Source organism: Geotrypetes seraphini, chromosome 11 (assembly GCF_902459505.1).
Source record: "Geotrypetes seraphini chromosome 11, aGeoSer1.1, whole genome shotgun sequence".
Lineage (NCBI taxonomy): Eukaryota > Metazoa > Chordata > Amphibia > Gymnophiona > Dermophiidae > Geotrypetes > Geotrypetes seraphini.
This window is the reverse complement of record NC_047094.1, coordinates 136,189,816-136,397,205: the sequence shown is the minus strand read 5'-3', so window position 1 is coordinate 136,397,205 and position 207,390 is coordinate 136,189,816. Positions and strand designations below refer to the sequence as shown.

The 207,390-nt window shown below is 42.5% G+C and overlaps 1 protein-coding gene across 1 annotated transcript; it reads right to left on the bottom strand.

Moving 5' to 3' along the window:
* Window positions 1-22,699: 22,699 nt before the first annotated feature.
* TOP1 (DNA topoisomerase I) lies at window positions 22,700-183,045 on the bottom strand. Its single transcript, XM_033963352.1, has 21 exons — window positions 182,870-183,045; window positions 182,529-182,553; window positions 129,076-129,166; window positions 119,225-119,444; window positions 117,146-117,204; window positions 106,101-106,196; window positions 98,864-98,939; window positions 95,923-96,017; window positions 93,084-93,199; window positions 92,180-92,301; window positions 81,606-81,728; window positions 63,231-63,418; window positions 60,604-60,748; window positions 56,683-56,826; window positions 45,394-45,579; window positions 40,878-40,946; window positions 39,439-39,553; window positions 37,810-37,937; window positions 30,687-30,781; window positions 24,990-25,139; window positions 22,700-24,139 (listed from the first exon to the last, which is right to left on the bottom strand). The coding sequence occupies exons 1-21, from the start codon at window positions 182,900-182,902 to the stop codon at window positions 24,037-24,039; spliced, it is 2,379 nt and encodes a 792-aa protein (XP_033819243.1). The 5' UTR covers window positions 182,903-183,045; the 3' UTR covers window positions 22,700-24,036.
* Window positions 183,046-207,390: the final 24,345 nt, after the last annotated feature.

Below are 207,390 nucleotides of genomic sequence, written 5' to 3'. Positions count from 1 at the left end.
TATCCTCCCATACCCCCTGCCACATAATTTATGAAGTAACAAAGCTCCACCCAAGAACCCACCCCCATAATAATAGGGGAGTACTAAGTGTAATACCAGTTTTTCCATATATACACACACAATATAATCTTATTAACAATACATAATGGTTAAGCACATTCATTCCTGGCCTTGGGCAGGCATGCAGAACACAGATGACCCCTCTGCAAACACAGGAGCACAAACCAAGCGTGATGCGGGTTTTAGCCCCGGCCATGGCGGTACCAGCCTGACGCTCATAGGAATTCTATGAGCGCGGGAGCTGTTACCGCCACGGCCGGCAGACCAATACACCAGCATTTATAGACAGACTTTTCATCCCATATGACCCTCCGAGAGCTTTAAGATCTGTTTCTCAATACAATCTTAACATTCCATCTTTAAAAATAATCGGTACACGTCATACCTCAATTTTTCCTGTGACAGCCCCTATGATCTGGAATTCTCTTCCTTTACACTTAAAAATGGAAAAAAACTTAAAAAATTTTAAAAGCAATTTAAAGTGCTTTCTTTTTAAAGATGCTTTTAGTTGATCAATTGTATTTTAGAAATTAACCTATTCTTGTTTTTGACATTTATTTTCCCAGTCCCTTTTTGTGTTTACCTTAAATGTTTCTCACATTTTCTATATCGATTGTATTTCTCCCCCTCTTCCTATTCGTGTTTAGGGGCCTTTCGGTCCGTATTTACCTAGTATGTCATTGCTGTCAGTCTTGTAGTTTTTTTTATAGAAATGTATGTTTTAATTGTTAAATTTTTGTTTAAATGTTATTTTAAATCTTGTTCAACGCTTTGTAGTTTCGAAAAAGAGTTTAATCAAAAATCTGAATAAACAATAAACACTACAAACGAAACCCCAAGATGCATTAGCAATAGAAAGCAGTTCATTTCTTCCCGAACAGTGCAAAATACAGACACCAGAAGTACATTCTCAAAACTGACATATTTCAATCACTACATTGAAATTAAAATCATATTCCCTACCTTTGTTGTCTGGTGGTTTTATTTTTCTTTCATCTTTTCCTAGTCGCTGGTTGTACTTCCTTCTGTCTCTGCTCTGTGTTTCCAGGGCCTTCTTATCCATTTGCTGTTTTTCTCTCCTTCACTTTCTGCCTTACATCCATCTTTGTCAAAAAAGGCTTACAGGGACATATATATACACTAGTCAGTGAAGTAACTATGATAAATAAATAGGAAACTGACTATAGTAATGAATACCAGTGGTGAGAGAGCAAATGCCGTCTGAAAAATGCTCAGAAAAAGTGAAACTCTGAAGGGGGGTGGATACCTCCCCTTGGTAAAAGAGTTTACCATCCAATCATTGCATTTACTTTATAAAACATCACTCTCAAACCGTTGGTAAAAACTTCAATTTGTGTAAAAAAATTTTACTTAGTCGACAAAAAATTGTTCAAAAGTTATCATACATAGAAAATCTCTTGCTAGGAAATCTCTCGCTTAATATCAGAGAACCATGCACTTATCTGTGCAGACTTTAAAGACTGTAGATGTAAGGACCCCAGAGCCCTTACATCTACAGTCTTTAAAGTCTGCACAGATAAGTGCATGGTTCTCTGATATTAAGCGAGAGATTTCCTAGCAAGAGATTTTCTATGTATGATAACTTTTGAACAATTTTTTGTCGACTAAGTAAAATTTTTTTACACAAATTGAAGTTTTTACCAACGGTTTGAGAGTGATGTTTTATAAAGTAAATGCAATGATTGGATGGTAAACTCTTTTACCAAGGGGAGGTATCCACCCCCCTTCAGAGTTTCACTTTTTCTGAGCATTTTTCAGACGGCATTTGCTCTCTCACCACTGGTATTCATTACTATAGTCAGTTTCCTATTTATTTATTTTACATCCATCTTTGGCATTAACTTTTAACATTCAAATCTTCTATTTTTCTACTTTCTTCTCAAAATCTACTTTTCCATGTCTTCCCTTCCCATCTAACCATAAGAAACATTTTTTCTCTCTTCCCTGTCACACTCATTGATGTGCACCATCTCCTCTCTCTCCCCTTCCTCTCCATCCCTGGTCTGACATCTGTTTCCCCCATTCCCCCCTCCTATAGCCTAGCATCTCTCTCCTGTCCCATGGTCTGGCATCTCTCTCTTCTTCCCTCTCTCTCTTCCCATGGTCTTAACATATCTCTCCTTCTCTTCCCTCCTTCCCGCAGTCTGGCATCTCTCTCTCCCCTCCTTCTCTTCTATGGTCTGGCATCTCTCTCCTTCCCCTTCAGAATCACACATTTCTCTCTTCTTTGAGTCATCTGTCCTCCCACCCAGTATAACATTTCTCCTTCCCTCCTCTCCACCACTATCATGTCTAACAATTTGCCCTCTTTCTCCCTTTCCACATGTACAGTATACCATCTTTTTTTCCTTCCCACTCCAACAATGTCCAACAATTATCTTTTTCTCTTCCCTCCCCACTGGCAGCATCTCTCTTCCTCCCTTACCAGCACCACACATCCATGCAGCATCTGTCCTTTTCAACCTCTCCCAGCCTCTGCAGCACCTGTCTTTCCCAACCCCCTCCCAGCCTGTGCAGCACCTGTTCTTCCCTGCTTCCACCCCCCCCCAGCCTGTGCAGCATATGTCCTCCCTGTCTTCCCAGCTCCCTACCCCCAGTCTGTGATGTGTAGCATATGCTCTTCTTCTTCCCCCCCTCCCCCGCAGGACCCTGCAGCACAACATCTCTCTTCAGCTCTTAACTCTCCTACACCTCCTGCCCAGTCACTGTTATTTTAAATCTTTGAGGAGCTGTTGCGTCAACGAGTTCGGCCTGCCCCTGAACCCTTCATTGAGCAGCAGCTTACCTGGCGGGAACAGAAGTTGCTACTAAAGGCCGAAAGCTGAACTTGTTGATGCTGCAGCATGGCTGCCTGAAGATTTAAAATAAGTGACCGAGGAGGAGGAAGGAAAGAATAACAAGCCACATGGTGAAAATTTAAAATTAGAACGGCTAAAAGAGGAGGTATGCGGGGGAGCATAGCCACTGCCAATTTTTAGGAAGGCCACAGCCCCTGTGCCCCCTCCCCCATTCTGGCACCTAGGAAAAAATATGCAAAGGTAGATGCAAAGCTGCAGGCCGCTGATGTCCCTCAGAATCATCTGATAGTTCAGGTAAAGTCTCTCAGAGGCGCCCGCATTCCAGGATACTTTGTAATATCCCGATCCGGAGATCTCCATCCCAGATTGCTGTCCACACTCCTAGAACATAAGAACATAGGAATTGCCGCTGCTGGGTCAGACCAGTGGTCCATCGGGCCCAGCAGTCCGCTCATGCAGCGGCCCCTAGGTCAAAGACCAGTGCTCTAAATGAGTCCAGCCTCACCTGCGTACGTTCGAGTTTAGCAGGAACTTATCCAACTTTGTCTTGAATTCCTGGAGGGTGTTTTCCCCTATAACAGACTCCGGAAGAGCGTTCCAGTTTTCCACCACTCTCTGGGTGAAGAAGAACTTCCTTACATTTGAACAAAATCTATCCCCTTTTAACTTCAGAGAGCGCCCTCTCGTTCTCTCTATCTTGGAGAGGGTGAACAACCTGTCTTTATCTACTAAGTCTATTCCCTTCATTATCTTGAATGTTTCGATCATGTCCCCTCTCAGTCTCCTCTTTTTAAGGGAGAAGAGGCCCAGTTTCTCCAATCTCTCACTGTACGGCACCTCCTCCAGCATCTTAACCATTTTAGTCGCTCTTCTCTGAACCCTTTCGAGTAGTACCGTGTCCTTCTTCATGTATGGTGACTAGTGCTGGACACAGTACTCCATGGCCCTGTGCTCTCTCCTGATCCAGAGTTCACCATCCAGGGTCGCAGCCCACATGAACCTGGTATAGCAATACCACAGGCAATTGAGGATCACAAGGCACCAATTGTGCTGTACCCGGAAAGACGATGTAGATAGTTGTGCCTCTGGGCCCCGAGATAACATCGCAAAAGTCCACTGATGGGCAATCGGGTCAGCCCCCAACAGGTATGAAACCACGGCGACCATGGGCACCAACAAGGCAAGATCCAGCTCCAGCGAGATCCACTGTGTGAGGGAAAACTACATGGGAGCACACCTCTCCATCCAAGTATCCCCGCAGTGCTGCAGAATGAATGTTAGGACCCCCCTCCCTTTCAGCAATGAAGGTCACAATGAAAACAGAGGCTCAAGCTGCAAGAATCACTGGGTTATCAGATACAGGAGAGCAATGAATAGCCAGCGGGGGTCCACCATACAAACAAGAATCACTGTCAGCATCTGAGAAAAACGAACAAGACCAACAATGGTAACAGGTCAGGGCCCAGTAGGGGTCATCCCCAGTCCAGAAATAGTCCGGGATGGCCCACAAGTCAAACCAACCAACCAAACTGACGGAACAGTCGGGAGCTTCAACTGGAATAGGGTTTAACAGTGTTCATCAATGTCCTTGGCTCTCAAGGTGCCATCAAGGTGAGGAAGCTACTGGCCTCCCCCAGTTGGTTAAGGAAGTCCTGAGATTTCGCCACAGTCTCATAGAAACGGGTGGCCCCATTATGAGAGACACGGAACTTCACTGGGTATAATAAGGCAAAATGTATTTTACGAGCAAATAGACAAGAGCAAAAGGGACCAAACTGGCGGCGTTGCTGGGCCATCCTGGAGGAGTAATTCTGGAAGCAAAGTATTCGCCGATTTTCATACATCAGTTGACGGTCCCCCCTGAAGCACCTGCAACACCGCTGTCTTGTGGGCAAAATTAAGGACCCTCAAGATGGTCACTTGTGGATGGGTGTCTGCCTCCCACCAGGTTCCAATGCAGTGCGCCCTTTCTGTATGAAGTGAGACCAGTCCCTCCAGAAGTCCCAAAGATTCAGGCAGCCAGCATTCAAAAAAGGTGTGAAGTTTATGGTGCAGCAGGGACTTCAGAAGCCACACAAACCTGAGATTATTGCGCCAAGCACGGTTCTCAAGGTCTTCAGAGCGGTCTTCCAGGGCCTCCAGACTGCGCAGCTGTTGCAACTTGCAATCAATAGGTTAGAGCCTCTCATCTAGGACCGATTCTAGAGCTGCAGTAACCTCGGCTGTTATCTCTGATACCCAGAAGGAGGCAATAGATGGGCCCACGGGACTCGAGGCATGCGCCATCTTGTCTTTCATCATGTGGCTGTGCTCCTTGTCTTTTCTTAAGTTTTTGGTGGCCATCTGGTAGTGTCGGCTCGTACTAAATGAAGCACAGAGTATCCAGAGAGTCTGCGACGCTAGTTAGTACAGCTGGAGAAGGTAAAAAAAACCACGAAGAGACAGAATTTTTCTGGGTTGGCGGCCGGAGAGGTTGCACTCAGCATTCTCTTCTGAACATGGCAGCATGTGATCTCCTGGAGGGATTAAATTAATTCTTTTCTGTGTATGTGCTGAGGAAGATGTAAGGGACCCGTGCAAGAAATATCTAAGTGATGATTTGGAAGAACTGAAACAACACTCAGGGAATATCAACAAAGTACAGCAAATCACCTGGGCTGGATGGTATGCACCCATGGATATTGAAAGAACTCAGATATGAAAAGTTACAAGATTATTAATAGATCATTAAAATCCTCAAGGGTTCCTGAAGATTGGAGTTGACTTCCCTAATGCCTTTTAAAAATAAGGGCTCCAGCTGTGATTCAAAAAACTACAGGCTGATGTCAATGCCATGTAAATTAATAGAAACCAGTGGCAATGCTACCACCCTGGACACACTACCCAAACCTGGGATGACAAGCTCTTTTGGGAGGTAAAATTTGGCACCCTTTGCCAGCCTGTAGTGATACTTATGGTAGAAACCATTACAAAGAACAAAATTGCTGGTTTAATGGGACAAAGTCAACGTGAATTTATTAAGTGAAGCCTTGCCTGAATCAAACTTTTGATAGAGACTTTTAAAATATTAAAAGGATTTGATATAATAGACCAAGAAGCAGCATTGCTAACATTCTCTGATGTGACACGGACAAGAGGTCATAGCCTGAAACTGAGCGGCAGCATGTTCAGGACAAATGTCAGGAAGTTCTGTTTCACACAGCGCGTGGTGGGTGCATGGAATGCACTCCCGGAGGAGGTTGTGGCGGAGACTACTGTACTGGGATTCAAGTGCAGGTTGGATGCACACCTTCTTGCATATCATATTGAGGGATACGGTAAAGTCGGATCTCCAAAAAGGAGTACCTAAATGGGCCGCCGCGTGTGCGGAGCACCGGACTAGATGGACCTCGGTCTGATCCGGTGAAGGCATTTCTTATGTTCAGTGTGCTACATTCTTTTTATTTTTATTTGTTTAGAAAGCGTGGATACACGTGGATAAAAGATTTGCTTTTTGATAGTGTATCTAAATGTTAAAAGTGTTTGACAAAGCCCTTCACGAGATTTCTGAGGAAATTCAAAAGTCATGGGATAGGAGTGAATGTTCTGCTGCAGGCTGGGAACCGATTGAAAGATATAAAACCAGAGAGTCGGGTTAAATGGCCATTTCTCTCACTGGAGCAGGGAAAATAATAGAATACTACCGGGACTAGTGATATTTTTTAAAAAAACCTATTTATAAATGATCTGGAAATGGGAACAATGAGTGAAGAGATCAAATTTGCAGGCGATATATTAAATCACATATGATTGTGAGAAATTGGCAGATGATTTAACGTGAACATGTACGAAGTGGTGCACCTAGGAAAGAATAACTCTAATTCTATCTTCACAATGTTAGATGTTTATTGCAATTTCCTGTACCACCTAAACATAGAAACATAGAAATAGACGGCAGATAAGGGCCACGGCCCATCAAGTCTGCCCACTCCAATGACCCCTATCTATCTTTGCGGATAGATCCCACATGTCTGTCCCATCTGGCCTTAAAATCTGGCACACTGCTGGCCTCAATAACCTGGAGTGGAAGACTATTCCAGCGATCAACCACCCTTTCAGTGAAGAAGAACTTCCTAGTGTCACCGTGCAGTTTCCCGCCCCTGATTTTCCACGGATGCCCCCTTGTTACTGCGGGACCCTTGAAAAAGAAGATATCTTCCTCCACCTCGATGCGGCCCGTGAGATACTTGAATGTCTCGATCATATCTCCCCTCTCTCTACGTTCCTCGAGTGAGTACAGCTGCAACTTCCCTAACCGCTCCTCGTACGGGAGCTCCCTGAGTCCCAAGACCATCCTGGTGGCCATTCTCTGGACCGATTCCAGTCTCAGTACATCCTTGCGGTAATGCGGCCTCCAGAATTGCACACAGTACTCCAGGTGCGGTCTCACCATGGATCTATACAGTGGCATAATGACTTCCGGTTTACGGCTGACGAAACTCCTGCGTATGCAACCTATGATTTGCCTTGCTTTGGATGAAGCTTGCTCCACTTGGTTTGCAGATTATACCTCAGTGGTTTACAATGAACGTGAAAATATATAACAAGATAGTGTAACAAAACTTTAGGAGTCATCCCCAGAAAAAGGACCGAGAATCTGCAGCGTGTGGGATGACAGCCAAAAAAGCAAACAGATTATTTGGAATTATTAGGAAAGAGAGTACAACAAATAGTATCGTAAGGCTAAAAACACATTTGTGCAAGCATCTGTCTGGTGAGAAAACTGTTAGCTGAATTTCAGTGCTGAATGTGAAACGGTGTATGGAGTGCAAGAAGATTGAAAGGGTTCCATGTGATTAATTAACAATCACAAGCTTAAAAGATACCCTCCAGCATCTTATTTCTGCCTCCCCTGGCCCAGATTATTGTTAAAGAGAAACCCGAGTGCTGCAGGGGTTTCCCAAGAGGACAGCGTCATCGCTAGAGTTTTGACTCCAGAGTTTTGACGCTAGAGTTTTGACTGGTTTCTTCTTCTTTTTTGAAGAAGTCCCCAAAAAATGGGAAAAATTTACTCCATGTGCTGAGGCTGGTGTCAGGTCAAAAGCGCGCCGGGACAAAGGCGCGCCCAGACAATTGAGCGCAGCGCAGAGGCGCGCGCCGCTCAAAATTAATGTTTTTAGGGCTCCGACGGGGGGACATGGGGGGAATCCCCCCCCCCACTTTACTTAATAGACATCGCGCCGGCGTTGTGGGGGGTTTGGGGGGTTATAACCCTCCACATTTTACTGTAAACTTAACTTTTTCCCTAAAAACAGGGAAAAAGTGAAGTTTTCAGTAAAATGTGGGGGGTTACAACCCCCCACAACCCCCACAACGCGGCACGATGTCTATTAAGTCAAGAGGGGGGGATTCCCCCCCCATGCCCCCCTGTCGGAGCCCTAAAAACATTAATTATGAGCGGCGCGCGCCTCCACGCTCTGCTCAATTGTCTGGGCGCGCCTTTGTCCCGGCGCGCTTTTGACCTGACACCAGCCTCAGAACATGGAGTCAATTTTTCCCATTTTTTGGGGACTTCTTCAAAAAAGAAGAAGAAACCATCCTCTTTTATACTCCTTCTAACATCATAGGCTTGCCCCCACAGTTGAAATTAAAAAAAGAAAAATTAAAATTTCTTTACTAGAGTAATTTAATTTAAGGTCTACCTATTGGTCCAAGTATTTAATGGTTTTTGATACATTAAATCTGCAAAACATAAGGTAACTCATCAATAGTGCGCAAACCGTGCTCAGAATATTGTGTAATTTTCAGACCAAACATCGGGACAAGCCCGGATGTTAGAATGCTGTGGCTTCACACTTCAATCATTGCACAGGTTTTTCGTGATGGCAAAGCTCAATAAATACAAAAAAATTATCTGAAAACTTGCAGTAAAGGCTGTGGGTCTTGACACGTGTTGCAACGGCTGCTTCGGAAGACCCTTAAGACACTATTCAAAAAATATGGGCGGTCTCGTCCCAGTTTGACGTTTTAAATGAATGGGAGAGACCGACCATATTTTTTTTGAATGGTGCCTTAAGGGTTTGATTTTTTTAAAAATATTTTAACCTTTTTTTTTCCAATTCTTTATTCATTTTTCATCTTACATCAAGTACACAATATTACATCAATTGAATCATACACATCACTTGAAATTCATTCTATTATCATCTTAAATACATAAATTATCTCCTTTCCCCACCCACCCTTCTCACAAATATTGTAATAATAATAAAAAAAATCATACATGTGTTATATTCATAAATATTGATACAATTCTATTTGGGACGTCAATGAGAATAAAAAGTCAAATTTCATCAAGCAATAATAAACTTTTATTGATAATGACAGGAGTCGCCATTCAACATATCACCAGGAATTGGAAAAATTACACTAGACTTAATTATACCTTCTGGTGGAATTCGTTGTGCCATATATACAAAATGGAAGGAACAATTGCTATACAAAAGGGGAATTATAATAATTTTAAAAAGATTTGGGGGCCATTGATAACATATTGTAATGATTAGACACCTTTTTACACTAAAAGTATAATTACAATTATGGGAAGGGGTGGTATATAGTTAAATATTTTAACCTTCAATAAAAGTTTTTGCAACCATACATTGGTTTTGACATCTCCAGTGCATCTTTTTGGTGTTTTGTTCCATTGTATTTCGAGGCTTGTACTCTTCTTTCCTATTCCTCTTAAGCATCTTCCAAAGCAGCTGTCGCGAAACGCGTCAGGACCCAGAGCCTTTACTGCAACCTTTCATAAGCACCAGATACGTTTTTTGTATTTATTGAGCTTTAGAAACATGACGGCAGATAAAGGTCAAATGGCCCATCCACAGTAACCATTATCTCTTTCTCTCTCCAAGAGATCCCACGTGCCTTTCCCAGGCCCTCTTGAATTTGGACACAGTCTCTGTCTCCACCACCTCTTCCGGGAGACTGTTCCACACATCTACCACCCTTTCCATAAAAAAGTATTTCCTCAGATTACTCCAGAGCCTATCACCTCTTAACTTCATCCTATGCCATCTCATTGCAGAGTTTCCTTTCTAATGAGAGACTCGACTCGTGCACATTTATATTACGTAGGTATTTAAACGTCTCTATCATATCTCCCCTCTCCCACCTTTCCTCCAAAGTGTACAGATTGAGATCTTTAAGTCTGTCCCCATACGCCTTATGATGAAGACCATGCACCATTTTAGTAGCCTTCTTCTGGACCGACTCCATCCTTTTTCGTACAGCAAAAGATTAGAGAAACTGGACCTCTTCTCCCTTGAACGGAGGAGATTGAGAGGAGACATGATCGAAACATTCAAGGTACTGAAGGGAATAGACTTAGTAGATAAGGACAGGTTGTTCACCCTCTCCAAGGTGGGGAGACCGAGAGGGCACTCTCTAAAGTTGAAAGGGGATAGATTCCGTACAAACATAAGGAAGTTCTTCTTCACCCAGAGTGGTGGAAAACTGGAACGCTCTCCCGGAGGCTGTCATAGGGGAAAACACCCTCCAGGGATTCAAGACTAAGTTAGACAAGTTCCTACTGAACAAGGATGCACGCTGGTAGGGCTAGTCTCAGTTAGGGCGCTGGTATTTGACCAAAAGGGCCACCGCATGAGCAGACTGCTGGGCATGATGAACCACTGGTCTGACCCAGTAGCGGCAACTCTTATGTTCTTATATATTTTTGAAGATGCGGCCTCTAGAACGGTACACAATATTCTAAATGAGGTCTCAACCAAAGTCTTATACAGAGGCATCAATACCTCCTTTTTCATACTGGCCATACCTCTCCCTATGCCGTCACCTTTTCAACTTGTTTGGCCACCTTAAGATCATCACATACAATCACACCCAAGTGCCGCTCTTCTGATATGCACATAAGTTCTTCACCCCTAAACTGTACTGTTCACTCGGGTTTTTGCAGCCCAAATGCATGACCTTGCATTTCTTAGCTGCCAAATTTCAGACCATTCTTCAAGCTTCGCTAGGTCTTTCTTCATGTTATTCACACCATCCGGTGTGTCTACTCTATTTCATGAAAAACCTGTGCAATGATTGAAGTCTGAGGCCAAAGCATTCTAACAACTGGGCTTGTCCCAATGTTTGGTCTGAAAATTACACAATATTCTGAGTACAGTTCTGGCAGTATTGATGAGAGTTATCTTATGTTTTGGGTACTTCTAGAAATAGGCATAAGAACATAAGAAGTTGCCTCCACTGAGGCAGACCATAGGTCCATCCTGCTCAGCGGTCCGCTCCCGCGGCGGCCCATCAGGCCCATTGCCTGAGCAGTGGTCTATACCTATCTATACCCCCCAATCCCTTTTTCTTCTAGGAATCTATCCAAACCTTCTTTGAAACCAAATTTGCATGCCTATCACTTCCATCATATGCAAATCTCTCTCATGCATATTCATTAGGGCTAGCCTGAAAACCCGATTGGCCTGGTGGTCCTCCAGGACAGGGTTGGGAATCACTGCTCTAAAACTCTTGCTGCCTTTGAGGGGGGGGGGTTGAATGTTCCAATGAAAATCAGCACTGAAGAGGGGGGGAGGCAAGTATGAGAGGTAGACAAGGGGAAGCCCAAGGGAATGTTGGAAAGCTACTGGGCAGTTTTATCCTGCATCCTGAAAGGAAGCCAGCCACAAAAGGTTTCTGGGAATAAGGGAAATGTGATCATCTGTTCAATATTTAATCGCAGGCTCTTTGCAGCACTGACTATCATAATAGCGCTTCACTTTCTTGTCTGCCCTATGCCCTCTGTTTCTGTATGTCACCTTGTCCCTTTCCCTGCTGTCTCCAGCTCCTCCTGGCATGATGCCTTCTATCCGCCCTCCCCATTTTTGGATGTTGTCTCCATGTTCCCATGAGCATGCATGCTGCCTCAATCTACTCCTCTTGTCGTCCCCCCCCAGTACCCATTTGCCGTTTTACGCTTCTACTTGTCTCTCCCCTTCCTTCATGTACCTGTATGCTGGGTCGTGCTCCTCTTGCCCCCTCCCCTTGCATTTTGTCTCAGGTGCAATGTTGTCTCCTATACTCTTCTGACATGGACTATTTCCTCTCTTCTTCCAACTAGAGCGCAATGTACTTTAAAGACAACCATTGCTCTTGTCTTCTCTTGTACCCAGTTGTCCAACTGCATCTAATCCATCTGTTCCCCTATTATATTACTAATGGGCAGGACTCTGCAATATAATTATCCCTAGAGCACAGAGCTGTGAACTTAAGCGACCTCCAAGAAGTCACTTAATCCTCCACTGCTCCAGGTACATTAAATTGTGAGCCCACTGGGACAGATAGGGAAAATGCTTGAATTACCTGCGAGTGTGGTTATATAACTTCAGAAAGGCAGTACACACATCTCAATCCCTTTCCCTTCTCCACCAGCCACTATGTCCTTGGGCAAACCAAGTACGTTCAAACAGCACCCACACTGCCACCTTGTGGACAGTGTTTCAAAATGTGCTAGAAATCTTGCTACAACCAGATGAAAGTTCACCTGCTCTATATCCAGGCCCTGCTGCCCAAAACGGCTTTTCTTCACTGTATCATGATCAGGCCCTATAAATATTTTCAGCTGCGCAGTACAAGAAGTTGGGGAAGTCTTACAGTTTCAAGGGGGGGGGGGGTATGAAATCTTGGGTGCCACGATGCAATTTCTAGGCAACCTGGTCCTGAAATTTGTCAAGTCCTGATTTATAAATTTCCCCCATAGTTCGTAAATACAAGGGGCATGCACTAGCGTATTTGCAAGTATGCACTAACATGTTACATTTAGGAGCATACATTACATCTGTTAGAACATAAGAATAGCCCTTTCTGGGTCAGACCAATGGTCCATTAAGCCCAGTAGCCCGTTCTCATGATGGTCAATCCAGTTCACAAGTACCTGGCCAAAACCCAAAGAGTAGCAACATTCCGTTCCGGAATCCCAGAGAGTAACAAGATTCTAGAACCCCAAAGAGTAGCAACATTCCATGCTACCAATCCAGGGCAAGCAGTGGCTTCCTTCATGTCTTTCTCAATAACAGACTATGAACTTTTCCTCCAGGAAATTGCCCAAACCTTTCTTAAAACCAGCTTTGCTATCCGCTCTTACAACAACCTCTGGCAACGCGTTCCAGAACTTAACTATTCTCCGAGTGAAAAATTACTTCCTCCTAGTGGTTATCGACATTGCGCAAGTGGGCACACCTAAATGTCAGCTTACACTAGCATTCTATAATAGTGTTAGTTTTCTAGCACCCCCTTTTTTTAAGCTACTGTAGGCTTTCTAATAAACGTATTTAAATGCGGTCTGCACTGTTAGTCTCAGTACCAGGGCTGAAACCATTAGAGCATTATCTAACCTAACGCCAGCACTGTTCTGGTACTAATGGCTTCTCGCACTGGTGCGAGGTTCTGAGCATCAGCCCATAGGTGCGATTCTATAAGGTAGTGCTTATGAGCTATAGCGTGAAACTCCAAGGAAGGGCATAAATGTAGGCTGAGCAGACCATGGACATAGTGCTACAAGTAACTTATGGAACACTATCACTTGGTGGACTTAGGTATGTGTTTCAAGTTTATTTAGATTTGATAAATTGCTTATTTATAATTTACTAAGCGAGTTACAATAAAATATAAAATAAACATACAATTCAATGTACTGCTTAAAATGGGTTAGACGGACAGACATATAGACAAACTTGAATACATAAGGAAAAAAGGGAGAAAGTTACAAAATTAATGTTTTTTTAAAAAAAAGAAAAGATAGAGCCATGAATGGAAGGAACGTGAGGAAGGGTAAAAAATGTTATTATTAAAATTTTTTTAATATAAATGGTGTTTGCTGCGCTGTGTATATGTCATTTAAAGATTAAAAGTGTCTCAAAAAGAAAGGTTTTCAGGTTGTTTTTAAATCGATTAAGATCCTTTTCTTCTCTTATATGTTGTGGCAGAGTATTCCAGGTCTGAGGGGCCATCACCATCTTAAGGTGGTCAAACAGGTTGAAAAGGTGACGGCGAAAGCTAGGATGCATAGTAAGAGGTATGGCCAATAGGAAAAAGGAGGTATTGATGCCCCTGTATAAGACTCTGGTGAGACCTCATTTAGAATATTGTGTACAATTCTGGAGGCCTCACCTTCAAGAAGATATAAACAAGATGGAGTCAGTCCAGAGGAAGGCTACTAAAATGGAGCGTGGTCTTCATCATAAGGCGTATAGGGACAGACAAAGATCTCAATCTGTATACTTTGGAGGAAAGGCGGGAGAGGGGAGATATGATAGACGTTTAAACAATAATTACAAAAAAATGTCACCAGCAGTGGACTACCTCTCTAAGATCTAACATTGAGATCAAAACCAGGTGGCAAAAAAGCCTCAAAAACTATTATCATGCCGCAATCATTGATGATTTACAGCTGGCGTTCTTATTGTCATTGGCAAAAAACTCACACCTGCAGCAAAATGTTAAAACCCCACTACTGTGCACAGTAATAATTTTTACTTTTAAATCTTTTTATTTTTATCAATAGTAATAATTTATAAAGATTCAAAAACAAAAAGGCTGAAGAAATGGAAGCAAAAAAATACTTAGCCCTGGCGCCTCCTTAGATCTTTTAATTGTGCTGCAGGTGTGAGTTTTTTGCCAATGACAATAAGAACACCAGTTGTACATCATCAATGATTGCTGTGTGATAATAGTTTTTGAGGCTTTTTCACCACCTGATTTTGATCTCAATTAGAGAATGACACGGTGACAAAATTCATCACCGTTCACGTCCCCGCGGATAACCACGGGAAATAAACCCATGTCATTTTCTAGTGTTTGTTTCAACCTCAGTCTTTCTACACCAGCATTATGCAAAGAAAAGCTTGCGGGTCAGTGGTTGTGGCCATCCATACTCTGATTCTTCCCTCTTTCCTTATGTTTAAATAATTTTTATTCAACCAACAAGTAAACACAAATAATACAGAAATCAAGTAGTTTTGTATGTCACAACATAACTCCCAATCCCAAACCCCCCCAATCCACCCCCCCACCCCTTCCAGGCAGCAGCATCAATATAACAGTTCCACTTAAATGCACCGTCAGCACAAATATAATACTCAATTCAAGTATCCCAAAGTTGTCTTTGAACATGATGAGTCAGGGTCAAACTAAAAGGGTACCAACATTGTCGGAATAACCGACCCTTTTTTGTAGCCATGTCCACAATAGCCTGTCTTTCCAGCAATATTTGCTGTAACATTAATGTTCTCCATTGTTGAAGAGTTGGTGGTTGAGGAGAAAGCCACTGGGAGAGAATACATTTTTCCCTCTTTCCTTAAAGAATGACATGAAGATGGTTTCCCGCGGTTATCCGTAGGGACGGGAACGGTGATGAATTTTGTCACCGTGTCATTCTCTAATCTCAATGTTAGATCTTAGAGAGCTAGCCCACTGCTGGTGACATTTTTTTGTAATTATTGTTTAATTGTCACTATGATACTGTTCTTGAGAGATGTTTAAATACCTATGTAACGTAAATGCACGAGTTGAGTCTCTTTCATTTGAAAGGAAACTCTAGAATGAGGCGGCATAGGATGAAGTTAAGAGGTGATAGGCTCTGGAGTAATCGGAGGAAATACTTTTTTACAGAAAGGGTGGTAGATGCGTGGAACAGTCTCCTGGAAGAAGTGGTGGAGACAGAAACTGTGTCTGAATTCAAGAGGGCCTGGGATAGGCACATGGGATCTCTCGGACAGAGAAAAAGATAATTTTTGCTGCGGATGGGCAGACTGGTTAGGCGATTTGGCGTTTATCTGCCATCATATTTCTATGTAACCTTACACCTGTTGCCAATCTGGGTTTCTCTGACTTCAGTGTGCCTCATTGTACCACATAAAAATCAGACACCAAGTTATAGAACTGCCTTTATTATGCTGAAACCTCTCTAGTGACTTTGCTCCATGGAAGAGTTCACATTGAATACAACTTTGCACTCTGTTCTGGATGCCACATTTTACAGACTCAGTCTTAACTCAGATGATCTGTCCAAAACCCCCACAGCTCACTTTTATTCATTTCAAAGTTTTTGGAATATCACCTTTCAAAGGAATATCAAAAGTGGTTCATGTGACAAATATCAGAATGCACCAAACTACACGGGAATAAACCGATGAAGAACTATATTCACCAGTCTATATTAATATTAAGCGATTGGTCTTTGAACCGTTAACTCGTATGTGAAACCAGAGACCAAAGCGAGGGAATTAAAATGTTCCTTCGTCACAGCTCTTTATGAGGGTTCTCTGAAGCAGCTACTTGCAAAACGCGTCAGATCCCTGAAGCCTAAAGCTAAGTAAAATTTATCATTAAATAGCATGCAATTTTCTGAAATAAGTCGAGATGTGCCTTAAATGAGAAATGTGCTACAATTGAGAAAAGAGTCATTTAATGCTGGATGAAATCTATACAATGGTCTCAAATTCAAGAAATCTCTGAGCATTGAAGAAATTTTGAAATAATAAATCAACCACTTAGGGCTGCTTTTACTAAGGTGCGCTAGCGTTTTTAGCGCATGCAGATTAGCGTGTGCTAACCCTGCGCTACGCAGCTAAAACTAATGCCAGCTCAATGCTGGCATTAGCATCTAGTGTGCGCTATTCCACGCATTAATGCCCTAACACAGCTTAGTAAAAGGAGCACCTAATATTTATATAGGCTGACTATAGTTCTTTGCACACAAATATCAGTACTCGGCATTTTTGTGCCGATTTTGTCTGCAAATCCTTAGTACAATGCCCTTCAATTTTAAGAAACAAGACACTAAGGGCTAGATTCTCAAAAATCCGCGTTAAAAACCGATGGGCCACTATCGCAGTTGTTATTGTAGCGATTTTAAAAAAATGCAAATCATTCTCCAAACAATGCTCACGCAAATGAGGTTGGCGGAGAGTAGCGAAGACTCGCCACATCTGCATGTGCCCATCACTGGTGATAGCGATGGGCACATACACAGAATGCAAAAAACCCCTCAAAAACCAAACTGAGCCGCTGAAGTGCATCAATAGCTCTTTTTGAATCAGCCCCAAAAATCGGATCGGAGCAGACCCACAGCTCAACCGTTTTACTTTCCATACAGAATGTTTACTGTTTTATATCTGATTGCCAGGGGTCAGTTCTCCAGAAATGTTATTGTATGCAAGCATGGTACTATTTGTAATGAACAAAAAGCTCTGGTTCATACAGCCAAGGCAGTAAATGCCAGCACCTCTGGGGATAATTACTTATTTTAAACAGGCAACACTTTGAAGCAGGTTATGGTCAGGGCATTCCCTTGGAAGCTACCCATTTATAGCAAAAGTTAATTTTTTGTTTATGAAAGGCAGAGAAACTGGTCATTAGGGATGACAAAATGATGCCCAAGTAATAAAACAGATTTTATGCTGCTTATACTAGGAATAAGCAATGGATTTCCCTAAGCCATCTCAAAAATGGCCTATGGACTTCTCTTTTAAGAAATTATCCAAACCTTTTTTAAACCCTGCTAAGCTGATTCCACCACATTCTACAGCAGTGAATTCCATACTTTAATTACACATGTGAAGAAATATTTCTCCAGTTTGTTTTAAATCTACTACTTAGTAGCATCATTGCATGCCCCCTAGTCCTAGTATTTTTGGAAAGAGTGAACAAGCGTTTAGTTTTGTGGAAAATACACTGTAGAGTACTCGGCTCTCTTGAAATTGACAAGATGTTATCTTTGGAATCCAGCAACCACAGTTCTATGTGAACCTTTATTTTCAAAAGTGGGATTATTGAAAAAATATAGATCATCTCTGGTTCCAGAGAATAAAGTGCCAATTAACTGTTCTAAGTAACTGGTTTAATGGTAATTAGTTTTTACAAGCTGTGCCTTTAGGAATTACTAGATTAAGAAAATTAGAATCTATATTGTTTACAAATTTTTTTAAGAAATGAAAAAAATATTTAGTATAGGCTAAATTTATTTTGACTGCTCACATGGCATCGTCATCAAGGCTGGATGCACCATTAATTCTGTAAACGTTTTAATCCTGATTAATTGATCGATAAAAATATTTTTAAACTGATGTGCAATCTCACCTTTAAGGCATTCTTGATTCTTTAACAGGATACCTATGTGAGAAGTCCAAAAAGTCACTTATGTTGCCTTTATAAAACAGCTTCTAATCTACAAAGGTGCAAATGTGTGCACGTGTTCTGTGCATTTCATAACAGCTCTGCCTCTGGTCCTCCTAGAAAATGTGTATCTACTATCCCATGATCTGCATTGTAGGCAAGATGCAGGAAAGTAGGTACACATTTTCTATGCATATCACACACACACACGCGTGTGTGTGCGCGCTCTTACCTTTGGATTCTATATAGATCGCCCAAAGTTTGGTGTGGAGTCCAGATGCACCAGAAAGACTAAATTAGTCACTTGGGTGCTAACAACTAATTAATCCCTAAAGTCAGGGCCTTGAACTGACTCGTAAGGACATCTTCCTTGGAATCCTGAGCATCCTTTAAAATTACTCCCCCTTCACTAAGTAGGGAAATACGCTTCGTAACTTGCGCTACTAATGAATCTACTTTAGGCTGAACATAGTCCTTTAGGTTTGACATAGTCTTAACGATAAGGAGCCTTCTGGCATCTCTCAAAGCTTAGTGACTAGCATGGTAATGTCAGGATGTGAGGGGAAAAAATGTGGTCTGAATCTTAGAGTTGCTCATAACAGAGCACTGTGTCATTGAGGTCTGTAAGGATTCAAGGTGTAATTCTTGCAGAGAGTCAGTAGTAATCTCAAGCAAGGCTGTTAACTTGAAAAGGCGAAGAACCATTGGGTCCTCCCCCTGGTCATGGGCTACCACTGCCTCTTGACCACTGGCCTCTGCCTGAGACCTCGAATTTTCTAAGAGCAAGGATTCACTCTGTGGCAGTAAAAGCATGGACTCTAGCCAAGTCTCCCCAGTCCTACTCTGACTGGACCTTTTCTGGGGGGAGTACGCTTTGTAAGGACAAACCCCCTTGTGCAGCCAACAACTTATGTACGCTTTCCATATAAGACTCACAAAATCTGCCCTTCAGGGACTCACCACATTTCCTCTTGGACTCCACAGCGTCCACGTATCTGCGTTTTGCCAAGTCTCCATTCAAGGGCTCTGGGAGGGATTTTCTCCCTGAAAAATGAGCCACCTGCGATTCCCCAGCCCTAGGTGTACCAGAGGGGTCTAAAGACCATGGCTCCTCAGCCAACCATCCAGCACAAGCCTGGCATGACACAAAAGTAAAAAGGGCTGAGGAATCCATTACACTTGATTCTAAGTTAAATCAAGGGGTTTTGAAGCAGGTAGCGGCTTTTAATTTAAAATCGGGAAATCCAACATGGTCGCCATGGCAGCATGTTAGTGCCAGAAAATGGCCTGGGAGAGCTTAAGTTTAAAAATTCTGGAAAGGAGTTTTTGGAGGTGGGAGACCTTAGAACAAGTCCCAGAATCCACCAAAACATTGATTTTGAGGACCCCCCCCCCCCTCCATAGGCTATAATAGCCTGTACTCACCGTGCTGTACTGGGGCCTTTTGCCTGCTTCAAATCACACTGCAGTTGGAATCTGGAGAAGATCATTACTTCAAACAAGCACATGAAAGGGTTCACATGTTACGATCTTCAGGCTGATAGTTGGACCGGTCAGACACACCTCAGACCCCCCAGATCCACTCGTGGTGATGGTGGGAAGGAACTCATCTGGCACCCGCTAAGGCCAAACAGCCTGTGCTCAAGCACATGATAAATCAGGGGGGATCCTAGCTTCCAGGGGAATGGACTCCGTTAACTGCAGACTGTGGCTCAGAGAATCTGTGTCTTCTCCCAGGCAGAGCTGTCACACAGCTACTGGGGTCCTCTTGAGCACCGAAAGCCTCCAGATTCTGCTAAAAATCTGAAAATAATAAAATATACTCCAAGACACCTTCTCAACTCGCTTGAAGAAAAAAAAATACTGAAGAGAGGTAATACAGCTCACTGAGGAAGGCGAAGGAGCTGAAGAAATTATAGCTAAAGCCTTTGGCACAGTTTGCCCTGTATACCAGAAATTTGGATTAATGCCTCTATGCAACCCAAAAGAGTGCATGTCCATGGGAGGAGCATTTCAGATATTTAGGCATAGTGTTATATATGGTCAAGTCAATTATGACCACCTGCTAATATCCAGAATAACCACATCTGGCAGCACGGATGACAGCCAGACGGTGTGGGAGTGACTCAATAAGATGCTGGATGGTTGCTAGAGGTACCTGGATCCATGCAGATTGCAGTACGTCTGACAGTTACTGATGGGTGGGTGGTGGTGGATCCAGTCGTCAAACATGTCAATCGAGATGGTCTCAAATTTACTCAACTGGGTTAAGGTCTAGGGAATTCGGAGGCCAGGGAAGTAGCTGAACTCTTGGTTGTGACTCGGTGAACCACTTGCAAACAATTCTGGTTTTATGACATGTCACATTGCCCTGTTTAAAGATCCTATTGGCCATAGTGAAGACCGTCAACATATATCGGTGTACTTGATCGGAAAGGATGGAGAGATACCTATATCGGTTGAGAGTGCCTTCAAGCGGTATCAAGGGACCCAGACCATACCAAAAAAATATTCCCCAGACCACAACACTGCCGCCACCAGCTTGTATACATCCAACAATGGTTGCTGGATGTTTGTTCTCAGCGGTTTCACGCCAATGTCCATCTGTTCAATGAAGTGCAAAACGTGACTCATCGGAGATGACGACCCTCTTCCAGTCGATGAAAGTCCAATGTTGGTACTCCTGTGCAAATTGCAGTCATTTTTTGCAATGAACCCTTGTGAGCATGGGTGTAGTCACCAGTCATCTGCTCCGGAGCCCAATTCACAATAGGGTTCGCTGCACAGTTGTTTTGGACACACATCTGGAAGCCCCCTGATTCGTTTGGATGGCGAGTTGCCCCATGGTAATCAACGTTCATCTCTCACATCGATGGCTCATGCAACCCCCCCTTCCAGTTACCATGTTGGGTCATCAAAAAAGTTCCATTTGTCCACTCACGGCACACTTTTAACCACAGCAGCCTGTGAACAGTTCACAATCTCTGTCATTTCCGAAATGCTGCTGCCCTTGGCCCGGTAGCCGATGATCATACTTTTTTCAATGTCTGATAAATTGCGTTTTTCCCCCATGACAACCATGATTGACATGTCACCTTATATACCCAAGAAGTCTGCGCGTCCCTGATGTCAGAGGTAGGCGGTGGTCATAATAAGGTAACTCGATTGAATACCGGTTTTGCACATCCAATTTGCATGCTAGGATTTACACCAGATTTCATCTTTAGTCCTTGCACCAAAGTTAGGCACAGGATTCTGCTCTAAGCAGTTGGAGGGCCCTTTAGAGAATAGCACTTTGTGCAGATTCTCTCAGATGCCTACATTTGAGCAACATTTACTGACTCTGGCCCTTTATATGTATTGTCTAAATTATATATATATATCTATCTACACACACCACAACTCTGCCCAAATATATCTCTCAGGACTTAAATGTCCTCTCTTGGTGCCTCTGCATGTTACATATGTATAATCTGTGTGCAAGTTTATAATAGCCCTTTTCTGCATATACCAATATACTAAGCATGCAGGAAGTACATCATAAAATCATCTCCATGGTTCCAAACATCTTGTGTGCCCAACCCACCTATTGTTCATATGAATTATTTTTGATAAATTTCAGCTTAAATACAATATTGGCTGCCAGCTACTGGCCATCAACCTAGAGAGTCAATGCTGGTTTGTTTTTGACAACCGGCATTGAATATCCGATTTCAATTTTGACTGTGGCAATTTAACTGGTTCAGCTGATATTCAGAGCTAATCCGTTAAGTGCTTAGCAGTTAAAGATAAGTCTATTTATGTGGCTCATTTTAACGGCTAAACGTAGTTGGTTTGGAGCTAAATACCCTGCCACTATCTCCCACTGCAGTTCCAGGAGCTTCCCGGCTGGTTAAATAGTTTTGAATATAAGACAGCTAATTTCAAGTGAGGCACACAAGAATTAGGTTTTTAACTGATAGCTGCAAATAAATTTAAGACAGGAGATGGACAGGCACAATCACATTCTGGAAATAAGCACTTGTAGTAAAGATTTTTGGCCAGTCCAGGGAATATGCCTTCCAAATGTTGATTTCTAATCCAGGATGGCTTTAGGAAGTCAGACTTTTAATGTTGTAGCCTCTGGGAAAAGATATTTAAAAATGAGGAATTAAATAAATAAAAATTTGCAATACAGAAGTAGCTCTGTTTACCATTATTGTGTACTATACTATGAAAATATCTTGCTTTTAGAAATGGTCGTACTACCTTATATTAGACCACCATAAATCAATTACCTTTGGACAGATCTTATATGTATTTTCAAGATCCTCCTTTGGAAGGCAGGCTTTAGGTTGGTCTTGAAAGCTCAAAGATATCATATTTGGACAATTCTAATACTGGCACAAGAAGGTGGTATAATTGGATTTCTGGGAGACTTCATTTATCCAGGTCATCAACTCCACTCTTGCTGACAATTTCATTTGCAGCGTTCGTTGAGACATCATTCAGAACTAATATGGCCTTTTCTCTTCAAAAATCACTTTTTTTTTTGCTGGGTGAGTTTTGCCCAAGGAAAAGGCAAAGCAAAAAAAATATTTCATTTTATAAAAACAAACCAATAACTCGTACAAACAAATCTGATCAAAAATTAACAGAACACTCTAGACACCAAATCTCAGTTAAATTGTAGGAATTTATTTTAAATAGCCTACGATAAACTGATTAAAAGGGAGTCATGATAAAAATAGAAGATACTTGTGGAAGAAAGATGGTAGGGAAATGGCCTCTGCGCACAAGCTAAGCTAACAATGCTTCTAAAAACTAATGATTATAGCAAAAAAGGTTTCACATTAAAATTCTGCTTTAATTTTTGTACACAATTACAAAAAAATAAAATAAAATAAAAGCCCCCCTCCCTAGCCCCAATTTTTAAGTTATTTCCTTTATTGTTTGGACCAGTGCTTTCGTTCTTCAAAACGCATTGACCTGTGAACACATCCCTTCTTTCTATCATACAATGTTCAAGTAAAGGATTGTGAAGGAAAAACATGAGTTGGTATCTCAGTAAGTGTATACAGTGTGTGCTCAGGAGCAAAGACTGATGGGAAAATTGATTCCATCACTAATTTCTATTTAATTATTAAAAGCGCCACACTCATTCCCTCATCCTCCCACTCCCACCCACATCTGACAAACATGATCTTTAAGATCAAGAAAAACAAGTTTAAATACTTTAAAATAATTAAAGGAAATAAAAATTCACATTTAGAAAGGAACACTCAAGTCTAGAAACCTCTTCCCATCATGCTTTGCTTTCAGCACGGTCTTAGAAAAAGATGGATGGTCCCCAACACTTGTGAGAGAAAATAAATTTATGCCCCCATGACACTGGGGGGGGGGGGGGGGATGGAAGGAGCAGAAGGTGGGGGACCTGCTTTACCAGGAGCAATGATGGTATGCGTGTTTATTTTGAAAGTTCCTGAACAAGAGGGAAAGGGGTAAGGAGTAATTTCCTTATTTTTTTCTATTAAAATATAGAAGTTATTGCAAAACCCTAACTGTAAAAACACACCAATATAATTGGACTTTCTATACAGTAGCTAAAGAACCAAAGTTCTTTCAGTGAAATGATGAAATTTGTCTGGAAGACTGACAAATTCTCAAATCCACTTGTCCATCTCAATGAGAAAGAAAAAAGAAAGAGAAAAAGATAACTACAATGTTTGTTATCAGAATATTTTCAGATAATAAGCTGTCCATAGGACAACTGGCTCAAGGCTCCTAGAAGTAGTTTTTTCTTTTAGGTTTATGGTTTTTCACAGACATTGGCTCTAATGCTTTTTTTCTTGATTTTTCTTTCTTGTTTGCTTCGCCTGTACATCCTCTCCTTACTTCTTTCCCCCTCCCCACAAATAAAAACAAGGTCAGGACAAGTAAGGCTCACAAGTTCATCAGTTTCCCTAAAACCAGGCTATGCTTTTGCAGCAGGATCCAGTCTGTTAAAAACACATTAAAATTCATAGTCCTCATCAGCCATGTCAATGGCCCAGGCAAATTTCTCCCGTTGCGTTTTGTTGTAAATCTTCTCTATAGGGATGCCAAACTTCTTACACCTACAGATATATATAAAAAAAATATACAAATTAGTTTTACAGAGCTAAAAAGACAGGATTGCGTAATGTAGGTAAGACCAGAAGACAGACAGATATTCAGTTTCTCTGTAAATCCATCGGAGCACATGAGAAGCTCTCTTCTTGCACTATCTTTGCATTCCCAGTACTTGAGAGATATCGTTCCCCTGCTCTGATTTTCTTGGCCAAACCTGTTCCTGGTACCCCCTGTGGGGTCAGGTTCCAGAAAAGGAAGGTAGGAATAGCTGGTGAGCAGATCTGGTGTTACTGGTAACAGATCATAGACTATATTACATAGATCAGACCTTAGGAAATCTGAAGTATATATCTGCACAGCCAAAAAAGGCACTGGATACATTTCTTTAAGGGAAGAATAAATATTTGGGGCAAATTCCTGGAACCAGACTGAAGGGTTCCTGGGGATGTCATCGGTGGGTCTGCTTCTTTCTCTGCCTTGTTTAAACAAATGTGGATTCCTCTCTCTTCTTTTTTTGCTATACTACGTACAATTTTTGTAAACTTTTTTGAAAGGCTCCTCAAGAGTGATAAGTCAAATATTTACTCAACTTGAAACTTGATCTGAGATGAGGTGCTTAAATCTAGCCCCATAGGATTTTAAAAAATTCATTAGGATGGAAGTGTATCCCCTGCTCTGTGGATATCATGCCATGACATAACTGAGCTAGAGCTAGAACAGAAAAGGGCTTTGAGAGAAAATTCAGCAACAAACTTTTCCATTTCAGTCAAGGGCAGTATTACGATACCATTCTTAATGCAGAAAGGTTTTTCAACAGGCATCCGTTTAGTTCTAGGGGGGCTCTGGAGGGCTTACCAAGCAACAGAGATCCTGGGATCTAGATAGTTGAGTTTGGAGGTACCCAAGGCAATCTGTTTGTTTTCCTCCCGATCTGTAGCTTGGACTTCCAGCTTCATCAATTGTTCTTCCACTCTCTGCACTGTCTTCTTCTTGCTCTCCACCATTCTGTAGAATGCACATTCAAAAATCAGTTTGATCACAGGTTCTGATTATTTTTGGAAAAGAAATGCTTGTACCATATGCCAGACTGACATCCTTGAAAACTCAACTTCTTCCATGGAACATATCCAACGAATATCCTGACTCTGCAGCTTAACCTGGCATTTCCCAGGAGTAACTGATTTAACCTTTGATACTTCCTTTCAGTTTCCTGACTCTCTGCTGCAGAGGTTATCTGGGAAACCAGATTAAGTGATCAGAACCAGATCAAGGTGCAACTCATTTTAAGACACTACAAATTGCAACAGATTAATGTTGGAATTTACAGCCCATTAAGACCTAAATTGAGTAGGTCAATCTGTGCACATGTGAACTTATATAAAAAAAACAACAACAAAAGAAGGTGTGCCAAATTAGTTGGCCTATTACTTTAAGCTTTATTAAATTTGATTAACATAGTTCAAATCAGCAGCTAGGAAAGTTCAATCAGTTTTGACTAATTTGCAGAGCTTGTACTGGTTTGATTCCAGCAAATTTGTGTCCATTTTCAGAATTCTGATGCTTTGAAATAGGAGTTTGCTTTCAAGTTTGTATTTTTTACCTATTGTTAATCATCAACACAGACATACATATATGTCAGGTAATACAAAAATAACTGAATACTGAGATACAACTTTTTATTTTATTAACTGAATTCTATTGTTTAACGGTTCCTCCCTTCTATTCCTTTTTACATATTACTTTAATTCATTTACATATCATTTACATAGATGATGCTCCTATCTGTAAAGTTAGGAATTTCTATGAAATAATCTACATACTTCTCTCCTCTCCACTTCTTCCTGCCCTCCATAGTCCTCCCTACCCTCTTCTAACCCTTCCTCTGTAATATCACCTAGAGCTTGTATAGATATGTGCAACACACAAATGGAAGAAATAAATAAAAATACAACTAGATAATCATATTCCTGTCTCAGAAGGGAAATACCTTACTCTGAGCAACAAAAATATACAAATAAGACTGGATATTTGAAGATTTCCAAAGATATAGCTTTTCTGCTACAGCAACTCTACCCCACTGACATTTAGCACACAGTGAGAGGAGTTTAATTGTCCACAGGAATCTTATAAATTCAGAGAAATCTATCAAAAATTACTATGAAAAGGTTATGAAATTATGCCACTTTCCTTCTTTCATTTAGTTGGTAAAGCAGAGGAAGATTAGGTTCTTACCTTGAGTCTTCTTTCTAGTAAACGGGTACAATAGTCTGGACTTTAGGTTTTATTCCCATACTCTTGGGAAATTTACCGAAGGCATTAAACAGATTCATCTGCTCCGCCTCCTTGAGTCACTGAGCAGTGCCCTTCTCCTTTAGTTTGTACCAAAGCAATGGATAACATCTCAATAGGAGAAAAGGAGGACACATGAAACTCCCTTACAAAGTCAATTTTGTTCTGCTCTACAATTAAAACAATTAATTAATCAAATGGAAACATACCATAACCAAGGTGGAACATAACAACCCACCTACCTGAATGCAATCATTCAGCAGCCATACAATAAAAAACAAAAACTAAAGTTTTTCCTATATGGGAAACTTTTGCCCAGTAAGCGATATTGCTGAAGGGCTGTCAAGTAAGATTTGCCTCTTTGCAGATGATACCAAAATCTACAATAGAGTAGACACCCCTGATGGTGTGAATAATATGAGGAAGGATCTAGCAAAGTTTGAGGAATGGTCTGAAATTTGGCAGCTAAGAAATGCAAGGCCATGCATTTGGGTTGCAAAAACCAGAAGGAACGGTACAGTTTAGGGGGTGAAGAATTTTTGTGCATAAAAGAGGAGCAGGACTTGAGTGTGATAGTATGTGATGATCTTAAGTGGCCAAACAGGTTGAAAAGCTGATGGTGAAAGCTAGAAGGATGCTAGGGTGCATAGGAAGAGGTATGGCCTGTAGGAAAAAGGATGTATTGATGCCCATATTTAAGACTCTGGTGACACCTCAATTAGAATATTGTGTACAATTCTGGAGACCGCACCTTCAAAAAATATAAATTTATTCATTCATTCAATTTTTTATACCACTCTTCCAGGGGAGCTCAGAACGTTTTACATGAATTTATTCAGGTATTCAAGCATTTTTCCCTGTCTGTCCCGGTGGGCTCTCATAGGATAGAGTCGATCAAGAGAAAGGCTACTAAAATGGTAGATGGTCTTCATTATAAGGTATATGTGGACAGACAAAGATCTCAATATGTTTACTTTGGAGGAAAGGCAGGATTGGGGCAATATGATTGACGTGTTTAAATATGTACATGGCTCTTTCAATTGAAAAGAAGCTCCAGAATGAGAAGACATAGGATGAAGTTAAGAGGCGATAGGCTGAGGAGAAATCTAAGGAAATACTTTTTTAGAGAAGGGTGGTAGATGCATAGAATAGTCTCCTGGTAAAGGTGGTGAAGACAAAGACCATCTGAATTCAAGAAAGTGTATGACAGGTATATGGGATCTCTTAAGGAGATGAGATGATGGTGGATGCTAGAGAATGACATGGGGAAAAAATTTGTCCCCGTCACCGCCTCATCCTCGCGACCACCGTCCTTGTCACCGCCCCCACAACCACTGTCCCCGCCCCATCCCCACGATTACTATCCCCGCTGCATCCATACAAGCCTCAGTACTGCAATATTTAGTTTATTCCTTCCTTATAAATCAAAGTTCTGGCTGTTGATCTAGGGAAAGAGATGTTCAGCTGTCAGGGCTTTGTTTATAAATTTTTATAAACACAACTAATATACTACTTTATCCTAAAGCAAAAAAAAAAAAAAAAAAGAAATAAATATTTTTTCTACCTTTGTCTGGTTTCTGCTTTCCTCATCTTCTCATTCAATTCCTTTCATCCACTGTCTGTCTTCTCTCTGCATCTTCCATTTGCTCTGTTACTGTGCTTCTCCTTTCACCCCCCCCCCAATTAGTCTGTAACCCATCTTCTTCCCTTCGCTCCCCCCATAGTCTGGCATCTGTCTTCTTCCCTTCCAGCATCTTCTCCCCACTCTCTGTTCCCCATTTCCCTTCAGCGTCTTTTCCCCACTCTGTTTTCCCCATTTCCCTTCAGCATTTTCTCCCCACCATCTGTTCCCCATTTCCTTTCAGCGTCTGCTCCTCTCCACCCCCCTTCAGCGTCTGTTCCTTTCCTCTTGCCACCTCACCGTCCCTTGCGCAGTCCGAGCATCTCCCTCCCTCCCCCTTTCCTTCGAGGCTCGTTTTTTTAATTTTTTTGCCAGTGTTTTAATTCTTTATTTAAAATTCTTAATTTATAACATTTTATTGAAGGAAATAAGTGAATATAATATAATACAAATAAATTTTCATTTCAAATAGATTTACAATTATGATATTTTCATACATATTTCTATCATTCCTCCAAAATATATTTCCATGACCTATATCAACCCCCTACTCCCCCCCACTTCCACCCTCCTATTCACACTGTATTGAAGTAATTAATCAAATTGTAATAAATTAAGAAATTTACTTACATATTTCTATCATTCCTTCAATATACATTTCTATATAATCTATTCCATCCTACCCTGCACCCCCCAATTCTCCCCCCTGAGTGGAAGATGACATATATTACCTGATATTACAATGTTATAAATGTTTCCAAAGCTTCAATATAAAATATTAATAATCATACTTCTTGCTCTAGAGGAAAGATTTTGAATATATGGGTCCCAAATTTTCAAAAAGAAACATGTACGTCTTGGAAACTTACAAACATCCCTAACTTCAAATAAAATTAAACGATGGAGTTGATTCCTCCAATGCCAAAAACTAACGAGGATCTTTCTGTAACCAATATTGCAAAATACATTTATGACCAATCATGCATGCCTTTTGAAATAAAATGCATCTACCTTGTCATATACCCCACAAGCAGCAGCTTTACCAAATAACACCCCCCCTTGGGGATTTCACTAATGGACTATCCCATAATGAACCTAGATATAATAGGATGGCAGACCAGAATGACTTAAGTGGACATTGCTACAATGCATGAGATAATGTATTCGGTGCTTTCTCACATTTAATACAAATGGGAGAAATAACTAATCCTGCATAGAATGCGTGCCCTTCGTGGTGCATTTTAAGCTTGAGAGTAACTTGGTCAAAGCTGCCGGAGCCTGCGAGCAGTTGAGTGCATCTGTGGGCGGAAGCTTCGACCAAGTTGCTCTCAAGCTTAAAACGCGCCGCGAAGGTAAGGGGGAGGGAGGGAGATAGAGAGATTCAGGTAGGAAGGAGGGAGAGGGGCTGCGCACATTCCCTCCCTTAATTGCGGGGACAAGGCCATTCACCGCTCGACGGGGCGGTGGATGGCCTTGTCCCCGTACCCGCAGTGAGCATTCCCCCCCCCCCACACCGTTTCGGAGGGTTACCTGCGGCTACCAGCCACCGTGTCATTCTCTAGTGGATGCTTCAGATGGGCAGACTGGATGGGTTGCTTGGCCTTTATCTGCTATCATATTTCTATGTTTGGTATTAAGTAGTTATGCCCAAATTATATACACCTATACACCGCTGTGCTTGTATCCTATAAAAGGAAAATTGGTGCCTATTTTCCTTTCTCGAACAGGCTCCAGATTGGCCGCCTTTTACAGAATCGCCCACCACATGCTTATTTGTGCTTTTCATAAACCTTTTTAAAGCAAATCCACTGCAACTGAGTACAGTTACGGTCTTCCTACTGCCTACTCTCAGAAGTGCAAGGGCCCCTTGACCCTTGAACCCCCTTGTGATCAGAGCAACAAACACTGAGGCTGCTGTACTGATAGTTCTGCAAACAGTTTTCTGAACTATGTGTAAATGCAAGTTTTATGCTCTCAAGTCTCTCGAGAGGTAAAAGAAAAGTGGATTGCTGGGACGTATATGACTTTAATAAATTAATCCCTTAATCAGAAGAGATTAGTTTCTGAAGGGGCAGTTTATACAGTTCCAAATCTTTTCTACAAAAATTTCAACTAACATTCGTGTTAGGATTTAGATCATATATGATGGGGGCCCTTTTTTTTTCAATTCTTTATTCATTTTTCATCTTACAAGTACACAATATTATATCATTTAAAACTTTTACACATCACTTGAAATTCTTTCTATTGTCATTGTAAATACATAAATTTATTCCCTCCCCACCAACCCTTCCCTCAAATATTTCAATCAAAAATATCATATAAATATTGTATTCTTATTTATTGATTAACCTTTAAATAGAACTTTATACCCTCCCCCCTAAGTATAAATATACTTTCAGTGGAAAATGATGTCTAATCATTACAATAATTTGCCAATGGCCCCTAGATCTTTTTAAAATTATTATAATTCCCTTTCTGCAAAGCAATTATTCTTTCCATTTTGTAAATGTGGCACAACGAATTCCACCAGAATGTATAACTAAGATTATTCTAATTTTTCCAATTACTGGTGATATGTTGCATGGCAACTCCTGTCATAATCAATAGAAGTTTGTTATTGCTTATGATGGGGGCCTTACCTTTTAGATTTTTCATCCCTCCGAACCTTGGCATCTGCTTTAGCACTTTTCAGGTCTCTCTTGGCATCAGCAAGCTGATCTTTCTTGGCATCAATCTGGGTAAAAAGATCAACAAGAAAATGTAGTGATTTTTCAAAGATTAGTTTCCCTGTTCCTTAGCTGTGCTTCCTTCTTTTTCCTGATTTTCTGCTTATAGAGTATTTTAGTTCATGCATTTTATGCTCTCTTACAATGAACAGGTTTGTAAAGCACAGTTACTTACCGTAACAGGTGTTATCCAGGGACAGCAGGCAGATATTCTTGACTGATGGGTGACGGCACCGACGGAGCCCCGGTACGGACAATTTTAGAGTGATTGCACTCAAGAACTTGGAAAGTTCCAGTAGGCCGCACCGCGCACGTGCGAGTGCCTTCCCGCCCGACAGAGGCGCGCGGTCCCCAGTTAGGATAAGCCAGCTAAGAAGCCAACCCGGGGAGGTGGGTGGGACGCAAGAATATCTGCCTGCTGTCCCTGGATAACACCTGTTATGGTAAGTAACTGTGCTTTATCCCAGGACAAGCAGGCAGCATATTCTTGACTGATGGGTGACCTCCAAGCTAACAAAAAGAGGGATGGAGGGAAGGTTGGCCATTAGGAAAACAAATTTTGCAAAACAGATTGGCCGAAGTGTCCATCCCGTCTGGAGAATGCATCCAGACAATAATGAGATGTAAAAGTATGAACTGAGGACCAAGTAGCAGCCTTGCAGATTTCCTCAATAGGAGTGGAACGGAGGAAAGCTACAGATGCTGCCATAGCTCTCACTCTATGGGCCGTGACAGAACCTTCCAGTGGCAGTCCGGACTGAGCATAACAGAATGAAATGCACACTGCGAGCCAATTTGACAGGGTACGTTTAGAAACAGGACGTCCCAATTTATTCGGATCAAAGGACAGAAAGAGTTGGGGTGATGATCTGTGGGGCTTAGTACGGTCTAAATAGTAAGCTAAAGCCCGCTTACAGTCCAAAGAATGAAGAGCCTGTTCTCCAGAATGAGAGTGATGTTTCGGAAAGAAAACAGGCAGAACAATGGATTGGTTGAGATGGAATTCAGAGACAACCTTAGGAAGAAACTTTGGATGTGTACGCAGAACCACCTTGTCATGATGGAAGACTGTGAAAGGTGGATCAGCAACTAGTGCATGGAGCTCACTGACCCTCCTGGCAGAGGTGAGCGCAATAAGAAAAAGTACCTTCCAAGTAAGAAACTTGAAAGTGGCGGTAGCCAAGGGTTCAAATGGAGGCTTCATTAGAGCAGACAGAACCAAATTGAGATCCCAGATCACAGGAGGGGGCTTAAGAGGTGGTTTTACATGAAAAAGACCCCGCATGAATCTGGACACTAAAGGATGAGCTGAGAGAAGTTTCCCCTGAACTGGCTCATGAAAAGCAGCAATAGCACTGAGGTGGACTCTGATGGACGTAGACTTGAAACCAGAGTCAGATAAGGAAAGAAGATAATCCAACAAGGTCTCCACTGCAAGGGAAGTGGGATCATGATGATGAAGAATACACCAAGAAGAAAACCGTGCCCACTTCTGATGGTAACATTGCAGAGTGGCTGGTTTCCTGGAAGCATCCAGAATAGACCGAACGGGCTGAGACAGAAGAGAATCATGTGAAGTCAGCCCGAGAGATACCAAGCTGTCAGGTGCAAAGACTGGAGGTTGGGATGCAGAAGGGTTTCCTGATGCTGCGTAAGCAGAGAAGGAAACAGTGGAAGAAGAAAAGGTTCCCTGGAACTGAGTTGAAGTAGAAGGGAGAACCAATGCTGCCTGGGCCACCGTGGAGCAATCAGAATCATGGTGGCTCGTTCCCTCTTGAGCTTGAACAGGGTTCGTAACATGAGCGGCAGAGGAGGGAAAGCATACAGGAACAGATTGGACCAATCTAGGAGAAATGCATCCGCTGCCAGACGGTGAGGAGAGTAGAGTCTGGAGCAGAATAGGGGCAACTGATGATTGTGAGGAGCTGCAAAGAGGTCCACCTGAGGAGTGCCCCATTGAGCAAAAATGGACTGGAGAGTCAAAGGATCGAGAGTCCATTCGTGGGGCTGGAGAATTCTGCTGAGTTTGTCCGCTAAGGAATTCTGTTCCCCCTGAATGTAGATAGCTTTCAGGAATAAGTGGCGAGCTGTGGCCCAAGACCAAATCTTCTGGGCTTCCTGGCACAAGAGGCGAGAGCCTGTCCCACCCTGTTTGTTGATGTAGTACATCGCAACTTGATTGTCTGTGCACAGTAGAAGAACCTGAGGAAAGAGAAGATGTTGGAAGGCCTTGAGGGCATAAAACATCGCTCTGAGTTCCAGGAAATTGATGTGGTGCTTCATTTCCTGGACTGTCCAAAGTCCTTGAGTTTGAAATTCGTTCAAATGAGCTCCCCAAGCGTAAGGGGAGGCGTCGGTGGTGATGACAAGTTGATGAGGAGGTAGATGGAACAGAAGACCTCTGGAGAGATTTGAGGATATCAACCACCATTGAAGAGATTGACGAAGAGATGATGTCACAGATATGTGTCGTGAGCAAGGATCCTTCGCTTGGGACCACTGGGTAGCTAGGGTCCATTGAGGAGTGCGCAGGTGAAGACGTGCAAGGGGGGTGACATGAACTGTCGAGGCCATGTGACCCAAGAGTATCATCATTTGCTTGGCAGAGATGGAACGTTGTGGAAGCACCTGCTGACAAAGATATTGAAGAGTTTGAAGACGGTTGGACGGCAAGAACGCTCTCATCAGGATTGTGTCCAACACTGCTCCAATGAATTGAAGTCTTTGCGTGGGGATAAGATGAGATTTGGGTAGATTGATCTCGAATCCCAGGAGTTGTAGAAAAAGGATGGTCTTGTTGGTGGCCAGGAGTACTGACTGAGATGAAATGGCCTTGATTAACCAGTCGTCCAGGTAAGGAAAGACCTGAAGGTGGTGTGAGCGTAGAAAGGCAGCCACCACAATCAGGCATTTGGTGAACACTCTTGGAGAGGAGGCAAGACCGAAGGGTAGCACCTTGTATTGGTAATGACAATGATTGATCATGAAGCGGAGATACTGTCTGGAGGCCAGATTGACCGGTATGTGAGTGTATGCTTCTTTGAGATCGAGGGAGCATAGCCAGTCGCCGTGATCGAGAAGAGGGTAAAGAGTGGCCAGAGAAAGCATTTTGAATTTTTCCTTGACCAAGCATTTGTTGAGATCGCGAAGATCTAGAATTGGACTGAGATCTCCTGTTTTTTTGGGGACTAGAAAGTAACGGGAGTAGAATCCCTGCCCCTTTTGATCCAGAGGAACTTCCTCTATAGCGTTCAGAAGGAGGAGGGATTGAACCTCCTGAAGAAGGAGGGAAGACTGAGGAGTGTTTAAAGCAGACTCTTTTGGTAGACTTTGGGCCGGAAGGGTCTGAAAGTTGAGAGAGTAGCCGTGGCGGATGATGTTGAGGACCCATTGGTCCGAAGTGATAACTTCCCACCGGCTGAGAAAAAAAGTGAGACGGCCACCTATAGGTTGAGGTAGGTGGGTAGATGTTTGGACGCTGGCTATGCCCTGGAGAATTAAGTCAAAAGGGCTGCGTAGGTTTTTGCTGTGGAGGCGGCTTCACAAGTTGTTGCTGTGGTGGTCTAGGAGTCTGACGTTGTTGTTGACGTTGACGCCTAGTTTGCTGGGGAGCTGATGGTAATGGACGAGCCACATAACGGCGTTGGTAGGCCGACTGCTGTCTGAAAGGCCATGCCGGTGGAGCCTTCTTTTTTGTTTTGAGGAGAGTATCCCAGCGTGTCTCATGGGCGGAGAGCTTTTGGGTGGTCGAGTCCATGGATTCCCCAAAAAGCTCATCCCCCAGGCATGGAGCATTAGCCAACCGATCTTGATGGTTGACATCAAGCTCGGATACTCTAAGCCAGGCAAGGCGGCGCATGGCCACAGACATGGCCGTTGCTCTGGAGGTAAGTTCGAAGGTTTCGTAAATGGATCTTACCATAAATTTACGGAGTTGGAAAAGAGAAGACGAGCATTGGTGGAAAGCCTGTCGTTTCTGCTCAGGAAGGTACTTTTCAAAGGAAGCCATGGTGGTAAGGAGATGCTTAAGATAAAAAGAAAAGTGAAAAGCATAATTACCAGATCTATTAGCTAGCATTGCATTCTGGTATAACCGCTTACCGAATTTGTCCATGGCTTTACCTTCTCTGCCAGGAGGGACAGAAGCATATACACTAGCTCCCGCAGATTTCTTAAGCGTAGATTCCACAAGCAGTGATTCATGTGGAAGCTGTGGCTTATCGAATCCAGGAATAGGAATTACTTTATATAATGAATCCAATTTACGGGGAGCTCCTGGGATAGTCAAAAGAGTCTCTAAATTTTTATAAAAAGTTTCCCTCAAGATGTCATGAAGAGGGAGTTTCAAAAATTCCTTTGGAGGCTGGTCAAAGTCAAGGGCATCAAGAAAGGCCTTGGATTTTTTAGACTCAGCCTCCAAAGGAATAGAGAGAGATTTGCACATGTCCTTCAGGAAAGAAGTGAAAGACGTGGAATCATGTTTGGAGGATGGATCAGGAACAACAGGATCATTCTCATCCGAGGAACACTCACCCTCAGAAAGAAAAGGCTCTTCGGAGTCACCCCACAGATCAGGGTCCCTAATATGGGAGCTACGGTCTCGAGACTCCGGAGTAGAGGGTTCTAGGTGTCGGGATTTGCGTGCCGACTTCCCGACCTCATAGATACGGTACCGGGAGATGTTACCGACTGCAACGGTGCCGAAGTCTGCACCGACTGATGCTGGGCTCTCGGTTCCGGTGCAAGAACTGGCATCGATATCGATGAGGCCGAGTGAACCGGTACCGAGACAGTGGATGCAGACAATAAAGGTTGTTCCACTGCCGGTACCGGCGGCTCAGACCGTACTGGGAGCGGAAAGTTCGGTGCCAATAGAGCAGGAAGGAGTTGTTGTAACTGCTCCTTGAGCTGCGTCTGTAGGACGGCTGCAATGCGCTCATCCAAAGAGGGCACCGGTACCGCCTTTTTCTTTTGCGGTACCTGCGGTGCTGCTCGACGCCCCGAAGATGAGGAGCCCGAGGTTGAGGGACTCACCTCGATAGGGGCGGAGCGCTTCCGCGGGTGCCTCACGGTCGGCAGGACTGGGCTCGCTGCAATCAAGACTGGAGGACGCTCCAGCAGGGAAGGCTTCTTAGCCGGCTTACCTGGATGTTGCGACGCCGGTGCGGTGTCGACGAAGTGGGTGCTGACTGCGATGGGGCCGATGCCGGTGTCGATGCCGCAGGATCGGACATATTGGCACCGAAGAGTAATCGCTGTTGTATCTGGCGATTTTTTAATGTACGTTTTTTTAACGTGGCACAGCGGGTGCAGGTGGAAGCCTGATGCTCAGGACCCAGGCACTGTAAGTACCAGTTGTGCGGGTCCGTGAGGGATATAGGCCGTGCACACCACTGGCACTTTTTAAACCCTGGCTGGGGGGGCATGAAAGTGAAAACGGCTTCTGCCAAATCGAAGGCCGAGGCCTCGATGGTGGCAGTAGGCCCCGCCGGGGCAAAACCGAAATGAAGAAAAAAATAAAGAATAAACTCTCGGGTTTTTTTTTTTTTTTTTAGAAAAAGAAAAGAAAAAAAGAAGGGAAAAAACTCCCAAAAATGTTTCGCGAGCGGGAAGGCGTATAAGGAAAAATTTCAACAGCCGTTGAAAAATGCGACTTCTTAGCTCCACGGAAACTAAGAAACTGGGGACCGCGCGCCTCTGTCGGGCGGGAAGGCACTCGCGCGTGCGCGGTGCGGCCTACTGGAACTTTCCAAGTTCTTAGAGTGCAATCACTCTAAAATTGTCCGTACCGGGGCTCCGTCGGTGCCGTCACCCATCAGTCAAGAATATGCTGCCTGCTTGTCCTGGGATAACTATCCAACAGGCGCACAGAGTTATACATAAGGGTTACAAAGCAATCAGCCCTTATATGCCCAGTACTGCTCCCATATCTTCTTATTCTTAAAGCAATATTAATCTGTGCCACTTGTATCAATTCAGTATGTAACTTAAACTCCTCTATTAGAAAGGGCACTCTTTTCACAACAGTGGCAATCAAGTACTATTTATTTATTTGAAAGCATTTCTATTCCACAAATCACCTAGCTCCTCATGGAGTACAACTGAGTCCCAGAACTGATTACATAATTCCCATCATCAAGGTTGCCAATGGCTCAGAACACTGAAGCTTAGGGGCACCGAAAGTCCTGCGCCTCACCTCTTCACTATGCACAGTGGTAGGAGCTTGTTTCTTCACTCCCACCCTCTGCTCTTCTACAGCCTTATGCTGTGGCAGTGAAGAAATGTGAAAACAGACACTTCCAGGAGGTTCTCACATTTGAAATCCACCACAGGGCCAATGGGAGTGAACAAACAAGTTTTTGTCACTATGCCCTTCTCATCTGAGAGTAGAAGGTAGGATGAGACTGGGGCTGGAAGGGGCCCGACACGAGCCAGTATTTCCCAGTCTCCAGCAGATGGTGGACATGGCACACCAGTGCAGTCAGGGTGGGTCTCTTAAGGCTAGGGGGAGGAGGGTCCAAGAGATAGAAAAAAAATAAAGAAAGCCTATTTATTCCTTGTTTCTCTCTCAAGTCTGCTGGTACTGTTCAGGAGCTGATACCCACAAGGGTGGTCAGGTACCTCTCTTATCCCTTCTCTCCAGCTTTGTTTCCCTGATGCTGTGAAAGAGTCTGAAGGCCGCAGTGTACTTTGGCTCCCTTTTTCGCTTGGTGGGCAGGGAATCTGGAGTGCCTTAGGGACTAGCCTCAGTTCAGTCCAATTTAAAAAAATTGCCCTAATTCCTTGCAGTGTTTGAGCTGTCCCTGTGTCTGTGTGAGGCCTTGCTCCAGTACTACAATTTATGTGCCAGAGGTAAGAAGAGGGAAGGGAAGCGTTAGCTGTTTGGGTGGACAGTCTGGGTGTCATTAGTGGTGAAAGACTCCACCACTGTGCTGTGGTTAACAGAGGGGTGTGGAAGTCTCTAGAAGCTGCAAATAATACCGTGAAAAAGTAGCTTCTACTCATTAAGGACAAGATTGGAAGAAAAGAAGGGTACCTTGGTCTGTAACGTTATCATGGATTTCTCAAAAGTCTTAGGAGGTGCTCTTTGATGGTTACACAGAATAGCAACAGCTCGGTTGGCACGATTGTAAGAAAGGATTTTTGCAGCTACGTTGTCATCACCTGAAACAAGTTTTAAATAATCAAGAAAGCAAGCACACAAAATTATTTGATTATTTATACACTATTAACAAATGAAAAGCAATTTAGGCCCTTTCACGAAAGTTTAGCTTGTGCTAAGTACCATAGGAATAAAATAATGTTCAGAATTTAGTAAAAGGGCCCCTTAATTGCAGTACAAAATGAAAACCGTCAATAAGTTGTTCCATGCTGATGACTATTTTAGAAACTAAAATATTTATTCTTTTCAAACTCAGATATTGAATTGAAACCTTAGAAAAGATACATCTAATTTACCTAATTATACAACAATGTAGATTTTAACACCTGATATATCAGATACTGTGCCATTTGTTAGAAGTACCGTATATGCTTAGTGCGGAACAAAAAAAAAAAATATTATTTTTAAGTAAAGCAGAGTTCTGTTCTGTCTCCAGGATTCACCAAACAAAAAAACTTAGGGGAACTAATTGATTTCCATCTGGCAGCTATGAACATCCTTACTTGTAAGAGTAACATTTAGTTAAATTTTTGTTCAAAACAACAACAGAGACTACTCTACAATTCAAAAATCTTGATGCATTGAAATGACTATTGTTGTGACAACGCAGCTTTATAGACAAGGTGAATGTTAATCTGTCTCTTTCTTAATTCTTCACATTATGGTGAAATTTGATCTTAGTCCCTCTAAAGCCCTGAATATGTATACCCTAGAGCAGTGGTTCCCAAACCTGTCCTGGGGGACCCCCAGCCAGTCAGGTTTTCAAGATATCCCTAATGAATATGCATGAGAGAAATTTGCATACCTGTCACTTCCATTATATGCAAATCTCTCTCATGCATATTCATTAGGGATATCTTGAAAACCTGACTGGCTGGGGGTCCCCCAGGACAGGTTTGGGAACCACTGCCCTAGAGGAAAGGAGAGAAGGGGAGATATGATTCAGACGTTCAAATACTTGAAGGGTATTAACGTAGAACAAAATATTTTCCAGAGAAAGGAAAATTGTAAAACCAGAGGACATAATTTGAGGTTGAGGGGTGGTAGATTCAAAGACAATGTTAGGAAATTCTACTTTACGGAGAGGGTGGTGGATGCCTGGAATGCGCTCCCGAGAGAGGTGGTGGAGAGTAAAACTGTGACTGAGTTCAAAGAAGCGTGGGATGAACACAGAAGATTTAGAATCAGAAAATAAGATTAAATATTGAACTAAGGCCAGTACTGGGCAGACTTGCACGGTCTGTGTCTGTATATGGCCGTTTGGTGGAGGATGGGCTGGGGAGGGCTTCAATGGCTGGGAGGGTGTAGATGGGCTAGAGTAAGTCTTAATAGAGATTTTGGCAGTTGGAATCCAAGCACAGTACTGGGTAAAGCTAAGAAGAAAAAATTAAAATTGAATCAGGTTGGGCAGACTGGGTCTTTATCTGCCGTCATCTACTATGTTACTAGGTAAACCAGTCCAGACTCGTCGGCTTCTGCTCTTCTACCAGGTAGCACACTTACCGTTAGTAAGCTCTTTCAGTTGCTGCTGTAGCGTAATGGAGGCATTGTATGTACGGAACACCTTGGCCGTCAACCCCTCCATTAGGTCTTGGAGATGTTTGTTTAGGATACCGGTCTATGAAGAAATGGGGAAAATTCAAGAATAATAATTAAGGGATTTCATATAGAGCTTTCGACTGAGACCTCACCCTTGAGCTAACCCTTTGCTTTTAAGAATAGAGATAAATCTCTCCTGACCATGAGGGCAACAGTACATAAGAATTGCCCTACTGGGACAGACTGAAGGTCCATCAAGTCCAGTATCCTGTTTCCAACAGTGGCCAACCCAGGTCCCAAGTAATTAGCTAGATCCTCACTTAACAAAATAATTCAGTTCACACACAATGTATCCAACAATATAAACTAATATACTTTTTTAATCCATTGAATTAGTGCCATAGAACCAGACAATTGTTCTTATATCCAAATAGTTGTTTTTATAACAATATATCTCTACTGTCCAAAACCAACATCCTATCTATTATCTTTTTTTCTTATATTATTCTTTTTTCAGAAGAGTCAGACATCTAAATCATATTCGTTAGCAGCTTGAATCAAATTTCTTTAAAACAGTCACTTGTTTCTCCACAATATCCGATATTGGACTTATGGCACTTGATATATAAGAAAGACTGTTGAAGTCACAAAACGTTGAAACAATTGTACTTATCTGGAGCGTTGTGTTCTCATTAGCAAATTAGACCTGCTTCCAAACTTTTGTGCAGTCTCTGAATTACATAGCGTTAGCCACCTCATCTTCACCTAGGCAGTTAAACCCAGTTAAACCCATCATTCTCAAATATAACGCAAATTTCTATTTATGTAGACCACATGGAGAGAACTATAAGTTTATGAAAGTTCACATATATCTTTTTAGGACCAGTAACAGGCAACATAGCCTGATTTTTTTTTTTTTTTTTTTTAAATCAAAATATTAGTAAAGAGTGCCTAGTTCTATTTGAGAATGAGATTTAATAAGTCCTCTCTCATTTTTCCTTCCACCCAATAGGAACCCAGGCCAGGAGATGCTGGTGCAATGAACCTTCATTTGCAAATACCTGAGGATTCCCCCCCCCCCTTGCTTCTATTCTAGTCATTGTAAGAGTGTTGAGGCCAGAAGCCACACACCAGGGCTCCCACTGGAACACCAGCTCACAGGCTCCAGGTGACCCTCTCTTCTTGGTCAGAACGTCATAACCCCTGAAAGGAGAGAGAGGAGAGCTTTTTTCAGCATCTCCAAGCAGAGGCAAATCTGAGTGGGGGAGCAAAAAGCAAAGAACCTCTATATGGCAACACTGCCACTGAGCCTGCCCAGAATAACAGTCATACTAAGATTTAAACTATTTTAAGTTACAGGGCATCATTACCACACACTTCTCCCTAATCAATTTGCTGCTTACATTTAGTCTGTCAAATAGGTCGTCATCAGTCTGTTTGTTTTCCATGAAGAGTTGAAGATTCTTAAAAACCTGCCAACACAGGAAACAGTATTACAACCCTCCAGGTTTTCAGATTTCTGTGAGTCCAATTACAGCATACATAATTTCAGAAACAGCGTAGCCCTACAGTCAGCAGGAAAACCCCCCCAGACTCCTGAGCAACAGTGATGGTAATTTAGAAAGCTATTAAGAATACAAAAAACAAAATACCTATTGCATTTTGATTTGGTTTCAACAATAAAGTTTAGCTGTAAACAGGTGCTCTCTGAAGCCAGCAGTTCACCTTTCATACAAAAGGAACTAAATATTTGTGGGATTTCCTGCACTGGGCTTCTTTTGGTTCTCATTTTAGGGAAAGAGGACATATTTGTGTGACTGGTGAATCGATTCTTCCGAGAACAGCTGTTAGTAGGGATGTGCAGTCAGTTTGTCAATTCACCTTACAAAATTTAGTACATGCAAAACTGATTTAATACCTTTTAAACTGTGTGCCTTAAAAAAATTCTACTTAACATTTTTTATTAAACACATTTCTACCCGTTACATGCAATGTTGCTTTAGTTGAATACAAATGGGGTTTCCAGTCATACAACTATGACACTTTTTAAATATTTGAGAACATTAAATCACAAAAATGGGTCATAAGCAGGGGCTTGTATTCTAATCCTTGAAAAGTCCGTGAGGACAGACAGTTCCAACTATCTCGACTGTTGAATCCAAACACCACATATTGCAGCCTTACAAATCTCTGAGAGAGAGAAACTGAAGTTGCCAAAGGTGATGTTCCTCTGGAAATTGAACATTGACTGGTTATAACATGAGATGCTGTCTGCTATCCAGTTGGAAATTGTTTTATCACTGTACTGCTGGGTCCATTCAGGTTGAAACAAACAAAGGGTGGATTTTTTTCAGGGTGTGAGATACAAGGTGGATGCTCGTCAGCAATGCCATAAACCACACTCGGCTACCTGCAGGGCTAGCTCACAGTGGCACAGCTTTAGTGCATAATTTTGTGGGCACCACAAAAGATGATCTTTGCTGGCTTATTATTCCTGAGTATTTGCTGGTCTTGTAAACCATCACAGGGTACTCTGATGCATATTCTATTTGAATGCAACACTGTCCATATATTCTGAAAAGATATCTGGATAACAATAACAAAATCCTATCTGTTTCTACACACCAAACACCTAAGAATTATTTTCAAATCCAATGCTCACAATTTCACTAAAGATGATTTTACTTAACTGGAAAGACTGCCACCAAAAGTGAACACTTAATAGATGGTTATCAATTCTATAAACTCTTAAATTTGAAATGTCAATTGCAGACAATTCAGGTCAGATTTAGAAGCTTTGCTGACTAGTGCCAACACTTGATTTTCAAAATTACTGCTAACATCTGAATTAGGGCTCCTTTTACTAAAGCGAGGTATATGCTCCGATCGTCATTCAATTCCTATGTGTAGCAGAGCATTTACCTCACCGGTCCGCGGTAAGAAGCTCTTCCGCAGTTTAGTAAAACCCAGTGTTAATTTTTAATATTTCAAAATATATACGTGCTTTCTAATATTTAGATTATTCAATAACTTAAGTCAATGTCCCTGTTAAAATTTTGGGTTTAACACTTACTTGGTAGTATTTTCTATTGCCAAATTTCAATCAAAATGTCTTGACAAAAAAAAGAAACAAAACTGACTCATGATAAGGAAACTATTCTGTGCAGAAGACTGAAAGCCTGAGGATAATTCCAGGTAAACTCATTTTCTGTACTCAAGTTAGTGGGGTTTCAAACCTGTTTCTTCTCTTTACTTAATACATAAAATATTGGTAGATGTCTAAGTAGTTGTATAGAAAAGTGAAAAAGCCTGTAAAGTGCAATAATATCAAAGAAATATACTCAAAGTGAAGAGGAAGACCTCAGTACTGGGGATTTGCACTCAATGAGTTATGTTGTTATAAAGAAAACCTAAATGAGTTTGCCCTGTACATCATAATGTCTTCTCTTTACTGCCAGCATTTAAGACCAAAAACTCATTTTTTCAGTTCCACCAAAAAAAAGATGACAGAATTGAAGGGGAGGCTTGTGCTCATTTTTCTGCAGTCATACAGAGAAGTGTGTGTGGTGGGGGGGTGCCATGTCTTGTCTTGAGTGTTAGGGTATTTTTGGGATTAGTAGAACTTTTTTTGGAGGAGAAGGGGGGATTGTTTGGAAGAAACAATAGAAAATGAGTCTTTGTTTTGATGCAATTTTGTGTTTATTTTCGGGTCACATGATGTTCAGTTTTGTGTTGTTTTTGATCAAAGATATCTTGAGCTGCACCTTAGCACCACTTGCATGATTCATAGCCCATACGAGCGTGTTTTAGTCTCTCCAGATTCAGTTGGGGTCTCAACGTTCTTGAAAACCTACTTCCTATGAGAGATCCCCATTCCCATCCCTGCAAGCTCTGCCCTCAGCTGCAGATGGGACGGGGATGGAGCTAGATCCTGTGAGAACGTCCTGTATCATTCTCTACTCTGTGGGATCTCAACATTGTCCTGCAACAGCTCACTCAGCTTCTGTTTGAGCCTTTCTTGCGATTACTGGCGTGAAGGCGACTAACTTCCCTGACACAGCATTAAAGTCAAACAAGGAGTCTTTGTTGGGATGAATTTATGAACACAGATGCATTATGATAAGCGTATCCCAGCAGTAATGTTGAAAGAATGATGTTTTGTAGTAGCTGAAGTGATTTTAATTTGGACTTTCACAAGCCTATTACTGACCTTCAGCCAAATGTTTTGCTATAAATTTACTTATGAATAGTGTGGAGATTTTTGGGCAACATGTTGCTGGTTTTTTACTCTACTTTGGTGATTTTTCTTCACCACCACCAAAAATTATATGTGTTTATTTTTTGTTGAATCCTCAGCATTGATAAATGACTTCTAAACACTGAGGTCTAACACTCCTATTTTTGTAAATATCCGGTTGGATTCAACTTATGATGAAACTTGGCTTTGGGTCACATTTCTAGTGTGATCTCTGTTACCATTTTTGTTCACAATAACCAAAATCTCCTATCAATATTGTGTTGTCAATTTTGTGAACTTTCCAAATTTGTTAACTCTCTCAAAGAAATGTTCAGACCACCAGGATAACCTGGACTTCATATACAGGCTGATGTGTGACAAGGAGGAGCCAACAGAGAAACCACTCTGCCAATGGACTCAAGTGGGTTCAATCTTCCCAGGATTAAGGTCCAGTAGAAACTGGTTCAGCTTGCCTTTTGAACATTATTGAGAGAAAATTAGCATTAGCACTTAAGAAACCATGGAACCTGCAATAAAATGTCCATATGGGTCATAAAACAAAACAAAAATTCTCCATATGTACCCAAACAAGTTGTGTGGTCACCACCACATAAATATAAAGGACCTGATTCTCTGAAGGACACCTAAGAAGCGGCTGCCGAGCACGTGTCAATCACGCATTGGTGCCCAGTAGAATATTGCGCTACTTTTACTAACAGACACCTTAAATGTAGGCCAGAATTTTACAGGCCTATAATTAAGGCGTCTGTCGTGCGCCTATGGAGACAAGAAGGGATGCTTACAGATGCTCAAGGCCACGTCTGGTGGAGACCACGCCTATGCCATGCCTTAGACATCCACGTCTCTACACATTTTCATAGGCATGCAACATATGAATACAATGTAGGCGTCCTTCCCCGCCTGCATTTAAAAAAAAAAAAAAAACAACAACAAAAATGTACATCCCAATTAGCTGTGAGATGGTGGTAGGACGCCTACTGCCACCTACAATCGGGATGCTCATTTGTAGAATCAGCCCCAAATTTTCTAATCTTTTCCACAAAGCTCTATATAGTTGATCCACTTGGCAACACTCAGAGCCTTTGCTGTGAACCCGTAAAAGGCAGTTAAAAAAGTCTCTTAGTCATATATAAACTGCCTATCTTCAGATACACGAAAAGTCTGTTAAACCTCTCCCCACCTCAACCCTGTCCATTTACTTAATTTATATAACACCCAATTAAAACATCAATTGGCTCTGCTTCTAAACTGTGCCAATCATAATCGGGTTCTAGTCCTGTTGAGTTGTACATTTACCTCTGCATTTATCAGACAACAACTTCATTTCTTGTCAGTTCTTAGTTCTTCAAACCAGTCTTGGATTGTAGGTGATTTTGGGTTGTTCCAGTGCTCAGAATCACCCTTCCACCTGTTAATATTAACTTCTTACTACTATTATTTTTTGTTAAAATTTAATTTCTTATATCGCCTTCAAGCCCAAAAGCTATTGAAGTGGTGTACATTAGACTTCTTCCTATCTTCCAGATCTAAAGGCAAATAAAAAGGGCAAAAATTCTCGGGTCATCACGTAGAGTTGTTATCATCGTATGTTTGACTCAGGTTTTAATACTAATCCAATAAATTCTGAAGAAGTGGTTTGCCCAGGAACAAATAAATCTCACCCTCTTCTCCACAGGGACTTTATTGTAGTATCGGATGGAATCTTTACCAAGAAAGTCAAACTCTACCACATATTCCTGGCTGTCAATTTCAGGATGGAGTTTGATGTGTTCCACTCTGAGCGAGCAGCAACCAACAGTATCTGCAGTTTCTCCTTCCTCCTTCTCATTACCAGCTCTCAAAGCAAGCTGCAAAAGATCAAACAGAATAAAATATTTAGACTACATTACCTACCAAAAATATCATCCCTCAAGACTATCGTGGAGCTGTCTAGAGTTGTAGAGTAATAAAGAAAGACCAAATAGAATATAAAACACAATCTTTATTAACGTTCTCTCAGGACATAAAATGTGCCAGACATGGCTGCATTTTGTCAAAATGGCTAAGTCGAGGGCAGACTTTTGCCAGCTGTGAATAACACAATGAAACCACCACAGCTGCAATATAAATGTGCCTGGGTTTGTTGAAATTGCTACTCTCTCCAAAGGGCTGGTGGTTACACATTATTATGAGATAATAAAACACTATGCCAAGCAGCCTGCTGCCGTCAGTTATGTGGGAACCATCTGAAGGGCCTAAAATGATAAATTATCAATGAACCTACTTAAAAGGAATGCCACTAATACTCGCTGAACAGCAGATGATGGGTCCTGAAGGACAACAAAACATTAATTTATTTCAATTTTTAATTGTTACCAAATAAGGATGACTTACAATAAAAAGACAATATGGTTTATCAAATAAAAATAACCAACCACCACCACTTCAGCTTTACTAGGATATAGAAATGGAACATCCCCTCCTACCAAAACTTTCGTTAAAGCCTAAAAACTTATTTGGAAAATATCTTCCCCCCCTACCAAACAACTGGCTACAACCAATATAGAAACCAAACAAGACACAAACCACCTCTCCCATCTCAATAGATGATCAAACTCTCTACATATATATCACCCCACAAACCAGAAAAGTGACACTCATATCAGAACCCGTAATGTGAAGATTACACCATCCGATATGGCCAATCTTCTCTCCAAACCATATACCATAATCATATGCCTACATAACCTTAAAGAAATAATATAAATCCTGAACATGGCCTGGCTCTTCTAAATTGTAAATCACATTTGAACTCCTTCTGAGGCATATTAGCGTTCACTTAATTTAACTACATATTACACTGTTTGGAAATACCAGCCTTATGAGTTACACACAAGCAATTTAAAACAATTATAAAAGTACTTCAAAGCAAATCTATAATGTTCACAATTTGAATATTTGCCTCCAACACTGAAACATTGCCAGGCACCTACCGAGTATAGAACAAACAAAAAAGCAAAATTATCTGTGTTAATTCTAGTCTATTCATATACTGCCCAGTATACAAGGTTTAAGAACGATTTACAATTAAACTAATTGCTAGCTTACAAAGGAGCTTTATAATCAATCATAACATTAGAACAACCCTGGAAAATAAAAAACTGACAGAAAAAAACACACTAATTTGATAATAAGCATTGCTTGAACTTAATTGAGTGATCAATAATATGAAATGCTGAAGAAAAAAAGCCAGGTTTTCAGCATCTTTTTTGACAGAAAGCAGGACAATAAAGGTATGCAAGTGGGAGATTTCATTTGATGGTGCCAACAGAAAGCTCCAGAAAAGGCTTTTCAGGCTTCTCTAAGCAAGCATGGAGTTTACAATACAGTACTCCCCCCAAAATTCATGGAGGTTCCGTTCCAGGAATGTCCGTGAATTTCGAAAAACCGCAAAGCGGGAGAGGGCAGCTGGGGTGCTGGCAGTAAATCATACCCGGTATGCTCTGTTTGGGGGGGGGGGGGTAGAGGAGAAGGGATTGGCTGTGCAGAAGGCTGATTTGCGGACTCATTCCCTATATTTTCTTTTTTTTAAAAATCTTTATTCATTTTCAAAAATTACAATAAGTGTACAACAATCATTCATAAATATCTTAATTAATCACTTGACATTCTTATTTTTAACATTCCAAATAAATAATTATATAAGAAGCCCACCCCTCCCACCCATATACTAATAAATAACAATTATCAATTATTATCCTTCATAATCCCACCCCCCTTTATCTTGTCCAATATTTAGGTGTTTAAGATGTCTGATCATCAGAATAAATCATCAATGGCCCCCAAATCTTTTTAAACTTATTATAATTGCTTTGTTGTAGAGCAAATACCCTTTCCATTTTATAAATATGACACACTGAATTCCACCAAAAAGTATAATTCAAAATGTAGTATAATCTTTCCAATTCCCTGTAATCTGCTGAATGGCAACCCCTGTTAATATTAATAAAAGTTTATTATTATTCGCTGAAATTTTGCTTTTAAATCTCATTGAAGTACCAAATAATATAGTATCATATGAAAGGGCAACATGATTTTCTAATAATGAATTAATTTGGGGCCAAATTAACTTCCAAAAGGCATTTATACAGGGACAAAAAAATATCAAATGATCTAATGTCCCAACTTCTAAACCACAATGCCAGCATCTATTGGATCTTGAACTATCTAACTTCTGTAAATGAACTGGGGTCCATAAAGCTCTATGCAACATAAAAAACCAAGTTTGTCTCGTAGATGCTGCCCTTGTAGTTTTTATTCTCCAAGACCAAAAACGTGGCCATTGAGAGGCAGAAATTTGACGCCCAAGCTCAATGCTCCAAATGTCCCTAAGACCAGTTCTTTGTTTTTTATTCAAATATCCATATATCATTTTATACCACTGTGCGGCTTGGTGACCCAAGAAATCCACCTGAAAGCACAGGAATTCCAAACTATACTGAGAATTAAGAACTTTCCATTCAGGGAACCCTTCCTGGATGGCCTGCTTCAACTGCAACCATTTAAAACTTTGTGAATTATTTAAACCAAATTTATGTTGCAATTGTGAAAAACTAAGCAATGATCCATTTATAATCACATCATTCAAAGTCCGTATACCTGCAATGATCCAATGCTTCCAAACTATTTTAAACCCACCAATTTTGATCTTGGAGTTTACCCAAATTGATTGATTTAATGACTTGAAAATTGGGTCTGGTGATAAATTACTCACATAACGTAGGGTTTTCCAGGTATCCAACAAAATTCTATTATTTTTATATTTCCTGGGCATATTTATACTAATAAGATGAGATAAATGTAAGGGAAACAGAAGCCGCCATTCCAGATACAACAAGAATGGAATATTTTCCATGAGATCTGGGAGGATCCAATATATACCCTGTCTTAAAATATAGGCTTGATGATACCTATAGAAATTTGTAAAATTTACCCCTCCCTCCACCATTGTTTTTTGTAGAGATACTAAAGCAATTCTAGGTCTTTTACCCAACCCAACAAATTTTGTAAGAATACCATTTAATCTTTTGTAAAATGACCCCTGGAAAAAAATTGGTATCATACTCATTTGATAGCAAACCACAGGCAATATCATCATTTTGATCGTTTGAACTCTTCCCCACCAAGAAAGATGTAAAGGATTCCATTGCTCACACATCTGTTATTTTTTTTAATAAAAGTTTTTCATTCTCCTTCACTGTGTCTTCTATTGTGTTTATAATAATAATACCTAAGTACTTTAAACCTTCCTCTTTCCATATAAATGAGAATGAATCAAATAACCCTTTGGTACAGTGAACATTAAGCGGGAGAACTTCAGACTTACTCCAATTAATCTTATACCCAGAGAACCTTCCAAACCTCTCTATTAATTCAAGTAAACATGAAATGGTAGTCTCCGGTTCCCTCAAATAAAGCAGAATATTATCCACATAAGCAGAGAGTTTAAATTCCCAATTCGAATAAGTAATACCTCTTATCTCCTTTGCCTGATTGATAGCTATTAACAAGGGTTCTAAGACAATATCAAAAAGCAAAGGAGATAAAGAACAGCCTTGTCTAACTCCCCTTAACAAGTTGAATCTCTCTGACATACTATTATTAATATATAACCTTGCACCAGGAGAGCTATACAATGTCTGACTCATTTGAATAAAACCAGAACCTATACCAAACCATTCTAAAGCCTGATACATAAAAGACCATTCAACTCTATCAAATGCCTTCTCTGCATCCAAAGATATCAGAAAAGCTGGATCCTTCATACTTTTTGTTAAATTTAGAGAATGGAAAGCTAATCTGGTATTATTTGAAGAATGTCTCTTAGCAACGAATCCTGTTTGGTGAGTATCAATAATAAAAGGAAGAGCTTTAGCCAATCTTAAAGCCAATACTTTTGCTATAAGTTTTCCATCCACATTTATTAACGAGATAGGCCTGTAGTTTGAAACCAAAGTTGAATCTCTTTTTGGTTTTGGCAAAACAATAATTAAAGAATCCGCCATAGTACCTTTAAATCAACCTCTAGTCAGTTGATATTGATATAAATTTAATAGATAAGGCAAAAGAGTACTTTGAAATGATTTATAAAATTCAACAGTATATCCATCCCCACCTGGAGCGGATCCAACTCTAAGAGATTTCAATGCTATTTCTAATTCCTTCAAAGATATAGGATCTTCTAAACTTTTTTATATGATCAGGAATCTGTGGTCCATTAATAAGATTTAAAAACTCTAAACCATCTTGTTCTTTATTTTCATAAGACTCAGAAAAATACAAATCTTTATAAAAAGAAAGAAACTGCTTCAAAATATGATCATTTGTAGTGTGTGAACCTCCCTGCATATCCTTAATTGCAATAATTTTGGTTTTCCTTTTTTTTTTTGCTTTAAGAAAATTTGCTAATAATCTTCCTGCTTTGTTTGAGTTACCATAAAATTTAACTTGCTGAGAAAACAAATCTTTTCTTACAAATTGGGAAGCTATCTCATTATATTTGGCCTTCGCTTTTAATAATTTTTGTAAAGTATATTGTTCCTACCTATTAATTAGTTTATTCTCCAATACCTTAAATTTCTTTTTCCAAATCAATAAATTGTTTTTAAGTTGTTTTTTGATGTATGCTGAATACGAAATAATATTCCCTCTTATAGTTGCTTTAAAAGCATCCCATAATGTTTCAATATTGATATCATCAGCAGTGTTAAACTGAAAAAATTCACTCATTTTTGACTTCAAATCTTCTATAAATTTTACACCAGCAAGTAAACCATTATCAAATCTCCATATTGGTTTAGGACAATCTTGTTCATCACATTGCAATTCAATCCACACACCACCATGATCAGATAAAATTATAGGATCTATAACTGCTTTCTTCACCTTTTGAACTATATTATTGGAAACAAAAATATAATCAATTCTCAAAAATGAATTATGGACCTGTGAACAAAATGAAAATTCTCGATCATTAAAATGAAGAATACGCCATATATCAACTAAATCACATGACTGTGTTAAAATATCTAGCCCTAATGACTTAATAATTCTACTTGGTCGTTTATCAATAAGTGGATCCATTACAGCATTGAAATCCCCAGCCACCACTAAATTAGTAGTAGCCAGTGGTATTAACAACTGTTGAATATTTTTTTAAAAACTCCACTTGATTCGAATTCGGAGCACATATACATTAAATAAGTCCAGGGCAGTATTTCTCATTATCATTTTAATATGTACCCACCTTCCTAAAGGATCCACAGCAACTAATTGAAAATTGGCAGAACACTTCCTTTTTATTAGAATAGCAACCCCAGCCTTCTTCCCTACCGCTGGAGCAAAAAAACACTTCAAAACCCAACCCCCCAGTAATTTCTTAGATTCTGCTAACGATAGATGTGTCTCTTGGATAAAATATATATCCGCATTTTGTTTCTGTAAAAAAATTACAATTTTCTTCTTCTTTACTGGATGATTCAAGCCATTGATATTTAGAGAAAAGAATTTAATATCCATTCAATATATCATTTAAAAACATGACACTCAATTTAATACAATTAAAATGATCAGACACCATTACACCCAATAAATAAAATTTCATTCCTACTACAAAAAATTCATCCTCCCACATCCCATCCAATCCCCTTACCCTTAACCCAAATCCCTCCCAATCCCAACCCACCCAATTAATAAGTAATAGTGGAAACTTGATGACACGCATATTAGATTAGATAGTAAATAACCTCCCCAAAGACCATCCTAAAAAAAAATTGTAGAAAAAGTCATATCTTTAAAAATCATTCAAATCTTCTAAGACATATTATCAATAATTATTGTCCAAAATAATCTATAAATAAAAATATATCAAACATTAATCCAAAATGATCAAAATAAAATAAATTACAATACTTTACCAACTTTAACCCATACCACTTATTCAATTTATTTAATACCTCCCCCTGAATCCTCTTACTTTATTTTATATAATTCTATTCTGTTTAAAATATTAATTCAACTGAAAGTGTCATATCATTAAAACAGTACTCTTTAAATCATCACCTATTTATCAACTTACTGAAGAAATTTTCATTAAGTTAGTTCCTTACCCATAACCTAAAATGATAATCTCATTGTACCATATCTTAAGAAAATTCAACATTTCTTAATTCTATATTGCTTCTTCAAAAAATTAATTTAACCTATAGCTAAAATAATAAATATTACATATATACCCATTCAAAATAATTTCTCAAAATGATAGTATGTGTCACTTAATATATGAGCACCCATTATAAACTTCAATTAATATTCAGTACTAACCAATATTTCAATCTAGGTTCTACTATATAAGAGTACCCCATGAACAAAAACCAAATATCACCTACAGATTAAAATTTACATAACAATTACATTCGATTCAAGACATTAACCACCCCCATTCCTCCATGTGAGTTTACCAATTCAACTATGAATTCTAATGTATCTTTATCTATACATTCTGAATTCGCCTTCTTTCTTTTATCAAGCAATTCTACAAAACTCCGACATAAATTGAGTCATTAGTATTATTATATAAGGACCTTCACAACTGCGCTTCTTTTCATTCTGCTAACATCCTCTTTACTGGAACATTAATTTATTAACACATCTGTATCCTGCCTTCCATCATGTCATATAACTATATTCATGCAGGACTTCCAAATTACCCAAAAAGGTATTGGAAATGACTTTAAAGAACTGTATATCTTTAAAAACTGTAAAGATTATTCTCAGTCTTCTTCTTCTTTGTTATACGCCAATATTCTCACAAAGTCTGACGTTAATTGAAGAAATTCATTTTCACTGTACATCTTAACTCCGCTATGCCCTTACTCCAGAAACTTCTATGCTTCTCCAATTTCTCAACAATCTATTCCCACATATAGCTATCACATATAATCCACTGTGTATAATCCATTGCTTGATCATACAGCAAATCATGTACATCCGAATAACCTTTTAGTCATATTAATCACCATAAGCCAGGAAATGAAGTTTAGGATACCAGCAGTAGTAAACATTCCATCTTCATAAATTTGAATTATAAAGATTCTAACTGAAGTACATATTCAAAAGCATAAAGTAAAGCATTCATAAGAAACATCCCATTCAACACATCCATCCATATTCACAAGTTCATATCACAACCCAAAATGAGAAGATTGAATTCATTCTCCTTTACATCCTACATTCATCTCTCCTCTTATGATACCATTGACTGCTCATGCCTGTTTATAAACTCGCATAATTGCTCCGGGCTATCAAAGGTTGTAGAAACATAGAAAGATGACGGCAGATAAGGGCCATATAGCCCATCAAGTCTGCCCACACTATTTACCCACCCTCTTAAGTCTTCTGACCCCTTAAGTATAATTGTAATTATACTGTCACTCTACTGACCCGCTCATTCAAGTCCTAGTGACCCTATCCCTTGGCATGACCTCGTAGGGATCCCACATGGGTATCCCATTTGTTCTTGAAGTCTGGGATGCTGCGTGCCTCGACCACCTGCACTGGAAGCTTGTTCCAATGCTCGATCACTCTCTCCGTGAAGAAGTACTTCCTGGCGTCTCCACGAAACTTCCCTCCCCTGAGTTTGAGCGGATGTCCTCTTGTGGTCGAGGGTCCCCTGAGAAGAAAGATATCATCTTCCACCTCGACCCGTCCCGTGATGTACTTAAATGTCTCAATCATGTCTCCCCTCTCCCTACGCTCTTCAAGAGTGTAGAGCTGCAATTTGCTCAGTCTTTCCTCGTACGGGAGACCCTTTAGCCCCGAGACCATCCTGGTGGCCATCCGCTGAACCGACTCAATTCTGAGCACATCCTTACGGTAATGTGGCCTCCAGAATTGCACACAGTACTCCAGATGAGGTCTCACCATGGCTCTGTACAATGGCATCATGACTTCAGGTTTCCTGTTGACGAAGCTTCTCTTGATACAACCTATCATCTGCCGTGCTTTAGATGAAGCCTTCTCCACTTGAGTGGCTGCCTTCATGTCAGCACTGATGATTACTCCTAAGTCTCGTTTTGCCGTAGTCCTGGTTAAAGTTTCTCCATTCAGGGTGTAAGTTCTGCAAGGATTTCCGTTACCGAGATGCATGACCTTACATTTCTTGGCGTTAAAGCCCAGCTGCCATATCAAGGACCAACTTTCTAAAGTACGCAGGTCTTGCTCCATAGCATCCTGTAGATTATAGCCGTTTACTATATTGCATAGTTTGGCGTCATCAGCGAATAAGGTTACTTTGCCTAGAAGCCCTTGAGTCAGATCCCCAATGAATATGTTGAAGAGGAGTGGGCTCAGGACCGAACCCTGTGGCACTCCGCTAGTCACCTCCGACATTTTAGAGAGGGTACCGTTAACTACCACCCTCTGAAGTCTGCCATTAAGCCAATCTTTAACCCATGCAGTTAGAGTCTCTCCTAATCCCATCGATTTCATCTTGTTCAGCAGCCTGCGGTGTGGGACTCTGTCGAACGCTTTGCTGAAGTCCAGGTACACGACGTCCAAGGACTCTCCTGAGTCCAGTCTTCTTGTTACCCAGTCAAAGAAGTTGATTAGATTTGACTGGCATGACCTACCCTTGGTGAATCCATGTTGGCTGGGATCCCGGAGATTTCCCTCGTTCAGGATCGTATCTAATTTATACTTAATTAGTGTTTCCATGAGTTTACACACTATTGAGGTGAGGCTTACCGGTCTATAGTTCGCAGCCTCAGCCTTGCAACCCTTTTTATGTAGAGGAACGACGTTGGCTGTTTTCCAGTCTAACGGAACTTTCCCCGTACTTAGTGAGAGATTGAAGAGCACTGCCAACGGTTCTGCCAGAACGTCTCTCAATTCTCTGAGCACTCTTGGGTGTAAATTGTCCGGTCCCATGGCCTTGTTTACCTTTAGCCTTGCCAGTTCGTTGTAAACGTCCCCAGGTGTGAACTCAAAATTCTGAAACGGGTCATCCACGTCTTGTTTTATCATCAACTGTGGTCCGTGTCCCGTTTTATTGTCCATAGTAACTTTCATTAACGCCGGATAGAGCAATCCATACTTAGCCCCCATAGCTCTTAATTGGGGTCTGAATTCCAAGAAAGCCTTCCTTCTGATAGCAGTACCCCTGGCAAAATCTGGAACTATATGGATCCTGGCATCTTGGCACTTTAAATTCCTGTTCTGTTTGGCCAGTTGAATAATTTCCAAAACCTGCTGATACCTGAGGAGCTTAAAGATTAAGGGACGAGGACCTTTTTGTTTCTCATCCCTCTTAGCAGGTATTCTATGTGCTCTCTCTATTTCGATCGGAAACTTTGACTTAAGAGGCAGAATTTTGGTCAGCAAATTTTCTAAAAAGGAAATAGGGCTCCCTTTCTCCACCCCTTCCGGAAGACCTAAGACCCGCAAATTACACCGTCTTTCACGGTTAGAAAGGTCCTCCAGCTCTCGGGTAAGAAAGTCAATTTGCTTTTGTTCCACCGTTTTCCTTGCTGCCACTGCTTCCAGCCCAGATCTATATTCGCCGATTTAACTTCTATTTGCTCCAGCCTTTTATTAATTTCAGACATTTCTTCTGTAATAGCATTAACCTTTTTTGCCATGTCCATCACAATTTCTTTAATAGCTTTTAGTTCTTTTCCAATATCCACTTCACCAGTTTTAGCCGTTGCTTTTAACGGCATTTCAGGCTCCGGCTTTGCCCTCTTCACACTACTTGTTGACGCGAATGCTGAATCACACTTATTTTGTTTCCCAGACACCACCATAGCCCTCCCTTCACCGACCGCAATCACTTTGAGCCGAAAAAAAAAAAAAATTTTAATTTGACTTTTGATCACTTTCACGTCTTACTTGAGGAGCGCACTCTCTATCCAACCGTCCTCATGTGCGCTCAAGCCACGCCCCCATTCCCTATATTTTCTGACCGGAAGAGGCAGTAAGAAAATACTGCGAATGACTGAGTCTGCGATTCGCGAACTGCAAATTTGTGGGGGAACACTGTACATACACTGCCTCACACAGCTCTTCTGTTCCATAAAACCAAGCTGTTTAACTGAAGCAGGTGGATAAAAGTTCTCACAAATCGATGACACCATCCAAAAAAGCCTGTGTTGGAAAAGCTTCCCTTACCTCAGCAGAGTGAACCAAGACAGTCTGGCAGGCTGAACCCACCTCCCAAGGAAGCTATTTTCCTGCTCTCGGCCCTCCAAACTAGAAAGGACCAAGTGGTGATACCTTGTTGTCTCTTTACAAGACTCTAGCCCAATCCTAAAGAATCATTCTCAAATGCCCAACAATAGGAGAGAGAAGACCTCCTGCTCTTGGACCCGCTTCCAAACTGATGCTAAGGACAAGCAACGCTCCTTCATTTTAATTTATTGCTAGCAGTCATTCAGCTCTTTCAATGATGCCTTCAGTGCCAGCAGTCATTGCAGTGGACTTCTATAAGGAAAAGATGCCTTTCAATTTGCATATGTTGATGAGCCTTTGTGATGTCTTTGATTAGATGCTACATCAACATTTCAGCTCAAGATAATGATCACATAAAGGAAAACAATCATCATAAAATAAATAGATGAAAATGTATTCAATGCAAAGGACCAACTGATGTCACAGCAGAGACTGTATGTACCCCCTCCCCCCTTCCTGCCCCAGAAGAGAGGAAAATGAGCTTAAAAGATGATCAAAGTATGATTAAAAGGAAAAAGAAAATCAGATTGAGGAAGCAAGATGTGCAAAACCCAAAGAGATAAGATGTGGGGAAATTCTATGCATACTAGCAGCCTCTCAAAGACTGATAAGGCCTGTGCAGATGTTTCTTCGGTAGTAGTATGGGTCCTATAATACATACAGCAGCCCAGCTCAATGGCACTTACCTTATCGATGAAGTAGAGTGCCACAGCCCTTTGTCTCACTTTCATTTCTTTAGACTTCCAGTCTTCTCTGTAGTTGTTCCTAATTTTGTCTACACATTTCTTTAACCTTCGGGCTGTCTCATACTTCTGCCAGTCTTTTTCACCCTGCAAAGTGTAAGTTTTAATATTAAAACACATATTTAAGTGAGGGGTTTACTCTCTTCCTTCAATTGTTTCCCATTTTACATTGACTATATAGAACAACAATTACAGAACCAATTTCAGTTCATACAAATCACTTCTGCACGTTAACCATGATCTGGCAGAAACTATGAGCTAAATTTTAGGAGTGGCTGACCAAAAGATTTTAAATACGTTCTCTCTATGCTCTGCCATATGTTATTTATACAAGTTCATTTTCAACCGTTGCTATTCAGTTGTGGTGCCTTGACTTTCAGTGAAGTTGTGAGAATAGCGAGGTTCCCTCAGGAGGCGCACATGCTCCTGGTTTGCGCGCCGCCCTGAGAGGCTTCAGATTAAATAGAAAGCAAGGCTAGTGAAATCATCTGAGTGCTTGCTTGGGAGAGGTCACAGTCAGCAAGTTTGCTCAATAAGGTATGCCCAACCCCCATGCTTAAATGCTGGTAGTCAAGACTCCCTCATGCCAATCATATAGGCAACCAGAGTCCTTGTTATAACCACATATCACCCTATATATATATATAACCGCATCAAACTTCAGTGTATTGCGGTATACAAATACAAATTTATGTTACGATATATGCTGTTATTTTGGTATGCATGTCCATTTCACAAAATTATACTCATTACCGCAGGGTGATCCTTAGAAAGCACTTGTGATAATGGTCATATCTGGATCATACCCATCTCTTTTAAAAAGGGATGAGAACAATTCCTGTTTGTTTTAACTAAGGAATACTTAAAGATGAAATTACTACTCTGGGATTTCAAACTTTAAAGTTTGACATATGTATCGTATTAGTGTTGCAAGTTCATGTTATTTTCAGTTACAATTAATTTATCAGCTGAAAACTTTCTTCTTGACTCAATCCAATCTGGTCAAAATTGTTCATGCACTTGTAACTAGCAGACTAGATTACTGTAATTCACTGTTTTATGGTTTGATGAAAACAAGTTGCAATTCGTTCAGAACACAGCTGCATGTCTGATACTCAATGACAAGAAATTCAATCATATTGCTCCTGTTTCAGCTAGAATTTCCTTTAGGGAGATACATTACAGTAAACTGGCAAAGATAAAACAATACAAAACTGCTCACATATTTTACATAATAAGCAAAATTCTTAATCAGTTACCTGAGTGGTCTAGGTATGTTTTTATGGAAACCGTTTAGATGTAGATGGTATAAACATTTTAAAACTAATTAATTAAAACTGAGAATCCAACAGTAGTCCCAGATACCATGCCTAACGTACAATTGGAATTAAATTTCTTTTAACCAAAAGTGTGTTTAGGCCAATAAAAGCAGAATGTCTAGAGTAGAAAATAAGGCTATTTGTATTTTTTTGTAATCCATTCGAGCAGAGCTTCTCATTCCTCTCCTAGTAACTGTTCATATTGTATCATTCTATAACTTAGTATAACATCCTGTATCTGATTGTAAACATCCTGTAACTCTACTCTTGTTAATATCTTGAACCTTACTGTAATCACCCCAGTACCCACTCACCTTGTACTTTCCTGTATCTTACTGTAAACATCCTGTAACTGTTCTCTTGTTAATATCTTGTACCCTTTGTAAACACCCCAGTACCCTGTACTTCATTGTAAACATACTGTAACTGTTTATCGTGTTAATATTTCGTACCTTATTGTATCACCCAGTACCTGCTCACTTTGTATTATCCTGTATCCTTCTGTTAACACTGTACTCTCTCTAGACACGACTTCACTGTAAACCGCTTCAAACTTAGGGTATAGCGGTATATAAGAAATAAAATTATTATTATTATTAGAGGCACCTAGCTAGTTTAGTTTTCATGATTACTATAATGAATACGCATGAGACAGATTTGAATAAAATAGGTTGCTAATTTATGCCATGCATATTCACTGTGGTATCCTAAAAATCTGGCTGGCCAAATGACTGCTATGAATATGTATCCAGTAAGGGTAGAACAAGAAATGTTAGAAGGGATAGAGGTTATTAAGGATCTGAATTATCTACCATGGGTGGGGGAGGGGGGAAGAACTAATGAATAAGTAATACTTTTAATAGATGTTCCATGGGAATATGGAAAAATGTGGGAAAAAAATTTCTGGAAAAAGAAAAAAGTATTTATTTTGCTCCCATATTATATGTGCAAGATTTTATACCAGGTAGGGAGGGGGGAATTTTTAAGAAGTGGGATGTAAAGGTTTGAGGTGTTTTGGTCAATTTATTGAGGAAGGGGAGATTAAAGCATTTGTAGACCATCAGGATCAATACCAACCGGAAGCGAGAGACCTCTTCCCCTATTTACAGGTGAAAAAGCACAGTTACTTACTGTAACAGGTATTATCCAGGGACAGCAGGCAGATATTCTTGACTGATGGGTGACGGCACCGACGTAGCCCCGGTACGGACAATTTTAGAGTGATTGCACTCTAAGAACTTGGAAAGTTCTAGTAGGCCGCACCGCGCACGTGCCTTCCCGCCCGACGGAGGCGCGCGGTCCCCAGTTTCTTAGTTTCCGCGGAGCTAAGAAGAAGCACTTTTCAACTGCTGTTGAAAAGATTTTTCCTGATGAAAAATTATATTATGACATGTAAGGGGATGGGAAAAGAAGTTTTAAAGAAATCTGAATTTGAAAAAGGGTTAGGGGTGTATCTCTTGGTTATATAAAATTATACATGATGATAAGAATATGAAAACATCTTAGATGAAAGCGTGGGAAAAAGATTTGGGGAAGAAATGGTCAACTGATGAGGGGGGGGGCGATTGTATCACATCTTTTGCACAGAGCTAGAGCAGCCACTTTGGTGGAAGATGCTATTAAACTTTTAGTCCGATGGTATATTACTCCGGTTCTAATTAGCAAATGTACTAAGGAGAAAAATGATGTTTGTTGGAAGGGATGTGGAGAAAGAGGTACATTCTATCATATGTGGTAGGAATGTCAAAAGGTCCAGAAATATTGGGAGCAAGTTAATCCAGATCCCTTTTGATATGAGTGCTGAAAGGGCACTGTTTGGAATTGGAGTAGAGGGTCTATCATCCTCTCAATTTAAACTTATGGACTTGGCATTTCTAGCTGCTCAGCAATGGCATACTCCAAATACACTCACAAGAAGAGATATAAGAGATCGTTTAGGAATAGTGTGTGGAAAAAATAGATTGTCGGCCCTTTTAACAAATCAATGGGGGAAGTTTAAAGATATATGGGAGAAATATATTGAAAGATTTACATTGTATATTATCCTATCCTTATGAAAAGAGAATCCAGGCCTCCAAAGGGGGGAGGCTAGGGAGTGGGATTGTTTTAATTGTCTGTATAAAAACACACCTGTTCCTAAAACATCCTGACAACTGATCCACTTATCTCTTTCCTCTCAATAGCGACCTACTGTCCTTTTGATCACTTTTCTCCTCAACAATGAATTTCCTGTCTAATTACTTCTCTTTCTTCTTCCCCTCTTGAAGTCAATCAATTTGTACCTTTGCTTAATCTTTTGTAAACCGCATAGAACTTCACGGTATTGCGGTATATAAGCTGTTATTATTATTATTATAACAAGACGTGTTATCTTACTATTTATCAAGATTATGAATCATGTTAAAATGTAATTTATGTCTTGTATTGAGATCATTGTAATTTATATTCTTTTTGTTAAAATTATTAAAATAAAGAATTAAAAAATAAAAAAGAATATGGTACATAGTGCTGCTGACCAATAAGGTTTCAGTGTTATCAATATTACCTTGATTCTAGAACTGGGATTTAACATGATGTATTTGATGGAGCCTTGTATGTTCTCAGTCCAGGACACCAGCCAGGTCACTTTGTTATCATGTCTAATTTCTTTCCACTTGTGTCCAGAAGGTGGAGGCGGCACCTTTGAATCCCTGAATACAGGAAATGAACAGAAGAGAGATGAAGTCAATTCAAAAAGTTAGGCATTCAGAAGAATAACAAAAGATGTTAAGGAATGTATTTTCTTTAACATCATGATAAACTTCCTTGTTGAAACACACAATTTTGTCTCAGAAAAGACAGAATAGAAAATTAAGGTAGATCAATTGCAACATAGATTTGGTCTTAATAAAACACAAAGTTTTAAATGGTTGCAATTGAAGCAGGCCATTCAGGTTGGGTTCCCTGAATGGAAAACATTAAATAATCAATATAGTTTAAAGTTCTTATGTTTTCAAACAGACTTCCTAGGACATCAAGCCGCATTGTGGTATAAATTAATATCTGGATATTTGAATAAAAAACCAAAAAATGGTCTAAGAGATATTTGGAGCATTGAGATTGGACATCAGATTAATGCATCTCAATGGCCACTAATTTGGTCTTGGAGAATGGGATGTACAGTGTCAGCATCTATGAGACAAACTTGGTTCTTTTTATTACATAGAGCTTTTTGGACCCCTACACGTTTGCAAAAATTAGACAGTTCTAAGTCCAATAAATGCTGGCACTGTAATCTAGAACCAGGGACATTAGATCACTTACTATATCATTGTCCCTACATTAAATCTTTTTGGAATTCAATTTGGCCACAAATTAATAAATTGATGGAAAATCATATAGCAATATCATATGATACAATATTATTTGGAATGATGATGAGAAAAAAAAGTCAAATTTCACCAGAAAATAATAAACTTTTATTAATAATGACAGGGGTTGCCATTCAACATATAACCAATAATTGGAAAAATTATAATAACCTGAATTATACATTTTGGTGGAATACAATATGTCACATATTTAAAATGGAAAGAACAATAGCAATACAAAGAGGGACATATACCAAATTCATAAAAATATGGGGGCCATTAACAAAATACTGTAATGAATAAATAATATGGTTTTTCTTCTTTTCTTCATTTCAAGATTTTTTTTTTTTTTTATGACACACATAGAGGGGGGGTAAGGAAAATAATTTCTAAATAATATGTTATAATATATTATACAATATGTAATGTATGAATGAAAAGTAATAGAAGGGTGGGGGGAGGGAGAGGGGATAAAATTTATTTAGAACATAATGTATTAGATATAAAAATGTTATTGAATATTCATTAATTGTATTATAACATGTTGCATATTTTTTGTAAAATTTGAAAATTTAAAATATTATATTAAAGTAATAAAAGGGAGGGAGGAGGGTGAGGGGGAAAATCAAATTTAGATATATAATGTATTAGATATAAAAGTGATAATATATATTTATCAATTGTATTTAATATTTTGTACACTTTATGTAAGATTTGAAAATAAAAAATAATGGAAAAAAAAAAAAAAGAAAATGAATAAAGATTTATAAAAAAAAAAAAAAAAAAAAAAAAGGTAGATCAATTAAGAAATATCTGCTACATTTATAAAACTATAATTATTGAAAAAGACATGGGGGAAGCCACTGCTTGCCCTGGATCAGTAACATGGAAGATTGCTACACCTTGGATTTTGGCCTGGATTGGCCACCGTGAGAACGGGCTAAGAGGCTTGATGGACCTTTGGTCTGACCCAGTAAGGCTGTTCTTATGTCAAAGTTAGAGAACTGTTATACACAGCTAACACTTGATTTTAAGATTTCACTATTAGTTATATTTACTATTATTTATAGACTGCTCTTCGCTTTAACATCAGTGTGGTCCATTTTCATAACAGATAAAATGAAAATACAAGTTATTATAAAGGGTGCATTTTGCTCATTGTGTTCCAAGGAACATTGATGAGTTGAAAAGAGTTGTGTAGGCTTCAAAAACCAGAGTGTAGACAAGGTCCTGAAAAGACACACCAAGCTTATATTGAGAACTTTTGGCGGGATAATTAAAAAAAAAAAACAAACAAAAAAAAAAACAACCTATTTATTTTATTATTTATATATCGCTTATAGCCTAAGAGGTTTACATTCAGGTACGCAAGCATTTTTCCCGGCAGGGGATTCAAGCTTTGCTGCTTAGATCAGTTGAATTATTTGTCCGAATAGGACACTGAACACAAATGTTGGTGGCAGGGTTGGAGTTGCTCGAAAGATTGGACACCAACATGGTATCTCCTAAGCCTTCTTCCCTTTATAAAAGTAGCAGATCACCCAAAAATGTAGGCTTCTGAGGATCAGAAAAATGTGGTGGAGGTAGTGGAGGCAGTTGGGAGCCACTCTCTCATGACCAGCAGCAACAGTGATCTGAGCTGGGATCAAGCCAGCACTGCTGCTGGCCTATGAGGGTGGCAAGGGAAACTCAATTTTTAACATTCTTATTTAGAGCCTAGCAGCAGTCATGATTGCAGTGGAACATAATGGAACAAACTTCCATATATGATAAGCCCTTTGATGGTGGCATGTTGCACATACGACACGCTTCAGGAGCTTACTTGCTACAGTTTATGATGATATCTTCCGGTCTGATCCGTCGTTTTAGCCTGCCCATCTTGGGATGGTTTCCACGCCCTCGGAAGAGACCTGGTGGCTCAATCCTAAAGTTGGCAATTCTTTCCTTGTGATTGTCCATTACACAGTACCCATATTCCTGAAGTAGCTTCTCATTCTCCTCTTTGATTTTCTAAAGACAGGAGTTAATATGTACATTTTACAATAAGCCTCAAGAAAACAATCTGAAACATTGTTTATTTATTTTAAAAATTTCTATAGCATCTTAAACTTAAGACGGTTTACATAATATTACATACATAAATTTAAAACAAATTAAAAGACAGATAAACATCCGTGATTAGATCCTCAAAAATTCTACAATCAGAAGGCATTTACAAACAGTTACGTTTTAAGTAGTTTCTAAAGGTACCACTATCAGCCCTACAAGTGAGTTCCACAATTGTACTCCTGCACAACAAAAAGTTATTGTGCTGGTCTCTACATATTTTGGATTGGCATTTGCCTTTAACAGAGCAGAATTTTCAGAGTGCAATGATCTTTTTAGTTGATAATTAGTCATCTTGCTCTTGAAAAATTCTGGGATTGCACCATATGGGAACTGATGGCAAATTATCACTGCCATTAAAATATTATCATACTGCTAAGTCATTTCTTGAACATGTAAAATCTGTAAGTTCCATTTGTATGGCTCATCTGATTTACAGCTCTCAGTAACATGTAAACAGCTTTGTGGAGGTCATGCTGGGCTGGGCTGCTCCTCAGAAAAAGGTTAAGGGGGGAAAGGTCAGGGATTTGATATGGAGAAATTAGGTCTTATCTGATAATTTTCTTCCCTTTAGCATTGCGAGACCAGTCCAGATGAGTGAGAAGTCATGGCTATCAACCATCAGATAGAAATAGAGAAAATGTAATTCTCTATTATTCACCCCTTAAGGGTACCATGCAGCCTGGAATGTTCAATTTTGACTACTGAGAAGTGGTGCTCATTACCATAATGTCAGTCAACTTTGAAAACTTGAGATATAAGAAGCAAAGCACTGCTAACACATGTACAACTGGTAGAGAACCTGCAATCTTTCATCAATAAAGGAGGTCTGCACTCCATTGACCTACAGATCTTTCGGTGACTCAGGAGGTGTGGGTGACTGAGCAGAGAAGCCACTTGAAGATAAGACAAATGAAATCTGTCAAGAGAAGGCCAAAAGAAAGGAAGGAGAAATTAGGTCCTTACCTACTAATTTTCTTTCTTTTAGTCCATCCAGACCAGCACAGAAACCGATGGGTTTACGCTCCTCTGCCAGCAGATGGAGACCGAGACACTGACTTTTTGCATCAATATATAAGTGAGCTGTGCAGTCCCTCTTATAATCGGTCTTTACAAATAGCCAAGCAGAAATCAACTAGGCTGATTCAGAACATACAACTCCACACTCACATGGAGAAAAAAAGAAGCCTAGCCCAAGTGGACTAGGAAAACACTGTTGAATACTGATTAGAACAAGAACCTTTCCCAAACGTCCCACAGTTCGCCCGCTAAACCAGCCGAACCAAATGCCGCTGCTTTTCTAATTCCCCCAACAACCAACACTTGCAGAAAAAAACATACACTTTGCAAAAAGCACAGAACATCATGACAGGGTAGGGTTCTATGCCAGTCTGGAAGGACTAAAAGAAAGAAAATAAGCAGGTAAGGACGTAATTTTTCCTTGTTTATCATCCCTCCAGACCAGCACAGAAATGGATGGGACATACCAAAACAGTAACCAACATGGGTGGGATCCCCGAAGGGCCACCACTAGAACATGCTCACCAAACACTGTGTCCAGACGAACATGAACATGCACACGGTAGCATCGCACAAAAGAATGGAGAGAAGACCAAACTGCAGTTTTACAGATCTCCACCGGAGGAACAAGAGAAGACTGCCCAAGAAGCTGCCTGACTCCAAGGGGAAAGAGCTTTGAGAAATTCCAAAACAAGCTTCCTTTAAAGAAGGTATGCCGAAGCAATAGCTTCCTTCGCACAATGGTAGCCTCGGAAGCACCCCCCCCCTTACGAGGACCCGCTATAAGTACAAAAAGAAGATCCAACTTATGGAACTCCTGGGTCCGCTGAACATAAGAGCAAAAGGACCCTACGGACATCCAATTTGCGCAACTGTCCCTGCCCCAAAGAGCCCTCCTGACAACCCAAGACCAGGAGGACCACGAACTGGTTGGCAGGAAAAGGCAAAACCTCCTTCGGCTGAAGAAGTGCATACTGAAGAGGGTGCATGTGAGCCCCAGTCCACCTGACCACTTCCAGGAAGGCTACTATCAACCCCAATACCTGCAGAAAATTCTGCGCCCGAGGACAGCAACAAACCATCAGGGAATGAATCTGTGACTGAAATTTAAACACCCTGGCTTCTGGAAGAAAATCTCTCCATAAACTGGTGTCGAACAGAATGCCAAGATACTCCAAGTGCTGAGACGGAGTCAAACTGCTCTTAGGCAGATTGACTACCCTGCCCAGGGACTGCAGAAACTCCACAGTCCGAGTTGTAACCTAGGAGCTCTCCTGGAAATGACTGCATGAATCAACCAGTTGTCCAGATAGTGGTGTACCAAAATGGCCTCCTTGTTCAAGGTCACCGCCACCACCACAAGAATCTTGGTGAAGGTCTGCGGCGCCATGGCCAGACCAAAGGGCAGAACACAAAACTAATATTGCTCTCCCCAGATCGCAAGCGAAGGAATCGTGGATGTGAAGCCCGAATCAGGCCTCTGTCAGGCCGAGAGAAGTCGGAAATTCCCCAGGCCGGACCACCAGAACTATGGATTTTAGGGTTTCCACAAGAAAAGAGGGAATCCAAAGAGCCCTGTTGACATCTTTGAGATCCAAAATGGGCCAAAAAAACCCCTCCTTCTTGGGCACCATGAAGTAAATAAAGTACTTTCCAGTGCGCATCTTCTGAGAAGGCACTGGGATTACCGCTTTGAGGTCCAGCAACCTGAGTAGTGTCTGATGAAAAGCCCGCTTCTTCCAAGTCACCTGACATAGAAACATAGAGTATAACGGCAGAAAAGGGCTGACGGCCCAACAAGTCTGCCCACTCAAGAACCCTCCCTCCTTCAAGAATCGATCTTTTAAGCATTCCTCTGGAGCGACCCCCACCTGTCTGTCCCATGATCCCTTGAAATCGAGCGTGGAACTGGCCTCGACTACCTGACGTGGAAGACCATTCCATCGATCAATTACCCTTTCGGTGAAGAAATACTTCCTGGTGTCCTCATGAAATCTTCCCCCTCCCCTGAGTTTTAGCGGATGCCCTCTTGTCGCCGTGGGACCCGTAAGACAAAAGATTTCTTCCTCCACATCAATGCGGCCCGTGATATATTTGAATGTTTCTATCATGTCCCCCCTTTCTCTGTGCTCTTCGAGAGAATATAAGCGCAGCCTGCTCAAACCTTCTTCATATGGGAGATTTTTTAGTCCTGAGACCATCCTAGTGGCCATTCGCTGAATCGACTCCATTCTGTTCACATCCTTTTGATAATGTAGCCTCCAAAACTGAACACAGTACTCCAGGTGAGGTCTCACCACTGATATGTACAATGGCAGTATAACTTCAGGCTTTCGACTGATAAAGCTCCTTCTGATGCAGCCCAGCATTTGTCTAGCTTTTGCTGTAGCTTTCTCCACTCGATTCGAAGCTTTCATATCTTCCCGGATGATTACTCCCAAGTCCTGTTCTGGTTAGGTGCATGTTCTGCATGGATTTCTGCTACCAAGGTGCATTACCTTACATTTTTTGGCATTAAAATTTAGTTGCCAAGTACTGGGCCATTGTTCTAGTAAAAGTAGGTCCTGCTCCATAGTGCTGGGTATGGTTGCGCTATCAGGTTCTGCTACGCTGCCCACAATGTTGCATAGTTTAGCGTCATTGGCAAATAATGTAATTTTATCTCGAAGTCCCTGAGGCAGGTCCCTTACAAAGATATTGAATAGTATCGGGCCCATGACCGAGCCCTGCGGTACTCCACTGATCACTTCCGACGTTTTTGAGGGAATACCATTTACCATTACCCTTTGAAGTCTACCGCTAAGCCAGTCTTCTACCCATGCAGTCAGTGTTTCTCCTAGGCCCATCGCATTCAGAGAGTAGAAAGAGCGATCTGGTAAAAGTTGAGAAAACTCCAGAGCAGAACCGTCCTGAACCACTTCCACGACCCACTGATCTGTGGTGATCTCGGCCCACCCCTGGTAAAACTCCTGCACCTGGGTTCTGACTGGAACTGGGTGAAGGACCCGCTTGAAAGAAATGGCCTCTGGAAGGAAAAGGTTGAACCTCGATCAGGATGGTACCTCTGAAAGTCACGCAAATACCCCCGGGCAGCACCACCTTGCGAAGCTTGGCTAGGTCGGTCCTCCGCTAACAGAGGCACTTTAGAGTCATTTAAGGCCTGAACCAGCTTATTTAACTCCTCCCAAAAAATAAAGGAGGAACTTACTGAGCTTAGTTTTAGATGTTGCATCCGTCGACCAATCCTGAAGCCACAAGGTAGCTGCTCCAAGAACCATGAACTTGCCCAAGGCATGTAAAAGATCATGCATGGTTTCAGAGAGATATTAAGTGCCAAGCTCAATTTTAGCCACTTCCTGATCCACTAAGGTCCAGTCAGCTGACTTGCGGCCAAGATCTCACCCAGACCACCACAAATTGCCGCTGGACAGCCATATCAAAGCTTTATTTTTAAGCAGAGCCTCCATTTTACAGTCCTGAGGGTCTTTCAGGGTCGAACCACCTTGAACTGGCATAGTATGTCTGCACGCAATAGCCGAGACCATCGCATCAACCACAAGAGACTTAAAGATATCTCTGTTGCCATCAGGGATGGGGTAGTTTTGCCATGAACTGTGCCACGCAAAGAGGCGCATTTGGAACTTCCCACTAAGCGTGCACTACATCCCGAATATCCTGATGCATAGGGAAAGAGCGGGATGCTGACCGGATCCCTCTCAGGATAGGGTCAACAACACGAGGGGGGTTCTTAGCTTCTTCTTCAAAGTGTAAAACCTAAGACACCTGAAGAATGTGCTCCTGCAACTCTTCCTGGAGAAATATGTGCACAACAGACGCATCCTCGCCAACCAGCGCCTCTAAAAAGTCTCCATCCAAAAATCAGGAAGCTGACAAACAGTGCTTGGGCCTTCCTCCCGCAGACCAATTCTTGAGCCACTATAATAATCTGAAGATTTTTGACCACAGTGTTATCTTTAACGAAACCCATCTGTGGTTTTGCTATTAATTATGGTAAGACTCAGGCCATGCAATTATCTAGGATCTTTGTCAACAGTTTGGCTTCAAAATTTAGTAAGGAGATTGGTCTGTATGACTACGTACACTCCAGATTCTTACCAGGCTTCAGAAGCACTATAATTCTGGCCTCTGTAAGCATGGGGGGCATAGAGCCTTTGGTTACCATAGCATTAAAAGCTGCTGCCAAAGGAGTCGAGACATCATCCAAAAACAATTTATATTCTCCTCGATACCCATTTGATCCAGGTGTTTTTCCTAAAAAACTCTGTTGTATCACCCAACGGACTTCCTCAGGTGTTATCAAAGAATTAAGCTGTCTCTGATCATTCTCCCACACATGGGGGACTGTAATACAAGAATAAGTATTGCTATCTACAGACTCAGGTATTGGAGCCATATAGCTGTGGAAAAAAATGTTGACAGAACTTCATTAATTTCTTGGTTTTCATTGACCAATCGCCCTGCTCTATCCTGTAGTATTGCTATCTTCACTCTGCCAACATGGGATCTAACTATGTTGGCCATCATTCTGTTAGTCTTGTTGGCAAATTTATAGAAGCAGTATTTATAATATCCAATGAGAGGAGTCACGTGATGTGTTAGCTGGGCAGGACGTGTCTGCCTGAGCTCCGGACCTCTTTTCCCCCCCTACGCCTCACCCAATTAAACTTTTTGCCTGTCATCAGCGTGGTTTTGTATTGTTTTTGCAGCTTGACAATCCTGAGGATTTGAAACTAGGATCGAAGTACATGATCGCCACGGACTGATTTTAGGAGGGCGGCTTCGGCGGTGACAGCGCGGTGCTGACTCTGTGTTCTCATTAAATTTTGTATAATTTGCCTGTCATCTGTTGTCGGCGAGGTTCTTGGACTGTTTTTGTGGCTTGATGGTTTCAGCGCGGTTTTCGGCTCGTTTTTGTAGTCTGACAGCCCTGAGGATTTGAACCTGAGGATCGGAATTTTGAGGGGGCGGTTTCAGCGGTGACAGTTAGCGCGGTGCAGGCTCTGTGTTTTCATTAAGTAAAAAAAATATTTTTTTTTTTTGCTTTGGATAATTTGCCTGTCATCGGTGCGGTTCCTGGACTGTCTTCTGTGGTCTGGCAGCTCTGAGGGGTGGAACTTGAGAGACCAGGGATTGAGACACAGGATCATCACAGCCTGATTTCAAAATGGTGGCTATAACGGAAATGATCAGTTTGGTATGGACTCTGTTTTAATGTTGATGACAGGTGGGTTGAGTGCTTGGTGTTATAGCAATAGAGGAATTTTACTATTATAAGACTGGCAGGAGTCAAGTAATGTGTTCTCCCTGTGTTTCACTCTTTGAGTTGTTTGCCAGTCATGGATTGTTTTTTACAACCCAGTAGTCCTGCAGTGGGTAACAAAAAGACTCGTGGAGCCAAGGATCGAGACACAAGATCGGTACGGCCTGATTTTAAAATGGTGGCTGCAACGGTCGAGCCGGGCTCTGAGCTTCCGCTTTCGGCCGCTCACATTGAGGCGCTCTCAGCCTCTGTTGTACGGGCGCTGGATGGGCGTTTTGATCAGCTCTCTGGCCAATTGTCTACACTAGAAACTTTGCTATCGGAGACGACGCGGCGAACGAGTGAGCTGGAGACCCGTGTGACGCAAGTTGAGGAAGCGCATACAGCCTCAGAGACAGATATAAAGTCAATGAAGGATCAACTTCAGAGGCAAGCAGACAAAATTGAAGATCTTGAGAATCGCTCGAGACGAGATAATTTAAGATTAATTGGCTTGCCGGAAACGGTGCCTGACTCTCGTTTGCTTGCTACTCTGGAGACTTGGCTTCATGCTGAACTGCCACTTCCTGATAGTATGGGACCTCTGCGCTTGGATCGGGCTCATCGTTTAGGGAAACGAGTTGATAATTTCACCAAGGCATGAGTAATTATTTTCAAGGTACACAATTCGGCGCACAAACAAGAATTGATGAAACTTTACCGCCAGAAACGAAATACTCTCACTTATGATGGCACTCCAGTTCGCTTATTTCAAGATGTATTCACCTGCACTTCAGGAATGAAGGCGTCGCTTCTCACGGGTTTGCTCAGCGCTCTTTGATCGGAAACATCGCTTCCAGTTGTTATATCCTGTGCTGTTGAAGATTTGGACTTCGATGGGGTGGAAAAGTTTTACATCTGCGGAGGAGGCCCAGGTGTATTTGGATGGTTTACCAGGGGAATCTGGACCTTCCTCGGCCACTTGATATTGCTGGAAAAGTTGTGGAGCTTCTTCTTTATTACTGTGCTTTGGATTGTGACTTGTTCAGCTTTATATATTGTTCTTGTTTATAGGCCCTATTTAATTATGGGTTTTTCTATAGTTTTGTTTTTTTGGGTGGGCTACTTTTGTCTGTGAGATCTTCTGAGAATTTTTCACTCATGGGGTGTTTCTTGGTTGATTGTGTGATTGGTTGTTTGTGGATGGTTGCTTGTGGGTGGGTTGATGGTTGGGTCACACTACTTTTGATTGTGAGATCTTCTAGTGGTGAATGTGATTTCTTCCTATTATATTCATTGTTTGCGGGTGGTTGCTTGTGGATGATGGCTGACTGTGGGTCTGTTTGGGGATATCTATTTGTGTGTGTGGGAGTCGGAATTGGTTATGGGGCCTATGTGTGTGTGAGAGAGGAGAGGGTGAGAGAGGGTATATCTTGAAGGTAAAATTGGGCCTTGGTTCTTTGGTCTCTCTGATTGTTTTGAGTGCATGTGTGTGAGTGTGCTTTATGTGCCTTTGGGTGGGGAGGTGGAGGGGGGTCCAGTTTACATCTTTGTGACTTCGTTTCACTCTAAGTCTATTGACTGGTGTGTGTTTATGTTTGGGTTGTGGGGATTTTTTGGGGGGATGGGGTGGGTGGGAGGGGAAGGGAGTTTGGGAAGGGTGATTCGGGTGGGGATGGGGGAGACTGGGGGTTTTGTTTACATCTTTGTGATTTCTTATTACTCAATGTCTATAGACTGGGGTGTGTATTTGTATTTGGGTTGTTTGGGTGGGTGGTTGGATGGTTGGGTGGAAGGGGAGGGGAGTTGAGGAAGGGTGACTTGGGTGGGGGGTCCTCCTTCTGTGGGAATGTAATGTTTTTTCTGTGTTCATTTTATTCATATTTTATTAACCAGGTACTATTGTTGTGGGCTTACTGCTCTGGGGGGAGGCTGGGCCCTGGGGTGGTTTTATTCTTTTCTTGTTGCTTTATCTATGCTGTATCTCTTCTGATTTTCCGACTTGAGTACTTCTTTTTGACTAACCTCTTGGAGTGTGGGGGGCATTACGTCTCCGATTAAGCGATCAAAAATTTTGGCTGCTTTGCAGCGTTATCGTTCGGATATTGCTTGCTTACAGGAAACCCGTCTGACTGTTGATGAACATCTTACATTGGCTCGTTCTTGGGTGGGTGAGGTTTATTTTGCTTCTTCTCCGGGTCGTCATGGTGGGGTTGCAGTGTTGATTCACAAGTCTTCACCTTTTGGGATGAAGGTTTTAGACAAGGCTCCAGATGGAAGATCCTTGCTTTTACGTCTTACTTTGGGTGCTAGATCTTATCTCCTGCTTGTGGCTTATGGCCCTAATTTAGGGGAAACTGTTTTTCTCCAACGATTGCTTCGGCTTTGTTCTCGATTTTCAGGGGACCCGCTTATTCTTTTGGGTGACTTTAACTTGGTTATGAGTCCAGACTTGGATAAGTCTGGTACTTCTGGTAATTCTTTGGGGGCTAAGGGTCGTCTTCTTTCTGATTTTTGTGAGACTCTTTCTGTGATAGATCCCTGGCGTCTTTTACATCCTGAGGTTCGTGATTATACACATCTTTCTCGGGCCCATGGAACTTGGTCCCGGATAGATCATATTTTTCTGTCTTCAACATTATGTTAAGTCGGCGGAGATTGGCCCATTGAATATTTCAGATCATACTCCGATTTGGGTAGATATTTCTTTGAATTCTGATTATATTCGGACTTCGTTTTGGAGATTCAAGTTTCAAGTTTCAAGTTTATTTGGATTTGATTAATCGCTTTATCTTAATTCAAAGCGATGTACAACTCAAAATTACAAGTTAAAAGTAATACAGATTAAGAGTGTGGACAAAACAAACAAAACATTTTTGACAATACCAGAAACAATTACGGTAAGGGAGGGATAGAAGTTACATTTTCATAAAAAGGTGGGTAAAACATTTAGGGAAAGTACATAAGGGATTCCCTGCTTGCTAAAGATAAGGACTTTCAAACCTTTTTACAGACTCAGTGGGAAGTTTATTCTTCCACTAATGCTGCTCATTTGGAAATCCGATTTTGTTTTGGGAGGCAGGAAAGGCAGTAATTCGAGGACATATTATCTCCTTCTTGAGTGCTCGTAATAAGCGTATTAATCTGGGAATTATTAATTTAGAACGAGCTTTGCGTGTGGCTAAACGATCTTTTCAATTGCATCCTTCACGGGAGACTCGTGAAAATTATTTATCCACTCAGGAGGCGCTTAATTCGTTACTTCATTCTCGTTCCCAAAGAAGACTGGCTTTTTATAAGCACCGCTTTCAACGATTTGGCAATAAGCCAGGACGTCTCATGGCACGCTTAGTTAAAGCTGAGACTACAAGGAAACCGATTTTGTCTCTCTGGACCTCAAGTGGGGGAGTGGTGACTAAAATAGCTGATATTTCTAAAGAGCTTTTTGATTTTTTTGGTCGGTTGTATGCTGCTCCTGTGGATGCTTCCCCGGACTTATTGACGGATTATCTTCAGTCTTCTGGTCTTCCTCGTTTGTCGGATGATATTGTGTTTTCTCTTAATAACTCTTTTCGTGCAGCTGAATTAGAATCTGCTATTAAAGCTCTTCATTCTGATAGAGCCCCAGGCCCAGATGGATTTTCAGGGGACTTTTATCATCTTCTCTCCCCTCATTTATGTGGTCCTTTGTTGGCTTATTTTAATGCAGTTGTTGCTCAGGGCTCTTTTCTGTGTTATGCTAATGAGGCTCTTATTTCCTTGTTGTTGAAACCTGGTAAGGAGACTGATTCCCCGGAATCCTATCGTCCTATATCCTTGATTAATGTAGATCTTAAGCTTTTTGCTCGTATGCTCGCTAATCGTCTTGCTCCTCATCTCTCTGAGCTTATTCATGAAGATCAAATTGGGTTTGTTCGGGGGCGTCAATCTGTCCGTAATGTTCGTAAGGTTATCTTTGCACTTGCTCATTGTCATTCATATCGGATTCCAGCTTTGTTTGTTAGTCTTGACGCTTCTAAGGCGTTTGATAATGTATATTGGTCCTTCTTGTTTCGTACTCTTGAATATATTGGGTTGGAAGGGTTTTATCTTGATGCTATTCGTTCTCTTTATTCTAATCCACGGGCTTCGCTTCTTGTCAATGGGACTCGTACGGATTATTTTCCTATTCTTCGTGGCACCAGGCAGGGTTGCCCTCTCTCCCCTTTACTGTTTCTTCTTTTTTTAGAACCTTTGCTGTGTACTCTTCGTGGTTTTGCGAATGTACAGGGTCTTAATATTGATGGAATTGAATTGAAAACGTTGGCATTTGCAGATGATATGTTTTTGGTTCTTACTAGGCCTGAAGAATCTTTACCGATAGCATTAGATCTTATTTCTGAATTTGGTTTTTATTCTGGTCTGTCTCTTAATTTGGATAAGTCTTTGGTCATGCCAATTCCCTCTGAGTTGCGTTCCAAATGGAGGGGTGAATTTCCTCTTCGTTGGGCGGATTCTACCTTGAAATACTTGGGGTTTTTTATTCCACAGGATTTATCTCATTTGTATCGCTTGAATGTGGAACCGCTGTTTCAGGCTCTTCAAAACAAATTACATCTTTGGGGAAGTCTTCCCTTTTCTCTTTTAGGTCGGGTACATCTTTATAACATGCTTATTGTTCCCTGTTGGTTATATATTTTTCAGGTTCTTCCTCTTTATTTGTCTTTTAGGGATGAGAGAAGACTGATATGTTTGGTTCAGAGGGTTCTTTGGTCCGGGAAGCGTCCTCGTTTACCTTACACGAGGGCCGCAACTCCGTGTTCACGGGGTGGATTAGGTTTATTGAATCTTCGTTATTTGACTGTGGGTTGTGGCATGCGACATATTAATGATTTTTTAGGGGTACTTCAATGTTCACTAACACTGCTTTTGAACTTTTTTGTTTTCGCTCTACTCACTTTACTACTTATTTTCATTCTCTTCCTTCTCTTGTGCCTGAGTCTCTCACTATGAAAGTGCTTCATCGTCCCTTGCGGAAGGTTTGGCACTGGGTCTGTAAATTTCATTCTATTTCTGCTTCTGTGACTCCCTTTTTGCCTATTCGTTTTAATAGCTCCTTCTTGCTGGGGATAGATGGTCCGAGTTTTGCTCGGTGGGAGACAAGGGGGATTCAATATATTTTTCAGTTGGTTGATGATGATGGGAAAATTAAATCTTTTGCACAGTTACAAGAGGAGTTTGGTTTTTCCTTCATTGATTATTTTGCTTATATACAAATTCATCATTATGTTTTTTCTTTACCTTCTAGTTCTTTGACTGCCTCTTGTCATGAACTGCTTTCCACAGCTTTTACTATTGGTTCTCAACTTCCAGTTCCCCTTAAATTTCATCATCGCCATTTGAGAGATGAGTCCCCCTTGTTTGACCATTCCCATTTACGGGAAGCCTGGGTTCGTGATATTGATGTAAATTTGCCGGAAGATGTACTTTCACAGGCTGTTCGCCGATTATCAGCCTTTCGGAAATATACTACTTTTTGGGAACAACAATATAAGTTGGTTTTCCGATTGTATATTTCTCCGAAGAGGGCATATCTCTCTCACTTTCGTGAAAATGCAGCCTGTTTGAGATGCCAGGCTTCTGAAGCGAGTTTGGGACACATGTTTTGGACTTGCCCTGTTATTCAAGTTTTTTGGAATGCTGTTTTTGTCTTTGTGGAACACATTTGGAAAATATCCATTCGTCGTTCTCCTTTGCTATTATTTGGGATTGTTCCTCATTTTTTTTCCCTCGACTGAGGGGCGCTACTGTTTTTCTGAAATGGACTGTTGTGGTGGCCCTAAAATGTATTTTGATTCATTGGCTTGAAGATACAGCTCCCGATTATTCTTTTTGGAGATGTCGGATGATTACCCTTTTGATGTGGGAAAGGAGAGATGTGTTGGATTTTTCTACTCTTCCAGGCCGGATTTTTCAACAGACTTGGGAACCTTTCTGGACAACAATGACTCCATTGGCCCGAAGCCGCTTGCTAAATTGTTGAATTCCTTTATTTTGTTTAGTTACCTGGTTGCACTTTTCTGGGTTGAAATGTATTTGGAAGGAGGACCCTGGGGGGGGGGGGTTATTTATTTATTTTGGGGAGTGGGTTGTGTTGGGTTATTCATAGGTATAGATTTTGTTATTTAAAATACTGAGCTTGTTTGTTTTGCTTGTTACTTACTATTGTTGAGCTCAATAAATATATTTGAATGTAATATCCAATGAATTAATTTGCTTACTGCCTGGTGGGCCTCCAGAAGGCACGTTTTTAGTTGGAGGGTTTTATTCCTCCCATACTGGCGTCTAAGGGTAGAAACCAACCTCTCCAGTCTCTGAAACTCCATGTCTTTCATTTTCTTTTGATGACTGGAATAGGAAAGAATCTCTCCCCGGAGCACTGTTTTTGCAGATTCCCAACAGAGAATTGGGTCAGTAACATGTTAATTAAATTCTGCAGTCTTTCCATTTTTCCCCCAAAAAGGCATGAAATTGTGAATCTCTATATAGATGAACAGGAAAATGCCAGCCTGGAGGGGATCTAGATTTGGGGTCCAGTTGAATACTAACATGCACCCATGAGTGAGGTGATTAAATTTGCAGATGACACTAAACTGTTCAAAGTTGTTAAAACGCATGCGAATTGTGAAAAATTGTAGGCAGACTTTAAGAAATTGAAAGACTGGGTGTCCAAGTGACACATGAAATTTAATGTGGACAAATGCAAAGTGATGCCCATTGGGAAAAATAACCCAAATCACAGTTACCGGATGCAGAATCTGTCAGATGAGGAAACCCCCAGCATAGGCAGCAGGTGAGGCCTAGGCGTCATCACTGCCTCCTGCTGATGTGCGTGAAGGGGAGCCTGACACACTGACACCCGAAGCCAGGTCCCTGGGTCCCCCTTGAGGCAGCCGGTACATTTTGTGCACCCGCCAGCCGCATCCAGTGCTCGGCGCCCATATAAAACGCGCCAAAAACCCACTCATAACATCGTACAAACATGGCGACCTCAGGACCACTGTATGCTCCTTTTATTTCTTGGGATTCAAAGAAGGATTGGATAAATTCCTGAACGATAGGGGGATTGAGGGGTACAGATAAAAGTAGAGATAGGTTAGGAAGAGTATAGATAGAAGAAAAAGGGGGATCATAGGGCTAAGTCAAGGAACACCTGACAGGTCATAGACCTGCTGGGCCACCGCTGGTGCGGGCTGCTGGGTGCGATGGACTTCTGGTCTGACCCAGCGGAGGCAACTTCTTATGTCTTATGTTATGAGGCATAGAAGGATATGGGTGACTAAAAATTACGCCAGGTATACACCTGGCAGGGCTTCCGCGTGTGCGGATCGCCGGACTAGATGGACTGAAGCTCTGATCCGGAGATGGCGCTTTTTATGTTCTTATGTGTCTCAAGAGAGCAGACCCCACAGACACTCTAAACTGTAGTCTGTGCCGAACAGGTGGCCAGGCGTACAGTTGAGGCTCCTCTAAATTCAGAAATCCTGGGGAGGTGGGGGAAATGGGATGAGTTACTCGACCCTTCAGAGTGTGGCACCCCCCAAGGTTAGAAGGACCCCCGATAGGGTCCCCCAAGCTCTGTTTGGACAGCAAATGGACAAGAAAGATTCACTAAATCAGATCCAGCAGGCCCAAACAAACCTCAGCACAGACTGCACAAGCTTAACACTCCACCTGCTGGAGACTGATTGTAATAGGGACTGCACAGCCCACTTGTACTGTAGCCAAAAGTTTAGTGTCTCAGTCTCCACCTGTTGGCAGAGGAGCATAAACCCATCTGTTTCTATTCTGGTCTGGAGGGACGCTAAAGATGCACAAGTGCCAATCCTATCCCAATTCCACCCCTAGAACACCTACATATGGAAGGTCTGCAGGGTAAGGAAGGGGCACTGTGGATCAATCTAGAAAGAAGGAATAGAAAATGTATTTCAATTGGTGTGATATACAGGCCTCCTTCACAGACTGAAGTGGACAGAGATTTAATAGTAGACATTCAGAATATAGCTAGAAAAGGGGAAGTTTTACTAATAGATGACTTTAACATGCCAGATATTGATTTGGGTATCCCTATTTCGGGGTTTTCTAAAGTAGGAAGATATTGGATTCTTTACAAGAACTGTTCCAGTAGCTGGTAATGAAACCCATGCAGGAAAGAGCATTACTGGATTTAGTGCTTACAAACGGGGAAACTGTTTCTGATGTTCCAGTGGGTAATCATCTGGCATCCAGAGATCACTGCAAGGTGTGGTTTAATATTAAGACAGGTGTAGAGAGGAATTGTTGTCTGGATGGGAACATCTGGAAGGAAAGCAGTGGGTAAAACTGAAAAGAGCTATTGTAAGGGCAACAAACCATTTTATAAGGAAAGTAAGTAAAAGTAAAAGGCGGCCGATTTGGTTCTCAAAGGTAGTAGCTGAAAGATAAGGAAAAAGAGGTTAGTTTCATAAACTACAAAAGATCATAGAAAAAGGAAGACAGGCTAAAATAGCTGGAAAAGTTAAGAGAGGAAAGCAAAGATGCAAATGGAAGAAAAAAAAAATAGCTGACATAATATTTAGTTTTTTATTTAAAAACTTAATATACTGCCTGGAGTCAGAGTGGTTTCCAATTAAATATACACAAAGCAAGAAAAACAAAACAGTACGAAAACATTCTTGAAAACATCAACACAAATAAAAATCAAATTTGCAATAATAACATATCAAAAGAATACAAGAAATGGCCAACACTGTAGGATATAAATCGGAAATATGTGCCTACAAACAGTTTGGTTTTCAACATCTTCTTAAAGTTGTAATAATCTGTGCATAATCTTAATTGCCTAGTAAGATTGTTCCAATGATATTCCGGCAATGGAAAACATTTGAAGTTGAGTTGCCACATATCTTATATTATCAGCTGCCAATGCTACCAATTTCATTTTCCCCTCAGATCGTACTGCCTTTGGAGGTTTATAAATCTTCTATAAAGATTGAAACCAGAGTGGCACGGTTTGATATACTATTTGATGTACCAGGAACAGCACTTTAAGCTGCATTCTTTGCTCAATCGGCATCCACTGCAAGCTTTTCAATGTGGGGGGATATATGGCCTGACCTTGTTACCCAACTAATCATTCTAGCTACAGAATTCATAACCACCTGCAAAACCTTCAATTTTCTTTTAGGCAAGTCCAGAAACAAGGAATTATAGTAGTCCAACCTTGTCAAAAGCAAAGATTGGGTCACAGTTCGAAAATCATACGTATTCAAAAATGGTTTTAGCCGATATAACATGCGAAGTTGGGCATAACCTTTCTGAATAATACATCCAATTTGTCTTCCCATAAAGCTGAATCTAACCCAACACTGTAATATGATCTTTTACCTTTTCTCTTCATCCATAACATGAACACTTTCTCTCCCATTAGCTTCATCCTTCCTCTCTACTATCATAAGTTCTGTTTTGTTCACATTCAACTTCAAACCATGTTGGGACAACCATTCACAAAGCTGAATCATACATTCATTCAATCTTTTCTGAAGATCACCATCCATAGGAAAGAAAAAGAGGATGTCATCTGCATAAATAATGTAATGAACTCCCAGATTCTGGACACCCTGCCCAACAGATGCCATGTAGATATTAAACAGTAATGCTGACAGGGTCAACCTGAGGCACACCTCTACTAATTTCAATTTAGCAAGCATTACTGCAAGATTAATATTAAGGGGGGGGGGGTAAAGAAAGACCTTTTTTGATACATTGGTGATAGGAAGAAGTGCAAAAGTGGCATTGTGAGGCTCAAAGGTGAAGGGGAGAAATATGTAGAAGCTGAAACAGATAAGGATGAATTGTTTAACAAATATTTGTTTCGTGTTCAAAGCTGAAGTACCAGAATATGACTTCAGAAGACAAATGCAAATAGGGATGGAGGTGCGGTAGTTCCTGATCGATTTTCAAAGAATTGTGTTCATGAGGAGTTAGCTAAACTAAAGGTGGACAAAGTGATGGGGCCAGATGATGTACATCTGAGGATACTGAAGGATCTTAGGGAAATTTTGGTGGCTCCGCTGGCTGACCTTTTCAATGCTTCTCTAGAGAAGGGAGTGGTACCGGATGACTAGAGAAGGGTGGATGAGGTGTCGCTCCACAAAAGTGGAAGTAAGGAACTACAGGCTGGTAAGTCCGACTTCTGTGGCATGTAAATTAATGGAAACACTTTTACAGCACAGAATAGTGACTTTTTGGAAACCAGTGGATTACAGGGCCCGAGGCAACATGGATTCACTAGGTCTTGTCAAACAAAGCTGATCAATTTATTTGACTGGGTGACCAGAGAATTGGATAGAGGTGGTGTGCTAGATGTGGTGTATTTAGATTTTAGCAAAGCCTTTGACAGTGTTCCACAAAGGCGTCTAATAAATAAACTGAGTGCCCTCGGTATGAGTCCCAAAGTGATAGACTGGATAAGAACTGGTTCAGTGGAATGCCACGAGAGTAGTGGTCAAAAGAGATCACTCTGAGGAAAGGCATGTTACCAGTGGTGTGCCTCAAGGTTTGGTTCTTGGGCCTGTTCTGTTTAATAGTTTTGTAAGCGATATTGCTGAAGGGCTGTCAGGTAAGATTTGCCTCTTTGCGGTTGATATCAAATTCTGAAATAGAGTTAAGACACCCCTGATGTTGTGAATAGCATAAGGAATGACCTAGCAAAACTTGAATGGTCTGAAATTTGGCAGCTAAGATTTAATGCTAAGAAATGCAAGGTCATGCATTTGGGCTTCAAAAACCAGAGGGAACGGTACAGTTTAGGGGGTGAAGAACTTTTGTGCATGAGAGATAAATTGGACTTGGGTGTGATATAGTATGTGACGATCTTAAAGTGGCCATACAGGCTGAAAAGACAACAGCGAAAACTAGAAGGATGCTAATGTACATAGGGAGAGGTATGACCAGTAGGAAAAAGGAGGTATTGATGCCCCTGGTATAAGACTCTGGTTGAGACCTCATTTAGAATATTGTGTACAATTCTGGAGACAGCACCTTCGAAAAGATATAAACAGGATGGAGTAGATCCAGAGGAAGGCTACTAAAATAGTTGGTGGTCTTCATCATTAGATGTATGGGGACAGATTTCAATATGTATACTCTGGAGGAAAGACAGGAGAGGGGAGATATGATAAGAGATGTTTAAATACCTACATGGCATAAATGTGCATGAGGCAAGTCTTTTTCATTTGAAAGGAAGCTCTGGAATGAGACGGCATAGATGAAGTTAAGAGGTGATAGGATCAGGAGAAAGGGACAGGCACGTGTGATCTCTTTGGGAGGAGGAAATAGTTGGATATTGTGGATGGGCAGACTGGATGGACCATTTAGTCTTTATCTGCCATCATGTTTCTATGTTATATTTAGATGTTTGGTTGTTTATGCATATCTTCAAGTTTCCTAAGAAAATTAATGACTTTAAAAAGCTTTTTAAGTGGCTGTTATACTGAATGTTTGTACATTTACTCTATGATCACTTGTTTCTATCTGGAATTCACCCAGATATTTAAAATAACAACAACAACAAAAACATACATCTTCTTCTATGCTCTACAATACTGACACCTCTCATTTCCATCAAAGGCAAGGAGAGGGATTTAAAATGGAGATGCCTTAAAACAATTTAAAATACAAGTAATTTTTTTTCATGGTTTAGTAGTAGGTCTTCATGATAAATCCAGTGCAAACATCCATTAATGAAATCAGGTTTATTCATGATTTGAGCTCTAGAATGAGGGAACCCACCTGTTTCTCTTCTTTAGTCATTTGTTTCCTTGCTTCAGATTGCTCTTTGAAGTACTGACTCAGCTCATTAAAGTTGCACTTGTTGAGATTTGTGATGGCTGTCCTTTCTTCTGATGTCATTTCCTGGTCAAAAAGTCATCAACACATGATTTCCCCCTGTTCACTCTCATTAATCTTATACAGCACAGAGTAGCTTGACAGTATTGAAAAGGAGAAATTAGGTTCTTACCTGCTAATTTTCTTTCTGTTAGCTTGTAGACCTAGTTCCTTATGGATGGGTATTATATCTCACTGATATCAGCAGGTGGAGACTGAGATCAAACTTGTATATCAGTATAGCATCTCCTCTACTAATCCAGTCTGCCGAATAGCCAAGCAGAACCTAGGAAAATTCTTAACTGAAAACAGTATAACACTCAGAACAGGAGTGGAGAAAAACAACAAATACTTATAAACCACTGTTGGAACATGTGTATTAACATAAACCTGGTATAGAAAACATCCCCACAGCTCACCAGCTAAGCCAACTCAGCCATAGCCACTGTTCTTACTTCTCCCCGGCCCTAGAAAAATACTAGAATCCGCAGAAAAATTCAAAATCTGTATGCGAGCAAAAACCCGCAATCACTGCACAAAGATAGATAGGCTGGGGAACTATACCGGTTTACAAGCTAGCAGAAAGAAAATTAGCAGGTAAGAACCTAATTTCTCCTTCTGTATTGCTTGATAGATAGGTATAGTTCCTTACGGATGGGACATACCAAAGCAGTACCCATAAAGGGTGGGACCCCCGAAGGGCCGACACCAGAACACGTTCACCAAATACCGCGTCCCGACGCGCCTGATCATCCACATGGTAGTGTCTGACAAAGGAATGCAGAGAAGACCAAACTGCAGCCTTGCAAATATCCACTAGAGGCACTAGAGAAGATTCAGCCCAAGAAGCTGCCTGACCCCTAGTGGAATGAGCCTTGAGAAATTCTGGAACAGGCTTCTTCAGAAGATAATGGAACAACAAGTGTACAAATAGTAAAACATTTAAAACTAAATACATCACTTGAATTTCTTTCTAGTATAACATCAAATAAATAAATTTATTCCCAACCCACCCACCATTTTCTTGTTGTAAGATTAAAAAATGAATAAAGAATTAAAAAAAAAAAAGAAGAAGATAAGCGGAAGCAATAGTCTCCTTGATCCAGCACGCAATAGTAGCCTTAGAAGCACCCTCCCCCTTATGAGGACCCGCTAGAAGGACAAAGAGATGATCTGATTTCCTGATCTCCTGGGTCCTCTGCACATAAGAGTGAAGGACCCGACAGACATCCAACTTGCGCAGCTGATTTTGCTCAGAAGAGCCCACCTGAATACCCAACACCGGGAGGACTACAGACTGATTGACATGAAAAGGAGAAACTACTTTTGGCAGAAAAGAAGAACAGGCCTCAAGACAACTCACTCCCTAGAAAACTCCAAGAAGGGAGCCCTACAAGAGAAAGCCTGCAGCTGAGAAACACGTCTAGCTGAAGTAAGTCACCAAAAAGTCCGTTTTAAGAGTAAGGTCCTTCAAAGAGCAGTTGCCCAACAGTTCAAAAGGAGGGTGCACTAGAACTGACAGAACCAGATTGAGATTCCAAGATGGAACAGAGGGCCGCATAGGAGGCCTGAGCAACTGGGCCGCCCGCAAGAGGCGAATCACATCAGGAATGGCAGTCAAACACTGACCTTTCATTAACTCCCAAAAGGCTGACAAGGCTGCAAGCTGAACCCGGAGAGAAGACCAAACCAGTCCCCTATCCAGGCCATCCTGCAAAATCTCTAAGATATTAGGCAGGAAAGCGCGAAAAGACACCACCCCGCGCGCATCACACCACTCTTCAAATAGACGCCAAACCCTCACATAAGCCCGAGAGATGGAAAGCCTCCAGGACCCAAGAGAGTTGAGATAGCACAGTTACTTACTGTAACAGGTGTTATCCAGGGACAGCAGGCAGCTATTCTCACAAGTGGGTGACGTGATCCAACGGAGCCCCGATGCGGATGCCTCACAAGCAGACTTGCTTGAAGAAACTCGAAGTTTCGAGTCGCCCGCACCGCGCATGCGCGAGTGCCTTCCCGCCCAGTACACAGGGCGCGTCTCCTCAATTCAGATAGCTAGCAGAGAAGCCAACCCAGGGAGGTGGGTGGGATGTGAGAATAGCTGCCTGCTGTCCCTGGATAACACCTGTTACGGTAAGTAACTGTGTTTTATCCCAGGACAAGCAGGCAGGTATTCTCACAAGTGGGTGACCTCCAAGCTAACCAAAGTGGGATGGTGGGAGAGTTGGCAACTTAGGAGAATAAATTTTGCAATACTGTTTGGCCAAACTGTCCATTCCGTCTGGAGAAGGTATCCAGACAATAATGAGAAGTGAAGGTATGAACCGAGGACCAAGTGGCAGCCTTAACAAATTTCCTCAATAGGTGTAGACCTGAGGAAAGTCACAGAAGCTGCCATTGCTCTGACCTTATGGGCTGTGACTTTACTGTGAAGAAGAAATCCAGCCTGGGCATAGCAGAATGAGATACAAGCCGCCATCCAATTGGAGATGGTACGCTTAGAGATAGGACGTCCCAACTTGTTCGGATCAAAGGAGACAAAAAGTTGAGGAGCAGTTCTGTGCGGTTTGGTGCGTTCCAAGTAAAATGCCAAAGCACGTTTACAGTCCAGAGTATGAAGAGCTGATTCTCCAGGATGAGAATGAGGCTTAGGAAAAAACACTGGAAGAACAATGGATTGGTTGAGATGAAACTCTGAGACCACTTTAGGAAGGAATTTCGGATGAGTGCGAAGAACCACCTTCTCATGATGGAACACTGTAAAAGGCGGATCTGCAACCAACGCTCGAAGCTCACTGACTCGTCGAGCAGAAGTGAGGCCAATGAGAAACACCACTTTAGTTTTGGACTATCTGTTGCACCTTTCTCAGTCTGGTCTCAAGTCTACTTCGATCCGAGTCCATCTTAGTGCAATTGCTGCTTTCCATCAGCCTATTAAAGGGAAACCTCTTCTGCTCATCCTGTGGTTTCCAGATTCATGAAAGGATCTTTCAATGACAAACCTCCTCTCAAACCACCTCCAGTGGTTTGGGACCTCAATATTGTTCTTACTCAACTGATGAAACCTCCATTTGAACCAATGGACAAGGCCGCACCGCCCTCAACAGGTACAGTATGCCTCTTAGAAATGGCCGAGACCACTGCGTCTACTACGGGTGACTTCAAAGTGTCCATATCCCCTTCAGGAATGGGATACAGGTGGGCCATAGAGCGTGTAAAATGAAAAGGGGCTTCTGGCACCTGCCACTGTATGAGTATAATATCCCAAATATCCTGATGCATAGGAAAAGAGCGGGAAGCAGAGCAGATCCCCTTAAGCAAGGAGTCCACCGTACGCGGGGGCTCCAACACGGTGTCCTTAAAGTGCAAAACCGAGGAGACCTGCAAAATCAACTCATGAAGCTCTTCCTGCTGGAAAATGCGCACCAGACGCATCTTCGCCAGCTTGGGGGTGCTGGAAACCCTCGCTGGCGGAATCCAGCCCCCCAAGAGGATCCTGAAAATCTCCCCAAGGCTCCAGGTCCTCGTCTATGTCATCTTGCTCCTCTGGGCAAAAATCCTCATCCCAAGAGACCCTTGGGCGTTTGGATGAGAGAGGAGTAGAGGGGGGCAAAACTGCTGCTGTGTAGGGCCGCTCCGGGGAAGAAGTTGAGGGAACCCCCCCAAGACCCCCAGAGTGGACATGGAACCTCCTGTCGCCAATATATAAGATTTATAAACTGTTAACAAAAATTCAGGGGGAAAACCCCCCGGCTGCCCCAAGGGACTCCCTGCCGCAGCAGGGGACCCTGCCATACCTTGCCCCTGCATTTCCAGAACAGGGGGAAGGTCACCTAAGGTAACTGAAATGAAAGAGGAGGCTCCCGCCGAAATTGGCCCTGAAACCGCCAAAATCAGAGCTCCTGCAGCCTGTTGCATCTGAAAAGCCTGGGACTTTCCTGACGCTGAGGCCGAGGAGCCAACCGACGTGAAAAGGAAATCCCCAGCTGTTCCGGCGGTAAGTGAATCCTTTTCTCCCTGACCGTTGGTGGCTGGGGAACCTTCCGCGTGGGCGTCGGAGGAAGCCCAGGCTTCCCCGCAATCCGAACCCGACTCACGAGGTACATGCGGCGGGGTGCCCTGGCTGCCAGCTTCCGCTGCTGATGAGGCTTCCCCATCGCTCCGGCCTGCACAACGCTTGCACAGGCCGGCTGCAAGTACCAAGTATCTGGAGCACAATGAGCACTTTTTCCCTTTAAAAGTGCTCATTGTGCTGGAAAGCACCCTAGCTACAAGAAAAAGTGCTGGTTAGATGAGAAAAACACAGAAAAAGGCAGTTATAAAGGGAATTTAGCCCTTTAGACCAGCACAACTCAGGATTATGGGTTGTTTTTTGTGTTTTTTTTACAGCTGGAGGGTGACCAACCAGGGGGGTCAGGCCGCCGGCTGAGAAACCTCTACAAAAATATGGGGAGGTAGAGGAAGGGACCCAGCATGAGACCCGCTGGGTTTAACACCCCCGAGGTCGAACGGATCCCCAAATAGGACCCGTCCAAGCTCTATCCAGCACAAAAGGGGAACCAGGAGTCCAAAAACAAAGTTTCAACAAGGCTAAGAGGGGAGCCGAAATTAGCCTTACCACCTGCTACTGGAGACTGAGGAAGACTGGATTAGTAGAGGAGATGCTAAACTGATATACAAGTTTGATCTCAGTATAATACCCATCCGTAAGGAACTATACCGGTCTATCAAGCGATACAGAATATAGTTTTCCTCATTTACTGCCCACTGTGGGATTCATTTTATTATGTTCAATATTGGGGGACCCAAATCCTCCCTGAAACCTCACCACTTTCTCTACTATATTCTCTTTGAAACAAGGTGGGGGGAACATGGCTAGGTATTAGGATTTAAGTTAAAACTGGTAAACCAGACCAGGAAAATGAAACATGTAATATTTTTCTTACAAAATCTGTAATAACTACAGGTAAATAAATACACATGATACTTCAAATTTACACAGCAACATAATAAATGACATGAAATAAGGTGCAATTTATTCAAACCTGTTAATTTTCTTTTCTTGAATCATACTAGACCAGACCAGACAATGGGTTATACTCCCCCTACCATCAGACTGAGGTAGAGAACCAAAGTCTTACAGTGACATCACTAGTACAAGAGCTGGTACAGCTTGGAATTCTCCAGGATACCAATGCAGCAGAAAAGTGAAAACTAGATTTCACCCTGTTGACCCTTGAGGAGAAATGGCAGAATGCATTACCAACTTCAATAATAAAAGGCTAGTCCAATGGGTGGGATAGAAAATACAAAATTAACGTGAAAACCAATGTATGCTATAGGCACTAAGGCAGGCAGGCAAGTACATCAGAAACCTCCTTAATGCCAAAGTCTCCAGGGCAGATCCTGGACTGGTCTATCAGGATTCAAAGACAGGAAATTAATAGGCATAAATAAATTTCATCTTATTATCCTGCTGGACCAGACCAATGGAATGTATACAAGCTATATCTTACTGGGTGAAGGAAAAAGAAGACCCCCTGAATCAGAGCTCTGCCAAAAGCAGCATAGCAATCTTGTAGTGCAGCATCCCGCAAACTTTGTCAACCCATGGCACACTAAATGTAGTGGCCATATCTCAAGATATACCGGAAGTGCACAATATTGATGTGACGTCATCACACATGCGCAAAGGCCCTCCAGATGGGCCCTGAGCCACCAGTGAGGGGTCCCGGCAGGAAAGACGCACAGAGAGGAGAGGCATTGATGCTGGCTGACTGCCTACAGGATGTGCCTCTTGCCTCCTCCCCAGTGTCTCGCGGCACACCTGAAATTTTAGGAGGCACACTAGTGTGCTCGGTGCAGTTTGCAATACACTGTTGTAGTGCTTTACAATAGAATACAACAAAAAACAAATCATGGCTGCCCAGGAGATCGCCTGCACTTGTGTGCAATGTACATACAGCTCCTCTGGAACTGTTTTCTACCACAGGATGTAGGTCGCTTCCATAGTCACCTTAATTCAATGCATAATGAAAGACTTGGATGTAGCTTTCTTCTTACGCAGACCCTGAAATAAAACAAAAAACTTATCAGACTTCCAGATGGAATTTGTGGCCTGCAAGTACTAGAGAAACACTCCAATTTGGACATCTAGTTTGGATCCAAGTTGCCTTTACACAAAAAGGGGCTGGTAAAGCCACCACCTGATATGATATAAAAAGGAGAAACCACCTCCGGTAAGGAGGACAGAACTGTAAAAGACTACCTCATCCTTAATTGACAAATAAGGATCTCAACAAAACTGAGTAAATCATGACTAGGAATACTGCCGCCTTCAGAGTAAGATCCTTCCTGACCTGTTTCAAGGGCTCAGAGAAAGTTCTCATCAAGTCAATGAGAACCAGGTTGGAGATCCCATTGGAGCAAAACAATTCACAGAGGGGACTATGTTTGACTAATGTGCAAAAAGCACATCATCTGCATCTTATGCCAAGGACTTGACATTCCGCACTCCATTTTGCCCTAAAAACCAGAAACAGCAGCCATCAGAACTTTCAGAGAGTTTAGTGCCAGATCCTCCTGCAGACAGGCGAGAACAGACAACTCTACTTGCCGTGGCGAGAGCTCACATTTAACACACCACTGTTCAAAAATCTTTTAGAACTGGAGATATGCTAGAGATGTGGACTCCCTGAAAGCCTTGAGAAGCAAGGCAGTGACCAAAGCCAAGTAATATTTGTTTTTCGGGCAATACTAATCAATAGCCATGCCATAAGCCATCTGGATCCTCTATGACTACTGGTCCCTGCCTCAGTAGGCCCTTGTAGAGAGCCAGCAGGGGTCCCAACAGCAGGCATATCAGTTTTGTATACCGAGAAAGATGGGACCAGTCCTGGGCCACAGGGATAAGGAGAAACAAAAGCTTGGATGCTCTGTTGAATACCCAACTGTTGAGAGGCCAGGGTAAGAACACAGTGTGGCTCCCTTTGTAGCATCGATTCTGGATGAGCCAAATTCCTTCCAGAAGTTGTAAAATAGGGCACACTTTGCATTCCAACGTACCACCAACAGGTTGCAGCATGTAGGACCCCAATGCTCCTACAGTAGCTGGAATGTTCAGGGACTCAGTTTTCATTCCCTTGGATCTAGGAGATACCTGCTGAGAAAATCCACATGAACTTTGCTGTTCTCATTATGTGTTGGTTGATGTAAGTCACCTCTGTGGCATTGTTGGACATCATCCAGTGATAGCGGATGCCGTACAAGTTCTATTTGTACTTTGCTGAAGATGTAAGACAATTCTCCAGTGGAAAACATATGATATGACTTATGGGCCCATATGGACTATTGTGGAAAATATACACCAGCAACAAAAATTACAGCTACACCAGGCTTTTCACTGTCAAGTTCCATCAAATGTCAAATCTGAAGTGGCAGACATTGTAGTTGCCATGTAACAGATATCAGGCCTTTTTTTTAAAAATTGTTCATGGGGATGGATTCAGAAATTTAGCACTGAAGTTCACTGGCACAAAATATGGGAATGCTGACCTGGACCAAATCATGCTCTGTGAGTCAATTGTCTCTCATCATCTTGATGGCATTGTGGAGAAAGAGAAGGCTTCACTTATTAACAAGCTAGCTCTAATGCTGCAGATCAGAATGACAGCTGAACTCTGGACACATGATCAAAGCAACCACAGCTACTACATACCTGGTTGAAAACATAAATTTGACAGTGAAGTTGATTTGATTCTGGAGAAGTTTACTGTGCAACATCATGTGTTTATTACACACGTCAGCAATAAGATGACTGCTTTTCAAGAATACATATGGATTGGATGTTTATGTCATAACCTGAATCCTGGTTTATCACACGAATGTGACAGACAATTTTGGCACTGGTTTACCATCTGAGACAACCAAACTTATTGCTACCTCAAAAGAATTAGCGATGTTGGCTAAACAAATGAAAATTAACAATCGGTTAGTAATAATCCTGAAGCAATGCATAGTAACACAATGGAGAAGAGTGCTGTTAATGCTGAAATCAATGACAACAAATTTTGAAGATCTCCATACACTGAAGCCGGATTCTATAAACAGTGCCTTAAGTTAAGCACATCTAAGAGCCGTTTCGCCGTATGTAGAATGAGAAACTGAGGAGCACTGAACACAGAGCAGGGATAGTGGAGGCGGAGCTAAAAAAGATAGATGGCGCTTTCTACACAACTTGTGATTAGAGGTGAATAACCAACCCACTGGTCAAGATTCATATGCCTTTTGCACTAGAAATACTGGAGAGTTCCAGGCTGTATTAGCTCAACATAAAAATTTATTTATGAATCGCAAAATCTTTCAGTTCTATGCGATTTACAGCAATAAAAAGCTGAACATAATCAGCAAATTACATTTATACAATTTGCATATAAAAACATTATCACAAAATTATGTCATATAAACACATATAAAATAAAAATTTAGCAAATAGGTTTTTAATAATTTCCTAATCTGCATATATGAACCAGACTGTACAAACAATGGACGAAATTCTGCATCCCCAAAGGTTAAATATTAAGAAAGTAACTGACTTACATATTTTTCATGCCTACAACCCCATAAAGAAGGAAAAGCAAAATAAAAAGTGGTATGTAATAAACATTCTGAAATAACCAACCAAAGTTGGTCAATCTAGTACCTTGGGAGTAAACCATACAACGCCTTATAATAAATATATCCTAATTTAAATAAACACTATCAGGAGCCAATGCAATTTATGATAATATATCACCAAAAAAACTTAGTTCTCTACCTCCATCTGCTAGCAGGGGGTATGCAAACCACTGGTTTGGACTGGTTTATCAGGATAAGGAAGGATCAGAGGCCCCATTCATCCTATGTAATAGGAATTCTTTTTTTTGTTTGTTTCTACCACCCTGAGTAGAGGAACATCCTGAATATATTTGATTCTAGGTCAATCCCAAGCTTAGCTTAAGAGCAGTTTTAGATCCAAAAATAGAATCCTTGACCCATGCATAGGTAGACTCTATCCTAGCGTCTCGCAAACTTTGTCAAGCTATGACACACTAGATGGAATGGCCGTGGCATCTAGAAGTAAGCGGACGTCGACATGATGTCATCACGTTGATGTCCGCACATGTGCGAAGATCCTCCAGACAGGCCCTGAGCCGCCAGTGGGGGGTGCAAGAAGGGGAGAAGGAGAGGCGCTGGCTGATTGCCTACAGAATGTGCCTCTCACCGTGAGAGGCATGTCCTGTAGGCAGTCAGCTGACACTTCTCCTCCTCCTCAGCATCATGTGGCACACCTAAAATCTCAGGAGGCACACAGTTTGCGATACGCTGTCTTATCCAGACCAGCACCTCTCTCTCCTTCCCTTCCTTCTCTGTCGGAAATCTGTTGCCGCCAACAACTCAGAAATCCTACCTCGCTCCCCCTGTAGTTGATTTACTTCCTGTTTGCTGGGAGAGAATATTAGAGAATTTCTGTTGTGACACTGAAGCTATTTTTAGCAGGTACCCTACACAGTAAGCATGGTGGGGATTCTTGGGCTGGAGGGAGGGAGCAGCTTTCCAGCAGAGGTGAAAGGGAGGAAGAGAGGTACTGGCTCAGATAGGGTTGCATAAATAAGATGACCATTTTTTTCTGGTGCTTTTTTGGACCAAAATTTCTCGACTTATAGTTGAGTATATATGGTAAATATTCCCCATATAGAAACCAACACCAGCTCTCCCTGTTCCCAACTGTCTTCTACCTCTCAACTCTCTTTCCATCAATGTCTTCCATATCTGCGTCAACCATGTCCAAAATCTACCACAATCTTGGCTTCTACCTACGTCCTCTACTGGTAGGTCATGTAAATATTTATCTTCTGTAAGACTCAAATACCCTAAATCTCTTTCATGTTTTCTTGCTAAGTTTTATCATAGTCCATAAAGCCACCAAAATTAGTGAGACTATTGTCCAAAACAAGAAGCCTCCCTGTGCTCATCTATGTTTTTACAGGTAATACCAACCTTCCTGGAAACAGGGATGGCTTTAACCATTAGGCAAACTAGGTGGTTGCCTAGGGCAGCATTTTCTGAAAAAGGAACCGCAAAGAATAGCTGCAGCCAAAGCAAGATAGATCTAACAGCCACACAAACAGAAAAACAAACAGGAAGTTTAATTGTTTAATATTAAAAAGTATACCGTCCAAATATGTGTTTCAAGTTTCATGGTTATTTGGTATATCGCCTATCGTAATACTAAGCGATTATACAAAATATTTAAAATCAGGGGGGGTGAGGAATGATATTGAGTTTAATTATGAAAATCTGGTTTGGGGAGAGGGAGGTGCTGGGAGCTGGAAAGTTAATTGAAGGGGAATCCAAGGCCCTTATATGACTTCTGTCTGGAAGTCCAATGCAGCCATACCATTGATGTTTAGGTTCTAATTTGTCAACCACCATACCTTTTTCCAGTCTTTGAAGAAGTTTTTCCTAAAGATCTCTTTTGTAGTGTACTCATGGTCAAGCATTTTTGCGAAGAAAGTCGCAACTTCTTCAGCTTTGGAGCTCAGCTTCACGACTTTCCCTGGAAATTCAGCAGCCATTAGAACATTTACTACCAGTATCAACCCAACTGGTCAGCTTTCACAACCAGCTGGCCCACAGTATCTAATTCCTGTTACAATTACTACAGGAAAACTGCAATGAATACTTATCAGTACACCCAGATAACTAATCATTTGCTGCTGCTGTTCTAACAATCTAGCTTTTATTTTGATAAAACATGGATGTGCAGAGGGCAAAACCTTAAGCAGATTTTCTAGTTTTCAGCAACTTAACTTTTCTGTTGTGAAGATTCTTTCTTTACATGACTGGGATCCCCTTAGCCCCACAGTGTATGCTGCTCCCTTTTAGAGAAACCTAATTGGGACTGCATCCAGTTTTTCCAGACTGTGATAATAGGAGGTTCTTTACCCAAACAGGAAGTGCCCTGGGAAAGTGGGCTTAGACATTTGTACTGCAAAAACACATGACTGTACTTTTTGTACAACTGTAGCTGCTTAAATCTTGTCTACTTAGGTCTCCTTGGATCATTTATGTCTATATCATCTAGAATGCCAACTCTACTAGAGATTTTAGAATCATTTGGATAAAAACAATCTCTTCAGTATTGCTCATGAAAGGAGAAACAGATCCAGGATTTATCCCCCCCTCGTTCCTTGAAATAAATACCTTTAAATGCTATCCTGTGCTGCCCATCACAAAACCAGTTTCTAATCTACTTTACTTTCCTGGAGTCCAACCTTAAGCTACGTAGTATATTTATTCTATGCCATCAAGTTCCACACAATGGGCAACAATACTCACCATCATAGTAAAACTTCACTTTATCTGGTAGTGACTCATATTGCGGAGCAAAGATGGGACCTTTGTGTTCAAGGAATTTCCATTTAATGCCATCAGCATAGCGTTCTTCTTCCCACCTTTACAGAAAGAGAAATGCCAGTGACCATCCCACAAAGCTACCTGCCACTTTGACTTAAAAAAAAGTTTTCAGTATGATAATTATTTGCAAGACTTCTTTACTTCATAAAGGAAATACCCTAGCACAAAACATACAAGAAGTACTACTTCATATTAATTATATTGATAAATGACATGTAACATAGCTTTCTTGAATTCAGACACAATCTTTGTCTCCACCACCTCTTCCAGGAGACTGCTCCACGCATAAAATAAATAAGTTTGTAACTTCATTGTCCAGTGACTCTTGCTGTTGCTCCCTGTCACTTTCTTTTTTAACAACTAAAACCAATTGTAAAAATAAAAACGGAAAGCCTTATGGCTATAAAATAAATTGGTTCTTTTTTTTTTAAGTTAAAAGGAAATGTCCTCCAGAGAAAAATCTCTATGAAGAAAAAGGGGAAAGCTCGTGACCTAACAGCACTTTGGTGGGATCTCGGTATAGTACTCCAGTATTCTGTTAGCACTAGTATTTTAGCCCGTTACATTAACGGGTGTTAGAATATATGTCTGTCTGTCTTTCTTTATTTCTGTCTCTCTCTTCCTCCCGCTGTCTTTCTTTCTTTCTGTCTGTCTCTCTCCCTGGCCCCCTTTGTCTGTCTGTTTTTCTGTGTCTCTCCCTGCCCCCGTGTCTTTCTTCTTTTCTTTCTGTCTCCTTTCCTCCCACTGTCTGTCTTTCTTTCTGTCTGTCTGTCTCTCTCCTTGCCTCCTATGCAGCAGCATTTATCTCCCCCCACTTCCCTGTGCAGAAACCACATCAGCATTCCCTCTCCTTCCATTTCCCTCCCCCCACACTACTTCCATGTGCAGCAGCAGCGTTTCCCCTACCCCCCCTTTCCCTTCCTGCGGTCTGGCCGGCTCCCTTAGTCTCTTTCCGCCCCCCCTTCCCTTCCCGCGGTCCCGACAAGCCTGCGACTCCAGCAGTGTCTGCAGCACTCTACGCACGCTGTTTTGGGGCTTTCTACTGCTCTGATTTGCTCTGCCGCATCTCTGATGATGTCATCAGGGATGTGCCAGAATAAATCAGGGCAGTAGAAGGCCCTGAAGCAGCGTGTGTAGAGTGCTGCAGATGCTGCTGGAGTCGCAGGTTTGTCGGGATCGCGGGAAGGGAAGAGGGGGGGGGTGGGAAGGGACTAAGGGAGCCAGTCAGATCATGGGAAGGGAAGGGGAGGGGTGCGGGAAGAGACTAAGGGAGCTGGTCGGATCGCGGGAAGAGGGGGGGGGGTGCGGGAAGGGACTAAGTGGGGGGGGCCGCAAGGAATTAAGTGAGCCAGTCAGATTGCAAGGGACTAAGGGAGCCGGTCGGATCGCGGGAAGGGAAAGTGAGGGGGGGGGGGGCGGAGGCAAGGGATTAAGTGATCCTGAAGCCAAGCAGCGAGTGAGGAGCCATTTCTGCAGTGGCGCGAGGTGGAGAGAGGGAGGATTGTCTGGCGCACATGCGCACTCCTACTGCCACAGCCTGACAGATCAGGGATCAGGGAAGCATACGGTAAGAGTGCGCATGTGCGCTTAGCATTTTATTATTATAGATATTTCTGTGGCACTCACGCATGCGCAGTGCGGGTAGTCACGAAGTTTCTTAAAACTTAAAGTGACCGCACACTTTTAATACTGTCCATATTGGGGCTCCGTGGATGACGTCACCCAAATGTGAGAATATGCTGCCTGCTTGTCCAGGGATAATATCGGTTACAGAAAGGCATGCATCAACTGGAGTTGATGCTAATATGCCACCGATGGAAGTAGATATCAATGTCTATCGGTTCCGGCAAGTCCCAGTCACTGGAAGACTGACTCCAGACCTATTCAAAGAAAGAAATAAAAGAAGAAAAACTTTGACATTAAGCAATAGTAGTTATCTTCTTCTAATTTGTAGCCCTGGAGTCAGACACAGTCTAGCGAGGACAAGCCGGATTGAGTAGCAACACTGGAGAAAATGCATCGATGATCATGGTAGAAAGGATGGAAATTTGTGTGAAGGCTGCTGAACTTCGAATGAAGTTTGAAGCAAGTCCAAGAGTTCATTTTCTTTTTCTTTGAAAAGAGAGAAAAGAATAGCAACTGGAAAGTTTATTAAAAAATAGAGACGGGAAGGCACCTCGACAGAGAAACAAGAGATACATCTCCACTCCGCAAAAAATAAAAAATTGACAACCTCGCAAGCTGGCGTCAGGCGGGAAGGCACTCACGCATGCGCGATGTGGGCAGTCTAAAAGCTTGTTAAAGCTTAAAGTGATTCTACACTTTTCACTGTCCGTACCGGATGCTCCGTGGATGCTTGTCTAAGGATAACAATGATTTATGGGGAGACAGGGTGAATTACTTCTATTCACATTTCCACCTGTTATTGATTTCTGGGGAAACCAACCCCCTCCTGCACACATTTTCATAAATTTTGATCAAGGAATCCCTTTCTCTGCCCTGCGCCTATATAGGCACCTAGCTTTTAAATTCAGTGCAGTATTTAAGACTACCTTGTGCAATACCAGTGCATTACTTTTGCTGAAGTTAGGAGACAAAGATAAAAGAGCAGATACTAGATGAAAGACTAATATTACTTCATACATTATCTCTCGTAGTTGAATCAAGTCTGTTTGAATAAAGGATCTTTATTATATACTTTGCTCATAGTAAATATTAAAAAAGCCTAGAAAGGCTGAACCAAATCCCAAAATCCATTTACCATTTCCATTTTTGTTCCTCTTCCTTTTTTATTTTCTTCCTGGTGGCAGCATGGGAATCTTTGTTTTTACTCTTAACTTTCTTGGGTTTGATGTCCTGCAGAAAGAAGAAAGAAAATAGGAAAGTTAAAGGCTCTGTAAAAAAAAAAAAAAAAAAATTAATAATAATATGAAAGTGCCAGAAATGAACATTAGGAGGAGGATGTGACCTAGAGATCACAGCTGATAAGAGAGACAACAAGGATCAGGATTCTCTACTAACACCGGGTTGGTAAAGCATTCATGTGAAAAGATTATTTAAATGATTGCAATGTGAATGATCTAGTACCTGGAATATTTTTTGGTCTCTTTCTCATTTTAGGTTTGAAATAACCAGAACATTTAGGACCTAAACCTAAGCCTCTCTCAATCGCAGATCACCAAAGGCAGAAAAATGGAGTTTGCCCAAATCTCACTCTATAGCTTCCTGATGGAAACTGCAGTAGCTTTTATTAGCCACTTGAAGTTCCATTATGAACAAAGAAATGCACCAAACAGAGGCAGATTCTGCTGCTTGGATTTAGCTCTAGGTTTACAGAAAGTCTCTATTAGTCTCGTAACCTGCTTTAGCCCTAGTGATGTCCTTTACATTGTCAGACTGATGAAAAAATATGAAAACTCACAAACCTTACTGGGACTGTATTGGTTTTAGTGTAGAATATTCCACAAGAACATTCCATACATTTGGTAACCCTCTCAACCTACCAAACTGAGCACCTCAATTTGGTAGAATTAGTTTGCATTAGGGCTGGAATCACTCAACAATTTAAGCAAGTGAAAACAAAAGTTTAAGTTATAGTACAAGAAATGCAAGCTACAAATTGTTCCATCATACTGAGTCAGCAATCTCTGTTTAGCATTCAATATTTGCCATTGAACTCCTATGAGATTTCAGCTTTTATAGCCCAGATGGGTGATATTGTCTTCTACTACCAGGAGAGACGCAGGGAAATAGTTTAAGTCTTCTCCTCATGAGAAGTCTAAACTTTTCTGGATTTCACTATGAATAGCCATTCTTTTACAGATAAATTAATGGTTTTTTACATATTACATTAAATCTAATGTCTACTGCAGGGGTGCCCACACTTTTTTGGCTTGTGAGCTACTTTTAAAATGACCAAGCCAAAATGACCTACCAACAATAAAATTTTTAAAAACACAAACCACGCTGTACGCAGAGAAAATGTTAATCATTTATATTCCGAGGTTTTTTTTTTTTTTAAAGAGGTCAAGGCAGATGACTTTAAAATATGCAATGTCACCTCAGTAACAACTATACAAAAACAGACAAATATACCCCCTCCCCTTTTACTAAACCGTGATGGCAGTTTTTAGCACAGTGAGCTGTGCTGAATGCCCCACGCTGCCCCCGATGCTCATAGGCTCCCTGTGCTAAAAACTGCTATTGCGGTTTAATAAAAGGGGGCCTTAGTGCAAAATATAGACAGCCGATATAAATTCTCAAAATGGACACATTTTGATCACTAAATTTAAAATAAAATAAATTTTCCTACCTTTGCTGTCTGGTGATCTCATGAGTCTCTGGTTGCACTTCCTTCTTCTGACTGTAAATCCAATTTCTTTCTTTATGCCTCCTGCGTGCTTCCTCTCCTCCAGACCTCATTCCATTCCCCAAACAATATCTCTCTTTGTCCCTCCATGAGTCCGATTTTTTCTCTCTTCCTGGCCCCCTTCATTTCTTTCTTTCTTTCTTTCTCTCTCCCTGCCCCTTCCTCGCTTTTTTTCTCTCTCCCTGCCCCCATCCCAAGCCACCGCCGCCGATTTCTTCCCGTTTCCCTGACGCCAGGCCAGGTGTGTACAAGCGCCGGGCCCACAGCCTTCCCCTCCCACCCCCAACATCGGAGAGGAAGTTCTGGGCCAGCCAGGCAGAGATTGGCTGGCCCAGAACTTCCTATCCAACGTCAGAATTGACATCGGGGGCCCGGCTGTGGGCCCAGCGCTTGTTACACACCTGGCCTGGCGTCGGGGGAAGCAGGGAGAACAGAACACAAAGGTAACATGAGTCTATCTTGGGCTCTGCAATCGACATGCGTTGCCTTTGCGATCGACCTTTTGGGCACTCCTGGTCTACTTATAACTAAAGAATGGGTCGAAACTGTAATTTCCCTGATCCCGTGTACAACTGCAACTGAGGATTGTTAGAAAATCAACAGCACATGCAAACAATAAGCTTGAAATCTCAGTCCAGTTTATAGCTGTAAATGTTAAGAATGGGGTCAAAGTAGGGCCAGTTTATCAAAGCATCACACAGATGTCCTTCTCATCCTCCCAAAAAAGGGAGGTTGGATAGAATGATGAACAGTAGAAAGGACATAATTATAGATGAAATGAGTTTTAAGAAAGAGCAGAAGGAAAGAATTCTAAGCAGGAAGATTGTTTCATTGCCAAAATGAAATGAAGAGAAGCAAAGGTCTATCATGGTAAGAGCATGCATATATGTAAACAGTCACAAAGGAGGTGCACTAAGTGATAAAGATGGCGAAAGTGAATTATGTAGAAGGATTGATGTGGTTACATTTGGGGAACTTGGGAAAGATAAATAGTTTAACTCTGAACCTTCTAGAGAGCATGTAATAGTAGTCTGGATTAGGATGAAGAATTTGGACCAGTGTATTGATGGAGAAATGAGTAGCAGCTAAGGCAGAACTGTCCAAAAGGAACCCACATGGTGGAATTGTCTACATACATAAAACTCTGTATTGTCTGACCGAAGGTCTCTTACCTTAATCTATTTGTTGATAGAATAGTATGTAGGATACGTGCATTGTTCTTGCCTATGCAGCACCCGCTCAGTGGGCAAATGGAAGACCTGACTTTCCAGGCTGTCACCAAGACAAGTGTTAAATAAACTTTTCATATAAAAATCTTTTTGTATTATAGTACCTCTTCATGTTCCTGTTTCCGCTTCTTTGCCTTCTTGATATCTTCAATTTTTATTTTCTTGGGCTTTATATCACAGCTAAAAAAAAACCCATGCTCTTCTTTAATGCTCGCTATTAAATGCTTTTTGTGTGATTAATGAAATGCATTTTCCCCTCTAAAACTAGAGTCATTCCCCTTGGTCATCAAACACACCCGAGAATATCTCAATATCTGTATTCCTCTCAACACATCCCGTCTCACTTTATTGCATCTTTCACATAAGGAAGCAGGATGAGCGCAGGGAAATCACAACCAATTACAAATCAGGATCCATGACTATGACTTCTTTGCACTAATACCCATATAAAATCAATGAGAGGTTTGCGGGATTATGATAAGCACATCTCATTATTTAGACTAGTCTATCCCTACTCAAAATTCTAACTGAATGTCTGAATGCACACAACTAGCAAGGTTCCAGGTCTTGTTTCCCTTATCTCAGGATTTCACAAATTCTTTCAAGTTAGGTATAAAGTCACAATTTAAAAAAAATTATTTATATACCACTTATATTCTCCAAGGGTATCTTAAGTAGTTTATACTGAATAGTAGTCATGTACTCTAAGGTACATACCTTACTAATTTTCCTTCTTGTAAACAGGCACCTCATTCCTGAACTCTTGGGTAGTCAATCCCTTCCAGTGAGAATTGTGTAGAGAGCCTCATTTGCATTTTCTTTGCTCCGTCTCCCATCTCTCTGGGCTGTCCGGTGATTCCTCAGTTTGTATCAAAATAGATGATCAGCCCTAGAGAGGCAACAAAAGAGGGATGGGGTATGGGGATCTTCTTCGAAAACAAATCTGTCCTGCTCATAACACATAACCTAATATTGAAAACATGAACCACTGAACAGATAAACATTTAACCATGTAATGAGGTGGACCTAACTAGCCACCTATCCAAGTACCACCTACACTAACAGTTTTAGGGTTCTGAAGGATACCCTCTGAATGCAATAAAGAAAAGAGACAAGAAAATTGGACTCTCTTGCTTGTCTGATGCAGTAAGCAGGTTAATGAACATCGGACAGGGCGGGCTTCAGGAACGAGGTGTCTATTTACTAGAAAGAAGATTATAGAGGTTAAGTACCTAATCTTCCCTTCTAGTGCAGTAGGCAGGCACCTCATTCCTGAACTCTTGGGACATATCAAAGCAGTTCTTGGAATCTAAAATGGGACAGATGAACCTGCTGAAAGAAGAGAGGATTCAAAAGAAGTGTCCAATTTGGCCGCCATGTAAAATTTTGTGTAAGTATGAAGACAAGTTTTTCTATTAAATTCTTTAACTTAAGATTTCAATTTTGGTACAAGGTTGAATTACTGTTTCTGGTGGAATTCAGTGTGTCAAGTGTTTAGAATGGAAAGAGCGTTGGCAGTTCAGAAAGGGTATTATAAGAACTTTAAGGATGTGTGGGGGCCATTTTTAGATTATTATTATGATTAATTTACACTTTTCCCAATTTTAATTCTTACATGTGGATCGGGGGGGGGAGGGGGAGGGTTGGTTTATAATAATAATAATCTTAAATAATAAAATGCTAGCCACGCATGCGCACTTGCCTCGCTTGTTCCCTGATCCCTTTTCTGTCGGGATGTGGCAAGACAAGTGCACATGCGCGCTTATTAAGTCACTGAGAGCAGCGAATGCAGGAAGCGGAGTAAAAAAAAACAACAACCGAGCAAGCCAGGCCGCTGAGAAAGTGCGGGAGGCCTGGCCCGGGCTGCAGACGGGTAAGGAGCTGGGGCAGTGAGCCTTCCCTGCGGCTGAAATGGAGCCTGACCACCCTCCGCGACAGACCACAGGAGTCAGAGTCCTTTTCCGCTCACCCCCCTTCCCGCGGACCCGACTACCTTGGCGATTCAAGCAGCGTGTGCACCAGTATTCACACGCTGCTTTGGGCCCTTCTACTTCCCTGATTTGCTCTGCCGCGTCTCTGATGATGTCATCAGGGACGTGCCAGAGTAAATCAGGGCAGTAGAAGGACCCGAAGCAGCGTGTGAAGACTGGTGCACACGCTGCTTGAATCGCCGGGTAGGTAGTCAGGTCCGTGGGAAGGGAAGGGGGGAGGGGGTGCAAGGACTTGGGGAGAATGGCAGACACCGGCCCTATACTAACTCCCGTGGACAGGGGGAGCAGGAAGAGGTGCTGATGGACGGGGGGAGGGGGGGAAATGAAGGGAGGCCTATTGCTGGACAGAGGGAACAGGAAGAGGTGATGATGGACAGGGGGGGAAAATGAAGGGAGGCCTACTGCTGGATAGGGGGAGCAGGAAGAGGTGCTGATGGACAGGGGGGGAAATGAAGGGAGGCCTACTGCTGGACAAGGGGAGCAGGAAGAGGTGCTGATGGACAGGGGGGGAAATGAAGGGAGGCCTACCGCTGGACAGGGGGAGCAGGAAGAGGTGCTGATGGACGGGGGGGGAAGGAATGGAGGCCTATTGTTGGACAGGGGGAGCAGGAAGAGGTGCTGATGGACACGGGGGGGGGGGGAATGGAGGCCTACTGCTGGACATGGGGAGCAGGAAGAGGTGCTGATGGACAGGGGGGGAAATGAAGGGAGGCCTACTGCTGGATAGAGGGAGCAGGAAGAGGTGATGATGGACGGGGGGGGCAAAAGGAATGGAGGCCTATTGTTGGACAGGGGGAGCAGGAAAAGGTGCTGATGGACACGGGGGGAGGGGGAAATGAAGGGAGGCCTACTGCTGGACATGGGGAGCAGGAAGAGGTGCTGATGGACAGGGGGGAAATGAAGGGAGGCCTACTGCTGGACAGAGGGAGCAGGAAGAGGTGATGATGGACACGGGGGAAAAATGAAGGGAGGCTTACTGCTGGACAGGGGGAGCAGGAAGAGGTGCTGATGGACAGGGGGGAGGTAAAACAAAGGGAGAAGGGCTGCTGCTGGATAAGGGGAGCAGTGAAGGGGTGGTGGTGGACACAGGGGAAGTAAAAATAAGGGAGAATGGACAGGAAAAAGCGGCTAAGGAGACAGAGAGAGAAAGAAATAAAGACAAACACACATATATTCTAGCACCCGTTAATGTAACGGTCTATAAAGCTAGTAATATATATGAATGATAAGATATTATATTCATGTGATATATTCTTTTTTGTTGAATATGGAAATGGGAGGGGGTGGGGGATATATCTTTTTGTTGTAAGATGTGGTGGATTTTCAACTGACATTGTATGATAACTGATTGATATTTACTGTGCACTTGTTTGTGAGTTATAAAATGAATAAAGAATTAAAAAAAAAAAAAAGATTTCAATTTTGTTTTTTAAGCCTAGGGGGAAAAAATAAAATAAAATTCAAGGGCTCGCGGCTACCTGATTTTAGAGCAGGTCTCATCAGGTTAGCCTCCTACAAGCTATCATTAGTCTCCAAATAAACCCCTTATTTTAGGCATATCATAAGAACATAAGAATAGCCTTACTGGGTCAGACCAATGGTCCATCAAGCCCAGTAGCCCGTTCTCACAGTGGCAATCCAGGTCACTAGTACCTGGCCAAAACCCAAGGTGTAGCAATATTCCATGCTACCGACACAGGGCAAGCAGTGGCTACCCCGTGTCTTTCTCAATAACAGACTATGGGACTTTTCCTACAGGAACTTGTCCAAACCTTTCTTAAAACCAGCTACGCTATCCGCTCTTACCACATCCTCTGACAAGTTAAGCTCCGGAATGTGTTAACTTATCAATACTTTAATTATTTATATTTTTTATATTGTTCTTATATGGAGAAACAGGTGAAAAAGACTGTCCAAGGTACATGCATATGGCAACACATTCCTTTGCAGTGTTATGTTTGCAGCATATCGCATCTATTGTCATTACCAGGGAGAACTTCTGCCTCAAACAAGCCTAGAACCCAGAATGCTCATCTCTTCTGCCTCTCTAACCCTCTGATCTGCTGAAGACCTCTACCCCCAGCGGAACCCGCATGCGTAGCAGGGGGGAGGAAATGCAGTCTGTCCTGATCCTGGGAAAAAAACACCACGGAGCCACTCAGTCTGCCCTCAAACCTAATTCGGACAGAAACTGGGGTATGCCTTGTTCCCAAGGGACCGGTCCTTGAACTTCTGGATTATTAGTGCTGGCTGGCCAAATGGCTGACCCTTGGCTACAGACTTCTGACCTCAAGAAAGCACTGTAAAAACACAATGGTCCCTTTTTAAGGACAAGGTCACTGAGGCACAAAATCTATATATGCCACGTATCAACAAGGGATCCAAGAGGAAAAAGAACATGGAACCGGCGTGGCTCACTGTAACGGTGAAGGAAGCGATCAGAGATAAGACGACTTTGTTTAAGGAATGGAAAAGGTCAAAAATGGATGAAAACTGGAAAAAGCACAAACAGCATCAAAGAAGGTGCCATAAGGTGGTAAGAGGGGCCAAAAGAGACTATGAGGAAAAAATAGCCAAAGAGGCGAAAAACTTCAAGCCATTCTTTCGATATATTAAGGGGAAACGACCTGAGATGGAAGCGGTGGGGCCATTGGATGATCATGGAATAAAGGGAGTGCTAAAGGAGGACAAAGCCATCGCTGACAAACTGAACACATTTTTTGCGTCTGTATTTACTGAAAAGGATATACACAATATACTGGAAGCGGCAGGCTATATGCGGGAAACGAAGACGGGAAACTGACAGGGTTGACGGTCAGTCTAGAAGACATATGCAGGCAGATTGATAGGCTTAAAAATGATACATTCCCGGGACCGGATGCCATCCATCCGAGGGTAATCAAGGAACTGAAAGGGATTATAGCTAAACTACTTCAACTGATAGCCAATCTGTCAATCAAATCGAGAAAGATTCCAGAAGACTGGAAAGTGGCAAATGTTACGCCAATCTTCAAGAAAGGTTTGAGAGGAGATCCGGGAAACTACAGACCGGTGAGTCTGACCTCGGTACCGGGAAAGATGGTAGAGGCGATGATCTGATGAGGAACAGCCACCATGGCTTCAGCAAGGGGAGATCTTGCTTGATGAACTTGTTGCACTTCTTCGAGGGAGTAAGCAGGCAGGTAGACAAGGGCGAGCCAGTCAACATTGTATATCTGGATTTTCAGAAGGCGTTCTACAAGGTCCCGCATATACGACTACTATGAAAAATTGCAAGCCATGGAATCGAGGGTGACATACTCATGTGGATAAAAAACTAGTTGGCGGATAGGAAACATAGAGTGGGGGTAAATAGACAATACTCAGACTGGAAAAGCGTCATGAGTGGACTGCCGCAGGGTTCGGTGCTTGGACCCATGCTCTTCAACATATTTATACACGACCTGTAAATTGGTACGACGAGTGAGGTGATTAAATTTACAGACGATATGAAGCTATGCAGAGTAGTGAAGACGCAGAAGAATTGCGAAGACCTGCAACAGGACATAAACACGCTTGAGAAATGGGCTGCAACATGCCAAATGAGGTTTAACGTGGATAAGTGTAAGGTGATGCATGTTGGTAACAAAAATCTTATACACGAATACAGGATGTCTGGGGTGGCACTTGGAGAGGCCCCCCAGGAAAGAGACTTGGGAGTATTGGTCGACAAGTCGATGAAGCCATCTGCGCAATGCACGACAGCAACAGAATGCTAGGAATGATTAAGAAGGGGATCATGAACAGATCGGAGAAGATTATCATGCCTCTGTACCGGGGCCATGGTACGCCCCCACCTGGAATACTGCATCCAGCACTGGTTGCCGTACATGAAGAAGGACATGATACTACTCAAAAGGGTCCAGAGAAGAGCAACTAAAATGGTTAAGGGGCTGGAGGAGTTGCCGTACAGCGAGAGATTAGAGAAACTGGGCCTCTTCTCTCTTGAAAAGAGGAGACAGAGGGGACATGATAGAGACATTCAAGATACTGAAGGAAATAGACTTAGTAGATAAAGATAGGTTGTTCACCCTCTCCAAGGTAGAAGAACAAGGGGGCACTCTCTAAAGTTAAAGGGGATAGATTCCGTACAAACGTAAGGAAGTTCTTCTTCACCCAGAGAGTGGTGGAAATCTGGAACGCTCTTCCAGAGGTTGTTATAGAGGAAAACACCATCCAGGGATTCAAGACAAGGTTGGACAAGTTCCTGCTGAACCAGAACGTACACAGGTAGGGTTGATCTCAGTTAGGGCTCTGGTCTTTAAACTGGGGGCCGCCGTGGGAGCAGACTGCTGGGCGCGATGGACCACTAGTCTGACCCAGGAGTGGCAATTCTTATGTTCTCAGAGTCTGAGCTCTCCCAAAGCCAGAGATATATCAAGCTGGGAGACTCTGGAGCATGAGCAAAAAGCCTCACAATATGATGAAAAATACCTGAATTAAATGAAAAATAAACTCGAGCAAAACAGACAGGCTTCTACCATCTCACTTGTAGAGAGAAAAGAACTGCAGAATCACAGGACAGCCCAGAGAGATGGGAGGAGGAGTGAAGAAAATACTAATGAGGCTCACTACACAATTCTCATGGGAAGGGATTGGCTACTTAGGGAAAAATCACTTCTAGTGCAATGGGCACCTAATTCAGTGAATTCACAATCTAACTATGGTACCAGGGGCAATGGAAGGTTAAATGATTCAAAACCACTTGCCTAGCTACAATGAAAGGAATCCTTTTCATGGCTTAGTTGAAATTTACACTTCCCTACCAGCTAAGAGATGTGTGAGCTTCTATAACTAAGTTTGTTAAGCTGAGTTTAAGAGAAAAAACAGCATCTAGTTTCCAAATACATGCATGTTTTGCACCCATTTGGCTGCAGAGAAATAGTAGGTGCAGAGGTAATGCATGTACTTTGTGGCAGACACTGAAGCCTAGAAACACATTTTTAAAAAGGAAAATGGCACAAGATCTACATAAAACATAAGGATACTATTGAAAAGTACTCCAAGTGGTATTTTAAAGCATTCAAAATGTATTATTTGTAGATAAAGGGCCACATACCCAGCTAAAGTAAACTGAACAAAGCAGAAATTGCAACTAAAAATCAACCCACTAAATACAGACGACAATAGCAATTCTCATTCCTCTGCTTGTTCCTATGGCTCCATCCATTAACATCTACCAACCTCTCTTCCCCATGGTTAAAGAAGAGAATACTAATCCTTCTATAGTACCTAATCTCTTTGGAATAGGAGAATAATTTTATTGCTTTAATAAAAGAGCCAAAGTCCTTTTCTCCCACCAATAACTTACATATCATCATTGCGAAATCTCTTCAGAGGTTTGGAATTCTCTTTGGGGGGAGTGTACAGACTGTCATCATTGGGTTCATCTTTAATGCGAGGAGGGCTATGGAGAAAAGACAGACAGAAAGAAAGTGACCCTATGCCAGAGACAAAAAAAACAAACCACACCTCTCATTGTGGGCTTGACAGTTTGGAGAATAAATGGGAGATGTGCACACTTCCAGTATAACTCATATTTTATGGTCTTCATATTAATCCTCTAGTATGATCCATTAGAGTAGACCATATAATGTGAGCAGGGTCTTGGACAACAGCAAGGCTTCAGCAGCAATGAGTTACATATATATTAATGCAGATACACAAACAAATTCTATAACTGTATCTTTTGTCCATGCATGCACAAAGGTATAAATAAGCACTTCAGTTAAATTGTCCAGCATGAAGAGTCTTGCTTTAATTCCCTGCTTTCCTATTGAGATTAATTTATAAAAATGTAGTAAAGTCATTGAAGCAGGTATTGATACAAATGTAGGCGAGGACAAATTGATACTACTGTTTATTTGTAGAAAGCAGGGCCTCAAAATACAGAACAATATTGAGAGCAGAGTTACTGACCGAAGTGATACTATCACCTCCAGAGGAAAGCATCCCTTCTCTGCTGTATTTACACCATTTTTAGCAATTTAACAGAGAAGCTGTTAATTTTCTTGATACCTTATAACATAGCAGTTTCAAATATCTCATCAGAATAAAATGTCTCAAATTAGATAGCTTCCAGAGAGTAGAAAAAGTCTTCCAGGAGATTCCTGGGCTACATGATCTGCCTCCCTGGATCTCGACTATGGCGCAAAGAAGGAGCTGCACTTCAAGTCTGAAAATCCAAGTGGTTGAGGCACTAAAAGGAGGATTTTCCTCTTAAGATATTCCACTTAGTATTTTGGTAACTGAACTCAGCAATCAGGATCACCCCAATACCATCCCTTCAAAACAAAGCTAAAACATTTCTATTCCAAGACACTTTTGATTCTTAACTGCCCTTTTAAGAGTTAAATTCACATCGTTTTTTCTTTAAAACGTATTTTCCCACCTATTGTTTGTCCCTTATTTGTTCTCTATTCTCAGAATATTGCAGTTCTTACACCTTTTTCCCTTTGGTTTTTAAGTCTTTTGTTTTACTAACTTCCCCTGATGTCATGTATTATCAAGTTTTAACTTTGTTTTACTGTTTATAATTTTTTTTTATTATTGTACACCGCTTAGAAGTCTGAGTGAGTGGTATAAGAAATTTTAAATAAACTTGGATAAATTTTATAAAGCTATGGACCTGCTGCAGTTGCTCTCCATGGGCAGCAGGATACAAGTCTTAACAGCAAAGGTGACATCACCAACAAAGCAGATACAGGAAAGCACTAGCAGCTTTTGAGTAACTTCACTATACAGTGGTACCTCGGTTTACGAGTGTTTTGCAAGACGAGCAAAACATTCGCAAAATCGGCGCCTCGGAAACTGAGCGCGCTTCGATTTGCGAGCGCCCCCCCCCCCCCCCTGCGAACCGGCACCCTCCCCCCCGCGATCCGGCACCCCCCCACGCCACCATCGGGCACCCCCCCGCCGCGACCTGAGGTCCCCCCAACCCACCCGAACCCTCTTCTTACTTTTCTGTAGCCTCCACAGCGGCACCGGCACCAGCATGTCCTGTGCCTGAAGATCTGCTTCCTGTGCAAAGCCTGAGAGTTCACGTCAAACGGGAACTCTCACGTCGAACGTGAACTCTCAAGGCCCAGCACAGGAAGCAGATCTTCAGGCACCGGCACCACGCACAGGACATGCTGGTGCCGCTGCGGAGGCTACAGAAAAGTAAGAAGAGGGTTCGGGTGGGTTGGGGAGACCTCAGGTTGCGGCGGGGGTGCCCGATGGCGGCAGGGGAGGGGGTTCCGGATCGCCGGGGGGGGGGACCTTCGGGGTAGCAATGCCGGTTCTCGTGTGGGGGGGGGAGCAGCGCTGCTGGCTTCGGTGGGGGGGGGGAAGGTGGGGGGTGGAAACATATCAAAGCAAGTTTCCCTTACTTCCTATGGGGAAACTTGCTTTGATATACGAGCATTTTGGATTACGAGCATGCTCCTGGAATGGATTATGCTCGTAATCCAAGGTACCACTGTACTTGTATACATACCACTTTCCACCTGCCGCTGTCAACTAGGATAAACTTAAGTCTATCAAGCTTAGTAGAATATAACCCCTTTGAGGGAAGTAGGCAGGTATGTGAAGCCATCTATCCTGCTATCTAAGGAGAACACCTACTGCAGGTTAAGTAACTTGATTTTCTCTGCAGACAAGCAGAATAGCAAAATCCTCACAGAATGGGACTTCCATAATACATCTAAAAAAGCACTAGAGAAAATATGGGAAACTAAATTTGAATATCTGTGTAAAATCAGTAAGATACTCCCATACCCAAAAACCAAAATAAAACATATTAAAAAGAATAGAGGGAAACTCTGGATAGAGGTGTCAAAGGATCTTTGTTAACTGGAGATATTGAGTTTCACAGCCATATTTTGAGTTAAGTGTAATCTCCTAGCGCAGAGGTTTTCAACCCAGTCCTCAGGGCACACCCAGCCAGCTGAGGCTTTTAATGGGGATATGCCGAAAACCCTGACTGGCTGGGTATGTTCTAAGGACTGTGGATCTTAACCAGTCAAAAAGAGAATTACAAATGTCATAGAACCAGTGCAAGGATCAAAAGACTGCACATCTTTGTCTTCCAAATGAATTGCACATAAAGCATAAAAACAGACAACTAGAATTGCAATGAATTCCCAAAATTCTTGCCACATTTTCATGGGAATCAGCATGTCATCAATATAGGAACAGCGACTATTAACAACAGATGAAAAATTAAGATTTTATTGCTGACACACTGAACTTTTTATACTGGTTTTCTTACTTATTGGACTGGCTGTTTCCTTATACCCCAGACCAGCAATTAAGCCTTCTGCCTCTGACATCACCCTTGAGAATCTCATTGGATTATACCCATAGTTGTTTTAAAGAACTCCCTTCCTGGAGTTTAAATCAGATTGAAGATCTGGCTTTTTTGGACAGCTTAGTTCTCTTCAGGTGTCTGATTTGGCGAAGGGGAATGGAGCTAGCTGTTCATCTCTGCAGCACAATTTTTTAAATTGCTTATTGTTTTAATTTAACCCTCTATTTCGCAACATGTGTTTCTATGGCTCTTATGGGAGATCTGCATCTCCGAATGTCTGTTACCTGGCACTGTTGCTCTCGTTCAACATCAAGTTACATAAAGCAGCCGTTTCACCATCTGCCAATTAAAGGGTTAAATTGTTATAGATGTTTATTATGATTATTCTATCTGGTTTTATGTTTTTTATGTACCTATTTGATTATTGTCCATGTTTGTTATATTTTATGAATTTTAATTGTCTACTGCCTTGCTGGTTTATTTGAAAGGCAATCAATCACATGCAATAAACAAGAAATGTAGGGCAATGAACTGGGCTGCAAAAACACAAGTGGTATCATATACGAGGTGAACTAAATGGAAAGCAAGATCAGGGTGTGATGGAATCTGATGATCTTTAAATGGCCCAACAGGCTGAAAAGGCAATGATACATGCCAGAGAATATTTGGGCCATTCTTTAAACATTCAAAACACTAAGAATTACACACTTTTTTTTGAATTAATTGGTTTCCTTATCAATAAATGCACTTTTCAAATCGGCTTCAGCGGTGATACTAGATTTAAACACCCACCTCCTCATGAGCCTTCAATAAACATTCTATAAGCCAGGTTCTCAAGCAACTCGATAAACTATCTCAGTAAACGTAACTTTCACTGATATAGTTTTAAACTAAACTTTAAACTTATCTCAATGATTTTTGTCCGTTAGTCAGGGGAGACATATCCAACATGTTTCGCTGATACATGGCTTTCTCAAGGACATCCCCATCTGCCGTTTACAACCCCTGCTTGGTTCAGACATTTGGGTGCACATGGAAAGAGGAATGGCCAGCAGGAATAAGGAAGTGATAGTACCTCTGTATATGATAAAACCACATTTGAAATATCATGTGCAATTTTTGATATTCAACCTTTAACAGGATATAAACCAAATGGAATCTGTCCAGAGATCAGTTACTAAAATGGTCCATGGTCTGCTATCATAAGCATATAAAAGAAAGGCAGAAGAGGGGAAATATGATAAAAACCTCTAAATACTTATTTAGAAATGCCTAGGTGGTGGTTCTCAAGAATGAGCTATGCTAACAGACTGCTCTGCCAATACAGACTGCATATTTTTTACGCAGTATACATGTAGGCATTCCTGGAGGTGGAGGCCTCATATAACAAAACTAGATAACCAGATCTCCAATCTACTGATAACTACCCCAGACTACAAGATGTTCAGAAAAGAAATCAAAACTATACTCTTCAAGAAATTCCTGAATCAGTACTAACATCTCATATACCTTCCTCCCTCCCTCCCTCTTCCCGCCACACAAAAACTACCTGATCTACTCTTTACCTTCTCTAGAAATGACAAATGATCTTCCATTGTAACCCATCGTTTATAACTCTTTTGTAATCCGCCTTGAACCACAAGGTAATGGCGGAATAGAAATCTCTATGTAATAGGCCAAAAGAAAAACCTATAATTTGCCAAAATATATATATCAAAACCATGATTTTTGTCCGTTGGTCAGGGGAGACAAATGAAAACAAATAAGACTTAATGATGTAGGGGCAGGACTTATTTAGATAAACAGTCTAGTGCTAGTCACCTCTGAGTTGTCTGAGTATTTTGGTTTTAGTATAATATAAAACATAAACATACATATATTACATTACATTACATTACATATGGCAAGGAATTATTATGTAAAGGTCACTGCGCTATTGTGAGCCAATTTGATCTTACTAGTGCATTTGACCCATTAGATTTGGATCGGATGACAGAAATTCTTAGCCCAGGGACAGGTGCTATCTTGGTGTTGAGATTTCCTGAGTGACATTATACAGTAAAAAAATGAAGGGATATTTGTTTAGAGAAAAGGAGGCCTGTTAGTATGAGTTCCAAGGGGTTCCCCTTTTTCCATTGCTTATGCAGTTCTTTGGAGAGGCTCTTGATCAGACTGGCATTAAACACCGTAATTATGAGGGTGACATCAATGTCGCATTACTTGTATTCAAAACTGTGTTAGTAAGATAGAAAATTGGATTTCAACCCATCGGCTTAAACTTAACAAGAATAAAACTAAGTTTTTATGGCTTGGACCTAAGGAAAAAAACCCACACTGATCCAACCTATTTATTTATTTACTTACAAAACCGTACTTATTTGCTGCTCAGCCAAAGCAGCTCACAATAAAACATCCATAATAAAGGCGAGGGGGAGGGGGTGGGATGGGATATTGGGGTTGTTATGAGACACATTGCATGCATTGTTAGTTCTGTTGGTATGTTTTCTATATTCTTGGATTGGTCTGGGATTTGAGTCCAACGGCAATTTTGGAACAAAAAATTTTTTCTTCAATAAAAAATTGATACCACAAAAAAAAAAAAAAAAAAAAAAGACATCCACAATAAAGCAAACAAATTCCCCAGCTCTCATCCAATCTTCATAGTTCAACTAAACCCCACCCCCCAACAGCCTCAAAAACATGAAAATGCATCTGCAAATAGGTTCTCAAAACCTTTTTAAATTGCAGTGACGTGCAGAAGCGAAAATGCCCTGGCAAACTATTCCTTAGCCATGGGCCCGCAATAGAAAAGGCACAAGAAATGTTATCAGCATAGTGGACCTTACAAAGATCTGGTACTACTGCCTTTGGTGTTCCTGCAGATCTGTTCTCGAAGTGGCTCATGTACATAAGAACATAATAGCCTTACTCAATTAGACCAATAGTACATCAAGCCCAGTAGCCCGTTCTCAAGGTGGCTACTAGTAGTAGGTCACTACTGTGTTTCCCCGAAAATAAGCCCTACCTCAAAAATAAGCCTTAGCATCATTTTTAGGGTAGGTCTTAATATAAGCCCTACCCCAAAAATAAGCCCTAGTCTAGGATTCACCAGCAACTCTTCAACCCAACTGCGCAGCCGAACCCCCGCTGACCCTCCATCCTTCCCTCCCTGCCAACTGCAAGCGAGCCCTACCTTCAACTGAAGCAGCGTCGGGCCAGCAGCACTCTAAACAGGCTGCTTGGCCTTGTCCGTTGGGGATTTCACTCTGCCGCATTACTGATGACATCATTATAACGTGGCCTATAGACAAGCAGGTGCCGACAGAAATGAACACTGGAAAATCTGTACAGTACAAGGACTCTCTTCCACTTATCTCCCCCTATGTTCACCCCCGCCAGCTCTGCTCAGCTGATAAGTCCCTCCTATCTGTGCCCGTCTCTTCCTCTGTCAGCTTCATACTCCGTCCCTTCTACCTTGCTGTACCTTACGCTTGGAACAAGCTGCCCAAATCCCTATGGCGGGCTCCATCTCTGGCAGTGTTCAGGGCCCAGTTAAAAGCCCACCTCTTCGAGAGTGCTTTTGACTCCTAACTCCTCTCACTTTGGGTTCTGTATCCACAACCCTATATGTTATATCTGTCTATCCAAGTTAGATTGTAAGCTAAAAGACCCTAAAGGAGCAACAGATCAACCATCCAACTACAGACCCATAGCCTCAATACCACTTTATGTCAAACTAATGGAAGGCCTGGTAGCCAAACTCCTCACCAACTACCCAGAAGACCACAACATACTCCACTCTACACAATCTGGTTTCAGAACCAACTACAGCACAGAGACACTACTAGGTTCCCTCCTGGACACAGCTAGACAACACCACAGCACAGGCAGAAAAATGCTGATTATACAACTAGATCTCACCACAGCATTTGACCTGGTGGACCACAACATCCTACTACAAATACTAGATACAATAGGAATCACAAACAAGGTACACACATGGTTTCAAGGATTTCCACAATTCAGAACTTACAGAGTAAAGTTGAACAAAGAAAAATCTGAACCATGGTCCAACCCCTGCGGCATACCCCAAGGATTTCCACTATCTCCAACTCTCTTCAATCTCTACATTGCATCCCTCGGCACCTGCCTGGACAAATTAGGCTTAATCTCCTATAGCTATGCAGACGACATCACCATTCTCCTTCCTTTTGACCAACCAAGTCCTCCATGACAGACACACTACACAGGACACTTGAAACAGTAGCAACATGGATGAAAAATCACAAACTAAACCCAGAGAAGACAAAATTCATTCTCTTCAAAAATAATAAAACCCCAACCATAACAAATCTAGTAATAAACTCAATCACATACCCCATACAACCCATTCTAAAACTTCTAGGAATGACAACAGACAGATGCTGTACAATGCAACCACAAATCAACAAAACAATACAAAAATCATTTGCGGTCATGAGAAACTTAAGGCAAGTTTGAAAATTCTTCGACAGAACACAATTCCAGCTCTTGGTCTAGTCCCTAGTTCCAGGTCTTCTAGACTACTTCAACATACTCTATCTCCCCTGCCCCGCAACCATAATAAAACAACTACAAACAGTTCAAAACACAGCACTTAGACTTACCTATTCACTGAGGAAACACAACCACATCACGGGGGCATACATTGACTCACACTGGCTCCCAATACTAGCAAGAGTACAATTCAAATTCTACTGCCTACTATTTAAAACCATAAACGGAGATAGCCCAGCCTACCTAAACAACTGCCTAATCCAAACTACCTCAACCAGACATAGGAAAACCCACAAACCGTTCACACAACCCCCCATCAGAGACGTCGAACGAAAAAAACTGTATGATGGCCTTCTAGCCACACAAGCAGCAAAACTAGACTACCAACTATCCAATTTACTGATAACGACCCCATACTACAAATTGTTCAGAAAAGAAATAAAAAACATGCTATTCAAGAAATCCTTGAAGACAAATTAACAGCACAAGACTCATCCCAATTCTCTGAAACAACTCGCTCTACTCTTCAATTCCTCTGGAAATGGCCAGATAACTCCTTTTGTAATCCGCCTTGAACCGCAAGGTAATGGCGGAATAGAAATCACTAATGTAATGTAATGTAAGCTCTTTTGAGCAGGGACTGTCTATTAAATATCAAATGTACAGCACTGTGTACGCCTTTCAGTGCTATATAAGTAATAAATAATAGTAGTAGTAGTAGACGTTACAAAGCCACTGGCAACTAATAAAGTTGATACAATTTTGGTAAAATGTGATCAAACTGACTTCCTCAAAATAATTCTTGACACAGAATTCTGAACCAGCTGAAGTGCTTTCAGTTTCATTTTTCCTATTCCTAAATACAGCATATTACAGAAATCTAACCTACCGAGTATTAATGCTTGAACCACTAATCTGAAGTCAAAAGCTGAAAAGGAAGTTTTCAGTCTCAGATGGTAAAATAATAAGCACACAATCTGTGCTGATTCTGATTCTTCAAAAACACCTAAATATATATTGATGTTATATCCTCAAACCAAAATTCTAGGGGTGGAAGCAGAAAATTTATTGAATATGCACTGTCATGTACAATCAGTTATTAAAAATGTGTTTGTTATACTTAGGAGATTAAAGGCCATCTAAAAATGCTTTAAACCTAGGTGTTTAGAATTCTGGTACAGTCCTTAATACTATCAAGACTTAATTAAGATAAGGTTACAATAGGCATCTACTCTAAATCACTCAACCTTTTGTAATTAGCTCAGAATGCTACCATTAGATTAATTTTTGGCTTATCTAAATATGAGCCACTTAAAAACTTTTATTCCAAGCTCCATTGGTTTCCTAAAATGGAATGAATACTGTTCAAGTTGTGTGTCAGGTTTTAAAGTTCTAACTGGAGAAGCTTCTCTTTAAATGATCCTATAAGGAACATCAGTTGCACTATGTCTTTATAGCCTAGGTCAGTGTTTTTCAACATACAGTATGTGGGCTGCTTGTTGGGGATATGCAGCTATTAATAAATTTTATGCTCAGAGTCATGGAGGCAACAACAGGGGAGACCCCCAATGCTACTGCCTCACCACCCAATCATCGCATATTTAAGGAACTTTTGTAAGAAGTACGGTTGTTTGAATTTTTTAACATCATATGCCACTCGGGTTAAACTATTCACTTTATGCGTTTATGATTTAAATCTGAACAGCAAACTGATCTTATAGCGTGCAGGTTCCGAAGTGCCACGTTTCGTTCCTGCTTCAGGGAACCAACGATGTTTTGCAAGAGTTTTCTAATTATGGGCGTTTTAGACTCAAAAGGTTAAACTCGTCTTACAAACTGACCGAACAGATCTTAAACCTTCCTCCTATCGTTAAAAAATTCAAATAACCGTACTTCTTACAAAAGTTCCTTAAATATGCGATGATTGGGCGGTGAGGCAGTAGCATTGGGGGTCTCCCCTGTTATTGCCTCCATGACTCTGAGCATAAAATTTATTAATAGTTGATGTATTTTTGAAACAGCACATTTTGAATATTATTAAGAGTGATTATTCCCTTGGATTCAGGCCACTTTTTCTAATCACTCAACTCTTGGAAGTTTTGAGTTTATTGCCCCCATTTGTGTTCATTTGTTGGGGATATGCGGCGATACCAGCTGCAAGAATATTTCCGGCCCACCTGTCCGAACCACGCAGTCGGGGATCCCTCCTTGCTGACCACCCCACCCGCTGAAGCTGCTGCCAGGGATCCCTGCCCACCCACCCCTCTCCCAAACCTGACCCACAGGGCTTCCCTCCGATGTCAGAGCTGATGTCAAAGAAAAGCTTTCCAGGTCAGCTGGGGGGAGGAAGAGGTTCCCAGTTACCTCCTTGCTGGTTTTGTGATCGTTCCCCACCCTGCCTGATCAATCTCCTACCTGATCCGATCCACCCATGCAAAATAGCCAAGCGATTGATTCACCAACAATTGCTTGGCTATTTTGACTCAGGTTTTACTATCCTAAAACCCGACTGCTGCAGGCCTGTCGGTAACTGTGTTACCGACAAATCTGCCTGTTTTATTTTCAAATATTTTTTTTTAATGGCACAGATATTTTTGCGTGTATTACACATGTAAAATATCTTGCCAATAAAAAAAAAAAAAAAAAAAAGTCTCCCACCCCAACCCAAAAAAAAAATTGCAGGAGGGATGCTGCCACCGCCATCAAATTAACAGCCACTGTCATCTGCCCGGCCCACCCCACCCCCAGTACCTTTACATATAGCAGGAGGGATACCTACTCCCTCCTGCCATCGGGATGCCCAACCCCACCGGTCTTGCCCACACCCCTCAGGTACCTTTAGTCAGGAGCAGGGTTCCCCTCCTGCTCCTCCGGCCAGCTCCTGTGCAATGTCGGCCTTAGGCCCCACCCCAGTGCATCATATGGAGCACAGAGAGGGGCCTAAGGCCCTGATTGGCTCAGGCGCCTTGGGCTCCTCCATTGGGAGGGGGCCTGAGGCACCTGAGCCAATCAGGGACTTCCTTAGGGTTGAGCCTAAGGAAGTCCCTGATTGGCCAAAGCAATGGCGGTGGCAGCATCCCTCCTGCAATTTTTGGGGGGTTAGGGGAGAGGGGGCAGGAGGCTTTTTTTTTTTCCTTTTTATTGGCAAGATATTTTGTATGTGTAATACACACAAAATATTTGTGCCATTAAAAAAGTGAAAAAAAAACCCCCAACAACCTGGCAGAAGCCCTGACAGCAGTGACAGGAGGCTGCTTCTGTTACTACTGTCAGGGCTGCCCCAACTCAATTGCTCACTGAGCGATTGAATTGGAGAGTTTGCATGCAAATCATTTGCATGCAAACAAGATAGTGAATCAATCGCTATTTCAAAATTGGCTAGAGAATCGGCCAACAGCGATTGAATCGCTATCTTTAGTGAATCTGGGCCTAAGTAATCAGCAAAAAGCATATAAACAAACTACTGCTGTTTAATCTGAGAATTATGTGCTAAAAGGGATTAGTCATGTTTTAATATGCGAGAAATGTACCTTGAAAAGCCATTTTCTTTTTCCTTCTTAACTTTCACATCACCACTTGAGGATCTGACCTGAGAAACCAAACACAGGAATATTTCAATGTGTTAAGACAGAGGGAACAGTGGTTTTAATTTGCATGTGATTTGTAAAAGCAGCACTACTTGAAAACTGTAAGCATCTGATATTTTATATATACTGTATATATAAATAAAATCAGCACAGAAATAAAAAAATGAAACTAGATAAATATGTACTATGTGTGGTCCTTTGGAAGTCTCAAAACAATATATAAGGCAGAATCCAAGGTGTACAGAAGCAGAACTAGATACATGGTAGGGGTTCAATAGTCAATTATAACCATAAAACATTTTTTTTTTAGCACAAGTTGTCTTCTACTGTAATCTGCTCTGTAGGGCTCAAGACTGATAATGTGTAGCAACAAGAGACAACTGGTTAAAGGCCATCATAAAAACTATTCTGGGCTCTACTTTACTAGCAGATGATAGCCATGGCAATGAAAGAGAGGGGTTCCAGACTAACATCTAAAGTTAGCATTAAGATTTAGCAGTTATGAGCACAGCTGTGAAATCTAAGAGAAATCACATTACAGAAATTTGTTCATATTGATAATCTTCAGCAAGTTAATGAAATACAGAAAACTTACTCTCCTGTAGCAGATGTTCTCAAAGGACAGCAGGATGGTATATCCACATTGATGGGCAGTGTCATCTGATGGAGACTGGTATGACAAGCGCTCCCCAGCATTCGCTCATCTTCCCTTTTACTATTGCATGGGACCTCTGCAGAAAAACTTAGACTAAGTTGGTACAGCACAACAATGTGGGAAGACAAGCGGATCTGCAGCAGACACTGGAGAGTGCTTGCCATACCAGGCTCCATCAGAGGACATTGCCCAGCAATGTGGATATATCATCCTGCTTGCCCTTGGAGAAAAGTACAGACCAGGAGTTTTCCAGTTTAGTTTATTGCAACACTAAATACATTCAACTGTCATTTTTTTCAATCAGGAAAGTAAATTTTACATCAAGCCTGAAGTGCAAGTAAACTCAACATGCAAATTGCAATTGTTTTCTTTTTTTATGATTCCATGTTGCATTTTGTCCTTTACTGGACAGCCAAAGCATCAATTTGGATTGTGACAAGTGATGGCATTAATAATATGCACTATGGGAGAAATTCTAAAACTGGTGCCTAAACTTAGGCGCTGGTAGGCGTCCTACCAAAGTCTAATTGAAGAATGTAGTTATTATAAATGGCAAAAAACAGCGAGGTTGAAGCACCAACCGGCACTGGAATCACACCTAGATAGGCACTTTAGGCCACTGCACACCAAAGTAGGTGTGGCCAATACCAGAAGTGGCGTTAGGTGGTCTAAAGCAGTGATTCCCAACCCTGTCCTGGAGGAACACCAGGCCAATCGTGTTTTCAGGCTAGCCCTAATGAATATGCATGAGAGAGATTTGCATATGATGGAAGTGATAGGCATGCAAATTTGCTTCATGCATATTCATTAGGGCTAGCCTGAAAACCCGATTGGCCTGGTGTTCCTCCAGGACAGGGTTGGGAACCACTGGTCTAAAGTGCCTGCGTAGGCATGATTCACGCAAAGATAGGCATTGGAAATGTAGGCCTAGGAAAACTTGGCCTATATTTCTGGTGCCTATCTTTGCTGGGAAATCCCAAAATAGTCCACAGCAGAGGAATCCCCGATCAGCAGATGTTTCAGGGAGTCTTGCTGGCTCAGCTGATCAGGGATTCCTTTGCCGTGATCAGCTGATGGCAAGCTGTGGACTATTTTTGGGATCCCCCCGGTAGACAGGCAACAGAAATATAGGCCTGGGTTTATCCAGGCCTAATCTTTGTGTGAATCGCACTTGAGGCACAATTCTCTAGCTGGCAACGTCTTGTGACTGACACACTATTGGTGGTCGCCGACATGGGCATTGGTTAGAAAATCCGGGCATATGTCAAAACTTCAACATTCATTATAATAGAATTTCTATTGATAATATCACTACTCAATACGCTGCCCTCTAAAATGTAAGAAAGGAAGCTGAAGAAAGCACAAACCTTTTCTTCCCTTCGTTTTTCCTTATCTTTTTCTTTGTGTTTATTTTTATGTTTCTCTAAGCTATTTTTATTTCTCTCCAAACTGTCATCTTTGCTTCGCTCCAAGCTGGTAATCTTGTGTTTCTCTGAGCTGCCATCTTTGGGTCTCTCCAGGCTGCCATCTTTGTGTCTTTCCTTTTCTTTCTCTTTGTGTTTCTTCTCTATAGAATCTTTGTGCTCACTACAGAAACAACAAAAGGGCTGGATTAGTTCACCGGTTCCACAGACAAAAGATCATTTGGATGTACCTGCACAACTGCTCCAAGATTGAAAAGATTTTGATGCAGGCTCTGGACTCAATTGTGGGGCTCATTTGTATAAGTTCTGTGGGGGCTGAAGGACCATGTGTGAAAAACAATGATAGTGCTTTACCCTGTTGGGTGTCTGTGTTTAGGGAGAATTCAGTTACTGAGGGTCGGATTCTCTAATACCACTGGTAAAATCCGACAGGCCGCTATTGCGGCTGTAAATGTAATGATTTCAAAACGGCAAGTCATTCTCGAAGAACCGCGCATGCAAATGAGGTTCACAGAGGTCCATGGAGAGTTGCTAAATTTACTTGAGATGAATTGCTGGTAATGGAATTGACACATTCATAAAATAGTCCACGGAAAGAGATATAAATGTGCGCATGTGCCAGAAAAAGATATGCAGTAGGCACGCTTGTCGTGGGCGTGCCTTATAGGAGAGCAGTATATGTGCACGTCATAGGCACAAGTCACATGCGGTTGTTGTTAATCATAGGTGTGCCAGCGCTATTGGATGGAGGGGAGGTGGAAGCATCGTGCGCATGACATGCCTTTAGTACACACACTTGAGACACATGCTTTTGAGATTTTTCCCCCTCCCCAAAAACTATTATACTACTATAATTTATATGAATAGTGTTTAAAATTTTTTTTTAATTATGAGTCACAGCCAGAAAACACACGCCTGAGATGCAATTTTCACAGTACCGGCACCTCCAGACCAGCCAGTAATTTTTGGTTGTCAAAAGCTAGCGGTGAGCTTGGAGAATCGCCAGACAATGATGAAGAATCACCCAGAGTGTTTGTTTAAATATTAATGAGCCCATTTTACTACCATTTTAATAATTATGACCTCATTTGCATGGCAGAGTCGGAGGCTGCTAAGAAGCTCAGAAAAGAAACAAAGGATAAGAAGGCCCTGGAACAAAGTTAAGAGCACAGTCAGAGGGAAGTGCAAACAGAAACTGGGAAAAGATGATTAGAAAAATAAACTCGCCAGACAACAAAGGTAGGGAAAATTATTTTAAACTTAGGGGTCCTTTTATCAAGGCACGGTAGGGGGTTTAACGCGCGGAATACCGCACATTAAACCGCCTGACGCGCTAGTTGCTAACGCCTCAATTGACAAGGCGTTAGTTTTTTGGCTTGCCGCAGGGGTTAGCGCGTGATGAAATGTCCGATACGCTAACCCCGCTAGCGCACCTTGATAAAAGGAGCCCTTAGTGATTGACATGTGTCAGTTTTGAGAATTTATATCTGCTGTTTGTATTTTGCACTTTGTGCTTTTCTGTAGCCGTTACTGAGGTGACATTGCGTATTTTAAAGTCATCTGCCTTACTTCTGAAAAAAATAGAATATAAAAGATAATTAACATTTTATCTGCGTACTTATTGCTTTGTGTAATTTTCTGGTTACCATTATATATTGTTAAGATTATATTGTGTGTGTATATGAAAAATGAATGGAAGAAATTGCATTACAATTATTTTGGGGACGGGGGTACTCAGTTGATATTTGTTATAGACTTAGGGCACAGGTGTGAAACTCAAGGCCTGCGGTGCAAATTCGGCCCGCCTTTGTCATTTTATGCGGCCTGCGGTCCAATGCGCCACACCTCATCCAGAAGCATTCCCTCTGACGTTGTGACGTCAGAGGCGGCTTCCGGTTCAGGTGCAGGACGCACGAGGAGCAACTGCATGCGGCTCCATGCACACTATGGCTGTGAGGAGGAGGGAGCCGGCCACAAGATAACACCAGGGGGCATCGGACCATGGACTGCATAAAACGGCCAGGTTGGAGCCAGCCAGAAGGTTAGACACCCGCTGGAGGGAGGCACAGCAAGGTAGAGGGAATTATTTTATTTTCATGTTAGTGTTTGAATTGTGTCAATTTTGAGCATTTTAATCTGCTGTCTTATCATTTGCACTGCTCAGGAAGAAATACATTTGTTTCTTTTTCTCTGGGGGTTCTACTGCATGCAAAATCTTGAATCTTAGGGTGTTTTTTAAAATATATTAGTACTTTTAGTTTTTGGTCCCATATTTGCATAGGGTTATCTGTGTTCTGGTAGGAATGAATGTTGAGAAGCATACAGTGTGTTTTGTGTAGTTTAATTTTGTGGTTAACCATTACCACTATGTGTTAATAAGGTTATATTATGTGTATATATGAAAAATGAATAGAAAAAATGGTGTTATAATTAGTATTATTATGGGGGCGGGGTCTGGGGTGGAGATTGGATGGGGTCTGGCCAGGAACTTAGCCTGTGTTTTGAATTTCAGCCCCCTAATGTGATTGAGTTTGACACACCTGACTTAGGGGGTATTCTTGGTTTGAAGAAGTTGAGAAACACTGTTGTAGAGAATCCAACTCCACGACTACAGAAGAATTTGAAGAATGAAGCTATCAATTATAATGGTTTATGGGCAATTGAAACTGGCTTGGAGGGGGGAGGTTTCTTTTATGCATGGAAGTCTATAAAGTGGGGTGAAAAGGGGGTTTATGATATACAGACATGTTACTTTGACTTGACCCCTCCTCCTCTGCCATCCCAAAAATTTCTGTCTAGAGATGCCACTGGGTACGTGTATGGCAAGGAAGCGATGTGATAGAGGCCCTGATGCACAAAAGTCTGCCATGCACGCCAGCTCTGCTTCCAATGCTCAAAAGGGTTCTTGGAGGCTTTTATCGATTGCCGTAGCAGTCAATGAGAACCCTATGCAAATGTTTTACAAGGAGCTCATTGGTATTTAAATGAGCTCTCTTTGTGATGCACAAAAGGGAACACCCACTTCTCGCCAGGCAAGCTCTTCTGGGAGGTCTGAAGCTGCCAGTAGCTATTTGGGCATGTATGTCCCTTTCCTACGGCCAAGACACACACTTGCATAACAGACGCACAACAACTGCGTCTATATTGCGAGCTAAAACAAAAAAGTACCTCACTTTCAAAGGCTATCTGTAAGCTCTCATGATTGGAAGCTGTACTGGGCCTACCAATTTTGCTCTTCTGCACTGGCGCCTGGCACAGTTCCACCCACTTTTACTGGCTTACTTATAACAAATAGCGTGCATATGTTTTGCATGCTATTTGTGCTGAACAGTCTGGCAAAACAAAAATTGCTCCAAACCCGATATTTTTTACTGGGTTGCCAGAGCTTTCTGCATCCTGCCATGTGAGAGTGTTAAGTTATGAGTGTCTGTGCATGACGGAGGAGGAGAGTTGAGAGAGCGCTATAGGTGTGTACGAGCTGGGGGTATAGACTGGTTACAGAAAAAGATGCATGCATGGGTGTGTGTACATACAAGTTAATTCAGCATACAAGCATTTTAGCTTCCAATCCACAAAATGTCTCTGCATGGCTTTTTCTATGCCCCGTAGTAGCCTTCGAGACTAGTATGAAAATGTAGTACAATGAGCTCATTAAAAGGAGCATTCCGGGTGATGCATAAAATGAAGCGCTAACCTTTAACACTACAAAATTACCAGCAGGTCTAGAGGTGCCAGTAGTGTTAAACCATGTATGTTTGATGGGGAGAGAACTGAGGGGATATGAGAACTAGAATAGGAGACAGCTGGATGGGTGTCCAACTTCAAAAGGAGACTGAACCTGCCAAGGGGAGGGCAGAGAAATATCAAGCTTATTAAGGGGGCTCAAGCTAGTTAGGCAGCGAGACTGCCAGCGGGGGTCAGGAAATCCAGTCTTAGTAAGAAGAAAGCAGGTTCAGGCCTGGGACATGGAGAACTGCCTTCATGAGGAGGGAATTCTACACAACAAAATTACAAATACAGAAAAGTATTCCCCCCGGTTTCAGTCTGTTCAAATCAGCCAGATAAAAGTTTTGTACATACCCTTCAGCCATATTACTGACAGAAAGACTAACGGCCTCTTTTACAAAGCCGTGCTAGCAGCTGCGCTGCGCTAACGGCCCCAAAGCCCATAGAGGTTTAAAGGGGCTGTTCCTGCGTGGCTTTGTAAAAGAGGCCGTAACTGCGATCAGGTATTTATATCCTGCATTATCTACATTCTAAGTGGGTTACAACATAACATAAGTTAAAAATGATACAGACTAAAAATATATGCATATAATATCACAACAAAAAAAAATATAACACACACAAGAAAATATCCCCCCAAAAAGCATTCAGTACTCTGCTCTGTAAGGAAGATAAGACACTAATAATAATTGCAAAAATGATTCCACGTTCCAACCTTTTTGTTATTCTTAGGAATATTTTCGGAGACTGAAGTTTTACATTCCATTTTCTTCTACTATAGAGCATCTCCTGAGCTGCCACTGCCTTCCAATACAGACGATACACAGGTACTATAGACATGTTATTTCACAAAAGAACACAAACTAAGAAAGAAAATGTTTTCTGGGCCATTGCCAGTGTGGCCAGATGCCTGGCAGCACTCGATGTTAAAGACTTTTGGTGTCACTCTGCTATTTATACCATTAACAATTATAGCACAGGCATGACATCACAAAGGAATCACATCAACCAGTGACGCTGCAGTTTTGGTCCCTAAGACTCCAAGGCCTTACTATAATTCAAGTTAGCTAAACGATATGAAAAAAGAGGGAATGACTCTGGTGACTTAAATGCTCAATCTTGCAAGCCCAGGAAGGAACATGGTGGTACTAAAGGAATCTCACTGAAGGAAAGTAAGGTCCATTGTATATATCAAGAGGTCTAAATACTTCAAACTATTAGCCAAGTCCAGTATACAAAATTAGAAGGGGGGGGGGACTGAAAGGAGCTAAAGACAATGACAATTTCTTCACAAGCATTAAAAAGGGCAATAGAAAGACTATAGGATGGACTCAAAGGATGAAAATCTAAATGAATGCTTCTGTACTGTTGTCATGAAGAATGAAGTAACCACAGAACAGGAAATCTAAGCTTTAGGGAACAAGCTAGTATGGGTAAATAAAGTCTGATCAAGGTTCTGATGTAGGTAGGGCTTAGATATGACACAAAATCTGCTTCAGCCATTACAGTGAATGAATCCACGTCTTCAAGGGGGGGGGGGCTCTTATTCTGAGCCCAAGTCTTAAGTGGGATGCTGGAAAACAGCCCGATTAGCAACATTATAATCATGGGTTTGATAGCTCTTTTCCAGTTATTGCATAAGTTAACAATTGCCTTTAATTTTTGATTCGCTCTTGTGTGATTTTAGTTACTTGTGCTAACATAACAGAAGGAAAAGCTGGTGCCTACTTTTCCTTATAAATCAGGCTTAAAAATAGGTGGCTAGCAGTTGGCGCATAGCTTGGAACTGCCGGTGTTCTTTAGGGACATCAAAGCAGGAAGAAAAGCAAGCTTTAAATACATTGTTATGAAATAAGAGCAATGAGAATACATATCCTCTCAATGCATCTCAACATAACCAAAGAGAAATAACATATAAAATAAGCTTTTAAAAGAAAAATACATTTAGCAATAAAATGGCTCTAATAAGACAAAACTAAAATCTTGATGAACAGTTTGTAGAATCTTAAGAACCTTTCTTCCAAGCACTGGAAAGGAATGGGTATAGCTGATTGCAATTGCTTTCATGCCACAGATTTTGGTGGCATTCACAATTTTTCCTCCTTTGCTTTTTAAATGATAGCCAGCAGTAAAAAACAGCTTTCTACAACTCATTACCAGACTTCTTACATCCTAAAGCAATGTGGAATTTATAGATCTTGATTCCACCCATTGAAATCACTGCTGCAGATCACACAAGACATCGGGTATTCAAGACTGACCCCTAAAATCTCCCTCCTGGAAACGGGGACTTTAGTGTTCTCGTTAACATAGTAACATAGGCAGTATGATTTTACTAGAAGAAGATCTTGTCAGACTAATCTGATTCACTTATTTGGGTGACTAAAAAGTTGGATTTAGGGGGAATTCTAGGATGTGGTGTACTTAGATGTTAGTAATGCTTTTGACACTTAAACTTTGTATGTGTGCTCAATGCTCAATGTGTAATTATGAACAGCACAGCTACACCTTTATAAACTGTGCAGCTACAATCTTCATGCAGGATATAATCTTCAGAAGCCTTTGTACTGAACCAATGATGAAGCAAATTCAAAGCTTTTCTCAAACACATTTTGCATTAGCACTCGACAACCAGCACTCAGGTACTGGGTAGCGACATGGGCAATCTGACATATTGGTTTCTGTTCCCTTAAAGCTTTCTCCATTTCATCTGTTCCTCAATTTCTTCTTCCTGATGAGGAATTTTTGTCTTGTCATTTGATTAGTGTTTTTTAGCTTTGGTCTATGCATCAGGTTAAATGGTATAGCAAATATTAACAAACATACACCAGTCAAGAGATTGATTAAACCATGTCTCTATAATAGCCACAGTGGCCAAGTCCATTTCCACCATCAGGGTTTCCAGATGCTTACATGTTTTCCAGCAATTTGTGGATTTCTTGCTTGTATTTTGTATAGTTTTTATTCTGATCTCCTCTCCCCCTTTTTTGCTCAAGGGTAAGTTAAGATGTCTCTATTTTTGCCTCTTCTGTGGTGCTTTACTGGGGGTGATATCCTTAACTTGTTTTCTTCCATCTTCCTTCCCCTTCCTCTAGTTTGAACACCTATCCATAACAACATAAAAATAGCCTTACTGGGTCAGACCAATGGTCCATCAAATCCAGTAGCCTGTTCTCACGGTGGACAATCCAGATCCCTAGTACCTGGACAAAACCCAAGAAGTAGCAACATTCCATGCTACCGATCCAGGGCAAGCAGTGGCTTCCCCCATGATTTTCTCAACAACAGACTATGGACTTTTCTTCCAGGAAATTGTCCATACCTTTCTTAAAACCAGCTACGCTATCCATTCTTACCACAACCTCTGGCTTTGCGTTCCATATTCCTTGAATTTTTCATTCAAGATTCTTCTTCCAGCTACAGAAAGATGCAATCCATCATTAGTCTAGCCCAGTTTATTGCAAACTGTGTGCCACAGCACACTAGTGTGCCTCCTGAGATTTTAAGTGTGCCACGGCATACAGAGCAGGAAGAGAGGTGCCGGCATCAGCTAACTTGCAACTTCCTGCCTTCTGCTGCTGATACGAAGAGGAAAGCAGGAGTTACGGGCAGAAGGCAGGAAGTTGTAAGTTAGCTGATGCTGGTGCCTCTCTTCCTGCCCTGTATGCCGCGGCACACTTAAAAATCAGAGAAAAGGAAAGCAGGAGACCCGGCAGCTTCTCTCCCCACCCCCGGACCAGCAGTGGTAGCTCAGTGTGACTTTAACTTAGCCACAGAGCTGCCGCTAGCATTAGTTTAGACTCGGTTTCATCAGGCAGCTTTGGGGCCTTTGCTAGGCTGGCCCACTTCAACGATGCGAGGCAGGCCAGCCTAGCAAAAGCCCTGAGGCGGCCTGATGAAACCGCAGCTAAACTAATCCTAGCGGCAGCTCTGTGGCTATGTTGAAAAGCACACAGTGAGCTGCCGCTAGGCTAGAGAGGAGAGTTACTGCTGGAAAGGGGGGGGGGAGGGACGGGAGAAGGTGGTACTGCTGGACAGAGGGGGAGGAGAGAAGGAAGAAGGTGGTACTGCTGGACAGGGGGGGAGGAGGGAAGGGAGAAGGGGTACTGCTGGACAGGGGGAAGTAAAAGGAACGGAGAAGAGGTGCTGCTGGACCTGGCAGAAAGGAAGGGAAAGGAAAGGTGCTACACACTGGAGGGGAGAGTGATATGGTGCATGGGGAGAGAGCATGTTGGGTTGGGGGGTGAGAAGGAGGGATGTCACTCGAGGAAAGAGGCAAGAAGGCAGGAGAAAGAAAGTGTTGGACTCATGGAGGGAGAGAGAGAGAGAGAGACATGTTGGTTGGGAGGAGGGAAAGAGGACCAGAGGCAAAGCATGCAGGAGGAAGAGAGAAAAAGTGTTGTACTGATGGAAAGGAGGGAGAAATGTTGGACTGGGAGGGGGCTTGAAAGGAGGAAGAGAAGGGAGATGGACTGCAGGGGGCAGAAAGGAGGCAGGGAAAGAGAAATGTTACACTGGAAGGGGGGGATGAGAGGTGACTAAAGGAAGGGAGAGATATCAGACCATGGAATGGAAGGAGGGGAGTCTGGTAGCGCTATAGAAATAATAATAATAGTAGTAGTAGTAGTGGAGAGATGCCAGACTGGGAAGGGGAGAAAGGAAGGAAAGAGATGTCGGACCATGGGGGGGGAGGGGGAAGGAGAGAGATGTCAGACCATGGAAATAGGGAGGGAAGGAGAGAGAGATAGGAAAGGAAAGTAAGACATGGAGAAGTAGATTTTGAGAAGAAAGCAGAAAAATTGAATGTTAAATTAATGCCAAAGATGGATGCAAGGCAGAAAGTGAAGATGGAGAGAAAAACAGTCAATGAATATGAAGGGACTGGAAACAGTTAAAAGCACAGAAAAATAAAGTCACCAGACAACAAAGGTAGGGAAAATGATTTTATTTTCAATAGTGATTGAAATGTGTTAGTTTTGAGAATTTATATCTGCTGTGTATATTGTGTGTATATGAAAAATGAATGGCAAAAATTGCATTACAATTAGTAAAGGGGGCGGAGCTTGGGAGGTCTGTGGTTGGGGGTACTCAGTTGATATTTGTTAGACTTCCCTGTTGGCATTTCAGGGCCTCTCTGGGGGGTCTTTGCGCATGCGTGGATGTCAATGTGATGATGTCACATGTGCGTGATGCCATCACGGTGACATCCACCCACTTCTGGGTGCCTAGAGCTGTGGCCACTACCTTTAGTGTGCCCCAGCTCGAGAAAGTTTGAGAGACACTGGTCTAGCCTCTTGTTCTTTCAATCACCATATATCTAAACCTTTCTTGTTTACAATATATTTGGCGCTATGTAGCCTCTTCTCTTACTATGAAAAAGCAGAATCTCTGAAAATACTACAGGGTTGACAATAGGTTTAAGTCTTTCTCACATAATTTGGAAGTTTCTTCGAAGAGAACCAGATCACAGAGTACTGTGAAGGATTTGGGTTTAGCACATGTCTTTTTCAGTTATAGAATTTGGATAAAATGAAAGTGTAACGTGCCTAGGAGGGCCTACATTCTAAGTCTGTACCTAGAGAGCAAAGGAGGGTTAAGTGAGTTGACCAAGATCATAAGGAGCTACTCTAACCCAGTAGGCTGCTAGTCCATTCGAAAGAAGAGCCGATTCCCTCAAAGTATTCCTCCTCCAGGGCCACGGTGGTTCTTTTGACATAAGTAACTCACTCTCTCTCACATATCAATGCCAATCAGAAATGTTTTCAGTGGAGCATGAACGAAAGCTCTAGAACTTGAGAAAAGCTCATGCTGATTGGTCATATATACAAATAAAAGATCATGGGTCTGCTGACCCTCAAAAATTAAATTGTAGCAAAGTTACAGCGTAGTGCTGGCACAGGCAAAAAAATGGCACTCAAGCACGCAATACAGCATATGGTCTGCAGGTGAACATGCACAGACAAGAGTATTTTTGGGAAGGCTAGCAATAAAAAAAAGCCCTACACATTTCATTTGACTGCTTGATTTATTTCATTATATCACAGACTGGAGTGAAGAATCCGTCTCACCTATTACTGTGCTTGGTCTTTTCCCGGTCTTTTTCTTTGTCCTTCTTGTGCTCTTTGTGCCGGTGCTCTTTATCTTTGTGTTTGTGAGAATCTGTAAAGCAAAGAAAACCAAAACCCACCAAAATAAAAACAAAACAAAAAAAAGAGATGACATTTAAAATAAAGCAGTGAAAAAAAAGCTTCAAACAACCATTTTCATTCTTTCACTCCATGCAAGAATATTTGACCAAACCACAAAACATGACTATTTTAAAACTGCCTAGATCAGGGCTGCCCAAGTCCGGTCCTCAAGATCTACTGGCAGGCCTGGTTTCAGGATATCCACAATGAATATGCACGAGAGAGAGATTTACATATCAAGGCACTGCAGGCTTTTACTGTAAATCTCTCTCATGCATGTTCATTGTAGATATCCTGAAAACCTGGCCTGCCAGTAGATCTCGAGGACCGAACTAGGGCAGCCCTGGCCTAGATCATCTTGCTTGGCCAGGTTCCCTTCAAACCCTACCTGATCACCAGCTCCCATTTTCTAAGATGGGAATTTTTCCATTGGATAACACGATCACTTTTAGACCTGGTTCAAAATTTACACAATATAACATTTTTGACTTGAACTCTTATTTACTGCCAACTACACGAGGCAGCATTGGAGTATTCTAAAGTTATTCAAAGTGAGTTCAAGTACAGTAGGTATTTTCATTTTCCCCAGAGGGATTACAGCCTAAGTTCATACTGTTTGTACTATGACCACTTGCCAGTGGAATGGGATGTGTATTGCTACATGACAAGTATTTCTGGAATCTAGCCCAATATGTGGAGTGTACACTGTTTGGCATGCAAAGGACATTCAGTAGCTCCTTACAGCTTCAGCCAGTAACAAATGGTGCCCAACTAATGCATGAGTTAAAGTATAAAGGCCTAAAAATATACAGAACTAAGTAATGGAGAGCCTGAGAATTCTTCATGTACCTTAAAAAGTGTTTATGAATGAGTAAGCACTACAACTCTTGTGCCGAGCAGCATTTAGACAGATACTGGCTCATGTCCCATTCTCTAAAAGAGTTGACATTAGCACACTGGCTTTAAAGGCACAAGACAGATATGCCTAGCAGCTGAGGAGCCGGATTTTCAAGCCTGATCAGCTCATGTGGTGCTTGGCTGGGTGGAAGTTAAGGCTGCTCTTACAGGAAACCTGAAAATGTGTTTCTAATTGTATTTCTACTAGAAGGCACACTATGCCATCTATCAGATCCTGCGATAGGAGGAAATATACAAATCAGAAAAACTTTACGCTGTTTGACTAGTTTTACTGGTTGAAATGGACTGAGGGTTTTCTCTCTAAGATCCTATATGGTATAAACTGGTGGAAGAACACCCACAGTCTGGTTTCCTGACTTTGGTGTGCCCCAGGGATATTCACTGTCCCCCATCCTTTTCAATGTTTACATGACATCATTAAGTGTACTCTCTTTAGCATTTATTATGGCGAAAGTATGGAATGATCTCTCACCAGATATTAGAACTTTTTCTTCATTGAATTCCTTTAGAAAAGCTTTAAAAATGTTTTTGTTTAAGAAATTTCTAACTGATAATTGAAAAATGATATATCTATTAAGAATCTTCCACTTGATGACAGAAGGTTGATATTTACTGACTTTCTTTTGTCTTATTAATTCATTGTTAACCAGTTCGACTCCCTCAGGGGAATGACCCGGTATATAAGGCTAAAGATTAGATTAGGTCCAGTTGAATTTCTTTTTACATATGAAGATGATATTTTTATACTACAAGAAGTTAGTCCAGATTTAAATAACTTTGCCCCTAATATTTGTTAATACCATATTGTTACAGTGGTCAACTTTAACTATGATGAAGTTAAATCCTGTGAAGACTAAATTGTTGGGTTAGGGCCCGATTGCCCAAAAAGCACAGTTACTTACCGTAACAGTTGTTATCCAGGGACAGCAGGCAGAAATGTAGTTGTAATTAAGAACTCTATTTGCCATCATGGAGTTCTGGTATAGACGGCGACCAAATTTATCCATGGTACGACCTTCTTTGCCTGGAGGAACTGAAGCGTAGATTTTGGAAGGATGAGCTTTCTTTAAAGATGATTCTACTACTAGGGATTGATGAGAAAGTTGGGACTTCTCAAACCCTTTACATGGAACAGTTCGATAACGGGATTCCAATTTAGATGGAATGGCAGTGATGGAATAAGGAGTCTCCATGTTACGAATAAAAGTTTGTTTGAGTACAGGAATCATTGGTAAGCGTAGGGACTCTTTAGGTGGATGAGGAAGCTCCATATCTGCTAGATATTCAGGAATATACTTAGAATCAGAATGGAGATCCAGTTTGAGAGCTTGTCCCATATCAAAGACAAATTTCGCAAAGGAAATGGATTTGGAATCAGATGCTTCTTCAGGAGACAAGCTGCGAGATTTAGGAAGCGCTGAGTAGGAAGGAGAAGCTTCTCTGGAATATGGAGAGAGTAGTTCTGATTCAAGACGTAAGGTTACAGAGGATGCTGTACTATGTGGTGGAGTAAGAGAATGTTTTCTCTTAAGGCTTCTGGATGGAGAAGTACCAGGTGTACGTGGCACTGAATGAGTCGAAGTCTGAGGAGAAGCGTCTCGACGAGTTGGCTTTGACGGTGGAGTCTTCGATCTTCGTGTCATCGACTTCGTGTCGATGCTCGGTGGTGTCGAGATCTGTGCTTCGACTTCGAAGAATGAGGCAGAGAAGTCTCGGTATCCAAGACAGAGGACTCCCTTCGAAGCTTGGAAGCAAGATGCCTTGAATGCTTCGACCGATGCTTCGGAGGAGGGGAGCCCGGAGAAGAATCAGTAGAAGGTATTCTCTTCGGTGTCCGGGATCGGCCTCGAGGCACTGGAAGCTCTGGCTTGGTGACAGGCTGATCCACCGGAGGCAAGGTCGAGGACGGGACCAATTGAGCCACTAATAAGGAAATCTGCGTGGTCAAGATGGATTTGAGCATGTCCTCTAGCATCGGCACCGAGACAGAAGGTTCTGATCTCGTAGGTGCAGCAGTACGCTCCGAAGAGGGCGACCTTGAAGGTGAGTATTCCCTTATCTTGGAGGTACGCTTAGAAGATGGACGTGAAGGACTCTGGTGGGTTCTTGGGTACGGCACCTGAAAGAGAACTAGGAGACTTATCCCCCCCCTGAAGACTTTACCGATGTCACTGACTTCGAGGGCACCGTAGTCAGCAAGGTCGAGGCCTTTGAGACCGAAGCTCCGGCCAGAGCCAAGGTCGAGGCCTTCGAGACGTGGAAGTCGTGGTCGTCGGAGTCGGGGCAGCCGCCGAGGTCGAAGTCGTCTCCGAGGGTTGTTCCATGTCTCCAAAAAGTTGGTGGAACTGAGCGCACCGACGCCGAAAAGCTCGTGGAGTAAGAGTGAAGCACCGATGACAATCTTCAGGTGAATGTTTCGAACCCAAGCACTGTAGGCAGCGGCAGTGAGGATCGGTGACCGAAATCACACAATTGCACTGGCGACAACGTTTAAACCCGGTGAGAGGCCGGGACATAGAAAAAAATAAAGTCCGTGTCGAACGGAAGGAGCAATTGTGCTTAGGCCCAAGGCTCACCGGCCGGACTAGAAAAGAAAGAAAATATATATATATATATTATTTTTTTTTTAATTGAAAAGGAGAAATAAGAATAAAAGCACAGCGACCGAACTTTCTGAAAAAAAAAGAAACAGCCGCGGTGAAGAGAAGGCAAAATCGCTGAGAGCTGAAGAAAAACGTGTCTTCTCGTCTCCGCAGAATAAAACGAACTGAGGATCCTCTCAGGAGATGCGCCCCCTAGTTCGGGCGGGAAGGCATGGTACAGATCGAGATCTTCAAGCAAGTTTGCTTTCGAGGCTGTCCGCTGCGGGGCTCCGTCGGTGACGTCACCCATGTGTGGGAATATGCTGCCTGCTTGTCCTGGGATAATGTCCTAACATCATTTTACCATGATTGTTCAATCGACTGTATTAGTTTAGTTGGACTATTGTAATTAAATTTATTATAGTATTGGTAAAGGTAATTAAAAATGTCTACAACTGGAACAGCAAGTTGGGTTTGTCTGTGGCAGACCAGTATCTAAGAATGGAAGCCATATTTTACTTGCTCATTAGTTTTGATGCCAAAAAGGATTTTGATAGGGTGAAGTGGGGATATTTGTTTGATATTCTTCGTGCTTATGGAATTGGACCCTTTTTCTTTAACACTATTCAGGCTCTGTATCGGTGAATGGGGGACTGTCCACACCTTTAGTGATCTGACGAGGTACAAGACAGGGCTGCTCCCTGTCGCCACTTTTATTTGTGCTGTCGTTGGATCCTTTAGTTTGAGAGATACAACATAATGTTGAGATCAGGGGTCTTTTGCTTGGAGCTAGTCATTTTAAAATAGCAGCGTTTGTGGATAACCTAGTAGTCTTTTTGTCATAGGGAAGTCAGAAGCCCTAGCCTCCTCAGAACAACTACGGGGGGGGGGGGGGGGGGGGGGGGAGGGAGAGGGAGAAAACCTAAATTGCGATGGGATTATCTGATAGGGTCCTGGCCCAGAGGAGGATTGGGTATGCCAGACCTCAAATTATATAATCAGGCCTGTCTTCATTATTTGCGGGACTGGGTTATAGGTACTCAATTATATACAGATGTTGCCTTTGAGAGGGACTATTTTTACCCCTTATACTTGACCTACCTTTTACATACACGCATGGCAGACCTGCCTATATTATTATATTTTGACCGCTCTGGAAGCAGACTGTATCTTTATGAGGTCAGGATCCTCATGTAATAGTTGGGAACTTGACTTTTTCTCCTAGTCTTACTCGCTCTATATTTGGCAAATGGAAGGTGGCTGAGTTATTTCTTTTACCTCATGTGTTGCTGGATGATGGTACTCTTATCTTGTGGGGATTTGCAGCAAAGAGATGTCCCGGCCTCAGAGTACAGTATGCTTACTTACAGCTGGCACACTATGTGGCCTCTCTCCTGGCTGGACTCCTGTCTTTGGAGTCTGCTCACAAATTTTAGGCTTTTTAGGAGGCGAAGCCAAAGATTAAAATTTCAGTATCTTTATTTTCATGGAAAACTGACCACCTTGAAACCACCAAAACTTTATTCCCCTTTCCTGGATTCTTGGTAGAGGGATTTGGGTAGACCATTAAGTGTGGAAACTTTAGGACGTGTTAAGAGAATTTTAGGGACAGTGTATAGTGCAGAATTTTTTGCACAATGCTAAGAGCATATTTTTCCCAATGTCAAGTCTACTATGTGGGTAGTGTTAATTCACAGCTATGTATAAAATGTACAACTACAGTGAACTCCTATTTTCATGGTTTGTGCGAATGTGCTAAAATCTAAGAGTTCTGGAGAGCTGTGATGTCTGCATTAAATATAATAATAATAATAATAACTTTATTTTTGTATACCGCCATACCCAGAAGAGTTCTAGGTGGTTCACATTGGTTAGAACAAATTACAAGAGGTTACATGCCAAATTGATCATAGAGTTGCGAACAGCAAGGAGAAAGAAGTTACAAATGGGTACATACCAAATTGATCATAGAGTTGCGAATAGCAAGGAGAAAGTAGTTACAAGTGGTTACATTCCAAATTGATCATAGAATTACGAACTACAAGGAGGAAGAAGGGAGGAGAGGAGAGAGACGGGGGGAGAAGTTTCGGTAGGAGGGAGGAGGAGGATTGAAGGAAGGGGCATTAGGGACTTTAAGGGTCTGGCTCTCGGAATAGGTGGGTTTTAAGTGTTTTTCTGAAGTCGAGGTAGTTGTGGGCTTTGAGGACCATTTGTCTAGTGTTACTCCTAGTATTTTTAAGGTTTGTTCGAGGGGGAAAATGGATCCTTTTACTTGAATTGAGGTGTCTTTGATTTTGTCTTTGGGGGTTGCTAGGAAGAATTTTGTTTTGTCTGGGTTTAGTTTTAGTCTGTAGGATAGCATCCAGAGTTCTATCTGATTCAGTATGCTTGTGAGGGAGTTGAGAAGCTCTTGAGTGAAACTGGTTAGAGGGATGACTATGGTAATGTCATCTGCGTAGATAAATAATTTTAGCTTGAGGTTTTGCAGGAGGTTTCCTAGGGAGGTGAGGTATATATTGAACAGGGTGGGGGACAGGGGGGAGCCCTGAGGCACATCGCAAGAGTTTACCCAGGAGTAGGAGAGGGAGTCATTTTTAAATACCCTGTAAGATCTGTTCCGTAGGAATCCGTTGAACCAGTTGAGGACCTGGCCGGAGATGCCAATACAGGCAAGGCAGTTTAGGAGAATGTCGTGGTCGACTAGATAGAAAGCACTGCTCAGGTCCAGTTGTAAAATCAGGGCACTGGATCCCCGGCTGAAGAGTGTGTGTATGTGGTCTAGGAGGGAGGCTATGATGGTTTCGGTGCTGTGATTGGAGCGAAAGCCTGATTGGTTGTCATTGAGGATATCAAATTTTTCTAGGTATTTGGTTAGTTCGGCGTTTACCATCCCTTCTGCAATTTTGGTGAATAGCGGGATGCTTGCAATTGATCTGTAGTTGGACAGGGTATTGGGTGGTTCATTCTTGTTTTTTATGATAGGAGTTATTGAGATGTGGCCTTGTTCTGCTGGAAAACTGCCAGTGGTTAGTAAGAGGTTTACCCAGGCCAACATATTGGCTTTAAAATGGATTGGAGCAGTTTTCATAATGTTGGGGGGGCAGGTATCCAGTCTGCAGAAGGAGTTGGAATATTTGTTAAAATATTTGTTGAAGGTTGGCCAGTCGATAATTGTGAATGATTCCAGCTTAGGTCTGTTCTGGATCCTGGGTCTGGATTGGGCCTGTCCGAGTTTGGGAGGATTGGGAAGTCCCTGTGGGGGTTGGCTGGGGCAGTTATCGATGATCTTAATTTTTGTATCTTTGAGTTAAAGAAGTCTGCAAGGGTGTTAGCGGTTAATGTGGATTCGTTGACGTAGGTGCTGGTGAGAGTTTCGAGGTTGTAGAGGTCGTTGACCAGTTTGAAAAGGTTGCTGCTGTTGTTTGTAACATTTCCGATTTTGTGGGCATAGAAATTTTTTCGTTTGACCTTGGCGAGGTTTTTGTATTTTTTTAGTTTAAGTCTCCATGTTGCTCTGTGGTCTTAGGCACCAGATTTGATGTTCTCTAAATTTTCTCTTCTGGATATGCTTTCTACATCAGACAAATTGTTCCTTAGTAAATGCTATATAGTTGGGAAGAAATGTATTTTGAATCATTGGTTTTCGCTGGACCTCCTTCATTCTGGCACTGGAGAATCAAGCAAAGAAAACAGTGGGAACGGACAATGAACACTCTACAAGAGCCAGTGATGTGAAGTAGAGAATGACACGGGGAAAAAAATCTGTCCCCGTCACCGCCCCACCATCCTCTGCACCACCCCGTCACCGCCGTTCCTTTCACCGCCCCGTCACCGTCACCGCCATCCCTTTCACCGCCCCGTCACCGCCACTGCCATCCCATTCACCGCCCCGTCACCGTCCCCGCTGCATCCATATAAGCCTTAGTACTGTAATATTTAGCTTATTCCTTTCTTATAAATCAAAGTTCCTTTCTACTATCCTTCAGCTCCTCTCGCGTGGCCTATCTATCTACCTTCCTCCCTCTTATTTTCATGGCACGTTACAATGTAATTTGTGCAAGCCACTGGAGCCTGCAAGCTCGGTCCCTGTCCCATCCCCACAAACCATCTCGCTTCTGTGCTCCTATTTTCTCCATTTCTAAGATCTCCCCTATATATCTGTCATTGCCCCCCCCTGTGTCCATATACCATCCCCATGGCATGTCCCCTTTATGTCTCTGTCCCTATGCCCCATGCACATAATTTCCCCTCTTTCTGTTACCTTCCTGTGTCCAGATTTCCCCTATCTTCCTCTTCCATACCAGTGTGTCTCTTCTTTTCAACCCCATCTAGCTTCTTCCCTTCCCCCCCCCTTGCTTCTAGCATCTGGCTCACCTGCCTGTCCTTCCCTTTCTTTCCTGCTGTGGGTTTTTCTTTCCGTCTTCATCCCCTTGGCCCAGAATCCTTTTCCCTTTCACTCCCTCCTTCCAATTTGAGCCGAGAACATGAGCGATCGCACGGTCCCAGCAGCCACCACCCGCCTGCCCAATCGATTCTACTGTTTAGCCAGCTCTCTCCCTTCTCCTCACCTTAGTTTGTAGGTTTTGTTTTTCAGCGACATGCACGCTTTCCCAAAGAGCCGCGCATGCGCGGCTGCTCAGTGTTCAATCTGCTCTGCTGCAACTTCCTGTTTCCGGTTGCGTCAGAGCAGAAGATCGAAACTGAGCAGCAGCGGGTGCGCGGCTCTCTGATAGCGTGCGGGTCACCGAAAAAGAAAACCTACAAACTAAGGTGAGGAGAAGGGAGAGAGCTGGCTAAACACTAGGATCGATTGGGCAGGCGGGTGTGTGCTGCGGGGACCGCGCGATCCTTCATGCCTCACTGCGGGGACAAGACCATTCACCGCCCCACGGGCGGTGAATGGCCTTGTCCCCGTCGCCGCAACGACTGCTAGTTTTCGTTCCCTGTTTCGGCGGGTGACCCGTGGCTAAAATGCGGTGGCCGCGGGTAAACCACCACCGTGTCATTCTCTAATGTGAAGTAAAAACTTGTTTATTTCAGTCTGGGACATATAGTTAACATGGACATCAGCAAGTACATCAGGGGTCATTGATATCCTGACTGCAGACTGCTTTCGGCTCAGCTTCACCATCAACCCGGAAAAGTCAGAACCATAAAGAAACGCAGCTAGAACTGGAAGAACAAGGTTCATGAATTGATGACAAGGGATGCAAGAACAGCTTATTACTCTAATCGAAGATGCAAAGAATTCCTGAAAACCTGTCTCCGATGGCTGTACTGCTGTTGTATAGTATTGTTGTTTACTGGGGGGTAGAGTGAGGGTGTGGGGTTTAGAAGGTTTAGTTTCACAGAGTGCTTGTCTGTAAAGTCCTTGATTTGCTTTGCCTTCACTGTTTATCTTGGCATGGGGGTTATAAGAGCCCAGAACTTCATTTGGACAATGAGATTTTCTGCATTATTTGAACCTGTATACAGTGAATGTTTTCAACTGTGTTCTTTGATTAATAAAAAGATGTTGGAAAAAAAATGTCTACAACCGATACAGAATACAATACTCCCCCGAAATTTTGGGGGGTTCCATTCCAGGAAAACCGCGAATACATTTTTTCAGCTGATTGAAGGCAGGAGAGGGCAGCTGGGGTGCTTAAATTGTACTTACAAAGCCGGGCACATTTTCCGACCGCCTCTTCCTGGTACTAAAGTCATGGTTACACCAATCAGGAGCTGCTTTGATACGCCAGATAGTGTGTCGAAGCAGCTCCTGATTGGTGTAACCATGACTTTAGTACCAAGAAGAGGCGGTCAGAAAATACCGCGAATTACTGAGTCCGCGTTTTGCGGGGGTTTACTGTACTGCAGCTTGGCTGATTAAAAAAAAAAAGTTCCACTACATTGGCTTCCTATTCAATCAAAAGTCAAGTTCAAATGTGCCTGTTTTGTTTTTAAAATATTTTATGGACAATTAGGTGGCATGGCAGAATGTAGCAACTGTGGTCTCTTTTTTTTTTTTTTTACAGAGAAGGGAAAGAAGAAAAAAATTGAGACCCAGTCAGACCCTCTAGCAATGGAGGGAGGGTGAGGCAGGGACCTGGGGGGGCCCATGTGTAACCCCTAAAGCCGGCACCGTTCAGTCGGACACCCCTGTCTCACTAAAGAGAAAATCTCAACAGGAGAAACAGAATGGCAGTCTCACTGAAGAGAAACCTCAACAGGAGAAACAGAATGGCAGTCTCACTGAAGAGAAACCTCAACAGGAGAAACAGAATGGCAGTCTCACTGAAGAGTAACCTCAACAGGAGAAACAGAATGGCAGTCTCACTGAAGAGAAACCTCAACAGGAGAAAATAAAGTTCCAGTCACAGCCAGAATTCAAGAGCTAGTTGAATAGCGACCTTTTCCTGCTGGGAGATAGAGAATACTGGATAAACAGGAGGAGTGCCAGCCAATAGGACCACCTGTTAATCAGTTTCTCTATCTCTGCCTGCTGGTAGATGTGAGCTATCCCATTGGTCTCTGGATTCATCTGCTGCTGTTGCTAGGGAAGTGGCCATAGATCTTCTACTGCTTCACTGTCTTTTCCATCTTTTAAAGGTGTTCAGTCAAGTCTTCCATTCCATCCTTCTTCTACTGCTTCACTGTCTTTTCCATCATTTAAAAGATGTTCAGTCAAGGAGTCAAGTCTTCCATTCCATCATTCTTCTACTGCTTCACTGTCTTTTCCATCGTTTAAAGGTGTTCAGTCAAGAAGTCAAATCTTCCATTCTTGCTCTTTTCTATTTATTACTTTATGGAATGAAATACCCAGTCTGCAGTCATGTACTACCGATCAAATCTTCTGAAAAAGAATTTCTTGTTTTTTGCTATTTCAGATTAAGGGTTTTATTAATTAATATACTGTGCAAAGTCTTAACGTAAACCCTCTTTTGCAGGGATGATGTAAGAACATAATAATTGCTGCTGCTGGGTCAGACCAGTGGTCCATCGTGCCCAACAGTCCTCTCAAGCGGCGGCCCTTAGGTCAAAGACCAGTCCCCTAACTGATACTAGACTTACCTGTGTATGTTCTGGCTCAGCAGGAACTTGTCTAACTTTGTCTTGAATCCCTGGAGGCTGTTTTCCCTTATAACAGCATCTGGAAGAGTGTTCCAGTTTTCTACCACTCTTTGGGTGAAGAAGAACTTCCTTACGTTTGTACGGAATCTATCCCCTTTTAACTTTAGAGAGTGCGCCCTCTCGTTCTCTCTACCTTGGAGAGGGTGAACAACCTATCTTTATCTATTAAGTCTATTCCCTATATAAAACAAAGGATTAGATAGACTAGATTAAAAATGAAAAAGGAGACTCCCTCATTTTTTCAACCTATTCGATTAACAGATGAAAGGAACATAGATATATTAATAGAGAATATCCCAACTCAGACCATAGCAGGAAGCAAGGGCAAGTCTGTGGTACAACTGGGCTAGCAGTTGAAGTGATGTACTCAAGGATGGAAAAGGAATGACAACGACCCACTGCAACAGTGGTAAATTCCTCGAGTCATCAATTAGTACAAAGGTTTAAATTTTAAGAAAATGTTGAAAATGCAACTATTCGTTAATGAATTCCTATGATAATCCCTCCCAAACAGGAGCCCATATTCTCCTATTCAAATTTTAACAAAGTGAACATTTCATTTATCCACATAGTAAGGGTGGGCACCTCAGCTTGATGCCACAACAAAAGGATACATTTCTGGGCCAGTAAGGAGGCTTTTTGCAGTAACAAATTTCCCCCTCTAGACAAACGCAGATTAACCACCTGAGAAAAAAGAGCAGTACAGCCGCCCTCAGAGGAATCTGCTTATGCAAAACAGACTGCAGGTACAGCACTACAAAAGACCAAAATATTTGAATGCGGTCACAAGACCAAAACATATGAAGCAAACCGACAGGGGAGGACTGACACTTAGGACACCGAGCATGAGAGGCATAACCCGAAACATAGGCCCGATAAGGAGACACAGTCAGCCACAAAAGAAACTTGAACTGCTGCTCCTGCAGCACAATGGAGCGAGTCAGCCGGGAAAGATGTTTCATAAGAAGACGAACTCCATCTCCCATAACATGTTCAGACTGGGAGAGATCCTGGTTCTACACAGCTGCCACCACTTCATAGTCCCAAGGTGTATTAAAGCTGCCCAAACTGACTTGATGAAAAGATAAACTGATCCGAGTCATGCGGGACAGAGTCAAGGTCTCACACACCACATCCGCCATATCTTCGAGATGGTTTTTTTTAAATTTCAGTCTTAGTAGTTTGCCGGTCCACAAAATAATTCTTTTATTTCTACTGGTCCATAGGCGTAAAAAGGTTGAAGAATACTGCCCTAAAGTACCTCGTGACCCTGGGCAAATAGCTTGGAACTCCATTGCTAGGGACAGAGATAGTCCCTGCATATAATGTGTACAGCACTGCGTGCGCCTAGTAGTACTATAGAAATGAGTAGTATAGTAGTAGTAGAGAACAAGTGTTAGCCTAGGACAGGAATGAAATTGGGGGGAGGCAAACAGGGCATGAGGTAAGTGGGTGCGATAGAATAGAAAAAGCCTTTAAGAAGAAGATGATGACTCTGGGAAGTTCAGACTAAGAAGAGCCTAGAAAAGACCAGAATGAGATGTTCCTGGGGTTAGGTGAAGGAGGGGTGGCTGGGGGTTATGAATTGAGGAAATAGAAAGGGGACGGTAACACAGACAGCACATACATACACACTAAACCCATGTACACACTTGTAGACGTCTTCCAATCCCTCAAAAACCCCACTCTATTCAAACATACATTTTTTTCCTCCTGATATAGTCATAGAAACCCCTACCTAAATCCCACAACATCCATAAAAAGACCTCGGCTATACACTTATAGGCAACCCCTTAAAGCCTACTTAAAAAAGGAAGTCTAACCCAATAATTGCTCAGTGTTTGTGCTGTGGGAGCATTTAACAAATATAGATTTATACATTTATGTTACAGAATCTTTGACTAATAATTGGCATTGTTTGGGTCACACTGGAAAAACTTTTGGGAAGCACTGGCATAGGTATCCATTGTGGTGCTATGATACCTGCTAGATACACAATGGCTGATATTGATTCCTGGTTTGCTAGACATGTTTGCCAAAGGAATGGAAAAATGACCACTAAATCAAAATATTTTTAGTACATTTCTCTATATCATTTGCCCTGTGATCTGTATGCTGCACAAAACTACTGAAATTAGTGCTCAGAATGGGTCAAAGCCATCCTGAAATTCCATCCAATTTGCACTGGCTGTAAACTCCAGAGTATGCTAAATTAATGCCTCAAAGCATAACGAGCACATTGCACTTTGGCCTGTCTCCCAGGCACATTCTTAACAGTCCTCATTCAGCCCTGAGCTTTCAATTTTATTATTAGGTTAAAGCAGATCTGAGGTGTTCTATCACAAGTCCATGAAACACAGAAGCAAAAGTTAGCTAGAGCCATTCAGGCTTTGCATTAACACTAAAAGAATGGGAAGATTATCTTCTTTCTAATAGACAGGCACATCATTCCTGAACCATCGGGTAGCCAACCTATTCCCGCGAGAATTCCTGTAGAGAGAGCCTCATTATAAATTTTTGCTCCACCTCCCATCTCTTTGGGCTGTCTTCCAACTTTCCAGTTCGTATCAAAGCAAATGGTCAGCTCTAAAGAAGAAACATAAGAGGGAGTGGTACGGGGATGCTCTTATTATAAAAATATATAACAATTGAAACTAACCCCCCCCCCCCCACAAATCCATAACCAGGTGAAAACAAACAAGTCGCCTACCGAATGCAACTGCACTAACCGTTTTGCAGTAAAGGGCATCCTCCCTGGATTCACTGAAATAGCAGTGAAGTACCCCATCCATGTCCTTACTGCATAAAGGAAAAACCCCAAGATATACCGTCGTCCCAGCATGTCTGAGGCAGAAAGCAGGCTAAAGAACATCTGACAGGGCGGGCTTCAGGAATGATGTGTCTATTTCATAGAAAGAAGATTATTGAGGTAAGTACCTAATCTTCCCTTCTAATGCAAAAGGCATATCATTCCTGAATTTTCAGGATTATTAAAAGCAATTCCTGGAATCCAGGGTGGGGCAGATGAGCCTGATGAAAGTACGGATGATCCAAATACAGAATCCAATTCAGCCGCTACTTTCACTCTGTAAAACTTTGTGAAAGTATGAAGAGAGGACCATGTAGCCGCTCTGCAAATTTCTTCAGGTGACACTGCATTAGACTCTGCGCCTTCAAGGATATGGCCAGACAATTCCCGCTTCTGATACAAGCGGAAGAAATGGCCATACAAATCTATCTGGAAATGGTCATCTTGGAAGCTGGGTAGCCTTTTTAAATAAAATGTATATTTGAACAAATTATCAAGAAAAACACTTGTACAGAATATTGAATAAGACATTCAGTGATATAACAATAAGAAAAAGATCAAATTAAAAAAAATAATTATTTAATCACTATTAAAGTCCCAAATAAAGGATCCAAGATTCTAGATGAGTGATTAGAAAACCAAAGGCAGAAAAAAGGAACTGACGTCCAATTACAAAAAAGGCGGTTAGCTGTTAGTGATCATAAGAGAATTCCACTTATTTTAGGTTATTATTATTATTGTCTCCCCTTCAAGATGTTTCATGGAAAGAAACCCTGATAACTGTGAGGGTTCGAAGAATATATAATTAAAGGACTTATATAGCACAGTTACTTACCGTAACAGGTGTTATCCAGGGACAGCAGGCATATATTCTCACATGTGGGTGACGTCATCTACGGAGCCCCGGCGCGGACAGCTTTTCAAGCAAACTTGATTGAAGTTTCAAGTTTGCACACTGCACCACGCATGTGCGTGCCTTCTCGCCCACTAGAGGGCGCAGCCCACCTCGTGGTCCTCAGTTCCATAACTAGCAAGGAAGCCATCCCCGGGGAGGCGGGCGGGTTGTGAGAATATATGCCTGCTGTCCCTGGATAACACCTGTTACGGTAAGTAACTGTGCTTTATCCCAGGACAAGCAGGCATGATATTCTCACATGTGGGTGACCTCCAAGCTAACCAAAAAAGGGCAGGTGGGAGGATGGCAATTTAGGAAAACAGATTTTGCAAAACTGACTGGCCAAACCGGCCGTCACTCCTGGATAAGGTGTCCAGACAATAATGAGAGGTGAATGTATGAACCGAAGACCAAGTGGCAGCCTTACATATGTCCTCCATCGGAGTGGATCGGAGGAAGGCTATCGAAGCTGCCATCGCTCGGACCTTGTGCCCCGTGACTCGACCCGGGGGAGGAAGGCCAGCCTGAGCGTAGCAAAAGGAAATGCAAGCGGCCAACCAGTTAGACAGAGTGCGCTTGGAAACTGGATGCCCTAATCGATTGGGATCGAAGGACAAAAACAATTGAGGAACCTTCCGATGAGGCCTGGTGCGTTGAAGATAAAATGCCAACGCCCTCTTACAGTCAAGCGTGTGAAGCGCCGTCTCGCCAGGATGGGAGTGGGGCTTCGGGAAGAACACAGGAAGGACAATGGACTGATTGAGGTGGAAGTCAGAAACAACTTTAGGTAAAAACTTAGGATGGGTGCGGAGAACCACCTTGTCGTGATGAAAGACAGTGAAAGGGGGGTCCGCAACCAAGGCTTGCAACTCCCCGATCCGCCTGGCGGAGGTGAGGGCAATTAGAAACACCGCCTTCCAAGTCAGAAATTTCAAGAGGGACTTGTTGAGTGGCTCAAACGGGGGTTTCATCAGTTGAGCCAGAACCACATTCAAATTCCACACGACAGACGGAGGCTTAAGAGGGGGACAAACCCTGAGTAACCCTTTCATGAAGCGTGTCACCAAGGGATGGAGTGACAGGGGGCGTCCCTCCAGAGGTTGGTGGAAAGCAGAAATCGCACTGAGATGAACCCGCACCGAAGTGGTTTTCAAGCCGGAGCGCGACAAATGAAACAAATATTCTAAAACCGAGGATACCGGAACTGATACCGGATCCAGGTGAAAAGACGAGCACCAGGTGGAAAACCTGGTCCATTTCTGCGCATAGCAAAGCCTCGTCGAGATCTTGCGGGAGGCTTCCAACACCTCCTTCACCGATTGAGACAGGTCCGGAGGAGTCAGGGAACAAGAAACCAGGCTGTCAGGTGCAATGACTGCAGATTGGGATGTAACATGGATCCTTGACTCTGAGACAGCAGAGAAGGAGAGACAGGCAGGGGAAGAGGCTCTCTGGCACTGAGCTGGAGCAGCAGGGAGAACCAGTGCTGACGCGGCCACCGAGGTGCTATGAGAATCATCGTGGCCGTGGACGATTTTAGGTGTACCAACGTTCGCATGATCAGAGGGAACGGAGGGAATGCATACAGGAACCTCCCTTCCCAGTCGAGTAGGAAGGCATCCGCTTCCAGACGGTCCTGCGAGTACATCCGAGAACAATATAGTGGTAGTTTGTGTGTCTCCGGAGAGGCAAACAGATCCACCTGTGGCGTTCCCCAGCGAGCGAAGACCTCGCGTAGAACTGCTGAGTGTAGAGTCCACTCGTGCGGTTGCAGAAGTCGACTCAGTTTGTCCGCCAGGCAATTCCGTTCTCCTTGGATGTAGACCGCCCGGAGGAAGATGTTCCGGGAGGCCGCCCACTCCCAGAGGCGAAGAGCTTCGGAGCAGAGGGGCCATGACCCTGTTCCTCCCTGCTTGTTCACATAATACATTGCCACCTGATTGTCCGTGCGGACGAGGACCACCTGGTCCTGCAATATGTGAACGAAGGCTCGAAGTGCTAGGAAGATGGCTCGCAGCTCTAGCACGTTGATATGACACTGACGGTCTTCTGACGACCACAGGCCCTGCGTGCGAAGACCGTCGAGATGGGCTCCCCACGCGTACTCCGAGGAGTCCGTGGTCAGGACCTTGCGAAAAGGCGGAGTGCGAAACAATAGCCCCATGGACAGATTTGAAGAGTCTGTCCACCAACGCAGCGATTTCCGCAAGGGCGGAGTTACCGAAATGAGGCGAGACACCGGGTCGCACTCCTGGCGCCACTGGGACGCGAGGGTCCACTGAGGGATCCTCAGGTGTAGCCTCGCAAACGGCGTGACATGTACCGTCGAGGCCATATGGCCCAGCAGCATCATCATGCGCTTGGCCGACACCCTCGATAGTTGGGAGACCTGGCGGCTCATCCGTACCAAGGTTTCCACCCGCTGGGTCGGCAGGTAGGAGCGTAGGCGCACCGTGTCCAGCACCGCACCTATGAATTGAAGAGACTGCGACGGTCTCAACTGAGACTTTGGAAAGTTTATCTCGAACCCGAGAGTTTGCAGGAAGGCAATAGACTGTCGGGTCGCTGAGATAACCCCCTCCCTGGTCGGGGCTTTGATGAGCCAATCGTCCAGGTAAGGGAACACATGGAGTCCACGTGACCTGAGGGCTGCTGCAACCACCACCATGCACTTCGTGAATACTCGTGGGGACGCGGCCAGGCCGAAGGGCAGTACCCTGTACTGGAGGTGGAGGTCCCCCACCTGGAATCGTAAGAATCTTCGACAGGCGGGGTGCACCGGAACATGGGTGTATGCTTCCTTCAGGTCGAGGGAGCACATCCAGTCCCCTTCCCCCAAGAGGGGGTACAAAACCGGGAGAGATAGCATTCGAAACTTCTCCCGGGCCAGGAATTTGTTGAGCTTCCTGAGGTCCAGTATGGGGCGCAGGTCCCCGGTCTTTTTTGGGACCAAAAAGTAGCGGGAGTAAAACCCCGTACCCCACTGGTCCTTGGGGACCGGCTCGACCGCCCGAAGCTTCAAGAGGGCTTTGGCTTCGGTTATAAGGGTCGGTAGCTGCGAACGGTTGCAGGGGACTAAACTTGGGGGACTGTCCGGCGGCGAGGACACAAAGTTGAGCGAGTAGCCCTCGGAGACGATCCGGAGCACCCAAGCGTCTGAGGTAATCCCGGTCCATGCCTCCCGGAAGAACCGAAGACGGCCCCCGATAGGGAGGGGTTCCTGAGAAAGTGCGGAGGGGAACCCGCCCCGTCCGCTCAGCCCGTCAAAAGGAAGGCGCTGGCTTAGAAGAGCCCTGCGCCGGGGCTTGGGGTTGTCCCCCTCTGCTTCGCTGAGACGGACGTCTCGGAGGCGGTCTCGAGAAAGCCGGGGTCGACTTCTGAGGGTATCGGCGCGGCGGAGGCCGAAAGGGTTTCTGCGGCGGGGGCCTAGGTTTGGGGCGGACCAGGGATGCTAGAGAGCGCTCCTGTTCCGACAAGCGCTTGGTCGCCGCATCCAATGACTCGTCGAATAACTCGGACCCCACACAAGGCAAGTCTGCCAGGCGTTCCTGCAGGTTTGGGTCCATGTCGAGGGTGCGAAGCCAGGCCAAGCGGCGCATGGCCACCGCGAGGGCCGACACCCTCGAAACCAGCTCAAAGGCGTCGTACACTGCATGGAATAGGTACAACCGCAATTGAGACAGGTTGGACATAAACTTGTCGAATCCTGCTCTTTGGGAGTCCGGTAACGAGTTTCGATATTGAGGAAGGTCCTTCACCATACCGCGCAAAAAGGAGGAAAAGGTGAAGGCGTAATTTAGAACCCTGGTGGCCATCAGGGAATTTGAATAGAGGCGACGGCCAAACTTGTCCAGGGTCCGCCCCTCCCTGCCTGGTGGAACCGCCGCAGAAACCCGTGAGGGCTGTGATTTTTTAAGAGCAGACTCCACCAGAAGAGACTGGTGTGAGAGCTGCGCCTTATCGAACCCTTTAGGGGGAATCGTCCTATACTTCGATTCCATTTTTGAAGGCACAGACGTGACTGTAAGAGGGTTTGACAAGTTCTTCAGCCAGGTTTGCAGAAGGACACTGTTGAGAGGGAGTCTAGGCACCTCCCTAGGAAGAATGGGGAGGTCCTGTTCCTCCAAAAATTCTTTGGAATACCGAGAGCCTACCATCAGGTCAATCCCCAGGGCTTGGGCCATGTCCTGAACGAAGGATGAAAATGAGGACGGCCTAGCCTGGGGAGAGGGGGTTCTCGACCGCCCCACCGAGGAGAGGGGGGAGGCCTCATGGGAATAATGAGGATCCCTAACCGATCCCGAATCCCAGGATCCCCTCTCGAGGGCCCTCGAGGGGGAAGGGGAAGTTATCCTCCTCGCAGAACCCTTGGGTGAGGACCCCGGGGTTCGTGGGACACTCTCCCGCTTCCTCGGCGAGGCGGCCCGGGAAGACTTCCCATGGGGTGAGCGGAGGAGCCTCGGGTTGTCGAGGCGCAACTCCGACACCTGCAACGCCTCGCCCCCGAACGACGAGGAACGGTCGCGCCGAGGCGAGCCTCGGGGCCGCTTAGACTTCCTCGATCGACGCCCCGTCCGAGGTCGCGTCGAGGGCGAGGCGTGTCTGGAAGACCCGGAGGAAGAGGAGGAAAGACGGCGCACTCTGCGCAACTTTTCTTTGGGCCTTACACTCCGCTCAGGGGGTTCCCCCGAGGTCGAGGTCCAGGGCGGGGCCGAGACCGAGGTGAACGGGGTCCCAGTACCCGAGACCGAGGTCGCCGAGGCCGGGGCTCCCGAGGGAGCCGAGGCCGGGGCCTCCGAGACCGAAGGCGTCCAGGCCGAGGTCGAGGCCGCCGGAACCGCAGCACGCTGCAACACTTCCAGGGCTCCCGACAGCTCCGATGAGATCAGAGCTCGGAGGAGATCCTGGAAGGCCGGAATCCCCACGAAGGTGGGGAGTTCCGAGTCCGGGGCACACTCCCTGGAGGGCGACCTCGGTTTCGAGTATTCCCTCGGGGTGTGCGGAGTCGAGGTCCGATGCGGGGCCGGGGTCGACCCACCCGCCTTGGCCTGACTCGAGGATGGCTTCTTTGCTGAAGGGGATGGAACAGAGGACTTACCCGAAGCTTGCTTCACTGACGACGCCTTCGAGGAAGAGGGCCGAGGCGAGGCCGAGGCCCCCGAGGACGCCGAGGCCGAGGTCAAGGCCGGGGCCGAAGCCGAGGCCGACGTCGAGGCCTTAGGCGGCGCGTCGACGGCGAACAATTCGGCCATTCTTGCCTTACGGCGACGGAGGGCCCTGTTTTGGAAGGTAGCACAGCGATCACACGAGTCTGTCGGATGTTCGGGCCCAAGGCAGACGATGCACCACCGGTGAGGGTCAGTGATGGAAAGCAACCTCTCGCACCGGTTGCACTTTTTGAATCCCGTAACAGGACGGGACATCCACGAAGAAAAAGGAGAAGGCCGGGAACGTACCGACGTCCCGCGGCCACGGATTCCGGGAGCCCCCGGAGTCCGATGAAAACGAAAGACTTTTTTTTTTTTTTTTTGATGAGAAACGAAAAGAAAGAAACAGCACCGCGAACTAATTCGAAGGAAAACAAACTAAACGCGGCAGCTAGAAGGCAAAAACACTGGAGCTCAGATCCACAGGGCTTTCTTGCTCCGCGGAAAAATTTGAACTGAGGACCACGAGGTGGGATGCGCCCTCTAGTGGGCGAGAAGGCACGCACATGCGTGGTGCAGTGTGCAAACTTGAAACTTCAATCAAGTTTGCTTGAAAAGCTGTCCGCGCCGGGGCTCCGTAGATGACGTCACCCACATGTGAGAATATCATGCCTGCTTGTCCTGGGATAATTAACAATACATTTGCATGGGTAACATAACAAAAAAAACAGCACCCAGAACTGTTTTCTGCATTTCTGGGTTTCTTTTGTCACATCCGGAAACATCTGAACCTTCTGACCGAGAAATTCCTTGTGCCTATTCTTAAAATATAATTTTAGTATACAATTCTTATCAGGTGACAAAACCACTGTAACTAGCAGGTAGCTGGTCTGACTAAATCCTTCAATGAAGTTTCCAACATGGTTGTTAAGTCCATTTGCAGACCCTGATCCTGTTGTTGTGGAGGTTGTTTTGTTGTTCCTCTTGTGTTAGCATAGGGGGGCATTAGCGCAAGGGGGGTCCGTAGGGGGGGGCATCCTGCGGCAGGAGGGTTTGGACACCCTCCTGCTGGAGATCGGGGGTGTTGGGTGGGCGGCCTTCCGGCAGGGTGTTGGGTGGGAAGCCTTCCAGTAGGGGGGATTGGGCACCCTCCTGCCGGTGATCGCGGGGAAGGGGGGGGGAAGACAGGCAGCCGCAGCCGCTATACTTATCGTGGCAGGGAGATCCCTTGCCACGATAAGTATAGCGGCCATGTCTACTTACAATGTAGGCCAGCATTTTGGAGTCAGTTGGCCTACATTGTAAGCATCTCTCCCTCTACTAGGGAGACGCGTAGGGCCGCCTAGGTTTGTCTAAGGCCCTTAGGTGAACTTAGGCAGTCTTGCTGGCCTCCCTAGGCTCCTGGAGGCGCCTTCAATATTTATTTATTCACTTTTTTCTATACTGTTCTCCCAGGGGAGCTCAGAACGGTTTACATGAATTTATTCAGGTACTCAAGCATTTTTCCCTGTCTGTCCCGGCGGGCTCACAATCTACCTAATGTACCTGGGGCAATGGGGGGATTAAATGACTTGCCCAGGGTCACAAGGAACAGCATGGGTTTGAACCCACAACCTCAGGGTGCTGAGGCTGTAGCTTTAACCACTGCACCACACACTCCCCCATATTGGTGGCCTGCCTGGGGAGCATTTTTCTTTTAAAAAAACATGCGTCCCGATTGGCTGATTAAACAGCTGTAGGACACCTACAGCTGCCTAAAATAGGGACGCACTTTGTAGAATCTGGGCCTCAAAGTCCAGTTCGTCAGGCAAGATCTGCCTTTGCTGAAACCGTGCTGGCTGGGTGGCAATCACCACATCTGAGTAGCCTTTGCACTTCAAAGCTTGGCACTCAAGAGCCATGCTGTAAGACCAAAGCATTCCATCTCACGTGAAGAGAGACAACCGAGGAGTTAGAGGACAACCTAGAGAGATGGAAGGTGGAGCAAAAATTATAATTATAATCGGGGAAGCAGGACTCTAGAGCAGACTACCTGACCAAATCAAAAGCCGTCAAAACAGCAGTCAGGGAGGCTAAATTCCACATGGAAGAGTCTCTGGCAAAGAACATCCAGAAGGGAGATAAATCCTTCTTCAGGTATATCAGTGACAGAAGAAAAAACTCAGGCGGGATTGTACGTCTTAGGAATCCAGACGGAGACTATGTGGAAAAGGATTCGGAAAAAGCCAAACTATTAAATGAATACTTCTGCTCAGTCTTCACCCGAGAAGCGCCGGGGGCTTGGCCCTCAGCTACAGACAAGGGTTGGCTCAGTTGACCCTTTTAGTAACTTTGAGTTTACGCCCAGCAGTGTCTACGGTGAGCTGTCAAAGCTCAAGGTTAACAAAGCAATGGGGCCGGACAACCTGCACCCCAGGGTGCTTAGGGAACTGAGTGATGTCTTGGCGGAGCCACTGTCCGCGCTCTTCAACCTCTCCCTTAGTACAGGCAGCGTCCCGTTGGACTGGAGGACGGCTAACGTCATTCCACTCCACAAGAAAGGCTCAAAGATGGAGACAGCAAACTACAGATCAGTGAGTCTAACATTGCTAGTGAGCAAACTAATGGAAACTCTAATCAAACACCAATTGGATAAGATCCTGGATGAGGAGAATCTATGGGATCCCCGACAACATGGATTTACTAAGGGGAGATCATGCCAATCCAACCTGATCAGCTTCTTTGATTGGGTGACGGAGAAGCTGAATATTGGGGAGTCCCTGGACATCGTGTACCTGGACTTTAGCAAAGCATTCGATAGCGTACCACACCGCAGGTTGCCGAACAAGATGAGTTCTATAGGATTAGGTGACACATTGACGTAATGGGTTGGGAACTGGCTTGGAGGTAGGCTTCAAAAGGTGGTGATGAACGGCACCCCCTCCGAAATGACGGAGGTGATCAGTGGAGTGCCACAGGGCTCAGTCTTGGGCCCGATCCTATTCAACATCTTTATAAGGGACTTGGCAGAAGAGCTTCGAGGTAAAATAACATTATTCGCCGATGATGCCAAACTAAGTAATGTAGTGAGCAAATGCACAACAGACGAAGATTCAATGCCCGACAACATGATGCACGACCTACTCCTACTGGAGCGCTGGTCTAGGACATGGCAACTCAACTTCAATGCCAAAAAATGCAAAGTTATGCACCTGGGCAGCCAAAATCCATGCAAGTCTTATACCCTTAATGGCGAGATCCTAGCAGAACGAAACTTGGGGGTAATCGTCAGTGAGGACATGAAGTCTGTCAATCAAGTGGAGCAGGCTTCGTCCAAGGCAAGACAAATCATGGGTTGCATATGAAGGGGTTTCGTCAGCCGTAAGGCGGAAGTCATTATGCCATTGTATAGATCCATGGTGAGGCCCCACCTGGAATACTGTGTGCAATTTTGGAGGCCACATTATCGCAAGGATGTGCTGAGACTGGAGTCGGTGCAGAGAATGGCCACCTGGATGGTCTCAGGACTCAAGGATCTTCCATACGAAGAACGGCTTGACAAATTACAGCTATACTCGCTCGAGGCGGAGGAAGATATCTTCTTTTTCAAGGGTCCCACGACAACAAGAGGGCATCCATGGAAAATCAGGGGCGGGAAACTACGAGGTGACACCAGGAAATTCTTTTTCACTGAAAGATTGGTTGATCGCTGGAATAGTCTTCCACTACAGGTGATTGAGGCCAGCAGCGTGCCTGATTTTAAGGCCAAATGGGATCGGCACATGGGATCTATTCACAGGGCAAAGGTAGGGGAGGGACATTAGGGTGAGCAGACTAGATGGGCCGTGGCCCTTATCTGCTGTCTATTTCTATGTTTCTATGAATAGATTGGCTACCCGAAGGTTCAGGAATGATGTACCTGTTGCACTTAAAACCAATTTTCATATGAGCTACCAATAAAAATCCATGAACTAAATCTAAAATAAGCATGTTTTCTGGGGATCTTGTGTTTCTAAGCCTAAACAAAGTACCAAATAAAGTTTATTCAGTCAAATTCAGAACCAAAATTTATATAAAACTTCAAAAAAACTGGGATGTGTCATATAAACCCATATCTGCATACCTCCCATCAAGCAGCAGGCAGGAAAAAGGTGTGACAAGATCTTTAATTGTTTTGTGTGAATGCATCAACCTGAAGAAAACTGTTATGGTATTTTTTGAAGTTCTGTAATCACAACATGCATAGGAAGGAATCTGAGCAAGGAAAATGCAGAGGAAGAAAACGTGGTAATGTTCCACAGGTTTGAACCAAGAATAAAGTTATTGTTCTTTGAGTCAGTACCAAAGAGAGCATAAATCAGTCCACAATCTTTCCTCCGAGCACCTACTTCCTGAACAATGAACCAAGAATGGTTTTCAAAGTCAGTTGCAGTAATCTTATACTAAACAATATTAGCAAAGTCATTCAGGGCAATTTGAAAAAGCCTGCCAAATCATCAGTTGAAAAGAGATGGGTGGAGAGACTAGACTTTCACACATGTTGCAGTACATAAGTCAATGCATCTGAAACGTTTACTAAACCCTCTACCACAAATGACCTAAGGATAAAGGGATTTGAAGGCTTATAAGCAAGGAGCCTTGCAGCAAAACTTTCTCGGTCAGCAATAAGCATCAGGTCTGGTGCTCCATCACTCTCTACATGCTCATCCCAGAGCCTGCAGAAACAGCTTGGTGTCGCAGTGCAAAGTAATAAAATTCGCAGACGACACCAAACTATTTAGTGGAGTTAGGATTAAAGAGGACTGTGAAGATTTACAAAGGGACCTGAACAAACTAGGGGAGTGGGCGACAAGATGGCAGATGAAGTTTTAATGTAGAGAAATGTAAAGTCTTGCATGTTGGAAACAGAAACCCGAAGTACAGCTATACGATGGGAGGGCTGGTAATGGGTGAAAGTACCCTAAAAAAGGACCTGGGGTAATAGTGGACAAGACAAGGAAGCCGTCGGCACAGTGTGCAGCGGCCTCTAAGAAGGCGAATAGAATGCTAGGTATTACAACCAGAACGAAATAAGTGATCCTGCCATTATATCGGGCGATGGTGCGCCCACATCTGGAGTACTGCGTCCAATATTGGTCGCCGTACCTTAAGAAGGATATGGCGATACTCAAAGGGGTTCAGAAAAGAGCGACACGATTGATAAAAGGTATGGAAAACCTTTCATATGCTGAAAGATTGGAGAAACTGGGGCTCTTTTCCCTAGAGAAGCGGAGACTTAGAGGGACATGACAGAGACTTACAAGATCATGAAGAGCATAGAGAAAGTGGAGAAGGAAAGATTCTTCAAACTTTCGAAAAATAGGGCATTTGGAAAAATTGAGAGGGGACAGATTCAGAACCAGTGCTAGGAAGTTCTTCTTCACCCAAACGGTGGTGGACACCTGGAATGCGCTTCCAGAGGGTGTGATAGGAAGGGATTAGATAATTTCCCGAAGGAAAAGGGGATAGAGGATTACTATACAGGTCCTGGACCTGATGGGGCGCCGCGTGAGCGGACTGCTGGGCATGATGGACCTCTGGTCTGACCCAGCAGAGGCACTGCTTATGTTCTTAATGGTAAAGCAGAACAAAGCCTAGATAAATTCAAGAGTAGTTTAAAATGTTTTCTTTTTAAAGATGCATACGATTGACGTATCCCATTCCTTCTTAATCTATTTTCATTTTTTACAAATTTTAATTATTCCCAATCCTTTCCTTCCTTTGTTTTTATATTTTTTTTTAAGAATTGTAATTTTTCCCCTCATCCTTTTTGCTTTACCCTTCCCCCCCCAAGTAAGTCTGTTTTTGTTTTGGTTTATTTTTGATTTTTACTGTACAACGCTTTGAAATGTTATGTTAAGCGTTTTTTCAAATTTTAACGAACTATGAAACTATGAGTAATAAGCATATTTAAACTGATATCTTAAGGCAGTTTACAATATATGAAATGATACAAAATAAAAAAAACATATTGTATTAACAAAGCATCATCATAAAGACAAAACACACATATCAAAGCACTAGCAAACAATCAATCATTTCTAAAGAGCCCTTATAATCAAGGGGATCCTTCAGGCTCTAGAGAAGCCAAAAATTCCTAATATCAAACCAAACTTATCTGGAACAGTTTGAAGCCTAATCAAATTGTTTAGCTTCATATTAAAATAAGACCATGGATATACAATAACATTATTATAAAATAGAATTGGCTCTGTAGAATACACAATATAATAAAAGTACAGAACTGCCTGTTATGTTAGAAATGCTGATCTTACAAAAGGAAAACTTGGAGAAAAATACCAGTTTTAATGGCTTTTCTGAAAGTTAGCAAGTCCTAGGCCAGTGGTCTCAAACTCAAACCCTTTGCGGGGCCACATTTTGGATTTGTAGGTACTTGGAGGGCCGCAGAAAAATAGTTAATGTCTTATTAAATAAATTACAATTTTGCATGAGGTTAAACTCTTTATAGTTTATAAAACTTTCCTTTAACAGTTAAAAGGAAAGATATATAAACTATAAAGAGTTTTACCTCATGCAAAATTGTCATTTCTTTAATAAGACATTAACTATTTTTTCTGTGGCCCTCCAAGTACTCTATTTTTTTCTGCAGCCCTCCAAGTACTTTATTTTTTCTGCAGCCCTCACATTTAAAGTTTAATATCTTTTCTTTCTCAAAACTGGCACATTTCAATCAATAAATTGAAAATAAAATCATTTTCCTACCTTTGTTTGGTAATTTCATCAGTCTCTGGTTGCACTTTATTCTTTTGACTGTGCATCCAATATTTCTTCCCTTCTTTCAGCCTCCTGTATGCTTCCTCTCCTCCAGACCTCATTCCCTCCCCCAACTTTTTCTTTCTTTCTCTATGTCTGTCTTTCTCTGATTCCGTGTCCCATTTTTTGCTTTGTTTCTGGCTCGCTATCCCCCCCCTTCTTTCTTTATTCCTTCCTTCCTTCCTGCCCTCCCCCATGCCACCGCCGCCGGGGAATAGGCTGCTGCCGCTGCCACTGCTGCCATCAGAAACAGGCCGAGATCTCCCTCCTTCTCTTCTCCACGGGCCGACCAACTCTCGCTGCCCGCCGCCAATTCTAACGTCAGAAAGGACGTTCTGGGCAGCCGGGCAGTGATTGGCTAGCCAGAACGTCCTCTCGACGTCAGAATTGATGTCGGGCGGCGAGAGTTGGTCGGCCCCGAAGAGAAGCAGGGAGATCAAATAACACGGTGCCGGCCTGAGAAGGGAAGGGAAGCAGGTTGGGCACCACTGCTCTAGACGAGCTGCACTCTAGGGAGAACAGTGGACCGCCCCCCCCCCCCCCCCCCTTGGTACACCACTGGAGCAGCAGCGTGTCTGGCTGGCTCTTTCGTGGATAGCGCAAGGAGCCGTCAATCCGTGGCTTTGAACGGAACGAGCCGGCCAGACATCCTGCTGCTCCAAAAGGAAGATAATGATCCAGTCCAGACCGCGGGCCGCAAATAAAATCTGGAGAGCCACATGCGGCCCGTGGGCCGCGTGTTTGAGACCGCTGTCCTAGACCAAATGAACTTCTCAGTAATCAGATTCCAGGAAATGGAATGAAGACAGAAGGTTGGTCACTCGCTGAGATTTTTTGTCAGCAAAGTTAAGTTTCAAGCATCTGCATCAGTAGTCTTGTAGCACTGCAAAATTGGAATTGCTTTTTTAATTAAACAGGACTTTCACCCACTGTCCAAGCTTTTTAAAATCCAACAAACTTAAAACAGATCCTACATTAGACTGGGATCCAGTGTAGCTCTCAGAGTGGTACTTTCTTTTTCAAACCAGATAATAGTGTGGGATCCATATTCTATAGGAGCTATAGCTTACAGATGAAATGTGGACTTACCTAATTTCTCTTTCTAGATTCCTGATAGACTTGTCCAGACTAACAAGTTATGTCCCCTGACTAACAGATGTAGACAGAGAAACTGACATCACCAGTATAAGGAGTGGTGCTGCCTGGAACTAGTCAGTATACTAATGCCAAAGCCAACATCTGAAAAGGCAAACTAGATACAATAGCTGAAAATTCTACTATGGAAATCTCTGCAACTTTAGGAATTACAAATCAAAGGTAAATGAAGGCAGGAAGAGCAGAGAAACACCGCAGTCTTCCTGAGAGGGCTCTGGATTGGTCTAACCAAGGGGTCTCCAAACTTTACGCCACAAGGGACACATTGGGTACTTCAGCACTTTTCAAAGGGCCGTAGTAAAAAAAAAATAAAAAAATAAATAAATATAAATAATTCTAGATATATGGTGTTATAATTAGTACTATTATGGGGGCGGAGTCTGGGGCGGAGATTGAGTAGAGATGGGCACAACTTAGCCCAGTGTTCTTCAACTGCTGGTCCACAAAATAATTATTTTATTTCTGCCGGGCCATAGGTGTCAAAAGATTGAAGAACACTGTTTTAAGCAACAATTTCAGAAACAATTTGCTGATTTGGATGCCAATACTAGGGAAATTAGATTGTTTGACTGTGGTGTTGCTTCTTTCAATAAAACTCATTTTTTCCATTCATTTTTCATCAGTGTTCTCCCCAGCGCTTTTCAGCCGGGCGCTCCGCCCAGCAAATTTACATTACCGCCCGACTGTCATCTGCCGAATCCTGCTGCCACCACTGCTTAATGCGCAGCCTGAAGAGCCGCCGAAAGACTCCCGCCGGACTTTAAACAAAACAAACCCCAGCAAGCGACTCGAACCCGGCTTCCCTCCGAAACCGGAAGTTACGTCGGGGGGGGGGGGGGGGGTAGGGAAGAGAAGCCGGCACGGACCATTAGAGTCCCAGAGCATGCGGGAGATAGGCCAGCCACATAGGGAAACTTACTTGCTCTTGCTTACTTCGGGCCTTTCTCGCTGCCGGGTCCTGCCTACTTTCTGTTTCCACGAAGGCAGGACCCGGCAACGAGAAAGGCCCGAAGTAAGCAAGAGCAGCAAGTTGTAAGCTTCCCTCTGTCGCTGACCTTTGGGAGATAGGTCAGCGACGAAGGGAAACTTGCAACTTGCCTTTATCTGTAGCGAATCTGCCGGGTGTGTGAGACGGGAGGAGAAATGCTGCTGTACCCAATTAGAGGAGGAGGGGGAAGAGAAATGCTGGTGCTTCTGCTGTAGCCAATTGGGGGGGGTTAAGAGAAATGCTGATGATGCTGCTGCTGTACCCAATAGGGGGAGGGGGAAGAGTGATGCTGCTGCACCCAATTAGGGGGGAGGGTGAAGAGAAATGCTGCTGCACCCAATTGGGGAGAGAGAGGGAAGGAGGGAGAAGGACGATCAGGAAAAGGAGGAAAGAGATGCAAAGACCATGGGAGGGAGGGAGGGAAAGGAGATAACATACCATGGAGTAGAAGAGAGAGATGTCAGGGCATAGGGGGGGGAGCAGGATTAAAGGATAGGCCCAGTAGGCACAGGCCTAGGACCTGAAATGGTCAGGGGGACCCGCCAGTGCTGTGCTTTGGGGCCTCACCCTTGCTGGATTCGCTGGCAGCAGCAGCAGCCTCATCATCATCCCGGGCGTCCTCCCAAACCCGTTCCGACCCTCCTATCTCTCCCTCCTTCCCTCATCAGTGACATGCCAGAGGGAATCACGGCAGGAGAAAGCGCTGAAGCAGCCTGCTTAGAGTAGAGCAGTGCTGTTTAGAGTCTCATGATGGGAGGGAGGGAGAGATAGGAGGGTCATTGGGGGGGGGGAAGAGTAGCAGTCTGCCCCTGGTGCTCAGCCTGGCACATTGAACTTCTTTGGCTAGCAGCAGCATTTACAATTCACTGCTGTTGCCAGCTTCAGGCCTTCCTCTCTGCCGGGTCCTGCCTACTTCTGTTTCTATAAAAGCAGGACTCGACAGAGAAGAAGGCCCGAAGCTGGCAACAGCAGCGAATTGTGAATGCTGCTGCCTGAAGGAGTACATGACGCCAGGCCTTGGGTGACAGAAGGAGGAAAGGGAGCAGAGGGGGAGAGACTTGCTGCACCCAACTGGAGGGAGAAAGAAGATGAGGGAGGAAATGAAATGAGATGCCAGGGATTGGAGGGAAGGAGGAAAGTATGCCAGACCAAGGGAAAAGGAAGGAGAAGATGTCAGAGCATGGAGGGGGAGGGAGAGATGGAAGAAAAGGAAAGAAGTGAGATGCCAGAGAATCAGGGAAGGGAAGATACCAGACTGTGGGGTGTGAAGGAAAGAAAGGAAAAGAGAGACTTGCAAGAGCATAGGGGACGGGGTGTTGACAGAGAGAGAAAAATGGAGAGGTGGCAGAGCTGAAATCAATCATGTTCAAAGGAGAAGAGAAGGGGCACAGGATAGACAGTTTATTGAAGGAGAATAAAAAGAGGGAAGATGCCATATGGAACGGGGAGCGGGCGGACAGTAGATGGAAGGGGCTGATGCTGCATGGAAGAACGGACAGATGCTGGCTAGAAAGAAGAGTGAAGACAAGATGATTAAAACAGAAACGACAAAAGGTAGAACAAATTTTTTTTGTTGCTTTATGTAGAATCAAGTAGTATTGTATCTATTGATTAAAGTTTATAAATAGGAAATGGAAATAAGGCAGTTTTTTGGGGACTAAACCCCTTTCCTCAGGTCAGGACAGGATACCATAACAGAAGGGGTGCCCAAATGGTCGAGCGCAATCGACCAGTAGATCGCAAAGGCAATGTGAGTCAATGGCAATCTTTTTCTTCCTGCCTCCCTGAGCCAGGCCAGGCACGTACAAGCATCGGACTCACAAGACTTCACCTCCGACATCAATTCTGATGTCAGAGAGAAAGTTCTGGGCCAGCCAATCGCTGCCTGGCTGGCTTGGAACTTCCTCTCCGACGTAAGAATTGACATCAGAGGTGAAGTCTTGTGAGTCCGGTGCTTGTACATTCCTGGTCTGGCTCGTGGAAGCAGGGAGAAATCGGCATGGTGGCTTAGGGTGTAGGGAAAGAATCGGGGAAGTGGAGAAATTGGCGCGATGGCTTGGGGGGGCAGGGGGAGAGAGAAAGAAAGAGAGACAGAAAGAAAAGGGGAGGGGCAGAAAGAAAAAAATATTGGATTTATAGTCAGAAGAAGGAAGTGCAACCAGAGACTCATGAAATCACCAGACAAAAAGGTAGGAAAAATGATTTTATTTTCAGTTTAGTGATCAAAAGGTGTCTGTTTTAAGAATTTATATCTGCTGTCTATATTTTGCACTATGGCCCCCTTTTACTAAACCGTAATAGCGTTTTTTAGCGCAGGGAGCCTATGAGCATCGAGAGTAGCGCAGGGCATTCAGTGCATCTCCCTGCTCTAAAAACCAGTATTACGATTTAGTAAAAAGGGAGGGGGTATATTTGTCTATTTTTGTATAGTTGTTCCTGAGGTGACATTGCATAGAATCGTCTGCCTTGACCTCTTTGAAAACCCGCGGAATATAAATGATAATTAACATTTTCTCTGCGTACAGTGTGCTTTGTGTTTTTAAAAAAATTTTATTGTTGGTAGATCATTTTGACTTGGTCATTTTAAAAGTAGCTTGCAAGCCCAAAAAGTGTGGGCATCCCTGCTGTAGAGCCATTTCTTGTATAACTGGATGAGCTATATTTATCTTTTTTTTTTTAGTTGTTTAAATTTATGCAGAAATAAATGGCTAGATTGAACCTGATGACTTCATTAATGCCTTTCCCTTTTTTAAACCTCTATACCATTTGAAAGAGGGCAAATACTTATTAAATTTAGTAAAAATATTCTGGCACAAGTGTCAAATCTTAAAAAAGGAAGTCATATTGAGCATTGGAAAATAATAATAATAATTAACTAATAAAAATAGTATACATTTAGTGCTCCTTTTACTAAGTTACGATAGTGGTTTTAGTGTGCGCTTAGCGAGCGGAGAATTGCCATGCGCGCTAGATGCTAACGCCAGCATTGAGTTGGCGCTAGTTTTCCCACGTAGCGCAGGGGTTTGTGTGTGCTAAAAATGCTAGCGCATCTTAGTAAAAGAGGGGGTTAATTTTCCCCACCACCAAATTTCCCCATCCCGCCCCACCCGGCTACTTTTTCATGCCACCCGGCTGGAAAAAATTTCTGGGGAGAACACTGTTTCATATATATATATATATATATATATATATATATATATATATATATATATATATATATACATATATATATACACACACACACATATACATATACACACACTCACAATATAATCATATTAACAACACATAGGGCTCTTTTTACAAAGCCGCACTAGGGCCTTAACGCGCAGAATAGCGCTTGCTAAATTTCCGCATGCGCTAGCTGCTACCGCCTCCTTTTGAGCAGGCGGTAGATTTCCATCTAACGCACACTAATCTGGTGCGTACGATAAAATCACTAACGTGGCTTCGTAAAAGGAGCCCAATAATTGTTAACCACAAAATTAAAATACACAAAGCACACTGTATGCTTCTCAACATTCCTACCAGAACACAGATAACCCCATGCAAATATAGGACCAAAAACTAAAAGTACTATTTACAAAGAAACCCTAAGATGAAAGACTCTGCAAGCAGTACAACCCCAGAGGAAATGAAACAAATGCATTTCTTCCTGGACAGCAGATGTAAATCAATCACTAAATAAAAGCATTCCTCCTACCGTTGTTGTCTCTCTCCCTTCATGCTGTGCCTTGCCTTCTGGCCTGCCCCCCGGTGTTATCTTTGGGCCGGTCCACGGTGAGATCAACGCAGCGTCTTCGGGCCGGCTCCCTGAGTGCTGCATTGCACAAAGCTGTGGACAGCGGCTCCTTGCGTGCATCCAGCACCTCATCTGGAAGCCTTCCCTCTGGCTTGTGACGTCAGAGAGAAGGCTTCTGGTTCAAGCGCAGGCCGCGCCTTTTCCCATGGCTTTGTGCACTGCAGCACTCAGGGAACCAGCCCGAAGACGCTGCGTTGATCACACCATGGACGGGTGACTGAAGAACACTGTCTTGGGCCCGCCCGATGGACGTGCCAGACCTGTGGACTGCAGAAAATTTCTGCGGACCAGCACCGGTCCACGGACTGGCAGTTGAAGAATATTGGTTTAAGATCTGAAATCGAGAAAGGAAATTCTGCTTCACCCTTAATATGCAATTCTGCACAGTATGACATATGAGCTACCTACAATGTCGCGAATTAACACTGTTGATCGAGGCCGAACAAGTATAAAGAAATACCGCGAAGTATACAATTACAATTCAAGAGTAAATAAAGTTGTGAATAATATTAATATTAACATAATATGGAATATCAATATATTTTGAACACTTAATTAATTCATTTGAAATCTATCAACATCCCAGATTTTTTTTTGTGGATTCTCATTGGAAAATTACCGTATATACTCGAATATACAGTCATGTGAATAAATTAGGACACCCCATGAAATATTCAGTTCTTTCTTAAGAAATATTCATATATCAATGTCAAATCTTTTTATTTTTTAAATCTCTGGGAAAGAAAGCGATGTAATTGCATGCAAATAAAACTTTTCTTGATTTACTCATGAAACAAAAGATATGTGCATTCTGAGGAATAAATTAGGACACCCTAATAGCTAGTGTTACCCCCTTTGGTTGAAAGTTTGGCCCACTCCTCAATGCAGAATTCTTTCAGCTGTGATATGTTTGAGGGGTTTCATGTATGTACAGCCTGTTTCAAATCACCCCACAGCATCTCAATGGGATTAAGATCAGGGCTTTGACTCAGCCACTCCATTACTTAGTTTTCAGCCACTCCTTGGTGGATTTACTGGTATGTTTTGGGTCACTGTCGTGTTGTAGGGACCAGTTCCGCTTCAGCTTTAATTTTCTAGAGATCTCAAACACACTCTGATACACAGTAGAATTCATGGTAGATTCTATGATGGTGAGCTGGCCAGGTCCTGCTGCAGGAAAGCATCCCCAAACCATGACACTTCCACCTCCATGCTTCACAGTTCGTATGAGGTTTTTTTCCCCTAGAATGCTGTTATTTGGTGTACGCCAAACATATTCTCTATTCTGGTGTCCAACTAATTCAATTTTAGACTCATCTGTCCATAAAACACTATTCCAGAAGTCCTGGTGTTTGTCTACGTTCTCTCTGACAAACTTCAGTCTGGCCTTGATGTATCTCTTAGAGAGCAACGGTTTCCTCCTTGCACACCTCCCATGCAAGTTAAATTTGTGCAGTCTCTTTCTGATTGTAGAGGCATACACTTTCGCATCAACAGTAGTAAGAGCCAGCTGTAGGTCCCATGATGATATTTTAGGGTTTCTGGAGACTTCTTTTAGCATCTTACAGCCTGTTCTGGGGGTCAACTTGCTTGGAAGACCAGACCTGGGCATGTTGGCAGTTGTTTGGAAAGTCTTCCACTTTCCGGACCATGGAATGGCTAATGCCAAATTCTTTCGAGATCTTTTTAAATCCTTTACCAGACTTATAAGCTTCTTATAATCTTCTTTCTGAAGGCCCCAGACAGCTCTTTTGATCTCACCATGGTGTTTACTCTCACCGCAGCAGTCATGAGCACCCCAATCTAAATGTCTGAGGTTTAAGTAGGGCAAACCTGCTTCAAAATGCTGAATAACGATGTTTTAATCGCTCCTGCTCCGCTGCTAAATCGGTCAGTCGCTGCTACGAGTTCCGGCTTCAGCCGCTGAGCAGTATCGAGCAGGAGTGCGCTTTGGTGCTGCTGCTCGGCACTAAGCGGCTTCCTGAATGGCTCTCGCAAATTCTCCATTCAGGAAACCGCTCAGCTCCAAAGCGCGCTCCTGCTTGGTACTGCTCAGCGGCTGAAGATGGATCTTGAGGCAGCGACCAACTGGGTTAGCAGCATGGCAAGAGCACGGAAAGATTGCTCCTGCCTGCTAACATTTCTGGACCACCAGGGATTCCAGTGGCAGTGGAGGTACGATGGACAGGGCAGGGAGGGGGGACAGGGTGCAGAGCCTGGTGGCCTGGCAAAGGCCTGCAATAAGTCTGAGGGGGGCGGGTGGGTGCTGGCGTTTCCGCACAATTCTTCCGCAGGCAGGATAAAATCATATTGCGAGCCGGATGTGGCCACAGGCTGTACTTTGGAAACCCCTGGTCTAGCTGAAAATCAAAAGACAATAAAAATTCAGTTCAAACCAAATTTCATCTTCCATTTCACTACAGACTAACAGGATGTATAAAAGCTCTACCACTCTGGGCACAAGGAGACAAAGCTCCCTCCAAATCTTTCCTTATGAAGGCACTATCATCTCTGACACAAACATCAGTCTTGCATTTTACAAAATAAAACCAGACTCTCAAATACCCTATCTCACAACCACTACAATATCTGGCCCAAGGAAAACGGAAACAGTTTTCAAGGATTAAAGGCACATAAAAGCAGATGAAAAGAAAAGATAATAAAACCTTCTGCAGGTTGTTTCAACTCACTGTGGAGTTCTAATGGCAACAGTACCATGCCTATTTCTCTAGCTAACCACTAAAGAGATTTCTCAGGATCACATTTCTTCTCACTCCCAGACCCCCAAGAAGGCTCTATCTGGTCTGGAGGATTTGACATGCCTGTGTAGGAATCACGGAGACAGTAATGAATAGAAAGAGGACATGAGGTTCCTTCCGATTTCTTTCACTTGTATCAATGCTGGGAATTTGAGGATATGGTTAGACTGCACATACATAGTGATGATGTTTTTGTACACTGCTTGAATGTATTTCCAGCATTATAGTATATCAAATTTTTAAGTAAATTAGTGGAGGTGGAGAAAAAAGTAACTGCCAAAAAATAGAAAGTGGGAAGCAAATCTCCCTCTAAAGTTTTCCGGTGATACTGTACCATCTTGCGTACTGTGTTTAATTCTGGAAACCATATCTACAGAAGGACATTGATTCAAAAGACAGCCAACAAAATGGTGCCTTAGACAGTGAGACTGAAGAAGTTAAAAGATGTACTCTCTGGAAATAAGAAGGGAAAGAGGAGCTATCATACAAACATTCAAAATATCTATCAGGCTTCAATAATTGTTTTCACAAAATGGAAAGCTCAAGAAAAAGAACAAGGTGTGGTAGCCCTCTTAGTCCATTTTCAAAGGTAATATAAAGAAATAAAACATAAAAGAGAAAAGGTGATACCCCATTTATTGGACTAATTTAATGCATTTATAGAGTGGATTTTAACACCCTAAGACAAACAGCTTCACATTATCACTTATATTTTATTCATGTGCAATTTGTTGTACAGTATGCGATTCTGTTTGTGTATGTACTCTATTGTAACCCACCTTGGGAAAGGCGAGGTATAAATAAATACAAGACACCACAAAATTCCCGAAAAAATTAAATATCAAGCAGCTACCACCAGGAGCACTTCTAGTCAGAATGGATATAGAATCACTATACAGCCACCCAAACAAATCCCTAAAGTAATAAAGTGAGACTATCAAGATATTATAATCTCAAAATAGAAAGGAGAACACACATCTAAATTCCACCGAAAGTAACCCTGGAATAAGAATTATGTGAATACATGCGCGAGTCCTTAGTTCACAGTGCCAATTTGATAAACAGACACTCTAAACAGGGCCTTATTAGTTAAACTTATCTCATATGGGTAGTCACTGAGAACATCATGGGACCTCTCTTCAAGTTTCAAGTTTATTAATTTTTAATATACCGACCAATAACTGGTATCTAGCCGGTTTACAATAAAATATTAAAAATAGAAATAAAAGACTGTAGCACTTATAAAGAGAAGTAGTAGAGGTGTACAATTAATGACATAGACAGGACATACTTGAGAGTGAGGATAAAGGAGAAGGGGAGGGGTAAAGTTACATAATAGATGAGGAAGAAAGGAGGGAAAGAAAAAAAAAAGATTGAATGAAAAATGGAGGGAGAGGATAAAACATTAGGAATGGGATCACTTCATAGAAGCGGTTGGTTGAATGGGAAAGAGATAATTCAAGAGCAGTTGAAAGCATCTTGAAATAAGAAAGTCTTCAAGCTTATCTTAAATCTATCGAGCTGTTTTTCGTGACGGAGATGAGATGATAAAGCATTCCATAAGGTAGGGGCAACTATTGAAAAGTTTGATTTCCTAGTGTAGAAGAAATCCTTTATGGAGGGAATGGAAAGGAAATTCTGTTCTGCAGATCTAAGCATCCGTGTAGAGCGTTGTGGAATGAGGGGCCTATCAAGGTAGGAAGGTTGGTGGGAAAGTAGAATTTTAAAGGTCAACATGATTGTTTTATAAGCAACACGGTGGGTAATGGGAAGCCAATGGGCTTCTTTCAGGAGGGGGGTAACGTGGTCATATTTCCCTGATTTAAAGATGAGTTTGATAGCTGTGTTTTGGATTAACTGTAGACGTCGGATTTCTTGTTGAGGAATTCCGTTATATAGAGAGTTACAGTAGTCAAGATGTGAGATGACTAAAGAGTTGAGATTGCATCCGTGTCTAGAATAGAGGTAAGAGAACGAATGAGGCGAAGCTTATAAAAATAGTATTTAACCATTGAGCTGATATGATCGTAGAAGGTAAGATCTTTGTCGATGATTACTCCCAGTAATTTTATTTTGATTTTTATTGGGGAGGATTTGATAAAAATTTTCCCCAATAAAGATTCATTATTTTTTGTTGGGAATAGGAGACCGCATGATTTGTCGATGTTAAGAGAGAATTTATTTGTATGAAGCCAGTCGCTTATTTTATCTAGTTTATTGTTAATTTCTTGTATTTCTGTAGTATTTGAGCTATTGACAGGGTGTAGTAGTTGAATATCATCCGCTTAGGCGAAGATTGTGAATCCAATAGATTGGGCTAGAGTGAGGAGAGGTGACATAAAGATATTGAATAATAAAGGGGATAGAATAGAGCCTGCGGGACCCCATAAGTTTGGGCTATAGGTAAAGAAGTTTCTTCCTTTGAATGAACTTTAAAGCTGCGTTCGGTAAAGTAGGAAGTGAACCATAAGAGAGCAGAACCTCTTAGTGTGTTCAAATTGAAAGTTAATAATTCAATTTAAATCTCCTTATGTGATTTCATAAATAGACAGCTGCAATTATTTTCTCTGTCCAACGTTTAAATATGACTCCAAGCACAGCTTTTAGCATTAAATTGTGCAAAAATTCTTTAATTCCACCCAATAACAAAAACATTTTTTTCTGCAGCATCGGATTCCTGAAGGAGGAAGAGAGGCTTCCAAAGTGGGGCTCAGTTGAACCTGTAAACGAGTTGCTGTGGGAACACATCAGACAAGTGTTTATGGACTAGTAATTTGTTATTGTGTAGAATTTTAAAAAAAAAACTTTTGCACAATTTTGGGATAAAAGGTGTGCTTGGAGGCATACTGAAAATAATTGCAGCTGTCTATTTATGAAATCACATAAAGAAATTTAAATTGAATTATTAACTTTCAATATGAACACACTACAAGAGGTCCCATGATGTTCTCAATCACCATACCCATATGGATAAGGTCGACAAATAAGGCTCTGGTTGGATGTTTTTGAAGTAAATTGAGGATTCTCACATACATTCACACAATTCTCATTCCAGTATTACTTTTGGGTGGTATCTAGGTGATGTGTGGTTTTTTAAAAAAAATTTTGAGATGATATTTTGATAGAACAATCATGAAAACCCTTTGCAGTACAAAGACAAGAAAACCACAGAAAGAGCCCCCTTGGTAGTGACATACAATCCAGAGCTGGAAAAACAGAGAAAAATTATAAAAGATCTACAACCACTACTCCAAGAGGATGAATTACTGAAAGAAATATTCCCAGCTCCACCTATGGTGACCTCCGTCAGCCACCTAAGCTGAAACAGAAACTGATGAAAAGCAAACTCCGTAAGAGAATGGCACACATGCCTGAAATATAACAAGTTGAAAACTATGCCAGTACATCTCACAGGACCCCCATGGCCACTCATATGGGAAAAACATTCAACATGAGGGGATCCTTCACATACGCATCTTCTAATATAGTTTATATGATTCAATGCAAGAAAGTGTAAAGAAGGATGCTACAAATGGTGAAAACAAGGCAGATGCTAAAGACTAGGATCAATTCATACAGATGATAAATTAAAATTTCCAATGCCAACCAGGATGTCACCTCTGTAGGACAACACAGCAATGATTTTATGGTAAGAATACTAAAAGGAAATTTTAAGACAAGCCAGGAATGATAAAATATTTTGACACCCACCAGACAGGACTTAAAGACCTTAGTTTTCTTTTGCATTAAAAAACATGAATTTAAACTGCTTTGTCACCTTATCATCACCCATCCATGTCTCTGTCTCCCATCCACCCAGCCCTCTCTTTCTCACTTTGCTCATCCCTCTCCTCTTCCTGTGAGACTGTCATTGGAATGCTTTCATGTTTCACTTATATATACTGATATTTGTCAACATTTGATTATTTTTGATCTGAAGAAGGGCTACCTTTGAAAGCTAATCACAAAATGCATTAAGTTAGTCCAATAATAAAGAAGGTATCACCTTATCTCCTTTATGTTTTATTTATTTATATTACCAAGAAAAAAAAAGCTATATGAAATAAAAGGGTTGTGGGGTTCTGGAAACAAAGAAACAAAAATTAAGAAGATACCTTTTCCCAGAAGTATGGAATACACTTCCAACAAAGGCTGCAAATTCAAAACCATTGGCAGAGTATTCATAGGCTAGACACATGGAGAGTAATGCTATAAAAAGGCACCTACTAGGAGTCTATTCTATAAAGTAGGCAGGTACCTATTTTCTTTATAACATTCCAAAGACCACCCTCATATCTAGGCACAGCTGGTGTAAATAATCAAGCCTAGATTGCTAAATCAAGTACATCGATACAATTTAGATATGCAAATATGCATCCTGCCCACACGAATACCCACCAGAATACTATTCTGTATGCTATTATGTTTAGGCACTATTTCACAGAATAATACATAGCTCGAATATTGGTATGAATACATGCTATTATTTAAAAGCATTTCTTGATGCTCTCCTTAAAGAATTATTCCCATAGTGCAGTGGTCTCAAACTCAAACCGTTTGCAGGGCCACATTTCGGATTTGTAGGTACTTGGAGGGCCTCAGAAAAAATAGTTAATGTCTTATGAAAGAAATGACAATTTTTGCATGAGGTAAAACTCTTTACAGTTTATAAATCTTTCCTTTTGGCTAAGTCATAATAATAATATTGTAATTTATAGATAAAGAGACATATGATCAAGAAACTGTTTTATTTTACTTTTGTGATTATGATAAATATACCGAGGGCCTCAAAATAGTACCTGGGAGGCCGCATGTGGCCCCTGGGCCGCGAGTTTGAGACCACTGCCATAGTGGTACAGTAATGATGACAACAAAACTAGTAAAACTTGCGACCAACTAGGTGGACCAAAACGGCCCTCTTCCGCCACATGTTCTGATTTTCTATGAAGCAGTGTCTGGAATTCAAATTTAATCTTCTCTCTGCCAGACCTGCATCTCCTGCCTCACTTGTTTTGGGTACTGCCTGGCTTTCTGTGGCTGTTTTTGATCCAAGGAAGAAGGAAATAGGCATTATAATTTTGTCAGGCAAGGCTCAGCTGCCAACTTCTATTTAAAGATTCATTGAAAGGGTTTCATGACTTTATTTTTGCTATAGATCACCACTGACCATGGTCATAAAATAGATGGGCTGCCTTATTTAAGTCAGTATTTCTCAACTATTTGTTGGAGGCACACCTAGCCAGTCAGGTTTTTGGGACTACTACAGTGACTATGTATAAGACACATTTGCATGTACTGGAGATCTCCTTGTGGTACGCCTAAAAACCTGACTAGCTAGGTGTGCCTCCAAGAAAGGGTTTAAAAAAAACCAAAACACCATCAATTTAAGTAACCTAAATGGTCTAAAATCTCTACAAAACACGCATATTACTAAAGATGCCAACAACTCTTCTCCCTTTATAGGTCTGGACTTTGAGAAGTTTTCTTCCAATTTCTTATTCAGTCCAACATTCCCAAATCGACACTAGTGAGCAATACAGTTCAGTCAAGATATTGTCGCAGGATATGAGCCCTCAGCAATGGGTGACATCTGACAGAGCCCACATGGAACACAGCAGAAGTTTTCAGCTTCATTTGCCACTTCCTGCACTATATCATTTACCTTTCCTCTCAAGTAAGCTCAAAACACAAGCTCAGAGTGCATTTTTTCCATTGCAAATGCAAGCAGTGTCTCACTTCCGGTTCACCACACAATTGTTTCCCATATACTCACCTTTATAGGACCCCCCAGGGACCCCTGAAGAAGACTTTTTGTCAAAACACGGACCGTGTTAGGTCCTGTATCCCTAGCGGACTAGGTCCTTTAAGGCTTTTATGTGGATGATTTACTTTTATGTGGATGGAATTATTTTATGTGGATGATTTCAGTGAATCTTTGTAACTTTGATACTTTCAAATAAAGTCCATTTGGGAACATCGTCACTCCACAGAGTTTTGTTTTTGTTTTCTCTGGATTTTCTTCTTTGTGGATATTTTGGGGTCAATTCCTTTTGTTTTTTTCAGAGTGCATTTCACCAGGAAGGGGGGGGGAGGCATGGTGGAGCTCTCCTTTCAAGATAATTTTTTTTGGTTTTATGATTTGAACTACTTAGATTCTATTTTGGAGAACTGCTCTGTTGGAGAAGTCTGACTTTATGCCTGATCAGCAGTCAACACTTTATTGAGGGCACTTCGCAACTGTCAGGGTCCAAGCCCCAATATCAACTGATGTCTTAGAGACACTTCCTCTCCCTCAATATAGATAACAGATGAGCTAACAAATTCTGACACTCTTTTGATGCCTCACAGAAAAAGCATGGGTTGAGGATTGGCTCGGTGTTCAGCTGTCTTGATAATGTTGATCAGACTGAAATACTGAACCAAGTTAAGAATCCTGGCAAGCCACTTCTCAAACTTTCTCTCCAGCTCTTCTATGACAATTGTCAATGTCAAATATGAAGGACAGCTCAGTGGAGGTGATCACATCTTCCTGCCAAGTTAAACTTAAGTCCCTTCAATGCCAACATACTTCCACCCTCCAGTGTAGCTTGAGGAGGCCTTTTGTTCTGGATGCTGTTGATGTTGATAAATTTGGATCAGACCTAGAGAACCAAATATCCTCTCTTTATGCTCTTCAAAGATCTCTACATGTCATAAGCTGACATATATTACATATTAGGGCTCTTCAGCTTGGAAAAGAGATGGCTAAGGGGAGAAATGATTGAACTCTACAAAATCCTGAGTGGAGTAGAACGGGTACAAGTGGATCGATTTTTCACTCCGTCAAAAATTACAAAGACTAGGGAACACTTGATGAAGTTACAGGGAAATACTTTTAAAACCAATAGGAGGAAATTTTTTTTCACTCAGAGAATAGTTAAGTTCTGGATCGCGTTGCCTGAGATTGTAGTAAGAGAGGATAGCGTAGCTGGTTTTAAGAAAGGTTTGGACAATTTCCTGGAGGAAAAGTCCTTAGTCTGTTATTGAGAAAGACATGAAGGAAGCCACTGCTTGCCCTAGATCGGTATCATGGAATGTTGCTATTCCTTGGGTTTTGGCCAGGTACTAGGGACCTGGATTGGCCACCGTGAGAACGGGCTACTAGGCTTGATGGCCCATTGGTCTGACCCAGTAAGGCTATTCTTATGTTCTTACTCTACCAAATGACAAACCTTTTACATTTGAAAGCTGCCTCAAATAATGTTTCCTCAAATCTTTGGGGAAACACAACACATCTAATAATGGTGTACAAGCTATACCAGCCAGCTTCTCTCTATCTGTTCCTACATTCACAAATCTGGAGCAGAAGAGCTAGGGCCTTGTAAGCTTTGATACAGGTGATATCTGCAAAGTCAGTTTAATTTTCTTGCCTTCAAAACAAACCTAACTGCTTTGACTTTATCTTGACTACTCCAAATATTATTTTCAACACCTCTTAATTGAGCACCAGGCTTACAGAAGGCAATACCACCTCCCAGTCAAATAAGCCAACATTCTTAAAGAATTGAAGAACAGGAAAAAAACAGATGGTGCCTGAAGCTCATCGACATTCTCAGTGAATAAACTGACTAGGAAGAAAAGTTTACGATTGGTTTCTTTATATAGTTTGGCAAAGTCAATAATTCAAAGGTGATTTCATTAGTGCCTTCAAAATTAGATGTAAGCTTCAAGCTGTACCAGCCTTCTAGACTAAAAATGACACTGGCTGCCAACAAGGCAAACTACATGCAAGCTCATGATACATTTATAGCATTACACACTCAAAAGCCAGCTCAGCTAAGGTAGTGTACACTCCAGCAGTTCAAAGATCTTTCTTAGTGACCCCAGTCCCCTAGGGTCTCATTTGCTGCTGCCCTTCTGCTCTCTAAATTTTAAAATTCTCATTTCAGGCATATTGATCCAGCATGAAGGAGATATAATCAGTCATGACAAACTGGGCATAACATAGTTTTTACATAACATAGTAAATGACATACAGCCTCTTTTTGCCCTTTGATTTCTTCTCCATAAGGAAACAAGAAGCTCTCTAAAAAAAAAAAAAAAATCTGATGTTTCAGGATACCTTTGCACTGAACACACTATTTCCCGACATCAGTTGGTTCTTTTCCTTAGGGAAGCATCCCAAGATAATTCAGCTATTCAATCAGCACCATCTTAAGGCCCAGAGCCTCAGTCTGATGCACTCAACATTCTCACAATTACACCCAAGATGAAGGTGGCTGCAGATTCAGGCCCTGGCAAGCACCAATGCAGTTCATCTCTAGGAAGGAAATTCAGCCAGACCTCAGGTGTCCAACAGGAACCACCAGCAAATCCTATGTGAATAAGAATCCCACTTCTGCAAATGTAGTAGAAAATTAATCTAAGAAAAGATACTTAGGGCCTCTTTTATTAAACTGCACTAGCAGTTTTTAGCGCAGAGAGCTACGCTGAATGGCCTGCGCTGCTCCTGACGCTCATGCTCATTCAGCGCGGCTCCCCACGCTTCAAACTGCTAGCATAGTTTAATAGAAGAGGCCCTAAGTCTTAGAAACTAAGATATACAAGCAAGAGAAACCAGAGTCAACTTCAACAAGGAGCAAACTTAGCACAGTAACAAAATATAGGAATCTTTCCTACATTTCTGCCCAGGTATACCAACTCTATGATCTGCTGACCCATCTCCTCTTTGACCCCTTTCTTCTACTCTCACCTCTCTCTCTACACCATCTGTGGGGTAGAGAAGGTTTCTGAACACTGCTGCTTCCCACTCTCATAGCTCACAGTTTATAAAACATTTTAAATCAAATAAAATTATAGAAAAAAAAATGCTGTTCCAGAAATCCATCCAAAACTTAAAATACAAGGTGAAAAGTGTCAAATACAGACTAAGACACTAACTAACCCCCACTGTAGAAAGGCAAGAGAGAACTATACTTACCCTGAACAAGGCATTCAAGATCCCAAGCAACACCTCCCCTCAAGATAGGATTATTCCATTCCTTGTCTGATCAACACTGGCTATCAATTCCCTTCACACAAATTCAACATCCTTATACTTTTCCATTATAGTTCTCCAATCTAGAAAATTTACTTATTCCTTATACTCCAAACTGTACTCAAAGACCCTCTCTCATTTTCAACCATGTTCAGATTAGTCATGTATCATAGTACTTTCTGCTATTTACCTCCATTCGCATGGAACTCTCTTCCAACATTCCTATCTTGTTTTTAACATTGTTTAAATTCAAATAGCAGCACTCAAACAAAATAATATTGCTAGTTTCACCAGAACTTAGGCTCCTTTGGATAGGTTTTGTAAGGATGTAAATGTTAACCTTTCTTGGCCACATTATAGAGGACTTTAAGACATGAAATGTGCAGCTATGTATTGTTTGTTCATTTTTGAAATGTATTTTGCATTTGTATTTCAAAAGCATTTTGAAGTATGCATCTTAATGTATTGTTTGTTCATATTTGTATTTAAATATTCAATAAAATGTTTAAAAAAATCAAAGTCATTCAAGTGACTTTCAACTAGAAGGGTGGTGGGGAACTAGACACTGTTTCTTATGTGTTGTTTTATACAAAATAAAACTAAAAACATGTTCTACTGCCATTCACAAAAATATACTTATCAAATTATTAAATAAAAACAATCCAATTTTTTTTTTTTTTTTTGAAAACTAGTAAAGTGGTTCTCTGATGAACTATAAAGTGCTGACTATTCAAAAATCGGTGCTCCACTAAGATAAGCCATGCCGAGTCAGACTATGGCCAATCACCATCTTGTCTTTAACAGAAGTCAAGCCATGTTACACAGCAGATAAAAAAAAAAAAACAGATAGAACTTTTTCATGGTTTATTTCCAGAGAATTACAAAGGTGTGCCTGTATGTAATGTCTTATGGGCCAAAGTAAGAAGCTTAAATTGAAACCTATAGGGAATAGGAAGCCAATGGTGATGAGAAAGCATCATCTTAACATGGGTCATATTTCCTCACAAAACAAAGTATTTTGTTCTGATTTGAAGACGACATAAAAGAAGAATTAATCCCCAAATAAGCAATATTGCAATAATCAAGCTGGGACAGTTTTAGAGCATAGAGAAGAGTCTTGAGAAAGTTGTTGACTGCATGGAATTTCCAAAGGGCAAGAAAGGATTTCCTCACTACTGAGCTTGAGTTTTGAAGGAAAGAATTTGATCAAGATTTACTCCCAAATTTTTGCACTCAGCTGTCTTTTCCAAGTTGAAAACCATAACCATCTCTGAATCCTTCTTAGTTTCACTGTATCTTCCTAAGATGGGAAGATCATAACTGAACACAGTACAGTATTTAGATACGGTCACTCTATGGACTTAAACAGAGGCATAAATATGCTGAATTTTGTTCTCCATTCCTTTTTCAACAGTTCCTAGCATTATAGTCAATATTTTTGGTCCGCTGTAACACACCAAGTTGAAAAATAATGTCCATAATTCCAAGAGTTTTCTAGAAGTTTTAATTCTGCACTTCTGTTTGGGATATTTTTCACTATGTGAAAACTTCCAAATGCAGGACTCCTTTTACAAAGCAGCGCTACCAATTAGCATATGGTGAATGCAAAGAAGCCCATGGAAATTGAATGGGATTCTTTGCATTCAGTGATGTAAAAGAGCCTTTAATTTTCTCTGCAATTCTGATGCCCACTCTTCTAGTTCCACAAAATTCTTCCTCACAATTCTGGTTTGGTTTTTTTTAATGACTCTGAATAATTTTGTGTCACCTGTAATTTTATCATCTCACTTGCTGCTCCTTTCCTTGAGTCATGATTGAATATAATGAACAAAACAGGTGCCCTTCTTATTTATAGTTTATTCTTTGCTTGTGCAAAAACCATCTAAAACAGCCTCTATGTTTATTTTACTACAATGATGGCGTCTTTCCCACCAAATGTTAAACAATGGTTGAATTTATGGCAGTTATGGAACAATACAGGACCGAATGGAAACCAGTACCACAAAATGTGGAACCTACATGGTTGGCCATGCTCCATAGTCGTATCATAAAGACAATACTAAAGGCTCCTTTTACTAAGGTGCGCTAGCAGTTTAGATGCTAATGCCTCCATAAAGCTTGCATTAGTAATTTTTTGTTTAGCGAGCACTAAAAACGCTAGCGCACCTTAGTAAAAGGAGCCCTAAGGGAAGAGAAAAAAAAAACCAACCTCTCTCTCATTTATACAAATGTCACCCAGAAGAGGAAAGAAAGTTAATGTGTAATTGATGTTGTGTAATTACAAAAACAAGGAATAAAGGCCCTCAAACACCCAACCCTCACCCTCCAATGAGAGGCTTACTGGGGCATGATTTTTATCATTGGTCCAAAAAGCCTTGTTGATTTTTATTTTAATATTTTCAACTATTGTCAATTTAATTTATTAATTGCAAAAAAAATCAAGTGAATTTATCACCAAAATTTTAAACTCTATCCAAATATTCATAGGAATCCAAAAAAAGGCACTTAGCTTTATGTTGGAATGGGACAAAAAAGCCCCCAAAAGATCCTTGTTTGAATCAGCTATGACTGCAGTCCTTTTATAAATCAATGAAGTCCAAATCTGGTCCGACGGCAGCTCAACCGTTTCACAAATTCACTGCTTCATCAGGGACACTTCGTGAAGATCATGGAATATGTAGATTTCAAAATATTATTTGTTTCTTTAAAAACACCAATGGCATTATCATACGGAGCAGGATCCTACATTAATAACTTCCCCACCTTGCAATTAATTTGAGAAAACCACTGAACAATTGCTTCCCCAAAGATCTTACAAGAATTCTTCCAGATCTATAAACCGAGAAGAGAGCTTAGAGATGTAAATAGGATGAAATTAAGTTTGGAGGGTAGAATGTCGACTACGCATGCTAGGATCGGAGCATCAATGATATCTGTGGCTGGCGTACAACTATGGAATGCCTTGCCTGGAGGATGAATTTTAAGAAAATGCTGAAAACTCAATTATTTGCCAATGCCTTCTTATGCTGGTATATTTCAGTTGATAATCGCCTTTTAGAATTTTTCTGACATCAATGTATGATTTAAAGCTTGCTTGTATTCCTAAATCAATTGAATTTGTGCTCTAACCCTATTATAACAGGGCCAATTAACAATGTTGTTTAGACATGTCTATGTTATATGTGATAATCGGAGGGAAACAAGATTTTATGGATGTGATATGGAAACGAATAGAAAAACGTATGCAGCTGGCTAATGGTAGCGTTACTTTACAGCACGATATATGTTACTATGTAATGAACATTGTATGTGGTCTTTCGTACCTTATACAGATTTATGAGACTCCTGATGCCGGCCTCTTTGGCCGAAACATGCACATGTCGAGTCAACATATGGTGTATTAAAGAAATAAAGAATTGAGTGTGAAATTTTGAGTTCACCAGCCTTTTTCTGGACCTTTCCACCACTTTGAGTCTGTGTGATCTGGAAACTGCATAGTTGTATGTGGTATATCAATTTTTAAATAAATAAACAATGACTAGAGAGCTGCTGACAGTAGAGAGAGAATTTTTCTCATCGTGTATTGTTTCAAGACATCTCATCCAAATAGCAGTATGCAATGGGTAGTCTACAGTATAGTGCTAGCATGGCCCAGGAAGAGAATCAGACCATTTATCAGTGAATGCAAAATCACCTAGATTAAAATTTACACCCTGGCTGTACTCAAGACCAGTTCAAAGGGGAACAAGAGCCCATTTGGTAAACTTTAGTGACTCCAAAGGCAGAGCTTCTGGGCCCAGTCAGTGTCTAATACCAGCCTGGGTTCTGCTCTCTGACAGCAGAAATGCAAGAGAGCAGATCATCACTGCAACTGAAGATGACAGTCTGAAATGGTCTTTTGTTGTTAACTGCAAGTACATGCTATTTACTTTTGTGCCTTGCAGCTGTCTGTATTATACTCATGCAAAAAGCTTTTCTGTAGTTTTCTTGCCCATGGAAAATTCTATGGGTAAATCTGCACATTTAAAAATGGACATGGCCAATAATAGAAAGAGCCAATGGCCTGATCAGTTAAAGATATACACAAAACACCAACACAGCCATCCCAAACACTCTTCTTCCTACATACACACTTCCACACAACTCAAATCTCTCCCCTTCATAAAATGCTGGTTAGTTTATAACAAGAAGCAAATAATGAACAGATGTTGTTATACTTAATGACATCACTGGCTGAATGTAAAAAACCCAGTGACAACCAGAGTATGATAAGATCCAACCTGTAGCAGAGTACTTTAACAACACAATAGTTATCTTCTGGTCTATATGCTAAACAGTTAAGATTTTGTTACTCTAGTCTACTCTGACATTTCAAGCTGAAACCTGTAAGTCATAGCCTCCTACTGCCTCTTCTACCTGCAGGTCAAAGGTTACCATCCTGACCTCCTCTTACTAAGGGATTCATACAATGTACAATGTTTAAAGATGCCAAAGAGGAACTATTTAAAATGCATATTTTCCCATATATATGTTTGCAAATTAGTAAATATTTTGCAGTGAAACCATAATGTATGCAGATTTTTCATATTAATGAGATTTATTTACAGTCATGTGAAAAAATTAGGACACCCCATGAAATAATCAGTTCTTTTAAAAAAATGTTCACATATCGATGTCAAATTTTTTAAAATTTATTTCTGGAAAATAAAGTGATGTAATTGCAGGTAAACAACAAAGAGTTATCTACAAACATGTGTATTCTACTAAGGAATAAATTAGGACACCCCCACATATCCTCCCACTTAAAGTGGCTCAAATTGCACACAGGTGTATCACATCAGGTGTACATGATTAGAACATCGTTACTCAGCATTTTGAAGGAGGTATGCCCTACTTAACCCTCAGACATTTAGTCTGGTGTGCTCATGATTGCTGTGGTGAGAGTGAACACCATAGTGAGATCAAAAGAGCTGTCTGAGGTTTTCAGAAAGAAGATTGTAGCAGCTTATAAATCTGGTAAAGGATTTAAAAAGATCTCGAAAGAATTTGACATTAGCTCTTCCACGTTTCGGAAAACAGCATACAAGTGGAGGACTTTCAAAACAACTGCCAACAAGCCCAGGTCTGGCCGTCCAAGCAAGCTGACCCATGGAGCAGACCGCAAGATGCTAAAAGAAGTCTCCAAAAACCCTCAAATGTCATCACAGGAGCTACAGCAGGTTCTTGCAACTGTTGATGTGAAAGTGCATGCCTCTACAATCAGAAAGAGACTGCACAAATTTAACTTGCATGGGAGGTGTGCAAGGAGGAAACCTTTGCTCTTTAAGAGATACATCAAGGTCAGACTGAAGTTTGCTAGAGAGAATGTAGACAAACACCAGGACTTCTGGAATAGTGTTCTATGGACAAATGAGTCTAAAATTGAATTAGATGGACACCAGAATAGAGGATATGTTTGGCGTACACCAAATAACAGCATTCCAGGGAAAAAAACCTCATACCAACTGTGAAGCATGGAGGTGGAAGTGTCATGGTTTGGGGATGCTTTCCTGTAGCAGGACCTGGCCAACTCACCATCATAGAATCTACCATGAATTCTACTGTGTATCAGAGTGTGCTTGAGATCTCTAAGAAAATTAAAGCTGAAGCGGAACTGAACCGTGCAACACAACAATGACCCAAACATACCAGTAAATCCACCAATGAGTGGCTTAAAACAAGAAATGGAGAGTCCTGGAGTGGCCGAATGAAAGTCCTAATCTTATCCCATTGAGACACTGTGGGATGATTTGAAACAGGCTGTACATGCAAGAAACCCCTCAAACATCTCACAGCTTAAAGAATTCTGCATTGAGGAGTGGGCCACACTTTCCTCAGGCCGATGACTGGTAGATGGCTACAAGAAGCGTCTCACTGCAGTTATTTCAGCCAAAGGGGGTGACACTAGCTATTAGGGTGTCCTAATTTATTCCTGTTAGAATACATATTTTTATGGATATCTTTTGTTTCATGAGTAAACCAAGGAAAATATTTATTGTTTACCTGCAATTACATCACTTTCTTTTCCAGAGATAAATAAAAAAGGATTTGCTATCGTTATCTGAACATTTTTTAAGAAAGAACTGAATATTTCATGGGGTGTCCTAATTTTTTCACATGACTGTAGATATTCTAAAGAATTCCTAAGTGTCCATTCTGGAGAAAGCACCAGTAGAATTACACATGAAATGCTATGTTTGAGCCAAGAGCACTGAAACTGCACATTGATGTGAAACTGGTCATGTGAAACATAAATTTTACCGCCTAATATTAGCAATGAGACTAGCAGGCATGAGCTGATAACAGAAGCCAGCAATGCACAAAATGTGTACTCAATTAGGAAACTCTAAAACGCCATAGATAAATTAACCCCCCCTCCCCCTCTTTTATAAAAGCAGGCAGGCAGACAGTGTGGAAGCTTCGGTCCATTAGAGCATATTTTGATGTGTCATCATTCAGAACTCTGGTACAATCCCTCATACTGAGTCAACTTGATTACTGTAACATCGCTTACTTGGCAATTTCCCTGAAAAATACACGGTGACTACAATTAGTGCAAAATACAGCGATCAGAAGTATTTGGGTTGAAGAAGTTTGATCATGTTACACCTTCCTACTGACTTCTGCATTGGTTGCCAATGGAGGCACGTGTGAAGTTCAAGTTTGGTTGTTTCTGTTACAAGGTACTATTCGGTTTAGCCCCTAAATATATAACTGACCGTTTCTCTTTCTCAGCCAACAGACATAAGAGAAGTTCACACTTAAATTTTGTCTCCCCTCCGGTTAAGAGAATGTAAATTCAAAAGACATCATCAACATCTCCTCTCACACCAGGCAGCATTATGGGGTAAAGATCTAGAACAATTGCTTACGTCTACTACTTATGGGGAATTAAGGAAACGCCTAAAAACATACCTGTTCCTAAAGTACTTAGGCAACTAACCTCATCCCACAATAACTGATCTCTAGAGCTGTTAATCACTAGTTTCTAACTTTGTTAAATCCACTCAACTTGTAGCATCTTCAATCAATGTTAACCAGCAGAACATTGTTAAATCCATTCAATCTGTAACATCTTCTAATTATTGTAAACCGCGTAGAACTTCACGGTCCTGCGGTATATAAACTGTTGTATTATTATTAAATGCTCCGACGCCCATAGGAACTGAATAGGCATCGGAACATTTGCCACGCCGCACAAGGCTGCAGGGCTTTGTAAAAGGGGACCTACGCAGGAGTTTCGTCAGCCGTAAGCCTGAAGTCATTATGCCATTGTATAGATCCATGGTGAGGCCCCACCTGGAATACTGTGTGCAATTCTGGAGGCCGCATTACTGTAAGGATGTGCTGAGACTGGAGTCGGTCCAGGGAATGGCCACCCGGATGGTCTCGGGACTCAAGGATCTCCCATATGAGGAACGGCTGGATAAATTGCAGCTGTACTCACTCGAGGATCGCAGAGAGAGGGGTGACATGATCGAGACATTCAAGTATCTCATGGGCCGCATCGAGGTGGAAGAAGATATCTTCTTTTTCAAAGGTCCCGCGGCAACAAGGGGGCATCCGTGGAAAATCAGGGGCGGGAAACTGCACGGGGACACCAGGAAATTCTTTTTCACTGAAAGGGTGGTTGATCGCTGGAATAGTCTTCCACTTCAGGTTATTGAGGCCAGCAGTGTGCCTGATTTTAAGGCCAAATGGGATAGACACATGGGATCTATTCACAGAGAAAGGTAGGGGAGGGTCATTGGGGTGGGCAGACTAGATGGACCGTGGCCCTTATCTGCCGTCTATTTCTATGTTTCTATGTTAAATTAATAAAACAAAAAAGGATCCTAAGTCAATAGTCAAAATATTCTCATACAGTTCAGTCAACGCAAATTTTACTGTTCTGATAAGAATGTATAAAATAAGCAAATTAAGAATATTTATGAACAAATTTTCTTATGTAGATATGTAATTGTTTGAACTAGTAAGAAATATTTTTGGTGGATAATGATCATGATTAAAACTGCACTACCTTCACTCCTGAAAACCACAAGACTGAAGCAGGTTGTTAATAACATATATTCTTTGAATCCCATCAAAATTATTTTAATTCTTTGGTTAGTAATACTGTATTATGTTTTGTTCTTACGATTAAGGGCTCCCTTTACAAAGCTGCGATAAATCTTCACATGGAAGTGAAATGAAAATACATTTTAAAAAAATGTCAAATTATTCAAATAATAATGATATAAAGCCTTGTATCAAGAGGGATATATTTTAAATTTCGTGCCCTGACAGGGGGGGGGAGAGAAAGTTTTAGTTTTAATAATATGATATCGGAGTGAGCATTTTGTTTGTGGTAGAGCCCACTGCTATAGAAATGAGTACCTAATGCTAACAGACAGTTTATCCCAGTAGCTGCGTAATACATGATGCATGAATGATATTAATGTTTATAAGAAGCACCTAATTAATAATACTAATTCCCACTCTATTTTGATGCCAGAGGTCAGGAAGCACTGTAGTTCCAACATAGGTGGTCAGGATGGTTTCCCAGCTGAAAAATGTCTCTTAGAAGGTGAGCTTCAATGCACTAAACATGCGCTAAAGACATATCACCCTTCTCCCCCAACCTATGCCACAGTACTGTTGCAGCAGGATGTGTAATTCGAACAATAGGGTGCAAAAAAAAATGTAAACAAGTGATAAGTGAGCACTTAGTAGCTCTAGATGAGACATAGTAGGCCCAAAAACATCCCTCCCTCCCGCCAGAGATGGTCAGGTGCAGCAGCAGCAGCCAGCCATGTTTTCACCCCTTTAAAAAAAAAGAAAACCCTAAACGATGGAGCCCGTTTCGCAGGCCTCGTCTGCCGGCAGATCTTTAAAAAGCCCCAGCCAAGGAGCGTTTCATAAGGGCAATGAATGAAGCTGTAAAATGTCGGGGGGAGGGGGGGGATGAAAGGCTGCTTTTGCGTCCAGCCACCGGGAGGCAGAGCCGTTCGAACTAGGAGAGCAACGCTCGCGCCGGCCTCTCGCCTTCCGGGGAGGGGGGGGGGGGGGGGAAGCTGGTCCTCGCGGAAGAATCCCGGAAGGGGGGGGGGCTGTGAACAAAAGCCTGGAGGAGCGAGTGGGCCGCTGCTCCGCCTGGAGGAGGTAGGAAGTCTTTCGCGGCCTTTAGAGACAGATGCGGGGCTGCTTTTTTTTAAACTCCCCCCCCCCCTCCGAGCGCCTGAGCCACAGAAAAGAAAATGGCGCAGAGCCCGAGGCCCCCGGCCGGGCCTCCGCCGACACCAGCAGGCCCGACCTAGCCACCCCCCCCCCGGTACTCACCGTTGGCCCGGAAATCCACGTTAATCTGCGGGGGGAGAGAAAAGAGAAAGGCAGCGTCAGACACGGAGCAACCGGCCCCCGCGCGCGCGCGCGCCGCCTCCGCCATCCCGCTCTGGGCGGGAGACGGGTCCCGGGAGGCCGTTGCCGCCCCTCCCCCACCCCCCTCTTCGTTTACCTCAGCTTCGGGGCGGGGGGGCGACGTCTCCCCTCCCCCCCCCCGTCTTAAAGTACTTCCCAGCCCGCCCGGATTTCACCACAGAAACAGGAAATAATTCGACCCCCCCTCCCCCCCCGTGATAAAAAAAAAAACCCAACTGAAAACGTCCACGGGGGAAGCCTACCTGGGAATCGTTGTGCGGCTGATCCCCGCTCATTGTGGCTGACGATTTTTTTAAAAAAAATCTTTTAATTTAGGGGGGGGGGGGTAATTTTGACTTCTTCTATCTCTTATTTCTGTTTTTCATGAAAGGGGGGGGTTAAAATGCCGGCGCTTTTCAGGGGAAGGTGCCCGCCTGCCAGCGCCGGGAGGCAGAATAAGGGGAGAGAACAGTTGTGTAACAGACTAAGTGCCGATTTGGCCTCGCTGCGCCTGCGCGCCACTTTAAATGACTTCATTTGCATGCGGGGGCCCGCCCCCCCCTGCGCTCCGGTGCCTCGCGTCGTGCCGGCTCGCGGGCGTGCTTCCTGGGAGCCATGTGGCACGCGACGCTCCACGTTCGCGGGCGAAAGAAGAGCCTCCTGAACTCATCCCTCTGCTTTGACGTCATTTCTTTCCCAGGTTCTAGCGTCACGGCCTCCCGGAAAGCAGAAGGCAGAGAGTTCCTATGTCAACAGCTGCCACTCGTGCGCAGGCGCACTAGCCCCGTCCACTCGGAAGGTTCTCTTGCTCTTCCTCCACTCTGTCATTTGCCGCCATGAGAGCCAACTCGGGGGGGGGGGGGGGGGGTGCTCGAGCTCCCCCAGTATTGAAGAAACTCCTTGACTGTGTGAAAAAGATTCCTCAGCTCATTTTATTTATTCAATTTTCTATACCGTTCTCCCTTTAGCTCAGAACGGTTTACATGAATTTATTCAGGTACTCAAACATTTTTTGCCATTGCCTTCCATTCGTTTGAAAACTTTTCTCTCCTATTTTGTCTGTGGCAATTCCTATTTAAAATATGCTACTGTGTGTTCTGAAGGAGGTCCTACACCAAAGGATATCTGCTACCTCCCAGTTTCATGGTGCATCCTTTGAGGAGTGGTGTTTCTAGACCAGGGGGGGATCTTGACACCTCAAAACATACCTTAGGCAGTCAGCTTTTCAGGATACCCACACTGAATGTGCATAAAATAAATTATCATGCACCGCCTCCATTGTATGCAAATTTATCTCACGCATCTTCATTCTGAGTATCCTGAAAACCTGACCGCCTAGGTGTTTTCTGAAGATTGGGTTGAGAACCTCTGTTCTACACTGAAATAATTGGCGTGGCAATAACGAGGGAGACTAGCTATGATGGGATATGGTATACATTTCTGCCTGCCACTACATCACAGCACTACCCCCCTCATCTTTAAATAAGTTCTAAAAGACACTAAAAAAAAAAAAAAAAAGCCCAGAGGATCTTTTGTGCAAGAACTCTCCCAGCTAGCGTCACCCTCTTCTCACTCCACTACATTGTAATTGATTGCATTATTTCATACATTCCCTCCAGTTCTATAGCTCACACTCCACATTCTCTACCCCTTTATTTAGCATTGTTGCTCAGAAGCAACATGTGTCTTCTATGGCTCTTATGGGAGATCTGCAACTCCAAATGCCTGTTACTTGGCACTAGAGAATGACACAGGAACAAATTTGTCCCCTTCCCTGCAGGAACTCAGTTTACCCCCATCCTGCAGGTTTTGTCGCCATCCCTGTCCCTGCCCCATTCCTGTAAGCTCTGCCTTAACTGCACAGGCCTCTTACATTTATGATTTTAAAGTGTAAGAGGTCAGAGCTTGCAGGAATGGGGCAGGGACAGGAAAACGAGTTCCTGCGGGGACGGGGGAAAAATTTTATCTCCGTGTCATTTTTTACTTCGCACTGTTGCTCCCATTCAACATCAACATAAGAACATAAGAATAGCTTTACTGAGTTAGACAAATGGTCCATCAAGCCGAGTAGCCTGTTCTCACGGTGACCAATCCAGGTACCGGGCCAAAACCCGAAGAGTAGCAATATTCCATGCTACCGATACAGGGCAAGCAGTGGCTTCCCCCATGTCTTTCTCAATAACAGACTATGGACTTTTCCTCCAGGAACTTGTCCAAACCTTTCTTAAAACCAGCTACGCTTTCCGCGTTACAGAGCTTAACTATTCGCTGAGTGAAAAAAAAAAAAAAACTCCTCCTATTGGTTTTAAAAGTATTTCCCTGTAACTTCATCGAGTGTCCCCCTAGTCTTTGTAATTTTTGACGTAGTGAAAAATCAATCCACTTGTACCCGTTCTACTCCACTCAGGGTTTTGTATATTTCAATCATATATCCCCTCAATTGTCTTTTTTCCAAGCTGAAGAGCCCTAACCGTTTTAGTCTTTCCTCATACGAGAGGAGTTTCATCCCCTTTATCATCTTGGTCGCTCTTCTTTTGAACCTTTTCTAGCGCCACCATATCTTTCTTGAGATAAGAAGACCAGAATTGAACGCAATACTCCAGATGAGGTTGCACTATGAAGCGATAAGGGGCATTGTAACATTCTTAGTCTTGTTAACCATCCCTTTTTTAATAATTCCTAGCCGTTTCACCATCTGCCAATTAAAGGGCTAAGAGTGGGACTAGGACTTTTCCTCTTACTACTTATCATTCAAAAAGAAAAAGAAAAAAAAAAGGTTATTTAACTTGTGGCACCTCAGGAACAGCAACGCAGTCTCTTTATATTGCCAGACATTTTGGGGGCAGTTCTATAAATGGGCGCCAGTTGCGTGTGTCATGGGCACCAGTAATCCATCGGTGATGAACATAGATGCATTACGCTGTATTCTGTAAGGTTATATAGTAATATAACCTAGTAGATGATGGCAGATAAAGACCCAAATGATCCATCCAGTCTGCCCAACCTGATTCAATTAAAATTTTTTAAATTTTTTTCTTCTTAGCTATGAGGTAGTTGTCAAGGGCTATACTGCATAAGTACAAAGTGTGCGGCTGAGCCATGGGTGTGTTGCCAAACAACTTGCACAACTTACAGAATACTATCAGTTGTGCGTGTTGATTGGCTCACCTTGGTGTGCCCTTTACACCACCCATTGACCTGGCATAAGTGATCGCGCCCAACTTTTAGCAAACTAAGCAGTTTGCACTGGTATTCTGTATCAATTTAAATGTGCCCAAATGGCACTAATCATATCTCTACTTTTTGGCACCAAGACTTACCTCCTTTGTGAAATAACACAGAACTCTACAGAAACACACTCCGAACCTCTATAGCTCACTTAGCAAACCACAAGAGCCCCAATTCCAAAGACAGCACTATAACTATTACACCCAGCCCTAAAATACCAATAACATAATATAAAACTCAGTTTTATACTGCAAAACCATTAAGTTCTATGCGGTTCACAGAAAGACATAAATGTATACAAAATGAATGCAATGAGAAAAACTTTCCTAATTTCCAAAGGATTTGATAAAAATATATGTTTTTAAAAAACATCAGAATTGGTGATAGGTATCAGAGGACATAATTAGATGATTCAAATCCTTATCCCATGATGCTGCTTGAAAGGAGAAAAGGCGCTGATGAAATCGTTTAAATTTACAACCCTTGGCTGATGGAAAAGTAAATGACGCATGAGATTTTTAAAGACATTTTTAGCTAGTAAAAGTATATGAATCAAAGAGATATTTAGGAATTAGGAAAACTGATGCCTTGAAAAAGTTACATCCAAATTTAAACTTTACACGAGCCTGAACCGGTAGCCAATGCAGTTGTCTATAAAAAGGTGTGACATGATCATACTTATTTCAAATTATAGATCAAATGAATAGCTGCGTTCTGAATAATGCGCAACCTTTGAAGATTTTTTCGGGGTTCCAGCAAGATGCACAATATTACAGTAGTCTAGTTGACTCCAAACCAAGGATTGCATCTGCTACTGGGAAACTAGAAAAGGCTAGATTGCTGTTGATCCCTACTCAGGAGCTACTCATGAGAAGAATCCTTAACACAGACAGACTATCATCTAACTCAGAGTCAAGGATCATACATTCGAAATATGCACTTGGCCCCTTGACAATAAGCAGTATTGTTGAAAAGCATTAATGTCATATCTATGTTATTTGAATGTTCTTGTGTGTGCTAAAAACCACACTGTGGTTTTGTAAAAGGTGGTGTTTGTACATTTCTTTGAATTTCAATGTTGTTAAGTATATTTTTAAAACTGTTTCATTGTAGTCCTATTATTAAGTTTCAATTTGCTGATTTTGAGTTTACCTCATTCATTGTATTGGTCTTTTTACCATTGCTATGCTGTTAACAAAATTGTTCATTTTATGTTGAACTGTACTTGCTGTACACCACCTTGTTTCAATACCTACATGGCATGTGCATGAGGTGAGTCTCGTTTGAAAGGAAGCTTTAGAATGAGAGGACATAGGATGAAGTTAAGAGGCGATAGGCTCAGGAGTAATCTAAGGAAATACTTTTTAAAGAAAGGGTGGTAAGTGTGTGGAATAGCCTCCCGATAGAAGTGATGGAGACAAACACTGTGAATTCAAGAAAGCGTGGGACAGGCATGTGGGATCTCTTAGGACGAGGAGGAGATAGTGGATGCTGCAGATCGTCAGATTGGATAGACCATTTGGCCTTTATCTGCCATCATGTTTCTAGTTAATAAGTTTCAATAAATTAATAAGTATAATAGTTTCAGTAGCAGACCCTCATCATTGCCTTGGAATAGCCATGGTGTTATATAGCTTGCTCAAGGCCACCAAGGAGCTGCTTTGGGATTTGAACTTGGGCCTTCTGGTTCCTAACCTACAGCTGTAACCACAAGTCTACTATTCCACTTCAAAATGGCTGCCAAAAAAATTAATAAGTAAATAAAATTCTGGATCTAGTAGCTATGATGGAAGAGGCTGATTTGGATATAATGGTGGTCACAGAGAAGTTGTTCATGAAGAACCACGACTGGGGTTTAGTTACACTGGGCTTTAATCTGTTCAGGAAAGATATGGACAGCGGAGACCCGGTGGATATAATATACTTGGACTTCCAGAAAGCGTTCGACAAGGTTCCACACACTAGGCTTCTGAGGAAACTACAAAGCCATGGAATAGAAGGGGATATACTAAAATGGATAGGCAAAAGGCTGGAGAACAGATTGCAGAGGGTAAGCATAAATGGGAAGTTCTCGGACTGGGAAAAGGTGACAAGCGGTGTGCCCCAGGGCTCGGTTCTGGGCCCATCTTATTCAATATCTTCATAAATGACCTGGAAGAGGAAAAAACAAGCAATATAATCAAGTTTGCAGATGACACTAAACTATGTCGGACAGTTGGGTCACACATAGACAGCGAAGAACTCCAGAGAGATTTGAACCGGCTAGAGAAATGGGCAGAAAAGTGGCAGATGAAGTTTAATATAGAAAAATGCAAAGTGATGCACCTGGGCAGGAAAAATAAGGAACATGAATATAAAATGTTAGGTGTGACATTGGTCAAGAGCGAACAAGAAAGGGACCTGGGAGTACTGATAGACAGGACCCTGAAGCCGTCGGCTCAATGCGCAGCGGCGGCAAAAAAAGCAAACAGGATGTTGGGCATGATAAAGAAGGGAATCACGAGTAGATCGGCGGACGTCATAATGCCGCTTTACAGAGCAATGGTCAGACCACATTTGGAGTATTGTATCCAACACTGGTCTCCCTACCTAAAGAAGGATATAACCCTGCTGGAGAGGGTGCAGAGGCGAGCCACGAAGCTAGTAAAGGGTATGGAGAATTTGAGCTACAAGAACACCTCGGAAAACTGGGCTTGTTCACCCTGGGGAAGAGAAGACTGCGAGGGGATATGATAGAGACTTTTAAAATAATAAAAGGATTCAACAAAATAGAGCAAGAAACACCGTTATTCACGTTGTCAAATGTGACTCAGACAAGAGGTCATGGACTGAAATTGAGGGGCAACAGGCCCAGGACAAATGTCAAGAAGTTCTGTTTCACACAACGAGTGGTGGACGCTTGGAATGCTCTCCCGGAGGAGGTTGTGACGGAAACCACCATTCTGGGATTCAAGGGCAAGTTGGATGCACACCTTCTTGCAAATCACATTGAGGGATACGGGTAAAACAGGGTCTTCATCAGGGAGCACCTAGCTTGGCCTCCGCATGTGCGGGTTGCCGGACTAGATGGACCTAAGATCTGATTCGGTGAAGGCATTTCTTATGTTCTTATGATAGGGTAGGAAGAAAGGAAGGTGGAGCAGCATAAAGCAACAGAACTTCAGGGGTAAGGAAGAGGCACCATGGGTCAATCTGGAAAGAGGGAATGGAAAATGTATTAACATTGGTGTGATAGGCCTCTTTCACAGGCAGAAGATATGGACCAGGTTTTCAGGATTTCCCCAATGAATATGCATTGAAAGCAGTACATGTACATAGATCTCATGCATATTCATTGGGGAAATCCTGAAAACCCGACTGGATTCGGACTTTGGGGACCCCTGATGTAGACAGATTTAATTGAAGACATTAAAAATGCAGCTCTGAAAAAACAAGAACTACCAATCGGTGATTTTAATATGCTAGATGTTGACTGGGGTATCCCTCTTACAGAGTGTTCTAGAGGTAGGGAGCTCTAGTTTCTCTACAGGAAGAAATGTCACAGCAGTTGGTAATGAAACCCATGTGGAATGGGGACATACTGACCTCAGTGCTTACAAATGGGGAAAGGGTTTCTAGTGTGACTTTGGGTTCTCATCTGGCATCCAGTGATTACCTGATGGTATGGTTTAATATTAAGATAGGAGCAGAGAGGGTTCATTCAAAAGTGAAGGTTCTAGTTTCAAGTTTATTAGGATTTTATATACCGCCTATTAAGGTTATCTAAGCGGATTTTACAATCAGGTACTCAAGCATTTTCCCTATCTGTCCCAGTGGGCTCACAATCTATCTATCGTACCTGGGGCTATGGAGGACTGAGTGACTTGCCCAGGGTCACAAGGAGCAGTGCTGGATTTGAACCCACAACCCCAGGGTGCTGAGGCTGTAGATCCAACCACTGCGCCACACACTCTAGGCTTCAAAACAAAATCTAACTTTGTTGCGATGGGAGATAACCTCAGGGAGTTGTTAGTTGGATGAGAACATCTGGAAGAAGTAGAAAAACAATGGACAAAATTGAAGAGCTATTTCAAGGGCACCAAACTTTTTTTTTTTTAGGAAAGTAAATAAGAGGAACAGAAAAAGAAGGTCACTTGGGCTCTCAAAAGTAGTAGCTGAAAAGGTTATGGAAAAGAAGTTAGTTTTCATAAACTACTAGAGATCACAGAAAAAGGAAGACGGGCAACAATGTCTGGGAAACCTAAAAGAAGTGGGTAAAGAGAAAAGTAGAGAATGACATGGAGCCAAATTTTTCCCCATCCCCGCGGGAACTCATTTTCCAGTCCTGTCCCGGCGAACTCTTTTCCTGTCCTTGCCCCATTCCTGCAAACTCCGTCCTCATCTGCACAAGCCTCAAACACTTTAAAATCATAAGGGTTCGAGGCTTGTGCAGATAAGGCAGAGCTTACAGGAACAGGGACAGCGACAAAACTCACAGGGACGGGTAAATTGAGTTCCTGCGGAGACGGGGACAAATTTGTTCCCGTGTCATTCTCTACAGAGAAGCAAATGGAAGAAAAAAATAGTCCATAGGCTAAAATGGGAGAATTGTTTAGATATGTAAATGATATCAGGAAATTCAACAGTGGCACTGCAGAAGAATATGTAGAAACTGGTCAAGATAAAGCAGAATTGCTTAAATATTTCTGCTCTGTGTTCCTAGATGAAGGATCAGCAGTTGGACTGCAGAAGATAAACAGGAACAGAAATGTGGTAGATACTGAATGATTTTCAGAGGACTGTGTTGGTGAAGAGTTAGCTGAACTAAATACAGACAAAGCGATGGGGATGGATAGCGTACATCCATGGGCAGTCAGGAGTGGAGAAGGGTGAATGTGGTCCTTCTCCACAAATGCAGAAATAAGGAGGAGTTTGGGAACTACAGGCCCCTCTGTGGTAGTTAAATTAAAGGAAATGCTTCTAAACAGAATAGTGAGATTTCCGGAATCCAGGGATTGCAGAACCTGAGGCAGTGTGGGTTTACTAGTTGGATCAAGGAAGAGTGCTAGATGTGATGTACTTAGATTTTAATAGGTAAGGCTAGACTCAGTTAGGGCACTGGTCTTTGACCTAAGGGCCGCCGCGGGAGCGACTGCTGGGCGCGATGGACCACTAGTCCGACCCAGCAGCGGCAATTCTTAAGTTCTTAACTCTTCCACATAGATGACATAAATAAACTGAGTGCCCTTGGTATGGGCCGTGAAAGTGACTGGGTTAGGAACTGATTGAGTGGAAAATGGAGTTCACTCCGAGGAAAGGGATGTTACCAGTGGTGTGCAGCAAGGTTCAGTTCTTTTCAACATTGTTGAAGGGCTCTCTGGTAAGGTTTGCCTCTTTGCAGATGATACCAACACTGAAGAGAGAGATGCATTTCTTCCTGTACTGAGTACGGTGCAGTCTGTACTCTTCCACAGTGTGCTGCTCCCCCCCCCACACACACACACACACTATGTAGAACTTTGATACCTGCACATCAGCCAAATTCTAGAGGAGGAGTGTACGGAGGATGAGGAGAGAAAGCAGAACTCATGTTTGGTTGCATAAATGCGAACCAGTGAGGGCTGCTGGAGATTGGCGACTGCAAGTTCTGACAAAGTGTCTTTCATAATTACATTGTAAGCTCTTTTGAGCAGGGACTGTCTCTTGTGTGTTTGATGTACAATGCTGCATGCATCTGATAGCGCTATAGAAATAATAAATAGTAGTAGTAATCATTAAACCCTTGTGGGTTAGTAGAAGAAGCTTAAACTGTAAGCAGAAGCAAATAGTGAGCCAAAGTAGAGACTCAAGAGCAACATGAAATGCAGTTGAATTTTGGATACTGTAGAGCAGTGTATCGCACACTGTGTGCCTCCCGAGATTTCAGGTGTGCCACAAGATGCCAAGGGGAAGGCAAGGTGCTGGCAGACTGCCTACAGGACTTATTGAGAGGCACATCCTGTAGGCAATCAGCCTCTCCGCTCCGCGCGTCTTCCCTTCTGGCACCCCCCACTGAATGGTCAGGATCCATCTGTAGGGCCTTCATAAGAACAAAAGAACTGCCATCACCGGATCAGACTTTAGTCCATCAAGTCCAGCAATCCGCACATGTGGAGGCCCAGCCAGGTGTACACCTGGCGTAATTTTAGTCACCCAGATCCCTCTATGCCTCTCATAACGAGATGTGCATCTAGTTTGCTTTTAAATCCTAGAACGGTGGATTCCGCAATAACCTCCTCTAGGAGAGCATTCCAAGTGTCCACCACTCTTTGTGTGAAGCAGAACTTCCTGACATTTGTCCTGGACTTGTCCCCCCTTAGCTTCAGTCCATGCCCTCTTGTCCGTGTCACATTGGACATTGTAAATAATTGTTTTTCCTGCTCTGTTTTGTCAATTCCTTTTATTATTTTGAAGGTCTCGATCATATCCCCTCGCAGTCTCCTCTTCTCAAGGGAGAACAATCCCAGTCTCTTAAGACGTTCCTCGTATTCCAAGTTCTCCATACCTTTTACTAGCTTCATTGCTCGTCTCTGCACCCTCTCCAGCTGTTTTATATCCTTCCTTGGGTTGGGAGATCAATGTTGGACACAGTATTCCAAGTGTGGTCTGACCATTGCTCTATATAGCGGCATTATAACTTTCTCCGCTCTACTCGAGATTCCCTTCTTTATCATGCCTAACATTCTATTCGCTTTCATTGCCGCCGCCGCGCATTGTGCTGACGGTTTCAGTGTCCTATCTATCAGTACACCCAGGTCCTTTTCCTGTTCACTTTTACCCAGAATCGCACCTGACATTCTATATTCGTGTTCCTTGTTCTTTCCGCCCAAATGCATTACTTTGCACTTTTCCACATTAAACTTCATCTGCCATTTCTCTGCCCATTTCTCTAACTGACACAAGTCATTTTGGAATTCTTCGCTGTCCTTCTGCGATCTGATTGCCCGGCATAGCTTTGTGTCAACTGCAAACTTGATGATCTCACTGGATGTTCCTTCTTCTAGGTCACTGATGAAAATATTAAATAAGATGGGCCCAAGTACCGAGTCCTGGGATACACCACTAGTCACCTTCTCCCAGTCTGAGAACATCCCATTTATGCCCACGCTCTGCCTTCTGTTCTCCAGCCAATTTCCTATCCATCTTTGTATATCCATTGACGTGATGATGTCACGCAAGTGTGATACATAGCGTCAACATCTGCGCACTTCCGGATGCCTCGAGCCGCGGCCACTACATGTAGTGTGCCCCGGCTTGACAAAGTTTGTGAGACAATGCTGTAGAGGCTGCAGTCATCTTAAATAGGAGGTGACAGAACAGATAAGATTATGACAGTGTATTGAATACATTTATGGTGGTGATTGCTTTAGTGGAATTTTTGATATCAAGTTTCAAGTTTATTTAAATCTTGATCATGGTGTGTCTGCATGGTTTACATACAATAGATCAGTGATTCCCAACCCTGTCCTGGAGGAACACCAGGCCAATCGGGTTTTCAGGCTAGCCCTAATGAATATGCATGAGAGAGATTTGCATATGATGGAAGTGATAGGCATGCAAATTTGCTTCATGCATATTCATTAGGGCTAGCCTGAAGACCCAATTGACCTGGTGTTCCTCCAGGACAGGGTTGGGAACCACTGCAATAGATAGATGGTGAGAAACAAGAGAAGGAACAAATTTATAGAAAAGAAGAGGGAACTCTGATAATTGATAGGATTTAGGGAATAAAGCAATAGTATTTTATGCAGAATGCAGATGTTCTCTGGCTGAGAAGGGGAAGCAATCCAGTGAATGAAAGGGTCATAGTTCAAAGGCATCCTTGTATAAAAATGTTTTAAGAGTGGAATGGCTAAAGAGAAGCAAAAGAAACGAAACCCCTAAAGATGAGAGATTGATAATTGCAGAACGGGAGAGAAGACTATGGACAAGCTTGTTGACAGACAAATGTAGATGCTAGTCATGTCCGATTGCACATTTCATTGCTGGATGTGACATGCTGTGTACAGAAAGACACGATAAGGTAGCATGTTTAATCCACTGGATGTTGTAAACAGTACTGTAATGTCACCTGAGATGATCTGGTTTCTTCAGCGCCACCTAAAGGTGAATTTGTGTTGACCAAGCCGCTCTCCATTGTCACAAATACTACATGGAGAGGCTGAAACGTGTGAAATAATTCTTGTGATGTGGAGAAGGGGTGTTGGAATATGACAGCAAAGAGTTAGATATACTGTAACTTTGTGGCTTGCTATCCCTGGAGGAGGAGGAGGATGGAGGTAGAGGAAAGGGAAGACTTGTCTAGCAATCTGGAATATGTAATCCGTTTTTGCATACCTGACCTGTTATCTAATTTCCCTCCCTTTATTATTAGTATATACTTTTATATACTGCTTTTCTGTTGCACAATCAAAATGGTTTAATATTACTTTCAAGTACCTTCTCTGTCCTTAGTGGGCTCAATAGGTTTTGTACCTGGGGCTCCTCCTTAACGATCCTATTCATTTTTTAAATTTTAACTTAAACTTTGAAGTAAAGTTTGTCAATTGCAATTTTTAGCTGAAGATGCCATCTGATTTTCTTCAAAATGATCACTTTGGGTAATCAATATTTGTCCTGGCTAGGGAGAATGGAGGTAGTTAAAATGATGATTCTGCCGCACCTCCTCTTTTTCTTTCAGGCTCTCCCGCTGTGGCTGTTGGAGGGGATGCAGCGGTGTATCCTTCATTTCATTTGGGCTGGTCGTCGGCTGCGGGTGGGCTGGCGGGTCCTTTATTTGAGTAAGGGGGAGGAGGGATGGCTGTCCCCAATGTGCTGAAATATTATCAAGCTGCACAATTGCGTGCGCTTTTGGAGTGGCAGACCCAGGACCTGAAGCTCTGGGTGGACCTTGAGCAGGGTCTGGAGGGGGGAGTGCCGTTGATTCACTTGCCGTGGGGGGTGGGGGTGGGTTATTCTCGGTCCGGACTGCTATAAAAGTGTGTGGAGCAGTGTGGTGCATGCTCTTACAGGGGCGACGTTACTCCTTTGCGTTATAACTCTGAATTTGTTCCGGCCGGGGAGCTGGGGTGTTTGTGAGGTGGGAGGCTCAGGGCTTGGTTTGTTTGGGACAGTTTTGTAACTTGGTTACAAAGGGGGTGCGACCTTATAGGGAACTTCAGCTCCGTTACCACTTGTCGCCCAGGGATATTTTCCCCTATCTGCAGGTGATTCACTATATCCAATCTCATGGCTTCTTGTCTGAGATGTTGGGGTGTAAAACGGCTTTTGAGCTCTTACTGAGTCCGGTGGTTCAGAAGGGGGCTTTATCCAGTGATTTATAGGTGTCTGAACACTGGGGGTGGGGTTGTGTTACCCTATATGAAAGCCTTGGAGGGATTAAGAAGGCTGGAATGATCCTTGACAGCAACTACAGTTCTTTGGACATATGAACAGTGCTGGTTGGACTTACCATACCATTTCAACTCTTGTATCCCGCAAATGTTAGCTAGAAATCATTGCGGCTTCCATAAAATTAGAAATGCTACAGAGACATATATATCATGCAGGTAGCTGCATGGAATCAGGTCATAGGCACAGATAACATGTTGGAGATTACTTAGCATAGGGTCAGATCAATGAGGAGAATATTTATTTCATTAATTTGTTTTCTAGCCCATTGTCCCTAAAGAGCTCAGAATGGGTTACAGGTTTAATAGGTGTGTTTTCAGCACTTTCCTGAATTGGAGGTATGTGGGCGTTTGTCGTAGGCTGCCTGGGAGGCTGTCCCAGACTCTGGGACCCTGGACCTTGAAGAGAGCTTTCCTTCAAACCTGGTGGGTGGAGGGAAGTGGGAGTTTCCAGCATTGGATTGTCTTCGAGTTGAGAAGGACTGTGTGACTTGAATGGCGGACGTGAATCCAGCTGAGTTTTCTCTGTATATGGCCTTGTGTACCATGCATGCTACTTTGAATTGGACCCTACTTCTGACTGGCAGCCAGTGGAGTTCCTTAAGTAGGGGTGTTGCCCTCTCATGCTTGGTCTTGCACAGGATTAGCCTTGCCACTGTATTTTTGGAGTAATTGTAGTCTCTTGAGGTCTTTCTCAGCAATGCAGCAGTAAATGGGGTTACAGTAGTCAAGGTAGGGAGGAGGACCGCTTGGGCCACTGTCATGAAGTTTGATGAGCTGAAGGCTGATCTAATGTTCCTGAGCTGTCTTAGGCGGAAGAAGAACTTCTTGACCAGTGAACTGACCTGGTCTCTCATGGTTAGGTTTGAGTCGAGGATATCTCCAAGAACTTTAGATCTATTTATAGTTATCTTCTCTCCTGAAGTAAGGGTGAACTCCTGGTATGGTAGGGGGTTTTGGTTGCCAAACCAGAGCACCTTTATCTTTTGTCTGTTTAGTTTAAGGAAGTGTCAGTGGGACCATGTATTCAGGTCTTCTATTAGTGTAGAAATGTATTGAATTGTATCTGAGAGGGTGTGTTTTGTTACGCATAGGAGGTAGAGATCATCTGCATAAGAGTAGGTGTGGATGTGGGGGTTGAGGTTTATCCTACCTAGGGCATTCATGTAGACTTTGAATAGTGATGGTGAGCGAGGGGAGTCTTTAGGGACACCAGATAATGCTTTCCATGATTGTGATTTCGTTTGGTCTTCCTTACTTCGTAAGATCTCTTGGTCAAGAATTCATTGAATAATTTTTTTACTTGGCCATGTACCCCTAGCTTGCCTAGACATAGGAGCACTAATGAGTGGTCTACAGAGTCAAAGGCAGTGGACACGTCAAATTGCAGTAGAAGTGTTTGCTGGCCCTTGCTCAGATAGTGCTTCACCTTTGAGGTGAGTTCAAGGAATGATTTGGTGCTGTAACACGCTCTAAAATCATGCTGGGAGTCGTGGAAGCCATCTACCTTATCAAGAAAATTCATTAGATCCTGGAATTCTTCGTCTATACACAACTATGCCCTGAAAATGGCAAAGAGAGATCAGGATCAAGTTGGGTATTTTATATCACATTTTTCCTCCAGTACATCTAAATTTTAAGGGGGCATGTTAGAAGCATGGTATGTGCGGAATTAGGTTGGCCTTAGGACTTGGACACCTTGCAGGGATAATCAAATCTTTTTGAAAACGTCCAGGGCACCATTTAGACATTAGGAGCTAGACCTGTTTTAAAAGCAAAACAGGGTCAAAAAGGTACCCCAAAACTGACCAGATAACCACTTATGCATGAAGGCGTGACCCCCTATACTCCCCCAGTAGTCACTGATCCCCTTCCACTCCCCCAAATGTATAAACCAGCCTCTGATAGCTGCAAATATTATGGGAAATCCTAGTATAGCAGCAAGCGGGTGTCTGGAGTAGAGGTCTGCACAGGAACGGGGATCACGGGAATCCCTCGGGAATCCCCCTAACCCACAGGACTCCCACGGGGACCCCCCTCTGGCCCAGGGGACTCCCATGGGGACCCCCCTCTAGCCAATGGGACTCCCACGGGGATGGAAGGCTTTGGAAGCAGGGTTCGTCCATATAATATAATGGACATGTCAGCCTTAGTAAAAGAGGGGGTTTATAAGTTAATTATCTGAACAGAAAACAAAAAAGGGTTCCACCAAAGAGATTCCACAAGGAAAATAGCAGCGCAAAAACAAAAGAAACTGTGGAATTGATGATCCTGCAGAAGTAATTGCTGCTTTTTATGGGGACGGGCGGAGATGGAGGTAATTCCTTGCGGGGATGGGTGTGGACGGAGAGGATCCTGACGGGGACGGGTGGGGACAGAGAGGATCCTGGCAGGGATGGGTGGGGAGGGAGAGAATCCTGGCGGGGACGGGTGGGGATGGGTGGGATTTCTGGCCCTGCGCAACTCTCTAGTCTGGAGTAGCCTGGAGGGCAGTGTACTGAACCACAGAGAGGGGGATCCAGGCCCATATCCCACCTGACCCACTACATTTATGGTTGAAGGTGTAAGCCCACCAATGCTCACCCAAAACCTACTGTACTGCCATGGTTATAGAATGAAAGTAAAAGGGGGCAGACTAGGGAGTAATCTAAGGCAATATTTCTTTAAGAAAGGATAGTGAATGCGTGGAAGAGCCTCCTGGAACTTCATCTGAATTCAATAAAGATGGCATGGGACAGAGGGTTTCTGAAGGAGAGGACAGGATTGTATTTGACTGGACTGTTGGTGTGGACAGACTGGATAGGCTGTAAATATGATCTTATTTTGCCATCATTTCCTACATTTCTCTATTTAGGAATGAGGTTTTCCAGAGCTGAAAAAAATATAAACGTGCATTTGGAAGAATCAGCCCTTGTGGGTGGAGTTCAAGACATTGTGAAGTATCTGCAAAGAATATTTATTTTTCTAAATGACTCATCATTTCTACAACACCTTACGTGTTGCCACTCTCAAGAAGCCAAATTAATTTCAGAAGATTTGAGTGGAGTATATGCATATCACAGACTAGTGGAGTTTATTCTTGGTGGTTCATTTCATTGATCAGAGACTAGTGTCGGTATACTACTATACACTGAAAGGAAGGCAAGGCTGAGCCAAGTTGGAAATGAACCAAACCACAAGAACAATTAATCTGAGGTGTGCCTTCTGCCACCTGGATGATAATATGAAATGGTAGAAGAGTATTTGCTAATTTCTAGTTCAGTGATCATCACTTTTTTTTTCTCCCATTAAGAACCACTTTGTCAGTTGAGGATGGGCTGGGGAGGATTTTGATGGCTGGGATGGTTAAGATGGGCTGGAGTGAGCTTTGATGGAGACTCCAGAGCACACGACCGAGCAGGGCTCTGGGTTTTTGGCCCAGAAATATCTAAGTAAAAGGACCATTTAAACTAAATAATTATTTTATGGAGCATGTATGGTTGGACAGATTGGATGGCCATGTGATTTCTCTTCTGGCAGAGCAACACTGCTTCTCTGTGGTTTTCAGATTCAGGTTAAACCGTTAGTCATTACTCATAGAATTCTTCAATTAGGCATTCCTTGGATGTTTTCTTTGATCAATTTGTGGGAATCGGCTGACTTTTCCCTCTCTTACTACTCTCCATTTGGACATTAGATAAGTTACTGCTTTTCCTTATCCTTTGGAGCTCCCTAGCTCTGTTCTTTAGGGCAGGGACTTCCAGGGTTAAATTCAAGGCAGGGCTGAAGACTTCATTTTCCTAAAGGCTTTCCATAGGTGTGGCCGTGTTTTGGGGTGGACCCGGTCCTGCTGCATAGTCCATGGGCTATAATCAACATTTTTGTCTTGTTGATTTGGCAATGTTATTTTGTGTGAGTACTGTTTCTATGTATATATTTTATAATTACCGATTGATGTGATTGTCTTGTTTCATTATATCTTGGTTTATTTGTGTTTGCGTGTTGATTTTATGTAAACCACCTTTCTGATACTGTTTCATGTTAATCCTATTAGGATTCAATCTGACATTTCCACGTTTACCTCATGTACTCGTATTTACGCTTAGATTGGGTCATTTTATGTAAACTGTACCTGTTGAACACCACCTTGGGTAAATCTCTTCCTAAAAGTGGTTAATAAATCCCGAGCAATAAATGCTGTAAAGGGAAGAGGCAGCGGTTACTGAACATCCTGGGCTCTGATAGGTGGGTGGCGAAAAACCGAGAAGGTTTATTGTTTAATGAAAAACTTTTATACTGCTAGCTAATGAGTATGAAGTCAATCCAGAGCGGTTGATGGAAATATGAACATTAATTTCACTATAGACAAGGAGTCACATTGCATTGCTGGAGTTATGTCAAAAGAGTTTAGTAATGGTGTCGCACAAATCATATTCCTTAGTCTGTCCTTTGATTGACTCAACAATTAAGGACACAATAACCCTATAGCCAATCATTATACTTCTTTATATTTTGATTAACCTTTATAAATATGCATACTAACACCTTTAAGTTGTCATTTAAATGTGTCCTTTGTATATCCTGCTTAATCCTATCATGTATGAACTATGACGTAGTAAGCTTAGTAACGTTTATGTTTCCACATAATTCCCGTCTGGCGTTCTAAGGCGTATTATCCCATTTGCGTTCTTTTTCCTGTCGCTAATGTATCTGAAGAAGGATTTGTCCCCTTTCTTAATGTTCTTCGCTAGAGTTTCTTCCGTTCGAAGTTTGGCCTCCCTGACTGCTGTTTTGACCGCAAAGTCTGCAGCGGTCAAAACAGCCTGATTCAGCCTGTCTGCATTGATCTGTTCCAGTTGAGGGTGGATGCTGCTACCCTTCCCTCTAAGCCAGGGATGTCCAACCTGTGGCCCGAGGGCCGCATGCGGCCCAGTGAAGTATTTTGTGCGGCCCCGGTCGAGGGCGATGCAGTGTTTTTCTCTGCTGCCCCCGGGCGTTTACCATCTTGCCAGCTCCCTCCTGTGTCATGCTGCAGCATTTGCACATTTGTGCAGCCCCAGAAACATTTTTTCCAGCCAATGCGGCCCAGTGAAGCCAAAAGTTTGGACACCCCTGCTCTAAGCAGTTTTCAATAGTGTCCTGACAAGTATGATAGTTGTGTTCAATTTAAAGAAGGTTTGCTTTTGACCTAAATAAGACCCTTTAAAGTGGACGTGCAATACCCTCCCTAATTTTAGTTTTTCAGCAGGTTATTTGTTTAATCTGGCTGTTTTGTTACTCTTTTATTGGCTTTTTTAAAAATAGATTTTGTAAAGCGATTGTATTTTAAATAAGTTTCTTTAAAAAAATTATACACCGCTAAATACGCATGTCAATAGTGGTAAATCAAATAATCAGTCATAAGAACATAAAAATTGCCACTGCTCGGTCAGACCAGTGGTCCATCATACCCAGCAGTCCGCTCACGCGGCGGCCCTCAGGTCAAAGACCTGCGCACTAACCGAGACCAGCCGTAATTGCATTCGTTGAGGCTCAGCAGGATCTTGTCCAACCTTGTCTTGAATCCCTGGAGGGTGTTTTCCCCTATAACAGTCTCCAGAAGAGCGTTCCAGTTTTCCACCACTCTCTGGGTGAAGAAGAACTTCCTTACGTTTGAATGTAATCTATCCCCTTTCAACTTTAGAGAGTGTCCTCTCGTTCTCTCCACCTTGGAGAGGATGAACAACCTGTCTTTATCTACTAAGTCTGTTCCCTTCATTATCGTGAATGCTTCGATCATGCTCCTCTTTTCAAGGGAGAATAGGCCCAATCTAGTGCCACAGGGATTTTTACCCCTATGTAATATTCTTCCTCAGCCCCCATCCTATAGAGTCTGGTCTGCCTAATTTCCAGCTTTTTTCTACTGTCTGAGATGTTTTTCAGACAGTATAAACACAAAAGAACACCTTCAAAATGCACACAGGTCCCAAGTTATATTTAGTGTCAACACAAGCTGCGCCTACCTCATTGTCTTCTGTCTCCCTTTCATCCCTTCAATCTTCCAGTTACACGGTGTCTTAAAAGAGAAGCTTATTTCCAAATACGGGTTTGTGAGTAGGAGGGGAGGTTGCGTCAGGCTTTGAAAGAGCATAACTCAACAAGATCAGACAGAGGTAAGGAGGCTTAATGCACCAGGAAGTGCACCTTGTGAAGATCCCAGGGAGCCGCCAATACTTGGTGAATGGATCTAGTTCTGCCTTAATTTTTCACACATTTTTCCACCCCAAGGTAAAAACTATGAGCCAGAACACGTGGTTTTACTGATAGCTTTAAAGAAGCCAGAGATTGGTACTCGGACGTCACCAGATGGTCCATGTAATAAACAAGACGACCAAACAGATCTAAACATAATACATCATAATTACTTACAGGACTGTAGTCACCAGGGATCTGTGATTGTCACTCAGCTTTAGCACATAAAGAAATTCAGAATGAGACATCAGAATAAAAAAAAATTCTCATTCTGGGCCAGCCCGGCTGTGATGTAAACTGCCATATAGTGATCCCAAGGGTGGCTTATCCCAAAGAGTGAGATCTCCCCAGTGAATGAGGTTTTTCTCACGGTTCCATGGAGGGCCTAAGGCAGGGCTGCTGGCTTGATCCCCCCTCCCCCCCCCCAAAAAATTATACAGCAGCACACCAGATGGGATAGAGCAGACATCAGGACAGTAGTCAACAGACCCTCCACCTCCTCTAAGCACAAGGAGAACAAGTACCCAACCCTCTGGATCCAGTGCTGGGCTATCTGGGCACCCAGATTTTCTGCTTGGCATTGGAGAGCCTAAAGGGAAACAGCCACTTATAGAATTATCGCTAGATGTACATAAGAACATTATAAGAATAGCCTTACTGGGTCAGACCAAAGGTCCATCAAGCCCAATAGCCTGTTCTCACGGTGGACAATCCAGGTCACTAGTTCCTGGCCAAATCCCAAGGAACAGCAACATTCCATATAGAATCTCAAAGAGTTCCAAGATTCCGGAATCCCAAAGAGTAAAAAGGTTCTGGAATCCCAAAGAGTAGCAAGATTCTGGAATCCCCAGAGTAGCAACATTCCATGCTACCAATACAGGGCAAGCAGTGGCTTCCCCCCATGTCTTTCTCAATAACTGACTATGGACTTTTCCTCCAGGAACTTGTCCAAATCTTTCTTAGAACCAGCTACGCTATCCGCTCTTACCACAACCTCTGGCAATGCGTTCCAAAGCTTAACTATTCTCTGTGTGAAAAAATATTTCCTCCTATTGGTTTTAAAAGTATTTCCCTGTAACTTCATCGAGTGTCCCCCTAGTCTTTATCATTTTTGACAGAGTTAAAATCGATCCACTTCTACCTGTTCTACTTCACTCGGGTTTTTGTAGACTTCAGCCATATCTCCTCTCAGCTGTCTCTTTTCCAAGCCGAAGAGCCCTAACTGGTCGCCGTACATGAAGAAGGACATGGTACTACTCGAGAGGGTCCAGAGAAGAGCAACCAAGATGGTTAAGGGGTTGGAGGAGCTGCCGTACAAGGAAAGATTGGAGAAACTGGGCCTCTTCTCCCTCGAACAGAGGAGATTGAGAGGGGACATGATCGAAACATTCAAGGTACTAAAGGGGATAGACTTAGTAGATAAGGACAGGTTGTCACCCTCTCCAATGTAGGGAGAACGAGAGGGTACTCTCTAAAGTTGAAATGGGATAGATTCTGGACGAATGTAAGGAAGTTCTTCTTCACCCAGACAGTGGTGGAAAACTGGAACACTCTTCCATAGGGGAGAGCACCCTCCAGCGATTCAAGACAGGGTTGGCAGGTTCCTGCTGAACAAGAAGTGCGCTGGTAGGGCTAGTCTCAGTTAGGGTACTGGTCTTTGACCTGGGGGATGCCGCGTGAGCGGACTGCTGGGCACGATAGACCCCTGGTCTGACCCATCAGCGGCAATTCTTATGTTCTTAAGAAAGGAACCAATAAAGGAATTAAGTGAAAGGTGTTAGAGAAGACTTTGATCAGCAGAATTGTTCCCACAATCACTGTTGGCCACCCCAAGACCAAGGGCTCCTTTTACAAAGGTGCTTTAGGGCCTCAACGTGCGGAATAGTGCGCATTAAATTGCCGCACACACTAGACCTTAACGCCAACATTGAGCTAGCATTAGTTCTAGAAGCGTAGCGCGGGTTTAGCACGCCGCTAAAATCCTGAGTGCGCTAAAAACGCTAGCGCACCTTAGTAAAAGAAGCTCTAAATGTACAGTTAAGTGATCCTTTCACCTGCTTTGGAGCAGGAGTAAATGCTGATGGAGAAAAGGTTTATCGTTTTATTGAACTTGATATATGCTGCCTTTTTTTGCAGCGCAAATCGAAGATATAATTAAAAATAACAGGTGGAGCGCCATAAAAAAATAGGACAGGAACAAGCCAATGGTCCAGCGCATAACACTCACATGCTGGTATTTAAATATTACTAATCTCTACTACCTACTACTGTTATTTTTCACTTCAATAGCGCTGAAAGGCGAATGCAGCGCTATACGTTTTGACATTTAATCTCAAGCATCTCTGCTGCATAGAATTAATGACAAGCTAAAGCCTGTTGAAAAAGGCAGGTTTTCAAGGTAGCCCAAAAGTTAGTAGTGTGTGTGGGGGGGGGGGGGGAGGGGATAACGAGTTCCGTAAAGCTGGGGAAACAGCAAAAAACAAGCAGATTGCCTAATAACATATAATGATGGCAGATAAAGACCTGAACGGTCCATCCAGTCTGCCCATAAGTTATATTCATTAAAAATACATGATTAGATTAACTTATCTCTTCTTTGATATTTCTGGGCCGTAGACCGTAAAGTCTGGTCTTGTCCTAGGTTCCAACTGCTGAAGTTGCCGTCCCAGCTCACTCCAGCCTATCCAACCATCCCGTTGTTTACAGGACATCTACCGTAAAGTCTGGCCAGTAACATCCTCCTGTTCCATGTTAGTGGAGTTCCCATTGATGCCCTCCCCAGCCCATCCTACACCGAATCACCATATATGGAACACAGACCGTGCAGGTCTGTCCAATACCGGCCTTAGTTCTTTAATTTACATCCTTCGTTTTCTAATTAGAGATCCTCTATTTCTATCCCACACGTTTTTGAATTCCATCACCGTTTTCCTCTTCACCACTTCCCTCGGGGGGGGGGGGGGGCATTCCCTTTATCTACCACCCTCTCCATAAAGAAGAATTTCCTAACATTGCTCCTAAGTCTTCCTCCCCGTAACCTTAAATTATGCCCTCTAGTAGTTTCCCATTTGGTTTTTGGTGGATGAGGTAAGACAAATCTAGAACTAAGTGGTGTGGCGGTATACAAAAAAATAAAATTATTATTATTATTATTAAGGAATGAAGATTACGTGTGCAAGGTAAATGGGGATGCCTAAATGTGTAGTACTTTGTGAACTAATATCAATCTTTTTGAATTGAATTCTATATTGCATTGGTAGCCAGTGTACCGTATTTTCACGCATATAACGCGCACGTTATACACGATTTTACAAACCGAGCATAACCATGCGCGTTATATGTGTGAGCGCGTTATACAATTTTTTTTTTCATTGCGATCCGGCATCCCCCCTGCGAACCGGCATCCTCCCCCCCCCCGCTCACGTCACCCCCCCTCTCCCGCAATCCTACATCCCCCCCCAGCACCGCAAAGACATCACTTACCCGATTGGGCACCGGCACCAGCACCAATGCACAGGACGTGCCAGTGCCAGTGCCCGAAGATCCTCCCTCGCCTGGGCTGGGCTGGGCTGGGCTGGGCTGGGTGGTGCGAGGGAGATCCTCCCTCTTCCCTGTGCTGGGCTGGTCTGGGCTTTGAGCATTTGCGCATGCTCAAAGCCTTCTGGTCTCGCTCTCTCCGAGATTCTGAATCTGAGAATTTGTTTGTCAAAGAATATTGAAACCAATGACGATGGAGAATGAGCACCAGTGATCCAACATGTTGTAGGGTTTTTTTTTCAAGGTTAAGGACCATGTTATGGTCCTAAAGCCATTGGGCAATCTTTCTTAAGCTAGTTTGCTGCATAGAAAGGTCATGGGAAATAGGTCAGATAGAGTAAATGAGAAGAACGTCATCAGCATATATATATATATATAACCCTTATTTTAAATGATTAGATTAGGAGTGACAGGGGCTTAGAAAGAGGTTAAGGAGAAGAGGAGAGAGAACGGATCCCTGTGGGATTGAACATGATGGTGAATGAGATGAGGATAGGGTTTTCAGTTCTACCTGAAAAGAAGAGGCCGACAAAAAAGATATGAACCATTTTGAATACTCAAGGAGGCTCATAACAGAACAAGTAAAGAGTAATGAACCAAATCAAAAGGAGATGATAAATCTAGTGAAACGACCAGCACCATTTGGCCTGAATCGAGGTGGCTGTAAAGTTCACTAATCAAAACAGCTACTACTGCTCTGGCACTGTCCTCTCTGAATCTGGATGAAGAGCATTAATAGATTCAACGGGTGCTTGAAGTTGGTCAAAGATCATTATTTCCAATAGTTTGGCCGAAAAAGGTAAATTTGAAACAGGACGGTAATAGAAGAATCAGCATTTGACTTCTTTAGAATCTTGAAAACTTGATTATGAGGAGGAATTTGAGGGTGGTCTTCATTGGTTTTTAAGCTGGAGCCATGTTGGATCCTAATAAGCTGAAGCAGAGCCACCAAATATCTTCCCTTGCAGGGTGTGACTCTATCGTGCAATGATGCGCCCGCACCTAGAGTACTGTGTCCAGTATTGGTCGCCGTACCTCAAGAAGGACATGGTGATACTTGAAAGGGTCCAGAGAAGAGCGACGAAAATGATAAGAGGTATGGAAAACCTTTCATACGTTGATAGGTTAGAAAGGCTGGGGCTCTTCTCCTTGGAAAAGCGGAGACTTAGAGGAGACATGATAGAAACTTTCAAGATCATGAAAGGCATAGAGAAGGTAGACAGGGACAGATTCTTCAGACTACGGGGAACCACAAGTACAAGGGGGCACTCGGAGAAACTGAAAGGGGACAAAGTTTAGAACCAATGCCAGGAAGTTCTTCTTCACCCAGAGAGTGGTGGACACATGGAATGCGCTCCCGGAGGTTGTGATAGGGTTACAGGGATTCAAAGAGGGATTGGATAGATTCCTGAAGGATAGGGGGATTGAGGGGTATAGATAAAAGTAGAAATAGGTTAGGAAGAGTATAGATAGAAGAAAAAGGGGGATTACAGGGCTAAGTCAAGGAACACCTGACAGGTCATGGACTTAATGGGCCGCAGCGGGTGCGGGTGCTGGGCGAGATGGACCTCTGGTCTGACCCAGCGGAGGCAACTTCTTATGTTCTTATGCTGACCAGTGTGTGACATCCATCCTCACCAACCCACCTTCAAACTTCTTTTAGGGAGATGGGGGGTATCTTCAAGGTTGTGAATGTTTCCAAATGCATTCTCTTTTGTCTACCAAGAAATACCATGTTTTTCAAACATGTGGCTCTTCCTCCGTCCATTTCCCTCCTTTGTCCTGAGCCTGGGTAGAGAGGCAGTTTAAGAAGGAGACATGACCATGGTCAGCCTGGAATTGATTACAGAATTGGAATGACCTGTTGAGTCTGTTATGAAAGCTCATTATGGATTTCTTTTGTAGAGCCAGGCCCTTAATTAATTTCTTTGTCATAAGGACTCTTTGCTTCAAAATGAAAAAGTCAGGGTTTTTTCAGACTTTAGCCAAGCAAAGAGCATTTATGGACCTCAGATGACATGTTTCCAAGTTTATTAAAATCTGATATACTGCCTTAAAAAATGTCAAAGCGGTGTAAATTAAAAATATAAAATTAGGAACACACTATTAATACTTTGGGTAGATACATGACAGACCGAGACATAAGGGAGGAAAGGTAGAACCACAATCATTTATAGGAAAGAAGGAGAAAAGGATGGTGCAATAGGGGAGGGAAGCTATGCTCTTCCTTAGTTACTTTTTTTGGCCATAGTCAATGAGCTTGGGCGGGAAGTCATAGGTTGTATGCATCCTTAAACATGAAGGTTTTTAAATTCGTTTTAAATTTATCAATATTTTCTTCCTCTCTGGTAATGAATTCCAGTGTTCGGGTGCACTAACGGAAAAAATACGTTTGCGGGTTG

What these genes read in the sequence shown, in the direction of transcription:
- TOP1 (XM_033963352.1), bottom strand. Translation starts at nt 182,902, where the DNA reads ATGAGCGGGGATCAGCCGCACAACGATTCCCAG. An exon ending in TGATAACGTTACAGACCAAG is followed by an intron (nt 30,782 to 37,809) that starts GTACCCTTCTTT and finishes CTTTTTACCCAG; the next exon opens with ATTGATGCCAAGAAAGATCA. An exon ending in CCCAGGATCTCTGTTGCTTG is followed by an intron (nt 24,140 to 24,989) that starts GTAAGCCCTCCA and finishes ATATATCTGTAG; the next exon opens with GTGTAAGAAGTTTGGCATCC.